This window comes from Saccopteryx leptura, chromosome 5 (genome assembly GCF_036850995.1).
Source record: "Saccopteryx leptura isolate mSacLep1 chromosome 5, mSacLep1_pri_phased_curated, whole genome shotgun sequence".
Classification (NCBI taxonomy): domain Eukaryota; kingdom Metazoa; phylum Chordata; class Mammalia; order Chiroptera; family Emballonuridae; genus Saccopteryx; species Saccopteryx leptura.
Genome location: NC_089507.1, coordinates 81,495,257 through 81,783,614, shown reverse-complemented (window position 1 = coordinate 81,783,614; position 288,358 = coordinate 81,495,257). Strand labels below are relative to the sequence as shown.

Here is a 288,358-nt window from a genome sequence, read left to right as displayed (position 1 = left end):
CCCAGTGTGTGGAAGTCCCAGGTTAGATTCCCAGTCAGGGCACACAGGAGAAGCACCCATATGCTTCTCCACCCCTCCCTCTCTCCTTCCTCTCTATCTCTCTCTTCCCCTCCCACAGCCAAGGCTCCAATGGAGCAAAGTTGGCCCCAGGTGCTGAGGACGCCTCTATGGCTTCTGCCTCAGGTACAAGAATGGCTCCAGTTGCAATGGAACAATGCCCCAGATGGGCAGAGCATCACCCCCTAGTGGGCATGCTGGGTGGACCCCAGTTGGGAGCATGAGGGAATCTGTTTCTCTGCCTCCCCATTTGCTCACTTCAGAAAAACACAAAAAAAAAATCTGAAAAATAAGAGTTATATGTGCCTATATCCCAATGCTAAAATAATTATACATTATTATGAATTGTTATCATACAGACACTCATCCAAAAATAAAAAAATTCTCTTTTCCTAACACTTAGAGTAGCAATTCCAGGTAATATTTATTACCTTAACAGTAATAAAAGTAAAACGAACAACAGTTTTATCTTCATTAATAATAAATAGTGCCCTTGCCTGTGGCTCACTGACCAGCTTGTGGACATCCCAGGTTCAATTCCCAGTCAGGGCACACAAGAGAAGTGACCATCTGCTTCTCTCCCCTTCCCTCTCCCCTTTCTCTCTGTCCCTACTGCAGCTCGAGGAGTGGCTCGACTGGTTCAAGCGTCAGTCCCGGGTACTGAGGATAGCTGTTAATCCAAGCACATCAGCCTCAAGCACTGAGGATAGCTAGGTTGTTTCGAGCATCCACCCCAGACGGGGTTGCCTGGTGGATCTTGGTGGGGGCACAGGTGAGAGTCTGTCTCACTATCTCTTCTCCTCTCACTTATAAAAATAATAATAGTAATAAATAGCAAACAAGAATTAAAACAAGAACAAACTCCTACAATAATTACCAATCCATTAGAATAAGCCTTCTCCTCTTCCTTGCCAACAGAGACTGTGAGACTAAAGGTCCTTTGGCTAGAAGTTTAATTGAGTCCTTACTTGCATGGACAAGTCAAAGTCTCTTTTCTAAAAATCCAAGAACTGACAGTGAGGAATCAAGTGACTTAAGGAAGTCCTCTCTGGCTGGCCCAAAGGAAATTTTCACTCAGCCTAAAGGCAGTAACCTATAGACTCATGGAGGCTGGCTGGTGGCCTCATGCTAATTATGAGGCTATAAATATGTCCTTCCTTTCTCTCTTCAATATAATTTTAGACCACAAATTCTCCAAGAATGAATGTTTATTTTTGAAATATCAGTGTATGTTATATATACATTATAAAATCAGTCCAAAAGTTAAAAAAAAAAAAAAAACAGTAAGAAGATGCAATTATTGTTCAAACTAGCAGAAATATCATCCAGGAGAACCTACACAGAGGATCCAAACCCACCTTCGATCTGAGACCCCAAAGCTGTAACCCCACGAATCGTTTTGCTCCCACCCCACAAATAAAGTATCCTTTGATATTCGACTCTGCTGCCCCTGTCCCGAAACCCTAGCGCTGTTTCAGTGGGAGCTTTGGGGCTTTCGCCAGAATTCCAAGCCATGTGACCCAGATTTAGAAGGATGGTTTTTCAGGGGAAAGTAGGCCCTGGAGAGAGACCTCTGGGGTGGTATACTCGGTGTGTGTATACTGTCACCGCAAATATTTGAGGAGATCACAAAGGAAGAGAGACGCAGACCTGTGACTTCAGGACAGTAAGTAGGACAGGAGCTGGAGGGGCTTTGCCAAGAAACCTTTAGGAAGAGCTTCTTCTATGGCTCTTTAGAGGGATTTCCCATTCCCATGTTTTTTAAACCCTATCCAAATATTTTGATAAAAAGTAAAATTGCATTGACTGAACAAACAAACAAACAAGAAGACTGCTAGCCAACACCAGAACCCATGGAGCACTGCATCCATTTGCATTGCTTAAAATTATGACAGGATTTAATTTAAAATATAAACAAAAGACTTTATGGTAGGGAAAAAAAAACCCTAATATTATCAGTGTTAAGCCAGACATTTTCCGTGCATGTGTATGTCCATTTTTCACTCACTAACCCCCTTCCTTCCAAAAGATGGCTGGCATCCTCATGATCACTACTGCAGTATTACTCCAAATTGAGTAGCTGAAGGTTTTGCAGTCACATGATCTGAATTATTGCTCCTGCCTGTTTGTTTGTTTGTTTGTTTGTTTTTAAATCATCCCACTGGTCAGCTGTCCTCCCGGAGCCACTATCATCTGTGCCACTTCACCATACGCAGTACTTTCCCTCCTCCCGTGGTTCCCAAAGCACCGCTGAACAAGGCCCTCGTGGGGGCAGACTTCGCTGTTGATTTCGGAAAAAGAGAGAGATTGCGATGCAGTGGGACATGAACGAACAACATTCAGTTTAGTGTTTTACTAATGCTCTTATGTTTGCTGGTCATTCCCCCTTGTGAAATTTCTCATGAGATGTCTCTCTTCTCCCTCATATCTCACTCCAGTCTATTCTTGCCCTTTTCTATGCTCTCCCCCAAGTCCCAATCCTTCTACTCCACCCACCCACAAACGAAAGACCCAAGATTCCTCTTGTATTACTTACTCACATGACTAGAATTCTCATTTGTCTACGCTTCTTCGATCTAAGCACTGACCAGGAGCCTTGTCCTAGATTACCACCCATGACCACAAAGGCACTTTTCCTCCACCAGTGTGAACCTTTCATTTTTCCTTGGCCAATTGTCACAAACTATAGCCAGATTCTAAACCTCTAACAATTTTTCGTTTTGTTACTTATGTATATAAATGCATCTAAGGAAGTTGCATCTGAAGCAAAGAGTTATGATTCTTTACCAAGGAGTGAAAAAGACTCTTTCCTTAACCAAACTTGAATCAGGCTCCTCTGAGCCATCTTGCTGACTAGGTCCTGACCTTGGCCTCTGTGCTGGGCCTGCTTAGACTAGTTTTAGCAAGAATACTGCTGAGTCAGTTTAGCAAAAAAATCCCCTTCCCTTGATATCTGATCAAATTCCTCACCCCCAGCTCTCAATATCTTATCACCCTAGCCTGCCTCAGCAAGCATCCTCTTAGTCCTATGGTTGATCTAGCAAGAATCCTCCTAGTTTTGATGTTTTCTCTTAGTAATTTTCCTTCCAAAGACCCCCTCCCTGCTCCTTGGCTATAAATCTCCACTTGTCCCCGTTGTACTCAGAGGTAAGCCCATACTCTCCTCCTAACTGCAAAGTCCACATTGCAGTAGTTCCTCCCCCTCCTCCCACTTAAGAAAAAAAAAAAAAGCAATAATTTTTATTTATTTAATTTAGTGGATACAGGTTTCAAGTGTACAATTCAACAAAACATCATCTGCACACTGCACGGTGCACCCATCATCCCACGTGAAGTTCCTTTACATCCACATTCCTCTTTCTTTGCCCTCCTCTAGACACCCCTATCCCCTTTCCCTCTGATGTCACCACACTGTTGTCTGTGTCTATGTATTTTTTTTTTTGCTTAATTCCTTCACCTTTATTCATCCAGTCCCCCAACCCCTCTCCCCTCTGACAGCTGGCAGTCTGTTTCATAGACATGCTTTTGTTTCTATTTTGTCAGTTTAATTTGTTCATTAGATTCCACATATAAATGAGATCATACAGTATTTGTCTTCCTCTGACTGGCTTATTTCACTTAGCATAATCATCTCCAGGTCTATCCACAGTCAAAAAAAGTAAGATTTGCTTTTATTTTATTTATTTATTTATTTGTTTGTTTATTTTACTGCCCAGCAGTATTCCATTATATAATATATGACACCTTTTTTTTATCCACTCATCTACTGATGGGCACTTGGACAGTTTCCAAGTCATGGCTATTGTAAATAATGCTGCAATGAACAAAGGAGTGCATAAAGTGGTAGGATTTAGCAGGTTAAACCTGTTCAGCAGAACCGATACCTAATTTTTTGTTGAGTTCAGTGAGCCAGTTGTTAAAAGGGACTTGTAATCAGGGTTCTCTCTAAGGTGGGCACCTTCACAGACACCCAATGAGAAAATCATAAATTTACATTCCTTGCTCTTTTTTATTTTTTTTCATTTTTTTATTTTTACAGAGACAAAGAGAGAGTCAGAGAGAGGAATAGACAGGGACAGACAGACAAGAATAGAAGGATAAGAAGCATCAATCCTTAGTTTTTCATTGCGACACCTTAGTTCTTCATTGATTGCTTTCTCATATGTGCCTTGACTGTGGGCCTTCAGCAGACCGAGCAACCCCTTACTTGAGCCAGCTACCTTGGGTCCAAGTTGGTGAGCTTTTGCTCCATCCAGATGAGCCCATGATGATGATCTCGGGGTCTCGAACCTGGGTCCTCGGCATCCCAGTCTAATGCTTTATCCACTGCGTCACCGCCTGGTCAGGCTCCTTACTGTTTTTTAATATTCACCTGCGCAATAGCATAGTGTAAGCACCCGTAGTAATGTTCATTCCATCCACAGGTGAAAAAAATTACAAGTGAGGACATTAATTAAGACGCAATATGAGCCTGACCAGATGGTGGCGCAGTGGATAGAGTGTCAGACTGGAATGTAGAAAGACCAAGGTTCGAGACCCTGAGGTTGCCAGTTTGAGCACGGGCTCATCTGGTTTGAGCAAAAGCTCACCAGTGTGGACCCAAGGTCACTGGCTTGAGCAAGGGGTTACTTGGTCTGCTAAAGACCCACGTTCAAGGCACATAGAACAAAGCAATCAATGAACAACTAAGGTGTCGCAACAAAAAACTGATGTTTGATGCTTCTCATCTCTCTCTGTTCCTGTCTGTCTGTCCCTATCTATGCCTCTCTCTGACTCTTTCTGTCTCTGAAAAAAAAAAAAGCAATATGGAAATATCTTAAATAACAGTTTTATTGTATTTTTAGAAATTATTTAATATTTTTTCATTAATTTTTAAAACTCATAACATAATCTAGTTTTGTGTGATTTTTTATTCTTATTTAAGTATTAAATGAATAAAATAATAAATTACTTCTTGACATGTCCTTTTATTATACACTTAGAACAGTCATTAGGGCAGAGAACTGGTTGTTAAATTATTTGAATCCCACCACGGGGTGCGTATATTCTTTCAAATTAGTGTTTCAGGCCAACCCAAGAAGACATAAAAATAACATAATTGAAATTTGGTGGCAGACAATACCAAGCCTAGATTCAACCAGCTCTACAAACAAAACACCCAATACATAGATATGAGAAGACAGAGAAGTGCAATCCAAATGAAACCACAAGAGAAACATCAAGGAAATAAACTGAGTGATATGGAAATAACCAAACTTCCAGATGCAAAGTTCAAAATAATTATTGTAAGGATGCTTAGGAATCTTAGAACAACAATGGATGATCATCACAGACACCTAAATAAAGAAATAGCAAGTATAAAAAAGAATATTGAAACATTAAAAATGAATCAGTCGGAGATGACAAATACAATATCAGAAATGAAGACTACAATGGAAGGAATTAAAAACAGGATGGATAGAGCTTAGGATCGAATTAGTGAGTTGGAGGACAACTGGAATGAAAGCATGAAAGCAGAGAAGAAAAAAGAAAAGAGACTCAAAGAGTGTGAGGAAACTTATAGAAAGTTCTATGACAACATAAAGAGAAATAACATCCGCATCATAGGGGTTCCTGAAGAAGAAGAGAAAGAACAAGGGATAAAGACTTTGTTCAAATATATCACAGTTGAAAACTTCCCTAAATTAATGCAGGAGAAACTCCCACAAGTTCAAGAAGCACAGAGAACTCCATTAAAGAGAAACCCAAAGAAACCTACACCAAGACACATTATAATCAAAATACCAAAGCTAAGTGATAAAGAGAAAATATTAAAAGCTGCTAGAGAAAAAAAAGCTATCAACTACAAAGGAGCCCCCATAAGGATGACATCCAAATTGTCAACAGAAACACTTGAGGCCAGAAGGGAATGGCAAGAAATATTCAAAGTAATGCAGAACAAGAACCTACAACCAAGACTACTTTATCCAGCAAGGCTATCATTTAAAATTGAAAAAGAAATAAAAAGCTTCACAGAAAAAAAAACCTCAAGGAATTTATTAAAACCAAACCAATGCTGCAGGAAATGTTTAGGGGCCTGTTGCAAACAGATCAAAGTGGGAAAAGAATATAGCAAAAAAGGAATACACCTTTAAAGAATAAAATGGCAATAAACAACTACATATCAATAATAACCTCTAATGTAAATGAATTAAATGATCCAATCAAAAGACATAAGGTAGCTGCATGGATAAGAAAACAGGACCTGTACATATGCTGTCTACAAGAGACACACCTTAAAACAAAAGATGCACATAGACTGAAGGTAAAAGGATGGAAAAAAAAATATTTCATGCAAATGGAAATGAAAAAAAATCTGGGTAGCAATACTTATATCAGACAAAATGGACTTTAAAACAACGAATATAGTAAGAGATAAAGAAGGCCACTACATAATGATAAAGGGAGCAATCCAACAGAAAGATATAACCGTTATAAATATCTACGCACCTAATATAGGAGCACCTAAATATATAAAGCAGACTTTGATGGATTTAAAGGGCAAGATCAACAATAATACTATAATAGTAGGGAATTTTAATGCCCCACTAACATCACTAGATAGATCCTCAAAAAAGAAAATTAACAAAGACAGACTTAAAGGACACACTAGATCAACTCAATTTAATAGACATATTTAGAACCTTTCACCCTAAAGCAGCAGAATATACATTATTTTCAAGTGCTCATGGTACATTCTCTAGGATAGACCGCATGTTAGGGCATAAAAGGGGTCTCAACAAATTTAGAAATATTGAAATCATATTAAGCACTTTCTCAGATCACAATAACATGAAACTAGAAATCAACCACAACAGAAAAAATCAAAAATTCTCAAACGCATGGAAACTAAATAGCAGGTTGTTAAATAACGAATGGATTAAGAATGAGATCAAAAAAGAAATAAAAAAATTCTTAGAAATGAATGATAATGAACATATAACAACTCAAAATTTATGGGACACAGCAAAAGCAATATTGAAAGGAAAGTTTATAGCATTACAGGCACACTTTAAGAAACTAGAAAAAGCTCAAATAAACAACTTGACCCTGCATCTAAAAGAACTAGAAAAATAGCAGCAAGTAAAGCCCAAAGATAGTAGAAGGAAGAAAATAATAAAGATCAGAGCAGAAATAAATGACATAGAAGATAAAGAAACAATACAGAGGATCAATGAAACTAGGAGCTGGTTCTTTGAAAAGGTAAACAAGATCGATGAACCTTAACTAGACTCACCAAGAAATAAAGAGAGAGGACTCAAATAAATAAAATTAGAAACGAGAATGGAGAAATAACAACTGACACAACAGAAATACAAAATATTGTAAGAAAATACTATGAAGAACTGTATGCCAAAAAACTAGACAACCTAGATGAAATGGACAAATTCCTTAAAACATACAATCTTCCAAAAATTAATCTGAAAGAATCAGAAACCCTAAACAGACCGATTTCACCAAATGAAATCAAAACAGATATCAAAAAACTCCCAACAAAGAAAAGTCCTGGGCCAGATGGCTTCACAAGTGAATTCTACCAAATATTCAAAGAAGAACTAACTCCTATCCTTCTCAAGCTATTTCAAAAAATTCAAGAGGAAGGAAAGCTTTCAAGCTCCTTTTATGAGGGAAGCATAACTCTGATTCCAAAACCAGGCAAAGACAACACAAAGAAAGAAAATTATAGGCCAATATCCCTGATGAATTTAGATGCTAAAATACTAAACAAAATATTAGCAAACCAAATCCAGCAATATATGGAAAAAATCATACACCATGATCAAGTGAGATTTATTCTGGGGAGGCAAGGCTGGTACAATATTCGCAAATCAATCAATGTGATTCATCACATAAACAAAAAGGAGAAAAACCACATGATATTTCCAATAGATGCTGAAAAAGCATTTGTTAAAATCCAGCACCAATTCATGATCAAAACTCTCAGCAAAGTGGGAATACAGAGAACATACCTCAATATGATAAAGGCCATCTATGACAAACCCTCAGCCAACATCATACTCAATGGGCAAAAACTAAAAGCAATCCCCTTAAGATCAGGAACGAGGCAGGGGTGCCCCCTTTTACCACTCTTATTCAACAGAGTTCTGAAAGTCCTAGCCACAGCAATCAGACAAGAAAAAATAAATAAAAGGCATCCAACTTGGAAAAGAAGAAGTAAAACTATCATTATTTAAAGATGATATAATATTGTATATAGAAAACCCTAAAGTCTCAGTCAAAAAACTACTAGACCTGATAAATGAATTTGGCAAGGTGGCAGGATATAAAATTAAAACTCGGAAATCAGAGGCATTTTTATACACCAACAATGAACAGTCAGAAAGAGACATTAAGGAACCAATCCCCTTTGCCATTGCAACCAAAAAAATAAAGTACCTAGGAATAAATTTAACCAGGGAGTTTAAAGATTTGTATTCGGAAAATTATAAAACATTGATAAAAGAAATCAGGGAAGATACAAACAAGTGGAAACATATACCATGCTTGTGGTTAGGAAGAATAAACATCATTAAAATGTCTATATTACCCAAAGCAATTTATAAATTCAATGCAATACCAATTAAAATACCAATGACTTACCTCAAAGATATAGAACACATATATGGAACCAAAAGAGAACACGAATAGCCTCAGCAATCCTGAAAAGGAAGAATAAAGTGGGAGGTATCACACTTCCGGATATCAAGTTATACTATAAGGCCATTGTACTCAAAACAGCCTCGTACTGGCATAAGAACAGGCATATAGATAAATGGAACAGAACAGAGAACACAGAAATAAATCCACACCTTTATGGACAACTGATATTTGACAAAGGAGGTAAGAGCATACATTGTAGTAAAGACAGCCTCTTCAACAAATGGTGTTGGGAAAATTAGAATCTACTTGCAAAAAAATTAAACTAGATCACCAACTTACACCATTCACAAAAATAAACTCAAAATGGATAAAAGACTTAAATGTAAGCCGTGAAACCATAAGCATCTTGGAAGAAAACATAGGCAGTAAGCTCTCTGACATTTCTCACGGCAGTATATTTGCCGCTTTGTCTCTACAGGCAAGTGAAACAAAAGACAGGATAAACAAATGGGACTATATCAAACTAAAATGCTTCTACACAGCTAAAGACAATAAGAACAGAATAAAAAGACAAACTACACAATGGGAAAACATATTTGACAATTCGTCTGATAACGGGTTAATAACCAAAATTTATAAAGAACTTGTAAAACTCAACACCAGGAAGACAAACAATCCAATCAAAAAATGGGCAAAAGAAATGAATAGACTTCTCCAAAGAGGACATACAAATGGCCAATAGGCAGATGAAGAAATGCTCAACATCACTAATCATTAGAGAAATGCAAATTAAAACCACAATGAGATATCACCTCACACCAGTCAGAATGGCGCTCATCAGTAAAACAACACAGAATAAGTGCTGGCGAGGATGTGGAGAAAAGGGAACCCTCCTGCACTGCTGCTGGGAATGCAGACTGGTGCAGCCTCTGTGGAAAACAGTATGGAGATTCCTCAAAAAATTGAAAATCGAACTGCCTTTTGACCCAGCTATCCCACTGTTAGGAATATACCCCAAGAACACCATAGCACTGTATGAAAAGAAGAAATGCACCCCCATGTTTATGGCAGCATTGTTCACAATAGCAAAGATCTGGAAAGAGCCCAAGTGTCTATCAGAGGACAAGTGAATTAAAAAGCTTTGGTACATATATACTATGGAATACTACTCAACCATAAGAAATGATGACATCGGATCATTTATAACAACATGGATGAACCTTGATAACATTATATTTAATGAAATAATTAAATCAGAAAAAACTAAGAACTATATGATTGCATACCTAGGTGGGAAATAAAAATGAGACTCAGAGACATGGACAAGAATGTGGGGGTTACGGGTGGGGGAGGAGAGAGAGAGGTTGGCGGAGGGGAAGGGCACAAAGAAAATCAGTTAGAAGGTGACGAAAGACAATTGGACTTTGGGTGATGGGAATGCAGCATAAGCAAATGGCAAAATAACCTAGAGCTGTTTTCTCTGAACATATGTACCCTGATTTATCAATGTCACCTCATTAAAATTAATCAAAAAAAACAACTACTAGGTCAGATAAATGAATTCAGCACAGTAGCAGGATATAAAATTAATACTCAGAATCAGAGGCATTTTTATACACCAACAATGAACAGTCAGAAAGAGAAATTAAGGAAACAATCCCCTTCACTATTACAACCAAAAAAATAAAGTACCTAGGATTACATTTAACCAAGGAGACTAAAGATTTGTACTCGGAAAATTATAAAACATAGATAAAAGAAATCAGGGAAGATACAAACACGTGGAAGCATATACTGTGCTCATGGTTACGGAGAATAAACATCATTAAAATGTCTATATTACCCAAAGCAATTTATAAATTCAATGCAATACTGAATAAAATACCAATGACATACTTTAAAGAGATAGATCACATATTCCAAAAATTTATATGGAACCAAAAGAGAACACGAATAGCCTCAGAAATCTTAAAAAAAGAAAAATAAAGGGGGAGATATCACATTTCCTGATATCAAATTATACTACAAGGTCATTGTACTCAAAACAGCCTGCTACCGGCATAAGAACAGGCACATAGATCAATGGAACAGAACAGAGTACCCAGAAATAAACCCACAGCTCTATGGACAACTGATATTTGACAAAGGAGGTAGCGGCATACAATGGAGTAAAGACAGCCTCTTCTACAAATGGTGTTGGAAAAATTGGACAGCTACCTGCAAAAAAATGAAACTAGACCACCAACTTACAGCATTCACAAACATAAACTCAAAATGGAGAAAAGACGTAAATATAAGCCATGAAACCATAAGCATCTTAAAAGAAAACATAGGCAGTAAGCTCTACAACATCTCTCGCAGCGATGTATTTGCTGATTTATCTCCATCGGCAAGAGAAATAAAAGACAAGATAAACACATGGGACTATATCAAACTAAAAAGCTTTCTCACAGCCAAAGACAATAAGAACAGAATAAAAAGACAAACTACATAATGGGAGAACATATTTGACAGTACATCTGATAAATAATAACCAAAATTTATAAAGAACTTGTAAAACTCAACACCAGGAAGACAAACAATCCAATCAAAAAATGGGCAAAAGAAATGAATAGACACTTCTCCAAAGAGGACATACAGATGGCCAATAGGCAGATGAAAAAATGCTCAACATCACTAATCATTAGAGAAATGCAAATTAAAACCACAATGAGATATGACCTCACACCGTTCAGAATGACGCTCATCAACAAAACAACACAGAATAAGTGCTGGCGAGGATGTGGAGAAAAGGGAACCCTTCTGCACTGCTGGTGGGAATGCAGACTGGTGCAGCCTCTGTGGAAAACAGTATGGAGATTCTTCAAAAAATTAAAAATCAAAATGCCTTTTGACCCAGCTATCCCACTGTTAGGAATATACCCCAAGAATATCATAGCACTGTATGAAAAAAGAAATGAACCTCCATGTTTATGGCAGCATTGTTCACAATAGCGAAGATCTGGAAAGAGCCCAAGTGTCTATCAGTGGACGAGTGGATTAAAAAGCTTTGGTACATATATACTATGGAATACTACTCAGCCATAAGAAATGATGACATTTTCAACAACATGGATGAAGCTTGATAACATTATACTGAGCGAAATAAGTAAATCAGAAAAAACTAAGAACTATATGAACCCATACATAGATGGGACATAAAAATGAGACTCAGAGACATGGACAAGAATGTGATGGTAACGGGGCTGGGGGCGGGTGGGGGTTGCAGAGGTGGTGAGGAAGGAGAGAGTGAGTGCGGAGGGGAGGGGCACAAAGAAAACCAGATAGAAGGTGACAGAAGACAATTTGACTTTGGGTGAGGGGTACACAGCATAATCAAATGTCAAAATAATCTGGAGATGGTTTCTCAGAACATATGTACCCTGATTTATCAATGTCACTGCATTAAAATTAATAAAAATAAGATTAAATAAATAAAATGTTCAAAAAATTTAAAAATAAATAACAGGCTAGGCTTTGAATGGTATGTGCAATATCCATATGGCAGTGTTTTCAAACATTCACACTTGTAACAAGGCATAATGGAATTATTTTCTAGATAGAGTCAAATTGTTCTTTGTAAAAATAGCTTTATTTAAAATTCTAAAATCACCTTCTAGTGAACTGCATTACATAATCAGATAACTAAGTTTGGGATATGGAATTGTGTAATATTTATATCAGCCTGTGTGTTATCAGCAAACCCAAACAGCTATAAAGCAAAAGTGTAAAGGATTCTGGATATGGCTGAATTGGTCTTGGGAGCAGGACTGGTTTGCAGGAAAAGTTTGCATCTGGCTCCTCCCTTTTAATTTCTACTCTGCCAATACCTTCCCCAAAGCTCTCTTTAGAGCTGCAGCCCCAAGGTTCACAGTTGGCCCTGAGTGTGGAGGGGGACCCATGCAGATATTTTTTTAGAGAGGGATGGGGAAGTAGAAAGACATAATCCTGCAGCAACCTGACATGGATACACCCGGCAAGCCCACTAGGGGGTGGTGCTCTGCCCATCTGGGGCTGTTGCTCCATTGCTCAGCAATGAAACCATTTTTTTTCTTTAGTGCCTGAGGCTGAGGAGCCATTCTCAGAGCCCAAGGTCATCTTGCTCAAATCAATCTAGCCATGGCTGCAGGAGGAAAAGACAGAGAAAAAAGAGAAAGAAAGAGAAGGAGGAGGGATGGAGAAGCAGATAGGCACTTCTTCTGTGTGCCCTGACCAGGAATTAAACCCAGAACATCCACATGTTGGGCCGACACTCTACCACTGAGCCAACTGGCCAGGGCCCAGATATTTCATAGTGACAGCTATCTAAAGAAACAATTTGAGTGTAAATAATACAGTCAGGATGAGCTTGGGGACATTTTGTAGTGTCAGCAAGTAAGGAAATACTAAAAAAAAAAAAAAAAAAAAAAAAAAAAGCAATGGGAGTAATATCAAAGGGGCACATATGACAGTGACAACTGAAAGAGTCTCCAGTGCCCAAAGGTGGAACAACTTGAGAAACAAACTAAAGTAATATTGGATTATAACCCAATATTCAATATATATACAAATTTAAAATAAGTATTTATGACACCATGAAGAAATAAGTAAAAAAAAAAATTAGTGTTTCAGATTTCTTCAGATACATTCCCAGAAGGGATCACTGGGTAAAAAGGCAGTTCCATTTTTTTTAATTATTAATTTTAATGCAGTGACATTGATAAATCAGGGTACATATGTTCAGAGAAAACATCTCCAGATTATTTTGACATTTGATTATGTTGCATACGCCTCACCCAAAGTCAAATTGTCTTCCATTACCTTCTATCTGGTTTTCTTTGTGCCCCTCCACTTCCCCCACCCCCTCTCTCTCCTTCTTCACCTCCCCACTCCCCTCACCCTTCCCCCCGTTACCATCACATTTTTTCCCATGTCTCTGAGTCTCATTTTTATGTCCCATCTATGTATGGATTAATATAGTTCTTAGTTTTTTCTGGTTTACTTATTTCACTCCGTATAATGTTATCAAGGTCCATCCATGTTGTTGTAAATGATTCAATGTCATCATTTCTTATGGCTGAGTAGTATTCCATAGAATATATGTGTACCAAAGCTTTTTAATCCACTTGTCCACTGAAAGACACTTGGGCTATTTCCAGATCTTCACTATTGTGAACAATGCTGCCATAAACATGAGGGTGCATTTCTCCTTTTCGAACAGTTCTATGGTGTTCTTAGGGTATATTCCTACAAGTGTGATAGCTGAGTCAAAAGGCATTTTGATTTTTAATTTTTTGAGGAATCTCCATACTGTTTTCCACAGAGGCTGCACCAGTCTGCATTCCCACCAGCAGTGCAGGAGGGTTCCTTTTTCTCCACATCCTCGCCAGCACTTATTCTGTGCTGTTTTGTTGAGGAGCGCCATGCTGACTGGTATGAGGTGTTATCTCATTGTGGTTTTAATTTGCATTGCTCTAATGATTACTGATGTTGAGCATTTTTTCATCTGCCTATTGGCCATCTGTATGTCCTCTTTGGAGAAGTGTCTATTCATTTCTTTTGCCCATTTTTTGATTGGGTTGTTTGTCTTCCTGGTGTTGAGATTTACAAGTTCTTTATAAATTTTGGTTATTAACCCCTTATCAGATGTATTGTCAAATATGTTCTCCCATTGTGTAGTTTGTATTTTTATTCTGTTCTTATTGTCTTTGGCTGTGCAAAAGCTTTTTAGTTTGCTATAGTCCTATTTGTTTATCCTGTTTTTTATTTCACTTGACCATGGAGATAAATATTGCTGTGATAGATGTCAGAGAGCTTACTGCCTATGTTTTCTTCTAAGATGCCTATGGTTTCACGGCTTACATTTACATCTTTTCTCCATTTTGAGTTTATGTTTGTGAATGCTGTAAGTTGGTGGTCTAGTTTCATTTTTTTGCAGGTAGCTGTCCAATTCTCCCAACACCATTTAATAAAGAGGTTATCTTTACTCCATTGTATGCCCTTACCTCCTTTGTCAAATATCAGTTGTCCATAAAAGTGTGGGTTTATTTCTGGGTTCTCTGTTCTGTTCCATTGACCTATATGCCTATTGCTATGCCAGTACCAGGCTGTTTTAAGTACAATGGCCTTGTAGTATAATTTGATATCAGAAAGTGTGATACCTCCCACTTTATTCTTTTTTTTTTTTTTAAGATTTCTGAGGCTATTCGTGTCCTTTTTTGGTTCCATATAAATTTTTGGAATATGTACTCTATATCTTTAAAGTATATCATTGGTATTTTAATTGGTATTGCATTGAATTTACAATATAAATTGCTTTGGGTAATATAGACATTTTAATGATGTTCATTCTACCTAACCATGAGCACGGTATATGCTTCCACTTATTTGTATCCTCCTTGATTTCTTTTATCAATGTTTTATAATTTTTCAAGTACAAGTCTTTAGTCTCCTTGGTTAAATTTACTTATACATACTTTCTTTTTTTTGGTTGTAATAGTGAAGGAGATTGTTTCCTTAATTTCTCTTTCTGACTGTTCATTGTTGGTGTATAAAAATGTCTCTGATTTCTGAGTATTAATTTTATATCCTGCCACCTTGCTGAATTCATTTATCAGGTCCAGTAGTTTTTTGACTGAGACTTTAGGGTTTTCTATATACAATATCATATCATCTGCAAATAATGATATTTTTACTTCTTCTTTTCCAACTTGAATGCCTTTTATTTCTTCTTCTTGTCTGATTACTGTGGCTAGGACTTCCAGGACTATGTTGAATAAGAGTGATGAAAGGACGCACCACTGCCTTGTTCCTGATCTTACGGGGATTGCTTTTAACTGTGGCCCATTGAGTATGATGTTGGCTGAGGGTTTGTCATAGATGGCCTTTATCATATTGAGGTATATTCCCTGTATTCCCATTTTGCTGAGAGTTTTGATCATGAATGGGTGCTGGATTTTTTCGAATGCTTTTTCTGCATCTATTGAAATTTTCTTTTTTTTTTATTTACTTATTTTTTAGAGAGGAGAGAGAGAGAGAGAGAGAGGAGAGAGAGACAGGGGGGAGGAGCTGAAAGCATCAACTCCCATATGTGCCTTGACCAGGCAAGCCCAGGGTTTCAAACCAGTGACCTCAGCATTTCCAGGTCGACGCTTTATCCACTGCACCACGACAGGTCAGGCTCTATTGAAATTTTCATGTGGTTTTTCTCCTTCTTTTTGTTTATGTGATGAATCACATTGATTGATTTGCAAATATTGTACCAGCTTTGCCTCCCCAGAATAAATCCCACTTGATCATGGTGTATGATTTTTTCCATATATTGTTGGATCCGGTTTGCTAATATTTTGTTTAGGATTTTAGCATCTAAATTCATCAAGGATATTGGCCTATAATTTTCTTTCTTTGTGTTGTCTTTGCCTGGTTTGGGAATCAGAGTTATGCTCGCCTCATAAAAAAAGCTTGGAAGTCTTCCTTCCTCTTTAATTTTTTGAAATAGCTTGAGAAGGATAGGAGTTAGTTCTTCTTTGAATATTTGGTAGAATTCATTTGTGAAGCCATCTGGCCCAGGACTTTTCTTTGTTGGGAGTTTTTTGATAACTATTTTGATCTCATTTGTTGTAATCAGTCTGTTTAGGTTTTCTGATTCTTCCAGATTCATATTTGGAAAACAGTATAAATATATTTCAAGAAATTTGTCCGTTTCATCTAGGTTGTCTAGTTTTTTGGCATACAGTTCTTCATAGTATTTTCTTACAATATTTTGTATTTCTGTTATGTCAGTTGTTATTTCTCCACTCTCATTTCTAATTTTATTTTATTGAGTCCTCTCTCTTTTTTTCTTGGTGAGTCTAGTTAAAGGTTCATCGATCTTTTTTACATTTTCAAAGAACCAGCTCTAGTTTCATTGATCCTCTGTATTGTTTCTTTAGCCTCTATGTCATTTATTTCTGCTCTGATCTTTATTATTTTCTTCCTTCTACTACCTTTGGGCTTTACCTGCTGTTCTCTTTCTAGTTCTTTTAGATTCAGGGTTATGTTGTTTATTTGAGCTTTTTCTAGCTTCTTAAAGTGTGCCTGTAGTGCTATGAACTTCCATCTCAGTACTGCTTTCACTGTGTCCCATACGTTTTGAGTTGTTATATGCTCATTATCATTTGTTTCTAGGAATTTTTTATTTCTTCTTTGATCTCATTCCTAATCCATTCATTATTTAACAACCTGCTATTTAGTTTCCATGTGTTTGAGAATTTTTTAGTTTTTCTGTTGTGGTTGATTTCTAGTTTCATGCTATTGTGATCTGAGAAAGTGCTTGATATGATTTCAATATTTTTAAATATGTTGAGACCACTTTTGTGCCCTAACATGTGGTCTATCCTAGAGAATGTACCATGAGCACTTGAAAATAATGTATATTCTGCTGCTTTAGGGTGAAAGGTTCTGAATATGTCTATTAAATTGAGTTGATCTAGTGTGTCCTTTAAGTCTGTCTTTGTTAATTTTCTTTTTTGAGGATCTATCTAGTGATGTTAGTGGGGCATTAAAATTCCCTACTATTATAGTATTATTGTTGATCTTGCCCTTTAAATCCATCAAAGTCTGTTTTATATATTTAGGTGCTCCTATATTAGGTGCATAGATATTTATAATGGTTATATCTTCCTGTTGGATTGCTCCCTTTATCATTATGTAGTGGCTTTCTTTATCTCTTACTATAGCCTTTGTTTTAAAGTCCATTTTGTCTGATATAAGTATTGCTACCCCAGTTTTTTTTTCATTTCCATTTGCATGAAATATTTTTTCCATCCTTTTACCTTCAGTCTATGTGCATCTTTTGTTTTAAGGTGTGTTTCTTGTAGACAGCATATGTACGGGTCCTGTTTTCTTATCCATGCAGCTACCTTATGTCTTTTGATTGGATCATTTAATTCATTTACATTAGAGGTTATTATTGATATGTAGTTGTTTATTGCCATTTTATTCTTTAAAGGTGTATTCCTCTTTTGCTATATTCTTTTCCCACTTTGATCTGTTTACAACAGGCCCCTTAATATTTCCTGCAGCATTGGTTTGGTTTTAATAAATTCCTTGAGGTTTTTTTTTCTGTGAAGCTTTTTATTTCTTCTTCAATTTTAAATGATAGCGTTGCTGGATAAAGTAGTCTTGGTTGTAGGTTCTTGTTCTGCATTACTTTGAATATTTCTTGCCATTCCCTTCTGGCCTCAAGTGTTTCTGTTGAACCGGCAACCTTAGCATTCCAGGTCGACGCTTTATCCACTGCACCACCACAGGTCAGGCTGACTGATTCTTTTTTAATATTTCAATATCCTTTTTTATACTCGCTATTTCTTTATATAGATGTTTGTAATGACCATCCATTGTTGTTCTAAGATTCCTTATGCATCCTTACAATCATTATTTTGAACTCCGCATCTGAAAGTTTGGTTATTTTCATATCACTCAGTTCATTTCCTGGGGGTTTCTCCTATGGTTTTATTTGGATTGCACTTCTCTGTGTTCTCATTATGTCTGTGTGTTTGGGTGTTTTGTTTGTAGACCTGGTTGAGTCTAGGCTTGGTGTTGTCTGCCACCAATTTTCAATTGTATTATTTCTAGGTCTTCTTGGGTTGGCATCAGCTATTATTTGTAATTCACTTTCGATTTGGGCCGCTTTGAAGTCTTGATTTGTTTGTTTTCTTAACAGGTGATAGTCTTGTTTACTGATCCCAGCAGTGGGCTCATTTGAAACTGTATCCAGGAAAGCGGTAAGTGAAACCTGAGACTCTGAAGTTCTCTTCTGCCAGTTATTTTTCTCTGGGGGCAGAGTATTTTCTCAGCTTCAGTAGGGGGAGGTGTATCTCAGGTCTCCATACAGACCTGAGTTACTGTCCCTCATCCCCACTTTTTGTTTTCAGCTGTATCTTGTTGTGCTGATTGGAACTGGAGAGATGTCTGGAGATCTGGACCCGGACGCACTTTGGTCTTTTGTTTTGTGGAAGGATCAGTCTCTCCACCAGCTATGGCTGCCTCCAGCACTGGATGAGTCAGCTTCTCAGGTCGTCCCCTGCATTCCTTTGCCCTTGAGTGTCTGTCTCTCTCTCTCCCCTTTCTTTTTGGAACACAAGCCGGCTCTTTCAACACACCTTGTTCCCTGGTCGCCAGGCAAGTGGCTGTGAGCAGTATTTTCTGCTCTTTTCCTTGGAGTAAGAGCCCTTCTGGGCTCTCAGCCTCACCTCCCCCCCCTCTGTTCCTGTAAGCAGGGGAGATTCAGGCACTCCTTACCAGGTTTGTTGTGGCTTCTTCTTTGCTCCCTGGTTTTTGAGAGCTGTTCTTGTAGTCCAGAGTTGGTCTTTCATGATGATTATTCCTAAATTAGTTTGTAATCCAGATTGGTGGTGTGAGCTGGGAGTCTGTGCATCTGCCTACTCCACTGCCATCTTCAGGTCCCCCATTTTTATTTTTTTTGATGAAATTCAAGAATATTGTTCAGAGTGGCTGCCCCAATCTACAATCCCACCAACAGTGCACAAGAGCTTTCTTTTCTCCACACTCCCACCAACATTCGTTGCTTATTAATTTATTGATAATAGCCTTTCTGACAGGTGTGAAGTGGTATCTCATTGCAATTTTATTTGGATTTCTCCCATGATTAGTGACATTGAGCATCTTTTCATATGCCTATTGGCCATTTGTATGCCCTCTTTGGAATAAAGTTTTCTTTACCAGTTATCACAAGTATCTGAATAATTTTTTCTTTAACAGGAGTCAACTGCATATGAAACTATTAGAAATAAAGGCATCCCAAGAAAAAGAAATGTATATTTTCATGGAGTCTTCAAAATATTCTTAGCTCTAAAAAAAATACAAAAAAATCAAAAAGTTTGTTGGACTTAAATTCATAATTTAAAGATAAATTATGAAAGAATTAATAGCATTTGATTCTTCAAAAATGCCAATGTCATTAAAGAAAAAGAACACCTAAGAGACTGTTCATAATGAAAAGAGATAAGTGAGCCTGACATGTGAGGGCATGGTGGATAGAGAGGCAACTTGGAATGCTGAGATAGCCAGTTCAAAACCCTGGACTTGCCTGGTCAAGGCACACACAACAAGCAACCAATAAACAGCTAGAGTAAACAGCTGTCTCATCCCCCTACCCTCCTCTCTCTGTAAAATCAATAATTATAAATAAATAAATAAATAAATAAATAAGCAAACAAATAAATAAAAGAGACAAATGATGTCAGACAACTAAATCCACTACAAGATCCTGGACTGGGATCTGAGAAATCCATTATGGAAACAGGCTATAAAGAATATTATAGAAATGTTCAACAATAAAATATAAACTGCAGTTTATTTTCTTCATACTTAAAATATTTAAAATATTTTTTAAATAATCCTCCCAACTTATATAGAATTAACAGATACAAAACAAAGAGTTTATCTTCCTAAACTACTTGAAAATAAGTTGAAAATGTAGTATCCCATAACCCTCAAATTTCTTCATGCATATTTTGTATAAGAACATTCTCAGAGCAAAAACATAAAAATCAGGAAATTAATACTGATACTTTGCTACCATCTAATCCTCTATTCAGGTTTTATTAACTGTCCCAATAATGTCCTTGGAGCAAAAGTATTCAGTTCTGAATCACAAGTTACATTTAGTTTTTATTTCTTTCTTTATCTGAAATAACTCCTCATTCTTTCATTGACTTTCCATGGCCTTGGTACCTTTACAACTTTTCTGTAACTTAAAATAGTTTTCCAAAATAAAATATTTTATAAAAGAATAATTCTAAGAGAAGACAAGATGGCAATGGAGTAGGCAGACATACCAACTTCCACCTCCCAGAACCAAAGTGGATTACAATCTACTTTTAAGAACCATCATCTAGAAAAACCAACTTTGAACTAAACTAAGAGGACTCTTCAACCAAGGAACACTGAAGAAGGCACAGTGAGACTGGTAGGAAAAGCAGAAAGATGGAGAGGGCTGCCCAGCTCTCCAGAGCGAATGGCAGCATGTGGCGGGAAGGGAGGCGAGGGTCCTGAGTCCCAGGAACAAAGCTCCAGCCTGCAGCCCCAGAGCCTAGAAGAGGCATATGGACAGTATTTAGCTGGAAACAAGACAGGATACTGTTTGTGAGAAAGAGACTGATTTCTCAGATCCAGGATTCTTCTTAAAGGGACCACGCAGAAAATCTCTCTCACAACCACTCACCTAGGGGTCCAGGGGATGGGAGAGAGGAGAGGACAGGAGTAGCAGGAAGAGAGTGTAATCTAGGAGGCACAAGGAGAAACACTTTGAGAGACAGCCACCCTAACCTCTGGGACAAGTCACTCCCCAAATCTGACGTGAATATTTCCCCTGGAAACAGCAATACCAGCAAAGGGAAGCAGAACACCAGCCAAACAAGCTCTCCTGCAGCACTCAGACCAGAGTAGCTTAGAAGGAGGGAGCTTTCGGGACTACAGTAGTGAGTGTTAGGGTCTGAGCTGCAGCGCCCCCACCCACATGGCTGAGGGTTCACGCGAGGGCAGGCGGTGGCAGGATGCGGAAGTGCAGTTCTGTCGGCAAGGGCAGAAGCCAGCTGGCCACCACTGAGGCCCAGGTGTGAACTTGGTCTTGCCCAGCTGGGGAGGAGGGGACGTGCAAAAGTGGTCAAGCCAAGCTGTGAGCCGCCTGCAATCTAGCCTGCGGGGGAAGGACAGGAGCCCTGGAAGGGGTGGAGACCCACCCTTGAGCAAGGGCAGAGGAGCACAGAACCGAGGCTTGTGGCTTGACTTGGGAGCAGGCTCCTCCCACAGGGGTGGAGCCAAAAGCCCAGAACAGGCAGAGTCCTTCTACTGAGCATGGGCATGAAGTTCCACCTGGCCTGTGGAGCCAAGGCTCGCAGCTGTCCCAAAAGCGGGCTCCCCCTGTAGGAGTGGGGCAAAAGCCCAGAATAAGGCGGAGACCCGCAGCTGAGCAAAGGTGTTCACCCCTGCCCTCAGGGCTAAGCATAACGCCACCCATGGGGTGGGGCAAAGGCCAAGGCTGCAAAGGCTTGTACACCTGAGCACATAATCACAGCCACTCCTGTGGAGAGGCTGAAACCACAGCAACAGCTCCAGTGGGCAGGCACCGGCAACATCCATACCCGAACACACTAGGCAGCAACAGTAGAGGGGGTGGTGGGCCTGCAGACAGACCACAACTAGGGAACACAGAGGCTACACCCAGTGAACTCCAGTGGCCAAAACCTTCTTTCCACAGACAAAATAAGAATGCAGAGAAATGTAACACAAATGAATCAAGAAAAATTCCCAGAAAAGGACTGAATGAGTCAGATATAACCAAATTACCAGATGCAGAGTTTAAAATAACAACCGTTAGGATGCTCAAAGATATTAGAATAACAATAGATGGTCATTATGAACACCTAAAGAGATAGTAAATATAAAATAGGACATTGAAATAATAAAAAAGAATAAGTCAGAAATGACAAATACAATATCAGAAATGAAGAACACAATGAAAGGAATTAAAAGCAGGATGGATGAAGCTGAGAATCAAATCAATGAGTTAGAGAGAACAAGATAAATGAAGGCATGGAAGCAGAGCAGAAAAAAAGAAAAGACTCTCAAAAACTCTGAACAAACTCTTAGAGAGCTCTGTGACAACATAAAGAGAAATAACATCCGCATATCATAGGGGTTCCTGAAAAAGAAGAGAAAGAACAAGGGATAGAGACTTTGTTCAAACATATCATAGCAGAAAACTTCCCTCAATTAAGGCAGGAAAACATCTAAAAAATTCAAGAAGCACAGAGAACTCCATTAAAGAGACCCAAAGAAATCTATACCAAGACGCGTCATAATTAAAATACCAAAGCTAAGTGATAAAGAGAAAATATTAAAAGCTTCTAGAAAAAAAAGACTATCACCTACAAAGGAGCCCCCATAAGGATGACATCCGAATTGTCAACAGAAACACTTGAGGCCAGAAGGGAATGGCAAGAAATATTCAAAGTAATGCAGAACAAGAACCTACAACCAAGACTACTTTATCCAGCAAGGCTATCATTTAAAATTGAAGGAGAAATAAAAAGCTTTCCAGAAAAAAAAAAAACTCAAGGAATTCACTACTACCAAACCAAGGCTGCAAGAAATGCTAAGGGGCCTGTTGTAAACAAATCAAAGGAGAAAAAGAATACAGAAAAAGAGAAATACAGCTTTAAAGAAAAAAATGGCAATAAACAACTACATATCAATAACTTTAAATGTAAATGGATTAAATGATCCAATCAAAAGACATAGGGTAGCTACATGGATAAGAAAACAGGATCTGTACATATGCTGTCTACAAGAGACACACTTTAAAACAAAAAATGCACATAGACTGAATATAAAAGCATGAAAAAAAATATTTCACACAAATGAAAATGAAAAAAAGCTGGGGTAGCAATTCTTATATCAGACAAAATGGACTTTAAAACAAAGGCTATAGTAAGAGATAAAGAAGGTCACTACATAATGATAAAGGGAGCAATCCAACAGAAAGATATAACCGTTATAAATATTTATGCACCTAATATAGGAGCACCTAAATATATAAAGCAGACTTTGATGGATTTAAAGGGCAAGATCAACAGCAATACTATAATAGTACTAACATCACTAGATAGATCCTCAAGAAAGAAAATTAACAAAGAAACAGCAGACTTAAAGGACACACTAGAGCAGGGGTCTCAAACCCGCGGCCCGCGGGCCGCATGTGGCCCGCCCACTAATTTTGTGCGGCCCGCAGACTGGCCCGCAGACTAATCCACGAAGTTTGATTAGTCTGCGGGCTGCACAAAATTGGTGGGCGGGCCGCGAGTTTGAGACCCCTGCACTAGAACAACTCGATTTAATAGATATCTTCAGAACCTTTCACCCTAAATCAGCAGAATATACATTCTTTTCAAGTGCTCATGATACATTCCCTAGGATAGACCACATTTAGGGCACAAAAGTAGTCTCAACAAATTTAAGAAGATTGAAATCATATCGAGCACTTTCTTTCATCCCAATGGCATGAAACTACAAATCAATCACAACAGAAAAACTGAAAAATACTCAAACACTTAGAAACTAAAGAGCATGTTATTAAATAATGAATGGGTTAACAATGAGATCAAAGAAGAAATTTAAAAATTCCTAGAAACAAATTTTAACGTGCATACACCAACTCAAAATTTATGGTACACAGCAAAAGCATTCCTGAGAGGGAAGTTCATAGCATTACAGGCATACCTTAAGAAGCTAGAAGGAAGCCTGACCAGGTGGTGGCACATTGGATAGAGCATCAGACTTGGACGCGGAGGGCCCAAGTTTGAGACCCCAAGGTTGCCAGCTTGAGCGCGGGCTCATCTGGTTTGAGCAAAGCTCACCAGCTTGGACTCAAGGTTACTGGCTTGAGCAAGGGGTTACTCGGTCTGCTATAGTCCCCCGGTCAAGGCACATATGAGAAAGCAATCAATGAACAACTAAGGTGTTGCAATGAAAAACTAATGATTGATGCTTCTCATCTCTCTCCGTTCCTTTCTGTCTGTCCCTATCTATCCCTCTCTCTGACTCTCTCTGTCTCTGTAAAAAAATTAAATAAAATAATAAAATAAATTTAAGAAGCTGGAAAAAGCTCAAATAAACAACTTGACCCTGCATCTAAAAGAACTAGAAAAAGAACAGCAAGTAAAGTCCAGAGGTAGTAGAAAGAAGGATATAATAAAGATCAGAGCGAAAATAAATGACATAGAGGCTATAAAACAATACAGAGGATCAATGAAACCAGGAGCTTGTTCTTTGAAAAGGTAAACAAGATTGATGAATCTTTAACCAGACTCACCAAGAAAAAAAGAGAGAGGACTCAAATAAATAAAATTAGAAACGAGAGTGAAGAAATAACAACTGACACAACAAAAATACAAAATATTGTAAGAAAATACTATGAAGAACTGTATGCCAAAAAACTAGACAACCTAGATAAAATGGACAAATTCCTTGAAACATATAATCTTCCAAAAATTAATCTGGAAGAATCAGAAAACCTAAACAGACCAATTACAAAAAATGAGATTAAAATAGTTATCAAAAAACTCCCCCCAAAAAAAGTCCTGGGCCTGATGGCTTTACAAGTGAATTCTACCAAACATTCAAAGAACTAACTCCTATCCTTCTCAAGCTATTTCAAAAAATTCAAGAGGAAAAAAAACTTCCAAGCTCCTTTTATGAGGCTAATATAATTCTGATTCCAAAACCAGGCAAAGACAACACAAAGAAAGAAAATTATAGGCCAATATTCCTGATGAATTTAGATGCTAAAATACTAAACAAAATATTAGCAAACCAAATCCAGCAATATATTTTAAAAAAAATCATATATCATGATCACATGGGATTTATTCTTGGAAGGCAAGGCTGGTACAATATTCGCAAATCAATCAATGTGATTAATCACATAAACAAAAGGAAGGAGAAAAACCACATGATAATTTCAATAGATGCAGAAAAAGCATTTGAAAAAATCCAGCACCCATTCATGATCAAAACTCTCAGCAAAGTGGGAATACAGGGAACATATCTCAACATGATAAAAGCCATCTATGACAAACCCACAACCAACATCATACTCAATGGGCAAAAATTAAAAGCAATCCTCTTAAGATCAGGAACAAGACAGGGGTGCCCCCTTTCACCACTCTTATTCAACATAGTTCTGGAAGTCCTAGCCACAGCAATCAGACAAGAAGAAGAAATAAAAGGCATCCAAATTGAAAAAGAAGAAGTAAAACTATCATTATTTGCAGATGATATGATATTGTATATAGAAAACCCTAAAGTCTCAGTCAAAAAACTACTGGACCTGATAAATGAATTCAGCAAGGTGGCAGGATATAAAATTAATACTCAGAAATTAGAGGCATTTTTATACACTAATGATGAACTGTCAGAAAGAGAAGTTAAGGAAGCAATCCCCCTCACTATTGCAACAAAAAAAATAAAGTATCTAGGAATAAATTTAACCAGGGAGCTTAAAGACTTATACTCAGAAAATTATAAAACATTGATAAAAGAAATCAGGGAAGATACAAACAAGTGGAAGCATATATCGTGCTCATGGTGAGGAAGAATAAACATCATTGAAATGCCTATATTACCCAAAGCAATTTATAAATTCAATGCAATACCAATTAAAATACCAATGACTTACTTCAAAGATATAGAACACATATTCCAAAAATTTATATGGAACCAAAAGAGAACACGAATAGCCTCAGCAATCTTGAAAAGGAAGAATAAAGTGGGAGGTATCACACTTCTGGATATCAAGTTATACTACAAGGTCATTGTACTCAAAACAGCCTGGTACTGGCATAAGAACAAGCATATGGGTCAATTGAACAGAACTGAGGACCCAAAAATAAACCCACACTTTTATGGACAACTGATATTTGACAAAGGAGGTAAGAGCATACATTGGAGTAAAGACAGCCTCTTCTACAAATGGTGTTGGAAAAATTGGACAGCTACCTGCAAAAAAATGAAACTAGACCACCAACTTACACCATTCACAAAAAAAAACTCAAAATGGATAAAAGACTTAAATGTAAGCTGTAAAACCATAAGCATCTTAGAAGAAAACATAGGCCGTAAGCCCTCTGACATCTCTCGCTGCAATATATTTGCGGATTTATCTCCATGGGCAAGTGAAACAAAAGACAGGATAAACAAATGGGACTATAGCAAACTAAAAAGCTTTTGCACAGCTAAAGATAATAAGAACAGAATAAAAAGACAAACTACACAATGGGAGAATATATTTGACAATACATCTGATAAGGGGTTAATAACCAAAATTTATAAAGAACTTGTAAAACTCAATACCAGGAAGACAAACAATCCAATCAAAAAATGGGCAAAAGAAATGAATAGACACTTCTCCAAAGAGGATATACAGATGGCCTATAGGCATTTGAAAAAAAGCTCAACATCACTAATCATTAGAGAAATCCAAATTAAAACCACAATGAGATATCATCTCACACCAGTCAGAATGGCACTTATCAACAAAACAACACAGAATAAGTGCTGGCGAGGATGTGGAGAAAAGGGAACCCTCCTGCACTGCTGGTGGGAATGCAGACTGGTGCAGCCACTGTGGAAAACAGTATGGAGATTCCTCAATAAAATTAAAAATCAAACTGCCTTTTGACTCAGCTATACCACTTTTAAGAATATACCCCAAGAACACCATAGCACTGTATGAATAAAGAAATGCACCCCCATGTTTATGGCAGCATTGTTCACAATAGCAAAGATCTGGAAACAGCCCAAGTGTCTGTCATTGGACGAGTGGATTAAAAAGCTTTGGTACATATATACTATGAAATACTACTCAGCCATAAGAAATGATGACATTGGATCATTTACAACAACATCGATGGACCTTGATAACATTATATTGAGCGAAATAAGTAAATCAGGAAAAACTAAGAACTATATGTTTCCATACATAGGTGGGACATAAAAATGAGACTCAGAGACATGGACAAGAGTGTGGGGACTGGATAAAGAAGATGTGGCACATATACACTGTCGGGAGCCGATCCACAACTGCTGGCTGACAAGGTCACAGCAGAAGAAGACCCACAACTGCTGGCTGACAAGGTCACAGCAGAAGAAGATCAAAAACTGCTGATTGACAAAGTCACAGCAGAGAAGACCAATGGCTGCGGGGTGACAAAGTCACTGCAGTGAAGACCAATGGCTGTGGGGTGACAAAGTCACCGCAAAGGAAAGTCACAACGATACTTCCTCCTTTGACTTTTTGAATTAATCTGACCTTATATCCCCCCTTTTCTGGGTGTGTGCTATTATTTGTGGCACAGGGATAATAATACCGTGCTTTCCCTGTAGATTCGTAGTGATTTCTTTGAATATGAGACAGAGGGTGTGAATTCCACAGAAAAGCCTGTAAGCCCCTTGAACTGGGATATCATAAGAGGCTGGCTATGATATCCCTCGTAAAGGGTTAAGTCTGTAGGAGAATTCCTTCTTAATCATGTTAAAAAGAATAAATTGTGACTTAGGAGGCAGTGGCTGTGCACAGAGCACCCTTTGGCCTTCACTTAACATTTTTTCCTCCCTAGCCTTTTCATGTGATAAGTAGAGAAACATTCCTTTCTTCCTGCTTATTTGATCTGCAAATAGTGGTATATTCTGAGAAGAATAGAGTCAGAACTTAACTAGTGTTTAAATATAATAAATAAGTAATATTTGACTAGACAATAGTATCTTAGGTAAGGTATCTTAGAATGGCCCATTGTGTGGCCTAGGATGAGAGCGTAGTCAGCAAGAAAAGAATGTTTTACTAAGAGAATTGTCTTTTGACTAAAGGCAATTGCTAGGCTTTCTCAATGAGATGTTCTCATGAAATTTACATACTTTCCAAAATTCTGTAATAATGAGAAAAATGTAGGAAGTATTAACAGTTAATGTCTTGTGTTGCTGCTGGGCTATCTTGCAAGAGCACTCTGCATATCTTTGGGTGAAAGCTATTCTTTTTTTTTTTTTTTTTTTTTTTATATAATTTTATTTTTTTAATGGGGTGACATTAATAAATCAGGATACATATATTCAAAAATAACAAGTCCAGGTTATCTTGTCGTTCAATTATGTTGCATACCCACCACCCAAAGTCAGATTGTCCTCTGTCACCTTCTATCTTGTTTTCTTTGTGTCCCTCCCCACCCCCTATCCCTCTCCCATTCCCCCCTCCCCCCCGTAACCACCACACTCTTATAAATGTCTCTTAGTTTCACTATTATGTCCCACCTACGTATGGAATAATACAGTTCCTGTTTTTTTCTGATTTACTTATTTCGCTTCGTATCATGTTATCAAGATCCCACCATTTTGCTGTAAATGTTCCGATGTCATCATTTCTTATGGCTGAGTAGTATTCCATAGTGTATATGTGCCACATCTTCTTTATCCAGTCATCTATTGATGGGCTTTTTGGTTGTTTCCATGTCCTGGCCACTGTGAACAATGCTGCAATAAACATGGGGCTGCATGTGTCTTTACGTATCAATGTTTCTGAGTTTTTGGGATATATACCCAGTAGAGGGATTGCTGGGTCATAAGGTAGTTCTATTTTCAGTTTTTTGAGGAACCACCATACTTTCTTCCATAATGGTTGTACTACTTTACATTCCCACCAACAGTGTATGAGGGTTCCTTTTTCTCCACAGCCTCTCCAACATTTGCTGTTACCTGACTTGCTAATAACAGCTAATCGAACAGGTGTGAGGTGGTATCTCATTGCCGTTTTGATTTGCATTTCTCTAATAGCTAAAGAAGATGAGCATCTTTTCATATATCTGTTGGCCATTTGTATTTCTTCCTGGGAGAAGTGTCTATTCATATCTTCTTCCCATTTTTTTATTGGATTGTTTGTTTGTTTGTTGTTGAGTTTTATGAGTTCTTTGTATATTTTGGATATTAGGCCCTTATCTGAGCTGTCGTTTGAAAAAATCATTTCCCATTTAGTTGGCTTTCTGTTTATTTTGTTATCAGTTTCTCTTGCTGAGCAAAAACTTCTTAGTCTGATGTAGTCCCATTCATTAATTTTTGCCTTCACTTCTCTTGCCATTGGAGTCAAATTCATAAAATGCTCTTTAAAACCCAGGTCCCTGAGTTGAGTACCTATATCTTCTTCTATGTACTTAATTGTTTCAGGTCTTATGTTTAGATCTTTGATCCATTTTGAGTTAATTTTTGTACAGGGGGAGAGACTGTAGTCCAGTTTCATTCTTTTGCATGTGGCTTTCCAGTTTTCCCAGCACCATTTATTGAAGAGGCTTTCTTTTCTCCATTGTGTGTTGTTGGCCCCTTTATCAAAAATTATTTGACTATATATATGTGGTTTTATTTCTGGACTTTCTATTCTGTTCCATTGGTCTGAGTGTCTATTTTTCTGCCAATACCATGCTGTTTTGATTGTCGTGGCCCTATAATAGAGTTTGAAGTCAGGTATTGAAATGCCCCCAGCTTCATTCTTTTTCTTTAGGATTGCTTTGGCTATTCGGGGTTTTTTATAGTTCCATATAAATCTGATGATTTTTTGCTCTATTTCTTTAAAAAATGTCATTGGAAGTTTGATGGGAATTGCATTAAATTTGTATATTGCTTTGGGTAATATAGCCATCTTGATTATATTTATTCTTCCTAGCCAAGAACAAGGTATATTCTTCCATCTCATTATATCTTTTTCGATTTCCCTTAACAATGGTTTATAGTTTTCATTATATAAGTCCTTTACATTCTTTGTTATGTTTATTCCTAAGTATTTTATTTTTTTTGTTGCAATCGTGAAGGGGATTATTCTTTTGAGTTCCTTCTCAGTTGTTTCATTGTTGGCATATAGAAAGGCTATTGACTTCTGTATGTTAATTTTGTATCCTGCGACCTTACTGTATTGGCTTATTGTTTCTAGTAGTCTTTTTGTGGATTCTTTGGGGTTTTCGATGTATAGTATCATATCATCTGCAAAAAGTGATACCTTTACTTCTTCTTTTCCGATATGGATGCCTTTTATTTCTTTGTCTTGTCTGATTGCTCTGGCTAGAACCTCTAGTACCACATTAAATAAGAGTGGAGAGAGTGAACAACCCTGTCTTGTTCCTGATTTAAGGGGGAAAGCCTTCAGTTTAGTGCCATTTAATATGATGTTAGCTGATGGTTTATCATATATGGCCTTTATCATGTTGAGATATTTTCCTTCTATACCCATTTTGTTGAGAGTCTTAAACATAAAATTGTGTTGTATTTTATCGAAAGCCTTTTCTGCGTCTATTGATAAGATCATGTGGTTTTTGTTCTTTGTTTTGTTGATATGGTGTATTACATTAACCGTTTTACGTATGTTGAACCATCCTTGAGATTCTGGGATGAATCCCACTTGATCATGATGTATTATTTTTTTAATATGTTGTTGTATTCGATTTGCTAGTATTTTGTTTAGTATTTTAGCATCTGTATTCATTAGAGATATTGGTCTGTAGTTTTCTTTTTTTGTGCCATCCTTGCCTGGTTTTGGTATGAGGGTTATGTTGGCTTCGTAAAATGTGTTTGGAAGTATTGCTTCTTCTTCAATTTTTTGGAAGACTTTGAGTAGAATAGGAACCAAGTCTTCTTTGAATGTTTGATAAAATTCGCTGGTATAGCCGTCAGGGCCTGGACTTTTATTTTTGGGGAGGTTTTTAATGGTTTTTTCTATTTCTTCTCTACTGATAGGTCTGTTTAGGCTTTCTGCTTCTTCTTGACTCAGTCTAGGAAGGTTGTATTTTTCTAGGAATTTATCCATTTCTTCTAGGTTGTTGAATTTAGTAGCATAAAGTTTTTCATAGTATTCTACAATAATTCTTTGTATATCTACGGTGTCCGTGGTGATTTCTCCTCTTTCATTTTGGATTTTGTTTATATGAGTTCTTTCTCTTTTTTCCTTGGTAAGTCTTGCCAAGGGTTTGTCAATTTTGTTGATCTTTTCAAAGAACCAGCTCCTTGTTCTATTAATTTTTTCTATAGTTTTTCTGTTCTCTAATTCATTTATTTCTGCTCTGATTATTATTATCTCCTTTCTTCGGCTGGTTTTGGGTTGTCTTTGTTCTTCTTTTTCTAGTTCCTTAAGGTGTGAAGTTAAGTGGTTCACTTGGGCTCTCTCTTGTTTGTTCATATATGCCTGAAGTGATATGAACTTCCCTCTTATCACTGCTTTTGCTGCATCCCATAGATTCTGATATGTCGTATTGTCATTTTCATTAGTCTGTATATATCTTTTGATCTCTGCACTTATTTCTTCTTTGACCCATTCATTTTTTAAAAGTATGTTGTTTAGTTTCCACATTTTTGTGGGATTTTTTTCCTCTTTTTTGCAGTTGAATTCTAGTTTCAAGGCTTTATGATCAGAAAATATGCTTGGTACAACTTCAATTTTTCTGAATATGCTGATGTTGTTTTTGTGGCCCAACATATGGTCAATTCTTGAGAATGATCCATGTACACTGGAGAAAAATGTATACTCAGTCACTTTGGGATGAAATGTCCTGTAGATGTCTATCATATCCAGGTGCTCTAGTGTTTTGTTTAAGGCCACTATGTCTTTGTTGATTCTCTGTTTGGATGACCGATCTAGAGCCGTCAGCGGTGTATTGAGGTCTCCAAGTATGATTGTATTTTTGTCAGTTTTTGTTTTAAGATCAATAAGTAGCTGTCTTATATATTTTGGTGCTCCTTGGTTTGGTGCATATATATTAAGAATTGTTATGTCTTCTTGATTCAGTGTCCCCTTAGCCATTATGAAATGGCCATTTTTGTCTCTGAGTACTTTTCCTGTCTTGTAGTCAGCATTATCCGATATGAGTATTGCTACGCCTGCTTTTTTTTGGATGTTATTTGCTTGGAGTATTGTTTTCCAGCCTTTCACTTTGAATTTGTTTTATCCTTGTTACTTAGATGAGTTTCCTGTAGGCAGCATACAGTTGGATTTTCTTTTTTAATCCATTCTGCTACTCTGTGCCTTTTTATTGGTGAGTTTAATCCGTTTACATTTAGTGTAATTATTGATACTTGTGAGTTCCCTATTGCCATTTTATATCTTGCTTTCTGTTAGTTTTGTGTCTTGTTTGATCCTTCTCTTTTGTTTTTCTATCTTTTGTTTTTATTTGGTTGTATTCCATACATCTTTCCACTGTTGCTATCTTTTTTATCTCATGTGCTTCTGTGGTGGTTTTTTCAATGGTGGTTACCTTTGAATAATGAAAAGGGTCCCTACCCTGTTCATTGTAGCGAACTATTTTGTGAGTACTTTTGCACTCCATCGTCCTTTGCTACTGTTAATCTCCATCTTCTCCCCCTCTTTCTTTTTGTTGTTGTCACAGTTTAAATTTGGTTTTATTGTGTTCTTCTTGGAGCTTTTACTTGTGGCTCTGTTTTTTTTTTTTGTTCTTTGTATCTGATTGGAGAACCCCCTTTAGTAATTCCTGGAGTGGGGGTTTTCTGATGATAAATTCCCTCATCTTTTCTGTATCTGTGAATGTTTTTATTTCTCCTTCATATTTGAAGGATAGCTTTGATGGGTATAGTATTCGTGGCTGAAAGTTCCTCTCTTTCAGGACTTTAAATATTGGGGTCCACTCTCTTCTAGCTTGTAGAGTTTCTGCTGAGAAATCTGATGATAATCTAATGGGCCTTCCTTTATATGTTGTATTCTTCTTTTTTCTGGCTGCCTTGAGAATTTTTTCTTTGCTGTTGGTTTGTGTCAATTTCATTATGATATGCCTTGGAGTAGGTTTGTTGGGGTTAAGAAAACTTGGAGTTCTGTTTGCTTCTTGAACTTGAGGCTTTAGTTCTTTCCACAGGCTTGGGAAGTTCTCATCTATTATTTGTTTGAGTATGTTCTCCATTCCATTTTCTCTCTCTTCTCCCTCTGATATACCTATTATTCTTATGTTATTCTTTTTGATGGAGTCAGATAATTCTTGTAGGGCTATCTCATTTTTTTTAATTTTTGAGTCTCTTTCTTCTTCTCTCTGTTGTGCCTCAAGTTGCTTGTCTTCTATTTCACTAATCCTCTCTTCTATCTGACCTGTTCTATTAGCTAAGCTTGTTACTTCGTTTTTCAGCTCGTGAATTGAGTTTTTCATCTCTGTTTGATTTGTTTTTATAGTTTCAATTTCCTTGGACATATATTCTTTGTGTTCATTGAGTTGTTTTCTGAGCTCCCTAAATTGCCTTTCTGTGTTTTCTTGTATATCTCGGAGGATTTTTAGGATTTCTATCTTGAATTCTCTGTCATTTAGCTCCAAGGTTTCCAATATATTAAATTTTTTCTCCATAGATTTTTCCTCATCTAGCTGTGTTACCTCTCTTTCTTTTGTATCCATGATATTCGATTTTCTCTTCCTTAATGGCATCTGAGGGTGGTTTTGTTGATAGTATTAATGAGATTTAATAAAGAATAAAAAGCTTAAAAAAATAATAAAAAAAAATCGAAAAGAGTTGTTTTTTTAAAAAAAAATTAATAATGAAATAAAGAAAAATAAAATAAAATAAAAATTAAAAAAAAAAAAAAAAAAAAGGAAATTATTCCCCCCCTCCTTTTTTCCTCTCCTCTCCTCTTCCGTCTTTCTTGATAAAATCTTGTGGTGGACTGTGAATTATAACAAACAATGCCTGTGATGGAGGGCCTGAATTGGGGAAAAGTAATAAAGGGGCAAAAAAAAAAAAAAAAAGAAAGAAAAAAGAAAAAAAAGAGCGTATGGACCCACAAAAAGCAAATAAGGAAAAAATTTGGGTCAAGAATAAAATGATTTGCTTTTAGGTGTTGGTTGTCTAAGAGTTATGATGAGAGGATTAAGAGGAAAACGGAAAAATGGGGGGACAAATTAAAAAATTACTATTGTATTTAGTGGAACAAGAACTAGATAATATGGAGAGCCAGGGATGGGAGCACTGCTAGTGAGTTAAAAAGGTGAAGTAAAAACCCCCCAAAATGCCACAAACATAAGTTTGAGTCCCAGATAAGATAATTTGTTTGTTATTGAGGTTTGAATGAGAGGAGATGTGAAGGAAAAAGGAAGAAACTAATATAGAGGGAGAAAAGAAAGAGAGAGAGAGAAAAAAAAAAGAGGGAACCACTAAAAGAAGAAAAAAGAAAGGAGAGAGAGAGAGAGAGAGAGTTAAGGGTTTTGGAGTGCAACCCTCATAGAGAGAAAGGAAGAGAAGAGAAAAGATAATGGGAGATGTAACACTTATGGGTAGTGTAGTTCAAGGAGAGGAGAGAGTAAGACCGGTAGAGAGTTAATCGGCCAAATTGGAGGAGGAAAAAAAAAGTATCAAGAATGAAGATAAGAGAAACAAACGAACAAATATAATAAAATGGGATAGGTTATAAAGTCTGCAGATTATTCTTGATTTTGAGAGGTTATCTTCTTGCTTTTTCTTTTCTCTCCCTCTTCCTGGTCGGTGACTCTGTACCCCGGGTTTTGCCCCTTTGCCACGCTCAGGTGGAGGTTTGCAGTTGATAAGTCTCTATGGCAATGTCATGTATTGTGCTTTAGTCTCGTTGGCAGTCGAGGCTATTAGCATTTATAGGCTCCGACAGTGAGAGAGTCCGTGTTCCTGGAGCCTTTCTCCTAGTCTTTCCTTCCTCAATTAGTAGCCTGATAATCCAGCTATGGGGTTGCTGCTGCCTCTGCCTGGATAGTAAGAGGCTCAAAGAGCTGGCAACTCCCCACTCTATTTCCACTCAGCACAGGGCTTTGGGTAAGGCTCAGTCAGTCAGAGCTGCTAGCATAATCAGGCGGGCTTTCCACCCACTCACAGACCTCTGGCTCTGCCACTCTGTCCGGTAACACAAGCGGGTGCCCACTTCCGGGGCGCTTGGAGAAAACTCTCACTCACTGGCTGCGCGCGCAGACCAGGATATCCGGCTAGCAGTCTCACGCTCTGAGTGAAACCCTCGACCGCAGGGAAAAGTTGCAGCGTTGGAATTGAGTCTCGCTCCGTCCCCGTACACGGCTTTTGCAAGGCGCTGGGGTGGCCCGAGATTCCGCTTTGGCCCACACAAAGGCCCCTGACTCTGCTCCTCTGTGCGATGACACGGGCGCGCACTGCCGAGGCACTCGGAGGAATCGCTCACTCCTTATCTGCGCGCGCAAACCAGGATATGCGGCCGGCCGTGTTTCCCTCTGAGTGAAACACCCTCGGCAAGGAAAATCTCCACCATTGGAATTAGTTCTCACTCCCTCCCGTGCGTGGCCTTCCCAGGGCGCTGGGGCTGCCCAGAGACTCTGCCCTCGGCCCACAGAAAGGCCTCTGACCCTGCCTCTCCGTGGGGCAACACGGGCACTGACTCCCGGGGCCTAGGAAGAAATCTCTCGCCCACTAACTGCGCACCAACCAGGAGACCGGGTAAAATGGCCGCGCCGCTTGTCTTTCTTTGTTTGGGTTTGGCACGAGTGTTAGCTTGTATTGCCTGGGTTGCCACAGGATCAGATTTTCCTCGGCTTGGATCTCCGTGCCACAGCCTGGTTCAGCCGTTTGTATTCACCCCCTTTGCCCGCCTCAGTTTCTATATTCACAGTTACCAGAGAAAGCCGCCCTGTTTAGGTTAGTGAGGAAGGCGGAGCATTTCTTACTCCCTATTTCCTTCGGGGTTTGGTTATATATTTAGCCAATTTTTCACTCAATCATACCTTTGGGTGTATTGCGAAGCATCTGGAAGCTCCAAGTATAGGTTTTTCTGTTTCTGGTTGAAGATCTTGTTGAGTTTTGGGGGAGATTTATCGGTATCGCTTCCTACCCCGCCATTACTCTGACGTCATCGAAAGCTATTCTTAATGTTATGTTAATTTCTTTAAAGGCAAGCCTTTCAGAATCTTGTAGGACACTGCATAAACTCAAGGCCATTTACCTGAGCAAGCGGTGGTCCATTGTTAGTCGTCTGCTAAATCTCTCTCTGCCCCTTAACTCACAACAGACTAATACTTTAAAAGCTTTTACTGATGTTGTTATTCAAGTTATTTTGAATGATTTGCTACCTGATTTGTGACTCATAGATGTAAATTAACTGTTATCCGGAAACATGCAAACATAGTGAAACAAAAGCAATAATTAACACCATGTGATTGTAACTCGGTGTGCGTGTATAAAAAGGAAGCTATACTAGCATTTGGAAGAAATGCCTGGCAGTAAATGCTAACCGGAGAATAAAGAGAAAGAAAAGAATTCGGCTCTCTCACTCCATTTTCGCCAATGCCGTCTCCTCCTGTGGGACCCCTGAATCCCCCCCGGGGCTGGACCCCGGCAATACACTATGGAATACTACTCAGCCATAAGAAATGATGACATTGGATCATTTACAGCAAAATGGTGGGATCTTGATAACATTATACGAAGTGAAATAAGTAAATCATAAAAAAGCAGGAACTGCATTATTCCATACGTAGGTGGGACATTAAAGTGAGACTAAGAGACATTGATAAGAGTGTGGTGGTTATGGGGGGAGAGGGGAGAGGGAGAAGGAAAGGGGGAGGGGGAGGGGCACAAAGAAAACTAGATAGAAGGTGACAGAGGACAATCTGACTTTGGGTGATGGGTATGCAACATAATTGAATGACAAGATAACCTGGACATGTTATCTTTGAATATATGTATCCTGATTTATTGATGTCGCCCCATTAAAAAGAAAAAAAAAGAGTGTGGGGTTACGGGGTGTGGGGAAGAAGAGGGAGGGGGTTGGTGGAGGAGAGGGGCACAAAGAAAACCAGTTAGAAGTTGACGGAAGACAATTGGACTTTGGGTGATGGGAATGCAGCATAATCAAATGACAAAATAACCTAGAGATGTTTTCTCTGAACATATGTACCCTGATTTATCAATGTCACCTCATTAAAATTAATTTTAAAAAATTTAAAATATATACTTAAAAAATAGAAGAATTCTAGCATTGATAGAAATTCTGTGACTTCAAGCAAAATTTCAGAAAGAGTTCCAACCTCAAGATTGAGAGGACTTAGCTAAAGCAGTTATTAGATTAAATAACAGTGTTTTATGGAACCATTGAGAGCTCTATAATAAGCTATAAAAGGTAGATTAGTTAATCTCAATGGTAGCAAATTCCTGCCTGCACTGATTTTTACTAATTAACGTAGACTTTGTATAAGTGGTCTCCCCTGGATACTATTCAAATGCTGGGACTTCTAGGCACTGGCCAGTTAGCTCAGTGGCAGAGCGTCGGCCTGGAGTGCGGGAGTCCAGTTTTCAATTCCCGGCCAGGGCACACAGGAGAAGCGCCCATCTGCTTCTCCACCCCTCCCCCTCTCCTTCCCCTCTGTCTCTCTCTTCCCTTCCCGCAGGCAAGGCTCCATTGGAGCAAAGTTTGCCCGGGTGCCGAGGATGGCTCTGTGGCCTCTGCCTCAGGCACTAGAATGGCCCAGATTACGGCAGAGCGATGCTCCAGATAATCAGAGCATCGCCCCCTGGTGGGCATGCTGGGTGGATCCCGGTCAGGCGCATGCGTGAGTCTGTCTGACTGCCTCCCCGTTTCCAACTTTAGAAAAATACAAATACTGGGACTTCTAAATTGATTTGTTAGGGCCAGTTTTTGAACCCCAAGTCTTACATGGGGTTAAAAATCCAGTCCTAAGAAATCAATTTATAAACTACATCTAAGGTACAAATGAAACTAACTCTTTAATGGAAAACAAAAGGACAAAACAAAGAAGATTAAAAGAAAGATTCCTATTTAAGGACACTAGTGTTATATATTTCAGTTTTTCAAAATGAAATTACAAAAGAAAGAAAAAGAATGCCTAAATTTAAAAATATGCTAAGAGTAAAAAAATGAAAGCGAAAAAAAGCCATAACTGGATATGTTTCCTATATTATAATATGCAAATTTTCTTTTCAGTTTCAAATCATTGAAAAAACAAAATTCAGACAGTAAGGATTTTCATGGTAACAACCCTAGAATTTGAGATTTCATTTTTTTGTTTCTATCAGATAAAACAATACTTCTTCTAATATAGTTTCTTAAATTATACTCCTTTAGAGCTGAAAGAAATTTTTAAAGCACTCTAGCTGAATCTTTTACTTTAAAGATAATAAAATCTAGGCCCAGCATAACCCTTCTTGCTCAAGATCATATAATAAATGACTGGGTCAGAACTTGATCCAAGTTCTCCTGACCCCTAGTTTGACTTTCCTCCTACATAAAACAATGTCATTGATTTTGTGATATAAAAAGAAATCCTGTCTACATATAAATATAGGAATGATCCATTCCTATATTAAGTCCATATGTCAATATAGGAATAATTTCTTGAGCCATTTGCCATCAGTCAACTCAACAGAATGAATATCTATGCGATTGTCTATCTAGCTCATCTCCTCAATTGGAACTGCCTATTTCTTAATATTATAAGCTTGTAGGAGTCATTTTTATATTTTATTGATTTTATTTTATTTATTCATTTTTATTAGAGAGAGAGGAGAGAGAGAGAGGAAAGAGATATAGAGAACAGAGGGAGGAGCAGGAAGCATCAACTCCCATATGTGCCTTGACCAGGCAAGCCCGGGGTTTCGAACCAGCAACTTCAGCATTCCAGGTCAATGCTTTACCCACTGCGCCACCACAGGTCAGGCCAGGAGTCATCTTTATTGATGGAGCCAGGTATAATCACACAATTCGTAGGGATTTGGAATCTAGACGAAAGAAAATATGTTGTTTCAGTCCCTTCCTAATAGTCCGGCCCAGTAAATAATCATCCTAAAGAATAACTTCAACCACGTGAATGAAGATTGCAAGGAAGCCAGTCTACAGAAAAGGAATGAAGAATATGTGCTGAAAGCAGCAGAGAAGAGAAACAGAGTTCTTGTGGATGTCTGGAGCCTTGGTAAATAATTATTAGGGTTGTGAAGGAGAAGGATATGTACAGGAAGGATTCTGGAGCAGTGGAAATGTCCTTTATAATTATGTATTAATTCATCTGTGTATGCTTAATAATCTTCTGTTGATTATCTTATATATTGCAATAAAACAAGTAAACAAAAGTCTCCAAATAATGGCTGGGAGCAAAGGGTATTTGCAGTCGACCTGCGATAGCACAGATGATGTTGTGAAATATGGACAGAGATGTGAATCACAGCAATAAAAAAGCAAAATGATTGGAGAATAAAAGAGCAGGGGTAGTATTTATTCAAAGACAGTTCAATCCAGGATACAGAGAGAGCATTCTGAATAGAAGTGAGAGAACTTCTTAAATCAGAGAGAAGCTTCCAAGGCGAGTTTCCCAACAAAAAATGGACACCAAGGGTAAAGTAAGCAAATGTACCATTTCTTTATTCTTTTTTTGTTTTGTTTTGCTGTGTACATTTGCTAACAGGAACTTTCTTCAGAAGCTCCAACCTAAGCTACTCTCAGAAGGCATCTATTTAGATAAAAAGCATTCCCCATGCTAGAAATTTACTCTAAAAAATTACTGTGGATTTACTATAATGCTTGCCACAGGGGTATTAAATTCAACATTATTGATAATGGCCGAAAAAAAGAGATTTGGGTAACTATGCTATAACCATAAACTAGAATTTGGATTTGTTAAAAGTAATGTTAGAGAAGAATACAGAAAATATTCAAGGTATATTAATAAATAAAAAAATAGATTACAAAATGTCACATACAATATGATTCCACTTGAAGATAATGAAAGGATTTAACTCATAAAATTACAGGTGATAAAAATCACAGCTGGTTTTGTTCTTATCTGTATTTTGAAACTTCCCATAATTAATATATATTGCATTTCTAAATAAGACTAGTGATATTTTAAAATATTATTCAAAGTTACATAACAAGGATCAAAAATATGTATTCATGTTGTCAAAGACTGGGAAAATTACATCAAAAGCAAAAATAGCAGCATTAGAATAGAGAATTATATATTTGTGTCTTTCTACTTTCTATCAATATCACTTATATTTAAAACTAAAAATATAACATTAAGAAGTGAAATAAAATTTTAATTATAGAATCCTGCTTAATTTACAAAATTAATCTATAGAATACCGCTTAATTTTTTTATACATTTTTACCCAAATTCTTGCAGAGACCAATTTTTATTTAATTTATATTCACTGATAATTTTATGAATTATGTGAGCCTGACTTCTCAAACTTTTATGTGCATATGAATCACCTGGATCTTGTTCAAATGCAGATTCTGATTAAGGGGATTTGGACAGGGCTTGTAGCTCTAACAAGTTCCCTGGTGAGGTCAATAACTTCTGGCCAAGGGAGGTTTGTGAGGAGCAAACATTTGAAAACACATGTATGTTCTAGCAATAAGGACTCAAGTAATTCAGAGCTGATAACAAATCCTTCAATCAACAAACACTTATTGGACACTTATGCTGTCCAAACTCTATAAATTTATCCTCTCTGTTACTGAGGGGGAAAAAATCAAGAAATTATATTAGGGTAAACTTTAATGCATTTGTACTTTTCAAAAATTAAAAGTGCAAACTGGCCCTGGCCAGTTGGCTCAGTGGTAGAGTGTTGGTCCAGTGTGTGGAAGTCCCAGGTTCAATTCCTAGTCAGGGCACACAGGAGAAGTGTCCATCTGCTTCTCCACCCTTCCCCCTTTCCTTTCTATCTCTCTTTTCCCCTCCCACAGCCAAGGCTCTATTGGAGCAAAGTTGACCTATGGGCTGAGGATGGCTCCATGGCCTCTGCCTCAAGCACTAAAATGGCTGGCTCCAGTTGCAACAGAGCTACGGCCCCAGATGGGCAGAGCATCGCCCCCTAGTGAGCTTGCCCGGTGGATCCCAGTCGGGCACATGTGAGAATCTGTCTCTCTGCCTCCTCACTTCTCACTTTAAAAAAAAAACTTTTAAAAATTAAAAAAAAGTGTAACCTGACCGATGGTGGCGCAGTGGATAGAGTATCAATCTGGACCACTGAGTCTCTGGTTCAAAACCCCAAGGTTGCCAGCTTGAGCGTGGGTTTAACAACATGATCCCAGGGTTACCAGCTTGATCCCAAAGGTCGCCAGCTTGACCCCAAAAGCCGCTGACTTGAGCCCAAGGTCACTGGCTTGTGTAAGGGGTGATTGGCTTGGCTGGAGCCCCCCTGCCCCCCATCAAAGCATGTATAAGAGGCAATCAGTGAACAACTAAAGTGACGTAACTATGAGTTGATACTTCTCACACTCTGTCTCTCTCTCTCTTCCTCTCTCTCTAAAATCCATTTAAAAAATTTAAAGTGCAATAACTATAACATAGATCATGACTTCTTATTTGAAGTGAACATTCCAAGCTCCATAACTCCTTTTCATGAAATTATGGTATCAACTGCATTTTAATTTTTTACCATAACATTCTCCCTTTCCTCTCCCTCCATCCCATTTTCCTTCCTTCCCCACCCTCCCCCATCTCATCCTCCCCTCTCCTCTTCTTCACTCCCTTTCATTCTCTCCCTTTTTCCCTCTCTCCCCACCAGGTTATTAAATGTAAAGCAGCCATCGCCTGGGAAGCAAACAAGCCTCTCAGCATAGAAGAAGTTGAGGTAGCTCCCCCCAAAGCACATGAAATTCGAATTCAGGTGAGTGGGGACTTTCCCTGGGCAGGGCCACTAGGCATTAAGTGCAGACTTAGCTTCTGGCAGGTTGAGCCTGTGTGATGTGACCGACATGCCCTGGAGTTTTCAGGATGGTGAAATTACTGTATTTTTAGGTTCAGATATAAAAACAGGCCTTATCTCGAGGAGGGGTAAGTAATTAATTATTTCTCAGTAGTGAGTGATAATGGGCTTAAAATTTAACTATAGTACCTTAACTTTAATCATTAACACATTAGAAATTCACATCAGATTAGAATTAGTTATGTTTTCTTTTTGTTTTCCAGTTGCCGATTATTGGAAAGTGTTATTAAAAGGAGGGTAGAGAATTTGGTTCAAAACAAGAGAGAGGAGAACTGAAGTGCTGCCCTGGACAGCACAGGGTCCTGGGCACCAATGCGAAGGGGAAGGAGGGAGTTAGCCGGGAGAAGAGGCCACACTGAGTGCACAGAGCACAGATGACAAGCTGGGATAATTTCTCCATTTTTCCCAGAGCTGGCTGGCCGGGCTTAGGCTTTTTTTCTCCAGCCACTACTGAAAAGGATTTATACATAAGAATGAATAAGATATCCTCATAAGCAGAATCTTGAAGATTAATAATACAAGGATACAGTAGGAATTAATTTACACAGATTCTTTCCTTGACACCTCACTTTTAACTATAAAATTTTTATTACCTCAGCCTTGGCCAGTTGGCTCAGTGGTAGAGCGGCCTGGCGTGCAGAAGTCCCAGGTTCGATTCCCAGCCAGGGCACACAGGAGAAGCGCCCATCTGCTTCTCCACCCCTCCCCCTCTCCTTCCTCTCTGTCTCTCTCTTCCCCTCCCGCAGCGAGGCTCCATTGGAGCAAAGATAGCCCGGGTGCTGGGGATGGCTCCTTGGCCTCTGTCCCAGGCGCTGGAGTGGCTCTGGTCGCAACAGAGCGACGCCCGGAGGGGCAGAGCATCGCCCCCTGGTGGGCAGAGCATCGCCCCTGATGGGCGTCCCGGGTGGATCCCGGTTGGGCGCATGCGGGAGTCTGTCTGACTGTCTCTCCCCGTTTCCAACTTCGGAAAAATACAAAAAAAAAAATTTTATTACCTCAATTTCATTTCATGTCGTCTCAACAAAATTTGAACAAGACCTAGAAACCTGTGTTCCCTCCATTCCCACCACCTACTCGACTTTAAGTTACCTTTGATTTCTCCTCTCCTGGAGACAGTAACTGCCAGTTATATATATTTCTTTTTACAATTTTTTAATAACAGTAAAAGGCAGAAAACAAAGGTAGAGAAAAAAAAATATATCCTGATATATATTTGGTTTTTTCATAGTATTATTTTTTTACTGAGCTCTAAGAGTGTTGCTAAGTTTTAAGATAATATTGAAATTATCCAAAATTATGTACCTAACAATCTTAATGATATAATTACAGAAACAACTCAAGTATACAATTGCTTTGTAGATCATCGCAACTGCGCTGTGCCATTCTGATGCCCATATTCTCCATCCTAAATTTGTGAATGCCTTTTTCCCTGTGATCCTTGGCCATGAGGCAGCAGGGATTGTGGAAAGTGTTGGGCCGGGTGTGACCAACTTCAAACCAGGTATCTTATTTTCTGATTCCTATTAAGTGGAAATGTCAGGATATTTTAGGGGTAATTTTTGATATATTCCTGGCTTTGCATGCTATAATTCATCTCTGTTTACCATCTTTTCCAAAGCAAAACTGAGAAACACAATCCATCACCGTCTAACGATGAGACAGAATACTTGAAATCAGAATTATCTAATAAAATCTGGGGAATATGATCACTTTATTTACATATAGCACTGAGAAACTGTCCAATGAAGCCAAGCTACAAAGTTAGATTAAACTGAAGCTTCCATGCAGGTACAAATGACAACTCATAACAACTTCCTCTAAAAAAACAGAAAATTAATTGAATATTATAAAGAATTTAAAGAATAAGGTAACTCATTCTATGGGTAAAATGAGAATATTATACATAGTGTATGTCAATGTTAGCTTAAGTGTCTTTTGAAAGTTTGAGGATAAAAATAATATGTAAAAGAAGCATGCCAATGACAAATTATTTACTTCAGATTCCACAACAAATCCACCAAAATACTGAAATATGGGCTATGTAATACCCACTTGTCAAACAGGATGACCATTTTATTCTTTCTTCTTTTAATGAGAATGAGCCAAACCTTGAGGTATATTAGTACCTTTCCATTCCAAACAAGATTATAAGAACCAATCACTCCTGAAAGTTTTGCATCAGCGAAGGAGTCTGGCCAATATAGTCCCAGCTCTGTCACTTACTGGCTGCCTGACCTTAGTTAAAGTACTTTTCTGTAATTCAGATTCCTGTTTTCTAAAGTGAGGACAATAATAGTATGCATCTCAAAGGGTTGTACTGAGAATTAAATGAGACAATACAAACAAGCAGTTAGAATGGTGTCTGGCACATACTAAATGTCGAACAAATGTTCATTATTATTGGCCATTGGTCATGAGAGGATAGAAGCCACTTTTAAATCAAACAAATATAAAGTAGAAAATGTGGAACTTGAAAGTAAAACAAATGATGAAATAGTGATGTTATAATGGTAACTCTCCACATCTAGCCTACCACTGTCTACCTCTCCTAGTATATAAGGATGTTTTCTTCCATACAGGTGTTTAGAAATGAAATAAATCATAGTCGTGATGCAGAGAGCTGCAATGACAGCACAGTTTCAGATAAGACTCTTCACCTTATAGTATCAATACAGATTTGTTGCTTGACTGCCCAGCAGAGAGGGGGGGAAAAGGAAAAGTAATACTTGGGGAAATCAGAATCTTATAGAATAACAAAATGCTACAGCCACCAATACTTTCTGCTGAACATAAAATGTATACTAAAGAATGGTGTTTTCCACTGATTCATCTGGTAGAAATTATTTATAAGTGACATTTATAGGAACCATCCAACATATAGCCTTTCTTTCTAGGTGACAAAGTAATTCCACTCTACGTACCCCATTGTAAAAAATGCAAGTTCTGTCTGAGTGCACGCACAAATTTCTGTGCAAAACTCAGGTAAGCTCTATGCACTGTTAGTAAGAGTATAAACTGGTACAAATATTGTGGGCAGTATATATATGCCTAAAAGAAGTTAAAGAGGTGCATACTTTCTACCCAACAATTCTACTCAGTTGTATACAAGAAACTGTTGCAAAATCACCCAAGGAGACATGTGCTAGAATGTTCATTGCAACACTGTTTATAATAGCAAACAATTATAAACTTCCAGAAATAAACAATTTATAGTTTTAAATTGCACTAGCATTCTGAGTAGTGGGATGCAATCTCACTTTACGCTTCCCCATCCCGCTCCAAAAGTGAATCACCTCTTTATTCAGTGTACATGCTCTCTGCCCGTTAATCCCTTAGTAGCCACCTTGTTATTAGATCCACTATCACTGTATCTCAGTTCAAGTAACCTTTACTTTACCCAGTAATGGCCCCAAAGAGTAACAGTAGTGATGCTGGCAATTCAGATACCCAAAGAGAAGCCATGAAGTGCTTCTTTGTATCTGTGTGTAGGAAAAAAACATAGTGCATGTAGGGTTCCGTGCTATTCAAGGTTTCAGGAACTCACTGCGGGTCTGAGAACATATCCTACAGGGATAAGGGGCAATCACTGTGATCTCACATAAATAATGTTAAGAGAAAGAAGCAAGTTGCTGACAGATATGTTTAGAAGGTGTCACATACAAAAACAATACGATATATTGTTTAAGGTTACATATATATTAATAAAGGTATAAATACATCACTGGAATGATAAATGTCAAATTCACAATAGCAGCTACTTCTACAGAAGACGAGAGAGGAATGCAGGGAGGCACAGTAATTTATTCCAAAGCCACATAGCTATGTCTTGGAGCTAAATTTTTCATCTAGGCAACTAGCTCCAGAGCCCAAAATCTTGATCATTTTATTCTTTACTGAGACTATAGAAGGATCTATTTGTCCTTAATGCTAATTGAAACTAGTTATGGTTCTACTCATATCTTTTACTGTACCACAATTTCCTCACATACGAAATGGGGATAATAATAATGCCTATTTCACAGGGTTGTTGCAGATATTCAAAGAATTAACACATCCTTTTGCAAATCTTTCATAAAATAACAGATTTGAAAAACAATGACCATCAATTCTTTTTGTCATCACAAAAAGTAGATAAGGTATTATGTACCTCCAAATGAAAATGTACACCATCACCTTTGAAGTACTCCTACAAATGTATAAAACCCAAATCAGATCAAGAATTTAAGTTAAATATATATATATACTAGTTTAGAGGAAATTCAGGGATGGAGAAACAACCCTAAGTCTATTATTCAGATTATAGCAATGCAATCAGGAAAATCCAGAATGAGGAAAATTTGACAGGACAAATGACTTGTTTCTTCAAAAAATAAACTGCAAGGAAAAAACAAGAAGGGAGGTAAGAAGTTGTAAGTTAAAAGAGATTTAAGAGACAGATGCAATGTGTGGACATATAAGAATCTTTGTCTTTTAGAGATACATACTGAAATATTTATGATGAACTAGTGAAGTCTAGGATTTCCTTCAAAATGGAGAGTGGGTAGGCGGTGGTATGGGGGGATGGGGGGTAATAGATGAAACAAGGTCAGCCATGAGTTGATAATTGCTAAGCTGAGACATGCTTACATGAAGATCCGTTATGCTATTCTTTCTACTTTTACATATGTTTGAATTTTCCATAATAAAAATTCTTTAAAGAATTTATACAGGTAAAGCCCTTAAAAGAGCTTCTGGCACATAAAATATATTCAATAAAAAGTTTAGTTATCATTATTATCTTTAGAATACTCTTGACCATTATAACTATAATATTATGTATTAGATCACATATTGACTGACCTGTGGTGGCACAGTGGATAAAATGTCAACCTGGAACATTGAGGTCGCTGGTTCGAAACCCTGGGTTTGCCTGGTCTAGGTACATATGGGAGTTGATGCTTCCTGCTCCTCCCCCTTCTCTCTCCCTCCCACTCTATCTAAAATGAAAAAACTCTAAAAAAAGAAAAGAAAGATAGATCACATATTATTTATATTATTTTTATATATTATTTATTTTATATATTATTTATATTATTATATTATATATAATAAATATATAAAATTATATTATTTAAATAATACAGAATTTATTATATTGTATTTTACATTATATATTTATATGTATTTAGGCAAAAGTCCCAGTCATTTTCTAAATTTCTCCATATCGTAAAATTATCATAACATATACATAATTCTTAATTTTTTTTCAGGAAAGTAATTAGGAGTCTATTTACTTTCTCTTTTTTGTACTTTTTTTTTAATTCTCTAGTCCATTCAAAAATCCTATTGTTGATCAAGAACTAATGGAAGACAAAACCAGTAGGTTCACCTGCAAAGGAAAACCAGTTTACCATTTCATGGGGACCAGTACCTTCACTCAGTACACTGTGATATCAGAAACTAATCTTGTCAAAATAGATGATGATGTGAATTTAGAGAAAGTCTGTCTGTTTGGATGTGCATTTTCAACTGGTTACGGAGCTGTAATCAACACTGCCAAGGTAAATGGTTAACCACCAGGTTATACAAAATAGAAGTTATTAAGAGGCGGCATGATATAACAGCTAGAAATACCTTCAAACCCTGGCTCTGTCGTTATCACCTCTGTTCTCCTACCTCTCTATAATAATATCTACTACAAATTACTATAGGAGTAATTTATTTTTTATTATATATGCAAGATATCTGACCCAGTGGCTGGCATATAGTTGGCACCCAGTTCATGGTAACTTCTTTTCCTATCCTAGTATGTTATATTATAGACCATCCATAATTTAAATACAGCCTGCTTAAGTATGTCCCCTAAATACGAATCCTCATCCTGGGACAGCAGACCTAGTCAAGAGACAATACAAACTACAGAGAGCCCCCCGCCATCTCCTTATGGCCACTCCTTTCTCCCTGATGCTGCAGATTCCTCTCCCTAAACTGTTCTAATTCAACTCTGCCTCTTTTCTCATCCTTTTGTGACTCCAACACAGGGCCTCAGATGGCAGCCCTGACAGTGGCAAGATGTGTCCACGGAATTCCATGTTAGAATTTATAAACTTTTCAAAGCTATTTAACTAAGAGAGTAGAGAGATGTTGGTGTCCCTCAAACAATCTCCTTCTCTTTAAATCTCCTTGATGTAAGTCTTCATCCCGACTCCAAATTGCAAACTGCGACTAAAATTGGTCTTTCTGAAAAACTGATCTGAAGATTTCATTCCCCTTTCATTATTCCCCTTTTTCTTCTGTCTGCTACCGTGATTCTCCCCACTTCTCCCTGTCCTGTTCCCACAGGCCTGGCCTCTAGTCACTGTGGCTTCTGGGACTTGCACACCTTGCTCCCATCAACACTGCCTGGAAAGCTCCCCTACTTCTCTACCTCACTATATTTTTGTTACTTTCTGTCAGAAAACTACTCCAGCCTTGTGGCCATGCGTTGGTGCCCTCCTCGTTTTCCCCAAAGTATTCATGTTTATTCCTACCTACTTTCTTATCACTCTATCAAGAAATTTTCCATTATTTCTCCTTGCTATGAGACTAATTGCTCCTTGAAGGCAAGAACTCTCTCTTGTTTATTGCAGTAATTCTGGAGCCTAGATCTGTGCCTAGCACATTGTAGGAATGTGATCATTTTTCAGTGAATGAACAAACAAAGCTGGGTTCATATGCAACCCTTGAAACATCTTGGTGAGGTTTCGTCCTCGGTTTTGCAACAAAAATTCCTTTTGATCAGGATGCCTGTTATTGTTCAGTGTCAAGGAAACAAAGTTAGTCTAATGGAAATAAGAGGCTGATGTAGAAGCCAGAAGAATATCAAGGTAGGACTTTTCATTGAGAATTATATTGGCCAAGCACACAGGAATGCTAGTCTTGGCCATCAGCATATTATCTTCCTCTAAAAAAAATCTCTTGTTCATTCATTGATTCACTCATTCACTCATTAATAAAAATTAAAAATTATATGGGAAGTCAAATGACAACCTAAAGGCTCCTGGAGGAAGGGTATTAGTTGAATGGATTTAACAGCAGATGTGAGCTTGGCAGTCAAGGCACATTCTCCTCTAGATAGCACCAGAGTCTCAGGAAAGAATTATTGCTCTTTGGGTTACACACATCCCCTTTTGTGGACTTCACGCAGACTCTCATCTTCTACTACTATAATCTTTCCTCAGGAATATCAGCACTAGAGATTCAGCAACAATTTTCTTTCCAATCTAGTCGAAGTTATTTAAATTCCCAGGATGTGTTAGGATGTGTTCTTCCTGCTATTGAGGAAGAGCTAAATCACCTCAGGGAATACTCAAAAAGGAAAAGTAAGTCTGATAGGTCCAAGTAGAGGGAAGAGAAGTATCAGTAATTCCAGCCAAGAGGCAAGACCTTTAATAAAGCGACTCAGTACATAAAGTGTCTTCCAGGTGCACCAAGTTCACGCGTTTGATCTCCAGTCAGGGCACCTATGAGAATCAATCATTGAGTATACACTAGATCAGGGGTCCCCAAACTATGGCCCGCGGGCCACATACGGCCCCCTGAGGCCATTTATCTGGCCCCCGCCACACTTCCAGAAGAGGCATCTCTTTCATTGGTGGTCAGTGAGAGGGGCATAGTTCCCATTGAAATACTGGTCAGTTTGTTGATTTAAACTTATTTGTTCTTTATTTTAAATATCGTATTTGTTCCCGTTTTGTTTTTTTACTTTAAAATAAGATATGTGCAGTGTGCATAGGGATTTGTTCATAGTTGTTTTTTTTTTATAGTCTAGCCCTCCAACGGTCTGAGGGACAGTGAACTGGCCCCCTGTGTAAAAAGTTTGGGGACCCCTGCACTAGATGGAACAACCTGGTGGAAGAGCAATTTGATGCTTCTCTCTCTCTCAAATCAATGGGAAAATTAAAAATAAATAAATAAATAAATAAAACCACTCTATAATTATTGGGGACCTCCCACAGAATCACCAGAACCCCTAATTCTTTTTAATTTGCTTATATCTTTTATAGCCAAATTAATCACATTTCAGAGATCTTTGGCAGTATGAAAATGTCCTGTAATCCTTTATAATGTGTGAGCTTTAGAGTTTTGTTCTGAAGACACTAAAGGGTAAAAATAAGAAAAACACAGAAATGGGCTCGTTCCTTATAAATTGATGATCCTACTGGCCCTCAAATGATTCTCCAAATTTAGTCAGTGACTCATTCATTTTCACAATGGTAAGTTTTCCCAAGAGGTTATGTCAGTTAGTCTTATGACAAGTAGTTCTTTATTTATATGTTCCTGCCCTCACCTCACACTGTACCTTTAAAAAAAAATGTGGAACCAGCTGCTTTAAATTATAATTTTCTTCCCTGCAGGTTACTCCAGGTTCTACCTGTGCCATCTTTGGCTTGGGAGGCGTTGGTATTTCTGTTGTAATTGGTTGTAAATTAGCAGGAGCTTCCAGAATCATAGCTATTGATATCAATAGTGAGAAGTTTGCAAAGGCCAAAGCCCTTGGAGCCACTGACTGTCTCAATCCTAGAGATCTACAAAAACCCATTCAGGAGGTCATCATTGAAATGACCAATGGGGGTGTGGATTTTTCATTTGACTGTGCAGGTGGCTCTGAAGTCATGGTATGTATATTTTTACAATAGTATATAACAAATAATATTTATTAACATTAATATATTTACAGTAAAATTATATATTTCTTCATTTTATATTTAATATTAATATATTTATATATATAAATTCTATGTTATATAATAAGCCATGTTTATTAATAATATACAAGATGTGGAGGTGACATCAGAGAAATGGCGGCATGAGAGATAATCCCGATTTCTCCCCTTGAAATTTCAACAAATTCTACAACTATACACAGAGAAAAATGCCAGATGAACCTGAAATATACACACACCAGATAGACAAAAGTAGAATTGCTCAAGAAGGTGGGCCAAACATAGAATTTGCTCACAGAAGAAAATATGCCAGAGGACTGAGTCTTTCTCTTTCCTCACGGACCTGAGGGAGGAAGGCTCTGTTGGTGCAGGCTTTGTCTCAGAGCTGGAGCTGAGCGAAGAGGAGAGTCTGGGGGAAAGGAGCTGAGATAGGGGCAACGACCAAGAACAGGGAGCAGAACTGTTTCCTGGCATCTGCCACACCCGTGATTGCAGATGCTGGGTGATTACAGGCTTACAGGCACTGAGTCACACAAAGTCCATGGCCTGTACCCCAGAACTACATGCGAATAACTTGTTGAGATAAGCCTATAGGACACTGGGGAGCACATGATCTTCCCGCAGAGTTTAGCCTTGTGAGGCCAGATGCACTTGATCTGGGATCTGTGCCCCACCCGCTCTGAAGCTTGGGCAACCAGCTTGCCAGTTTGAGTTTCGTGCACATGTGTGTGGGACGCCCCGATCTACGATCTCTGCCGCAACTGCTCCTGAAGCTTGGGCACTGGCTTGTGGTGCACAGCTCCTGCCCTGCTCAGGACTGCACTTTGAGTGCTTAGAGTGAAAACAGTGGTGGTGGCAGACCCCCCCCTCAGCTGGGTCTCCAGGCTGCTCTCTTCTATGAAAGGCAGGGGTCCCCGGGTACTTGATCGCCTGCTCTGTTGGGATATGGGAGAGGGCCCTGGAGGATCCCTGGTCCACCATTGCTAGAGCCATAAAATTGCAAAGTCCTAACAACAAGCCCCTCCTACCAATGCGACAGACTTGCCTGCATCATTAGACAGCAATAGCAAGGCCTCAGCAGAACTCCACCCAAGAATCTCACAGAAGCCACTCTTGTAGTATAGTGCCCCCTACCAGAAAAAGGAATAATTATCTCTTGTTGGGGTTATTAACACTACCACTCACAAATGCCACCAAGAAAAAAGAAATCAAATATAGATATACAAGTCAGAGACGTAGCTCAGATAGATGATGAAAAATCTCCAGAAATAAATCTCAATCACAGGGAAACCTTGGAATTTAATGATGGAGAATTCAAAATTGAAGCTCTAAAAATACTCAATAAGATAGAGAAAACACTGAAAGGCAATTTAGTGAGCTCAAAAAACAACTTAATGAACAAAAAGAGTATTTCACCAAGAAAACTAAAACTATAAAAGAACAAAACAAAGATGAAAAACTCAATACACAAACTGAAAATTGAGGTAACAGGCTTAGCCAAAAGAACAGGCCAGATAAAGGAGAGAATCAGTGACATTGAAGACAAGCAACAGGAGATACTACAGAGAGAAGAAGAGAGAGACTCATGAATTTAAAAAAAATGAGAAAGCCCTAAAAGACTTGTCTGACTCCATCAGGAAGAGCAATATAAGAATAATGGAGTATATTAGAAGAAGAGAGGGAAAAGGTAATGGAGAACATATTGAAACAAATAATCGATGAGAACTTCCCAAGCCTGTAGAAAGAGCTAGAGCCTCAAATCCAAGAAGCAAAGAGAATGCCGAATTACCTCAACCCAAACTCCAAGGTACATCATAATGAAATTATCACAAATCAATGACAAAGAAAGAATCCTAAAGGCAGCTAGGCAGAAGAAGAATATAACATATAAAGGAAGGCCAATTAGGCTATCATCAGATTTCTCAGCAGAAACTCTACAAGCCAGAAAAGAGTCGACCCCAACATTCAAAGTATTGAAAGAGAGGAACTACCAGCCAAGAATACTATATCCATCAAAGCTATCCTTCAAATATGAAGGGAAAACAAAAACATTTAGAGACACACAGAAGATGAGGGAATTTATCACCAGAAAACCCCCACTTCATGAAATACTAAAGGGTGTTATCTGACCAAATACAAAGAATAAAACAAAACTAAACTACAAGTTAAAATTTTAAGAAAACCACAATAAAAACAAAAATAATCTGTGACAACAAATACATAAAAGGGGAGAGGATAAAGATCAGCAGTAGCAAAGGAGGATAGAGTGCAGAAGCACTCATGAGATAATGGACTCTAAGAAATATGATAATTTTTCTTTTAATAACGAATGGTAACCACCACTGAAAATGCCACTACTGAAATGTATAGCTTAAAAAAAGAAGAAACAGAAGATAGAAGTATAGAATACCACCAAAGAAAAACAAATGACAGAAGAACAAAAAAGAAGAAACAAATAAGACACAAAGCCATCAGAAAGCAGTATATAAAATGGCAATAGGAAATCCTCAAGTGTCAATAATTACACTAAATGTAAATGGATGAACTCATCAATAAAAAGGCACAGAGTAACAGATTGGATCAAGAAGCAAAACCCAACAGTATGCTGCCTTCAAGAGATACATTTAAGCTACAAGGATAAAAATAGATTCAAAGTGAAAGGTTGTAAAATGATTCTCCAATCAAATAATATCCAAAGAAAAGCAGGTGTAGCCATATTCATATCTGACAATGCTGTCTACAAAACAACAAAGGTAACCAGAGATAAAGATGGTCATTTCATAATGATAAAGGGGACATTGTATCAAGAAAACATAACACTTCTTAATATATATGCACTAAACCAAGGAGCACCAAAGTATATAAGACATCTACTAACTGATTTAAAAATAAAAACCAACAAAAATACAATCATACTTGGAGACTTTAATACACCACTGATGGCTCTAGATTGTTCATCCAAACAGAAAGTTAATAAAGAATTATTGGCCTTAAATAGAACACTAGAACAAATGGACATAATAGACATCTACAGGAAATTTCATCACAAAACGTCAGAGTATAAATTTTTTCCCAGTGAACATGGAACATTCTCAAGAATAGACCACATGCTGGGCCACAAAACTAACATCAACAAATTCAGAAAATCTGAAATTATACCAAGCATATTCTCTGATCATAAGGCTTTGAAACTAGAATTCAAATGCAAAAAAGAAGTAAACACACCCACAAAAATGTGGAAATTAAGCAACATACTTCTAAAAAATGACTCGGACAAAGAAGAAATAAAAGCAGATATCAAAAGATATATACAGACAAAGGAAAATGACAACACAACATATCAGAATCTCTGTGATACAGTGAAAGCAGTAATAAGAGGGAAGTTTATATCATTACAGACTTATATAAAATAACAAGAGAGAGCCCAAGTAAACAACTTAACTACACATCTTAAGGAACTAGAAAAAGAAGAACAAAGGCAACCAAAAACCAGCAGAAGAAAGAAAATAATAAAAATTGGAGCAGAAATAAATGAAATAGAGAACAGAAAAACTATAGAAAAAATTAATACAACAAAGAGCTAGTTCTTTGGAAAGATCAATAAATCAACCAGCCTCTGGCAAGACTCACTAAGGAAAAAAGAGAAGGACTCATATAAACAAAATCCAAAATGAAAGAGGAGAAATTACCACAGATATTATAGATATACAAAGGATTATTGCAGAATACTACGAAAAATTATACACCACCAAATTCAACAATCTAGAAGAAATAGATAAACTCCTAGAACAATACAATCTTCTAGACTGAATCACAAAGAAATAGAAAGCCTAAATAGACTGATAAGCAGGGAGGAAATAGAAACAACTATCAAAGAAACCCCAAAAATAAAAGTCTGGGGTCAGATGACTATACTAGTGAATTCTACCAAACATTCAAAGAAGATTTGGTTTCTATCATTCTCAGAGTCTTCCAAAAAATTGAAGAAGAAACACTACTTTTGAACACATTTTATGAGGCCAACACAACCCTCACACTAAAACCTGATAAGGACAACACAAAAAAAGAAAACTACAAACCAATATCTCTAATGAATACAGATGCAAAAATCCTAAACAAAATATTAGCAAATCAAATACAATAACATATCAAGAGAAGAATTCATCATGATGAAGTGAGATTCATCCCAGAAACGCCAAGGATGGTTCAACATATATAAAACAATTAATGTAATAAACCATATCAACAAAACAAAAATTGTACGATTTTATCAATAGATACAGAAAAGGCATTCGATAAAATACAACATCCTTTTATGTTTAAAACATTCAATAAAATGGGTATAGGCAACGCCTGTGTTTTGGTCATTCGACCCCCGCCGGGGTCATGACCCACAGGTTGAGAACCACTGTCCTAAGGAAAAAAAACAAAGCTGGAGGCATTGCAATACCTGACTTCAAACTATAGTACAGAGCCACAATAATCAAAATAGCATGGTACTGGCAGAAAAATAGACACACAGAATAGAATACCAATGGAACAGAATAGAGAACCCAGAAATAAAACCACATATATATGGGCAAATCATCTTTGATAAAAGAACCAAAAACATACAATGGAAAAAAAGAAAGCCTCTTTAATAAATGGTGCTGGGAAAATTGGAAAGCCACATGCAAAACAATGAAACTTGACTACAGTTTGTCTCCTGGCACAAAAATTAATTCAAATTGGATCAAAGACCTAAATAAATAATAAATTACACAGAAGAAAACATAGGTACTAAACTCATGGATCTTGGCAGTAGAGAACACTTTATGAATTTGAGCCCAAAGGCAAGGGAAGTAAAGGCAAAGATAAATAAATGGGACTACAACAAACTAAGAAGCTTCCGCACAGCAAAAGAAACTGTCAACAAAACAAATAGCCAACTAAATGAACGATGTTATTTTCAAACAAAAGCTCAGATAAGGGTCTAATATCCAAAATATATAAAGAACTCACAAAACTCAGCAACAAACAAGCAAACAATCCAATAAAAAAAATGGCAAGAGGATATGAACAGACACTTCTCCCAAGAAGAAGTACAAATGGGCCCTGGCCGGTTGGCTCAGTGATAAAGCATTGGCCTGGTGCTTGGAAGTTCTGGGTTTGATTCCCAGTCAGGGCACACAGAGAAGCGCCCATCTGCTTCTCCACCCTTCCCCTTCTCCTTTCTCTCTATCTCTCTCTTCCTCTCCCACAGCCAAGGCTCCAATGGAGCAAAGTTGGCCCAGGCACTGAGGACAGCTCCATGGCCTCCACTGCAGGCACTAGAATGGCTCTGGCTGCAACGGACCAATGCCCCAGATGGGCAGAGCATCACACCCTGGTGGGCATGCCAGGTGGATCCCGGTTGGGTGCATGCGGGAGTCTGTCTGACTGCCTCCCCACTTCTAACTTCAGAAAAATACAAAAAAGAAAAAAAAATACAAATGACCAACAGATACATGAAAAAATGTTCATCTTCACTAACTGTTAGAGAAATGCTAATCAAAACTACAATGATATATCACCTTACATCAATTAAATTAGCTATTATCAACAAGACAGATAATTACAAGTGCTGGAGAGGCTGTGGAGAAAAAGGAACCATCATTTACTGTTGGTAGGAATGTAAATTAATACAACCATTATGGAAGAAAGTATGATGGTTCCTCAAAAAATTAAAAATAGAACACCATATGACCCAACAATCTCTCTATTAGGTATATACACACAAAACTTAAAAACATGGGTACATAAAGACACATGCACCCCCATGTTCATTGCAACATTGTTCATGGTGGCCAAGACATGGAAACAGTCAAAATGTTCTTCAATAGAAGATTGGATAAAGAAGATGTGGTATATATATCCAATGGAATATTACTCAGCCATAAGAAATGATGACAGTATCATTGACAACAAATGGGTGGACCTTGATAACATTATACTGACTGAAATAAGTAAATCAGAAAAAGCCAAAAACTGTATAATTCCATACATAGGTGGGACACAAAATTGAGACTCATGGACATAGATAAAAGTGCAGTGGTTACCAGAGGGAGGGAAAGAGAGGAGAAGGAGGGGATGGGGTTAAGGGGAGGGGCTTAAAGAGAAACAAAATATAGGGTGGCAGAAGATGATTTGACTTTGGGTGATGGGTATACAGCATAATAGACTGTCCAAATGATGTGGAGATGTTTTCTCTAAATCTATATACTCTGATTGACCAATGTCACCCTGTTAAATTTAATTGTCTATATTAATTTAAAAAATAAAAAATAATAATAATATATAAGATGTTATATAATAATTTAATTACTACTTAATCTATTAGTAAATACTACTGATTACTACTTAATATTAATGTTATTCTTCCACATGAAACTCAGAGGAAATTTAGAAACAAAAATTTTTCAAGAATTGTACCTGGAGAAGTGAGCAAAATAATAAGAAAAGGCAGATTTAAAGAAGAGATATGATCAGTGTCACCCTAACAGCCTGACGTCCCCACTCCCATCCAACAATAGAGCAGGGAGAGGTCAGCAACATACACACAATCCAGTTCTGTCCATCAGACCTCAATAAATGGGTCCAAAAATTAAGTCCAAATTATATATTTCAAATATCAATATATTAAATACACACACACTGCAAAATTAAAGAGTAAATCCTTTCCTCCTAAATACTAGTTTTGTCTCATTTGGATTTCTTCTCCTCCCTCCGCCCCACTAAGCCCCGAGTGTTATTGTTCTGCTGCAGCGGCGCAGGGACAGCAAACCGTGCAGGCAACAGACTGAGAGGTTAACCCAGGGGTCGGGAACCTGTGGCTCGCGAGCCAGATGTGGCTCTTTTGATGGCTGCATCTGGCTCACATACAAATCTTTAATAAAAATAATAATAATGTTAACAATATAAAACACTCTCAAAAAATAAAAAAATAAAACACTCTCATGTATTACAATCCATTCATTTCCTACTGCTCATGTTCATGGTTGCGGGTGGCTGGAGCCAATCACAGCTGTCCTCCAGGACAACACCAAATTTTTATTGGTTAATGAATAACGTACACGGGTTGTTGTGAGGTCAGGAAGTAAACTTCCCTCCTTTTAATCAAGTAGTCAGCTAGCTAATTGCAGAAACCATTTTGATGAAGAAGATGGCTAAAAGAAAAAAAGATGAGGAGTATCGTACTTTTCAGCAGGAATGGACAAAGGAATTAGCCTTTGTAGAGAGAGCAGGTTCTGCAGTGTGTCTAATATGCAATGATGAAATTGCATCGATAAAATGGTCAAATATAAAGCGGCACTTCGACACACGCCATACTACATTTCATCAAAATATCCAGTGGGGAATAGCAGGAAGAAAGCATGTCAAGAGCTACTGTGTAGAGTGCAAGCTAGTCAGCAGCAACTCTGTGTTTGGACCTAACAAGGTGACTGAAATTCAGCTAGCCTTGCTGGTGCTTTAGCAATTGTGAGAAACGGAAAGCCATTCACAGATGGGGAGCGTGCCAAAACATTCATGCTTGTTGTTGCCAAAGAAGTTTTTGACGACTTTTCAGATAAAGACAAGATAATCAAATGAATAAAAGACATGCCTCTGTCGGCAAGAACTGTTCACGACCGTACCATCATGATGGCAAATCAAATTGAGGCAACACAAGTGAAGGACATAAATGCAGCACCATTCTTTTCTCTCGCTTTGGATGAGTCCACAGACATAAGCCATTTATCCCAGTTCAGCGTGATTGCAAGGTATGCTGTCGGTGACACACTATATGAGAAAAGTCTTGCTGTTTTGCCTATGAAAGAGACAATAAGATGGGAGGATTTATTCAAGTCTTTCACTGAGTTTGCTAAAGAAAAAATCTACTGATGGATAAACTTATTTTGGTGTGTACTGATGGTACTCCATGCATGGTGGGGAAAACAGGATTTGTAGTGCTTCTTCGTGAACATGAAAAGAGACCCATCCTAAGTTTTCACTGCATCCTACATCAGGAGGCGCTTTGTGCTCAGATGTGTGGCGAGCAGCTTGATGAGGTGATGTTGCTGGTCATTCAGGTGGTCAACTTTATTGTTGCCTGAGCTTTAAATGATTGCCAGTTTAAAACACTGCTGAATGAAGTTGGGAATAATTCTCCTGGTCTGCTTCTGCACAGCAATGTGCATTGGTTGTCAAGAGGGAAGGTGCTCAGCCATTTTGCGGCTTGTCTGAGTGAAATCCAGACTTTTCTTGAAATGAAAGATGTCGAGCATCCTGAGTTAGCTAACACTGAGTGGCTCCTGAAGTTCTACTATCTTGTGGACATGACTGAACATCTGAACCAGCTCAATGTGAAAATGTAAGGCATTGGAAATACAGTCTTATCCCTTCAACAAGCAGTGTTTGCATTTGAAAACAAGCTGGAACTCTTCATCGCCAACATTGAAACAGGTCGTTTACTACACTTTGAAAAACTGGGAGAGTTTAAAGATGCATGCACAGCAAGTGACTCTGCTCAACATCTTGATCTCCAGCAGCTAGCGGGCTTCACATCTAATCTCCTGCAGTCATTCAAAGCGCGCCTTGGAGAATTTCATGTGTACACTCGACTTTTTAAGTTCATCACCCATCCACATAAATCTGCAGTGGACAGCGCCGACCTGAGTTACAAGCTATTTTGAGCTATAAGCTATTGACCTGAAGGCCTCAGACATGTGGGTGAATAAGTTCAAGTCACTGAATGAAATTTGGAAAGACTTGCACAACAGCAAGCAGAGTTGGCAAGCAAACACAAGTGGGGAGAAATGAAAAAACTTCAACCCACGGACCAGCTGATTGTCAAAACTTGGAACGGGCTTCCCGTTACATACCACACACTGCAGCATGTGAGTATTACTGTACTGACAATGTTTGGCTCTACATATGCATGTGAGCAGTCTTTCTCACATCTAAAGAATGTTAAGACCAACATACGATCATGTTTCACGGGTGGAAGTCTCAACGCCTGCATGAAGCTTAACCTCACCACGTATCAACCAGACTACAAAGCCATCAGCAAAACCATGCAGCACCAGAAGTTGCATTAATGGTAAGAAGTACTTTATTCATCATTGGTTAGCAATAGCATAACAACATTATTAAAAAGAATTCAGAGACTTATTGTACTTTAAAAGTGTTAGTCTTACATAAAATGCACACATTTACTTGTATTTAGTGTTAAACATATTGTATGGCTCTCATGGAATTACATTTTAAAATATGTAGCGTTCATGGCTCTCTCAGCCAAAAGGGTTCCCAACCCCTGAGCTAGAAGTAGTCACATAACTTCACTTAACTGCAAGAGAGCTTTAAAAAAAATGTAGGGAGGCAGAGGAAATTTTTCATTAGCAGCAGCCAGTGTCATTTTAACTATTTTTCCCTCTATTTTAAATAAAATTTCTTTTCATTAATTCTACAGAGACCTACTAAGTTTATAGTATATGCCTCATTCTAGACTTTAGTGAATAATCATCTTCTCTTCATGACTTTAAAGATTCTGATTTTATGTCCCTAAAATTGCAAACATCTTAGTATATACCCATGGTAAATACTCAAAAGCTTGTTGACTAGAGTTTATAATATCTTTTATAGATCTTTCTGAACTTCATGTATGTGTATTTTTCTTGGTATACAATGATATACATTCTAGGTTCAGCAAAACTATGGTATTAAATAGTATGTTCTGTTTCTTTTTAGATGAAGCTCAAAATTTTATTGAATGTTGAAACAAAGTTTCAAGACTCGATCTATAACACTATGGTCTCATTAGCTTGACTCCCATTATCTTATATGCAGAGTTGTAGAAATTTTCCCTAAAACACAATACATGTGGATGCTGAAGACATGTTCTACTTTCCTATTTACTCAGCAAGTCCTTTTTGTTGACCCTCCAGAAAGCAGCCCTGGACTGCACAACAGTAGGTTGGGGATCGTGTACTCTCATTGGAGTAGCCATTGGTGACCCAGGATTGACTATTGATCCACTGGAGATATTAATGGGCCGTACTATCAATGGAACAATATTTGGTGGTCAGTTTTTATTTCTTTTTATTTTTTCCATAGTACTACTCAAATTCTCAAATTGAAGATTATTGAAAGGAAAGAAAAATAACTGGTTTAAATACTGAGTGCCTAGAATACATCTAAAGACTACATAAAAGCTATTCTATTAATTACTTGAAAGTAAACAAAGTTTGGATAGAAGGGTAACTACAATTTGCCAACTGAAGTTCAATTTGCAGTAAAGTGAACCAGCATAGAAGAACAGAAGGCAAACTTGGACCAAATATAGATGATTTTTTATTTAAAAATAAAAGCTAATCTTGAATTTTTTCCATGAAGAAAAATTTTTAAGTAGATAAAAGTATAGAAAATTAAAGATGGGTGGAGGTTTAATCTATTTGGAGCAAGCCAAATCTGACCATATAATTTCATTTTTTCAACAAACACTTGATTACACTAGCTATTTGTGTCTAGCACCATGTCTTTATTTGGACTTTTGGCCAAATTACAGGTTGGAAAGGTAAAGATTCTATCCCAAAGCTGATTACTGATTTCAAGAATAAGAAATTCAACCTGGATGCATTGGTGACCCATACTCTACCTTTTAACAAAATCAATGAGGCATTTGACCTGATGTACCAAGGAAAAAGGTAAATTACCAAACAGATGGGTAAGTGGTTTGAAAAACCTTTATGATGATTCTATTATTATTTGATGTTAAAAATAATCAGCCTGACCAGGCAGTGGCACAGTACATACAGTGTTGAACAGGGATGCTGAGGACCCAGGTTTGAAAGCTCAGGGTCACTGGCTGAGCATAGGCTCATCTGGCTTGAGCAAAGGCTCACCACCTTGAGTGCGGGGTCGCTGGCATGAGCATGGGAATGTAGACATGACCCCATGGTCACTGGCTTGAGCCCAAAGGTCGCTGGCTTGAGCAAGGGGTTACTGGCTCGGCTGGAGCCCCCCTTTCAAGGCACGTATGTGAAAACAATGAGTTGATGCTTCTCATCTCTTTTCCTTCCTGTCTGTCTGTCCCAATCTCTCTCTCTCTCTCTCTCTCTCTCTCTCTCTCTCTCACACACACACACACACACACACACACACACACACACAAAGAACAACAAAGAAAACTAATCAGTTTCTTTTCTAACATTTTCCACATCATCAGACATACTAGAGGTGCTTAAAAATGTTGGGGGGAAATAAAAAACACTTTCTACTTCCTACTCTGCTTCCATAATGTACACTGCCATCACTGTTACAACATAGAGTGGTGGTATAAATTGACACATTTTCTTTTCACAAACAATCATTAATTCAGGGGGCCTGCTCGCTAGGTAGAAAGGTTTCTACAGAATAACCTCAGGTCCCTATGGCACAACATAGCCTGGGCTCTAGAATCATTCTGTTCTGCAATTTGACAAAGAATGCACACCGCAGGCCCTTCTTTATCAGAATTAGGAGAACTCTACAGAGATGTGAGCCGTAAGCGGCAGATACTTAAAAGATGGCCCAACTCTCTCGTTCTCTTGCTTTGTCATAGGTCTCCTGTAAGATACATCCAATTCACAATTTTAGCTCTGTTGTACTCCCTGGGCATGAACCCTGAGAACTAATTTATAGAAATATCCCAACTGCGGGATCCCTAGCAATTGGGGAATGAGTAAGACTAGGATCAGCGATTTTGTTTACAATGATCAAGCGCAGCCTTGATCAACAGAAGCAAAGAGCAAAACACTGAGAACAATGTTGCACAGAGGAGACACAGGACAGACAAGCAAGGTAAAGAGAAGACATTACAAAAGAGAGGAGAGCAGGGGGAAACCTAAAGTTGCATGACAGGAGTTTGAAGCGGAGAAGCAATGTCACAGAAGAAGCAAATAGGTCCATGCTGTGAGGACCCAGGCTACTTCCTGGGGAAGAAACCTGAGAAAATGTTCCTAATGACATGAACTCCCTAATTTGAAACATCTTAGTTACAACATATCAAAAATAAGTTCAATAAAGAGAAAAGAAATAGGTATTATTTTTAAAGCTATGCTGTGAAACTTAGTGTATAAGCCCCTCAATATCTTGCACAATCTCAAACTCCCTGTATTCCTCCAGTTAGGAGCCGGGTTGGGTTTGGGGCCTCGGACCCTGGCGCTCATGACTCCTCCACCAGTACTCATTTCCCCCTGGGTTCTCAGTCACACAACATACCCAACAAGGAATGCTAAGTGGCAGCCAAACGGAAAGTGTTGCATTGCTTTATTAATAACTGGCCAAGTCTCCCATAGTCATTTACAAGAGGCCTGGTGATCCCTGGTGGCACGGAGACCCAGGGAAAACACCTGGACGAGGCCTCCTCCTCCCTCTGGCCCACTGAGAAGACTCCTGGAGGGCCCACACAGATGGAAACACGGCACAGGGAGGACGGGCCTTCCCAGATGTGCTTACCGTGTGGGGACGGAAACACAGCCGAGACGGGCTGCTGCTGTGCAGAGTCCATAGAAGCAGGGCAGTCCGAGAGAGGAGGCGGGCTACCACAATCGACTGGCCCATTCTGGTCAGCGGCCCACTGGATGTGAAGAGGGCAGTAAACACACTATACGCTGTCCAGAAATGTGTAGTCGAACTGGGCACCTGAAACCTGTATAATCATATAACTAGTGTCACCCCAATAAAATCAATTTAAAAAAACTTTTTTAAGTACTAAAATAAAAAGTACAGGGACCCTGACTCATGGTGAGGAGAGGACACAGAGGTTCTCCTTCCCCAGAGAGGTGTAGATTCCAGGCCCTGCATGAAGAAGACATCTGTGCATGGCAACCTGCTAATGCCAGAGATCCCACAGCTCCAGCAGGAAGGTCTGAGAGAAGGCATCTGTACTTGAGGCTTATCTCCCATTTTGCTACTACATGTTAAAGAACTTTTTCAGGAGTAGGAAGATTTGGGTTCTATGAAAGTAGCATCCCAACACACCAACCACCTCCTCTTTTATGCCCAATTTGCCCTCGGCTACAGGAGAGCCAAGAGCAGTGACTTCTGCGAGGCGAAAACCTCACTACAACACTGGCATGCTCTCCTCTCCACAGCACCACTAAGCAGCAGAGTCCTCCACCGGGAGTAACAGGGTCCCTAGTCTCCCCCCACCCCCAGCTTATTGGCGTTATATATAAAGTATTAGTAATGCCATGAGTGGAAGAGGATAATGAGATCAAAGAAAGTAGGCTTACCAAAGTGTGTATCTAAAAGAAAAATTAAATCAAATCCTGAAATGAAAAAAACAACAATTATTTGTGAGTTTAGATGAAAATTATACTGATTTTTAAAAAATAATTATTAACAGCTTGCGCACCGTTCTGACCTTCTGAAGAAGCCAGGAGTGATTTAGAAGACTATGTGACTGATCCTGAACCTGTCTGGTTAATTGATAATCTGATACGATGAACCAAGGATCACCCTGAATTTAAGCAAATATTTACAGTTAACACCACATCAAATATCTATAAAGATGATAGCTTTTGTAATAAAATACATTAATATTTCCTGTGTTAAATAACTATGATAGCCTGACCTGCGGTGGCGTAGTGGGATAAAGCGTCGACCTGGAACGCTGAGGTCGCCTGTTCAATACCCTGGGCTTGCCTGGTCAAGGCACATATGGGAGTTGATGCTTCCTGCTCCTCCCCTTTCTCTCTCTCTCTCTCTCTTTCTCTCTCTCCTCTCTGAAAATTGAATAAATAAAATCTTTTTAAAAAAATAACTATGATAACCGATGTGCTTATGAAAAGAATTATATGATGTTGGGAATTGTTTTAAAACTAGTTCTGGAGAAGTAAGAGTGAGGAATGAAGGAATAATTTTTAAAACTACATACATTGACTATGTGTTCACAATTATTTAGGTTGGGTGATAAATCTACAGGACTTTAATATATTGTTCTACTTTTGTATAAGTTTAAAAAAGTACCATAATAAAAAATTTTACAAGGAAAAAAGCATATACATGAACAAAAGATACATGTATCTTTAAACTACACGTCATATATAATGCTGTTATGTAATTTCTGAGTTTCATTGAGCTATGAGCTGCTCTTCTATAATAAACTGCTAAAAAGCTTCTAAGTAATTTTTAAACATTTGTTCATTTCTTTTTCTTATCCCTACTTTACCTCTGTGAACTATAATCATAAGTAGTTAGATATCAGAAGCTATATGAATTATGTGAAATTAGAGATTTTTAAAAAGAAAAACCACATGTATACTCTCAAATTTTTATCTTTATTAGATAATTGCCCTTTTCATCTTTGATAGTTTTTACAACAAATAATTTTTAGAGCTTTACAGAGCTTAATGACCTGTAATTTGCACTAAGTAATCTATTTTCTATAGTCAGCTAAAAGTGAGAAAAAAAGCTATGTACTTGTGTTAAAGTAATGTAAGCAAAAGATTTAATTACAGGACTTAACAGATAAGATTTATATGAAAAACAAAATGAGAGTTTTTAAACTATTACACTCAGAGATGTTACATGAATAGTTTAAGAATATGACAGACAATAATTTGGATCAGAGTAACAAAGACTAGTTCTCAGCTTAGCATAATATCTGAAACCTGACAGTTTTTTAAAAAATGTTTACCACATATTGACCGCTGAGAGAGACTAAACTTCTTTAAAGCTTTGGCTGAGGAGGGTAGTGATAGAGTAGGTAGTTAGATAGACATGAGCAGAGTAGGAACAATAGGCCAGGTACAGAAGGTCACGAGAGCAGAAAGCCCCAGGAGCCTAGCAGCAGGCTAAAGTGGGCTAGGACACTGCCTCCAGGTGACCTCTCCTCCCCTAACATATCTTGGTCATTCAGTTTAGACACCCTGACTTTTCATATTGCCAGTCATGGGGTTTGGATTCTCCCCTGACCTTTCCATGACATGTCACTAGTCATGTGGTCGACCTCCTTAGAGGAGAACAAGGGGGCCAGAGAATAGCCTCATATGGCTCCCATACAAGCCCTTCCATGACCACTCCCTTAAGTATTAAGCCCACAGGGCAATGAGGTTCTGGCCCTCATTAAATAATCTTAGGAACAAAGCCTTTGGGTCTGTTGATCACAGAGACAGAGTTTGGGTCAAACTGGAGATAACATCCAGGCCTCACTTGTGTTTGAGCTCCAGGCCTAGAAAAGCGCAAGGCCAGGTGAGGCAACACCATGGCTGACATCAGGACCAGCTTCAATGAATAATGACCATAGGTCAATCAGTGGAGAACACAACTTAAGGGGACATACCTGGAAAGCTGATGAATATTCTGTTGAGATCTTCCCCTGAGACCTCCAGATAAAAGCCCTTATGATGAAGGACCCACTGTGGCACTCTCTCTCTCTCTCCCTTTCTCTCTCTCTCTCCCATGCCCACTTCTTTACTCCCTGTTTCCTTCCTCAAGAAACCTACCTTTGTTTTCTTTCTCCTAAGCTCCAAGGGCCCTTCTTTTGCCTCTGTAACTTGTTTGCTGAGCCCACGCTGCTCAGCTGGCTCACTACCTCCTGGTTCATGTCTTCTACCTCTGTGACTTTTTAAATAAACTTGTGCGTATATTGGAGTCTTGACTCTGATCTTTTTCTTAGCCAGAACTCAAAGATTGAGGTCTAACATCTGGTGCTGCTATTCACCATTAACAGGTAGTAAAATATCAAAGTAGAAATATATATCCCTACTCACTTAAGATCCTCTTTTGTTTAGAATTGAAGCCAGATAATCCATTTGTAAATGCTTCGTTTGTTGGCATTGTGGTGAATGGAACCCATCCCAAAGTTGGTTGTCCTTTCTCACGCTATTACCTACATCAGTCATGTTCTTCTTCCTCATTCCTCCCTCCTCGCCTTGGCTTCCTCAGTCCTCTACAGGTCCACCTAAAGACCCACCTCCCTTTCAGATCTTGGCATCTACAAGGCTGTTTTCCTTCCCTGATCTCCTCTGGCTCTGACTGTCTTTATGGAACTTTTAACACATGCTGTGTCCACAAAACTAGAATGAAACTTGACCTCTCCAAAGGAAAAGAAAAAATAAATGAAGGAAAAAAGTTATTTTAAAGGTTTGGCTCCTCTAACGTAATTAAGATATATGGGTGGTTTGTTTGTTTGTTTGTTTGTTTTTAATGATATTTTTGGTCTAAAATCACATCATTAAGAATGTCAATTAATAGGGTGAACAATACTTGGCCTTAGAAAACAATACAATCACAGTATATTCTAAGAAGAAAAAAATGCAGTTTTAAGATATACTGTCTAGAAACATTTTAGACTGTCATTGTTTTCTAAACGCTACTACAGCGCCCTCTGGTGATTTTTATTTAACATTTTTCCTTCTCCTAGATCCTATTATTGTCTTTGAGAAAAAAGAATTCAGGGAGAGATTAACAATTTTCATTTACATCATAGCTGACTTTTTTAAAAGTACTTTTCATGTGCATTATTTTGTCTGATTTGTCCATTTTTTCACTTGACCTTTGCTTCTTGAGGCCATTTTTTATATTCCTGAGTGCCTGTAGATCACAGGCCTTCCAGCAATGCAGCAAGTGAAGTAGGCAGAGCTGAATTCTTTAACCGGATAAAGCATCAACCTGGAAATGCTGAGGTTGCCGATTCAAAACCCTGGGCTTACCTGGTCAAGGCACATATGGGAGTTGATGCTGCCTGCTCCTCCCCCCTTCTCTCTCTCTCTCTTTCTCTCTCTCTATCTCTCCTCTCTATAATGAATAAATAAAATCTTTTTAAAAAAAATAAAAATAAAATGAATAAAGTAAATTCTTTAACCTCAATGAATGATTCCTGTGTTACAGGGAAAACAGACACTGTTCGTGGTATTTTTTCATAAGCAAGTCTGAATATTATTATCTGAAGAATGGATGGAAACAGTTAGGAAATGTCCTTGTTCTTAGGAGATACTTGCTGAAGAAGTTAAAGATGAATTTTATGATATTTAAAACTTCATAGAAGTTTCATAGAATCTAAACATTCTATGAATCTTCAAGCTGATCATTATTAACTTGAGGATGAATGATAATAGGAAATGTCCTTGTTCTTAGGAGATACTTGGTGAAGAAGTTAAGGACACATTGTATGAAATTTGAAACTTCCTTTCATATAGCTTATCAAAAATGTGTGTGTAAGAGAGAGAGAGAATATGTGACAAAAACATGAATTGGTACATTTGGTGAAGTACACACAGGTGTTCACTGTCCTAATTTTTTTACTTTTGAAATTGTAAAACTTTTTTAAATAAAAAAATGGGTCAAACAAGCAAACAATTCAATTAAAAAATGGGGAGAGGACCTGAACAGACACTTCTCCTAAGAGGACATACAAATGGACAACAGATGCATGAAAAGATGCACAACTTCACTAGCTATTAGAGAAATGCAAGTCAAAGCTACAATGAGATACCACCTCACACCTGTTAGATTGGCTATAATCAACAAGACAGGTAAGAACAAGTGTTGGAGAGGCTGTAGAGAAAAAGGGACCCTCATTCACTGCTGGTGGGTATGCAAATTAGTACAACCACTATGGAAAAAAGTATGATGGTTCCTCAAAACATTAAGAATAGACCTACCATATGACCCAGCAATCCCTCTCCTGGGTATCTATCCCCAAAACTCAAAAACATTGGTACATAAAGACACATGCGCCTCCATGCTCATTGCAGCATTATTCACAGTGGCCAAGACATGGAAACAATCAAAGTGTCCCTCAATAGAGAATTGGATAAAGAAGATGTGGTACAAATATACAATGGAATACTACTCAACCATAAGATATGATGACATAATGACATTTATGACAACATGGAGGGACCTTGAGAACATTATAATAAGTGAAATAAATAAATCGGAAAAAGCTAAGAACTGTATAATTTCACACATAGGTGGGATATAAAACTGAGACTCATGGACATAGATAAAAGTGAAGTTGTAACCTGGGGGAGGGGGATATAATGGAGGGGAATAGGGTGAAGGTGGAGGGAAGGATGTAAAGAGGGACAAATATAAGATGATGGAAAATGATTTGACTTTGGGTGATAGGTATACAACATAATCAATGTTTACCTAAAACCTATGTACTCTTATTGATCAAATGTCACCCTGTTAAATTTACTTCTCTAAATAAATTTTTTTTAATGGGCCAGAAGAAGATGAATGGGTTTCATTCCCAAACTTAATAAACAAATTACTTTTAAAAATATGACAGGTAATCAATCAACCTTAGGTTAAACACCTTCACGGGTCAATTTTTTCCATATAGATAAAGCTAAGGTCTGCCTCCCTTGTCTCCTCTCTGAAGCATCACAGAGAATGTTCGGTCCCTTTGATAGTTGAGGACTGCTGGAACTGCTCCCTCTTCCCTACCACTATATCTTTATTCCTAATTAAATATTTCTAAGTACACTAAAATTCAATGTTCCATATGTAGTCTGAATAATATACCAATTCAGAATAATATGCCAGTAAATGTTGGTTGTATTTCTATATACTTTAGTCAGCCATCCTCATTGTTGGTAAATACTGAGTTGTATAAAATACCTAAATATTTCCTCTCTAGAATGCTATCTAATCAGAATATTTCTATTCTATTACTTTAACCCAAGGATAGACCATTAGTCGTCTGTGAGGTTTCATGATCTTTTGAGAGGGAAATTATAAGAAATAAGGCATTTAATAATATAAAAGAAAAACTATATTCTCCTTATTTTATTGCTATTAAGTAACATTTTTTTATCCCTTTCTTCATTTCTGCCAAAAAAAATTGTGTTCTATAGGCCTGCTTATGATGTATAGCCAATGAATTTTAGAACCTGATCTTAAAAATGGAAGTCTTTATAATTAACTGAGAGAATCTGAGACAGAGGTGAAAGACACGTCTCTTCTTGCAGCTATAAAAAGAGAAATAAGGCCCTGGCCGGTTGGCTCAGTGGAAAAGCATCAGCCCAGTGTGGAAGTCCCGGGTTTGATTCCCAGTCAGGACACAGGCACCCATCTGCTTCTCCATCCCTCCTCCTCTTCTTTCTCTCTGTCTCTCTCTTCCCCTACCTCAGCCAAGGCTCCATTGGAGCAAAGTTGGCCTGGGTGCTGAGGACAGCTTCATGGCCTCCACCTCAGGTGCTAGAATGTCTCTGGCCACTTCAGAGCAATGCCCCAAATGGGCAGAGCATTGCCCGGTGGGCATGCCAGATGGATCCCAGTTGGGCACATGCAGGAGTCTGTTTGACTGCCTCCTCGCTTCTAACTTCAGAAAAATACAACAGAAAAAGAGAGAGAGAAATAAAATTCTGCATCATAAGCTAGTTCTAAAAACCTAAGTTGATAAGGTATGAAATTAAGCACATTCCCAAGAATATCATTTGTTCTCCTTAGCAATATGGAGACACGTGAAGGAAATGTCTAACTTATGTTCTTTTCTTCAACTAATTCCCAATCCCCTCCATTTGGAGTTTTCCAACCGGGCAATAGAATGGGAAGTAGCTAACTTGCTTAGCAATTCCCCAGCACCCTTTGTCCAGTCATTTGGTTGTTTCTGACCATTCCTCAACCCCCTTACCTAGTTAATGATATCCCCATCTCTCCCTTTCACCTTGGCGCAGCCAGTGAAACTAGCCAATTGCGAAAGAATAAGATTATAGGGTCAATACTCCAGCCAATGGAGAAAGACCCAGCATCCTAGGGCCTGCGTTAAAGATAAAAACAGAATTTGCCCTTTGCCCGTGAGCTGGCTGGCTGGCTGGCTTTCAATAGTGGCAGCATGCCCTTCTGCAGAAGTTATTCAAGTTGCCTTGCTGAGGTAATTTGTTTCCATAAGTGGTTGGGGACTGAAAACCAACAGGGTCTTTGCAGTTTAGATTTTTGGGGGACAGAGGTGTGAGGAACTGGCAGTAAGCTGACAGTCTGCCCAACCCCCCACCTCACTTGTTCTGTGAAGTTGCTAACGGCTATTATTTTTCACACCTTCATGTTAAGCTGTGGTGCTGGATTGTTTATACTCATCCTACCCCCCATGTCCCTCAGAAAGACTGGAGGCAAGTTTCTTTTATCCTTTGTCTTGTGAAGTTAAGATGTTATGTATGGTGGGAGTTTTCTGCACTTGGGAGAATTCTTAGGAAGCCTTGGAAATGTGACTTTGCTTTAATGATCTCTTTGATTTGGTAATGGCCTCTCTTTGCCCTATAAATAAAGCAGGTTGGGGAATGGAGTGGTGCTTTTGGCAAGCTATCTCTTGCTTTGCAAAGAGATCTCCGGAGTCCATCCTCTTTCTCTAAGCCTATTTTCTTAATTTCGCACCATTCCCACTCAGGACCTGGCATTACTAGCCACACTGGCACGTGGCAATGAGTCTTGCTTAATTCTATCTCTAACACATGCAAATAGTCACAACTCTTATAGAATTTATTCTTATTCTGTTTGTTGTTCAAAAAACTCCATTCTAGCCCTGGCTGGTTGGCTCAGCGGTAGAGCGTCGGCCTGGCGTGCAGAAGTCCCGGGTTCGATTCCAGGCCAGGGCACACAGGAGAGGCACCCATCTGCTTCTCCGCCCCTACCCCTCTCCTTCCTCTCTGTCTCTCTCTTCCCCTCCTGCAGCCAAGGCTCCATTGGAGCAAAGATGGCCCGGGCGCTGGGAATGGCTCCTTGGCCTCTGCCCCAGGTGCTAGAGTGGCTCTGGTCGCAACGGAGCAACGCCCCGGAGGGGCAGAGCATCGCCCCCTGGTGGGCAGAGCGTGCCGGGTGGAACCCGGTCGGGTGCATGCAGGAGTCTGTCTGACTGTCTCTCCCCGTTTCCAGCTTCAGAAAAAATACAAAAAAAAAAAATCCATTCTATGTTAATATGTTTTTTAAACCAAAAGGCTTTTTAAGACTCCAAGTTTTAGGAAGTGTTGCCTTGTCCTGTGAAAATAACCTCTAAGAGGAATCTGCAATTCTGGTTGCCTTATTAATAAGGTTTTGACCTGATAATAATATTGTAAATGACACCTCTATTTCTAAGCAGGATTAATTTTTCTGACAAATTAAGAGAATCATTAGCACTTCCCTTTTCTCCCATGTGCACAATGTGGAATCAACTGTTGTATAATAATGGAATAATTAAAAACCTATGCCTTTGCTGTATTTACTTTTTTTTTTAAGCTGAATCTAGGTTCATCATGGATTATAGTACAAGTGGGAGTATAACAGATAGGAAAAACAATTCTAGAACAAGATTAAGAATTTGAAAAGACATAAGGGGACATCAGAGAAATGGTGGCGTGAGAGATATTCCCGACCTCTCCCCTTGAAATTTCAACAAACTCAACAACTATATGCAGAGAAAAAACCCAGAAGCATCTGAAATACTCACAAGAGATAAAGGTATGATTTGATGAGGAGGCGGCCGAAGATAGAATCCTCTCATGGAGGAAAAAAGCCGGAAGATAAAGGTTTTCTCTTTCCTCACTGATCTGAGGGAGGGAAGCACTTTTAGTATGTGTTTTGCTTCAGAGGCGGAGGAAGTAGACAGATTGAGGGACAGAGGGGAAAGACCTGAATTAAGGCAGGTGCACAAACAAGCGCAGGAACATAGCCAGTTCCCAGCATCTGCCTGCATTACCAGTCTCCATTTGTGATCACAGGCCTGGGAGCGCACTCCTGAGATCAGCACGTGAATAGCCCATGAAGCTCAGCCCACGGGGCACTGAGGCATGCCCAATCTGCCTGCGCAGCCCACTGGGTTTGGCCTGTGTGACGCAGAGGCACGCTTGATCTGTGACCTGTGATCTGCGCCCAACCCACGCATTCTGAAGCTTGGGCGCTGGCTCCTGGAGCACAGCCCCTGCCCTGCCCAGGACTGCGCTTTGAGTGGTATGGGAGGAAGGTTGTGTCTCCCCCAGTATCCCAAGTCCTGCATTGTTCCCTTGCTGTGTGAACAGTGGCAGTAGTGAATCTCTCACAGCCAGAGGAGGACTTAATGGCGGGCACACCAGGCAGGCGCCCTGGGCCCTGACTTCTGAAGGGCCTCATAAAATCCCAACTTTACACTTTTTTCTAATGTAAGGGGCTCAATATTTTCTTCTGTGCCAGGGGCCCTAACTGACCTTAAGCCACCTGTGGCCACAGCTGAGTCTCCGGGCCGCTCTTTCTTGTGAGAGTCAGAAGTGGCCGGTGTTTGATCCCCTGCTCTGTTGAAACATGGGGCAGGGTGCTAGAAGACCTGAAATAGCCATGCTAGAGCCATATAATTGCAAAGCCCTAACAACAAGCCCCTCCTACCAATGCAACTACAGCCCTACCTACATAATTACAGCAGCTACGCACAGCAGAACACTGAAGAACCTCATAGAGGCAAAACTTGTATTACAGCACCACCTGCCGGAAAAAAAAAAGTTACCTCTCAGAACTGGAAAATACTCTTTTTTGTTTTTTATTTTACTCATTTTTTCTTTTCTCGTTTTTCTTTTTCTCTCTTCCCCATCTGAATTTCATTATCCTTAGTTGTTATATTTTTTATTCTTGTTTTTTTGAGGGTTTCATTTCTGACACTTTCTCTTTTACTTCTTTTTTTCTCTCTTCCCTTTTTTTCTCCTTCCTTTATTTTTCTTTCTTTTTTCTTTTTTTTCTCATCTGAACATCATTTTTTTTATCTAATTATTATATTTTAAACTCATACTTTTCTTGTGGCATATTACTTGTTTTTTACTTCATTTTTTCTCTTTATTTTTTCTCAGTTCCTGCTCCTTGTTCTCTGTAGTTTTTGTTCTACGTATCATTATTTATAGAATTTTTATTTTTTAGTGTATTTTTAAATTTTTATTTATTATTTTTAGTTATCTTTTGTTAGTGTTATTAACAATACCACTCTCAAATGCCATCAAGAGAAAAGAAATCAAATATCATGAATACACAAGACAGAGATGTAGCTCAGAGAGATGATGAAAAATTTCCAGAAAAAAAGTCCCAATTACATGGAAAGCTTGGAGCTGAATGACAGATAAGTCAAATTTAAAGTCTTAAAAATACTCAGTGAGATACAAGAAAACACCGAAAGACAATTTAGTGAGTTAAAAAAACAATTTAATGAACAAAAAGAGTACTTCACTCTGAGGGAAAAGAGAATGGAGAACATATTCAAACAAATAATCAATGAGAACTTCTCAAGCTTGTGGAAAGAGAGCCTTAATGCAAGAAGCAAACAGAACATCTAGTTACCTCAATCCAAACAGACCTACTCCAAGACATATCATAATGAAATTATTATAAATCAATGATAAAGAAAAAATCCTCAAGGCAGCTAGGGAAATGAAGAATATAGCATATAAAGGAAGGCCCATAGGCTATCATTAGATTTCTCAGCAGAAACTCTACAAGCCAGAAGAGAATGGACCCCAACATTTAAAGTACTAAAAGAGAGAAATTACCAGCCAAGAATACTATATCAATCAAGCTATCCTTCAAATATGAAGGGGAAATAAAAACATTTACAGACATAGAGAAGCTAAGGCAATTTATCACCAGAAAACCTCCACTTCATGAAATACTAAAGGGGGTTTTCCGACCAGATACAAAGAACAAAACAAAACAAAACTACAAGTAAAAGTTCCAACAAGATCACAATAAAAACAAGGATAATCTGTGACAACAAAAACATAAAAGGGGAGAGGACAAGATCAGCAGTAGCAAAGAAGGATGGAGTGCAGAAACACTTATGAGTTAATGAACTCTAATGAATATGATAATTTTTCTTTTAATAACTGAATGGTAACCACCCCTGAAAATGCCATTACTGAAACACATAGCTTAAAAAAAGATGAAACAGAAGGAAAAATCACCAAACAAGAACAAATGAGAGAAAAACAAGAAAGAAGAAACAGGCCCTGGCTGGTTGGTTCAGCGGTGGAGCGTCAGCCTGGCTTGGGGGGGACCCGGGTTCGATTCCTGGCCAGGGCACATAGGAGAAGCACCCATTTGCTTCTCCACCCCCCCTCCTTCCTCTCTGTCTCTCTCTTCCCCTCCCGCAGCCGAGGCTCCGTTGGAGCAAGGATGGCCCGGGCGCTGTGGATGGCTCCTTGGCCTCTGCCCCAGGCGCTGGAGTGGCTCTGGTCATGGCGGAGCGACGCCCCGGAGGGGCAGAGCGTCGCCCCCTGGTGGGCGTGCCAGGTGGATCCCGGTCGGGCGCATGCAGGGGTCTGTCTGACTGTCTCTCCCCGTTTCCAGCTTCAGAAAATTAAAAAAAAAAAAAAAGAAAAGAAAGAAGAAACAAACAAGACACAGAGCTACAGAAAGCAATATATAAAATGGAAATAAGAAACCCTCAAGTGTCAATAATTACATTAAATGTAAATGTATTGAACTCACCAATAAATAGGCACAGAGTAGCAGATTGGATCAAAAAGTAACACTCAACTGCATGTTGCCTTCAAGAGACATATCTAAGCTACAAGGATAAAAATAAACTCAAAGGGAAAGATTGGAAGACAATTCTCCAAGCAAATAATATTCAAAGAAAAGCAGGTGTGGCCATACTCATATCTGACAATGCTGACTACAAGACAACAAAGGTAACTAGAGACAAAGATGGTTATTTCATAATGATAAAGGGGACATTGTATCAAGAAAACATAACACTTCTTAATATATATGCACCTAGCCAGGGAGCACCAAAACATATAAAACATCTACTAACTGATCTAAAAATAGAAATCAACAAAAATACAACCATACTTGGAGATCTTAATACACTACTGATGGTTCTGATCTTTCATCCAAATAGAAAATCAATAAAGAAATATTGGACTTCTCAGCGGTAGAGCGTCGGCCTAGCGTGCGGAGGACCCGGGTTCGATTCCTGGCCAGGGCACACAGGAGAAGCGCCCATTTGCTTCTCCACCCCTCTGCCGCGCTTTCCTCTCTGTCTCTCTCTTCCCCTCCCGCAGCCAAGGCTCCATTGGAGCAAAGATGGCCCGGGCGCTGGGGATGGCTCTGTGGCCTCTGCCCCAGGCGCTAGAGTGGCTCTGGTTGCAACATGGCGACGCCCAGGATGGGCAGAGCATCGCCCCCTGGTGGGCAGAGCGTCGCCCCATGGTGGGCGTGCCGGGTGGATCCCGGTCGGGCGCATGCGGGAGTCTGTCTGACTGTCTCTCCCTGTTTCCAGCTTCAGAAAAATGAAAAAAAAAAAAAAGAAAGAAATATTGGACTTAAATGAAACACTAGAACAAATGGATATAATAGACATTTACAGGACATTTCATCTCAGAATGTCAGAGTATAGATATTTCTCCAAAGTACATGGAACATTCTCAAGACTAGACCATATGTTGGACTACAAAGCTAACATCAACAAATTCAAAAAATCTGAAATTCTACCAAGCATATTCTCTGATTCATGTGTAAGGCTTTGAAAGTAGAATTCAACTGCAAGAAAGAAGTAAACAAACTCACAATAATTTGGAAATTAAAACAGCATATGTCTAAAAAATGACTGGGTCAAAGAAGAAATAAAAGCAGAGATCCAAAGACATATACAGAAAAATGAAAATGACAACATGACATATTAGAATCTCTGGGGTGCAGCAAAGGCAGTAATAAGAGGGAAGTTTATATCATTACAGGTGTATATCAAAAAAACAAGAGCGGGGGGGGGGGGCAAGCCCCAAGGGGCTCTGATTTTTTTTCAAAAAAAGGAAAAAAAACCAAGAGAGAACCCAAGTAAACAACGTAACATTACTTCTTAAGAAACTAGAAAAAGAAAAACAAAGGCAACCCAAAACCAGCAGAAGAAAGAAAATAATAAGAATTAGAGCAGAAATAAATGAAACAGAGAATAGAAAAAAATATTTAAAAAAATTAATATAACAAAAAGTTGGTTATTTGAAAATATTGACAAATTGACAAACCCATGGCAAGACTCACTAAGAAATAAAGAGAAAGGACTCATATAAATAAAATTCAAAATGAAAGAGAAGAAATTACCCCAGATATCATAGCTGTACAAAGGATCATTGTAGAATACTATGAAAAACTATATGAAACAAAATTCAACAATCTAGAAAAAATGGATAAATTTCTAGAACTATACCATCTTCCTAGACTGAATCACAAAGAAGTGGAAAGCCTAAACAGACCCATAAGCAGGGAGGAAATAAAAACAACTATCAAAAACCTCCCAAAAAATAAAAGTCCTGGGCCAGACAGCTACACTAGTAAATTCTACCAAACATTCAAAGCAGATTTGGTTCCTATCCTTCTCAAAGTCTTCCAAAAAACTGAAAAAGAAGCAATACTTCCAAACACATTTTATAAAACCAACATAACCCTCATACCAAAACCTGGCAAGGACAATACAAAAAAAAGAAAACTATAGTACAATGTCTCTAATGAATACAGATACAAAAATCCTAAACAAAATACTAGCAAATCAAATATAACAACACATTAAAAAAATAATACATCATAATCAAGTGAGATTCATCTCAGAAGCACAAGGATGGTTCAACATATGTGAAACGATTAACATAATACACCATATCAACAAAACAAAGAACAAAAACCACATAATCCTATCAATAGATGCAGAAAAGGTATTCGATAAAATACAACATCCTTTTATGTTTAAAACACTCAATAAAATGGGCATAGAAGGAAAATACCTCAACAAATAAAGGCTATATATAATAAACCATCAGCTAACATCATACTAAATGGTAAAAAGCTGAAAACTTTTCCTCTAAAACAGGGGTTGGGAACCTATGGCTCGCGAGCCAGATGTGGCTCTTTTGATGGCTGCATTTGGCTCGCAGACAAATCTTTAAAAAAATAACATAAAACTTTCTCATGTATTACAATCCATTCATTTCCTACCACTCATGTTCATGGTTGTGGGTAGCTGGAGCCAATCACAGCTGTCCTCCGGGACAACACCAAATTGTCATTGGATAATGCGTAACATACACAGGTCATTGTATGGCTCTCACAGAATTACATTTTAAAATATGTGGCATTCGGAGATGACGTCAGAGTAATGGCGGGGTAGGAAGCGATACTGATAAATCTCCCCCAAAACTCAACAAGATCTACAACCAGAAACAGAAAAACCTATAATTGGAGCTTCCAGATGCTTCGCAATACACCCAAAGATGCCATTAAGGAAGAGAAAATCGAATATCATGGATACAAAAGAAAGAGAGGTAACACAGCTAGATGAGGAAAAATCTATGGAGAAAAAATTTAATATATTGGAAACCTTGGAGCTAAATGACAGAGATTCAAGATAGAAATCCTAAAAATCCTCCGAGATATACAAGAAAACACAGAAAGGCAATTTAGGGAGCTCAGAAAACAACTCAATGAACACAAAGAATATATGTCCAAGGAAATTGAAACTATAAAAACAAATCAAACAGAGATGAAAAACTCAATTCACGAGCTGAAAAACGAAGTAACAAGCTTAGCTAATAGAACAGGTCAGATAGAAGAGAGGATTAGTGAAATAGAAGACAAGCAACTTGAGGCACAACAGAGAGAAGAAAGAGACTCAAAAATTAAAAAAAATGAGATAGCCCTACAAGAATTATCTGACTCCATCAAAAAGAATAACATAAGAATAATAGGTATATCAGAGGGAGAAGAGAGAGAAAATGGAATGGAGAACATACTCAAACAAATAATAGATGAGAACTTCCCAAGCCTGTGGAAAGAACTAAAGCCTCAATTTCAAGAAGCAAACAGAACTCCAAGTTTTCTTAACCCCAACAAACCTACTCCAAGGCATATCATAATGAAATTGACACAAACCAACAGCAAAGAAAAAATTCTCAAGGCAGCCAGGGAAAAGAAGAATACAACATATAAAGGAAGGCCCATTAGATTATCATCAGATTTCTCAGCAGAAACTCTACAAGCTAGAAGAGAATGGACCCCAATATTTAAAGTCCTGAAAGAGAGGAACTTTCAGCCACGAATACTATACCCATCAAAGCTATCCTTCAAATATGAAGGAGAAATAAAAACATTCACAGATACAGAAAAGATGAGGGAATTTATCATCAGAAAACCCCCACTCCAGGAATTACTAAAGGGGGTTCTCCAATCAGATACAAAGAACAAAAAAAAACAGAGCCACAAGTAAAAGCTCCAAGAAGAACACAATAAAACCAAATTTAAACTGTGACAACAACAAAAAGAAAGAGGGGGAGAAGATGGAGATTAACAGTAGCAAAGGACGATGGAGTGCAAAAGTACTCACAAAATAGTTCGCTACAATGAACAGGGTAGGGACCCTTTTCATTATTCAAAGGTAACCACCATTGAAAAAACCACCACAGAAGCACATGAGATAAAAAAGATAGCAACAGTGGAAAGATGTATGGAATACAACCAAATAAAAACAAAAGATAGAAAAACAAAAGAGAAGGATCAAACAAGACACAAAACTAACAGAAAGCAAGATATAAAATGGCAATAGGGAACCCACAAGTATCAATAATTACACTAAATGTAAACGGATTAAACTCACCAATAAAAAGGCACAGAGTAGCAGAATGGATTAAAAAAGAAAATCCAACTGTATGCTGCCTACAGGAAACTCATCTAAGTAACAAGGATAAAAACAAATTCAAAGTGAAAGGCTGGAAAACAATACTCCAAGCAAATAACATCCAAAAAAAAGCAGGTGTAGCAATACTCATATCGGATAATGCTGACTACAAGACAGGAAAAGTACTCAGAGACAAAAATGGCCATTTCATAATGGCTAAGGGGACACTGAATCAAGAAGACATAACAATTCTTAATATATATGCACCAAACCAAGGAGCACCAAAATATATAAGACAGCTACTTATTGATCTTAAAACAAAAACTGACAAAAACACAATCATACTTGGAGACCTCAATACACCGCTGACGGCTCTAGATCGGTCATCCAAACAGAGAATCAACAAAGACATAGTGGCCTTAAACAAAACACTAGAGCACCTGGATATGATAGACATCTACAGGACATTTCATCCCAAAGTGACTGAGTATACATTTTTCTCCAGTGTACATGGATCATTCTCAAGAATTGACCATATGTTGGGCCACAAAAACAACATCAGCAAATTCAGAAAAATTGAAGTTGTACCAAGCATATTTTCTGATCATAAAGCCTTGAAACTAGAATTCAACTGCAAAAAAGAGGAAAAAAATCCCACAAAAATGTGGAAACTAAACAACATACTTTTAAAAAATGAATGGGTCAAAGAAGAAATAAGTGCAGAGATCAAAAGATATATACAGACTAATGAAAATGACAATACGACATATCAGAATCTATGGGATGCAGCAAAAGCAGTGATAAGAGGGAAGTTCATATCACTTCAGGCATATATGAACAAACAAGAGAGAGCCCAAGTGAACCACTTAACTTCCCACCTTAAAGAACTAGAAAAAGAAGAACAAAGACAACCCAAAACCAGCCGAAGAAAGGAGATAATAAAAATCAGAGCAGAAATAAATGAATTAGAGAACAGAAAAACTATAGAAAAAATTAATAGAACAAGGAGCTGGTTCTTTGAAAAGATCAACAAAATTGACAAACCCTTGGCAAGACTTACCAAGGAAAAAAGAGAAAGAACTCATATAAACAAAATCCAAAATGAAAGAGGAGAAATCACCACGGACACCGTAGATATACAAAGAATTATTGTAGAATACTATGAAAAACTTTATGCCACTAAATTCAACAACCTAGAAGAAATGGATAAATTCCTAGAAAAATACAACCTTCCTAGACTGAGTCAAGAAGAAGCAGAAAGCCTAAACAGACCTATCAGTAGAGAAGAAATAGAAAAAACCATTAAAAACCTCCCCAAAAATAAAAGTCCAGGCCCTGACGGCTATACCAGCGAATTTTATCAAACATTCAAAGAAGACTTGGTTCCTATTCTACTCAAAGTCTTCCAAAAAATTGAAGAAGAAGTAATACTTCCAAACACATTTTACGAAGCCAACATAACCCTCATACCAAAACCAGGCAAGGATGGCACAAAAAAAGAAAACTACAGACCAATATCTCTAATGAATACAGATGCTAAAATACTAAACAAAATACTAGCAAATCGAATACAACAACATATTAAAAAAATAATACATCATGATCAAGTGGGATTCATCCCAGAATCTCAAGGATGGTTCAACATACGTAAAACGGTTAACGTAATACACCATATCAACAAAACAAAGAACAAAAACCACATGATCTTATCAATGGACGCAGAAAAGGCTTTCGATAAAATACAACACAATTTTATGTTTAAGACTCTCAACAAAATGGGTATAGAAGGAAAATATCTCAACATGATAAAGGCCATATATGATAAACCATCAGCTAACATCATATTAAATGGCACTAAACTGAAGGCTTTCCCCCTTAAATCAGGAACAAGACAGGGTTGTCCACTCTCTCCACTCTTATTTAATGTGGTACTAGAGGTTCTAGCCAGAGCAATCAGACAAGACAAAGAAATAAAAGGCATCCATATCGGAAAAGAAGAAGTAAAGGTATCACTTTTTGCAGATGATATGATACTATACATCGAAAACCCCAAAGAATCCACAAAAAGACTACTAGAAACAATAAGCCAATACAGTAAGGTCGCAGGATACAAAATTAACATACAGAAGTCAATAGCCTTTCTATATGCCAACAATGAAACAACTGAGAAGGAACTCAAAAGAACAATCCCCTTCACGATTGCAACAAAAAAAATAAAATACTTAGGAATAAACATAACAAAGAATGTAAAGGACTTATATAATGAAAACTATAAACCATTGTTAAGGGAAATCGAAAAAGATATAATGAGATGGAAGAATATACCTTGTTCTTGGCTAGGAAGAATAAATATAATCAAGATGGCTATATTACCCAAAGCAATATACAAATTTAATGCAATTCCCATCAAACTTCCAATGACATTTTTTAAAGAAATAGAGCAAAAAATCATCAGATTTATATGGAACTATAAAAAACCCCGAATAGCCAAAGCAATCCTAAAGAAAAAGAATGAAGCTGGGGGCATTTCAATACCTGACTTCAAACTCTATTATAGGGCCACGACAATCAAAACAGCATGGTATTGGCAGAAAAATAGACACTCAGACCAATGGAACAGAATAGAAAGTCCAGAAATAAAACCACATATATATAGTCAAATAATTTTTGATAAAGGGGCCAACAACACACAATGGAGAAAAGAAAGCCTCTTCAATAAATGGTGCTGGGAAAACTGGAAAGCCACATGCAAAAGAATGAAACTGGACTACAGTCTCTCCCCCTGTACAAAAATTAACTCAAAATGGATCAAAGATCTAAACATAAGACCTGAAACAATTAAGTACATAGAAGAAGACATAGGTACTCAACTCAGGGACCTGGGTTTTAAAGAGCATTTTATGAATTTGACTCCACAGGCAAGAGAAGTGAAGGCAAAAATTAATGAATGGGACTACATCAGACTAAGAAGTTTTTGCTCAGCAAGAGAAACTGATAACAAAATAAACAGAAAGCCAACTAAATGGGAAATGATTTTTTCAAACGACAGCTCAGATAAGGGCCTAATATCCAAAATATACAAAGAACTCATAAAACTCAACAACAAACAAACAATCCAATAAAAAAATGGGAAGAGGATATGAATAGACACTTCTCCCAGGAAGAAATACAAATGGCCAACAGATATATGAAAAGATGCTCATCTTCTTTAGCTATTAGAGAAATGCAAATCAAAACTGCAATGAGATACCACCTCACACCTGTTCGATTAGCTGTTATTAGCAAGTCAGGTAACAGCAAATGTTGGAGAGGCTGTGGAGAAAAAGGAACCCTCATACACTGTTGGTGGGAATGTAAAGTAGTACAACCATTATGGAAGAAAGTATGGTGGTTCCTCAAAAAACTGAAAATAGAACTACCTTATGACCCAGCAATCCCTCTACTGGGTATATATCCCAAAAACTCAGAAACATTGATAGGTAAAGACACATGCAGCCCCATGTTTATTGCAGCATTGTTCACAGTGGCCAGGACATGGAAACAACCAAAAAGCCCATCAATAGATGACTGGATAAAGAAGATGTGGCACATATACACTATGGAATACTACTCAGCCATAAGAAATGATGACATCAGAACATTTACAGCAAAATGGTGGGATCTTGATAACATGATACGAAGCGAAATAAGTAAATCAGAAAAAAACAGGAACTGTATTATTCCATACATAGGTGGGACATAATAGTGAAACTAAGAGACATTTATAAGAGTGTGGTGGTTACGGGGGGGAGGGGGGAATGGGAGAGGGATAGAGGGTGGGGAGGGGCACAAAGAAAACAAGATAGAAGGTGACAGAGGACAATCTGACTTTGGGTGGTGGGTATGCAACATAATTGAACGACAAGATAACCTGGACTTGTTATCTTTGAATATATGTATCCTGATTTATTGATGTCACCCCATTAAAAAAATAAAATTATATAATTAAAAAAAAAAAAAATGTGGCATTCATGGCTTTCTTAGCCAAAAGTTCCCAACCCCTGCTCTAAAATAAAGAACAAGGAAAGGCTGCCCACTCTCTCCATTCCTATTCAACATAGTGCTGGAAGTTCTAGCCAGAGCAATCAGACAAGAGAAAGAAATAAAAGGCATTCATATCGGGAAAGAAGAAGTAAAAGTTTCACTTTTTGCAGATGACATGATCCTGTATATAGAAAACCCCAAAGACTCCACAGAAAGACTATTAGAAACAGTAAACCAATACAGTAAGGTTGCAGGATACAAAATTAATATACAGAAATCTATTGCTTTCATATATGCCAACAATAAAACTTAGGAAAATAAACTCAAAAAAATAATTCCTGTTACAGTTGCAACAAAAAATAAATAATTAGAAATAAACATAACAAGGAATGTAAAGGAACTATATACTGAAAACTATAAAGCATTATTAAAAGAAATCAAAAAGACACAATGAAATGGAAAAATATCTCATGTTCTTAGGAATAATAAATATAGTTAAAATGACCATATTACCCAAAGAATTATATACATATTTAATGCAATTCCCATCAAAATTCCAATGTCATTTTTTTAAATTTTTTTAATTTACTCTTTTTTTTTTTAGATTTTATTTATTCATTTTTATTAGAGAGAGAGGGGAGAGAGAGAGAGGGAGAGATAGAGAGAGAACAGGGGGAGGAGCAGGAAGCATCAACTCCCATATGTGCCTTGACCAGGCAAGCCCAGGGTTTTGAACCGGCGACCTCAGCATTCCAGGTCGACGCTTTTATCCACTGCACCACCACAGGTCAGGCCCCAATGTCATTTTTTAAAGAAATAGAATAAAAAATCATCAGGTTTCTACGGAACCATGAAAAGCCTTGAATAATCAAAGTAATCCTGAGAGAGAAAAAAAAGAAAGCTGGAGGCAATACAATATCTAACTTTAAATTATACCACAGAGTCATGATAATCAAATAAGCATGGTATTGGCAGAAAAATAGACACACAAACCATGGAACAGAATTGAGAGCCAGAAATAAAACCACATATATATGGTCAAATCATCTTTGATAAAAGAGCCAAAAACACACAATGGAAAAAAAGAAAGCCTCTTCAATAAATAGTGCTGGGAAAATTGGAAAGCCACGTGCAAAACAATGAAACTTGACTACAGTTTGTCCCCTTGCACAAATATTAATTCAAAATGGATCAATGACCAAAATAGAGGACCTGAAACAATAAATTACATAGTAGAAAACATAGGTACTAAACTCATGGACCTTGGCTGTAGAGAACATTTTCTGAATTTGACCCCAAAGGCAAGGGAAGTAAAGGCAAAGATAAATGAATGGGACTACATCAAACTAAGAAGTTTCTGCACAGCAAAAAAACTGACAACTAAACAAACAGACAGCCAACTAATTGGGAGATGATATTTCCAAACAACAGCTCAGATAAGGGGTTAATATCCAAAATATATAAAGAACTCACAAAACTCAGCAACAAACAAGCAAACAATCCAATAAAAAAAATAGTGAAAGGACATGAACAGACACTTCTCCCAAGAAGAAATATTAATGGCCAAAAGATACATGAAAAGATGCTCATCTTCATTAGCTATTTGAGAAGTGCAAATTAAAATTATAATAAGATATCACCTCACACCTGTTAGATTAGCTATTATCAACAAGACAGGCAATAACAAGCTTTGGAGAGGCTGTGGAGAAAAAGGAACCATCATTCACTGTTGGTGGAAATGTAAATTAGTACAACCAGTATGGAAGATAGTATGGTGGTTCCTAAAATAATTAAGAATAGAACTACCATATGACCCAGCAATTCCTCTACTGGATATATACCGCCAAAACTCGAAAAATTGGTACATAAAGACACATGCACCCCCATGTTCATTGCAACATTATTCACAGTGGCCAAACATGGAAACAACCCAAGTGTCCCTCAATAGAGGATTGGATAAAGAAGATGTGGTACATATACACAATGGAATACTACTCAGCCATAAGAAACAATTACATAGTTTCATTTATGACAGTGTGAATGGACCTTGGTAACAGTATACTGAGTGAAATAAGTAAATCAGAAAAAGCTAAGAGCTATATGATTCCATATATAGGTAAGACACAAAATTGGAGACTTATGGACATAAATAGGAATGCAGTGGTTACCAGGGGGAGGGGGAAGGGAGAGGGACATAAAAAGGGACAAATATAAGGTGACAGAGGATGATTTGACTTTGGGTGATGGGTATACAACATAATCAACTGTCCAAATGATGTGGAGATATTTGTCCAAAATCTATATACTCTAGTTGACCAATGTCACCCTGTTAAATTTAATCATCTAAATAAAAATTTTTTTTAATAATAAATAAATAGGCTGGTTGTATGCAAGCCATATTTAAGGGTCACTCCATAATTTACTCAGGCTGGGAAAAAATTGAGTCAATAGACTATGAACAAGTGTCTGAAATACATATTTACCTAGTTAGGAAAAATGGGTATTTAATAGAAAGATCTCATGGTAGCGGACATAACTGAAAGAAGGGTAGAGCAAGCAAATCACAGAAAGGGCAGAGAGAAATACATCGGCCCAAGGAATCCTTGGACAAGACACTCCAGCTTGCCAGGACTTCATTTCTCTTTTCTGGTTTCTAATTCTCTCAGTGTGGCATTATTTCTTCCCACTGCAGTTCAGCTTTCTCTACTTGGCGGTTCAAAGGGACTGTTGACACCTTGAGTAGGAGTTTTTATTTCACAACTTCTTTCACAAGGGAGACAGACTATTTCCCCCAGATCCATTTTTTAAAAATACTATGGAAGAACTGTGATTGACTGTTTCAGGTGGTTGTTCACTCTTGAACCAATCAGCTGTGACAAGGAAGACAGGATCATATAAGAACATGTCAGCTCCCATTGTAACTGCATAGTTGGAGTTGGAAGGAGAGCAGTAATTTCTAGAATAAGGGAGAGGTAAATGATTGGGCTAGGGCTCCTAATGTATTGGTCAATAATATAGTTTGCAGCAGCATCTTATCCTTGCTTTAATACTTCTTGTGGCCCTTACTGGTGAGATGTGCTATAGTTCCCATCCTATAAGCTGCAGGGACCTTGCATTTTCTACACATTAGAAAAAAAAAATTGCCAGAAGGTTTCCTGGGCCCCCATTCATCTAGGTCAGTGGTCGGCAAACTCATTAGTCAACAGAGCCAAATATCAACAGTACAACGATTGGAATTTCTTTTAAGAGCCAAATTTTTTAAACTTAAACTATATAGGTAGGTACATTGTTATTAACTTAATTAGGGTACTCCTAAACTGGCCAAAGAGCCGAACTCAAGGGGCCAAAGAGCCTCATGTGGCTCGCGAGCCGCGGTTTGCCGACCACTGATCTAGGTTATTTTGCTTCTGTAATTGATTAGCTAGAGTGACAGTAGGAAAGGGAAAAGATAAGCTGACAGATGGTATTTGCAATAGCATTTGCACAGGAAATCTTTGCAATAGGTGCAGAAGGGGGGAAAAAAAGAATAAGAATTCATCCTCCTGAGAACGATGAAAGGGACCCATGCAATCAGTCACAGAGTGGCTGCAAGATCCTTTTAGGTACTGTACCATGTTGGGGACCCAGGGGTGGATGTTATCAGTCTGGGCAATCAGCACTGGCAGAGTTGGGACAGCCTTGGTAAGGAACATCTATGCTCTTGGGTTCATGCTCACCTCAATCGCTATTACATTTATAAGCCCACTGCGCAAGTATTCGGAGGGGCTGTTGACCAATATCACCAGGAAGGGCCACCTTGTTCACCTGACTATTGACAATCTATTCCAGAAGCAGACTGCTTGGTGAGATTCACATGAAATATAAATTTTCCCCACGCTTAATGTTTGTTATGAAAGTTCCATCCACATATCTTTTCCAATCTTCCTTATTACCAATTTTACAATCTCATTCATTTGAAGACCCTGATCATCTGACCAAATCATTAATCACCACCTCTTAGTTAATGTAGATCCCTTCTTCAGACCATTTCATTCCTGTCAAAGAGGACTCAAAGAGATGTAATCAAAAAGATGTACAGAATGCTTGACGTTCTGTACTGGCACGATTTCCCAAGTCTACCCCTACCAACTGCCAGAATATTATGTAGAACATTGTAAACCAAGCTGAAATTCTCTTCCTCCTCTACAAACCAATTGCAGGAAATCTTTCTGAGAGGTGGAAGTGCAGTAGGAGCATGAGTCAATTACTCCGGCAATTCTCTGTGCCTTCAGATTCTTCTTGGGTCCAGTCCTACCTCTATCACTTCCACTTAATAATGCCACCTTCCTGGGCATGTCCAGCCTTATAATTCTGTGGATCCAATAATACCCAGTTCATGGTGAGAAATCCAGATAACATGATCCCCTTGTGTCTCATGCCTAGGCATTTTTTAATCAGCACCAAGACTAAAATGAACATGACTTTGCCAGAAGCTCCATACAACATCCTACCACAGATCCTTTAAAAACAATCCGGTCCATAAAAGGAAGGCATCAAAGTTGTTCTCCTAACAGCCCAGAATAGCTGAACTTTTCTTGCTCTAGGTTCTACTCAAAGCTGCAGTTTTCTAGGTCACACTATAAACAGGTGAGAGCTGCCCAAGGATGGTGTTGCCTAACCTGGTTTCCTACTCACTTATTATTCCTCACTTCTTTCTCACATACAGACCCAATTTTTTCAAGAAACAGTCAGTAACTTTAAGGTAGGAGGTACTCTCCCTCAGCTCCAGAAGTTAAACTAGGTTCGGTCTAATCCCATTCCCCTTAGCTAGTGATTTATTTGGGGTTGATATATGACTCCCTCCAGTGAGTGAGACAGTAGAGGAAATCTGCTGGAGGGAGAGTAGATGAGGGAGTAATTTCCCTCTTGAATTTTAAAAAAGACTAGGGGAGGGTAAAGAGAAGACCCTTTCCTTCCCACCCTTTTATGTTGTCATGGAACATTAGAGGCTGGAGCTCCAACCACCTTCTTGAAACCATGAAAAACACGAGAGTGGCAGAGAAGCTTAACCAAAGCCCTAGCTCACTGAACCGTAGAATTCACCCTTCTCTTTCACTTAACTGTTCAGGACTTTCAGAGGCAACCATCTACCCCCACAGGCTCTGAATGAAGTGCGCTTTAATACTCTTCTATGGCAAAACTTTGTGGTCCCCAAGGCTTTGCCTTTGATACTTTTCACTCCAGGAAATCAGAGTCGATTTTTTTATTAACTGTTCCACCACTGAGAAACACTCTACTCAGAGTTCACTGAATTTTCACTGCTTTCAGCCTCAACCAAGTCAGATAATCAATCCCAGATTGACACATTTCCTTGGTGGCCTGTTTTTATTCAAAACTCCTGTTACTGTTTTATTCTTTTGTTTGTTTGTTTTGGAGGAGGTTGTTTTGTTGTGTGTGTGTGTGTGTGTGTTTGGTTTTTTTTTCAGTAAGAAAGAGACAGGCAGACAGAAAGACAGGAAGGGAGAGATGAGAAGCATCAACTTGTAGTTGTAGCACCTTAGTTGTTCATTGATTGCTTCTCATATAAGCCGTCAGGGGGTCCCAACTGAGCCAGTGACCTCTTACTCAAGCCAGCAACCTTGAGTTGAAGCCAGTGGCCTTGGTCTTCAAGCCAGCAACCATGGGATCATGTCAATGATCCCGTGCCCAAGCCAGCAACCCCACACTTAAGGTGATGAGCCCACACTCAAGCTGGCAACCTCAAGGTTTCGAACCTGATACCTCAGCATCCCAGGTCGAATCTCTATCCACTGTGCCACCACCAGCAGGCTAAAATTATCTACGTATTTCTTTTGAATTCATTATAAGTTGTGGATTTCAATTCAATGATAAAGGTGGAGATTTTTTAACATGCATTTCTAAAAAATAGTGCCTAAGAGTTTGGACTCATAAGCCTAACAAACCCTGGAACCATCTTCTCTACTTTTCAGAGAAAACACATATTTCATTTACAATTCAATCTCTGAATTAATTGAGTCCAATTTCATGCTAATACAACTCAGAAATGCTCGGCCTCAGATAAATATCAACCAAGCACTACAAAGTTTAATTTGAAATATGTGTTCCATGTTACAGTCTGGTTTCAGATATCAGAGCCTGAGCCCTCCAGTTCCAGAGAAGACGTCAGAAGCTTTTTGAGTGGTTTCTTTCTCTTGGGTTCAAATGAGGGGGGAGTGCTTCTATCACCATCACCCAGAGGTGGAAAGGGTCCATACAGCACAGGTGCAACTCTCTCCAGAGACCCTGCCTCCGAACCATTTCCAACCTTTCTCATGAATTCTTTGTCTCCCTTACAAACAGATGAGCTAATGCTGGCAGATGACATTTTCTGTGTCTTAGCATGCCTTACATAAGGTAGTCTAATACCTTGCATTAGAATGTGGGGATAATTTTTGGCACACATACTGCTTGGCCTTGGAATTCTTAGCCAAAACTGAGACAATATGAAAAGTCCCCTTTGAATTTCTTGTTATATATGCAATTATACCTTGTACTTCTCCAGCCTGTCAGTTTGTCCAGAGACTCCGGAGATCCTGTCAGGAAAAGATATGCTCAGGTTACTTACAATAACGGATAACTCACAGTATCTTAGTGCCTACAAAAAAAACACAAGGAAAATTGACTATTTCAGGATTATAGAACCACCCTGAGAGAGTCTCTGACTCCCAATTGCGTGACATCTGTTTATCTTGAAAAGTAACAGGAGAAACTGCACAATGCACTTCAGATCCACAGCTCTGAACTAGACATCTATTTCTCTTTACATCATGTGTATGAAAGAGAAGGGATTTAAAGGGTACCTCAGTATCAAATAGAATTAGTGCCAACCAGTCTGACTCCCTCCTGTTCAGCCCATCTGGGGCTTTCATCAGTTCAGTCTGCTGTACCATTCACGGAGGCTATAGCAAGGGCTGTCTTTGCCTCTCTAATCATGTGCCCAAACAATGTCTACTAGAGCTGGGGGGCGAGGGGACAGAAATATGCTTCAATTTTGTTTTTATTCATTTTAGAAAGGAAAGAGAGTGAGAGAGAGGAAGGGGGAGGAGCAGGAAGCATCAACTCCCATATGTGCCTTGACCAGACAAGGGCAAGGTTTCAAACCGGCGACCTCAGTGTTCCAGGTCAACGCTTTATCCACTGCGCCACCACAGGTCAGGTAATATGCTTCAACTTTTTAAAAATCTGTTTGACTATACCAACTGTACATTTACTTGCCTGTTAGAAAGTCTAAAATGACAGGTCATTTTCACCTAATGAGTCCTTCAATTCAAAATGAACTGAACTCTTATTAAGAGTCAGAATTAAGTAAAAGTTAGCAGTGTCACTCACTGTTTCCTCTCTTCTGCTAGCTGAAATGGAGAACAAGGTAGTTCAGGAATTTAACAGAGTCTGCTTCCAAATGATAACAGAAAGTTGAGGTTCTCTAATACTTCTGTATTTCACTGCTATGCTCGTTTTGTGATCTCTATATCTATGTCCCCCACCTGGTCAGGTTATTTCCAATACAGTCCATGCTAGCAAATTCTCCAATGAGACTGAGGCTGTCTAATTTTACCTTGTATCATTTTTTCTTCTCATGGAACATAGGTGGGTTTACACATCTGCTTATAACACCAGTCTATGACTTTTTAAAAAAATACTTTATTTTTTAAGAACAGTTTTAGGTTCACAGCAAAACTGAGCATAAAGTACAATTCCCATGTAACACCACATGCACACTATCAACCTCCCCCGCTGCCAGCCTGTCCCATCAGACTGGTACCTTTGCTACAACTGAAGAACTACGTCATTATCACTCAGAGTCCACACTCTGTTAGGGTTCATTCTTGCTATTTTACATTTTATAAGTTTGACAAATGTATAATGACATGTATCTAGCATTATGGTATCATACAGAATAGTTTCATTGTCCTAAAAATCCTCTCTGTTCCACCTATTCATCCTTTCTTCCCCCCACCCTGGAAACCATTGATTTTTTTTTTTTTTTTTTTTACTGTCTCCATAATTTTATCTCTTCCAGAATGTTATATAGTTGGAATCATACAGTATGTAGCCTTTTCAGATTGGCTTCTTTCACTTAGTCATATGCATGTAAGATTCTCCCATGTCTTTTCCATGTCTTGATAGTTCGTTCCTCCTTAGCACAGAATAATATAACATTGTCTCAATCAATCAGTTTACTTATCCATTCTCCTATTTAAGCTTACCTTGTTTGCTTCCAAGTTGTGGCAATTATGAGTATGCTGCTGTAAATATCCATGTGCAAGTTTTGGTAACTACCAATAAAGCTGCTATAAACCTTGTGTGGGCATAAATTTTCAACTCATTTGGGTAAATACCAAGAAGCACAATTGCTGGACAGTATAATATGTTCGGTTTTGTAAGAAACCACTAAACTGTCTTCCAAAGTGGCTGTACCATTTTGCATTCCTACCAAAAATGAATGAGAGTTCCTGTCACCTATGGTGGTGTTAGTGTTTTGGACTCTGACCATTCTAATAGGTATGTACAATAGTGTTAGTTTATTGCTGTTTTCATTTGCAACTTCCTAATGACATATGATGTTGAGTACCTTTTCATATGCTTATTCTATACATACAGAAATATAGATATATGTCTTCTTTATAAAGAATTTGTTAGACCTTTTGCCCTTTTAAACTTATGTTGTTAGTTACCTTATTGTTGAGTTTTTAGAGTTCTGCATATATTTTAGAAAACAGTCCTCTATCAAATATTCCTTGCTAATATTTTCTTCCAGTCTGTGATTTGTCCTATTCTCTTGCCAGTGTCTTTCACAGAGCAGAAGTATATTTATTTATTTTAATTATGTCCAGATTATCAATTATTCCTTTTATGGATCATGCCTTTGATATTGTACAGAGTATTTGAAAAGTCTCCAGTGCACCCAGAGTCATCTAGATTTTCTCCTATGTTATTTTCTAGAAGTTTTATAGTTTTGCATTTTACATTCTGTCTGTGATCATTGCAAATTAATTTTATGAAGAGTGTAGGTCTGTGTCTAGATTTATTTTTTTCGCAAGTGGATGTCCAATTTTTCCAGCCATTTTTGAAAAGACTGTCTTTTGTCTGTTGTGGGGTTTTTTTGCTATGTTGTCAAAGATCATTGACTATATTTATGTGTGTCTATTTCTGGGCTCTTTATTCTGTTCCATTGACCTATTTGTCTATTCTTTGGCCAATACCACATTGTCTTGATTATTATAGCTTTATAGGAAGTCGTGAAGTTGGAAAGTATCAGTACTACAATTTTGCTCTTCTCCTTCTAAATTGATTTCTATGTTCTGGGTCTTTTGCCTCTCCATATAAACTTTAGACTCACAAAATAATTTGCTGAGATTGTGCTGAATCTATAGATCAAATTAGGAAAAAATGACATCTTAACAATGTTGAGTCTTCCTATCCATAAACATGAAATGTCTCTCCATTTATTTAGTTCTTATTTGCTTTCTTTCATTACAGTTTTGCAGTTTTCCTTATATCGATCTTGTGCAGATTTACCGAAGTATATCATTTTGTCACATGCTAATGTAAATGGTATTATGGGGGGTTCCTTTTGAGGGGGGGAGTTCTTTTTTTTCTAATGGTATTATGTTTTTCATTTCAGATTCCACTTGTTCATTGTGCTATTATATAAGAAAGCAGTTGAGTTTTGTATATTACCTTGAATCCTGCATCCTTGCTATGATCACTTATTAGTTCCAGGAGGATTTTTGTGGATTCTTTCAGATTTTCTATATAAATAATCATGTCATCTGAAAACAAAAGGCAGTTCTATATCTTCCTTGTTAATCAGAATAACTTTTATTATTATTATTATTATTATTATTATTTTCTCTTATTGCACTAGCTAGGACTTCTGTTATCATATTTATATTAAAAGCAATAGTAATAGGGACATCCTTGTCTTTGCCTGATTTTAGTGGAAAAGCTTCTGGTTCCTTATCACTAAATATGTTGTTAGTTGTAGATGTTCTTTATCAAGTTGAAAAAGTTCCCCTTTATTCCTAGTTTTTATTAATGGGAGTTGGACTTTTGTCAAATGCTTTTTCTATATCTATTGATATTATCATATGATTTTTCTTCTTTAGGTTGATGTGATGAATTACATTAAATAATTTTCAGATATTGAACTAGCCTTGCATACTTAGGACAAATACTGTACCACTTAACCAGACTATATAACACTTCTACAAATTGTTGGATTCAATTTGATAATGTTTTATTGAGGATTTTTACATCTAAGTTCATGAGAGATATTGGTCTGTATGTTTTCTTGTAATGGCTTTGTCTGGTTTTACTATTAGGTAATGCTAGGCTCATATAATGAATTAATTAGTATTTATCTTCCTCTGCTTCTATCTTCCATCTCAGATGAGTTCACTGGTGAATAGCCCAGAAGACGGTCTGTCTTGGTGGATATTCCATGTGAGCTTGAGAAGAAAATGTATTCTGCTGTTTTGAGATTTTCAGTATATCCAGGTAATCGATCATGCTGGAGTTCAACTATGTCTTTACTAATTTTCTGCCTGCTGGATCTGCTCATTTCTGATAGAAGAGTGTTTAAGTCTCTAACTAATATAATAGATTTATCTATTTCTCCTTGTAGTTCTGTTTTTGTCTCATGTATTTTGAAGATCTATTGCTAGCCATATACACATTAGGATTGTTACATCCTCTTGGACAACTGATCCCTTTATCATTATGTAACTCCTCTCTTTATTCCTCATATTTTTTGCTTTAAAGTCTGCTCCACCTGAAATATAGCACTCTAGCTCTCTTTTCATTAGCGTTAGCATGTTATATCTTTCTCTGTCCCTTTACTGTTTTTCCCAATGGTTGTTAAATGAATTTTAATTGAAATATTGTCCTTATAGTTATTAACCAGCTGGGCATCCCACTGCACCACTATTGATGTCATGAGGGTAACGGCCATCAACATTGCGGGTCATACACTGAGCAGTCCCAGGATCTCTTTAATGGTTCCAAAGAGTTCTTTAACTAAAGATTGCTGCCACATCTGTGAGGCGCAGTTGACAGTTTCATGAAAAGTGACATTTCCACTGTGCTTAATGATTTTGTTTGTTTTAATTCTTTGTGTCTCTTGGGGGTTCCTTGAGGGCTTTGATGACCGGCCAGAGGCAAAATGTAGTACCTCAATCTGGGCCTATTTGTTCTGAATGGTCAATTTCACTGTAATCCTCAGACCTTTCCAATCCCCAGTTGCTTTGGTAATATCATCACCAAACTTTTTTGAAGACAGACCCAGGGGTCTGATCTTGGGGGCCAGGGCAGACATGACACCAACTCCCCACCATTGTACCTCAGGTAGATGACTTTGATCTCATTGGGGTCAAACTTGGAGGCATGCTGAAGGCAGCTGGTGTCAGATGAACCTGAATTCAGAATAATGGAAGAAAATTTCATCTAGGACCCCTCTGAGCCAAAAGCCAAAAGCCCCATCCCTTTACTTTTAATGTCTTTATATAAATATTTAAAGTAGGGTGTTTTTTTGTTTCTTTCGTAGACAACATATATTTGGGTCTTGTTTTTGATCCACACTGACAATCACTGTCTTTTAATTGGTGCACTTAGACTATTGACATTTAATGTGATTATTGATACAGTTGGATTATTACTTATCATATTTATTACTGTTTTCTATTTGTGGCCCTTTTGGGGGGGTTGTGGGGTTTTTTTGTTTTGTTTTTTTAATGAGAGAGAGCAAGGGACAGACAGGGACAGACAGACAAGAAGGGAAGAGATGAGAAGCATCAATTCTTTGTTGCGGCACCTTTGTTATTCCTTGATTACTTTCTCATATGTGCTTTGACTGGGGGCTCCAGCAGATCAAGTGACCCCCTGCTCAAGCCAGTGACCTTGAATTCAAGCCAGTGACCATGGGGCCATGTCTATGATCCTACACAAGCCAGCAACCCTGTGCTCAAGCTGATGAGCCCATGCCAAGCCGGCGACCTTGGAACTTCGAACCTGGATCCTCAGCATCCCAGGCTGAAGCTCTATCCACTGCACCACTGCCTGGTCAGGTGGCCCTTGTTCTTTGTTACTATCTCTGACTCACCTTTTTTTTTTCTGCTTTCTCTTGGGATTTCATTTTCTCTTTCTTAGCATATCATCATATATTTTTTAAATTTTTTAGTTCTTTCCCTAGAGTTTGCAAAATATATTTACAACCAATACACTTTCAAATCAACTATACTACTACACTGCTGTGTCTAGTATCTAACAATAATAAAATAATCCTAACTCCTCCTTCTCATCCCCTGTAGCATTGCTGTCATTCATTTCACTTACATGTAACTATCAGTCATCAAATATATTGTTGGTATTATTTTAAACAAACTGTTATCTGTTAGATCAATTTAGAACGAAAAATAAAAGCTTTTATTTTACCTTCTTAGTTATTCTTCAAAGCTCTTCCTTTATAGATCTGAGTTTTTGACCTATATCATTTTCCGTCTCTCTGAAGAACTTCATTGAAAATTTCTTGCAAGGCATGTCTATTGGCAATGAATTTCCTCAATTTTTACCTTCCTGGGAAAGTCTTATTTCTCCTTCACTTTTAAAGAATAAAGTCACAGAATACAGAATTCTAGATTGGAGGGTTTTATCTCTTAATGCTTTAAATATTTTACTCCATTATCTCTTTGGATGGTTTCTGTGGAGAAATTAGATGTAATTCTTATATTTGCTCCTGTATAGGTAAGGTGTTTTCTTTCTCTGGCTTCTTTCAATTTTTTGTTCTTTATCAGTGATGTTCTGTAGTTTGAAGACATTATGCCTAGATATAGGGGTTTTGGTTTTCTTGTTAGCACTTAACCTACTTAATGTTCTTTGTGTTGGATCTATGGTTTGCTGTCTTACATTAATTTGTGGAAAGCCTCAGTCATTCCCTCTTTCCAAATACTGTACCCTATAGTTCTTTTCACTTATTTCAGTCTTCTTTTTCTGTGTTTTTCAGTTTGAAACGTTTCAAATGACATATCCTCAAGCTCATGGATTTTTAAAATTTTTTATTTACTGATTTTAGGGAGAGAAATGAAGGGAAAAGAAGGAGAGACAGAGAAACCAATTTGTTGTTACACTTAGTTATGCATTCATTGGTTGATTCTTGCATGTGACCCACCAGTGAGCTAACCTATAACCTTGGTGTGTTGGTACAACTCTCTAACAACTGAGCTACCTGGCCAGGGCTTCAGAGTTAGATTCTTTCCTCAGTTGTGTATAGTCTACTACTGAGCCCATAGCATTCTTCATTTACATTACAATGACTTTAAACTCTAGAATTTTTTGTTTCTTTCTTAGAATTTCCATGTTTCTGCTTATGTTATCCATCTCTTCTTCCATGTTGTCTATTTTTCCTTTAGATCCCCTATCATATTAATCATAGTTTTGTTTGTTTGTTTTTTAGTAGAGACAGAGCAGATAGACAAGAAAGACAGAGACAGACAGGAAGGGAGAGAGATGAGAAGCATCAACTCATAGTTGTGACACTTTAGTTGTTCATTGATTGCTTTCTCATATGTGCCTTGACTGTGGGGGGGCCTCAAGCTGAGCCAGTAACCCCATGTTTAAACCAGTGACCTTAGGCTCAAGTCAGCAATCTTTGAGCTCAAGCCAGTGCCCATGGGGTCATATTTATGATCCAACACTTAAGCTGACATCACCACACTCAAACTGGTAAGCCTGCACTCAAGCCAGATGACCCCACACTGAAGCAGTGATCTCAGGATTTCAAACCTGAGTCCTCAGCATCCCAGGTCAATGCTCTATCCACTGCACCACCACCTGGTCAGGTTAATCATAGTTGTTTTAAATTCCTAATAATGACAACATCCCTGCCATATCAGTCTGATTCTAATGGTTACTCTGTCTCTTCAAACTTGTGTTTTTGCCTTTTATTATGCCTTATAATTTTTTGTTGAAAGGCAGATATGATATACTTACTGGGTAAAAGGTGGTTAACAGGTCTTTAGTAATGTATGTTGAGTGTGGAAGAAGGGGAAGTTTTATATCATCCTGTGATTAGATCTCAGGCTTTTAATGATCCTGTGTCCCCTGGGTTATAAACTTCACAATTTCTTCTCAGTTCTTTTTTCCTCCTTCAGATGGTTCAGGATTTCCAGAGGATGCTGGAGTTGGGTATTTCCCTTCCTCAATGTCAGTTATACCCTAATAGCACCTTGGTAGTCAGGCTCTGATAAAATAGTCTCTCTTAAGGGCAGGCCTCGTTAAGGACAAAATGCTATGGCATGTTTCAAAATGGTTTCTTTTCTCCTTCCCTTGCCAGAAGCATAAGGGGATTCCTCTCCAATTTTCACTGTGAGAATGTGGTAGAGTTAGAGGTTAAAGTCACAAAAGTGTGAAGCTTCCCCACACATACACCCCCGCCCACCCTCTCCAGCTCTAGAGTGGGTCCTTCTAGAGTTTTTAACTGTCAGACTTATTCAAATAAGCCTCCAGCAATTTGTCAATTAATCTCACATCTTCCAACCCCAATAATGGTTCCCTTGGGGTAGGTTTCTTCTCTGCTAGGTTGTGATTCTCTGTCTCTAGCTGTCTCCATTTCTGGGGCCAGCAGTTTGCCCTATCTCACTTCTCTGACAGAAGAGAAGAGTTTCTGATTTCTCAGCTTGCTCAGCTTTTTACTCACTAGAATGGAGTGACAGCTTCCAAAGTCCTTATATGCCAGACCAGAACTAAAAGTTCTTTCTATTATTGTGGTAAGTTAGGTACCAGAAAAATGCCAATCTTTCTTTCCAGAAGATAGACATCATGTCTGCAATAAGAAAAGAAAACTAACTCTCTTACTAGAAAAATGCTTCCTGACTTGGCTGGATAACTTGCTTGATTAGGGCACCATCCTGAAACACAGAGGTTGCCAGTTCGATCCTTGGTTGGGGCACAAAGAGGAACAGATCAATGTTCCTGTCCCTCTCTCTCTCCCTCCTTCTCTCCCCTCCTTCCTTACTCTCTAAAGTTAATAAATTTTTTTTAAATTTTTAAAAAAATGCTTGCTGCATTCCTAGTAGACGTTCTATCATATACAAAGGCCTGGAATTAAGAAGGAGAACAATCCTTCTAGGAATTGCAAATGATCCATAAGTTTGAAGCAAGACTTGTGTAATAGTGTAGCAGAAAATAAGGATGAAGAGACGAGCAGGAAGCAGGTTATGCGGGCCTGCCTGGCCCAGCTACAGTTTGAATTTTATTCGTCTCTCAGCTCTTCAAGATTTTTAAGTAAAAGAACATTAAATATTTACTTATAACCCACGTCATTCAAAAATTATTGACGGTGAAAGGTAATGATGTGGATTGATGTATGTTTTGGCAAGATCACTAAGATAATATTAATTTAGAAGTGCATTAGTTTAGCAGGGGTCCCCAAACTTTTTACACAGGGGGCCAGTTCACTGTCCCTCAGACCTTTGGAGGGCCGGACTATAAAAAAAACTATGAACAAATCCCTATGTACACTGCACATATCTTATTTTAAAGTAAAAAAACAAAATGGGAACAAATACAATATTTAAAATGAAGAACAAGTAAATTTAAATCAACAAACTGACCAGTATTTCAATGGGAACTATGGGCCTGCTTTTGGCTAATGAAATGGTCAATGTGCTCCTCTCACTGACCACCAATGAAAGAGGTGCCCCTTCCGGAAGTGCGGCGGGGGCCGGATAAATGGCCTCAGGGGGCCGCATGTGGCCCGCGGGCCGTAGTTTGGGGACCCCTGAGTTTCAGGGAGCTAGCAACAATGAAATCAAATGCAAGGCTTTTCCAGAAACCCTGTGTAAGGCCAGTGACCACCGCCACGGCCATGCAGGTTCTCACTGAATTCAGGCAAACGGTAAAGGAACAATGGTGTCAGGAAATGATGGGCCTTTCCATTTATTAAAGTCTCGTAATGGCAGACGAGGAAACAGGCAGAGAAGACCGCTTCCCTCTCACTCAGGCTCCCAAAGTCCTGATCTCATCTGACTGTGCTAGACATACAGGCCCAGGTGGAAATCAGGGCTCCCAAGCCCCAACTTGGTGTCCAGTTCCACAACCCAGACTCATTCTCCAGACTCACCCTCTGGACTCACCCTCCAGCCTCCTTCTCTCTCTGCACTCTGTTTCTCTGCACCCTACCCAGCCAAAAACCAGCTGGGGAAAAACCACTTCTCCAGTAAACATTAGCAAGGATGGCCTCTCCCAAGCAGGAGAGCAATCCGCAATTTGCAATCTGTCGCCCTGAGGGCAAATACCTACAGCCTTCCATAGACAACACACAAGTGGTGCTGCCCCAATACAAGTGAGCAAATATAAAAAACATTTACTTACTCAACATTCCATCCCTTTTGCTCGTTTCACAATCTATACCACAGGTATCCCTGTGCAAGGAATGAGCACAAACTATAGCAACAGCACAAATTTCACAATTGCAACAATTACAAAGGTGTCTGTAGGGCCAGGAGCCACCATCGTGGCCATTCACATGCAGGTTCCCATTGGATTTGGGCAGATGGTAAAGAAATGGCGGAGTCGGAGGATGGTGGGCCATTTTTGTTTATTGGTGTCTCACCAAGACAGGGAAGCCACAAGAGAAGACAAGGGAAAAGCAGAAAACCTGCTTTTCCCATGAAGGGCAAGGGATCAGGGAGGCCCCTGCAATGGTGACAGCAGGAACCGAGTGAGAGCAGAAAGCTCCCAGTCTGCCCCATTTTATAGAATAGAAATCAAAACCTTTTAATCCAATATACAAACAAGGAAGTCTTTGAATCAAAGTCACTTATCTGAGGCATAATGGGATTCCTCATGAGAGTGCACCACCCCACATCATGCAACAGTCAAGGGTGTGGGGAAAAGCTTAGTCTTAAAACTAAGCCTCATGCTATAACGACCTTGCCAGCTTACAGCCTGTCCCCCACACCCAATGCAAACTATAAGTGAGCAAACATATACATCATATTTGCAAACTTATTTGATCAACATCCCACCCCTTTTGCTCGCTTCACAATCTAAAGCACAGGTATTCCTGCACAAGGAAATTAAGCACATTACACAAATTATAACAATAGCACAAATCATACAATTTCAACAATTACAAAGATACACTTTACCAGTCTCTGAGCACTTTGCCAAAAGTGCAAAATGTCCTTGGTCTTCTTTCTAGCCATGGGAAAAGCTTTCCGGGTCCAGGAAGTGCTTCCAGCAAAGCCGCCCCTACCCCCATCAGGATATTTCACATTGTCCAAAATCTGTAAGTCCATCCAACAAAGGAGCCAGTGTCTACTCCAGTCATAGTCCAGGAATCAGTCCACGCACATGGGGCCTCAGCCACCCCCCTCATCTCTGCCATCTTGGCAGGTCTTACACTGTCCCAAGGAGGAGCATGTGGCAAAGGCAGTCAGCATTTCCATCTCTGCTCTAGAGAGCATGATGGTATCCACCCCTATGTCCCATAATTGTAGTAACCAGGCTACCAGGGACTCAGTAGTTTTCTGCCTAAATTGTGCCCCAGCTCCATCAGCTCTGCCTGGGTATAGGGCCGGACTACAGAGTGTTCCATTACCTGGGCAGGAGGCTGTGGCTGCCCCTGAGGGACTCTTCACTGCTGGGTTTTTACCTTCTTGGCGACAACTGGTCGGGCTCTCAGTGTGCGTATGGCAGCTTCAGCCTGAGCCTTCTCATCCTCAGAAGAGGAGCTGCAAGTGCCAGCTCCCACTGACTCAAAGCCAATCCACCGGCACAGATGCTGCTGCTCCTCTGGTGACCATTTAGACTCCTGTGGCTGCTGGGTTTTGGCCAGAAGCTGAGACTTGAGCTCTTGAATCCGCAGTTGTTTCTCCAACAACTGCCAGTGCAAATGGTCAGCTTCCAGGGAAAACTGCAACTCATGAACCTGTGATTCCTTCTCCAGCGGCTGCTCCATTTCCAAGCGAATCTCAAAAACCTGGTCGGCCTCCTCCAGTGCTTGCTCCAGCTCCAGTGTCGGTATCTCTTTCTCCCACATTTGCTCCAGCTCCTTCCACTGCTCGGTTTGCAGGTCCCAGGCAGCCTCTTCCACAGAGCTCTCGGTTTCCTCATACATGGCTATAAAAGTCAGCCGGCCTACGGTCTCCAAAAAGAGCCATTGGGAACCATAACAGCAGCCAGTGCTCTACTCCACTGCTCAAAGGTGGTGGTGGCTCCATACTCATCTGTATCGAATCCTGTCACAGACTACACCAATTGTAGGGCCAGGAGCTGCCATTCACATGCAGGTTCCCATTGGATTAGGGCAGACGGTAAAGAAATGGCGGAGTCGGAGGATGGTGGGCCATTCTGTTTATTGGTGTGTCACTAAGACAGGCAAGCCACAAGAGAAGACAAGGGAAAAGCAGAAAACCTGCTTTTCCCATGAAGGGTAAGGGATCAGAGAGACCCCTGCAATGGTGATAGCAGGAACAGAGGGAGAGCAAGCTCCCGGTCTGCCCCACTTTATAGTATAGAAATCAAAACCTTTAATCCAATATACAAACAAGGAAGTCTCTGATACCAAGTTATTTATCTGAGGCATGATGGGGTTCCTCATAAGAGTGTACCACCCACATCATGCAACAGTCAAGGGTGTGGGAAAAAGCCTAGTCTTAAAACTAAGCCTCAGGCTATAATGACCCGGCCTGCTTACAGCCTGTCCCCCCCCCCACACACACACACAATGCAAACTATATATCAATTTACAAACTTATTTAACCAACAGTGCCCTTTACAATGTCTCCTTGAGCACTCTGCCCAAGGCGCTAACCAGTGGCCCATCTCTAGCCCTCCCCCCACTCCACGGTAGGTGGGAGGGCCACAGGCAGGGTCCATGAAAACCTTAACTTGTCCTTAGTGCATTTTGGTGCAGGAGGGCTGTCGGGAGCCGATCAACAACTGCTGGCTGACAAGGTCACAGCAGGAGAAGACCCACAACTGCTGGCTGACAAGGTCACAGCAGGAGAAGACCCACAACTGCTGGCTGACAAGGTCACAGCAGAAGAAGATCAAAAACTGCTGATTGACAAAGTCACAGCAGAGAAGACCGACATCTGCTGGTTGACAAATTCACTGCAGTGAAGACCAATGGCTGCAGATTGACAAAGTCACCGCAAAGGAAAGGCACAATGATACTTCCCCCTTTGACTTTTTGAATTAATCTGGCCTTATATCCTCCCTTTTCTGGGTGTGTGCTATTATTTATGGCACAGGGATAATAGTACCGTGCTTTCCCTGTAGATTTGTAGTAATTTCTTTGGAAATGAGACAGAGAGTGTGAGTTCCACAGAAAAGCCTGTAAGCCCCTTGAACTGGGCTCATAAACATAAGAGGCTGGCTATGATATCCCTCGTAAAGGGTTAAGTTTGTAGGAGAATTTCTTCTTATTAATCATGTTAGAAAGAATAGATTGTGACTTGTGAATGGGTAGGAGGCAGTGGCTGTGCACAGAGCACCTTTCGGCCTTCACTTAATTCATCATTTTTCCTCCCTAGCCTTTTCATGTGATAGAGTAGAGAAACTTTCCTTTCTTCTTGCTTACCTGACCTGCAGATGGTGGAACACTCTGAGAAGAATATAGTTAGAACTTAACTAGTGTGTGAATATAGTAAATAAATAAAATTTGACTAGACAATAGAATCTTAGGAAAGGAGTAATGGAATGGCCCGTTGCGTGGCCTGGGATGGGAACGCAGACGGCAAGAAAAGAATGTTTTGCTAAGAGAATTGTTTTATGACTGAAGGCAGTTGCTGGGCTTTCTCAGTGAGACACTCTCATGAGGTTTATGTACTTTCCAAGATTTTTTCTTCAGATAATGAGAAGAATGGGGGGGCATCCATAGAAGCAATAGCAATTAATGTCTTCTGAAATTATGTTGCTACTAAACTATCTTGCAAGTGCACTCTATATATCTTTAAGTAAAAGTTACTCTTAATGTTATGTCAATTTCTTAATGGGCAAGCCTTTTGTTATCTTGTGAGAAAAGTTAGGACACTGCATAAACTCAAGACCATTTGCCTGAGCAAGCGGTGGTCCTTTGCTAATCCCTAATGATTTTGTCTGTTAATCTCTCTCTGCCCCTTGACTCACAACAACAGTAAAGTTGAGTTATTAGTTAGTACTAATCCTTTAAAAGCTTTTACCGATGTTGTTATCGCTAATCAAGTTATTTTTTAGTTGTACTTTGAGTGAATTGCCACCTGATTTGTAGTTTATAGATATAAATTAACTGTTATCTGGAAACATGTAAACATAGTGAAACAGAAGCAATGATTAACACCATGTAATTGTAACTTGGTGTGTGTGTATAAAAAAGGAGCTGTACTAGCATTTGGCAGAGATGCCTGGCAGTAAATGCTAACTAGAGAATAAAGAGAAAGAAAAGAATTCGGCTCTCTCACTCCATTTTCGCCGACGCCGTCTCCTCCTGTGGGACCCCTGGATCCCCCCCGGGGCTGGACCCCGGCAGAGGGCCTCCACCAGAGCTGGGCCTTACCCCATCAGGGTCTCTCATACTGTCCAAAAGCAGTATGTCCATCCAACAAGGGAGCTGGTGTCCCCCTCTGGCCACAGTCCAAGAGTCAGTTCACGATAGACAGCCCAGCTGTCTGTACAAATCACCAAGGTAAAGATCCATCACAGGCAACTAGGTCCAGGCCTCCCCCCTCATTCCTGTAGTCATGGCAGCTCTGAAGACGCTGCCCCAAGGAGAAGTGCATGGCACTGGTGGCCAACCTCTCCACCTCTGCTCTAGAGAGCATGATGCCATCCACCCCTATGTCCCACAAATGCAGCAATCCTACCAGGGGCTCAGCAGGTACTCTTTGCTGCTGGGTTTTTACCTTCTGGATAACCACTGGCCGAGCTCTGAATGCGCAGATGGCAGCTTCAGCCCAAGCCTCCTCATCCTCAGAAGAGGAGCTGGAAACACCTGCTCCCAGCAACTCAGAGCCACTCCACCAGCACAGCTCCATTTTTGGATCCTGTGGCTGCTGGCTCTTGGCCTGAAGCTGAACCCACAGTTGTGCCTCCAACAACTGCCACTGCCAACGTTCAACTTCCAGGGCAAACTGCAACATAGGAATCTGTAAATCACTCCAGTTTTAGGCGCCGTCAGTGCTCTGCAGCTCTCGAACCCAGTCGGCCTCCTTTTTCCAGTGCTCACTCCAGTTCAAGCTGTTGCTGGTTGTCAGCCTTTAGCCAGACCTGCAGTTCTCGGATGTGCAGCTCTTCCCGGAGGTTTTGACCTCCGGCAGCTTCTCGCGCAGAATTCCTGGTTACCTCTCACGAGGTTGTGAAAATAGTCAGCCAACAGTCCCCAAAAGGAGAGCCATGGGGAATCATACGCTGGAGAGCAACGCCCAATCCTCTACCCCACCCCTCAAGGGTGTCTGCAGCTTCATATCAATCTGATCCAAATCCTGCCAGGTGCGCCAGATGTAGGGTCAGTAACCGCCACTGTGGTCATGCAGGTTCTCATTGGATTCCGGCAGACGGTAAAGAAACTGTGCAGCCAGAAAATGGTGGACCATTCTGTTTATGAAAGTCTCCCTCTTGACGGAACACTGTATCTTGAAGGGCCCTATGTTATTCATCTTGCATCCCCAGAGGTAATGCACATAAAGTCCTCCCAGTTTCTCAAATGCTTCCGGTGAAATTCCTGGTCCCTCATTTTCCACATCTCTCCATTGTAAGCTTTATCAACGCTTCCTCCGCTACAGTTACACGGGGAAACTCTTTTCCCACACAGGCGCTTTGCAGCGGGGTTTCAGGACAGCCACGCCCACACCCCTCCAGCCTCCGGCACCAGACCACCCGCTACCTCTAGAGCGCCAGGCCGCCACCCCTCAGGCCCCGCCCACCTCATCCAGTCCCTCCCAAGCCCCGCCTCCAGGCCCTGCCTGTGCCGGGCGCACGCTCCACCCACGCCGTACTGCGCCACGCCCCCTGCGTGGGGCTCACGCCCGCCCCCCACATCTCCGACTGCGCGGCCCGCCCCGGATGTCCGCCGCGCGCAGGCTGGAGGAGGACATGGCGAAGCAGGTACCGCAGGCGGAGCAGCGGGCCCAAGTTCGAGGATGGCAGGGAGAGAAAGCATAGGGTGAAATCGGGCCGTTGGGTCCGGGAGCTGAACCGGGGCCTCGGAGCTGTTCAGTGGGGGGGAGTCTTGTTTTGCTGCTTCTTTCTGGGCAGCCGGAGCCGGGTGCAGAGAACCCAAGAGTGGGGTTGGCGAGGGAGCAGGGAAATCGGTGGTATTTTGGTGGAAATCCCTCTTTGCCTGCCCAAAAATAAGTACAGCGGGTTCTTTTCCAAAGTCATTTCATTAATAAAGTTGATGAGAAGCGTAGGAACTTAACTCTTGCTTATATTAATTAGCCTATGGTAATCTCGGTTTTCTTATAGCACCTCATTTGGCGTAGAGCTGCAGAACCTGGCCTGGATTACGTAACTTGCCCCGGGTCATGATTGCAGGTGGCAAACCTGTGGACAGAGCCTGTGCTCCAGGAATGTATTTTAGGAAGACTCCTAGATCCCTTTTAGTAACATTTTTGAGTGTTTAGGCACGAGAACTTTTTATCCTCCTCTAATCCTCACAGAAAACTTCGGCGAGGTATTGTCCCTAGTTTACAAACCAAAAACTGTTGGTAATGCTTAGTGATAACACTGAGAATTGTGAGCCTGGATTCCGATCCAGGTCTGTCCCTTTGCAACAGATTGTTCCAGTTTCTGAAGCACATTAGACAATAACGAAAGTTGGAAATATACAAATAACATGAATAATCAGTCTAAAGTTGCTTTGCAGACTTTAAAATTTTTTCTAGAAACATGTATGACCTTAAATGTTGGAGTTGGAAAAAAAATGATAACCTAGGCCTTTCAGACTTAACAAATTGGCACTCGTGTTTCCTTTATTACCAAATGCCTTTATTCAGAGAAAGTGAAAAATTACAGTTCAAATGTTGAAGTGGGGCAGGTGCCTGCAATGTAGAGTGGGGCTTTGTTTTGGTTAGAATTGTCATTGAAAGAGTTTAAACTCCTTTCAAATGTTCTTCAAAAGTGGGAGGCAGGGATAAAGCATTATTATTATGAATGAACTAGTTTTGTTGCTTCAGATGTCTAGTGTACATGACTTCCTTGTTAATATTCTGAATTTGACCTTTGATATTTATGGTATATTGAGGTGAAAAAGGATTCCGATGCAATGTCTGAATTTTTTGTACCATCAGATTTAATATCTACATTTAATATTAAAAACAAAATTTCTGACTTCACCAGTTTACACAAGCCACTCATCTCTCTATGTGGTTCAACTCTCCTTTCCCCCCACTCCGTGTTTTACTGTTACTAATAACTACTAACCTATTTTTGCAAAGCTACACTGTGCCAACAACTGTATTGGGGGCTTCATATTCATTCTCATTCACTCTTCACAATCACCCTGTATATAGTGTTTTATCAACATTTGTATCTCTTCCCCCTCCTGTATCTCAGTTAAAAGTGATGCTATCTCATACTCACTAACCAACATTACACTCTTGCTCCTCTTTTTGCATTCTATATCATGTAGTGCTTCTCCCTTTAAATCACACATTTTGGGATTATTGACTTTCCTGTCTCCTAAAATCCCAGTGGTAGTGTGGTTTTCAATCTTTATTTTGTCAACTTGTTTCATAACCACGATGTAAACCTTCCTCATTACACTTGATTCTCCGATAATGGAGGGATGTACTGACTAGAATCTCTAAGGTAACACTGTACTATAGAAATATATATATATAATGCGATTCACATAGGTAATTTTAACTTTTTTATTAGCCATACTAAAATTGGATTAAAATTTAATCAAACATCAAAATACTATCTCAACATGTAATCAATATTTTAAAAATATTATTGAAATACTTTTACTTTTTTCTTTTGTGCAAAGTCTTCTAAATCTAAGTATATTTTACACTTAGAGCTTAATTCATTCTGGCCATTTTTCAAGTATTCAGTAGCCATAGGTGGCAAGTTGATACATTATTGGAAAGCAATCCTTAAAAAAAAGGATAGACATAGTTGTTCTTTTAATTGCCCCCATTCTGAAACTTCTTACACTCCTTCCCTTGTGGCTTTGCACTACACCAGTGTTGCTTACACCAGTCTGAGCAACAGAATTTTGCAGGGCACAAAAGCATTCAGAGTCCTTGGACCCTGTGCCAGATCTACTGAATCAGATTCTCTTGGACCTACTGTATATTCATTTTCTTTTTAAAAATTCTTTATTGATTGATTTTTTAGAGAAAGAGGAAGGGAGAAAGAAAAATATCGATTTTTTTTTTTATTGTTCCACCTATTCATGCACTCATTGGCTGATTCTTGTATGTGCCCTGACAGGGAATCCAACCCTCAACCTTGGCATATGGAGACACTCACCAACTGAGCTACCCAGCCAGGGCCTGAACCTGGATTGTTAATTTGCTCCTGTTTATGCATTGTAGAGGGTTACTAAATACCCGGTGAATGAAACTTTTCAACCAAAAGAGGCTTTTATATCTGATCATGCAGTCATCTAAATTAAATATTTTAATGAATATTACTTATATGAAATCTAAAAACATGCAAAACAATTCTCCATATCCCTTAAGGGTACATGTTTCTTTGTGCAGCTGTGATATACTTCCTAAGATTAGCATTCATCAGCATATAAATTAATAAGGAGTTCATTATTAATAAGTAGTTCAGGTGGGTAAACAACTTGCTCCTTTTTTCCCCATCTCAGGTGATCAGGTGCAAGGCTGCGGTTGCCTGGGAGGCTGGAAAGCCCCTCTCCATAGAGGAGGTAGAGGTGGCGCCGCCAAAGGCTCATGAAGTTCGAATCAAGGTAATGTTGCACCTAAGGCAGTGGAAAAGAAGACTTACAGTTACATCTCTGGATAGATTAATAGTCTGAGTTCTGCAGAGGATAAAGCCCAAAGGAGAGGGTTGAGAGCAAGGTATTGAAAGTCATCCAACCACAGAATCACAACAGCCTTCTCTTGTTTTACCCCTCTCACCTTTGCAGCGCCTCTCCACCTTTTAGCTTTGGTGTTGGGCGGAGCAGCCTTCCCAGGGAGCACTGGATTACTGCAGGTTATTTCTGTAGCCTAGGTTTAAGGGGACTTTGTAGGATATTTCCCTTCCTAATGATTCCAAAACTTAAAATGTATGGTGGCACATTAGAAACAAAGAACAAATGGTCTTTAGTTTTGTTAGATGAGACTTCAAATAAGGTTTGGGAAGAGGCTCCTGATTAACTGGAGCAACAACCATGTGAAGTCAGCTTAATTAGAGAACTTTAAATACTGACCCTTGCAAGCAGGGCCCGAGTTCAGGGGCTTCACGCATTCATTATTCCAGTGCTTCTTAACCTCTGCTGTGGCAGAGAAATGAAGCTATCCCAGGAAAGAGGCATATTGCACAAAGCAACCAGCTGGATGTTTTTAGCATTCTACTCTATTTGTTTTGGAATAAATTAATGGTTTAAAGTGGTGACCTTTGAATAAAACGAGTGTTCTAGAAATATCAGCTCTTTGTGCTATAAATTCAAGTAAACATCCCCTGTCCCACCTCCAAACGCACAGCATATAAACATTTACTGGCTCAGGAATTACATGTATCCGGTCAGGGAAGCACAGGGTCAAATAACTTTGTTGTTGTTGATGTGTTAGGGTAAGAGACAGGCAGACAGGAAGGGAGAGAGCTGAGAAGTGTCAGCTCATAGTTGCAGCACTTTAGTTGTTCATTGATTGCTTCTTATACATGCCTTGATAGGGGTAGGTGGTCTCCGGCCAGTGACCCCTTGTTCAAGCCAGTGACCATGGAGTCGTGTCCATGATTCTGCACTCAAGACGGTGACCTGGAGGTTGCAAACCTGGGATCTCAGTGTCCCAGGTCAACGTTCTAATCACTGCACCACCACTGGTCCAAATAACTATAAGATCCTTTATAATCCTGACCCAAGAATCTGAAATCTTATAATAATTAAGTTAAGAAATTAACCTGATTGTGATTTTTGCCACTGAAAAAGAACATGTTTGTCCTGAATTTCTGTATGGGCACATTGAGTTCAGCCGTCTTCCCTGGGAAACTGCTAACAAATAGCAAAGAAAGTTTCATTGTAAGTGAGCATGTAGGAGAGAAGCAGTGAAGCATAAATACACTAAGAATTTCCCTTTCTGTTCTTTCTTGATGGTTTGGAAAGATAACATAACTTGAAAACAAGAGAGGGATAAAAAGCTTATTCAAGTAGAATTTGTTTGTGGCTGCTAAAAGGAAGTTGGTTCCACTAAAATAGGCATCCCCCCCCCCCCAAAAAAAATAAAAAATTAAAACAGGCATCCCCAAACTATGCATGCGGCCCCCCGCCGCACTTCCGGAAGGGGCACCTCTTTCATTGGTGGTCAGTGAGAGGAGCACTGTATGTGGCGGCCCTCCAACGGTCTGAGGGACAGTGAACTGGCCCCCTGTGTAAAAAGTTTGGAGACCCCTGCACTAAAAGCTCTGGGTTTTGGCACAGAACAAGCACGCTGGCATATTTCAGAAGTAGTCCGTAGCTTTTTAGAAGTCACATTCCCAGCAGTCATGAAGAGGCTAGCAGTGAGATGGCTTTGCACACAGGTGCTGTTTCTCTTCATACCTAAAGACACAGTGCCAGTACAGTCACCTATTTACTTTGTCTGCTAATATGCACTGAAAATGAGAATAGGTGTATCATTTTTCATTGCATGTAAATATATTGATACTAGTACATTTTTGGGGTTTATTTGTTTGTTTTTTAATCGAGAGAGAGACAAAGATAGGGACACACAGGAAGGGAGAGAGATGAGAAGCATCAACTTGTAGTTGTGTCACGTTAGATATTCATTGATTGCTTTCTCATATGTGCCTTGACTGGGTGGCTCCAGCTAAGCCAGCGACCTTGGGCTTCAAGCCAGTGACCTTGAGGTCATGTCTATGATCCCACACTCAGCCAGTGACCTTGCGCTCAAGCTAGTGAGTCCATGTTCAAGCCAGCAAACTTGGGGTTTTAAAGCTGGGTTCAAAACCCTCTATCCACTGCACCATCACCTGGTCAGGCTAAATACACTAGTACTTTTATGTGCTACTAAAAAAAGGTTGCTAGTTCTAGTTGTTAAGATGCCATCTATTTGTAAGCAATTACTGATTTTACAGAGGTTAAAATATGAAAGAAATGTATACCAGAAACAATGAAGTATGGTATTAAAGTAAAAGTGCCTTTCCTGAGAGCTATGCCTCACTCTGAATTACATGCACACATACTTAAACGCTCTTTATTTGAATATCCTGATAGATTATTGCCACTGCAATTTGCCACACTGATGCCTATACCCTGAGTGGGGCTGATCCTGAAGGGAGTTTTCCAGTGATCTTGGGACATGAAGGTGCTGGAATTGTGGAGAGTGTTGGTGAAGGAGTTACTAAGCTAAAGGCAGGTAAGAGGGTATTTGAACCACTTATTTTACAATTTTGGCTTGTTGTCAAGGTTGATTTCATTCCTCACCCAGGAAGCACAAATACAAGGTGGGGCAAAAGTAGGTTTACAGTTGGTCGTATGGAAAATAATACAATAATTAATAAATAACACAAGAATAAACTGTTTCTCATACTCACAAATAATAACACAAGAATACTGCATTTTACAAACTCACAACATAAATCTACTTTTTCCCATTGATATTTGATGGGTTTTTCCTCTGGTTTTGCAAACTGCTGTTCATCTGCAACTGTTAAAAACATTACCAAAGCCAGTATTGTCCAATTAAACAAGAATTTTTAAAGATGCATCAGTGAGTCAGTATGTTGAGGCACATAACTCCTTGTTCTCCAGTTACTGGTTTAAAAGTTTCCTTTAATAAAAATTTTGAAATATAATTTCTGCAGAGTTAGGCAGTGTGGGAATAACATTATGTAGGTACAGTTCTAAGCTTTGAAGTGTTAACTTTCCAAAGCCGAATGAGTTGACAGGAATGGGAATTTGCAGAGCTGACAGATGCATTAGAAGTAGATGCTACGTAGTCAGGATAATGTCTTTGCCTTTGTTTTCCAGGTGATACTGTCATCCCACTTTATATTCCCCAGTGTGGAGAATGCAAATTTTGTCTAAATCCTAAAACAAACCTTTGCCAGAAGATTAGGTTTGTATCTTTTTATTTTATTCTTAAAATAAGAGGTCATCTTAATGATAAGTGTATGGCAATTTATACAGAGCATTCTACATAAATTATTTTATTTTATCTTTATAGCAACTCTCAATCATCATTAGTATCCCCATTTTCATAGATGAGGAAGACTCAGAAATTAAGTAGTTTGCCCACTATCATCAGCTATTAAGAGAGAAAACTGAATTTTTTGAATTCATTCTTTTTCCATAACAATAAGCTAAATTTGGCAACATGTTTAGTAAAAGGGACATGCTTATGAAATTAATGAAAACTTTTTTATGTTCGTTTTATTGTCTATGAAATTGAAGTGATAAAAACTTACTGCCCTGGCTGGATTGTTCGGTTTGGTTGGAGCACCGTCCCAAAGCACAGAGGTTGCCGGTTTGATCCCCAGTCATGGTACATACAGGAACAGATTGATGTTCCTGTCTCTTTCTTTCCCTTTCTCTATCTCTAAAATCAATAAAATAAACATTAAAAAAACCCATCTACAAGAGATAACATAACCTCTCAACCTGGGAAAGGTAGTTACTTTATTACAGTAAGATGAACAGCTCTTAAATACTTCTTGAATTTCCTTCCTTTTTTGTTTTTGTTTTTTATTGAAGTAGAACAGACATGTAATAAAGTACTTAAAGTATACAAATCTTAAGCGTACAGCTCCGCATGACCAGGTGGTATACAGTGGATAGAGCTTTGGCCTGGAATGCTGAGAACCCAGGTTTGAAACCCCAAGGTCACTGGCTTGAGGCAGGCTCACCAGCTTGAGCACAGGGTTGCCAACTTCAGTGTGGGATCATAGATATGACCCCATGGTTGCTGGCTTGAACCCAAGGCGCTGGCTTGAGCAAGGGGTTACTCAGTCTTCTATACCCCCCCCCTCCCGTCCAGGCACATGTGCAAATGCAGTCAATGAACAACTAAGAAGCTGCAACGAAGAGAATTGATGTCTGTCTCTCCCTTCCTGTCCGTCTGTCCCTATCTGCCCCTCTCTCTGACTATCTCTCTGTCTCTGTCAAAAAAAAGAAAAAGTAATCAGTGAACAACTAAGGTGCCACAACTATGAGTTGATGCTTCCCACCATTCTCCCTTTCTGTCTGTCTGTGCCAGTCTGTCTGCACGTCTCTTGCTCACTAAAAAAAAAAAAAAAAAAAAGTGTGCAGCTGAATTAATTTTTTGGTATATGCATACCTAATGGTTAGAATCATCACCCAGATCAAAATAGAGAACCCTTCCAGCACCCCACAAAGTCCATCATGTTCCTTCCAAGTCAATACCTGCCTCCCTTAAAGGTAACCAACCACTACTATGATTTCTTTGACTGTAGAACTTTATATCAGTAGAGTTATGCATTGTGTGCTCTTTTGTCTGGTTTCTTTCATTCACAGTGTCTAAAAGATGACTCTAAGTTGCTCTGTCATTTCCCATTCCACGTACCACTGCTTTCTCTCAGTATTTCTCTGGGGTTGGAATGCTGAGTCATAGGATACACTCTCATGAGCAGCATAGGGGAGATTCGTTTGTTCTTGCCTTTGTTTTCTAATACCATTAACAGAATCAGTTTACATTTTTGGAAAACAAAATTCCATTTGTTTTATAACATAAATCCAATTATGGCAAAGCTAGAGCAAAAATAAATTGTCGTCTTCAAAGGGAATTTCAGACAGCTGTGACAATTTTTGCAACACATCTAATGTAGAGATGGTAATGGGCTTCTTTGGCTGTCTGTAACCTTTTAGAGAGGGTCAAGACCTTTCGGAGCTTAAGAAGTTTCCTAATCACCTATTGTGTGTGAACTCCTCTGAGAAGAAGTGATTGCTCATTAAGGAGGGCTAATCAAACAAGTTGCTCTTATAAAGATACAACAGGTTTTTTTGTTGTTGTTTTTTGTGACAGAGACAGAGCGAGGGACAAATAGGGACAGACAGGAAGGGAGAGAGATGAGAAGCATCAATTCTTCGTTGTGGCTCCTTAGTTGTTCATTGATTGCTTTCTCATATGTGCCTTGATGGGGAGGGGGGCTACAGCAGAGTGAGTGACCCCTTGCTCAAGCCAGCGACCTTGGGTCCAAGCTGGTGAGCTTTGCTCAAACCAGATGAGCCCGCGCTCAAGCCGGCAACCTCGGGGTTTTGAATCTGGGTCCTCTGCGTCCCAGTCCGACGCTCTCTCCGCTGTGCCACCACCTGGTCAGGCAACAGTTCTATTTGGTAGAGTTTATCACCTGTTTGCTCTTTGTTTCTGGTCATATTTTTGTTTTTCTCTCAAAGGACATTATTTACTAATGCATCCAGAGGCAATCCATTTCTCTTCATCTGTGTATTTGTTTAATCAGATACTATTCCAAAGGATTTGTATCTAAGGATATATATCAAATTATAGTGTTTATTTTTATTAAAGATAACAAATATTTATCAATCACTCTGTACCAGGCAAAATGCTAATGCTTTACATAGCATCTCATTTGATTGCTTTAGAAGTCTGTGAGCAAGATACAATTGTCCTGTGCATTTTCTAGTGAGGAAACTAAGGCACTAAGGTTAGTTAACACCCAAGATCACACAGGCATTGAACTCTAGTGTGTCTGACTTTAGGGCTCCTCCTCCTAAGCAAGACATTGTATAAGCTAAAGATTTATCATCAAAAATAATTTTTGTTGCTGTGTTTCATATTGGTTGCTTTTGTGAGTTTGTTCTCCTGCCCCCCTGCTATAACCAACTACACAAGCAAGAAAACTAGGAGAAAAAATGACTTGAATCCTTGAGGACTGTTACACTTTTTGAAAATGGCCTCCTGAAAGACCTATATCAACCAGTTTGGCCATTAGCTGTCCTCTGCTAAGTGGCTCATTGCATAAAACCTCTGCTGGTATAGATGCTGGATTTGGCTATATGCTTTTTTTAATTTTATTTTATTTATTCATTTTTAGACAGGAGAGAGAGAGGGAGAGGGAGAAACAGAGAGAGAAAAGGGGGGAGGAGCTGGAAGCATCAACTCCCATATGTGCCTTGACCAGGCAAGCCCAGGGTTTTGAACCGGCAACCTCAGCATTCCAGGTCGACACTTTATCCACTGCGCCACCACAGGTCAGGCCTGCTATATGCTTTCTAAAGTTACCTTTGCTCACCAAGTTTTATGATGGAATTTTAAAATAATTTCATCTGATCCATAAGTTGTTAAAAATTATTTCAGGCCTGACTATGTAGTAGCACAGTGAATAGAGTGTTGGATTGGGATGCAGAGAACCCAGGTTCAAAAGCCCAAGGTTGTCGGCTTGAGCATGGGATCATCCGGCTTGAGCACAGGGTCACTGGCTTGAGCGAGGGATCATAGACATGACCCTGTGGTCACTGGCTTGAGCAAGGGGTCACTTGGTCTGTTGTAGCCCCTTAGTCAAGGAACATATGAGAAAAGCAATCAATGAACAACTTAGGAGCCGCAACAAAGAATTGATGCTTCTCATCTCTCTCCCTTCCTGTCTATCTGTCCCTTTCTCTGTATCTTTCTCTGTCTCACACACACACACACACAAAATTACTTTAGTACAATAAGATCCAGAAGGTTACTGAATGTTGGAAAAGATACATAAGATTATAAATCTCTTATAATTTTCCCTAATATAGCATTCCTGAAAGATGGTAAGTTATTAATGCATGCATTAGAAATTGGACTTTGGCCCTGGCCGGTTGGCTCAGCGGTAGAGCATCAGCCTGGTGTGCAGGAGTCCCGGGTTCGATTCCCGCCAGGGCACACAGGAGAGGCGCCCATCTGCTTCTCCACCCCTCTCCCTCTCCTTCCTCTCTGTCTCTCTCTTCCCCTCCCGCAGCCAAGGCTCCATTGGAGCAAAGATGGCCCGGGCGCTGGGGATGGCTCTGTGGCCTCTGCCTCAGGAGCTAGAATGGCTCTGGATGCAACAGAGCGACCCCCCAGAGGGGCAGAACATCGCCCCCTGGTGGGCGTGCCGGGTGGATCCCGGTGGGGCGCATGCGGGAGTCTGTCTGACTGCCTCCCCATTTCCAGCTTCGGAAAGATGAAGAAGAAGAAAAAAAAAAGAAATTGGACTTTCAATTTTAGCTCACTTTCCTATTTATTATACATTAGTTTTAAAACTAATTTATTTTTATTATGGATTTTAGGAGACCTAATTCTACCCTGTCTTTTTCCCTTTTTTATTTTCTTTAGAGTCACTCAAGGGAAAGGCTTAATGCCAGATGGCACTAGCAGATTTACTTGCAAAGGAAAGACAATTTTACATTACATGGGAACCAGCACGTTCTCTGAATATACGGTTGTGGCTGATATCTCTGTTGCTAAAATTGATCCTTTAGCACCTTTGGATAAAGTCTGCCTCCTGGGTTGTGGCATTTCAACTGGTTATGGTGCTGTTGTGAACACTGCCAAGGTAAGTGTTGGCCTGGCTTTTAGTTTCTGCCTTCTAACTTGATAAAACAGAGCTTTGCTGGAATAACGAGGTTGGCCCGATCTGTAGGAAACCTAGTCATTTTCTTGACTCTTGTGGAAGGAGTACCTCATAGACTGCCTCACTGTTAGGTGGAGCCTGGCTCTACTTGTGCTGTCTTCGGCCTCGGAGGAGTTGGATTGGCAGTGATCATGGGCTGTAAGGTGGCTGGTGCGTCCCGGATCATTGGTGTGGATATCAATAAAGATAAATTTCCAAGGGCCAAGGAGTTTGGAGCCTCTGAATGTATCAACCCCCAGGACTTCAGTAAGCCCATCCAGGAAGTGCTCATTGAGATGACTGACGGGGGAGTGGACTACTCCTTTGAGTGCATTGGTAACGTGAAGGTCATGGTGAGTGTGCTTGGCTTTCTTCCTTTCCCTCTTTCACTGTGTGTACATGTAACTGCTTTTTATTAATGGAGTGTTCTTAAGATTTAAAATTGTTTTGTTTCTGGAAAGGAAAAGTCCCTTGATAAGAATTATTCTAATAGAAGAAGGTAAAAGTAACGATTTGAACTACAAGTGGGAAATGATACTAGAATGGCTCAGGGAAGGAGGAAGAAAAATGTTTCTTTGCCTTCCAGTGTATCCTGAATCTTTGAGAAGTCCACTTAAATAAAAAGGCAGAATGATGGCAGTTGTAGAAAGCATGAAATTTAAAATTAAATATACCTCACATACTACAATATATCAGTGACCTCGAGCACTCAGTTTGCTCATGTAAAATACAGACAGTAGCAGCACTTACTTGACACGAAGCAGACATTCATTAGTTACTTCTCTGCCTGCTTCTTTTATTAAAGTCTTTAGAATTTTGAACTAGTATTTACTTTTAAAAATGGACAGCAAGTAAAAGCTTTAAATTCTTTCAAATTGTGTTAATTTTTAGCCAAGGAAGTAAATTTTTTAAAGAACTGTTAAAATCATTCAATAAAGTTAAATTTACTAAACATTCCATTTGAGCATTTTGTTGCCATTTATTTTTAGATGGCTTTGTGAAACCCTCTCCCCAAAGAAGTTGCTGGGGAAGCAGATATCCCCAGCAGACGCACTGACTTCTGCGATTTGTCCTGTCTGCCCGCAGAGAGCAGCGCTGGAGGCCTGCCACAAAGGCTGGGGCGTCAGCGTGGTGGTTGGAGTAGCTGCTTCCGGAGAAGAAATCGCCACTCGGCCGTTCCAGCTGGTCACAGGCCGCACGTGGAAAGGCACTGCCTTTGGAGGTAATTTGTTAGACGGGAGGAATACACTTTCTCTCTTATTTCCATTAGCTGAGTTTTCATTTCAGGCCAGTTTTCTTGTTTTAACAATACTTTTTACGGGCTACCTTCTCATCCTGAGTTGTTGCATATGATGGTTTTTTTTGTTTTTTTTTTGTATTTTTCTGAAGTTGGAAACAGGGAGGCAGTCAGACAGACTCCCACATGTGCCCGACCGAATCCACCCGGCATGCCCACCAGGGGGCGATGCTCTGCCCACCTGGGGCATTGCTCTGTTGCAACCAGAGCCATTCTAGTGTCTGAGGCAGAGGCTATGGAGCCATCTCAGCGCCTGGGCAGACTTTGCTCCAATGGAGCCTTGGCTGCGGGAGGGGAAGAGAGAGACAGAGAGGAAGGAGAGGGAGAGGGGTGGAGAAGCAGATGGGCGCTTCTCCTGTGTGCCCTGGCCGGGAATCGAACCCCGGTCTCCTGCACTCCAGGCTGACGCTATACCACTGAGCCAACCGGCCAGGGCCTGATGTTATTTTAATAGAAGGGTTTCACACTTGGTCAGTATTCTCCTCTGAGGGTGGGGACGTGCTCACCCTCTTCTGAAGCTCAAGCCACATTTTACACACTTTAAAAGAGAAACAAATCAATATTCTGTTAATGAGCCTGTGGGGGGGAGGGCAGGCATGAGAAGTTGGTTGCAGGGTAATCAAACATTTTCATTCATACTGAGTCATGTTGTGGAGTTAAATAGGTTATAGGCATTTTTTACTCATTTTTCCAGACAGTATAGTGACCTCTGGATGTAAACATACTTCTGGCTGAATAGTACTGATTTCAGCAGTAACCAATACTAAATCTTAAACTGAAAATGTTAAATTAGACAAAGCCTTATAGCAAAATTGGAAAGCTGCCAGACTGATTATCTTTCCCTGGTGTGATCCTAAAAAGTACATGATTTTGGGGGATTGTCTATGTTTTGATGGGTTCTTAAAACAAGTAAAAATGTGTTCTCACTAACCTCTTAGGAAAAAGTTCATGTACCATGAGTTTTGAATGATCTGTGTTGAACAAGTATCTGTTAACACCCCTACCTTATATTATGGCAGCTTTTTTGAAAATCAGAGGAAACATTGTGAAAGTATGCAAAAAGAAGAGTTTGGCCAAAGTTTTCCTTCTTTAAACTTTAGAATTTTCTTTAGAAATGTCAAGCTGACGAAACTCCCCTTTCCGAAGCCCTGGATGCATGGTGAACTTGAATGTCTTCAGAGAGATATCTTAGGATCCATAGCTGGATTTGAAAGGGCTCTGCGCCCGGATGACCGAGCCAGGGGTGTTGGGAGGAACCTCTGACTGAAGGCTCATCTCAGCACAGTGCTGTTCGGGAAATAAGCGGGAGCATTGGGGCCCCGTGGGTGTTGCTAAAATAGGACCCACAGCTGTGAATAGAAGTTTTGGTCTAGGGTTGTAGTTGTCTCAGTTAATAGGAATTTTAAAAAAGAAAGAAAAGACCCTGGCCGGTTGGCTCTGGTAGAGCTATGGCCAGGGGTGTGGATGTCCCGGGTTCGATTCCCAGCCAGGGCACACAGGACAAGTGCCCACCTGCTTCTCCACCCTTCCCCCATTCCTTTCTCTTTATCTCCTTCTTCCTCTCCCGCAGCCAAGGCTCCACTGGAGCAAGTTGGCCCGGGTGCTGAGGATGGCTTCATGGCCTTGGGTCAGGCACTAAAATGGCTCCGGTGGGCTTGCCAGGTGGATCCTGGTCAGGCGCATGTGGGAGTCCGTCTCTCTGCCCCCTCACTTCTCACTTAGGAAAATACCGAAAAAAGGAAAAAAAAGGAAAGAAAAAGCTCTCAATTTTTATGGAAAAAATAATTGGTAGAGGATATAAAGAGAGGGATTTGGAAAAAAGCCCAAAAGAGGTTTGAAATATGGTCCGAAACATCCCTGCTTTAAAAAGAAGGAAGACTGCTTTGTTGATTTATTTCTTCTTTCAATACAAGTGAAATATTGAAGCATCTGATTTCCTACTTTGCTTTTAGTTTCACAGTTTACTATTCTAAGATACTGTCCCTATTCATTGTTGAATTTAGAACCAAAGAAATAGCCACGTATCACATCAATATTTTTCTCCCATGGATTTCATTATTATAGAAATCTTTGCTGTGTGGACCTAATATATAAGCTTATTCTAAGAATAATAGAGTTCTATCCTGGGGTAATCTAAAAGTCTCAATTGAGACTTAATGATTTAGTAAATCAATACAGAAAAAGAAAAATACTAAAAAGGCATTTACTTTTTTCTTAACTAATATTGTGCATTAAGTTCTCATCTCGATGCTAATTTTGAAGTTTTTCATTCCCATATAATGAAAAAATTTATTCTCATAAATGTCTTTGTGTAACCCACAAAGTAATAAGCATACTGTAAAGATTTGTTGAAAAGTATTAATGAATAATTGTACGATTTCTTTTAGGATGGAAGAGTGTAGAAAGCGTCCCAAAGTTGGTGTCCGAATATATGTCCAAAAAGATAAAAGTTGATGAATTTGTGACTTACAATCTCTCTTTTGACCAAATTAACAAAGCCTTTGAACTGTTGCATGAAGGAAAGAGGTAAGCTTCCTTCCTCTTTGGTAATGATTGGAGGTTTATGAAGTGAAAAATAATTGCTATAATGGTCTTAAAAGAAAAGATACCATTCAAACCTATGTTTATTGTTTCCTTCTCTTACAGCATCCGAACCGTTGTAAAGTTTTAAAGCCAAAGCAAAAATATACATCCATCCTTATAGTGAAGTCATGTGATCTGGTTGGAGCAGTTAGACAAACAAAGAGAAATTCTTCCAAGTTCACAGCCTTAGACGTTCAGTAACTCCCTCTAGTGAATAATGTTTTATGTATTAGTATACCTCCAATCAGGGATAAGACTGCTCTGTCGTAAATCTTTTCTGGACTTGCACAGGAATAATTGCTAGCTCATTAAGGAATTTTTTAACATAATAAAAGTAATTTCTGCCTATGTGTAGAAGTCCTTGTTTTGTGCTGACGTTATTCTCACAGTTCTTTCCCTATTATCTTTATTCTTCAAAGGAAAGATGGAGGAAGCAGGGCAATGGTGATTTTATGAACCTTGTCTGCTGCTGTCAGTAACTTTGGCTTAATTTTTAAGAGTCTCAGGCCCATTTACTAAAGAACAGATTTCCTTAGCCATCAGTGGCAAAGTTAGTCAGAGCTCAGGTCATCAGGTCAGCTTCTGTGAGCTCATCTTCTTGAGGGCAGGTACTATGCCTTGTTCAAACTTAAGTACCCCCAGTTCCTACTGTGGTATCTGGCCCAAAGTGAGAATTAAAATTCATCATTGAAACTACCTTCTGTACTCAAGTGTATGTGTTGTTAGCTCTGAGAATTATTTCAAGATTATAAATATTATAGTTATTTTTGTACTGAATGTCCAAGTTCCCAGCACTTTTACCAAATCTTAACATTTTATCACATTGCCTTTCCAGAGGCAGTCTCTACCCAGAATTCAGTATTTATCACTCTCATGCCTGTTGTTATGCTTTTCCTACACAGGCATACAGTAAGTCCTCACTTAATGTTGCTAGGTTCTTAGAAACCAACTTTTAAGCGAAAGCAAACATAATGAAATCAATTTTCCTATAAGGCTAAATGATAAAAACAACAGTTAAGTTCCTTATGGCATATTTCTAGCCACAAAAACATCACCAAAATTCAAGACTCAAAACACTTATAAGCTTGGACATTAAATATGAGCTATACATACATTTAAGAAAGATTAATAAACACAAGTCAGATAATTTTCCAACCCAGCGACTACAGTTCAGGGTTGCGTGTGGCCAGAACTGCCTACAGCTCAGGCACACAGTGGGACCCACGCTGGACAGGACGCCCTCCACTTCACATGCACATCTCTGGGATGGGGGAGGAAACCAGAGTCCCCAGAGGAAACCCAAGCAGACATGGGGAGAATGTGCCAACTCGACACAGACTGTGGCCCCCGCTGGGAGTGAATTTTTTTCTCATCAATATTACAATGAGATGAAGTTGAAGAAAACCAGGTTATTCAAGGACCTGCTATATCTCGTTTTAATTGCACTCCACTTCATTGTGCTGCTCCATACGGGTTTGTTACAATTAAAGGTTTACGGCACCCGAGTCGAGCAAGTCTGTCAGCGCCGCTTTCCAGCAGCGTTTGCTCACTTTGTGCTACATTCTGGTAATTCTCATAATATTTCAATAGTCCTGTACTGGATATGAGCAAAGTACATTGAAAACCTAGCAAGGATTCACCATTCTAAATGCCATTAGGCTCATTTGTGACTCGTTTGAAGAGGTCCAAATATCAACGTAAGAGTTTGGAAAATGTTGGTTCCAGCCCTCAAGACATTAGTGGAGGAAGTAATGGCAAATGTGGTGGAAATAGCAAGCGAACTAGAATTGTAGGAGCAGCCTGAAGATGGGACAATTTTTGTAATCTCTATCAGGGGTCTCCAAACTTTTTACACAGGGGGCCAGTTCACTGTCCCTCAGACCATTGGAGGGCTGCCAAATACAGTCAGTGGTCCTCTTACCACCAATGAAAGAGGTGCCCCTTCCAGAAGTGCAGTAGGGGCATTGCGGCCTGTGGGCTGTAGTTTGGGGACGCCTGCAAAGGATGAGATCCTTAGGGATGAGCAAAGAAAGTGGTCTCAAGATGGAATCAGCTGGTGAAGAAGCGTGAAGATTGTTGAAATGTCCACAAAGGATTATAATATTACCTAAACCTAGTTAGTGCAGCAGCATTTGAGAGGACTGGCTCCAATTCTGAAAGCTCTGTGGGCAAAATGCTATCAAACAAAAAGTACTACACAGAAATTGTGAACTGCTGGATAGCTCGGTTGGTTAGAGCATTGTCCTGAAGCACAGAAGTTCCCGGTTCAGTCCCCAGTCAGGGCACATACAGGAACAGATCCGTGTTCCTCTCTTCTTTCTCTTTCTTTGCCCCTTCCTCTCTTAAAAAAAAAATAACACTTTAAAAAAAAGAAAGTTTATGAAAAAAAGTCTATTGATGTGGCCAACTTCATTGTCTTATTTATGGGATTGCCACAGCCACCCCAACTTTCAGCACTCACCACCCCATCAGTCCGTGACCATCAACATCTAGGCAAGACCAGTACAAGACCAGCAAAATGATTGCAACTTGCTGAAGGCTCAGATGATGGTTAGCATTGTTTAGCAATAAAGTATTTTTAATTAAGATATGTAGATTATTTTTTCAAACATAAACCTATTGCACTTAATAAATTACAGTATAGTGTAAACAAAACCTTTATATGCACTTGGAAACAATTTGTTTGACTTGCTTTACTGCATTGGTCTGAAACAGAAGCTGCAGTATCTGAGGTAGGCCTGGACATATCCATAAATCCTCTAGTGTTCAGTATTGCTCATTCTGCAGCTTTCATTTTTCACTCGTTGTATGCTTAATTTATGTTATTTTGCGCTTAATCTATGTTGTATGTGAAGCTCTCATTCACTTTAATACCATGCAGTAATATTCAGTTATATGAGCTGCCATAATTTATCTGTTCTCCAGTTGGTGGCATAAAGTTGTTTCCAAAGCTCTTTCTCTATTGCTAACAACACCGGTGGAACATTCTTTTGTATATTGTGCTCTATATATTAATTACTTAGGATAAGCACATTTTAAATTTACTAGAAATTGCAAAATTGCTCTTTAAAGTGGTTGGAAATATTTGCAAATGGTATTTCATTGTGACTGTAGTTTGCATTTCTCTCAGTTACTAAAGACTTGCGTTGTATTCGCCATTTGTACTTCCTTTTATGGGAAGTATCTGGTCACATCCTTTGCCCATTTTTCTATTGGATTCTTTTTGTAATTTATAGGAAGCTTTATTTATTTATTTATTTATTTTGACAGAGACAAAGGGGCTGACAGGAAGGGAGAGATGAGAAGCATCAATTCTTTGTCGTGGCACCTTAGTTCATTGATTGCTTCCTTATGTGTGCCTTAATTGGGGGTGGTGCAGGGGGGAGGCTACAGCAAACCAAATGACCCCTTGCTCAAGCCAGTGATCTTGGGCTCAAGTTGGTGAGCTTTGCTCAAACCAGATGAGCCCGAGCTCAAGCTGGTGACCTCAGGTTTCGAACCTGGGTCCTCTACATCCCAGTCTGACGCTCTATCCACTGTGCCACCACCTGGTCAGGCTGGAGGTTTTATTTTTTAATTTTATTTATTCATTTTGAGAGACAGAAGGGAGAAGGACCAGTAAGAACCTCCCCTAGGTGCCTTGACCAGGCAAGCCCAGGGTTTCGAACCAGCGACCTCAGCCGGTTCCAGGTCGTTGCTTTATCCACTGCGCCACCACAGGCTAGCCAGGAGGTATTATTTTAGATGCCAACCTTTTGTCTGTTTTATATTCTATTTTTATATTTTTTATATTATTTTTAATATAGTCAAATTATCAGTTTTTTCCTGGTGCTTTTAAGTAACACTTAGGGTTTTGTTTTTTTTTTAACCCTGAGCAATATAAAGAAGCAAACAAAAATACCCAGTAGTCTTACCATCCAGGTAATCCAATGTCATAAAAATAAACACGATAGTATATTCAAGAGTTAAAAAACAGAAAATCATATAAGGAAAGCTACATGCCCCCACCCCTCAAAACCAGGTGATCACTGTTAAGTCTATATTCCCAAAAATTTCTATGTATATAATAAGCATATATATGCATGTCCTTTGAAACTACACAAAGGAATACTAACACTATTCTGTGTCCTTTTGTTTTTCCACGAGAGTATTGCAGACTGTTTTTGTATCAGCACACCAGTTACGCCATGCACAGAAATATCCCTTGGTTAGACTGAAACCATGTGCTTTTCTTTATTGTTGTTTTAATACTTCTGATTGATGTGCTTTAACTGCTCCCAAAAGATTGTGTTTCTGAGAGAGCCATATCCAGTTGGTTGAAAAATGGAAGAATGATTAAGTTTCTCCTTTTTAGGTTTTTGGTGCATTTGAAGAGCCAGACGGTAACTTACCTTCTCTTTTTTTACCTAGAAGGTTGGAGACACAGTAGGAGCCCACGTGACCCTGAACTATTACCCTAGGTGAACTGGAAGAGGAAATTAAAACTAGCTTCTACCCCAGCATCAGGAAATGTGCTTTTAATCTAGTTTGATTAGTCAGTCCAGCCTTCTAGGAACAAAGTACATTACTGCTGTGGGTGATTACAGTAACAAAATGGGTATGTAGAGTAATAAAGGAGAAAAGCTAATTTTTTTATTTTTATTTATTTTTTTTGTGACAGAGAAAGGGACAGAAAGGAACAGACAAGAAGGGAGAGAGATGAGAAGTTTCAATTCTTTGTTGTGGCACCTTTATATGTTCATTAATTACTTTCTCATATGTGCCTTGACCGTGGGGCTACAGCAGATTGAGTGACCCCCTTGCTCAAGCTGGTGACCTTGGGTTCAAGCTGGTGAGCTGTACCCAAACCAGATGAGCCTGCGCTCAAGCCAGCAACCTCGGAGTTTCACACCTGGGTCCTCTGCATCCCAGTCCAACGCTCTATCCAAGGCGCCACCGCCTGGTCGTTCCTAATCATTCTTATCATTCTTTAAAGTGTTTTTTCCTACTACATATAAGGATTTTTAGATCCTGGGACTATAGGTAAAAACTATTCCTTAAGATCCTTTTAATACATCCTCTTGAGTGGCATCTAGAAGGTTTATAATTTTAACAAATATGGCTATTATTTCCAGTGTTTATTGAAAACTAGTAAAATTATTTTTTTAATCTAAGATTTTACAATATACTGCTCACAAAAATTAGGGGATATTTCAAAATGAATATAAAGCTATAAGATATCCCCTAATTTTTGTGAGCAGTGTATTTTTTATTATTTGGGAGAGAGAGAGAAACATTGATTTGTTGTTCCACTTATGCATTCATTGGTTGATTCTTGTGTGTGCCCTCACCTGGGATGGAACCCACAACCTTGGCATATCAGGACAACACTCTAACAAAGACCTACCCAGACAGGGCTTAAAATTTTACAATATTAAGAACCTTAAGCACCTTCATTTTTATTTTTTATTGAAAAATGTTCACATACCTAACATTTTTCAAATCTATGAATTTTAATTTTCAACCTGTTGAACTATTCTATTTAACCCACTTAATGATGTTCACTGGAGATAGTCCCTCCGTATATAGGCGTATCTGACTTGGAGCAAGTTCTTTAGTCCACGCACAGGGAACTAACAGCATATAAAGCAGAAGATGTACAGTGATGGAGTTTCTTTCGAATGGAGGTAAGGAAAAAGCTGCATTATGTCCAAAACTGTTAAGCGGAGCAAGTTAAATGTGTAAAACACTAAACAGCCTGACCGGGCGGTGGCGCAGTGGATAGAGCATCGGACTGGGATGCAAAAGACCCAGGTTCGAGACCCCGAGGTCGCTGGCTTGAGCAAGGGCTCATCTGGTTTGAGCAAAAAAAGCTCACCAGCTTGAGCCCAAGGTCTCTGGCTCAAACAAGGGGTTACTCAGTCTGCAGAAGGCCCACAGTCAAGGCACATATGAGAAAGCAATCAATGAGCAACTAAGGTGTTGCAATGCGCAAAGAAAAACTAATGATTGATGCTTCTCATCTCTCCGTTTAAAAAAAAATAAAAAAATAAAAATAAATAAAGAAACACTAAACAAACGGCTCCAAACACACACGTAATGCTTCTTCCATTTTGGATGCAAATTATACATAATTCTCAAAATGTTTTATTGATCTGGGGAAAGGAAACGTATTTTACATGCACAAAGTGCTTCAGAACATTTTTTGCATGGCTACTAATCTGCAAGTAAGCTGATGATCAAAGTCCAAAGGTAACTCTGGGCCTAGGGACATTTTGCTAGCTCAGGAAAAAAGACCAACTTTGGACTGAGGCAATTTTGTTTCAATTAATGTGCAAGATTCTCTGTCAGCAAAATATACAACAAACGCATTTGGAAAATATTTTATTACATATATTTAAAGTTATTTAGATAACAAATGCACAGAACTATAAACAAGGAAATACTGTCTTTAGAGAAACAACTACAAAGTGAACAGGGATATAAAGTTCTCCACTATACCAATTTCCTTTGGTGGAACTTGACAGAAAACAGATGAGATGGGCTTTGAAGCAGGTTGATTTTTACTAAGCAGGACACTGCAACAGCTCCTTGAGATACAGTAAATGTGCACACGCTCCCGTCAAAAAAGGAGTGCTAATGCCCCACAGAACTACCTCCAGCAAGGCACGGACTCCAACATCAAAAGTAACCAAGCCACGTTAAGTGAAACAGTGGAAATTTGGATTAAAAATACTTGTTAATCTCTTTCTCGGATCTATATTTTAATGCTATCCTTGACTACTTTGTTTCTCGGAATCACCTAGAGCTCATATTTATTGTTTTAAAGATTCTAGCAAGAATTCTCTGTGGATCTCTGATGCAACTACTAAAGTAATGCAAATTTGCTTTAAAGCCACACTATATATAGACTAAAAGTCACTAGGTTGTGATCTCATCCCACAAAAAGATCAAGTATGGTGATCTGTCCTAGTCACACAACCGTGAAAAAATGAGAAAACTCAGAGCGCTGCTCCTGCTTGTTGGTCTTGTGCTCTTGTGACACCACCACGCGAGTGGGCCCACACGTTGGACAGTGCTGGCATGTGTTTGTTGTTGGGAGTGCGGTGAGAAGGGCGGAGTAATAAAAGGGCTAATCACTCAGGAGATGGGAGCCATTACTCTACTAAAAGCTTTACAATACTACAAAGCCCGGACATCTGTAGAAAAATTATTCAAATACTTTGACCTATAACAAATATATTACTGATAAGTGAAAATCTTTCCAGGAAGTCCTCTTGAGTGCTCACATACCAACTTTTAGGCATATTTTAGTAAAATATACCAGTGTTGACATATTAAATATAACCACAATATTGCCATATACAGATAGTTGTTGCTCACCCAAAATGAAAAGCAGCAGATACAGGTAACCAATGCCATCTTATTCCTGCTCTTTTGCAAAATAATCAAATGCAAACCACTATTTTTCATCATCATACCTGGCACCAAAAAGAAGAGGTAAAGGAGAATTTCCACGCACAAAGCATGTGCTAAGCTGACCTTTCCTTTGATGCTCGTTATTAAATTGAAGCAAAACACGTTGGCTTATAGAATATTAGCATAATGCAGCCTACATTGTGAAACAATTTGTTCTTAAAACAATGTCCAGATGATTTTTTCCCTACTATATTGGAAAATGAACCACACACATCCACAAATGGTATAATTTGCTTCTCTTGTAGCTAGAGAGTAAAAGTCAGACACCATCGAATGCAGACAAAATCTTATCACAGTATTTCAAAGGGATCCAGTATTTCTCATTTCCAGAATGCTAAGATATCCTCCCCACTCACTACTGTGTCTTGCCAAGATTCACTGTATTCATTGTTTAAAAATAGCTAGTTTAGGAAATTTAGCATACAGTAGGATCAAAATAAATTACTTTAAATGATAGTTTACATTTTTAATTATTTTATTTTTTAAGTGAGAGGAGGGGAGAAAGAGTCCTTCATGCACCCTGACTGGGATCCACCCAATCTTTAGCACCTGAGGCAGAAGCTCCACAGAGCCATCCTCAGTGTCAGGGGCCCATGCTTGAATCAATTGAGCCATGGCTGTGGGAGAGGAAGAGAAAGAGATAGAGAAGAGGGAGGGGGCGGGGTGGAGAAGCAGGTGGTCACCTCTTGTGTATGCCCTGATTGAGAATTGAACCTGGGACTTCGGGACCTATTAAAAATTCTTTTTTAACTTATTAGGTTGACACGGTTCACCAGACCGTACAGATTTCAAGTGTACAACTCAATATAACACCTTCTACACACCACATCACCCCTAACACCACAACTTCAAATAATTTTTAAACCAATACTCTGTACACCCTTAGTGATATATGTTCCCAGAATAAAAACAACCACACACACATTTTGCACTTAATAACTTTATTTATTTACCAGTATTTATTAAATTATTGTTGGTAGTGGCTTTCATGTAGTAATCCTGAAATAATTCTACATTTTATAGAATCAACCAAATAATAAATATTGATGTTGTTAAAAACCAAAGTTCTCACCAGCAGAGAAGGAAGATACACATAGGGAACACAGTGGGGCAAGAAAAATTGATGTGTTAAATCTAAAATAAAAGTATCTGAAGAAACTCATGATGTATAAACAATGCATTTTCTGGCTGTTCCCTGAAAGAGCCTAGAAGCAATGACACCCCAGTACGCACCCAGACCTTGATTTCCAGATGCCATTTCCCAGGAAAAGAAAGTAGGCTCTTTCCTTGAAGAAATAGCCAAGTACCAGTCTATGGCAAGCAAAGGTAAACCTGGAACATCTTGCTATAAGCGAAAAGCATGAAAGTGCTCCAAGTCTGACCCATAAATAAGCTTAAAGGTCTTCTTACTGACCAAATTTGGAACAATTAATTTAAACAGAATGTTTAAAAAGAATCGATCAGCCTGACCAGTGGTGGCTCAGTGGACAGTGTCGACCTGGGACACTGAGGTCTAAGGTTTGAAACCCCAAGGTCACCGGCTGGAGTGTGGGATCATCAAAATGATCCCACAGTCGCTGGCTTGAGCCCAAGGTCACTGGCTTGAAGGAGGAGTCAATACCTCGGCTTGAGGACCCCCCTGCCCCAGGTCAGGGCACATCTGAGAAGCAATCAAAGAACAACTAAAGTGAGGCAACTATGATGCTATTCATCTCTCTCCCTCTCCCTAAAAAAAAAAAAAAAGAAGCCTACACTGACACTCAAAAAAAAAACAGAGGAAAGAAAAAAGTGATTCTTTGTAAATGAGTGCCAGCTGATAATGTAGATTAAATGCTAGATTTTGAAAGTCCCAATTTGCAGCCTCTAATGTAATAAAATAATGGATTCTCGCAAGGATTATCAATGAATGCTAAAACTACTGAGTCAATAGGATATCCAAATGGTCTCCAAGCATCTCCTCCCAGGTTATTTGCTTAAGAATAAAGATATTCTTAAAATAGAAAGATCTGACAGAAACCAACTGACAAACTTATATTAGCAATAATGTGATAACATTATGTGCCTTCTGATGAGACATTACACAATGAATGGTACAAGCCACATGCCATTTATGGGTGTCTTCTGTCAAATTGTTTAAACTAAACCTACTTGTGAGAAACAATCAGAGAAATACAGAATTCTATCAGCTAACTGACCTGCTTTTTCAAGTGTCAATTTCATTTTTAAAAAAAGTGGGAGAATTGCTCGATTACAGATACATGACAACTGAATGCCATAGGTTTGGATCCTGGATTTTAAAAAAAGCTTTAAAGAACATCTTGGGAGAAATTGAGACTCAAGCTTGAACATGTATGATACATTAGACCAGAAATTTTCAACTGGTATGCCACAAAAAATTTTAAATATATACAATACCTATTTAGTCAGGGGTACTGACTGTCAAATAAAAAAATGACAACACAATAGCCATCCAGTGTGAATGAATCAAAATTTTACCTATTTTTAGGCCCTGGCCGGTTGGCTCAGCAGTAGAGCGTTGGCCTAGCGTGCGGAGGACCTGGGTTCGATTCCCGGCCAGGGCACACAGGAGAAGCGCCCATTTGCTTCTCCACTCCTCCGCCGCGCCTTCCTCTCTGTCTCTCTCTTCCCCTCCCGCAGCCAAGGCTCCATTGGAGCAAAGATGGCCCGGGCGCTGGGGATGGCTCCTTGGCCTCTGCCCCAGGCGCTAGAGTGGCTCTGGTCGCATCATGGCGACGCCCAGGATGGGCAGAGCGTCGCCCCTGGTGGGTGTGCTGGGTGGATCCCGGTCGGGCACATGCGGGAGTCTGTCTGACTGTCTCTCCCTGTTTCCAGCTTCAGAAAAATGCAAAAAAAAAATAAAATTTTTTTTTACCTATTTTTTTGGGGGGGCAGATAGGCAAAAAATATATTTTTTGGTGTGCTGAAGAATTTTAGTAATATTTATGTGTGCCATGACATGGAAAAGGCTGAAAATCACTGAATTTCAATTCTGTATCAATGTTAAATTCCAAAGGGACATGTATTATGATCATGTAGGAAATGTCCTTAGGTTTTAAAAGACATGCTGTAATAGTACGGGGTCCTCGGGTTACGACTCAGTCCCATTCCTATGACAATGATGTAACCCAAATTTTGGTGAAAGTCAAAGCACACCCTAGCCTAGCACAAACGGGACACTTTGGCTTTTAGCAGTCCAAAGTGGCGTAGGTAAGTGTACTGGGGATGCCAACACCCTCGCTCAGATTCCGCGTTACTGCGTGTTGTTCCACCACATGCAACTTAACTAGTTCGCCCATGTAGTAAGTAGGACACTAACGGCACAGCTGAAACACATCTCAATTTTTTTGTTTTTATGGGAGTGAGCGTCGTAAACCCAAAAAGCATACATTGAGACTCTTGTAATCTGAATAGATGGAGTCCGATGCCACTTCTTCCAAGTGAAAAGTGTACTTTATATAGAGATTAAAAATAACAATTTTGAATATAAGAAAAGGATATATGATTATTTCATGGTACTCTACTTTCAACTTTTCTATAAACTTATAATTTTCAAAATAAAAAAATTGGAAGGAAAAAAATAAGACAAAAAAATAGCTTAGGCCCTGGCCGGTTGGCTCAGTGGTAGAGCGTCGGCCTGGCGTGCAGGAGTCCCGGGTTCAATTCCCGGCCAGGGCACACAGGAGAAGCACCCATCTGCTTCTCCACCCCTCCCCCTCTCCTTCCTCTCTGTCTCTCTTCCCCTCCCGCAGCCAAGGCTCCATTGGAGCAGAGTTGGCCCGGGCGCTGAGGATGGCTCTGTGGCCTCTGCCTCAGGTGCTAGGACGGCTCTGGATGCAGCAGAGCGATGCCCCAGAGGGGCAGAGCATCTCCCCTGGTGGGCATGCCAGGTGGATCCCGGTCGGGCACATGTGGGAGTCTGTCTGACTGCCTCCCTGTTTCCAGCTTCGGAAAAAAGCAAAAAAAAAAAAAAAAAAAAAGCTTACTGATACCGTGAGAGTGCATTTAGGGGATTTAACCTTAACAAGGAGCATCCTGCTCTCAATTTTAACCAAACCCAATAAAAAAACAGAAATGATTACAGAACAAATTGAGGAATCAAGCTAAGATGGCAAACAAATTCCTAACCCTCCTCTTCCAATTAAGACATGTGGATGGCAAGTGGTATAATGGTGTTGGTAAATGAGTTCTAACATAGCTTAATTCATTTTATCAGCAAAAGACATGAAATTAAAAGGCTAATATGTTTCCCTTCTTCTAAATTATAATCCCAAAGGGGCAAGAAGAACTAGCAGAAAAAAAATAAAAAATATTTTAAAAAATTAATACAAAAAATAAAAAGGACTTCCAGGTCCTTTGCTGCTCTCCCTACCGTGGTTACCTGCAGCAGCGGAGCCGTCTTCAGTTGCTTTGGCCATTTCACTAAAACATTGTTTGGGGAAGTATCATGGAAGTCCTGAGCCCAAGCTTATAAAGATTGGTGGATGGATTTATGGAAGAATCCCATCCAAGAACAGACTTAGCAACATGAAAAAGGATGAGGACTTCTATCGAGGCGCAATGGAGTGTGCAGAGGATGCACACTGATGGTGACGAGGTGGTGCAGACCCAACAAAGTTCCAGTGTACCGTGCAGGCCCCAGCCTGCTCTACAAGCATCCAGTTGGAAAGAGAGAGGACACCAGCAAGCAACCTGAAGTGCAGACCAAAATTTCTATTGATATTCCTAAACCTGGACAAGAAGGAGAAATTATAACCACTGGCCAGCGATGAAGTGGAGTAATTTTAACCTGAACTCGGACGGATGTTCTCTTAATCACTTTTAGAAGAAAGCAGCCCCTCACTCACTTCCTTGAATTTTTCCTCAATGAAGCTGCCGTTCAGGAATGATTCCTGAAGTTCCAGGAGGAAGTACTGGAGAGGTGCTCCATGGATCATGGAGTTGACAGCACCGTTTTCCAGAACCCCCAAAAACTTCACCTAATTATTGGGATGTTTGTGCTCTCGAGTGAGCAAGAGATCCAGCAGACATATGAGATGTTAAAGCAGTGTGAAGAGGAACTTACTGCTGACATTTCTGGGGCAAAGCCCTGGAAGTAGAGCTGGAAGGAACAGAACACATGAACGGTGATCCTGGCAGGGTGGATGTTTTTTATGCCGAAGTTCATATGAAAGATGGCTCCGAAAGGCTGCAGGAATTAGTTGATCGAGTGCTGACACATTTGCAGGCATCCAGACTCCTAGTGAAAGAGTGGAATAGTGTGGAACTCCATGCTACCATCATGAATACTCTGTCCAAGAAAGACCCCAATGCGGAAGGCAGGTACAATCCCTACAGAGTGAACGACAAATACAGCTACAAAGGAAGAGAATCATTTGATGACAGAAACATTTTAAAGCTGTTTGAGAACTTCTACTTTGGTGCCCTCAATTCAATCCACATCTCTCAGAGGTTCACAGTGGACAGTGTTGGAAACTACACCTCCTGTGTACAAGCTGATTTCTCCTAAGATGGATCTTGGGAAGTGCTAGAAACTAAACATCTTCACAAGGGTCTACTTTTCCTTCCAAAGCTCTTCTCTGGAAATGGACCTCTGAAGCCCATTTGAGTTCAGATTCTATTATTATTTTTTTAGATTTTATTTATTCATTTTTAGAAAGAGAAGGGGGGGGAGAGAAGTGAGGGAGGAGCAGGAAGCATCAACTCCCATATGTGCCTTGACCAGGCAAGCCTGGGGTTTGAACCAGCGACCTCAGCGTTCCAGGTCAACGCTTTATCCACTGCGCTACCACAGGTCAGGCCTCTATTATTTCTTATATACCTACTGATTTTGCCCCAACCATTAAAGTCATTTATATTAATACTTTAAAAAAGAAAATTAAAATCAGTTAACACATTAGCCCATTTTGAGAAGTTGGCAGAATAAAACTAGATCTAGTTTTCTTATCTAAATCTAATAAACATCTATAATTAGACATATAAAATTAGAAAAGAGCCCATATTATTTTTAAATCTCTCAAACTGAGAAAAGCATCATCACCAGTGTGGTGTTTTATCTTTTTTAACAACAACAACAAAAAAAACTGTACCCCCAGGACGTTTTCCTGGAGCTCATTTTGTGATGATAGACACTGAATCAGCCCACAGCTAATTCTATTATCAGTACATAACATGCTCCCCTGGTCTGACCAGGCAGTGGCGCAGTGGACAGAGCATCAGACTGGGGCATGGAGGACCCAGGTTCGAGACCCCAAGGTCGCCGGCTTGAGCACGGGGTCACTGGCTTGAGCATGGGATCCTAGACATGACCCTATGGTTGCTGCCTTGAGCCCGAAGTCATTGGCTTGAGCAAGGGGTCACTTGCTCTGCTGTAGCCCCTCAGGTCAAGGCACATATGAGAACACAATCAATGATCTAAGGTGCCGCAACAAAGAATTGATGCTTCTCATCTCTCTCCCTTCCTGTCTGTCTCTATCTCTAACTCTCCGTCCCCTTTAAAAAAAAAGCTCCCCTAAATATTCAGCATTCTCTGTCTTAATAGCTCTCAAAAACATGGTTGCATCTCAAATGTTGCTGGTAGAACACTTAACTAAACAAAGTTCTGGATTTTTTACATGGTCATTAAACCTGAAAAAGTACTTTGAGTCAAATGGTTGTGTTTGTTTATTTTGAATTCTGAAACCAGCCAACCCATTCCCACCATTTCCCTCTGAAATCCCAAACAAAGGCTGCAACGTTAATGACTACATGGCGGGTAATCACACAAACGTTTTAATCTCCCTTTACACATTATATTAACATTCATATTGCAAGGCATTCCATTCACAAATATTACAGCTTGATAAAAAAACTTCACACACATACCCCCCCCAAAAATCTATACCAGATTCGGTCACTTGACTAAATCATTAAAATAATAAAATGAAAACATTATCATCATTCTTTTAAAGCAACAAGGTCTGAGGCACTCCGGGAGAGATGTTCTTGTACAAGTATTATGTGTCAGTGGTATCAAATCATTTTACAAGGAAGTCACTTGAAACCCAGTAATCAAGTACGTGCTAATGACAATGACTTTGACCTGATATGCCTTCCCTGGGTACAATCGCTTCTGGACCAAACTACTGAAAGGAACACAGATATTGGGCAGCTGAGGTAATTTCTAATGAGGCTTCTGGCGATGTAAAGGTGAAGTGTGCTTTCAGCACTCCAAGGACAGCTGTATTCTTCCCGCAAGGGAACAGTCCAGTCCTCAAAGAGGCGCCTTTCTCATCACGACCAGGTTTACTAAATGTTAGGATCTAACATCTCTCCTGACTTACGCTGCTCACTGCTGGAGAGATTTCAGAACTGGCTTTCCCCATCAAATGCCACAGTGCCACCTCCACAAGGTGTGCCCTTAAAATAAAATCGAAAGTGGAAGAAAGGGAACTTTCCCCCTCCCAGTCTGACCAAACGGAGGTCTGAAATAGCCAAGTATTACAAAATCCTCATGCTCTGCAACAGCTACCAACCACTTGGAGCACGGCTATTTTTGCCATAAACTAGATTTTTTTAAAACCTAATAACCTTTGCCCAAAGTGAATTCTGTCACATCTATTCACTGAAAGAGTCTGACCAAGTGCTTCCTTACACACAGCTACAGGGGCAAATAATCAGCATGGTGGGGAAGGAGGTCAACTCCCAACTGGGAATTAAATCACTGCAAACTAGGGGTCCATTATGACAGCATATAACCCTGTCAGAGCAGAATCAACACAAACCCAGGTCACCTAGTGTTCAGTAATTACATATATGGAATTTAAAATGTATACATATATATTTCCATACATATCTAGTAAAAAAAAAATCGGAAGCAACATATGTTGCTAAAGTTTCAAGGATTCTCCTCTTCCACATTCATCTATCTGAAAAGCAGCTGCTCTTGACGGCCCAGGTGTGGCAGTGATAAAAGCAACTAGAACAAGTTTAGTAAAAGTGCTCAAAGGGCAAATGAGAAAACAGGGGTGCAGAGATTTGGGGAAGGGGAAGACGGAAAGAAGCTGGAACATGTTTCCTTGACTCTTCTCAGCTTTTCCAGACCCAAGACAAGTTCTTGAGGACCCACGCCAAATGCTCTAGTCCTTCCTTATCTATAGTCAAAACAAAACAATTAATAAAAAATTTCCTCTTCCACTCTGTACTCAGTAAAAAGCACAGTACAACCAGGTGTTGCTGAGATGTGCCATCTCGGAGAAGTTAAAACTGGGACATAAAGTGAGGCCGCTCGCTGTCCAGTCTCCGGGTTAGGATCTCACAGCCAGTGTCCGTGACGAGCAGGGTGTGCTCGAACTGAGCGGACCGCTTCCCGTCTCTCGTCACCGCGGTCCAGCCATCGGGCCAGGTCTCATCCTGCCAGCCACCTTAACAAACAGAAACAGTTCTTACCCTCACCATTCAGTGTTCTGAACAAGCTCTGGGTAGGTGTATCTGTGTGTCCAATAGCCTAGATAGCACAGAAAACCAATTAGAAGATTCGCTATTAAAATTCCTACTTACACTTCAACTAAGTTTCAGCTAAAGCCTTTCCAACTTCATTTTTGTCTTTATTAAATGAAGTAACGATGATATTTAAATTTAGCACAGGTGGTGTAACGACATGTCTTATACTTCCCAGGTATCAAATCAAGATGGTATTTTCAAAATAAAGGCACTGGGTTTCACTTTAGACAAGATGTTGATACAACTTTTCACAGAACTACAAGAAAAAAAATCGAAATGAGCCTGACTGATGGTGGCACAGTGGATAGAACATTGACCTGGGATGCTGAGGTCCCGAGTTCAAAACCCCAAGGTTGTAGGCTTGAGCGCTGGGTCACCAGCTTGAGTGTGGAATAATCCACATGATCCCATGGTCGCTGGCTTGAGTCCAAGGTCCCTGGCTCAGCTGGAGCCCTCCAAAGCACCCCACCTCACCCGCCCCAGTCAAGGCACATTGGAGAAGCAATCAATGAAAAACTCAAGTGCCACAACTTCAAGTTGATGCTTCTCATCTCTCCCTCCTCTCTCTCTATCTCACTAAAAAAAGGAAAAGAAAAAAAATTGAATGAATTTAGATCTTTCCTGGTATAATTCTGGCAACTGAATAAACTATACCCAGTGTTAGTGTAGATCATCTCAATTCTTACAGCAGTCCTGGGTAGTTGGCAGGATACAAACTGTTAATTTCCATTTTACAGAGAAGGCAACAAAGCGCAGGTTAAGAAGGCAGACCCTCAAACGACCTCCAATGCTCCCCTCCTCCACCTGAGTGCAGGCTGCATTTAAAGACTCACTTCTAAGGAAGAGAAGTTGGGAGAAGTGACACGATGTCTCTCCCAAGATCAGGTTATAAAAACAGACTGGAAGGATCCACAGAGGGGTAAAGCCTCTCACACAGAACCCAGGTTATACCACCTGCCACTACTGCCTCAGTCTGCATCCCCTACCCCCAACAAAGAACTGGCAGAAAAGAAGGGCGAGGGCTTCACGAGGCAGACCCTACTCATTGCTCTTACATCTCCGAGAGCAGCTCTAAGCCTGACACCAGTGCATCACCATTACCACAGGCGTATCACAAGGAGTGACAACAGTGTGACATACACCTGCCAGTGCTAAGAGCACATGTGCTCTGCTTTCTCCCTGACAGTCGCGTGACACCACCCAATGACAAGAGATGACCCTGAAGAGGCAGAACCGATCAGGACACTGGAGTCTTGACAAAATCTGCCATGTAACTAGCTAAATGACTTTACGCAAGTTACTTAACCTTCAAGGATCAGTGTGCCTTTCTGTAAAACGGGGACAGCACCTACCTCCTGAGTTGTGGAGAATTATGTCATTTTACTGGGCCTACTTCAGTGAATGGCTCTACTTCTTGTCTCTGCTCCACCTCCACAACCCACCCCCACGTCAAGAATTTCTTCACAGGCTCGATGGAGGCTTCTAATCATTACACTGTACCTGCTGACAGAACAGTTATGAAAAGGGTCCGGAATTCAAGTGCTTCAGCGTCTACTGACAAGCAGGAGAAAGTATGCTTTCTTGCCAACCCTTACAATTTTTAGTTTTCTACATGACACTAAGTCAAGTTCGAGATGGGACAGGGCATGGGAATGAAGCAAACAGGAAGCAGAAGAGACGACTGATCTATACAAATCAGTAATCGACAGTAAATGAAACCCAGCTGAAGAGCACACAGCATCCTCTCTTCTCACCTTCACAGATCATTGGCTCAATTGTAAATACATGGCCCGCCTTCATCACTCCAACTGCTTTATTTTCTGAAATTCAAGAGAAAAAAAAATCTCAAAGCAAAGCAAAAAACCAAGAGTGTATTATTGAAAAGCTCACTGCAAAGGGTACACTATATTCCCATCAGTCACTCGGAATTACTTTCTTTTCTCTCCTGAGTAGACCATTCAACAAATGAAAACCACCTACTTTAGAGCCGATACTGTCCCAGGTGTCGTTTGTTCTGCTTATGTTTCTCTATGAAAATACAGATTACCCACAGGCTGAATTTCAGATGTGCTTATCACTTTTATAAAAGGAAAAGTGCTACCATTCATGTCATAGCAGGATTAGAATTGCAATCACAGAACTAAGCAAAGTTCCATTACTCACCCAGGTGTAACAGTTTAGGGGCATGTGTGGATGTGGGGTGGGAGTTAGGGCACAGCCCACAGAAATAATTCCACAATTTTCAGTTTTTTTATCATCAAAGAGGAATAAAAGCCTCTGCACATTGACCTATTTTATTTTAATGCTAGCAAGACTATTCTTTTTTATTTGAAATAAATTCCATTTCTCCCTCCAAATACCGTTTCAGCTTTCTGTCCAACCTCACTAAATAAGAGTATTTTTCAGGACCATCATGAGAAACACAACTATGAGTTGAAGTGTCTAGACCTGCTCCTCCCCACACACAACAAAAGGCCAAATTTTAAAATAGGGATAGGCCTTTTCAGACCATCTTAGACAAAAATGGAGAACCCGTTTAAATTTAAAATTAAAAACAGGCCCTGGACGGTGGCGCAGTGGTAGAGCGCTGGCCCAGCATGCGGAAGTCCTGGGTTCGATTCCCGGCCAGGGCACACAAAGAAGCGACCATCTGCTTCTCCACCCCTCCCCTCTTCTCTCTCTCTCCTCCTTCTCCTACAGTTATGGCTTGATTGGTTTGAGCGCACTGGCTCTGGTGCTGAGGATGGTTCCATGGAGCCTATGCCTCAGGGGCTAAAAATAGCTCAGCTGCGAGCATGGCCCCAGATGGACAGAGCGTTGGCCCCAGATGGGTTACTCGGTAGGTTCCAGTCAGGGCGCATGTGAGAGTCTGCCTCTCTATCTCCCCTCCTCTCAACTTGGAAAAGAAGAAAAAAAGAAAGAAAAAAAATTAAAAACAACTGGTAAGAGCCCCAATCAATGAATGCCTGCACTTGCTTGGCCTGACCAGCAGATGGTGAAAGCACAGCTTTTGGGGTTTTCTGGGAAGGTTGTTGGTCTTCATGATGGCTACTTAGGTAATGAATGATGTGTCCACAGAGGCTGAACTGAACACTACACTTTCTAGGTACGGTCTCACCCACATCATTCCTTGTGAACAGCTGTCATGCTGCTTTCCACCACCTTAGGTATTATCAAAATCTGAAGACCAAATGTAATTTTGATTTTTTATCCTAATCTCATGAACTTTCTCTCCAAATAACACACAATTACTACATATACAGAATTGGTCCTATTCCCTTAAAGATATCAAAAAGAAAACATCAAGAGGGTCAGTGTGGTGTCATGAAAAGAAAAAAGATCAAGGAATCTAGAGCTGTGCTGCTGTCCGATACAGCAGCCGAGCCGGCTGCGTGTAGCTGCGGAGAACGTGCAAAGTGGCTGGTCAGAACGAGACAGGCCGTCAGTGTAAAACTCAGCCGATTTCAAAGACAAAAAGCACGTAACATATCTCAATAACTTTTACAGTCATTAAATGTCAAAATGCTAATATCCTGAATGTTACAGATTCACTAAAATACACTATTAAAATTAATTTCACCTATTTCCTTTCACTCTTTACATGTGACCACTAGAAAGTTTTCAATTACTTATGCACATCATCTCTTCTGGACGGCACTGACAGAGAATCAGTTCCACTCCTGCTTCTGCCACTGATTCATTATTCTAGAAAAGTTACAACTCCCACTCATCTTGACTCATGGTTTCAGTTTCTCAATACCTCACTCAACCAATACACGTTATCTGAGTAACTACACTACTGCAGACACTGTGCTAAGCACTTTTTAAAAAACATTTGTACTTGCTCTATCATCTACTTCACAATATTATTGTAATATACATCCTACGTGTAGGGTATTACTGTCATTACTTCCCAACCATTAATAAATTAAAGGAGCAAACAAATTCTTACCTAATAAGGACTTCTCTTACACAGAAGGGGGTGGAGGAAAGTTAACACTACAATCTTCCTGGTTCCACCCTCAGCTGGTTAGGAGTAGGGAGTTACAAACCAACGCAGAGATCATTTACATTTCAAAAGGCTCTGCTCCTCAAAGATTCTCAGCAGTTTCCTCTAACACTTCCCTAAAGTGCTCACAACACACTGATTTATAGAAACCATTTTTTACACAGCACTTTACAAGTACATGAAATGAAGCATACCTAATTCACCCTTGCTTCTTTTTTCAGAATTTTTTTAAAATTTCTAATTAAATGGTATTTTAAAACCTCAGCTGGAATCTCTTGCATATCAGTGGCGCCATATTTTGCAGACCCCAGCATCACTGATGCATGTCTCCTTCTCCCACAAATTCTGTCTTCTTCAGTCTCTCTTTATATGAATCCATACCTAAAGCTGAGTCTGTCACCTCTGCAAGAGCCCTTTTCTCATTTCCTCCTGCACACACTCCTTGCACTCAAGCCCCTGTAGCCAGAGGAGCTACTTCCATTCCAAGAGAACGCACATCAGCTGATTACAGGGATTAACAAGAAGGAATGAAGTTGGCTACTAATTTCCTGTTACTTAGCTTTTATTTCAAGCACAATTCACAGCTTAAAAAGAAAGAACTATGTGATCTGCTAATAAACGTTGATTGTTGGGTAAACAAATGTTTTTTAGGTTTGCTCAGTGTGTATTTTGCATTGTATGGGGGCAGCGCCATGTGTGTAGTCTGTGAAAGGCAGGGGGTCCTTGACCTGGGGTGGCAGACTGACAATTGTGGATTGCCTTCCTGCTTGGGAGGTGCCCCTGTTTGCTGGAGGTTTTTTTTTTATTACCCCAGCTTGTTTTGGCTAGACAGTGCAGAGAGAAAGGAGTGCTGAGGGGCTTAGGAGCCCCAATATTTCTACCTGGACTGTTTGGTTGGGGGTGCTGAGGCTGGTGGGGAGCTTATGAGTCCAGGAGAATTGGGAGTGAGAAAGGGAAGCGATCTTCCCTGCCTGTTTGCTCATCCGCCATTATGAGACTATAATAAATGAAATGGCCCATGTTGGGCAAATGAGTTTGTAAAATTTGTGTTTGAGTTTGCTCACTTTTACTGTTAAAAATGGTGCTGGGCAGTGCCAGGTATGATTTCTGTGAAATTGCTAATTACTTTCCTGCTTGGGAAGGGCCAATGCTAATGTTGCTGGAGAAGGAGTTTTCACACCAGAAAAGTTTTAAAAGGAGAGAAGGAGAAGGAAGCCATTTTTGGAGAGTGAGAGCAGAGAGGATGCAGAGTGCTGAGGGAGAAGCCAAGATGGCAGGGAAAGAGAGAAGTCAGTTTTGCAGAAAAAGAAGTGGTGTTGGCTGATGGGGACCCAGAGGTGAAAAGCTTTTTCAAGTTCTGCAGAGACTAGTGGAGCCTTTGATTCTAGGAAAAACCAGAGAAGATTCTCCAGGTTGTAGAACCAGAGAATGTGTCAGCAGCTTTGTGAGCTCTGAGTGAAAAGGAAGTGTTTTCCCTGTGTATTTGCTCGTTGGCCTGTACGAGACTTGAATAAAGGAATGCCCCACTATTTTTGGCTCCACTGTCTCTTTACCGTCTGTCCAAATTCAATGGGAACCTGCATGTGCATGGCCATGACTGTGGTGACTACTGGCCATACAGCCCACCATCCTCCAGGTCTACAGTTCCTCTACCGTCTGCCAGAACCCAATGGGAACCTTCACGGCCATGGCTGTGGCCACTGGCCTTACACTGATCTAAGTCAAATACTGAGTTCTAAATGCCTTCTTCTTCAGTTCCTCCTGTTAAGTGATTTCTCACTCATTTCCCTTCCTCTTCACAACTAACATCTAGGGTTGAACCACCTCACCCCTGGACCACCACACTGTGCACTAGGCTGACAAGCAAACCAGTTCGCACCTCCAACACGTTCCAGATACCGTGGCCAAATCTGTCTTCCCAAAACAGCAACTTGACCTTGCCATTCCTCTGCCCAAAAATGTTTCTGCAAATCCCTACAAATAAAGTCAAATATCCTCGGGCTGGCACTGCTTAGTACTATACTGCTCACAAAAATTAGGGGATATTTCCAAATGAATATGAAACGATAAACAAGAACATCAGAAAAGCAAACGCCAAGTCAGAGAAAGTTATTTGATTATGCAAATAAATGTAAAACCAACTTTTATTTCATTGGTTAAAGTGCGCTATACAAAAGGCTGAAATGAAAGTGCTAGAGTATCTGCACGGTCCCTGATCCCCTAATTTTTGTGAGCAGTGTAGTTCTGACCACATAATACTAAGCCAAGCTTACACTGTCTCTGCTCAGTCTCAGCGTGAGCACCTATTCAGGCTCCCCCTCCATCTGGAATGCTCTTCCTCCTGTCCTCTGCCAAGCCGAACCCCAGTCCATCTGTGTTTCTCCCACAGGACGCAGCACCAAACAGCTGCCATCTTCACTAGGCAGCACGAAGCACAGAAGACTGACTAGAAAGCCAGTCAGAACCCAGTAAAAATCCTAGCACTGGCATTTATTTACTAGTTTGTGTGGAGTTGATTAAATAAAATTACTTTTCTAAGTACAGAATCTGCTTTCTAAAATAGAGAGAAGAAATTATGCACAGAGTTGTGATAATCAAATGAGATAATGCAGCAATTTTCAAGTTTTTTCATCTCATGGCACACGTTGAATAAAATTCTATAGCACACCAATGTATTATTTTTGCCAATATGACAAAAAAGATAGGTATAGACTTTGACTGATTTACAAAAAATATATACTATATATAATAATAATAATAATAATAATAATAGTAATAATAATTACCCATCTCTTTTGCTCCAAAGTAACTTTTAAAAATATCAGGTGCCTATACTTGTATATAAAGATTTCTGGTACCAAGAATTAATCAGATGTACCTTATTATGTGACATGACCAGTATGTTGCAACTCTTACATGATGGACATACTTATGGTACAAGACAGGACATTCACAAGAGATGGCTATTGTTGTGTTGGCTGCTGTCATTTTTTTATATATGACAACAGCGGTTCTCATCCTGTGGGTCGTGACCCCTGTGTTTTGGTCGTTCGACCCCCGCCGGGGTCACGACCCACAGGTTGAGAACTGCTGATCTAAGGGAAAAGAGGTCACTGCCCCTGACCCAATAGTCAGGTCTTGCATGTTTTAAAAATTCTTGTGGCACACCAGCTAAAATTGCTGACATACAATGTATATTATCATTATCACCATTCTAAAAATTAACATGAAGTGCTTTCCCTGTAATAACATCTCACTTAATCCTAATGACAGTTCTAGGGTAAGTGCACCATTCCCTACTACTCTACAGATGAGAAAACTTAAGCACAAGGATACGCACAAAAGTGTCTACATAGCAGTGGCTCATATATACAATTGTTAAATTCCTTTTTAGGTTACTTAATACCAAGACTTATTTCTACGTGTCTTTATGCCCAAGAAAAACAGTTTCTGGGAAACATTACTTGCCCTACATTTCCTCTGTTACCCTATCAGACAGCATTCCACTTGGGGAAAGGTGCTTTGTCTAACCCCTCTAATTATACCAACAAATAGTACAGTATCTGACAGACACTAAGAACTCAAGTCTAGCCAACCTGAACCAATTTCATTTAAAAAATCAGAATGGTGATGGCTAGACATGTAGCAGAGACTATTGGCTATTCACCAAAATTAGTTTACTCTTATTCCGGAGCATTCCTACCCTTCCGTGCATTAGTGTAGCCATGTGACTAAGTTCCTGCCAATAAAAAGTCCATGTAAGTGACTATCCCATTCCAGACTGGCTCATTCAAACCTCCCAAGCCCACCGCTCCGTGCTTCCCCCCACCTCCCCAATATCTACAGATTAGGAGGGCAACCCAAAGTGATCTTAAAAGCTATAGGTTGAAAAGACAGAGCCTAGGTCACAAAATAACTGCCCCACCCCCAGAGGGACCAAGCACACATGCTTTGGACTGTTATATAAGCAAGATGAACATATAAGCATGTATTATGTTTGAGCAAATATACATTTTGGGGGTCTACTTATAACAGCTAATAGATTACTCTAATAAACACAAAATAGTAGGCCCTGTTAAAAGTTTGAATAAATACTTAGCAAATACCAAACCTCTGGACAGTACTTACTGGCATAGTGGGGCACATTGGGGGCTGTATGAAAGAGTTTATGGATTCCATGCCCACAGTAGCTTCGAACAACAGAAAAGCCATTTGCTTGAGCATGCTTCTGAATAATGTTTCCCAATTCTCTGTATCGAACGCCAGGTTTCACTAAAAGGGAAAGAGAGGGCTTATGAAACAGTAGTAATAACTAACGTTTCCTAGCTAATTATTATCTATGTGTCAGAAAACTTTCTGAATGTTTTCTAGGCCTACATGCTGAAACTTTCAGATGAGGAAACTGAGGCATGGAGAGACTATTCTGGCAGTAAATGGCAAAGGTTCAGTTAAAACCAGTAGCACCTGTACTTCCTCCTTTGATACGGAAAAAGACCACAGGCATACAGTGGGGTGAGGGGCCACCTTTTGTTTTCTGATTTCACAAGAGAATGGAAAACACACCTTTCTGCCTCTCCTTTCCTAAGGTCAAGTATGCTATTCTATTACAATGAGCAGAAAAGGTGAGAGAGGAAAGAGCCTTGGGAGAAAAAGGAATGTCCAAAAGGTAACCTGACTTGTCTTGGATTTCAGTCTCATCAATTTCTCAAAGAACTACACTTTTGGGCTTCTTTATCCCCATATAAGTGGTTCTCAAGTTATTCATAGTTGCCTCTGGAGGGTAGGTATAGAAAGGTACTTCTCACGAGTATATACTTCCTACTTTAATTTTTATGACTTTCACTTCTGTTTCAATAAAAACCAAATCAAAAGAAGTGGTTCTCATGCTGTTACTTGTCTCCTAGCAGCGGGTCTGCCAGACTCCTGGGGCATCTGCCATGGTCTGGATTCCCCAACTCCCTCGTCTCCTCCTACTCCCCTGAATTCCAGCCTGAGGTTCAGGTACAACATACCTGCTCCAGCCAATCAAATTTCTGGGCAAACACATCAATGAATCATTTTAATTAACATTTATTTGTTCTTAACCACGTGTTCCAGCTTGACAGTTTTGGGGGGTGAGAGGTTAATGATTTTGAGAAATCATGCTAACTTTCATAATAATTTTCTGTATTTCCATTCAAGCCTCCCTATCCACTCTAGTCAGTGTAAGAAAAAGCAAAATTTTAACTCATGTTGCACAGTATAAAATAAAGAAAATCCCTGCTTATCAATAATGAAGGAAAACAGAAGGGAAGATTCCTCCCTAATTCTCAAAGTGGAGGCAATTCTGGTTCCAAGGGTACTATCTGGAGATATTTTGGTTACCACAACTAGGAGTGGTGGTGCACTTAGCATCTAGTTAGGCAGAGCCCAGGGATGCTACTAAGCATCCTACAACGCATAGGTCAGGTCCCTAAAACAAAGAATTATTAGATTCAAAATGCCATTAATGTATAGGCTGAGAAATGCTATTCCAGAAGGCTAATTTCAGTAACTGGTCAAGTTCTCCAGTGCTCTGCACCATGCTGGGCAGTCAAATTAGCAGAAAAGATACAAAGGTGGTTAGCACCTTCCAGAGATTAAGCAACTTTTGTTCTTTGATTTCTGGTAGTTTCTTGGCAAGTTTTATTCCCGTGTCTTTGTAAAACATTTCAGCTGTCTGGCTATTTCAATCAACTCAGAGACAAGCAAAAAGGATATAAGTATTGAATACATTACCTAACAGTAATCCTAACAATTATTTAAAACTAAAGCTTTCACAAACAAGTAACTAAATGATAACGTATCTGTCTCACAATACGACCAAGAATATTAAAGATTTTTAATAATCAGCAGTGAATATGCAAAAAGAACTCTCACACATACTGATGTGATACGCATGCTTTCATTTTTCTTTCCTCCAATTTCATTAAATTAGAAAAAATTTCATTATCTCCATGCATGTTAAATGAACTAAAAACAATCAAGACAACAGCTCTCTGTTATTAGATATAACTATATCTTTGCCAAAGAATCCTGTCTTCACCAATACTTTATTGATGATAGGTCAGGGTTAATTTAAATCTTTTGTTGGTGGAGTGGGTGTGGAGGAATGCAGATAAAACACTGAACAATAAAGATGAAATGCTATGAATTTCAATGAAAAGTTATTTGCCCTCAAACTGTCCTGTTTGGTAATAGAATGTTAACATTTGCAATAAACCTTTCCTTCTCTCTCCCCACAGCTATAGCATAAACAAAACAAAACAAAACAAAACCTGGATGAATTCTTTGTATGGACAGAGGCAGCTAGAAAAAAATACTACAGAAATACACCTCTTCCTAAAGATACTATTCACTACAACAGCAAGACATCTAGAAAACACCAAAATCCAATAGGGGAAGCATTGTAGAAATTTTTATACTGTGGAACATATAGCCACTAAAAGAATGCAATAGAACTATGCATGCAGGTGCATATGCTAACATATTAAGTTAAAAAGTACCAAGACATTATTAAGTTAAAAAGTACCAAATTACAGAATACTACAAATAATGATTCCATTTATCCTAACTGAACACATACACATAGGTATGTGTGCATATGTATGTGTGTGTTAATGTACAGAAGAAAAAAAAAAAACTGGAGAAAAGAGAGATATAAAAAGGAAAGTGGAGCCTGACCAGGCAGTGGCACAGTGGACAGGGTGTCAATCTGGGATGCTGAGGACCCAGGTTCAAAACCCCAAGGTCACCGGCTGAGTGTGGGCTCATCTGGCTTGAGTACAGAGTTGTTGGCTTGAGCATGGAATCATAGACATGACCCCATGGTCTCTGGCTTGAGCCCAAGGTCACTGGCTCAGCTGGAGCCCCCCCCCCCCCAGGGTGAGTATGAGAAGCAATCAATGAATAATAACTAAAGTGCCACAACTATGCATTGATGCTTCTCATCTCTCTCCCTTCCTGAGTCTGTCTCTCTCACTAAAAAAAAAAAAAAAGGAAAGTGGAGAGGCAAGTGTAAAGGAGAATCATTTATGTATGAAAGAATAAAAACGGAAAAAAATCCACTCAAGAACTACCCACACATTCCTCCTCCTTTATCATCAGCCAAAGAAAGATAAATCACAGAAAAGACAAAATATGATAAGCAATCATTTGGTATACCCTCATCAAGGGATTCCAAATCATCCTTAAACTATTGCTGTAAAAATCCAAAGTTAACTCAGGGGAGAGGCAGAGCTGGCAGAGACAGGAACGCCTGGGCAGTGACAGGTCACTCAAGACCCATCAACACACAGCACAGCAGCCCAGCGGGTGCCCTGCACTGGGCTGACCTGCATCGATGGCTTGCATCAAGCACTCGTACGTGGTCTGAACCAGTTTCCGTGCTCCCTCATCCACATCTCCAACAAAAAATGTCTCGTTCAGGTCCCCATGATAACCATTGCGATAAAGCGTGATGTCCACTGCAAAAGAGGGTACAAATATAAAGACCACATTTGTTTTTACTTCAAAATTGAAATCAAGTTTCTCCAACACGACAGCATCAAGCAGTTTAACGAGAACGGTAACTGCTGCATTTTCAGATTAGACCCCCATGGATAAGTAGTTACTGCCTGAATGAAACTACTAAGGAGAACAGGGAGATTATAGTAGTAACTTATATACTCTTATAGTATTAAAGAGATCAGTCATGGCAGAAGAAAAATGCATCCAGTATACATTTACACAAGATCAATAACCCGAGTTAGTAACATTAAATGGAAAACTTTGCTACATTTGATATTAAACAGAAAATACTGCTTTAACTTATCTTGGTTTTTCAAAAGCTCGTTTTCCTTTCACTTACTTGTGAATATCCATCCTTCTCTTTGTCCCCAAGTTTAAAAATACAGATTTTTACTACACCATTACAATAGACTAAATGTATGCTAGAGAGCATGTTAAATCAGTATTTTTAAACCATGAATTTTCAGTCAATCTATAATATCAGAGTATTTACTCTAGCACAATACACACATTTCTAGAAAAACTCACATTATGGATGTAATAACAGGGTTTGTATGAAAAGCAAGGTTGAGCAGACCCTTTAAAACCTATGGAACTTTATGAACAAATACCCTAAGTAAAGCAGTAACAACCCAAATAAAAACTGTCCACTATCATTCACAGCCAGGATCGCAGTTGGTGCTGTCTCCACAGCCTGTAACACTTGGGTTCACGCTTCCTCATTTGATATGTAACTTCTGGAAGATGCTAGATCACTAAAGAGACCAAGTTCATCAACATGAAAAACAATGCACCAGTGGTGCAGTGGACCGGACGTCAGCCTGGGATGCTGAGGACCCAAGCTCAAAGCCCCGAGGTCACCAGCTTGAGTGCAGGCTCACCAGGCTTGAGTGTGGGCTCACCAACTTGAGCATGGGGTCGCTGGCTTGAGTGTGAGATCATACACACGATCCCATGGTAGCTGGCTTGGGACCAAGGTCGCTGGATTGAGCCCAAAGGTCACTGGCTTGTGCGTGGGGTCACTGGCTAAGCTAGAGCACCCTGGTCAAAGCACGTATGAGAAAGCAGCCAATGAACAACCAAGGAGCCGCTATGAAGAACTGATGCTTCTCATCTCTCTCCCTTCCTGTCTGTCTGTCCCTCTCTCTCTCAAATAAACAAACAATAAACACAATCTAGGGGAGCTTTCATCATTCTTTTAATCACAGAAGAAAATGTCTGGGCAGCTGCTTCCTCTGCACTTGGAGCTTCCCAAGACGGCTTAGTACAGTGGTCCTTAGAGTCACTTTATGAACTCCTTTCATCAAGGAAGGCATTTCTGCAGGATTTTAGCTTTTTTCTTAAGGCCTTCATATATCCTTCAAGGGTTTCTCTTTATCTATAAGAAAGCCTGACTTGAGCTCTTCAAAACCATTAGTGAACTAAAAAGAGGGGAAAAAAATCAACAGTACTCCCACATTACACTGACATTTTTCACCTGTTTACCAATCACATATGAGAATCTGCATTAAAGAAATACAGCTATACTAAACGCATCATATGAGAAGTATCTTAAAACCATAAACAAGTTTTCAACAGATTTAAGATTTTAAATATGAAAAAGGATGTTAAAGGCAGGAAGCAAGTGAACAAAACACAAGTCACTATCAGACTCCCTGAACCTTGTTTCTTTGCTCATGGCGACAAAAGTCACAAGTATTTCTTACCGTTAACAATATCACCTTCTTGCAATGGTCGTCTGTCTGGAATTCCATGGCAGATCACTTCATTCACTGAAGTACAACAAGACTTGGGGAAATTATAATAATTCAAGGGAGAAGGATAGCAATTTCTTGCAATGCATGCCTATAATAAATTAAAATACAGAGAAAATTATTTGGAATGTGTAAAAGAAAAAAATTAATCTATATGCAATTAACCAATTTTAAAATTTTTAAATTGAAAGTATTTGTTGTACAGATACTCTAATAAAAAATGTTTAATATTTCATTTTACAAATAGCAGCAGTTGTTACCTTAAACAGTATACAACAGAGTTTCTGCCAAACAATTAGGCAAACCAGTTACTGATAACATCAAAGAAAAATTTACATATCACAGATATATACAAATATAAAAATCTAGTTTAGAATTAACTACTTATTAAAAGTATATTCTTTCAATTAATAAGATATTTAAAGTAAATATTAACATGCATTTATATTGTAAATACAATTTCTTATATAAATAAGCCTATATCCCTAGGACCAAAAAATGAATACTAATATAATTAAGAAATGGTAAAATACTTCCAGAGACATTTTAATCACTACATTCATGTGCAACAACTAAGAAAATGGTCTGGTTTTCCATAACAAGTTCTGTTTTACTAAGATATTTTTATAAAGTGGTAGTTGCACAGCATGTATAATTTTTCTTTCCATACTACCACACCGTCTTCACACTAATAATTTTTAAATAGTTGCACATATAATACAATTTATGGAATATACACTTTTACTGACAATTCCACGGTTACTGAAAATTTAAATTTGTTTCCTCAATTATAAAAAATATTATTCTTTGCCAATAACTAGATGCCCTCACTTTTCCATTGCTTAACAATATACTTCTACATATCTTACAGCAGACTGTCTTGATTAAAAACGCCAACGCCATCACAAGTTGTGAAACCTTAGGCAAGTTAACCTGTTTCCTCATCTACAAAACGGAGATGCTAGCACTCTCTCTTTCATGGAGTTGTTGAGGGTATTAAGTGAGTTAGTACAAGAAGCACGCAAAAGGGCGCCTGGCCCACAGGGAGTGCTCAAAGTGCTCTTACTGCGCACTACGTATTTTATAACATCTGAACAATAACCAAAATTCAGGGTTTATAAAGGTTTGAATATAAAGTCTTTAAAAATATTTTTATGCTCAAGAACATCGTCAAATTCCCTTTCAAAAGGAATATTCCAATTTATACCATCACCACATTTCATCATAGGCAGTAGATATAAAACATTTTTAAAAATAATTAATAATTTTGTAGATCTTAATGATTTGCATTTGCTGACCAGAACAAGTTTAATTAATTTTCCATGTGATTACTTATTGTTCTTCTTTTGTGAACAATTTACTCATATAATGCATGCCCTTATCGACTATATGGTTTTAAGGTAACTCCTTCATGAAAAGGCAATCTTTATAAAAAAAATATATCTCTATGTCGTATTTACTACAAATCCAGGGTGGGGCAAAAGTAGGTTTTCAGTTGCTCATCTAGAAAATACAACAATAAATAGTAAGAATGAACTGTGTTTTGCATACTCATAACTGTAAACCTACTTTTGCCTCACCCTGTATTCTGCTCTATTTACTGCTTGTTACTGTGGACATGAAAGGGAAAAATTTTTTCACTAATCTAGTTTCAGAAGTTGTATTCTTTTTATTTCAGAATATTTGATGTATGTAGTAGCATGATTTATTTCAAGCACTAATAAAATTAATCATTTTATAAAAGCTAAACTTATAAAATGTGAGGTTTCAGAAATAAGCTTTAAGATGGGAATACTGACTACTGAATAATTTCTATATTTGAAACAAAGTAAAAATTTACTTTCAATTAGCTTAGCCAAGTTACTTTATACATTCAGAACTTAAGCTTGCTTTTTAGAAGTCTAAAACATTTAATAATGTAAAAAATTTTTCAAAGCAGAAAAGTCAAGTCCTTACTAAGTGTACAGTGTGATCTATTTCTTCAGTAGTCACACCTGGTTTAATCATCCCAGCGGCAACATCCAGTACTTCTCTGGCAAGCTGTAAAAGAGAAGCTCTTAATACATTCAGGAAAGAAGGAAATAAATATAGAAATCTGTACCCTCTGCACTATCAAGGAGTTTGTGAGAGAGTAATAAAGTCCACCTCACCTTGAATATTATAATCCTGAATCTCCATCATAAAACCATTTGTATTTGTAATGCTCATCAATAAATGTGTGAATATATAAATAAAATTGGGCTAACTAGAAAATGGCTAAGTCTGACTGATTTCTATGCAAAAATGTACATCTTAAATAGTCTAAACAATGATCAACTGATGGAGGCTGAGTCCTGTCATATTTTTATAATGGGGAAGGGAAGGCAGGGAAATGAAAAGAATAGATGAATGATTTTCCTCAAAGAATCACAGCACACAAGTGATAAAAATATAAATTTCTCCAGATTATCAAAAAAATGAGTATCAAATCACTTTAAACACTGAATAAAAACTTTAAGGATCTTTTCTAAATAAATACTACCAATTCTTCTTTTTCCTTAGAAAAATATAAATATATGACTTCACTTAATAAGTGAACCATAATGAGCCACTAATACCATATTGCATAGGTATTTCACAACAGAAGCTTTAGCTTAACTTTATATAAGCTTTAAACTCTGCCCTACATTTTAATGACTAGTAAAAATAAAATGACAAAATGTCATAAAAACCTGGTTCTTTAAAATAAAATGGAGAAAATAGAAATACTCTCAACTAAATATACATTTCTTGCCATATTAATATTCAAATAGGCTATTTAAGTGAAAACAAATGTTTCACAGAATTATATACACTATCAGAAGTTAAAAGTATGTATGCCTAATCACAGCCTTACAACATAACATGTCTGTAAATCAACAAGTCATTGATTTTATGTCTAATAACTGTTTAAATGTGTCCTTCCCGAGGGAAAAAAAATTCTTACCCTACACACAAGTCGCATCCCTTCTATATCTTCAGATGAGAGTAATTTAATTTGAGAAGTACCTTTAAGAGCCTGTTCAGATTCAGACATTCCTGGAAAGGAAAAATCAGTAAGTAAAACCGAATGAATGGAATATTAAGTATAATTACCTCCCTCATGACATAATAATCAAGTTTCACTATTTCACACAATGGTATTTCATAATTTAGGAAGGTCCAGGTGAGATTTTTTTGAATATATTATTGTCAACACAACAAGGAAATTTGCTAAGCAAACTGAAGGAAGAATTCTAAAGAACAAATTTACAGATTTGTTAGAATTCAGTCAGTATGAAGTTCTTATTATATGACAGGCAGTGTGCTAATAAGGTCAGCAAGTGATTCACATTTACATAATACCACACAATTTACACACTGCTTTCATGACCATCATGTCATAATGAAACTACCGTATATGCCAACAACTAATGAATCAATTCCACACATTTATTTTTTTAAATAGGAACCTAAGTCAATGTTTTTCAAACTGCTGTTTCTGACCTGTTAGTGAGCTATGACTAACATGTTTTAAAGGAAATCAATAAAATAGAAATTATTAGATTATATCACACAGAGGATAGGGGAAAGTGCTGTTGTGAAATGCCTAATTGTTAACTTACACATATACATATATACAGATCATATTATAAAATATATGTCTCATTTTGGGTTATAGTAAAAAATATTGAAAAATACTGACCTAAGAATCTTCATTAGTAAAATTACCTTAATTCAAATTATTTATATATTTAAAAACATTAAGAGCCAGTAAAATAATTATTTCAAAATCTGACAAAAAGATTATAACAAACCAGAAACTAATATTTTAAAGTAAATTCTGATATAAAAGTTCAACTAGAATATTATTAAATTAAACAGAATCCAAAATACAGTACATATAATACACCATGACTTAAGTTAGGTCCATTTTGGAAAGACAAGGATAGCTCAATATAAACAAATCTATTAATATAATTCATCACAGCCAAAAATTAAGGAAGAAAAAATAAATAAATGATCATCTAAAAGGTAAGTCTGATAATATGGCCAGCATGATAAATATATATCTCAATCCAAGAACCCACATCATGAAGTGCCCACTATCAGTACTACTATAAACATGGTTCTCACAGTTCTAGTTGGTATATTAACAAGAGAAAGAAATGAGACATATAAAATCAGAAAGAAAAGGACAAAATCCTTATCAATTTCAGATATGATTATACATCCCTAGAATAAGGGGATATCCAGCAAATGATAAGAAATAAGAATTTAGCAAGTTGGCAGATTATAAAATAAATGTCAAAATAAATAATTTTCCCATATACAGACAATGGGCTAGAAAATATAGATGATACTATTTGCAAGAATGTCTAAAAAAGGTAAGTATTCAGTAATACCATAAACTTAATAAAAGACCTAATGAAGGCCCTGGTTGGACAGAGCGACGACCTGGTGTGCAGATGTCCTGGCTTCCATCCCCGGTCAAGGCACACACGAGAAGTGACCATCTGCTTCCCTTTCCCTCCTCTCCCCCTTTTCCTCCTCTTCCCCTCTTGCAGCCAGTGGTTTGACTGGTCTGAACATCAGCCCCGGGCGCTGAGGATAGCTCGCTGATTCGAGCATCAGCCCCAGATGGGGGTTGATTCTGGTCGGGGCACATGTGGGAGTCTATCTCCTCTCCTCTCACTTAAAAAAAAAGACCTAATGAAGAAAAATTTAAAATACCACTCAATGAAAGACATAAGAGGAAACAAATTAAAATAGAAAAGCCCTGTTCTTGGATAGGAAGACTTGTCAATTCTTCTAAAATTAGTCTATAAATTTAAAACTATCCCCCCAAAATGGCAACAGGATATTTTGGGGAACCAGACAAGCTGATTCCAAATTTCACATGGAAAAACAAACATGCAAGAATAGCCAGGAAAATTCTGCTAAAGAGGAAATGTGGGGGCCACAAGGCCTACCAAACTGAAAACATCACATAGATCTAAGAAGTTTGGCCTGACCTGTGGTGGCGCAGTGGATTAAGTGTTGACCTGGAAATGCTGAGGTCGCCGGTTCGAAACCCTGGGCCTGCCTGGTCAAGGCACATATGGGAGTTGATGCTTCCAGCTCCTCCCCACCTTCTCTCTGTGTCTCTCTCTCCTCTCTCTCTCCCTGTCTGTCTCTCTCCCTTTCTCTCTCCTCTCTCTCTCTGTCTCTCTCTCTCCTCTCTAAAATAAATAAAATTTTTTAAAAAAAGCTTTAAAAAAAAAAGAAGTTTGGCACTGGCACATAATTAGACAAAAGGTTAATGAAACAGAAAAAGAATCCAAAAACAGACTCAAAGACAAGTGAGAATTTAATATAATGACATAGGTTACATTTTAAATCAGTAGGAAAATAATTGATAGCGATATGACAACCAGATAACCTTCAGAAAAAAGTTTTTTAGCATTGCATCCATATTTAATTTTTAATACTAAATAAAATGTTTACCACACATGAAAAGAGTAAAACCATAAAAATAGTGGAAGAAAAAAATGGGAAAATATTTTTGTATCACTGAATCAAAAAGGTCTTCCTAGGTCATTAAGCCACAGCCACCTTAAAAGAAAACACTGATAAATTTTATTACAGAAAAATGTTGAAAGTATACCATAAATGTAATGCTAAAGACAAAGATAAAATATATATGTTCAATTGGGAAAAATAATTTATACAGCACATACATCAAAGGATTATTTTCCTTAGTATATAGACTTAGCACTTATAAATCAGTATGAAAAAATATAGTAACTTAATTGTAAAAAATAAGGGCTAAGGATGACTAGACAGTTCAAAAGGAAAAAAAATACAAGTGACTCTTAACATGTAAAAAGATGTTTAATCTTATTCATAATTAAAAAATATAAATTAAAGTAACAACAGAATATCATCTTTCAGATTAGCACAGACCATATAGTTTGATAACACACTATATTGGGGAAGAAAGAGAAAAAAGAGACTCCTATATGGTTTTTAATAGAAGTAACAACTGGCAAAATCTCTAAAATTTGTTATATCTCTCAAAATAAAAAACACATGTATTCTTTGATCCAGCTTTTTTACTTAGGCAATAACCTAGAGAAATACTCTCATCTGCACACAAACACATAATTGCAGGAACAGTTACTGCAGCCAAAGAAGTAAAAACCTGGAAATAATCTAAACATACATTAGCAGGAGGAACCTGGCAAAATAAATTATAATACATCCACACAATGAAATACTTCAGTCATTAAAAGAAGTAAGTAGTTGTATGGGATTATATAAAATACTTATAAGATCTATTAAAAGAAAATATAACAAGGTGAAAAGGTATATATAGTTTGTTCCTATTCCATATAATTGGGGTGAGGGGCTGATGTATATACACACATAAAAATATCTCTGGAAAGTTCTACAAGAAATGGTTAATAGTGATTATGATTATACCTCTGGGAAGTAGGGCTTACTTTTCACTCTGAAACATTTTATCCTATCAGAAACTACATTCAAAATATTAAATACGGACTAATGAAATTATATATCCTCAAGGGCTATCATTCAGACTATCTTTACCTTCAATGTATCTGAAATAGTAAAGTTTAACTATATTTTTAAATTATATTCATAAAAATGTAATATGGTCTCCCACTTTTTAGAGAACAAAGCAATTAGCTTAGTAGACTAAACCACATGAAAATACTAACATTCAACCATTTCTGACATGTAAAATCAGTAATTTTACATAACCCAATTTAAATTACGTTTACAGACCCTGAAGTCAGAGACTGTTCCACTTGTGCTGCAAATCACCTATCTTCTCCCCGATGTCTCACTACCATTATCTACAAGATGGAGAAGACAACAGAACCCACTACAGTAGTAACACGTGAGACTGTGGCACAGGGCCTGACACAGTGACAAAAAGTCTCAGTTACAGAATCATCATATTTCTACTATAATCATCAGCATTACTACTAGCTCTATCACTGCTACAGTCCAGTCTTTAGTTAGGCACTCATCTGAGGCCTCCACCATCTGTTTTTATCTCAATACATATAACTTAATTAAAGTAGGAGGACATGTTAAAAATCAAAATTTTCTCTAAACTAGAATTTGATATACAGTAACAACACAAAATACAATATTGTGTTGAATATAGTCTTTAACATTTAAACAATGTTTTCAGAATTGGGACGATTTCTTATAAGAAAAGACTTTTAATTCTCTCAAATGTCCTAGTAGGTCTTAAAAAACCATGTTTACATTTTTAGAAATCCAGCACAGAAGAATTTCTCCAGAAAAAAACTCCTCTCTTCTGCGGTAGTCATCAGGCTCACAGATTGAACAGTGAAGAAGTCAGCATAACAGAATTTACCTAAGGGGTGATCAGCATAATCTGGTCTTTGAATGTAACTTGGCACTGGCCTCGTTGGCATCTAAAAACATCAAAGATGTAAGTTAGTTAAAGCCAACTCAAATATGAAAGCAATGCTCATTATTAAAATTTACTAATAACAGAAATAAGTGGGGGTAAAAAACACTAAAAAGTTCATTTAAATGAAAAAAGTTTTAAATGACATCTTAATTATCATAATGCATCTATTTCATGTAAGCTTCCTTTTCCTAGTGCTAATGACTGTTAACTCTCATAAGAGGGAAAGTGGCCAAAGCCTTGGATTTAACATTACACTCAGACAACAAGGTGCCCATGTTGTTCTAAACAAACTGGCAAATGAACAACAATAAAATAAATATGCACCATTATGGTCCTAATTATTACCTCTGGGAGACAGGATTTCAAAGACTTTCTTATATTGTTGATATCTGTACAATTTTTTTTTTTTTTTGTATTTTTCTGAAGTGAGATGTAGGGAGGCAGAGAAGACAGACTCCCACATGTGCCGGACCAGGATCCACCCGGCATGCCCACCAGGGGGCGATGTTCTGCCCCTCTGGGGTGTTGCTCCATTGCAACCGGAGACATTCTAGCACCTGAAGTGGAGGCCATGGAGCCATCCTCAGTGCCTGGGCCTACTTTGCTCCAATGGAACCTTGGCTGCGGGAGGGGAAGAGAGAGATAGAGAGAAAGGAAAGAGGGAGGGATGGAGAAGCAGATGGGCATTTCTCCTGTGTGCCCTAACCGGGAATCGAACCCAGGACTTCCACACACAGGGCTGATACTACACCACTGAGCTAGCTGGCCAGGGCTTGTACAAATTTTTAAAATTAAAAATGTACTCCTTTTATTTAAAAAGTCAGTAAAAAATTTTAAAATATTTACAGATGACAAATAAATTTCAACTTAAATGGATTCCTATGTTAGCATTCTGTAGCCCATCTGACAAGTATATGGTCTACCGGAAAGTTCTGTCCGTTTTTGGAATAAAACAAAATACAAATTTTTCTTACCGTCAATAAACTTTATTAATAATACAATTGCCATTATTATTAATGATTTCTTGCCAGCGTGAGAGCAATTTGTATATCCCATTTTTGAAAAATGTTTTATCTTTTGATGCGAAAAATTGAACCATTGCTTGTTTGATATATTCTTCGTTTTTGAATTTTTTGCCCTTCAAGAAATTTTGTAAGGACAAAAACAAGTGATAGTCGGAGGGTGCTAAGTCCGGGGAATATGGTGGATGCGACAGAATTTCCCAACCTAGTTCTGCAATTTTTTAATGAGTCCCCAAAGCAGCATGTGGCCTGGCATTATTATGATGCAGTATGATGTTCTTCCTATTGAACATCGCCAGCCTCTTTTCTTGGACTGCTGTCTTTAAATTATCCAGTTGCCAATAGTACTTCTCCAAATTGAGCTTTGCGTTTGGTTTTAAAAGCTCATAATGTATTGGTCCTCGAATGTCCCACCATATACACAACATTCTCTTATTCAGAGTCAAATTTGGTTTAGAGGTGGAAGGGCTAGGTTTTCCAGGTTCACAATATGCCCTTTTCCTTATGATGTTTTCATAGGTAATCCACTTTTCATCCCCAGATATCATCCAGTTCAAGAAGGGCTCGATTTTGTTCCGAGCAAGCAGAGATGTGCATATGATGACTCGATCATCCAAATTCTTCTGACTTAATTCATGTGGCACCCATCTTGAATATTTCCACACCAATCCTATCTTCTGAATATGGTCCAAAATGGTTTGCTGAGCTGAATTAAGCCTTTCTGCGATCTCCAATGTTGTCAGAAAAGGATCTTGCTCCAACATGGTCTTAACAACATCGTCATCGATCAGAGATGGTCGCCCAGAATGTGGCTTATCAGAAAGGTCGAAGTCACCTGTTTTGAATTTTTTGAACCATCTTCTGCATGTCCTATCAGAAACTGAACCTTCACCAAACACTTTCAATAAATTTCTACATGCTTCTGTAGCATTTCTTCCTTGTTGAAATTCGTAAAAATTACAGTGGCGTAAATGAACTTTATCAGTAGCCATGGGTACACTATCGCTTCACACATAAGACTAACGTGAATCAACTTTGTTTTAGTTAATTTGCTACGTCAGTATGTATACATTAAGTGATAAAAATAGAGAGGCAGGCCCTGGCCGGTTGGCTCAGCGGTAGAGCGTCGGCCTGGCGTGCGGGGGACCCGGGTTTGATTCCCGGCCAGGGCACATAGGAGAAGCACCCATTTGCTTCTCCACCCCCCACCCCCTCCTTCCTCTCTGTCTCTCTCTTCCCCTCCCGCGGCCAAGGCTCCATTGGAGCAAGGATGGCCCGGGCGCTGGGGATGGCTCCTTGGCCTCTGCCCCAGGCGCTGGAGTGGCTCTGGTCGCGGCAGAGCAACGCCCCGGAGGGGCAGAGCATCACCCCCTGGTGGGCAGAGCATCGCCCCTGGTGGGCGTGCCGGGTGGATCCCGGTCGGGCGCATGCGGGAGTCTGTCTGACTGTCTCTCCCTGTTTCCAGCTTCAGAAATTAAAAAAAAAAAAAAAAAAAGAGAGGCACACATGCGCCAAATAAACATGTGCTTCCGTGTCGAAACTTGTGATAGGAATGGGACAGAACTTTCCGGCAGACCTGATATATACAAAGGGGTGGGAGTGACAGGGAAGCTATATAAAAATTAAAGTCGAAATACATCACATTTAAAAATTTTAGGAAAGTTAATAATATACACTACTAACATGCCAGCTAGAAATATCCACTCTACCACATTCTAAGATTAAAGAAGTTTTAATCCTTTCATCTAAAATTATTTCTACTTCTTCCATGATTGCCAATTATCCCTATTAACTTTCAAATGATGCAGCATAAAAATTGAAGAGTTAGTATGCAAACTTGGCCCGGGCCAGTTGGCTCAGTGGGCAGAGCATCGGCCTGGCATATGGACTCCCAGGTCCAAGTCTTGGTCAGAGCACACAAGAAAAGCGAACATCTGCTTATCTCCCCCCTTCCTCTCCCCCTCCTGCAGCCAGTGGTTAACTGGTCCAAGTGACTGGTCTGAGCGTTAGCCCAGGTGCTGAGGATGGATCAGTTGATTCAAGCATCAGCAACAGGGAGGGTGGGGGGGAATGCCGGGTGGATCACGGTCAGGAGTCTGTTTCTCTATCTCCCTTCCTCTCACTTAAAAAAAGAAAAAAGAATGCAAACTTGATCCTGATTATATGACTCATAATTAAAATACAAATAACAGGTATCATTTTTAAAAAACTGAAAATTCTAAAAACTGGTTTAAAAGAAAGTTAAAGTTTTATTACCTTATTTACTCACCAGTGGATAATGTGGTCGGAGTTTACCAGTATATCGATAACCTGCCCACGGGTCAGTGTTAATATCATTTTCTAGAGTCCAGGAAGACACTTCTCGCTTTGCCTTTTCATCTTCTGCGTGACGGATGGATGAAAGAAAAGGAGAGAGAAAAAAATGTTTCTGTGGTGAAGCTACTGAGCAGCAAATTACTTAATCACTTGTTTGAACTCTACACCAAAGAGCCCAGGCACAAAAACCCAGCGAACTCCACCTTACCCTTCATCACCAAGCTTCCCTGCTTTGTTCCCAACCCTGTGATAACTCAAAGGTCCATGTGTCCCGGGAGAAAAAGCCCTAGCTAACCGCATGGTAAGTTTCATACCACAGCTCCTAGCAGAACTCCTTTCCGAAGTAAATGCTAACCGTATCCTCTCTACAATATTATTTTTTAGGAAGCCCATTTTGAAATATAAAATCTGAGCTGAGGCAAAACTTCTGAGAGCAGGTCTTAAAAATGAATTCTGTGCTCTTACTAAAAGAACAGATTCTAAATAACCCCAAAGCAAATTTAAAGTAAAAAATATAAATAAATAATTTCCCACTTAGCTGATGAATATTTCCAGTTAATATTTCAAATTGCTTTGACAAATATACAGTGAAAGAAATGATTTGACATGGGGTGATGGGCACACAACATACTCAACAGTTCATATGATAAGAGATGTTCACCCAAAACCTACGTACTCTTATTGATCAATGTTACCCTATTAAATTTAATTTCTAAAAAAGAATTTACGGCCTGGCCTGTGGTGGTGCAGTGGATAAAGCATCAACCTGGAACACTGAGGTCGCCGGTTCAAAACCCTGGTCTTGCCTGGTCAAGGCACATATGGGAGTTGATGCTTCCTGCTCCTCCTCCCTTCCTCCCTCTCTCTCTCTCTCCCTCTCTTTGTTACTCTCTCCCTCTCTAAAAATGAATAAATAAAATCTAAAAAATGTATTAAAAATGTTTAGCTTTAAAAGTTTCAGAAGCATTATTTCCCCTTTTCCAGGACAGTGATAATAGAAGGAGGTAGGAAAAGGTAAAGGGGAGAGAACACTCAATAGAAAGTTACTGAAAACTCAGTAGAAAAATTTAAGAACCACAGACCCACAACACTTTACCAGGTTAGTTATTAACACATAATGCTGAATTCATTGAAATGCACCTAAGAATCCTTTTCACACAGAACAGACCCTCCATGGTATGACACCAGCAAACTGTACCTCTATCAACAATGTAAAATAAAACAATTAAATAGATCTTAAATAAAGAAATTCAAATCCATCCTCTGCCAAAATTGCTCTATATATGTCCCAAGGCACAACCAACCTTTTCTTGATTACTGTCATGCTATCATAAGTTTTGAAAGTCAGGCCTCAGCCCTGGCCAGTGGCTCAGTGGACAGAGTGTCAGCCTGGCATATGGACATCCTGGGTTTGATTCCCGGTCACACACAGGAGCAAGCGATCATCTGTTTCTCCCCCCATTACTTTCCCTCTTCTCTCCCTCTTCCCCTCCTGCAGCTAGTGGCTTCATTGGTTCAAGTATGGCCTCAGGCACTGAGGATAGCTCCAGTGGAGCACATCTGCCTCAGAAGCTAAAAATAGCCTGGTACTTGCGTATCCGCCCCACACGGGGTTGCCAGGTAGATCCCGGTTGGGCGCATGTGGAAGTCTGCCTCACTATCTCCCCTCCTCTCACCCTAAAAAAAAATGCCAGGCTTCAAATAATTTTTTATTTGAAGTGTTTGAGAAACATAAACAAGTGTTTGAGAAAAATAAAACACCCCCCTTAAAAAAAAATCTATTTCAAATACAAAATGGGGCAGAAGAGATGAAATTGTACCATATTAAGAAATTGTACCATATTAAGCTAGTGAGGAACGGTGAAATAGGTGAAGGTAATCCAAAGGTACAAAATTCCAGTTATAAGAAATAAGTTCTGGAGATACAATATACAGCACAGTGACTCAAGTCAACAAAAAGACAATATAGTCAAATTCCTCATTTTTCAGATGAGGAAGCCAAGGTAGGGAGTTCATATGGGCAGAAAGATGCAGGAATGCAAAAATACAGCCAATCCATTCACATTACTTTAGAAGAGAAGACAATTATAATATTACTCATAAATGTAAGAATGAGACGGCACTGGAACCCCAGGTGTGCAGGCTTTATTAGAGGAGAAAGACCTGCCGGGGCACTCCTCCGGGAGAAGTGCACCGAAACAGACTCTGAGGCAAACATTTACTAAGGTGGGGAGAGCTTTGAGCAAGTGTGCGTTGAGTCAGCAATTCTGGTGTGCTCCCTTCTGCAGTCCTAGGATTTCGGCTTCCTGGAACGCTTCTCCTCGGGGCAGCTGACCAGCTTCCTAGAACTTTTCTGTTTCAGGGGCGATAGTCCAGTAAGTAAGGGTGGGGTCAGATAGACAAGTGGAACAGAAAAAGGGCAGTTTGGAAGTTTGGGTAAATTCATGTATCCATCAATAAAGTAGAGAAATAGAAAAGAATAAAAACAGGAAAAAAAGAAAAGTTCTACTGTGCTACTGAATTTTAAATTATCTCTCTCCTCTATGAAGATCAAGAAAGCCACTGTGAATGTTAATGTGGTTGGAAACTGTTTCTCACCCCTGGACAAAAATGGACTACATTCACTGCAACAGGGTCAAACATTACAGAACATAGTTCGACATGCAGGCCCACTGATGCCTGCTTCAGCTATGAATTGCATCAAGTGCTTTTGTCTGAAATATGAACCTCTGAAACCAGGACAGAACAATCCAGATGAAGGCTTTTTGCTTTAACATACTCCTAGGGAGGGAACAAGGTGAAGCAAAGATGTAAAATCTCTCAGAGCTTCCTGCTTATCTGCCTTCCAAGCTTTCCACACTGTATTTTCAAATAAGAATTAAAAGCAGACCTCAAACAAAAAAAACATAACCAAAAAGCAACCTAGATGAGACTGAAATATGGCAAGTTCTTTCTGAAGAACATACTTACGAAAATTTGCACTTCAAAAGTCAGTTCGTTTAGCCCTGGCCAGTTGGTTCAGTGGTAGAGCATAAGCCCAGCACATGGATGTACTGGGTTTGACTGCCAGTCAGGGCACACAGAAGCAACCATCTGCTTCTCCTCCACCCCTGCACCTTCCCTCCCTCCCCCCAACAGCTGTGGCTCAGTTCATTTCAATGTGTCGGCTTCAGGTGCTAAGAATGGCTTTGTGGAGCCTTGGCCTCAGGTGCTAAAAATAGCTCAATTGTGAGCATCGGCCCCAGATGGGCAGAGCATCAACCCCCAACCCCCTCCCCCCACTTAAAAAGAATAAAAGATGTAAAGTGCTACAGCTTTTTCAGATCACATGAAAAGCAAGCACTGCTATGTACACTCTGGCAGGAAGACAGTATAGGAAATATGTACCCCACGCATCAGCATTATGTGCCTTTGAAGGCTTTGTAATCTAAATGGTCTTTACTAAGACTCACAAAAAATAAATCCTGCCGTTGAGTCATTTACTTAACTCACACTTGAAATTTTCCTAAGGACTGATTAGTTTCTGCAATCAAGAAAACTCTAAGTCCATATAGTTTCACTGGTAAATTCTATCAAACATTTAAGGAAGAAATAACACCAATTCTATATAACCTATTCCAGAAAACAGAAGAGGAAGAAACATTTCCCAATTTACTGGAAATAAAATTACTCTAATGTCAAAACCAAAGATATTAAAAACAAATTACAGGCCAATATCCCACATGAACAAAACAAAACCAGGTATCCTTAATTAGAGATCAGTACACACTGCACATTAAAAAAAGTACAGAAAAAGCCTAAGCATATCATCCTCATGACACGAACTCACTAGTGTTTCTAGGAATAAAGTGTTGTCTCCTATGATGCCCTGTTCCTTCCTATCCCAACATTCTTTCCCAACAGTTGCCGTAGCTTTGGAGATCACCCTCCTGCAGACACTCTCTTCTCTAGGATTGTCGTCCTTAATGGTGTCGTTGGGATCAAGATTTTAGGGTGGAAAAAATATACGGCTAGCCAACTGATGGCTGTCTCTATCCAACGTAGCCCGAAGGGATGAAGAATGTTGGGTTGAGCACTGGCCTGCTGGCTCAGTGGATAAAGAGCCAACAAGGTGCACCAGGGGTCAGGGGTTCAACCCTTGGTTGGGGCATGTGAGGAAGGCGAACGATGAGTACACAGCTAGATGGAACTAAGTGAAACAATAAGTTGATGCTTTTCCTCTCGCTCTATCTCCCTCTCCTTCAAATCAATAAAACAATGTTTAAAAAGAGTATTAGGCTCACCCACTGAAGAAAACCATCCCCAAAGATCCAAGAGGGCACTACTACAGTGTAAGTAAATCCCAAATAGCCTCAGCTTAATACAGTAATACCGTATTTTTTGCTCCATAAGACACACCTTCCCCCCCCCAAAGTGGAGGGGAAAATGCCCGTGCATCTTATGGAGTGAAAAAAATGGTATTTTATTAAATATTTTAACACACCATTTGGTTCAGAATATTTTTTTTCTTACTTTCCTCCTGAAATCCCTAGGTGTGTCTTATGGTCAGGTGTGTCTTATGGAGCGAAAAATATAGTAAGTATGTTCTTTTTACTTAGGGCACATCAGCAGTTTAATTGTCTTATAGTACAGGTCTTAATGAACTAACTCTACCCTCAGAAATCCAGCATTGAAGAAACAGGCATAGTTCAGTGAGTTAGCAATGCCTGGGGTAGAAACCCATTCTAAGCTCTTTTACCAACATACCGTTTCACTCCAACCCTTTACTTACCTTTGTTTTAACTTCCTTGATTATAAAATGTTAATAATTGGTTCAAAGAGCATAAACAATCTCTATATTTGATATGAGGTAACAATTCTGTCATATACTTTGATAAACTCATTTACTCACAATCATCATTCCTCAGCTCTAACCACATTTCCTTCCATAATAGCCTAGTATTTCCATTAAATATAAACTTCACTTTACAAAACCACAGAGAATATCTTTTTAAACGGTGGATATAAAACAATCTACCAAACTTTACTAAATCAGCAAATTCCTAAAAAAAAATACAAGTAGATGAATAATAAAAAAAAATACCAAGATCAGTAAACTGAAATACAACCCTTATACCAAAGACCACGTGCTGCCTGCCCACCTTCACCCACCAGGACGGCAATGCACCAAGAACAGAAACCTCCATCAATTTTCAGGTAACTGTGATATGTCTGTCTTAAGCCAGCGACACTAATGACATGCATTTACAAGATGAATTAGCCAGAGCAAGAAAGGCCATTTCAGTGCTACGTCCCTGTGGGTGACAGCAAGGGCTAAGAATCAGCCAATAGTTTCACTCTGTGGTGTCTCATAAAGTAACTTCAAAAGAGCAAATTAAATATTAGACTGCAAGTAATAACATTAAATGACAAAAAAAAAAAACCAAAGCAATATATTTTTGAGTAGAAAAATCCATCAAACTTCACTCTAAACAAAAACAAGGCCTACACTATGCAAACACTTCTAGAACAGGAAAGAGTACTTAAAGATCAGACACTCGGGCATTGTTCAAGCGAGATCCACCTATCCCAGCAACCACTTCAGGTTTTCATGTCACGTGTCATACAAAATCAACAAAGAAATTTCTCAGCCACATTTTACATGATTACATACCACAAAGAATAAAACATATGTCCAAATTCTAGCTTTTGGATTACACTTTCACAATATTCAAGTATGTACTTTCTGAATATTCCAACACACACTTTCAGAACTATAAGAGTTCTTGTTTTTCACACAAAAGCTATTTCTTCTTTTTTTTTTTTTAATTCATTTTAGAGAGGAGAGGGAGAGAGAGAGAGAGAGAGAGAGAGAGAGAGAGAGAGAGAGAGAGACAGAGAGAGAGGAGAGACAGAGAGAGAGAAGGGGGGGAGGAGCTGGAAGCATCAACTCCCATATGTGCCTTGACCAGGCAAGCCCAGGGTTTCGAACCGGCGACCTCAGCATTTCCAAGTCGACGCTCCATCCACTGCGCCACCACAGGTCAGGCACAAAAGCTATTTCTAAAGCATAATGGTATAGAGATGTGTGATTTCACTTACTTGCTTTCTTATGTAGTAACTTGTGAGTAGCCCAACTTCCTTTAAAACATTCCTAAAAGAACAAAGATGAAAATTAGTGTTAAACCTTCCTTAATTAGAAACATCTTGAAAAATGTATATAGAAAAGTTATTGGAAATTTCATTTGCAAAAATCAAATCTTTGACTTTATTAAATATTAAGAAAAGCTCAGAAATGACATCTGCTTAAAAATTCATTTCAGAAAGCAACCTAAACTTTAGATGACTTCAAATAAGCAAGAAACATAAACCTATAATGTAAACAGTAGTTGTAGTTAAAATTTCAATTTTAGTCACCAAATATTTTGAAGTCTTATTTAAAACTCACGAGCCAGCCTGACCAGGTGGTGGCACACAGGATAGAGCGTTGACTGGGGACTCTGAGGACTCAGGTTCGAAACCCCAATGTCGCTCGCTGCCTTGAGCGCAGGCTCATCTGGCTTGAGTGCACAGTCACTGACTTGAGTGTGGGATCACAGATCTGACCCCTTGGGTTGCTGGCTTGAGCCCAAAGTCACTGGCTCAGCTAGAGCCCCCCCCCCATCAAGGCACATATGAGAAAGCAATCAATCAACAACTAAAGTGTCACAACAACAAAGCTGATGCTTCTCATCTCTCTCCCTTCCTGTCTGTCCCTCTCTCGCACGTGCGTGCTAAAAATAAAAATAAAAAAATCATGAGCCAACTAATCATAAAAAGGACAAGAAAAATATTGCAGATTCTTTCATTATTAATAGTAGTTTAGTTTTCAGTCATACCCACTTTGTTTACTATGTGTTGACAGCCCCACTAGACTAAAACTCCACGGAGGAAGGGACCATGTCAAGTTCACGAGCATGTTCCCAGAGCCAAGCAGAGAGCCTGGCACACAGTAATGCTTCGTGACTACTTGCTGACTGGTCAAATGGAGGAATGGTGAAAAGACTTAAGGTTTTCACCTAGGAAAATATGTTCACATAACATATTTCAGACACCAGCAAGAAGTATGGAACTGGAAAAATAAGTTCAAGTAATAAATTGAATTAAAATAATGAACTCAAGCAATAAATTAGAAAAATGACTCAACCATATAAATTATTTATGTGTTGATTTTTAGAATCTCTCCTTCAAAGAATTCAAAAATGCTCAAATACAGTAGTCCCCCTAATTAGTTTCACTTTTCAGTTTGTTACCAGTGGTCAGTTGCAGCCCAAATATATTAAATAAAAAATTCCAGATATAAACAATTTATGTTTTAAATTATGTTATGAGTAGCATGATGAAACCTTGTACAGTCTCACCCAGAACTGAATTATCCCTTTGTTCAGCATATCCACTGTCTGCCTGTTAATGACTTCGCAGCTGTCTCAGTTATCAGGATGACTACACCAGTATCACAGTACTTGTGTCAAGCAACCCGTATTTTACTTAATAATGGTCTCAAAGGGCAAGAGTGATGCTGGCAATTTGGATATGCCAAAGAGAATCCAGAAACTGTACCACAGGTATGTATGTATGTATGTATAGGAAAGAACAGAGTATACGTAGGGTTCGGTACTACTCATGGCTTCAGGCATCAACTAGAGATCTTGGAACATACCCCCTGTGGGTAAAGGGGGACTACTGTAAATCATTACAAATACTAAGAAATTCACAAAGCAGCAGAGCGACACCCCGGAGGGGCAGAGCATCGCCTCCTGGTGGGCAGAGCGTAGCCCCTGGTGGGCGTGCCGGGTGGATCCCGGTCGGGCGCATGCGGGAGTCTGTTTTCACTTTGCAAACATAGTAGATTAAGTCATGAATAAGAGAAAAGCTAAAAAGAAATAGAGCATAAAACCTCCCTAGAACTATGTAGTAATCACACCACATTACACCAGTGATGCTAAGGCCATTCTCTGTAAAGGTTTACCCAAGGGCCTCTGGGAGGCCAGTTTCTCCCTTCAGGGCCAGGATCTTCACTATTTCTCCTTTACTCTCCTTGTGTCCTCACAGCCTGCAGTTAAGTCAAGAAAACCCAGGTTGTATCTCCTCCTACTACAATCACAGCCTACAGTTAAGTCAAGAAAACCCAGGTCGTATCTCCTCCTACTACAACGCCAAGGGACTTCAAGTGTATAAAAAGGTACCTACAACATTAAGGTTTTTTTGTTTTTTGAAGCTAAAACTGAGTTCAGTCTTTTGGGAAGGATGGGAGATGTAGGCGGCAGAAAATGGTGTCCAAGTCCTAATCCACAAAGCCTGTGGACTGTTAGGTTACAACTACAATAAGGGGATATAAAGTTGCTTATCAGCTGACCTCGAAATGGGGAGATTATCTTGTTTTATCTGAATGAGCCCAATGTAATCACAAGTGTTCTTAAAAAGGTATAAGGTGGAGGTAGGAGTCAGAGAAAGATGTGATGCTGGAAGCTGGGCCAGAGAGATAATTACATTACTGGCTTTGAAGATGGAGGAAAGAGACTATGAGCCAAGGAATAGACAGACACTCTAGAACAGGGGTCTCAAACTCGCAGCCCCACCAATTTTGTGCGGCCGGCAGACTAATCAAACTTCGTGGATTAGGCCCTGGCCGGTTGGCTCAGCGGTAGAGCGTCGGCCTGGCGTGCGGGGGACCCGGGTTCGATTCCCGGCCAGGGCACATAGGAGAAGCGCCCATTTGCTTCTCCACCCCCCCTCCTTCCTCTCTGTCTCTCTCTTCCCCTCCCGCAGCCAAGGCTCCATTGGAGTAAAGATGGCCCGGGCGCTGGGGATGGCTCCTTGGCCTCTGCCCCAGGCGCTACAGTGGCTCTGGTAGCGGCAGAGCGACGCCCCAGAGGGGCAGAGCATCGCCCCCTGGTGGGCAGAGCGGCGCCCCTGGTGGGCGTGCCGGGTGGATCCCGGTCGGACGCATGCGGGAGTCTGTCTGACTGTCTCTCCCCATTTCCAGCTTCAGAAAAATACAAAAAAAAAAAAAAAACTTCGGGGATTAGTCTGCGGGCCAGTCTGCGGCCGCACAAAATTGATGGGTGGGCCGCATGCGGTCCGCGGGCCGCGAGTTTGAGACCCCTGCTCTAGAACCTGAAAAGACAAATAACAGTCTCCCGAGAAACTCCAGAAAGAAATGCCGACCAGCCAACACCTGATTTTAGCCCCGAGACCCGTGTCAGACTTCTGACCTATAGAACTGTATGATAAGAAGTCTATTGCTTTAATCCAGCAATTTTCAACCTTTCTCATCTCATGGCACTCATAAACTAATTACTAAAATTCTGCAGTATACCAAAAAATATCTCTCTTGCTGATCTGACCAAAAAAAAAGTGTAACTGTGATTCATTCACACCGGATGGCTATTGTTGCGTTGGCTGTTGTCATTTTTTTATTTGACAATCTAAGAAGTCAGTGCCCCTGGTTAAATAGTCAGGTATTGCATGTTTTAAAAATTCTTGCAGCACACCAGCTGACAATCACTGCTGTCAGCCATCAAGTTTGTGGTCACTTGTTATAACAGCTACAGGAGGAAAAAGTTATTCCCATCTGTTGTCAAACTGCAAAAACAACTAACAATTGGTAAAAGAGCAGTTCCTCCCTATCCCAGAGTTATAGGAAATTGGTATAAAAACAAATATTAATGCAACAAGAGGAATATTATGACTAATTGAAGAGTTCCAAAAACTAAAGTGATTTTTTTTTCAGTATTACCACACCTAATCTATATAAATAAAAATGTAAATGACCGTTTATTCAAAATCTTAAGTCTCCAAAAGTTCTTCACCGACTGCTTTGAAATTTTGACACGTTGCATTCGAATACACGCGTTTTTATACCTACTATTTATAATATAGATGTCACACCTGTGACAGGTAAAAACATTTTTTTTAATTATTTTTATTTATTCATTTTAAAGAGAGAGAGAGAGAGAGAGGAGGTGGGGGAGGAGCAGAAAGCATCAAGTCCCATATGTGCCTTGACCAGGCAAGCCCAGGGTTTTGAACCTGTGACTTCAGCGTTCCAGGTCAATGCTTGATCCACTGCGCCACCACAGGTCAGGCTAAAAACATGTTTTTAAAAACAGCACCATCTGTTGTACGTAAAAGCAACACATGCTATACTAAATATTTTGCAATTTCATTTCAATGTTATGGGAGAAATATAAATTGCACATGGCTGAAGATATTTTTCGTCGAATACGCAAGGAAAATTCAATTATGAACATGAATTTCACAGCAGAAATCTACAATGAAGCGTTGATAATGACTGAAGATTTGTTCTTAGAAATCACGAACAAAGTTCTCAATCAATTGGGAATGCCATCACCAAATCGATCTGCTGCTGCTTCATTCGATGTAGAATTGAGTCGTGAACACAATTACAACATGGGTGATCTTCTGTCATATGTGCAATCAAATATTCCTAAGCTAATGCTTGAGCAAAAGGCATTTACGATCAAATGCAAACCGTCAATAACGGGGTTGGAGAAATCTTCTTAGATGCATCAGGAGGAACTGGTAAAACGTTCCTAATTAGATTGATTCTGGCAGCAATTCAATCCCAAAATGACATAGCCTTAGCTCTTGCGTCGTCCGGAATAGCTGCGACATTGCTACCAGGTGGAAGAACTGCTCATTCCGCTTTGAAACTGCCATTGAACATGCAATTCATTGAAACTCCCACATGCAACATTTCCAAAGCATCTGACATGGGAAAAGTCTTGCAGAAATGCAAACATTGTTTGGGATGAATGCACATGGCGCACAAAAAATCGTTCGAGGCTCTTGATCGATCATTGCAAGATTTGCGTGGAATCATCAGACCATTTGGGAAGGCATTAATATTGCTTGCAGAAGATTTCAGGCAAACATTACCTGTAATTCCTCAATCGACACCAGTGGATGAAATAAATGCTTGCCTGAAATACTCTACTTTGTGGCGACACGTAAAGACATTAAAATTAACTACAAATATGCGTGTCCAGCTGCAATTCTCACATTAATTGCTGGAAACTGGGAACAGAAAGGTGCCGGTTGATCTGACCCGAGGACGAATTTCATTGCCTCATTACTTCTGCAATTTAGTGACGTCAAAAGAAGAATTGGTTGAAAAAGTATTTCCCAATATTCAAACCAATTATAAGAATCACGATTGGCTGAGTGAACGGGCTATTCTTGCAGCCAAGAACAAAGACGTCTACAAACTTAATATTATTCAGTCTAACACTCAAAGCGAGGCAGTCACATACTAGTCCGCCGACACTGTTATGGAAGCAGATGAAGCGGTTAATTATCCAACAGAATTTTTTAATTCACTCGATCTGCCAGGGATGCCACCGCAAGTATTGCAATTGAAAATCGGCGTGCCAGTTACCATGTTGCGAAATATCAACCAGCCAAAGCTTTGCAACGGCACGCGGCTTGCAGTAAAAAAATTAGTGAGCAACATCGTAGAAGCAACAATCTTGACAGGACCTTTCAAAGGTAAAAATGTCCTCATTCCTATGATTCCAACGGATATGCCATTTCAATTTAAGAGATTGCAATTCCCAATTTGGAGTTTGCAATCCCCATCAACAAAGCTCAGGGCCAATCTTTAGAATTGTGCGGTTTAGATCTAGACACAGATTGCTTCTCACACGGACAATTATATGTTGCGTGTTCTAGAGTCGGCAAACCAGACAATCTCTATATCTACACAATGGAACAACAAAAAATATTATATACCCACAAGCATTGTGAAATTAAACATATTAGAAACGTGCGCTTTCTCTTTTCTTTCTTTTCCATTTAACCAGACTGAGCCACAGCTATGCGTGGCCGGGTACAGCTAGTACATAAGAAAGGAAAAGTCAGTATCAATCTTATTATAAAAACAACCCATAATAAAAACTGTAAGTTACTGTATACTGAATCAGTGTACTGTATGCCTATATCTCATTTCATCCTTACAAAAACCCTGCAAGGCAGATGACATCCCTATTTTACAAATGACAACACTGAAGCACAAACAAGCTTGGTAATTTGTCACATAAGAGAGTCATACCTGGCAGAACTAAGACTCAAACCTCGCATTTCCTCACTAAATGTGGTGCTTTCTCGCTACTTTATAAAGTGTGGATGGGTGGGTATGGGGTATGGGGTATGGGGTGTGGGTGTACGCAATCCAAAGCATCAATTTAACACTGAACTTAGAATCAGAAAACATGGGTGTGATTAAGCTCTACTACGTATTAGCTACACCTTTGAAAGGTCTAAAATTTTACCTTTAAATCTAGAAAATAATATTAACCATTCTAATGGTTGTCTGTCACATATAAAGTGGGGGTGATATCTCCTAGAGAAGATAATATAGCAAATTACAAGAGATGGTGCAAATGACCAACATGAAAGTAAAGTGTCTAGCACCTGGCAAGTGTCAATGTATGGGTGCCCTTGACATCCCAGTGCCTATCACTATGCCTAGAAGAGAACAGCTCTTCTCAATATATGCTGGAAAATGAACGAAGATTAATGTGGTCATATACACAAAAGCCTTCTAGGTGTAGGTGGAAATGTAAACTGTTTTCAGGACAGATGGCAAGTTACCTACTCCATAGGCATTGTCCCTTTTCCTTAAAATCAATAGAACCCTGCTAGTGGAGTTGTAATGTGCCCTGCTAGAAACATACCCAGCTTCCTTGACAATATGGGTGGCCATGTGATGTCGTTAGGCCAACAAAATGTAAGCCTAGTTGCTGGGTAGGGCTTCTGGAAAGCTTCTTAGAAAACAGGCACATATTTCCCACTCTTTGCCCTTCCCTGGCTTCACACAGGGAGACGGATGCTGCCTGTGGCGAAGCAGCAGTTTTGAAACCACAAATCAGCAAGCACAACCCAAGAAGCCTGGGTTCCTAATGACTTTGGACAGAGACTGGAGTGACACGGCTGAGCCTCTGGAGGGAGCACAGCCCTGCTGCCACCTTGATTTACATCCAGTGAAACTGATTTTGGGCTTCCGGCCCCCAGAACCGAGAGGGTAAGACAAAATTTCTTGTGGTAAGCCACTCAGTTTGTGGTGATTCATTACAGCAGCCACAGGAAACTAATACAGTAACTGACCAGACATCAGGCATACCAGAAGAATTAATCTAGTCACCAACTACACTGAAACAGAGTGAAGGACTAATAACAGTTTTTCTGAAGCTTTTTCCACTTCCATGTACTTATTTATGGAGTCAAGTCCCAATTACTCATGGTAATTTATAAATGGGGCAAGCAAAGGCACATGACTTATTTTAAGAAACCTAATGCAGCAACTTCAACCTCTCTTTCTCCCCTTTCGAAGCCATTCCTCCTCATGACAGATACGATTGGCAGAAGGAACACTGCACATCAGTTTCACCTCTTTTTCCTTGTTCCAGGCTTGCCTAGGGCAAAGATGTTTGTGGTAGTAAGACTGTTAGCAAGGAAAAGACCAGCGATGGGGAAAAGAAGTGAAAGGAAAAAGTAAAAAGGAGGTCCCAGAAGCCCAGCTGGTCTGTCAGGACAGAAGCAACACCCCACCCACACCAGAACACCAGAATGTTCGGTGCTCCACTGCTTCCCTCCACTTCAGGGCCTTCACTCTATCGTTTCCTTAACTCCAGACAAACTCTGCACACCAACCACACTTGGTACAAGTTCCAATTCATCCTCATTATGCCAGCTTAGAACTAACCAACTGAATGTCTGCCCAATGAGAATGATATAGGGCTAAGGCAATTTACACACCTCCTGGGTCCGACTAGAGCCAATATTGCAGCAGCACCATTAATATTCTTCCCTGGAAAAATTAAGGACAGAGTCTGGGCCTGGCGCACAAAGCCCCTTATCTAAAACTCTTAAGCTATTCCAAATGTTAGGTCTGCACCGGCACAGTGGGCGCCACCCCCACCCCCACCCCGCCTTCCCTTTTCCGGCCATCACTGAAATCTTTATTATATGCGGCTTAAGTGTCTGTTTGTCGCCGATAGCTTATTGGTTGCTTGCGTAACTGTACTAGCCAATGGGGTGAAGTTGCCACGGCTGAACGCAAATTGAGCGGGTCAGGGGGAAGGTGAACATTTGTTTGCATTGGCAAATCATCTGTTTTACATAAAAACTACGTCTTAATGTAATTTCTTTTAAGAATGCCTCCTAGAAAATACAGCACTGACGAGGAGAGAAAAGGAGCTAAAGCTGCACAAAAACGGCTTTCTCGACAAAAAGAAACCACTGAGCAGAGAAAGACAAGGCTTGCTTCAGTCGCAGAGCAAATGCGTCTTTCTCGGCAAAATGAGACTGATGAGCATAGAGAAACAAGGCTTGCCTCAGATGCAAGACAAAAAAGCCTGTCTCGACAAAATGAGTCCCTTGAACAAAGGCAGGAGAGAAATGCAAAAAAAACGACAGAGTAATGCTGACCGAAACGCAAAAAGGATTAAAACAGTTTCAAACAGAGAAACTTTAATTTTGGAGCATTCCTCTGGTGACATGAATATTAGATGTGAACACTGTCAGTCCTTAAACTTCAAATTAGAAACTAATCCATTTGACCATGGCAAGAAAGGATTTTCTCAATGTTGCAAGTACGGAAACATTGTAGTGCCACTAATTGAGAATTATCCACCACTCTTGAATAAATTATTGACTAATCAGCATCCAAATAGCAAACAGTACATGGATAGCATTCAATCTATTAATAGTTCGTTTGCTTTTGCGTCCATGGGAAACAAACCAATTGACTTGCCTGGACCAGGACTTTATTGCTTTCGACTTCATGGTCAAGTTTACCATCAAACTGGAACTTTGCATCCTTCTGACGGGAAAAGAAAGTTTGCTCAATTATATATACTTGATCCCTCACAAGCCAGTTCGGCACGTTTAGAAAGGAATAAAAGAGTTCCTGAGAGCCTAGCGTGCGGAGGACCCGGGTTCGATTCCCAGCCAGGGCATACAGGAGAAGCGCCCATTTGCTTCTCCACCCCTCCGTCGCGCTTTCCTCTCTGTCTCTCTCTTCCCCTCCCGCAGCCAAGGCTCCATTGGAGCAAAGATGGCCCGGGCGCTGGGGATGGCTTTGTGGCCTCTGCCTCAGGCGCTAGAGTGGCTCTGGTCGCAACATGGTGACGCCCAGGATGGGCAGAGCATCGCCCCCTGGTGGGCAGAGCGTCGCCCCTGGTGGGCATGCCGGGTGGATCCCGGTCGGGCGCATGCAGGAGTCTGTCTGACTGTCTCTCCCTGTTTCCAGCTTCAGAAAAATGAAAGAGTTCCTGAGAGAACGAACGTAAAATTAAAAATAATTGATGGTCCTCTGCAAGGCGAGATTAAAAATGGAAAGATCTACACAAGAAATGTTGTGTACAAAGAGATCTTTGACATGTGAATTAACATTTTATTATTTAAATCACCTTTATTTATTGAGCTAGCAGTGGCTCTTAAGAAATGTACCGCCAGTGGTTTCCTTCATTGCACTCTAAGCAATTAAGCAAGTAGAAGGGGGAAACCCCGTGGGGCACTAAGCAAAGGGGCGTCCTCGCTGCCTGCCCTGGGTAATTCAGTTTGAATTAGCAGACACCTTTGTACAAATCATTTTAATTACAATTTATAATATCTAGAACAGCGGTCATTTTGTATGACCGCCGGGCTTTCTAGTTAGAATATAAAGGAGAAGACCATGAAAATGAGAAAAAATATGTCAAGAGCAATATAAACGTGACTTCTGGACAGAGCAGTTAACACTGATGACCTTTTAGATAATCTTCAGCTTCACAAGCCTATACTTCCATTTTCACAAATAGGAAAATATGAGTTCTTAGAAATTTTAAAATGACAGTAGAAATGAATATCTCAAAACAAACAGAACAGTAGGAAAATCTACCCCAGAAGGTGAGCAAAATTACAAGTTAAAAATAAAGAATGGTATTTCGGAAACAGAGGATTAAACCAATAACTCTTAACATCTGAATAACCAAGTTTCAGAAAGAAAATGGAGAGATCAAAGAAATAACAAAGATTTTCGTAACTGAAAGACAGGAATTTCCAGACAGAAAAAGGCACTTAAAGATAAAAATCAACTTACTCAAGGTGTACATGTGAAATTTCATAATACCAAGAACAAGAGAAGATCCAATAAACTTATAGAGAAAAGGGAGGGAGTGTTATGCAAAAGACTGTGAATCTCAGTTACATCAGACTTTCAACAGCACTGAAAGTTAAAAGAAAATGGAATCATAACATAAAAATTCTGAGTAAACCATTTCCAAACTGGAATTCTATATATATCCAGCCAAAATGAAAATTAAGTGTCAGGGCACTGCAATAAATTTTCAGATATGCAGAATCTCAAAAATGTTATCTCCCAAACAATCTTTCTCAGGAACCTACTGGAGGAGATATTGCATAAAACGTGAGAATAAACCCAAAAGAGGACAATGAGATACAGACAAGCCAGCAGAGAAGTAGAGTATCTCCAGGACAGAGCCTGAAGAGAGACGGAGGCTGGCTGGGAAGCAAGGGGCGGGGGGCAGCTCTGGCTGAGGGAGGCTGCACGGTCCAAAGAGACATTTTCAAATTAAATTGATTAAATGTCAAATGTTATTTAAAAGTATTGAGAGTTCTTTACAATTTGTAGGGCCAGCAGCAGCAGCCATCACAGCCAGGCACGTGCAGGTTCACATTAGATTCGAACAGACAGTAATGAAACAACAGAGCCGAAAAATGGCGGTCCATTCCTTTATGCTAGCCTTGCAGCCAGCAGGCGAGTAAAAGCACACAGGGCACCAAAACCCACTCACACATTCTCTGGTTCCACAACCAGGAGAATCCTTCCCGGGTTTTCCTAGAATCAAAGGCCCCCCACCAGTCTCAGTGGAGCTCACAAGAGCCCTCACCTCTGATCCCCATCTGCACACCTTCTCCCTTCTCATCTCGGCACAAACTGGCTTCTCCTTCAGCACCCTGCCATCTTGGCTGGCTTCTCTCCAGCACTCTTCCTCCCTGATCTCACTCTGCAAAAATATGACCTCCTTCTCCTTCCTTCTGCATCTTCACAAACTTTTCTTGGTGAGAAAACCCCTCCTCCAGCAACATTAGCATAACAATGGCCCTTCCCAAGCAGGCAGGTAATCAGAGATCACCTACCTGGCCAGCCATTTTTAACAATAAAAGTGAGCAAAAGCAAATAACACAAATCTTAAAAACTTATTTGCCCAACACAACTGTTGAAGAATTTGGGGATGAATCAGTAAATGACCAAAAAAACCTGAAGTGAATGGAAAATAAGAAACTGGGACCAGATTTCTAAGTTAGAAGCACTTAACTAGGTATGTGAAATAATTTGAATAACCAACTAAAAAGTTACAAAAATAATTTTAATTAATTATGGACACTTTGTCTCTATGATGTTGAAACACTAAATAGCCCTGGCCAGCTGGCGCAGTGGACAGAGTGTCAGTCTGGTGTGCGGACGTCCCAGGTTCAATATCCGTCAGAGCACACATGAGAAGCAACTATCTTCTCTTCCTCTTCCTCTCCCTCTCCCCCTACTTTCTCTTCCCCTTCCACAGCCAGTGGCTTGACTGGTTCAAGCATCAGCCCTGGGCACTGAGGATAGCTTCGTTGATGGAGCATCAGCCCTAGAAGGAGGTTGCAAGGTGGATCCCACTCGAGTGCATACGGGAATCCATCTATCTCCTCTTCTCTCACTTAAAAAAAAAAAACAGGTGGGAGATCTCACCTGCAGAGGTTCCCCCATGAGGAGTGAGGGGTCCCAGCCCAACACAATGCCTCCCAGCCCAGGGTTCCAGTGCCAGGAGAAGTCCCTATAACTTCTGGCTGTAAAAACCAGTGGAGCCTGACCTGTGGTGGCGCAGTGTATACAGCGTCAACCTGGAAACGGTGAAGTTGCCGGTTCAAAACCCTGGGCTTGCCTGGTCAAGGCACATATGAAAGTTGATGCTTCCTGCTCCTCCCTCCTTCTCTCTCTCTCTCCCCTCTCTATAATGAATAAATAAAATCTTTAAAAAAAAAAAACAGTGGAGATTGCCTGACTGGCGCAGTGTAGAGTGTCAACCTGGGACACGGAGGACTCAGGTTCAAAACCCCAAGGTCACCCATTTGAGCCCAAAGGTCACCGGCTTAAAGCCCAGGGTCGTTGACTTGAACAATGGGTCACTGGCTCAGCTGGAGCCACATGGTCAAGGCACATTCAAAAAGCAATCAATGAACAACTAAAGTGCCATAACTACGGGTTGATGCTTCTCATTTCTCTCCATCCCCAACAAAAACAACAAACAAAAAACAAAACAAAAAAAAGTGGGGATTGTGGCTGAGTGAGCCAGAAGGCTGCTGGAGTCCCAGGCAATCCCTATTAAAGGACTCACACACGATCTTACACTCACCCCAGTTGAGCTCCAGTGCTGGAACAGCAGCTTAAAATAAACAGGGACATAAAAGAAGGAACTGAATTGTCTAGTATCAAAGCAGAAGCTAGCAGGCAGCTTTCTGCCAGACAAAAATGCTAGCAGAGGCCATTATTCCTTTCTATGAGACTGACCCTGGCACACACACACACAGATGGCAGGTGAGCACCATTTCTGATTCTCCACCAAAATGATTCAAATAGTTTGCCCAGCCCTGGTGACTCCTTGAAACCCCATCCCACCCAACTTACAATCCACCCATGCCATTTACAGTGGCTCTTCCATACAAATGGCCTCTCTTGTCTCATGCTTTAGACCAGGGGTCCCCAAACTTTTTACACAGGGGGCCAGTTCACTGTCCCTCAGACCGTTGGAGGGCCGGACTATAAAAAAAAAACTATGAACAAATCCCTATGCACACTGCACATATCTTATTTTAAAGTAAAAAACAAAACGGGAACAAATACAATATTTAAAATAAAGAACAAGTAAATTTAAATCAACAATCTGACCAGTATTTCAATGGGAACTATGCTCCTCTCACTGACCACCAATGAAAGAGGTGCCCCTTCCGGAAGTGCTGCGAGGGCCGGATTAAAGGTCTCAGGGGGCCGCATGTGGCCGGCGGGCCATAGTTTGGGGACCCCTGCTTTAGACTTTCCTAAAATCTCTCAAACAAGCAGCACCTAGGCTCAGCATGCCCCGTTCTTCTTGCTAAGTGGCTTCAGGCCTGGCAATAGCAAAAACCGGCCTTGGTTCACAGTTTGGCCTCTTCTGGTTACCAGCACAAGTAGTAGCCATCTACAGAGCACTTTGTAGCTTGCCGAGGTAAGCCCCAGGCAGGGAACAGGTGGTGGCTGACCTCCTGGGAGCCCCAGAGCCAGTGCACACGGTCTACAGATTCAGAGCAAGCAGGATTACAACCCAACCACCTCTATGAGCAACACACTCCAGGGGCAAACTTGGCAGCCACCAAAGAAGTGAGTACTGCTCTGTAGGGGCTGGCTCCTGCACAGCAGCTCTTTCTCTGTAGTCTCCAAGGCAGGGGTCCCCAAACTACGGCCCCACGGGCCGCATGCGGCCCCCTGAGGCCTTTTATCCGGCCCCCGCCGCCCTTCCGGAAGGGGCACCTCTTTCATTGGTGGTCAGTGAGAGGAGCATAGTTCCCATTGAAATACTGGTCAGTTTGTTGATTTAAATTTACTTGTTCTTTATTTTAAATATTGTATTTGTTCCCGTTTTCTTTTTTTACTTTAAAATAAGGTATGTGCAGTGTGCATAGGGATTTGTTCATAGTTTTTTTTATAGTCTGGCCCTCCAACGGTCTGAGGGACAGTGAACTGGCCCCCTGTGTAAAAAGTTTGGGGACCCCTGCTCCAAGGGGTCCTTATAGCCAATCGGCCTGGGGCTCAATCTCTCCCAGTCATACAAACAGCAATGAAGGCTCAACTACAACAGAGCAGTGAACGTAGCCCACACAAGGTGCATCTGGAACACCCGCCTGGGTGACTGAGGAGCTTGCGCCACTGAGCCCTACACCAGTGTTTTTAAATCGCCAGTCTGCCAGAAATCTTGTGCTGGTCCATGAAAGAGTTAACAACCCAGATATTGTATGAAGATTATTCCACAGACCAGCGGTTGAAAAATACTGCCCTACAGGACACTTACTACATAAAGACACTCTATTAAAACTGGGAGACTGAGAGACTCTACCTAATACATAAAAACAAACACAGAAAGGCAGACAAAATGAGGAGACAAAGAAACAGGTCCCAAATGAAAGAAGAAATCTCCAGAAAGAACACTACCGTATTTTTCGCTCCATAAGACACACCGGACCATAAGATACACTTACGGATTTTTAAGGAGGAAAATAAGAAAGAAAATATTCTGAACCAAATGGTGTGTTAAAATATTAATAAAATACCATATTTTTCACTCCATAAGACGCACAGGCATTTTCCCCTCCACTTTTGGGGGGGAAAAAGTTCATCTTAAGGAGCAAAAAATATGGTACTAACTGAAATGAAGAATAAATTATAAAGAATTAACAGAATAGATGAAGCCAAGAATCAAATCATCAATTTGGAATATAAGGAAGCAAAAAACACTCAAATCAGAGTGACAAAAAGATAAAAGAATCAAAAAAAAAAGAGGATAGTAAAAAAGTCTCTGGAACAACTTTAATCATACCAACATTTGCATTATCATGGTGCCAGAAGGAGACGAGAGCAAGAAACTGAAAACCTATTTGAAAAAATAATGACAGAAAACTTCCCTAACCTGGTGAAGGAAATATATATATATATATATATATACAAGTCCAGGAAGTACAGAGTCACAAAAAGATGAACCACACCAAGACACCTCATAATTAAAATGCCAAAGGTTTCCTTACCAGGTGGTGGTACAGGAAATAGAGCATCAAATTGGATGCGGAGGACCCATGTTCGAAACCCCATGGTTGCTGGCTTGAGCCCAAGGTCGCTGGCTTGAGCAAGGGGTCACTTGCTCTGCTGTACCCCCCCCCCAAGTCAAGGCACATATGAGAAAGCAATCAATGAACAACTAAGGTGCTACAACAAAGAATTAATGTGTCTCATCTCTCTCTCTTCCTGTTTGTCCCCACCTATCCCTCTCTCTCTTTGTCCAAAAAAAAAAAAAAAATGCTAAAAGTTAAAGACAAAGAATCTTGGCCCTGGCCGGTTGGCTCAGTGGTAGAGCATCAGCCTGGCATGCAGGAGTCCCGGGTTCGATTCCCGGCCAGGGCACACAAGAGAAGCGCCCATCTGCTTCTCCACCCCTCCCCCTCTCCCTCCTCTCTCTCTCTTCCCCTCCCGCAGCTGAGGCTCCACTGGAGCAAGGATGGCCCGAGCGCTGAGGATGGCTCCGTGGCCTCTGCCTCAGGCGCTAGAATGGCTCTGGTTGCGGCGGAGTGATGCCCCGGATGGGCAGAGCATCGCCCCCTGGTGGGCGTGCCGGGTGAATCCCAGTCAGGCGCATGCGGGAGTCTGTCTGGCTGCCTACCCATTTCCAGCTTCAGAAAAATACAAAAAAAAAAAAAAGACAAAGAATCTTAAAAGCAATAAGAGAAAAGCAGTTAGTTACCTACAAAGAAGGTCCCATAATACTGTCAGCTGACTTCTCAACAGAAATTTGCGGGCCAGAAGAAATTGGCATGAAATATTTAGTGATGAGCCTGACCAGGCGGTGGCGCAGTGGATAGAGCGTCGGACTGGGATGCAGAGGACCCAGGTTCGAGACCTCGAGGTTGCCAGCTTGAGTGCGGGCTCATCTGGTTTGAGCAAAAAAAGCCCACCAGCTTGAACCCAGGGTCGCTGGCTCCAGCAAGGGGTTGCTTGGTCTGCTCAAGGCCCGCAGTCAGGGCACATATGAGAGGGCAATCAATGAACAACTAAAGTGTTGCAACGTGCAGTGAAAAACTAATGATTGATGCTTCTCATCTCTCTCCGTTCCTGTCTGTCTGTCCCTGTCTTTCCCTCTCTCTGACTCACTCTGTCTCTGTAAAAAAAAAAAAAAAAAATACTTAGTGATGAAAAGCAAGGATCTACAACCAAGATTACTATACCCAGCAAAGCTGTCATTTAGAATCAAAGGACAGGCCAGTGATGGTGCAGTGGATAAAGTATCAACCTGGAATGTTGAGGTCACTAGTTGAAAACACAAGGCTTGCCCATTCAAGGCATACACAAGAAGCAATCAATGAACAACTAAAGTGAAGCAACTATGAGCTGATCCTTCCCCCACCCCTGTAAAATCAATAAATAAAATCTTAAATTAAAAAATAAGAGAGAGAACCTGGCCTTTGGTAGCATGGTGGATAAAGCATCAACCTGGAACTCTAAGGTCACTGGTTCAAAACCCTGGGCTTGCCTGGTCAAGGCACATGTGGGAGTTGATGCTTCCTGCTCCTGTCCCCCTCCTCTCTCCCTTCTCTCCTCCTTAAAATGAATATAATCTTTTTTAAAAAAAGAAAAGAATCAAAGGACAGATGAAGAGATTCTCAGACAAAAAGCTAAAGGAGGAATTCATCACCACCAAACCAGTACCTGTATTATATAAAATGTTAAAGTGTCTTCCTTAAGAAAAAAAAGATAAAAACTGTGAACAATAAAATGGTAATAAATACATATGTATCAACAATTGAAAAAAACAAAATAAACAAACAAGCAGAACAGAAACACAGTCAGCTACCAAAAACATTTTGATGGTTGCCAGATGGTGGAGGGAGGGTGGGGGAATGGTGAAAAGGTGAAGCAAAGACAAAGTTCAAGTTGGTTGTTACAGAATAATCACAGGAATATAAAGCACAACATAGAAAATACAGTCAATAATATTCTAATAATTATGTATGGTGTCAGATGAGTATGAGATTTATCAGTAGAATCACTTAGAAGGTTATATAATGTCTAATCACCAGCATGGTACATCTGAAACTAATAAAATATTATATATCAACTATAATTGATAAATAAAAATAATTTGTAAAAAAGGGGAATCTGTAACCATACAAAAACTTCTTTAGTATAATATATTCTTTCTTTTTAATTTTTTCTTTTTGAGAGAGAGTAGAAAAACAGAAAGCATCAATTCAGAGTTGCTTTTCTGCCTGACCAGGCGGCGGCACAGTGGATAGAGCGTTGGACTGGGATGCGGAGGACCCAGGTTCGAGACTCTGAGGTTGCCAGCTTGAGCGCGGGCTCATCTGGTTTGAGCAAAGCTCACCAGCTTGGACTCAAGGTTGCTAGCTTGAGCAAGGGGTTACTCGGTCTGCTGAAGGCCTGCAGTCAAGGCACATATGAGAAAGCAATCAATGAACAACCAAGGAGACTAAGGAGCCGCAATGAAGAACTGATGCTTCTCATCTCTCCCTTCCTGTCTGTCTGTCCTCATCTATCCCTCTCTCTGACTCTCTCTCTGTCTCTGGAAAAAAAAAAAAAAAAGAGTTGCTACTTTAGTTGTTCACTGATTGCTGCTCATTCATGCCTTGACCAGGGGCTCAAGCTAAGCCAGTGACCCTTTGCTCAAGCCAGCAACCTTGGGACCATGTCAAGGATACCACACTCAAGCTGGCGACCCATACTCAAACTGGCAAGCACACACTCTAGCACTCTAGCCAGCAACCTCGGGGGATTTGAACCAGGGCCTCAGCGTCCCAGGTTGACACTCTATCCACTGCACCACCCCTGGACAGGAAAGGGGTGACACTGGTTAATAGAATCATATAGATTTCAAGTGTACATTTCTATGAAACACGGTCTGTATCACTGTATATTGTATTCTATGCCCATCAAAGTCAGACCATTTTCTGTTTGATTCAAACTGGCCTTATCCACCACCCTGACTTGCTGGCCTCCTTCTCTCTTGCAAACCCTCCCTTAATCAGTAAGCTCTCAAAACAATGAGGTTCCAGTCAGTGGTAGGATTCAGCCAGTTCACACCAGTTCAGCAGTACCTTATCTAATTTTTTGTTGAGTTCAGCGAACTGGTTGTTAAAATAACACTTGTAATCAGGGTTCTCTCTAAGATGGGCGCCAGGGCAGCTGCCCAATGTGGAAATCACAAATTTGCATTGCTCTTTTTTTTTTTTTTTTTTTTTATTTATTTTTCTGAAGCTGGAAACGGGGAGAATCAGTCAGACAGACTCCCGCATGCGCCCGACCGGGATCCACCTGGCACGCCCACCAGGGGCGACGCTCTGCCCACCAGGGGGCGATGCTCTGCCCCTCCGGGGCATCGCTCTGCGGCGACCAGAGCCACTCTAGCGCCTGGGGCAGAGGCCAAGGAGCCATCCCCAGCGCCCGGGCCATCTTTGCTCCAATGGAGCCTTGGCTGCAGGAGGGGAAGAAAGAGACAGAGAGGAAGGAGGGGGAGGGGGTGGAGAAGCAAATGGGCGCTTCTCCTATGTGCCCTGGCCGGGAATCGAACCCGGGTCCCCCGCACGCCAGGCCGACGCTCTACCACTGAGCCAACCGGCCAGGGCCTGCTTACTCTTTTTTAACATTCATCTGTGAAACAGCGTACTCTAAGCACCTGTAGTAACGTTCATTCTGTTCAGATGAAAACAATTTGACAAGAACTATGCTTGGAAAAGGTTCTGTACAAAAAACAGTTGATGAATTAATTACTTCAGAAACCTTCAAAACTAAAAAATTTGTAGAAAATCTTGATTTGTCAAGCTTCCTCAGGAAAGAATTTTAGAAAACATTACGACAAATTGGAAAAAAAGACCAGTGGATTGTAAACATTTAAAAGCAAGTTGTAGCCAATTTCAAGAAGGGGATAAATTACAATTTCTCAATTTTTTGAAGCCAGATTACTGGAATATTGCAGAAGTACTAGTTCCATGGAAAGCAGCCAAAGAACAATTGCTCGATTTAATGACATATTTAATTGCTAAATTGATATTAATAATATTATTGGGATTTCATGGAAAACGTTTAAAAAAATTCCCAAAACTATGCAATTCCTGAAAGTGTTCAGAGAGCTAAAAATATTGTCATAACAATTACTGTAAGTTCAGCAAAAGCGGAAAGGGGTTTTTCAGAGATGAACACAGTATGTTCAGAAAAGAAAAGTTGCCTGTTTCTAATATATCAAACACAATGACTATTCGTCTAATCGGCCTACCTCTCTCCCACAGTGAAAAGATGGTTAAGGATAAATCACACAGCCGATGATGCTCAGATAAAAGTGAAAAAAACCTGCAAATGAGGACACCAATCAAGAGGCAATATAGAAATATATAAAAGTTTTATTGTTTTTCGTCACGTGTTAATATTAATATTTTTAAACTTTTTCTTATAATTTAAGAAAATAATTTTGTGTACCTCTTTTAGTGTTCTTAAGTATTAAATGCATGAAATAATAAACTATCTTTTGGTATACCATTTTTTCATACATAAAACAGTCAGTAGGGCAGAGAATCAGTTGGTAAATTATTTGAATCCTACCACTGGTTCTGGTTGACATCAAATAATCTTAGGAACAAAGCCGCAGGTCTATTGACTCGAGACACAGGGAAAAAAATAACACGTTTTGGCCTGACCTGTGGTGGCGCAGTGGATAAAGTGTCGACCTGGAAATGCTGAGGTCGCCGGTTCAAAACCGTGGGCTTGCCTGGTCAAGGCACATATGGGAGTTGATGCTTCCAGCTCCTCCCACCCTTCTCTCTCTCTGTCTCTCCTCTCTGTCTCTCCCTCTCCTCTCTAAAAATGAATACAAAAACAACAACAACAACAAAATAACATGTTTATATGCCCACTGCTAAAGAAACTCCTTTAAGGTTTATAGTATAAATGAATTACCATCTAAAAAAAATCAGTACTTGTAGCCCTGGCCTGATAGCTCAGTTGGTTAGAGCATCATCTGGAAGCGTGGAGGTTGCTGGTTTGATCCCTGGTTGGGGGGCATACAGGAACAAAGCGATGTTCCTGTTTTCTTTCTTTCTCTCTCTCTCTCTCTCTCTCTCTCTCTCCCTCCCTCTCTCACTAAATAAATAAATAAACATTTTAAAGTAGATTAATCAGCAATTTTTTTAAATTATTTTTATTTATTTATTCATTTTAGAGAAGAGAGAGAGAGAGATTAGGGGGAGGAGCAGGAAGCTTCAACTCCCATATGTGCCTTGACTGGCAAGCCCAGGGTTTTGAACCGGCAACCTCAGCGTTCCAGGTCGACGCTTTATCCATTGTGCCACCACAGGTAAGGCAATCAGCAATTTTAAAACTAGACAAGCCCTTGCTGGTCGGCTCAGTGGTAGAACGTCGGCCCAGCATATGGAAGTCCTGGGTTCAATTCCCGGCCAGGGCACACAGGAGAAGCATCCATCTGATTCTCCACCCTTCTCCCTCTCTTTCTATCTCTCTCTTCCCCTCACGCAGCCAAGGGTTCACTGGAGCAAAGTTGGCCCAGGCACTGTGGATGGCCTTCATGGCCTCTGCCTCAGGCGCTAGAATGGCTCCAGTTGCAAAGGAGCAATGGTCCAGACACAGACCTTTGCCCCCTAGTGGACATGCCAGGTGGATTCTGGTCAGGCGCATGCGGGAGTCTGTCTCTCTGCTTCCTCACTTCTCACTTCAGATAAATAAATAAATAAACAAATAAGACACAATTTATATTTTATGTAAGATAAAACTGGTGTAGTAGCCAATTTCCCAGTCAATCAATAGCAACTCTATTCTGCTGTCATGTATCTTCTACAGTAAGAAATATCTTAAAATGCTATTATATTAACACAGACCACAGATGATGTTTTTTAAAATAAATTTTATGATATATTTACAGTGTAATAATTTTAAATCCTTGCTCAAGGCCATATATAGTACTGTATATGTCCAGATATTTAAATGCAATTTGAGACTGAAAAGTGAATATCTTTAATGTTTAATGATACCATCCATTTCACTGTATCAATTCCTATAATGTGACACTTAACTATAGATCACTTAATCCTTTAGGAATCTTGGGAAAGCAATCATGCCCTTCCAAAGAGAAAATAGACATATCTATACACAAATAAACATGTGCATATAATTTATTCATTTATTCACACAAACACACAAAGTGCACGTTATGACCAAAGCACTGTGCTAGGTACTTTGAGTTTTCAGCAGTGAACAATATAGGCCCATTCTAGACAAATATCACAGCTAATTACACAGTGAACTACACAGTTTAAGTCATAAAGGCTAAAAAGAAAAAAATACACAGTACTATGACAAGAGGTTGAAGACAAGAGCTAAAAATATAGGCAGGCGTCAGATCATGTTAAGGATACTAGTCTATTCTAATAACAAGAAGCCATTATAGGATTTTAAACCAAAGAACAACCTGATAAAGACTAGAATTCATGGCATCCCTTCATCTCCAACAACAAACTCAAAATTAAAACTCCTTTTTCTACATAATATACAGAATGGTCTTGAAGAGACCCTAAAACTGGTTTTTAATACAGACAGTCCTTGCTGTGCACAGTAGTATAGTACTATAAAAATGACCAAGCAAGCTGTATCCATAAAAAGCAATCTTCACAATCAATAAAAATAAATCACAAATATAAAATAATATTGACCCTAGCCAGATAGCTCACTTGGTTAGAGCAGCATCCTGATACACAGAGGTTGCGAGTTTAAGTCCCAGTCAGGGCACATACAGAAACAGATCAGTGTTTCTGTCTCTTTCTCCCTCTTTCTCTCTCTCTCTCTCTCCCTTCCTCTTAAAAAAAAAATCAATAAAAAAATAATAATGCCAACTATAATTGAAAAATAATTTTTTTTAAATTATAATTGATACATGCCTTTAAAATTTTTTGTCAAAACATTAAATACTTTCTTATTGTCAGTTATTAATATATGGGAAACTGACAAAAAAACTAACACTAACATTTGTCTCATACATTGTAATTTAAAACATTAGAAATATCTAGAATAAGAGTGTTTTATTTTTTATTTAAAAACTTCTTAAGACTAGATTGAATGCCTGACCAGGCGGTAGAGCAGTGGAAAGAGTGTTAGCCTGACACGCCGAGGACCCAGGTTCAAAACCCCAAGGTCGCTGGCTTGAGCAGGGGCTTACCAGCTTGAGCACGGGGTCACTGGCTTGCCCAGGATCGCTGGCTTGAAGCCCAAAGTCATTGGCTTGAGCAAGGGGTCAATGGCTTGGCTGGAATCCCCTGGTCAAGGTACATATGAGAAAGTAATCAATGAACAAATAAGGTGTCGCAACAAAGAATTGAAGCTTCTCATCTCTCCCTTCCTATCTGTCCCTCCTGTCTGTCCCCCCAACCTCTAGCTTAAAAAGAAAAAGAAAACGACTAGTTCAAACAATGTTTGCCTTCTTCCCACTGTACATACAACTTAGAAAACAGAGTGAGCATCTTTTTTATGCTTAGCAGACTGTCATACTTTTGTCTAGGTTTAGAAAAGCTTCCAAATTTTATCATTCACACTTTCAATACCTCTGAGAGCTCCTTCAATGTAAATTTTGTTAGTATCACTTCCCCTTAGTCACTGTCATTCTTGTCATCACAACTGTTTTCCTCAGTTTTGTCCGTTTGCTCCCCAGAGTTCCTCTGGCTGCACATCTCGAGTCTCTAGCATGGGGGCAATGTCAGGTTCCATGGTCAGCTAATTCTTCTACAACTCCATTTATGTTCCATTTAGACTTCACTTCCAGTATTATTCCTTACCCTTCCTCTGCTATACTGTCAACTTTTTTGGTCAATTCCTTCTCCCCATTATCCATTTTTGTAAAATGTCACATACATTTATCACTGGGCAACAAGAAAGCAATGCAAGTCCGGGCTTTCCTGTCTGCACAAGAACTGACTGACTGATCAGAGTGACCAATCACTGACAGGCTTTGGTTGGTCACAAATCAAGATGCACACCTGTGATTTTACACAGTGGTCCAAGGACTGAAGAGCTAGCAGTAAAGCTTGTGCTTTATGTAACTATAACTACTCCATGTTGTTGAGCAACCGGTTTTGTTTAATGGAATTGTAGTAACTAAATCTATGTATATCAAAACTGCAAAGTGAGACTTGCATTTATATAGCTGGCAACCTGACTACTCATTTACAAAACTTTTTAAAATAGGTTATGTAAACAAAATACTTTTGCTTGCATCATCCAGTATCCTTTTTTATCCTCACAAAAGCTGACACATATTTTCTTAACTAAAATAACATCTCTATCACACTGATTCACTTAGAGAAAACATAAGTTTACATACCAATTTTATTCAAGAAAGGGAGGGGAGAGAAACCATTAGAGAGAAGAGGTAAAAGCAGCATTAAAATGTCATAATGACTATTTTCACCTAATTTTGTAATTCTATAAAAACTGCACTCCTCACTTATTACTAAGGATAAGTCATAATTCATAAAGAGCTAATACAGAGAAATAACTAAAAACCCACATGGTTTTCTAAAATATTCCATTTCAAAACTAAATTTAGGGCAGTGGCTAAAATCATGGACTCTGAAGTCAGACTTGTATCCTAGGTTGGTCACTTACAATATGTAAGACATTGGGGAGGGGGGTAATCTATCTCTAAGTTCTGCTTGCCTCAACTGTCATGTAGAAAACACTACTACGCAAAGTATGTGGCCAATAATAAATGCTCAATTCTAATTATCATCAATTTTATTATTTTAAATTCTAAATACTTATCTTTCACATATATGTCAATCCTGGCCCAAATTCGTGGCTAAAGAAAACTTACATGACAAGTAGGCAGCTGTATCTTACTTACTAGCATCACTGCCGCAGAAGCTGCACACTGGGGAGGAAAATGCAAGAGCCCAGCAGAGCCTGAAGTTCAAATGAGCTCCCCAGCCAACACAGAGACCATCAAAAAGAACAAAGAAGCTCAAGATTATTTTAGCCAGGCTTTCCTAAAAAAAATTTTAAATAAAAGATAAAATGAGCACAGGCATCAGTAGTCACACCTCAAAGGAGACAAAGTCATAAATTCACAGACTTAGTCTATGAAGGCTATAAACTACAAAACCTGAACATAATGCAGGGAGCAACTATCTGAAGACTCTGAAAAGTGAATAGTAGCAGGCATGTTAGTTAGGGAAGACCAAAAATTTGAGGTTCCACTGAACTAGTAATGAGTTTACCATTCCCACCTTCCACAGCCCAATCTGAGGTTCAACATGAAATGACCACCAGTGCATAAACACAAGAGTAGTCCTGGAGAAACCCTCTAATCCTGGCTCGTGGAACAGGAAAAAGAACTCCCAGTGCTCAGTCGAGATATCAGTCCTGCCCAGTTGGCTCAGTTGGTAGAGCATCAGCCTGGCATGTAGATATCCTGGGTTCAATTCCCAGTCAGGGCACAGAGGAGAAGTGACCACCTGCTTCTCCACCCCTCCCCCTCCTTTCTATCTCTTTCTTCTCCTCCTGCAGCCATGGCTCCGTTGGAGCAAGTTGGCTCCAGGTATTAATGATGGCTCCACGGCCTCACCTCAGGAGCTAAAGAAGAGCTCAGTTGCTGAACAATGGAGCAACAGCCCCATAGGGGGCTTGCTGGGTGGATCCCGGTTGAGGCCTATGTGGGAATCTGTCTCTCTGCCCCCCTGCTTCTCACTTAAGAAAAAAAAAAAGAGTATAGATATCCACCTTTTCTTCTCTTTTCTGTCCCCTCATGCCCTAGACCCCAAGTAATTGATGAGGTTGTAGGAGCCAAATTTTTGGAAAGAGACATTTTCCTCTTTTATCATTGGAGCTGTGATCCAGAGAAGATGGGCCAACCCCGGAGCCATTCAGCCCCAGACACAGGCACAGTCATGGAAGTGTGCATCAGAGCAACTGAACCCCAGCTTTTGTGCCAGAGGACCAAAACAGAGGATTCCAAACGAATCATAAAGTACCACGGGAGAACCTCCAGAAAGTAACCCACTGAGTTGTTCACAATACAAAATACAGAGGCTTGTGAGAACAGAATAGATACAAACCATCATCCAGGTCCTCAAAGGAAGCTCTGGAACAGATCTGAATAGTACCACAAAAGGCTTTGAAACTTGAACTGACATTGGAACCCATAGCCCAAAGAAGGCAGGTTAGAACTTGCATCCTGAATCTCACCAGATTAATAGCCTGTTAAAATAAAAATATTAATATTCTGCACAGAACTTATACAAGACTCAAGATCTTATAATATTCAAAATCTCCAAGATACAGTCTAAAATTACTCAGCATATAAAGAACCAAGGAAATTTCAACTCACAAGGGAAGTGAGTCAATTAGACACCAATGCCGGCATTCACAACGTTGGCATCAACTGACAGAGTTTAAAGCAGTTATTATTAAAATGCTCCAAGAAGCAATCAGGAACATTCTTGAAACCAACGGAAAAAAACAAACATCTTTGCAAAGATATTAAAAAATAAAACATTTTTATTATTTGTTTATTATATAGAGAGAAAGCAAGAGAGAGATAACATCAATTTGTTATTCTACTTATTTATGCATTTACTGGTTGACTCTTGCATGTGCCCTGACCAGGGATCAAGCCCACAACCTTAGTGTATTAGGATGAAGCTTTAACCAAGTGGGCTATCTGGCCAGGGCCAAATGAATTTTTTTTTTTTTTACAGGGACAGAGAGAGAGTCAGAAAGAGGGATAGACAGACAGGAACAGAGAGAGATGAGAAGCATCAATCATCAGTTTTTCGTTGCGACACATTGTTCATTGATTGCTTTCTCATATGTGCCTTGACCGTGGGCCTTCAGCAGACCGAGTAACCCCTTGCTCGAGCCAGCGACCCTGGGTCCAAGCTGGTGAGCTTTTGCTCAAACCAGATGAGCCCGCGCTCAAGCTCCAGGGTCTTGAACCTGGGTCCTCTGCATCCTAGTCCGACGCTCTATCCACCGCACTACCACCTGGTCAGGCAAAAAATTTTTAATTAAAAAATATAATAGCTAAATTTAAAAACTAACTGTATAGACTCAACAGCACAATAGAGATGACAGAGGAAAGATTTGGTGAACTAAAAGTACAAAAAAAATTATCCCAAACACAGAAAAGATTTATTAAAGATCAAAGCACCTCAAGGACTTTCATGATAACAATAATAAGTGGCTAAGGGTAAAGAGAAAAATTACATAATAATATAAAAAAGGTCAATTAACTGATATAACAGTCTAAACTGTATATATTTAACAAGAGCTTCAAAATACATGAAGCAAAAAGTGACAGAAGTGAAAGGAGAATGAGAAAATTCTACAATATAGTTGGAAACAAAAACCAATATCCATTCACGATTAAACTCAGTGTGAACTAGAACAGAATTTCCTCAACTTGATAAAGAACTTCTACACAGTCTACACACTACATCATATTTAATGTGAAAAACATAATGCTTTCTGCCTAAGGAACCAGACAAAGATTTCCATTCTTAATATTCCTGTTTCAACATCACTGAAACATGATGCATTGTAAGTCTTACAATGCAACAAAGCAAGAAAAATTAAAAAGAAATAAACTAGAAAGAAATAGAACTGTCCCCATTCAAAGATGAACCAAGAGGAAAAAACTCCCAGATCTAAAATATCAGTTTAGCAAGTCACAAATACATAATCAACATACAAAAATCTAATTTATTTTTATATACTGGGAATGTGTAATTGGAAAATTACACAAAACAATGCCATTTACAATCACTCCTCCCAAAATTAAATAAATAGTTTAAATTTAACAAAACATGTACAGGAGCTGCATGCTGAAAAGTAAGAAACAATGATTTCTAAACATCAAACAAGAAATAAAGAGATATCCCGTCTTCATGCTTTGGGAGACTAAACATAGGAAAAATATCAATTCTCCCCAAATTCATTTATAAATTTTAAGAAATCCCAATCTAAATCATTAATAGGATATTTTTTAAATACTGAAAAGAACAATTCTAAAATTTATATGGAAGGCAAACAAACTAGAATAGCTAAAACATTTTGAAAAATAATGAAAATAGAGGAATCTTAGAATTTTTTCTTATATTAAGGAAACATTTTTTTTCTATTTCTACTCTTAAAATAATGCTAGTAGGGACCAGTGTTGAATTTTATCAAATATATTTTAATCATCCACAAAAGCAATTTTTTTTACACTTAATGTATTATATTAATAGCTTTTCCTATTATTAATGATTTCTACCTCCCTGAAATAAACTACCTGACTATGGCTGATTATTCTTTTATATCCTGCATAATGGGACACGGTCATTTTTTATTTTAATTTATTTATTCATTTTAGAGAGGAGAGGGAGAGAGAGAGAGAGGAGAGACAGAGAGAGAGAAGGGGGGAGGAGCTGGAAGCATCAACTCCCATATGTGCCTTGACCAGGCAAGCCCAGGGTTTTGAACCGGCGACCTCAGCATTTCCAGGTCGACGCTCTATCCACTGCGCCACCACAGGTCACACGACACGGTCATATTTGTTTTACAAAGTTGCGGTCCTTTTGTCTCTAAATATGTACTGCTGAATATTTTAAATCTGAGTTTTCTTGCTGATTATTCTTCCCTTTCCTTTCCACTTGCCATTTCACTATTACATATCAACCCTTATTATTACCAATCCTTTTTATCTAATCCTCCCAAGACATAACAGGGAAGGAGCCATTACCTCTGCTTCAGAGTTTTCTTACAAAAATAAAAGTAGCTCTTTCATCTTTTTTTTTTTTTTTTTTTTTTTTTGGTATTTTTCCAAAGTGAGAAGCAGGGAGGCAGTCTGACAGACTCCCACATGTGCCTGACCAGAATCCACCTGGCACACCCACCAGGGGGGGCAATGCTCTGCCCATCTGGGGCATTGCTTTGTTGCAGCAGGAGCCATTCTAGCACCTAAGGCGGAGGCCATGGAGCCATCCTCAGTGCCTGGGCCAACTTTGCTCCAATGGCACCTTGGCTGCAAAAGGGGAAGAGAGAGAGATAGAGAGGAAGGAGAGGGGGAAGGGTGGAGAAGCAGATGGGCACTTTTCCTGTGTGCCCTGGCTGGGAATCGAACCCAGAACTTCCACACGCCAGGCTGATGCTCTACTGTTGAGCCAACCGGCCAGGGCCTCTTTCATCTTCTTAATGAGTAACAAGGACCAGATGGTTAATTTCTAGAAAGAAAAGTTCCCATCAGGCTGGGTTAGCAGGATTGTCATTTTCCATCATAGATGTCATGTTTGCATTCAACATCTGTGAGTGGGAACTACCATTTGCTGAGATCCTTTTCCTGTGTCAGACACCTTACGTGTGTATTATTTCACTTAGACTTCACACAAATCCTAGGAACTGGATATTGATTGTTTTACAGATAAGGAAACTAAAGCAGGGGAGGGTTCAATAATTTGTCAGCACAAACACCTGAGAGGTGGCAGAGCTGGAATTTAATGTAGGGCTCTCCGGCTCAAGTCCACGCTCCTCCCACACAGCACAGGGCTCACAGGACTGTGCTCTGAAGAAGCTACGGCTCAGTGAAGGGAATAAGACACAGGTGTGCACTGCCCCCCGCACCCCCATACACTGCCCTATGCAGATCTTCCATTTGGTTGTCTCTGAGTTGTATCCTTTATAATAAACCAGTAAAAATAAAAACAAAAACAATCTAGCAGCAGATAGGGAAGACAGAAAGAAGCAGATAAGATTAAGGTAAAAGGAGATATTTAAGAGAAAAAAAATTAAATAATAATATTTAACTTATCCCTGGCCAGTTGGCTCCATGATAGAGCACTGGCCCAGCGTGTGGAAGTCTCAGGTTTGATTCTCATCAGGGCTCCCAGGAGAAGTGGCCATCTGCTTCTCCACCCTTCCTCTCTCAATTCTTTCTATCTCTCTCTCTCTCTCCCTCTCCTGAAGCCATGGTTCATTTGGAGGGGTCTGGCCCTGGGCACTGAGGATGGCTCCATGGCCTCTGCCTCAGGCACTATAAGAAGAGCTCAGTTGCAGAGCAGTGCCCCAGATGGGCAGAGTATTGCCCTCTAGTGGGCTTTCCAGGTGGATCGCAGTCAGAGCACATGTAAGAGTCTGTCTCTGCCTCCCCTCCACTCACTGAAAAGAGTAAACAAAAAAATATTTAACTTAGATTTTTAAGACTATAAATATGAAAAATATATAAACATTTCTCAGCATATAATTAAGAATTGAAAAAAGGAAAAAACAAAAGACTGGTCTCAAGCAGAAGCACATTTACCACTTAAACATTCCACAAAAGATTAAATGTTTTCATTCACAGAGCTTATATAATAGTATGTTAAATCTCTTACCAGTAGTAATTATTTCTTTATATTAGACACTACAGTAACCCATGTTATCAAGTAGACAGGAAAATAAAATGTTTCTTACTGAATTCCACTGAATAATATCCCAATTAAGAGACCTACCATGTATCTTGAAAACTCCTGGGGCTAGTGATCACACCTGAGGATTTAGAGATAAATCGCGAGGGAAGGGGAGAAGCAGGCGCCTCTCACTTTAAATTCTCAGTAACGAACATGTATTACCTTTTTATTTTAAATAAAAAAGGATAATATGTTACATATAAATAAGTAAATAACTGTATGCCTGGCTGATGGTGGCACAGTGAGTAAAGCATGATTCTGAAGCTCTCAGGGCACTGGCTTGAGCAGGGGATCTTCCACACAAACCCAGAGCTCGTCAGCTTGAGCCCGAAAGGTTGCTGGCATGAAAAGCTCAAGCTTGCTGGCTTGAGCAAGGAGACACTGGCACAGCCCTGGTCAAAGCACATCCCAGAAGCTCAATATACAACTAAAGTAAAAGCACCCACGAGTTGATACTTCTCACTCTCGCCCTCTCTCAGAAGCTATCAATGCACAACTAAGGTAAAAGCAAGTATGAGTTGATGCTCCTCACCCTGACTTCCTGTCCCTCCCTCTCTCCTCCTCTGTAATGCCGGCAGCCAAGGCCTGGAAAGTCCACATTGGATTCGGGCAAATGGTAGAAAAACTGTGGAGCCAAAAAGTGTTGGGCCATTTTCATTTAATAGATTCTCAGATGGCAGACAAGCGAACAGGCAGGGCAAAACTGCTTCTCAGGTCCCTCAACGTGGCAGGCAGGCAATCCTCCATCTGCAATCCACAATCCACTCGAAGTGCAAGCACCCACAGCCTTACATAGACTATACACACGTGGCACTGCCATGTACTCAGGAACTAATCAAGCAAAGTGCTTGCAGCTTGTAACCAGCGAGCATGCCTAACACAGCTGTTTTACCAACACCCTCCCTCTAAAAAATAAAAATGTAAGTAATAGCTGTGATAAAACAAATACTCATCATCCAAGTTATAACAAACAGAATTTCACCATCCTGATGCATCATTTAAGACAGAACATTTAAGTTCAAAAAAATGTCATTTTAAGAGGACACAGGCCCACTTTGTAAATTCTAGAGATACTGTAACTAACAATTATTGTAGTTTCATAACTATAAGACTTTGTTGTTTCTTGTTTAAAATTTTCGATAGAAGGTTTAACATTTGCCAAAAGCAATCGAATAATATTAAATGACTGTTCAATTGTTAAAAGCACTCCTGAATGTCATTATTACTGCCTTTAATAGTACAGTGGTCCCTCGTCTATCATGGAGGTTAGGTTCCAGAATCTCCCGTGATAGGCGAAAATCCACGAAGTAGCGACCTTATATTTATTTTATTATTTATATGTACTTTAAATTTATAAACCCTCCTAATACTCTTATAAACCTTTTCCACACTGTTATTAAACTTTCCCACACTTATCTGGCTTATTGTAATGCAAAAATTATTAAAATAATATATAAAAATATCCATAGAGAGATTCCAAGATGGCAGCAGAGTAAACAGACATACAAATTGCCACCTTATGGGACCAAACTGGATTACAAATTAACTTAAGAACAGTCATCATGAAAAACCAACTTTGGACTAAAAGAACAGGATTCGAAAACCAAGGATTCCAGAAGAAACCACACCAAGCCTGGTAAGAAGTGCGGGGACGTGGTGGGGGCTCGCAAGCTCCCAGGAGCTGGGGCAGATGAGAGGGTCTGGAGGTTTTCTCATTGCGGGGAGAGAGACCCTGAGAGATGGCGGTCCTCAGTCCCAGGACTGGAGCCCCAGCCTAGAAACCCAGTGTAAGGCCAGTAGCCATGGCCACCATCACAGCGGCCTTGTCCATGCAGATTTGCATTGGATTCAGACAGTCGGTAAAGAAACAACGGAGCCAAAAACTGGTGGGGCTATCATCTTTAATCCTAGCTTGCACCCGGAGGACAAGTAAAACCACATACACACTAGGCTCCAAAACCCACTCATTCAGTGCTCACAAAGCTACTGACTTATCCGAGTTTTGTAGAATCAAAGGTTTCTAACCTCACCAGTCTCATTCACCTGTTCCCCATCTCCTTCCTTCTCCCTGCACAAACTGGCCTCTCACTCAGCACTCCACCATCTTGGCTGCTTCTCCTGATCTCCTCCACGTGGCCTTTCTCTGCTCTCCTCTCTAATGCTAATCTCAGGAACCGAGAGCAAGCTCCCGGTCTGCCCCACTTTATAGTGCAGAAATCAAAACCTTTACCCAATATACAAAATAGGGAAGTCTCTAATACAAAGTCACTTATCTGAGGCATTATGGGATTGTATCACCCCACATCAAAAGGGTAGGAAAGGCTTAGTCCTAAAACCAAGCCCCAGGCTACAAGGATCCTGCCTGCCCACAGCCTACCCCCAACACACATTAATATCACCTGGGTGACGGGCTTCCACGTGGGCAGCGCCATCTTTAACAAAGTGAGCATAATATATTTTATCTGCCCAACACCCAGAGACTGGAGGAGACAGCCTGACAGCATTGAGTGGGGAGAAGAGCAGGATTTCTGTCTGTGGAAAACAGTTGGCTAAGAAGTTGCAGCCTTAAAAGCCCAGCACAGAAAAGATCGCTCCCAGCCATTTGCCTGGGGACCCGGGGGCAAGGAGAGCTAAGAGGACTGGTCTGTGTGAGGAGAGTGGGGAGATCAAGGAACGGGACACAAATGGTGACAGGGGAGAAGAATACCTGAGCTGAGTCACTGTCCAGTGACAAGGTAGCCATAGCTAGGGGGAGGGGCACTCCCTCCATCCAGCACAAGCCTAGCATAAGGCCAACTAACCCACCTCCAAAAAGCTCTCCAGCTCCAATCAGTATGAAAGCCCATTTGGAAAGGAGGAAGTGAAGGGGAGGGGCTTTGACTCAAGTTTCTGGGAAGACCTGAGCTACACCTCCCCCTTCTGATACAAAGAACGGGCCCCACCCCCCAAGAGTAACTGGGCAGACCACACCTTCTGGTTCTCAGAAGTCACACTCACCGCATTCCTTGATAGAGTTTCAACTGGGGCAAAAGAGTAAGATGTGCCCACTACTCCCCTCTAACATATAAGTTCCCCGGTGGGCTCAGCAAACAAACATCAGGGAAATTAAGACTTTTAAGGGGCTCAACTTGTTAAGGAGAATTAAAATCCGAGCAACCAGCAGAGGCTGAGGAACAAAGCCCTGGAAGAGGGGCCGCATTCCATATACCGAACTCAGATGCACAACTCCAACAAGCTTGCAAATCACACACAGAAAAAATGGGAAGACAGAGGAGTGTAAGCCATATGAATCAACAAGAGAAATCCCTAGAAAAAGAAATGAATGAGATGGAAGTAACCAAATTATCAGATGCAGAGTTTCAAATAATTATTGTGAGGATGCTTAAGGATCTCAGATGGACTTCATGAGCACCTAAATAAAGAAACTGCAAGCATCAAAAAGGACACTGAAATCATAAAAAAGAATCAATCAGAAATGACAATTACAATATCAGAAATGAAGACTACACTAGAAGGAATCAACAGCAGGCTGGATGAAGCAGAGGATCAAATAAGCGAATTAGGGCACAAGATAAATAAAAACACAGAAACAGCCTGACCAGGCGGTGGCGCAGTGTATAGAGCGTCGGACTGGGATGCAGAAGACCCAGGTTCGAGACCCTGAGGATGCCATCTTGAGCGTGGGCTCATCTGGTTTGAGCAAGGCTCACCAGCTAGAGCCCAAGGTCACTGGCTTGAGCAAGGGGGTCACTCAGTCTGCTGTAGCCCGGGTCTAGGCACATATGAGATAGCAATCAATGAACAACTAAGGTGCCGCAATAAAGAACTGATGCTTCGCATCTCTCTCCCTTCCTGTCTGTCTGTCCCTATCTGCGTCTCTCTCTGTCTGTCACACAGAAAAATGTTAAAATAAAGATAAGTTCTAGAGATGTAATGTATACTATGATGACTATAGTTAATATACTGTGTCTTATATTTTAAAAATTGCTAATAGACTGAGTCTTCAAAAAGCTCTCATCACAAGGGAAAAAATTATAACTATATGACGTGATAGATGCTAACTTATTGTGGTAATCATTCCACAATACATAAATATATCAAATCATTATGCTGTATACCTTAAATTTGTATAATATTATATGTCAAAAGACATTACCTGGTTTGGGGCAGTTGTGTTAGGCTTGCTTGCAGGTTTACCAGCTGCAAGCACTTTGATTAGTGTGTGAGCACGTGACATAGGCACGTGTGCATAGTCTATATAAGGCTATGGGTGCTGCCTCTGGGCAATGATTCTCCCAGAAAGCTCTCCCTCCACCGTGAAGTGAGGTTGGTTTTCCTTGCTCCCTTGCCCTTACTGCGAATAGCAGATTTTCCTTTGTTTATTAGCTCTTTCCCTTTTGTTGTTTATTGCTTGCCTGTCTTTGCGAGCCTCCAATAAACAGGTACAGCCCAACACTTCCTTGCTCCAGTTTCGCTACCATCGGCCTGAATCCAGCGGGAACCTGCCTGGCCTGGGCCACCGGCTTTATACCTGGTATGGAGTGTGAGGATTACAGATTATTTGACTCTGAGTCATGTGCATGTCGTTTCAAGAGTCAAAACTATATTTACAAAATTACAACGAGTAGAATTTCTAAAATGTACAGTGCATGTATATTAAGGTTCATTTCCTACAACCAATATTTTAAGTATAATACCATTTTCCAGCTGCATGAAGATCCCATCTAAAAAACAAATTGTTTTCTTATTCTGAATTAAGGCGTCTTGTCGCTTGAAGCAGATATTATACTAATTTATACAGCATTAAGGCAACATGTTTACACTCTCCTGCTCACAGTGTTATGGACAGTTACTGTCTGTCCCACAACTGACTATCGCCTAGTGGCCAAAACACACGGCCCACCTCTTTCAGCCTTTTTCCTGGGAAACACGAGCCTTCTAGTGAACTAGGCTTGACAGACTGGCAATGAGAGAAACGACCAAACTACTCCATTATTTCACATCCATCTCATTACCCTCCCAACACTACTGCTTCAGTGACCCATCCCTTACAGTGGGCACTATTTGTTGATTGTTCCTAGCTTCTCCACTCAGAAGGTAATGTCATTTAAAACATGACAACATCCAGAATCCAATCATCAAATGTTCCTCAATTTTAAGTGAACAAAGACTTTTCTTATTGCAAATGCTTGCCATCTGGAGTATATCAGAGTAGGTTCCAAATGTTTTTCTTTTTACCACTCTTACTCACAGAATTCTTCTGAAAAGAAATCTAAAGCAATCTTCAGTATTTAACACTGAAGAAAAGAGCCATGCTGAGACAGGAGCAAGGAACTGGTTGCCTTCTCCCTGTACCCATTTCCACCTGTGCAATTCAAACCAATCATACTTAGGTAAGCAGATGTCCACCTCTCCTCCATTCAAAACTTACCTTCCTTCAAGAACACAGAAGATGACAATAACGGATTTTAAATACCATCTTCTCTGTAAACTCCTGTCACCAGTGGATAATGACATTTCTAAACCCTTTAGCAATTGCTCCCTCTACAATTTAGTTAATACTCTATTTCATTGTAATCTCTACTGTTGATTTGATTTTTTCGGGTAAATGTTGAACAAACTAAAAAGCAGTAGAAGTTCTTTAAAAGCACTGTTTCAAGACTCCTCTCTATTCTCACTTCACAGTGGGCAGAGTAAAAACCCAGGTTATATGTTAAGATCAACATTTAGGATACACCTTAAGCATTCATGGAAAATTATTTTCTTTTCATATCTATTCTGAAAAGTCATAGGCTATGGATCAATTACCAAGATTTAAAAATACTCATCCTTACCCTGGCCGGTTGGCTCAGTGGTAGAGCGTCGGCCTGGCATGCAGGAGTCCAGGGTTCGATTCCCGGCCAGGGCACACAGGAGAAGCACCCATCTGCTTCTCCACCCCTCCCCCTCTCCTTCCTCTTTGTCTCTCTCTTCCCCTCCCGCAGCCAAGGCTCCACTGGAGCAAAGTTGGCCCGGGCGCTGAGGATGGCTCTGTGGCCTCTGCCTCAGGCACTAGAACGGCTCTGGTTGCAACAGAGCGACGCCCCAGATGGGCAGAGCATCGCCCCCTGGTGGGCGTGCCAGGTGGATCCCGGTCAGGCGCATGCAGGAGTCTGACTGCCTCCCCGTTTCCAACTTCAGAAAAATACAAAAAAACAAAAACAAACAAACAAAAATACTCATCCTTGATTCTACTTCAGCAAATACTTTCAACAAGATTAAGAACTTACTCCTGAAAAACCAGAATATGCTTTACATTTTTCAGACTACTTGGTATTCAACTCTGCACTACATCAATTTTTCTCCAAACCGTATTTTCAATGTTGTCATCATCAACTAACATTTTGAAATCTTTTTTCAAATGTATTGATTTTCTTTTAAACCAACAGACAAACAGGAAAGGAGAGAGACGATAAGAAGCATCAACTCGTAGCTGCATCACTTTGGTTATTCACTGATTGCTTCTCATACTGCCTTTACCAGGGGCACAAGCCAAGCCAGTGTCCCCTTGCTCAAGACAGTGACTTTGGGCTTCAAGCCAGCGACCTTCAGACTCAAGCCAGCAACTTGACACTCTCTCCACTGCACCACCACTGGTCAGGCTTTACTGATTGATATTTAGAGAGAAACAGAAACAGTGAATTGTTGTTTCACTTATTTATGCATTCATTGGTTGATTCTTGTATATACCCTGGCCGGGAATTGAACCCACAACCTTGGCATATCAGGAAGATACTCTAACCAACTAAGCTACCCAGCCAGGGCCATCAGCTAACATTTTTGAAAGCTAATAATTTTAAATTCTAAACATTCATTGGAGGGTAACTTTCTGGGCCCTGGCAGGTGGCTCAGGGATAGAGCATTGGCCTAGTGTATGGACGTCCTAGGTTCAAATTCCAGCCAGGGCACACAGGAGACGGGATCATCTGCTTCTCTCCCCCTCTCCCTTTTCTCCCTCTTTTTCTCTTGCAGTCAGTGGCTCGATTAGTTCAAGTGTGGCCCCAGGCGCTGAGGATAGCTCAGTTGGTCCAAATGCATCAGCCTCAGGCACTGAAGATAGCTCAGTACTCGAGCATCAGACCCAGATCGGTGTTGTTGGGTACATCCCAGTTGGGGCACATGCCGGAGTCTTATCTCACTATCTCCCCTCCTCTCGCAAAAGAAAGAAAGAGAGAGAGAAAGAGAAGAAAAAAGAAAAGAAACAGAACGAAACAAAACAAAAGGAAACTATCTGTAATGCCGTTGGCCAAGCCCAGGCAGGTTCACTTTGAATTCAGGCAGACAGTAGAGGAACTGCAGAGCCAAAAGCGTTGGGCCATTCCTTCTTACGTATTAAATTCTCCCAGTGGCAGATGAGCAAACGGGGGAAAACCTCTTCTCACAGCAGCAGGCAAGAAATCCACCAAATAGCCCCTTGGCCCCTCATAGTGGCAGCAAGCAATCTGCCACTCACAGTGGCAGGTCAGCAATCTGCCCTGAGGGCAAGCACCCCGTAGCCTTACATAGGCTATATACACGTGGCAGAGCTCTGCCACATGCTCACGCACTAATCATGCAAAGTGCTTGCAGCGAGGAAACCAGAAAGCAAACCTAACCCCACACTATCCGAATAGCCTTCTGTTTTGCTTAGAGATTTTTACCTTTGAATATTTGATTCAGTAAACTTACATCAAATTCCAGCTTCTTAATAAGAGGACTAATGGGATTATTCTCATTAAATCAACTGGGGAACTCTCACAAAACAGCTTAATTAGCTAACAGCTTGTATTTCAAGGTATATGAGGATTCCACTAAGTGAAGAAACCTAAATTCTCACCTGCATAATAAGGATACCCACCCCACCTTCCTCTTCCTTTCTGAGGCTGTGATACAACCAGTTCATGTCTTCGAAATGACTGATGACATCAAGAACATTCCCAAATATCCTAACAACTAACTCTCGAAGACTGAACAGTGTTTCTTCCCTGAACCATAATCACGTTTCTTCTCCCATTCAGTATCAGACTAGAACCACTCCAACCTTTGACTCCTTACCTAGGCAATCTTACCCTCCTTATCTCTGAAAAATGTACCAGTGAGCTAAATATATTAGATTTAGAGTTCCCCAGACAAACACTACACTTTCCTTTCCTTGGAACAACCTGGTCTATCTGCTCCTGACACTCACCTTTACATCTGTATTCTCAGAAGCTTTACCTACCCCTTCAGGTCTATTTCAAAAGCTGGCTTTCTCCATAAGGTGTCCACACCACACACCCTCCTACCCCAAGCCTGACAGGTCACATGTAACTATTTATCCCATACTCCTTGAGAGCACTTTGTCTCACTGCCTTTTTCTCTACCTATTAAATATCAATACTTCCAGAGCACTAGTGATTACCTTTTATAAATAGTAAATAAAGCTTTTACTTTCATCGCAAGAGAATACACTTTTTCTTTATTACCAACAGGCATCTACCAATTTTAGGAGCGGATATGAAGCAGTGTGGTTCTCAGTCCTGGCAACATATTAGAGTCACCCGGAGAGTTTTTCTTTAAAAATACACATGATGTCCTCTACCTCAAATTAAGTCAGAATCTCTGTGGATAAGCTACACAGGTGATTCCTAGTTATTTTCAGGATTATGAATCAATGGTAGTGTTAAGAGATCTGTATTTTCATTTCACTTCCCAAACAAGTCATTTTCTATTTTACTCTAAATTCTTATCTAATTAACCCCAGTATCTCCCACTCTAGTTTAGGCCTTACTGGTTGCCAAACGACCAAAACAGTTTCCCATCTGCTTTCCCTACCTTGACCTTCTTCTCTCTCTAGTCTTTTACTATTCCAAACCATCCTACAAGTAGTTGGTAGAATTAATATTAAATGGTTTTCATAATTTAACCACCAACTCTCTCCTACCCCATTAATAACCAGTATTCTCTTTTCCACTATCTCAAAACTAAAATCAATTCATGTTGATAAGGGTATAAGCAAATGGGCACAACACACAATGTCAGTGCAAGCACTGAGCAGTCAGCTGGTACAGCTAGTGCTCGACTTACCCCACGACTGGTTCCGACAGACTGGTTGGTCGAAACACGATTTGGTCGTAAGTTGAGTAGGCTATATGTACAGTACTGTGAAATGATGTTATAAAAATCTTTAAGTCATATTTTATCATAATTTTCTTTCATTATTGTTATATATCATAATTTTCTTTGTTCATTTTATGCCACTTGTATCATCTCTACATCATTTTGTTTCTTATTTTTACATTCGTCAGGTTTAAGTAAAACACTGCATTACCAGTACACCTGGTTTAATATTTGCAAAGACAATTTCCTCTTGGTAGACACCTTGGGAGGGGTTTCATAAAAAAATATAGAAGACATAAAACACAAATTGCTGTACCGAGTCTGGGATAACAGTTGAAATGGTGCGCGCGGAGATGGGAAGCTGGTCGCATTGTCGGACGCCCAGCTGCGCTGCCAGACGCAGAGCAGCTGTGGCTAGCGATTGTGGTCGTAAAGTTGAATGGTCATAAGTTGATCGATATTTGTACTGAAAAGGCTACATGTGTCAAAATATAGCATGTATATAAATACTTAACACATAAAAACATATACAGGGTGAGGCAAAAGGAGGTTTATAGTTGTTCACTTGGAAAATACAATAGTTAATAATAATACAAGAATAAACTATTTCACATACATACAACTGTAAACCTACTTTTGCCCCATCCTGTATACCCACACACAAAAACATACTTTGGCCTGATCAGGCAGTGGCGCAGTAGATAGAGCGTTGGACTGGGATGCAGAAGACCAAGGTTCAAAACCTCGAAGTTGCCAGTTTGAGGGCAGGCTTATCTGGTTTGAGCACAGCTCACCAGCTTGAACTCAAGGTCACTGGCTTAAGCAAGGGGTCACTTGGTCTGCTGTAGCCCCCAAGTCAAAGCACAAATGAGAAAACAATCAATGAACAACTAAGGTGCCACAACAAAGAATTGATGCTTCCCATCTCTCTCCATTCCTGTCTGTCTTTCCCTATCTCTCTCTCTCTCTCTCTCTCTCTCTCACACACACACACACACACACACACACACACGGATAAAAAACATACTTTGGACCCAGTAACACCACTTTCAGAAATTTAACCAAAGGAAATAACATGACAAATGAGCGAGCATATATGCAAATGTGAATTTAGGATATCAATACAAAATGAGTAAAACAAATTATGATTCAACCACATAGTTAAATTCTATAGCCATTAAAAGTTCTATTACTTTTAATTCTATTATTAACTTTACATGTAGGCATATAAAAAACAATCTACAACAGTTTAACTTTTAGAAAGGCAAATTAAAAGGAAAAATGGAAAATCCACAAATACATGCAAAATTAAACAATGCACTCTAAAAACAACAAATGGGGTCAAATTAGAAAACTCAGTGAGACAAATGGAAACAAAAGCAATGCTAGAGAAAAGCTTACAGCTATAAACACATACATTAAAAACAATCCCAAATTAACAACCTTACTTTACATCTTGAAGAAATATATAAAAAAAATCTAAAACTAGCACTCTTTCTTGATTAAAAAAAAAATTCAACAAACTAGAAACAGAAGAAACTACCTCAACATAATTAAAGCCAGGTATGAAAAGACAGCTAAAATCACAGTAAGCAGTGAAAGAAAGAAAGCTTTACATTTTAAGACCAGGGGGAGCATACAATGGAGTAAAGACAGCCTCTTCAACAAATGGTGTTGGGAAAATTGGACAGCTACTTGCAAAAAATGAAACTAGACCACCAACTTACACCATTCACAAAAATAAACTCAAAATGGATAAAAGACTTAAATGTAAGCCGTGAAACCATAAGCATCTTAGAAGAAAACATAGGCAGTAAGCTCTCTGACATCTCTCGCAGCAATTTATTTGCTGATTTATTTCCACGGGCAAGTGAAATAAAAGACAGGATAAACAAATGAGACTATATCAAACTAAAAAGCTTTAGCACAGCTAAAGACAATAACAACAGAATAAAAAGACAAACTACACAATGGGAGAAAATACTCGACAATACATCTGATAAGGGGTTAATACCCAAAATTTATAAAGAACTTGTAAAACTCAACACCAGGAAGATAAACAATCCAATCAAAAAATGGGCAAAAGAAAAGAATAGATACTTCTCCAAAGAGGACATACAGATGGCCAATAGGCATATGAAAAAATGCTCAACATCACTAATCACTAGAGAAATGCAAATTAAAACCACAATGAGATATCACCTCACACCAGTCAGAATGGCGCTCATTAACAAAGCAACACAGAATAAGTGCTGGCAAGGATGTGGAGAAAAGGGAACCCACCTGCACTGCTGGTAGAAATGCAGACTGTTGCAGCCACTGTGAAAAACACTATGGAGATGCCTCAAAAAATTAAAAATCGAACTGCCTTTTGACCCAGCCATCGCACTTTTAGGAATATACCCCAAGAACACCATAGCACTGTTTCAAATGGAGACATGCATCCCCATGTTTATGGCAGCATTGTTCACAATAGCGAAGATCTGGAAACAGCCCAAGTGTCCATCAGTGGACAAGTGGATTAAAAAGCAGTGGTACAGCCTGACCAGGCGGTGGCGCAGTGGATAGAGCGTCGGACTGCGATGCGGAAGGACCCAGGTTCGAGACCCCGAGGTCACCAGCTTGAGGGCGGGCTCATCTGGTTTGAGCAAAAGCTCACTAGCTTGGCCCCAAGGTCACAGGCTCGAGCAAGGGGTTCCTCCGTCTGCTGAGGCCCACAGTCAAGGCACATATGAGAAAGCAATTAATGAACAACTAAGGTGTTGCCACGAAAAACTGATGATTGATGCTTCTCATCTCTCTCCGTTCCTGTCTGTCTGTCCTTCTCTATTCCTCTGACTCTCTCTCTCTCTGTTACAGAAACAAAACAAAACAAAAAGCAGTGGTACATATATACAATGGAATACTATGGGGCCATAAAAAAGAAAGAAATCTTACCTTTTGTGACAACATGATGAACATGGAAACTATTATGTTAAGTGAAATAAGCCAGGCAGAAAAAGAAAAATATCATATGACCTCACTCATTTGAGGAATCTAATGAACAATGTGAACAGAAGAACGGAATTGAGTTAGAGGAGAGATCAAAGGGACCAGAGGGACCAACCCTCCCCCTCTCCTTCCTCTCTGTCTCTCTCTTCCCCTCCCGCAGCCAAGGCTCCATTCTGCAAAGTTGGCCCGGGCACTGAAAATGGCTCCATGGCCTCTGCCTCAAGCACTAGAATGGCCCTGGTTGCAACAGAGCAATGCCCCAGATGGGCAGAGCATCGCCCCCTGGCGGGCATACCGGGTGGATCCCGGTCGGGTGCATGCGGGAGTCTGTCTGACTGCCTCCCGTTTCCAACTTCAGAAAAATACAAAAAAAAAAAAGATTCTAAAGTTTAAACATCTGTTCAAATAGCCTGACCAGGCAGTGGCCAAGTGGATAGAGCATAGTGGTAGAGCGTCCAAAGACATTTTTGCAGAAATTGAAAAAACAATTCTAAAATTTATATGGAATCATAATGAACTCCAAAGAACCACAACAATTTCAAAAAATAAAGTTGGAATACACACTTTTTGGTTTCAAAACATATTACAAAGCTATAGTAATTTGGAACACTGTGGCACTGTCACAAAGATATATATAGACTAATGGGATAAAATAGAGTCGAGAAATAAAACTTCACATATATTTAAATGATCTTTGACTAGGGTGTGAAGACCACTCAATGTATCCCCAGTCAGGGCACATATAAGAATCAACCAATGGCCCTGGCCAGACAGATCAGTTGGTTAGAACACTGTCCCGAAGTGCAGAGGTTGCCAGTTAATTTCCGGGTCAAAGCACATGCAGGAACAGCTCAATGTTCCTGTCTCTTTCTCTTCCTCTCTCACTAAAATCAATAAATAAAACATTTTTTTAACTAAAGAATCAACCAATGAATGCATAAATGGGTGGCACAATAAATCGATTTCTCTCCATTCATCTCTAAAATCAATGAATAAAAAAATTAAAAGCAAGGGGAAGAGCTTTATAATATTGGATATGGGAATGATTTTTTGCATATGACACCAAAGGAACAAGAAACAAGAGCAGCCCTGGCCGGTTGGCTCAGTGGTAGAGCGTTGGCCTGGCGTGCAGGAGACCCGGGTTCGATTCTCAGCCAGGGCACACAGGAGAAGCGCCCATCTGCTTCTCCACCCCTCCCCCTCTCCTTCCTCTCTGTCTCTCTCTTCCCCTCCCACAGCCGAGGCTCCATTGGAGCAAAGTTGGCCCGGGCACTGAGGATGGCTCTGTGGCCTCTGCCTCAGGCGCTAGAATGGCTCTGATTGCAGCAGAGTGACGCCCCAAGATGGGCAGAGCATCGCCCCCTGGTAGGCATGCCGGGTGGATCTGGTCAGGTGCATGCGGAGTCTGTCTGACTGCCTCCCCATTTCCAACTTCAGAAAAATACAAAAAAAAAAAAAAAAGAAGAGCAAAAGTAGGTAACTGTGACTACATCTAACTTTTAGATATCAAAGAATACAATCAACAGGGAAGAGGCAACCTATGGAATGAAAAAATAAATGCAAATATCTGACAAAAAGTTAATATCCAGACTATACAAAGACTCCTACAACTCAACGAGAAAGAAATCATATAGAAGTGACCATCTGCTTCTCCACACCTGGTTAAAATATGGCAAAGGACTTGAATAGACTTTTATCCATAAAAAATAGACAAATGGCCAACAAGCATATGAAAGGTACTCAATATTGCTGATCATCAGAGAAACAGAAATCAAAACCAAAATAAGATCATCTCACACCCACTATTATTTTTAAAAAAAAACAAACTGAAAACAACTATAGGTCGGGATGTGGAGGAGTTGTAATCCTAATGCATTGTTGGTGGGATTTAAACCATTTTGGAATGGTGCAATGCTATTAAAACCAGTAAAATGGTTCCACAAAAAATTAAAAATGGAACTACTAATGATCCAGCAATTCCACTTCTAGATAAGTACCCCCAAAATTGAAAGCAGAGTCAGAGATATTTGCATTGTCACATTCACAGCAGCACTACTCACAACAGCCAAGAGGTGAAAGTAGCAGCAATGTCCATCAAAGAATGAACAGATAAATTGTGGTATATATACAGCACGGAATACTCTGCAGCCTTAAAAAAGGAAATCTTGTCCCATGCTACAGTATGGATGAACCTTGAAGGCATTATGTTAAGTGAAATAAGTCAGTCACAAACGGACAATTATGGTATGATTCCACTTGTATGGTGTATCTAAAATAGTGAAATTCATAGATATAGAAAGTAAAATGATGACTAGTAGGTCTGGAAAGAGGGATCAAAAGAGAATTATTATTTAGTGAATACAGTTTCAGTTCTGCAGATGAAAAAGTCCTGGAGAGCTATTCTACAACAATGTACATATATTTAACGTTAATGAAGTATACACTTAAAAATAGTTAAGATAGTAAAGTTTATTAGTGCTTTTTAACACAATAATAAAACAGGGTACATTTTTTCCCCTCTTTTTCCAAGTGAGAGGAGGGGAGACAGAGAGACAGACTCCCGCATGTGCCCCAACTGGGATCCACCCGGCAGCCCCCATCTGGGGCCAAGGGGGACATGCTCACAACCAAGCTATTCTTAGTGCCTAAGGGGGAGGCTCCCTAAAGCCACTGTCAGCTCCCGGGGCCAATGTGCTCAAACCAATCAAGCTAAGGTCGCAGGAGAGGAAAAAAGAGAGTGAGAGGCATGGAGAAGCAGATGGTCACTTCTACTATGTGCCTTGACCAGGAATCACACCTGGGACATTCACATGCCAGGCTGACCCTCTACCACTGAACCAACTGGCCAGGGCCATGACACATTAAAAAAATAAAACAGCAGTGGTAGAGCGTCAGCCTGGCGTGCGGGGGACCCGGGTTTGATTCCCGGCCAGGGCACATAGGAGAAGCGCCCATTTGCTTCTCCACACCCCCCCCCCTCCTTCCTCTCTGTCTCTCTCTTCACCTCCCGCAGCCAAGGCTCCATTGGAGCAAAGATGGCCCGGGCGCTGGGGATGGCTCCTTGGCCTCTGCCCCAGGCGCTAGAGTGGCTCTGGTCGCGGCAGAGCGACGCCCCAGAGGGGCAGAGCATCGCCCCCTGGTGGGCAGAGCATCGCCCCTGGTGGGCGTGCCGGGTGCATCCCGGTCGGGCGCATGCGGGAGTCTGTCTGACTGTCTCTCCCCGTTTCCAGCTTCAGAAAAATACAAAAAAAATAAAATAAATAAAATAAAACAGGTAAGTTACAATACTGTATAGCTGCACCTGAAACTAAAACAAAGTATTGAATGTAAACTGTAATTGAAAAACTATTGAGATATATCTTTAAAAAACTGAAGAGCTGTATAAAAGATAAAACAATCCCAGTTTTGTTATGAAACAATAAAAACGGCTAACATTTGAGCATTAACTACTACTACATGTGTATTACTAGCATGCAAGGACATGATTTAGGCACTTGCTATGTATTAACACTGTTATTCCTCACAACCACTTTAAGAGGTAGGTATTATTAATACCTCATTTGAAAAAGCTGAGACTCAAATTAATATGCCAAAAATACACATAGCTAATTAATGGCAATACCAGGTTTTAAATACAAGCCTTCTTGAGACAGTATCCATGCTCTTAAACTCTATATAATACATACGTAGAACTATGGAAAGCTAATACACCAAACTGCTAACATTCTCTTAGGAGTTTTCACTTTATACACTTCTGTTTTACATTTATACAAAGATCATGAACTGCTTTTTATAATGAAAAACAAAAGGAGATATTTACATTTAAAAAAATACTCAATGGAACAGAAAGGTCTCTATCCCTACAATCATTTTATTTCCTTGTATTTCTGCACTTAGATTCTTCACTACAGTATAGCTAATCTAGCTGTTATAACACACATGCCTCAGCTTCTGGTTGTCACAAACACATCCACTCCCTGGAGAGAATGTCCCCTCCACCCTAATACACACCTTTTGCTTTTAATTTTTATTCATTTTTTAATTTATTAAAATCCAGTTCTTGGCCCTGGCCGGTTGGCTCAGTGGTAGAGCATCAGCCTGGCGTGCAGGAGTCCCAAGTTCGATTCCCGGCCAAGGCACACAGGGGAAGCACCCATCTGCTTCTCCACCCCTTCCCCTCTCCTTCCTCTCTGTTTCTCTCTTCCCCTCCCGTAGCCGAGGCTCCATTGGAGCAAAGTTGGCCCAGGTGCTGAGGATGGCTCTATGGCCTCTGCCTCAGGCGCTAGAATGGCTCTGGTCCCAACAGAGTGACGCCCCAGATGGGCAGAGCATCGCCCGCTGGTGGGCACGCCGGTGGATCCCAGTCGGGCGCATGCGGGAGTCTGACTGCCTCCCCGTTTCCAGCTTCAGAAAAAAAAAAAAAAAACCCAGTTCTTAACTCACCTACTTTAGAAGGCCTCCGAGCACCAGTCTTTACCTATACCACTTTTCACCCATTTATATATTATAGTATGCTGCTTTGAAAAACTGCGCTTTAGTGGGTTTGTGTCCTCCACAGAGCCATCAGCAACATTCCTTGAAGATGTTACTTTTTCCCAGAGGCAGGGACACTCCACTAGCATAGAGCATATTTAACACCCATATCTAGATGTATAAAGACATTCCTACCAGAAACAGGTGCTTCTTGGAGACAGGATTAATTCCAAATTGGAAATAGGGAAATTACAGAGTAAATCTGATTTGTCTTGTGCCAGAAGCAATGAGACTAATGGAGGAGGGTCAAAAGGATACAGAGGCACTTTAAAGATGGTACCACTGACCAGTATCAAAAAGAACAGGACTGTAATTGATTTTAATACTTAATTAAGAAAAAATGTCCAAAAGCCCTCCATACCGATCTGATCCGAATCCTGCCACAGACTCCGTCAAATGTAAAGCCAGTAGCCACGGCCACCATCACAGCCGCCTGGCCCATGCAGGTTCGCATTTGATTTGGACAGACGGTAATGAAACAACAGAGCTAAGAACTGGTGGGCTATTAGTGTTAATCCTAGCTTGCACCTGGAGGGCAAGAAATACACACAATGGGAAAACACTTCCCTTTCCATTCAGGGCTCCCAAAGCCACTGACTTATCCAAGTTTCCTAGAATCAAAGGCTTCTAGCTCACCAGCCTTATTCACCTCTGTTCCCCATCTCCTTCTCTCTACACAAACTGGCTTCTCCTTCAGCACTCCACCATCTTGGCTGCCTCTCCTCAGCAATGCTGATGGCAGGATCTGAGAGAGAAAGCCCCCGGTCTGCCTTATTTTATAAAGTAGAAATTAAAGCCTTTAAGCCAGTGGTTCCTTTTTTTTTTTTTTTTTTTTTTTTTTTTTTTTTTGTATTTTTCTGAAGTTGGAAAATGGGGAGGCAGTCAGACAGACTCCCGCATGCGCCCGACCGGGATCCACCCAGCACGCCCACCAGGGGGCGATGTTCTGCCCATCCAGGGAGTTGCTCTGTTGCAACCAGAGCCATTCTAGTGCCTGAGGCAGAGGCCACAGAGCCATCCTCAGTGCTCAGGCCAACTTTGCTCCAATGGAGCCTTGGCTGTGGGAGGGGAAGAGAGAAACAGAGAGGAAGGAGAGGGGGAGGGGTGGAGAAGCAGATGGGTGCTTCTCCTGTGTGCCCTGGCCGGGAATTGAACCCAGGACTCCTGCACGCCAGGAAGCCAGTGGTTCTCAAAGGGTGCACCCTACAAGATTTCCAGATGTGCCCCATGGTAATCCAGAGAAATATGTGCCTGTTGGGGACCAAAAAATCAACAGGATTTTTGGAGTTTAGATTTTGGGGGGACAGAGGTGTGGGGAATTGGCTATAAACTGACAGTCTGCCCAACCCCCAACCTCACTTGCCTGTTTAGGTCACAAAAGGCTGTTAAGCTGTGGTGCTGTGGGTTGTACTCTCCATGTTCCCTGGAAAGACTGGAGGCAAGTTTCTTCTATCCTTTGTTTGGTGTAAAGTTAAGATATGTATGGTAGGGGTTTTATGCAGTCAACACAATTAAGAGTAAAAGAGAGGAATTATTCAAGGTATTGTTGGGCAGATAAAATATATTATGCTCACTTTGTTAAAGATGGCGCTGCCCACATGAAAGCCCATTGCCCAGGTGATATTAATATGTGTTGGGGGCGGGCTGTGGGCAGGCAGGATCCTTGTAGCCTGGGACTTGGTTTTAGGACTAAGCCTTTCCCATCCTTTTTGATGTGGGGTGGTGCAATCTCATCATGCCTCAGATAAGTGACTTTGTATTAGAGACTTCCCTATTTTGTATATTGGATTAAAGGTTTTTATTTCTACACTATAAAATGGGGGCAGACCAGGAGCTTGCTCTCTTGGTTCCTGAGATTAACATTAGAGAATACAGCAGAGAAAGCCCACGTGGAGGAGGCCAGGAGAAGCAGCCAAGATGGCAATGTTGAGTGAGAAGGCAGTTTGTGCAGAGTTTGTGCAGGGAGAAGGAAAGAGATGGGGAACAGAGGTGAATAAGTCTGGTGAGCTAGAAACCTTTGATTCTAGTAAAGTCAGATAAGTCAGTAGCTTTGTGAGCACTGAATGAGTGGGTTTTGGAGCCCAGTGTGTGTTTTTACTTGCCCACCAGGTATAAGCTAAGATTAAATGTAATGGCCCACAGTTCTTGGCTCCGTTGTTTCATTACCATCTGTCCGAATCCAATGTGAACCTGCATGGGCCAGGCGGCTCTGATAGTGGCCGTGGCTACTGGCTTTACATGTATTGATGAGGAAATGAGAGTTTGCCTTTCAAATATATGCCCAAACATTGAAGAAATCATTAGGACACATCAGGCCCATTTTCTCATACACACATTTGACGGGGACCTGCCGAATTGACTAAATCTTACTGAGAATGTACCTATATCTATAAAAAGATAAATTTTTTGTCATTTTTTATTTTTTAGCCCCTCTTTTTTACGAATTCTAAAAAGCGTAACTCAAAAAATGTAACATACAAATGTTTTTTAATGTCGGAATAAATTTACTTTTGTGGTATTTATTTCGTTTAATTACCATAAAAGCACACTTGGACTTTATTTTTTTTCTTTAATATTTGACTTATTATAACATTTCTCAGAAATTTGTATATAGTACGCCTACAATTATTTGTAGGATTTTTTTTTTTTGGTATTTTTCTGAAGTTGGAAACGGGGAGGCAGTCAGACAGACTCCCGCATGTGCCCGACAGGGATCCACCTGGCATGCCCACCAGCGGGCGATGCTCTGCCCATCTGGGCGTTGTTCTGCCGCAATCAGAGCCATTCTAGCACCTGAGGCAGAGGCCACAGAGCCATCTTCAGTGCCTGGGCCAACTTTGCTCCAATGGAGTCTTGGCTGCAGGAGGGGAAGAGAGAGACAGAGAGGAAGGAGAGGGGAAGGAGTGGAGAAGCAGATGGGTGCTTCTCCTGTGTGCCTTGGCCGGGAATCAAACCCAGGACTCCTGCACGCCAGGCCGACGCTCTACCACTGAGCCAACCGGCCAGGGCTATTTGTAGGAGTTTAAATTTTTATTTTATTTATTCATTTTTAGAGAGGAGAGAGAGAGGGAGAGAGAGAGACAGAAAGCCAGAGAGAGAGAGAGAGAGAGAGAGGAGAGAGAGACAGGGGGAGGAGCTGGAAGCATCAACTCCCATATGTGCTTTGACCAGGCAAGCCCAGGGTTTCGAACCGGCGACCTCAGCATTTCCAGGTCGACGCTTTCTCCACTGCGCCACCACAGGTTAGGCTATTTGTAGGATTTTAAATGCACTCTGACTTCAAAAAGTTTGGGAACCACTGCTTTAAGCCAATATACAAATAAAGTCTGATACAAAACCACTTATCTGAGGCATAAATGGGATTCCTCATAACAGTGTACCACCTCACATCAGGGGTGTGGGGAAAAGCTTAGTTTTGAAAAGATCTTAGTATTAAAAGGGTGAGAAAGGCTTAGCCTTAGGCTATAAGAACCTTGCCAGCTTACAGCCTGTCTCCCACACCCAATGCAAACTATAAGAGCAAACATATATATCATTTTTACAAACTTATTTGACTAACAGGTCCCTAAATTGAAAAATGAGAAAACAACAGCCTGACCAGTGGTGGCTTGGCTCAATGGATAGGGCCTCAACCCGGAAAGCTTGAGGTCCCCAGATTCAAACCCCAAGGTCCTCAGCTTTAGCCGGCTTGCCAGTTTGAGCATGGAATCACTGACATTATCCAAAGCTTTCTTGATTAAGCCCAAAGGTCACCAGCTTGAAGCCCAAGGTCGCTGGCTTGAGCAAGGGGCCATGGGCTCAGCACCCTGTCAAGGCACATATGAGAAGCAATCAACGAACAACTAAAGTGAAGCAACTACTACTTGATGTTTCCATTCTCGTCTCTCTCTCTAAAATCAATTTTTTTTTAAAAAATGAGACTACAACAATAAACATTTGTGACCACTGGAAGTGACCAATATATTACCATTACATGTCTTTTCAGTAGAAATACTATTATACTGCCATTTTTAGATGAAACATAGTTTATTCACCAGTTGATGAGGAAAAACTCTTCCTTGGCCTGACCTGTGGTGGCGCAGTGGATAAAGCGTCGACCTGGAAATGCTGAGGTCGCCGGTTTGAAACCCTGGGCTTGCCTGGTCAAGGCACATATGGGAGTTGATGCTTCCAGCTCCTCCCCCCTTCTCTCTGTCTCTCCCTCCTCTCGCTACCTCTCTGTCTCTCTCTCTCCCTCTGCCTCTCCTCTCTAAAAATGAATAAATAAATAAAATTTAAAAAAAAAAGCTGCATTAAAAAAAAGAAAAGAAAAGAAAAACTCTTCCTTACAGGTAAAAAATAATCAGCTATTAAATAACAATGGGCCTGACTAGGCGGTGGCACAGTGGATAGAGTGTTGGACTGGGATGTGGAAGACCCAGGTTCGAGACCCTGAAGTCGCCAGCTTGAGCGTGGGCGCATCTGGTTTGAGCAAAATTTCACCAGCTTGGACCCAAGGTCGCTGGCTCAAGCAAGGGGTTAATCGGTCTGTTGAAGGCCCACGGTCAAGGCACATATGAGAAAGCAATCAAGGAACAACTGAGATGTCACAAAAAACTGATGATTGATGCTTCTCATCTCTCTCCGTTCCTGTCTGTCTGTCCCTATCTATCCCTCTTTCTGACTCTGTCTCTGTAAATAAAATAATAATAATAATAATAACAATGGGAGTTGGGAAGGGCGGGAATCACCTCTTGTAACCCAAACTGAAATAATTATCAGGCAAGGATCATCATGAATGCTAAAACCACTAGGAGGAACATTGTTGGGGAAATATGAGTTCTCATAATGCCAAAGTATCATCCCACAGATTACATGTTAATTGCAAAGTGAAAAATATATATTTACAATGGTTCGAGACCCCCAGGTCGCCAGCTTGAGCATAGGCTCATCTGGTTTGAGCAAAGCTCTCCAGCTTGGACCCAAGGTAGCTGGCTTGAACAAGGGGTTACTTGGTCTGCTGAAGGCCCGAGGTCAAGGCACATATGAGAAAGCAATCAATAAACAACTAAGGTGTCACAACAAAAAAACTGATAATTGATGCTTCTCATCTCTCCGTTCCTGTCTGTCTGTCCCTGACTATCCCTATCTCTCTCTCTCTGTCTCTGTAAGAAAAAAAAAACAATAAATAAAATAATTTTTTTTAAAAAGAGACTAAGATATGATAATCACATGCTATTTGTGAGCTTTGATAAGATCTTGATTCAAAAAATAACAAAAACCAAAATACAACTATTAAAGATGCTTGGTGGATACGTGAGAAAGTTGAATAGGACTAATTTAAGATTAATTTTCTTATTTTTTTTAAGATTTGTTAAAAATTCATTTTAAAGAAGGAGGAGGGGAGAGAGAGAGAGAGAAGGTAAGAAGGAGCAAGAAGCATCAACTCCTATATGTGCCTTGACCAGGCAAGCCCAGGGTTTCACACCAGCAAACTCAGCATTCCAGGTCAACGCTTTATCCACTGTGCCACCACAGGCAAGGCAAGATTAATTTTCTTAAATTTAATCATGATATTGTAGTTAAGAAGAGTGACTTTTCATTAGAAAGTACACGCTGAATATTTCATAGGTGTGGTTATCATGTTGTCTATGACTTACTCTCCAATGTTTCAATAAAGATATAAATGCAATACACACAAGTACACATAAATAAAGCAAATAGAGCAAATGCTAATTAGGTAATGGGTATACACAATATAGAGAAGTCTCTTTTGTCTCCACTTTATGATGATAAAAAAATTGCTAAAGTCACAATTTCATTTATCATTTATATGATACTTTACCCAATCTTTAGAGACATAAATGCCATTAACAGACCCCAGCGCACAGGGTTTTGGGAATGCTTTCCAAAGACATGGCACAGGTCTGGTGTATCAGGAAGAAGTCCCTACTGAACTCGGCAATAAAACAGTAAGTTACTGGAGACAAAAAGGGAACTTTTTAAAAAAAAATAACAACACTTTAACACAGGTCTAACTTCTTAGCAAATGTGTCAATACAATTTTCATTGCTGTTGGTACAATGTTGAATAGTAGGCATCTGGGGTTTATTCACCTTGTGTGACTGAAACTTCATGCTGTTGATCAGTAACTCCCCAGTTCCCCTCACTCAGGCCCTGGCAACATCTATTCCCCTCCATGATTCTGTAAATTTGACTATTTTAGATACCTCGTGTAAGTGGAGTCATTTAGTACTTGTTTTTCGTGACTAGTTTATTTCACTTAGCCTAATTTCCTCATTTCATCAATGTTGTGGCAACTGCAGAGTTTCCTTCGTTTATAAGACTGAATAGTACTCCATTGTATGTTTGTAACACATTTTATTTATCCATTCATCCATCCATAGACAATCAGGTTGTTTCCACACTTAGCTACTGTAACAGTAAGGTGAGGAGAGAACTTACTTGCAATGTATAATTTGGGGAAAGTTTCCCAAGGTCTTTCTCCTGGGTTCAACTACAGCTACCAAACAATGTATTGTACAATAAGGGAGGCCTCCTTTGCAGGGTATGCTGAATTGTTTTTCACTCAAAGCCAGACACCAGACTGATACCAATCAAAGTAATTAAAATAAAGACTTATAATTGTTGAGCTGGGAGTACTACTTGCCCATACATGAATAAGTAAATGCTTCATGTTAAAACTGTGAGGTCTGGAAAAATGGTAATAATTATATCTCTATTTCATTACATCAAAACTTTAATATGGAAAGAATACCAATGGCGGTTGTGTATAGCATTCCTGTTAATATACAGCTATTAAATAGGTTTGCTATTAATACCAAAGACAATTCCTCATTATTACAGGAGTTACCAGGTTACTGATTCTCCCTCGTAACATCTACGTGTGTCTGTCACCGCCACCAAATTTACTAAGACCAAACTAAAAATTCTGCCAGTATGCCAAACCTGAAAGACACTCACCCCCCCCCCCAAGAAAAGACTAAAAACTTCTATCTACAAACTACACTGCTCACAAAAATTAGGGAATATTTCAAAATAAATATGAAGCAATAAAATATTCCCTAAATTTTGTTAGCAGTATATATCAACCACATAAGATCATACCTACTTCCAATAGCTTCCTGCTTTTTTTAAGTTCCAGGGGAATATAAGTATTGTTCATTCCAAAACTTCAATATAAGAATTTATAAGTATGTCAATAAAAGGAGATCTATATTGACTCCCAGAAGGTCCTCAAACCAACAAAGATCCATTGACTACACTGTGAGAACTACTAGCAGCTTGAGATGGTTCAACTGAGTTCATGTACAAATCCTACCATTATTTTCTCCCTGAGCAAATCACAATGATTTAAATTTTACATGAAAATCTATTGAAGAGCAGTTAAAAAGCAGCTAAAACACTGAAAAGAAAATAAATTCAACCATAGGTGATTATATAAGGACAGTACATGTATAACATAGTATACTATTCAGCAATTACAAAGGATAATGTAAATGTAGCTATGACAGACATTCTCAATATACTGGGTACGACAGGCCTGACCTGTGGCGGTGCAGTGGATAAAGAGTCGATCTGGAATGCTGAGGTCGTCGGTTCAAAACCCTGGGCTTGCCTGGTCTAGGCACATACCAGAAGCAACTACCATGTGATGCTTCCTGCTCCTCCCCCAAACCCTTTCTCTCTCTCTCACTTCTCTCTAAAAATGAATAAATAAAATCTTAAAAATAAAAAAAGACATGTGGCCAAATTCTCTAAGATTATATACATTATGTTCCCATTTTTGTAAAAATATACACGAGGATATGTGCCTTAAAGTATATAAAATATATAAATGTTGCCTGACCTGGCAGTGGCGCAGTGGATAGAGCATTGGACTGGGATGCAGAGGACCCAAGTTTGAGACCCCAAGGTCACCAGCTTGAGCACGGGCTCATCTGGTTTAAGCAAAGCTCACCAGCTTGGATCCAAGGTCGCTGGCTCAAGCAAGGGGTTACTTGGTCTGCTGAAGGCCCGCGGTCAAGGCACATATGACAAAGCAATCAATGAACAACTAAGGTGTCGCAACAAAAAACTGATGATTGATGCTTCTCATCTCTCTCCGTTCCTGTCTGTCTGTCCCTATCTATCCCTCTCTCTGACTCTCTGTCACAAAAAAAAAAATAAAAATAAATAAAATAAAATCAGTCATATTCTGGGCCTTTAAAAAAATTTATATATATATATATATATATATAAAGAAATGTTTGTAAAAATATGCATCAAAACGTCACAGAAATTATTATATATCACTGGGTAACTTTTCACCTTTACTTTCTAATTTTTCTATAATAAAATATTAGTAAAGTTATTTTTAATAATCATAACCTCTCAGCCTGACCAGAGGTGGTGCAATGGACAGAGCATCACCCAGGAGGCCAAAGGCACCGATTCAAAACCCCAAGGTCACCAGCTAGAGCAAGGGCTCGTGGGCTCGAGCGGGGGTCCCTGGCTTGAGCACCCCAGTCAAGGCACATATAAGTAATCAATAAACTAAAGTTGAAGCAACTACAAATTGATGCTTCTCATCTGTCTCCTCCCCTTTTCTCCCTTTCTCTCGCTCGCTCTCTCAAAAAAAAGTCACAACTTCTCTATACCTTCATTCTACATTGTGTTTACAAGAAACTACAACAGTTGTACCTAATCATTTACCTTATAAGCAATATCTAGGGGTGGTCAGCAACGTGAGAAATTTAAAGAAAACCCCATAATAAAAAAAGCATAATATGGTTAATATCTCCATCAATGATGAAGATGAGTTCCAAACCATTCCACATTGTCAGGAACTTTGATACTAAAAAACAAACTAACAAGAGTTTCAGAGAACGGGGTTACATTTCAAAGATGCTGAGTATAGAAGGCAATTCCTCCTACAGATGCCCACCCAGCCACTCACTTTCTTCCTGAACAACCAAATTAATCACCTTACCTTGCCACTGCTTCTTTGAAAGAGCCGACTGTAAGAATTTGTTCAAAATGTTTATAAACAAATAACTCCTTAAACACTTTTAAACCTTCCTTATAACTGATTCTAATAGTATTAGACATGAGGCTATATGTATTAAAAAACCATTTAGTGAACACTGTGCTAGGGACTTTGCAAGCTCTCTTACTCACCTTCCTCTCAACTCCATGAAAAGGGTGCACCACTAGCCCTCTCTCACAAAATTAGGACAGAAATTACCAATGGACATGGAAGGAAAAATTTAAGCCCAGGTCAGACTCCAAACCTAGTCTCCTACTTTTTTTATATACTATACTACTTTTTATGTTCTTAAGCCTTATAACTCAGGTCCTTCTCAGCTGATCCTTTAACTAAAGACGGAACAGCATCTGCCCTAAAGGCTTGAATGCTCTCTTGCTCTTCTTCACAGCCCCATCGACCTCTTTTCTTTCATTTAATGAACTAGTGCCTTGCCAACTGTGTGCAAGGCACCTAGAGAAATACAAAAATGACTAAAGCAAAGCCTCCACACTCAAAAAATTGTTATAAACTCCTACTAGGCCTGACCAGGTGGTGGTGTAATGGACAGAGAGCAGGACTGGGACACAGAAGACCTAGGTTAGAAACCCCAAGGTCACCCACCTGAGCGCAGGCTCACCAGCTTGAGTGCAGGTTTGCTGGCTTGAGTGTGGGATCTCAGACATGACCCCAAGGTTGCTGGCTTGAGGCCAAAAGATCACTGGCTTGAAGCCCAAGGTTGCTGGCTTGAACAAGGGATCACCTGCTCTGCTGTAGCCCTCCCCCACCATCAAAGCACATATGAGAAAGCAATCAATGAAAAACTAAGGTGCCACAATGAAGAACTGATGCTTCTCATCTCTCTCCCTGTCTGTCCCTCTCTGTCTCTGTCAAAAAAACAAACAAAAACCCCTATTAGGAATTTAACAGTAGTTTCCAAAACTACTATTAAAACTAGTAAACTACTATTAAATAATAAACATTTCCATAAAAAAATAAACATCAGGCCTGACCGGGCAGTGGCGCAGTGGATAGAACGTTGGACTGGGATGCAGAGGACCCAGGTTCGAGACCCCAAGGTCACCAGCTTGAGTGAGGGCTCATCTGGTTTGAGCAAAAGCTCACCAGCTTGAGCCCAAGGTCGCTGGCTCAAGCAAGGGGTTACTCGGTCTGCTGAAGGCCCACGGTCAAGGCACATATGAGAAAGCAATCAATGAACAACTAAGGTGTCGCAACGAAAAACTGATGATTGATGCTTCTCATCTCTCCGTTCCTGTCTGTCTGTCCCTGTCTATCTCTCTCTCTGACTCTCTCTGTCTCTGTAAAAAAAAAAAAATAAACATCAGGAACTCAACTCCTGAAAAGCTGAATTTTCAAGTTAAAATTGGTTTTACTCATTTAAAGGACCAAATGTTTCTTTTTTTTTTTTTTTTTCTAAAGCTGGAAACGGGGAGAGACAGTCAGACAGACTCCCGCATGCACCCGACCGGGATCCACACGGCACGCTCTGCCCACCAGGGGGCGATGCTCTGCCCCTCCGGGGCGTCGCTCTGCCGCGACCAGAGCCACTCCAGCGCCTGGGGCAGAGGCCAAGGAGCCATCCCCAGCGCCCGGGACATCCTTGCTCCAATGGAACCTTGGCTGCGGGAGGGGAAGAGAGAGACAGAGAGGAAGGAGGGGGTGGGGGTGGAGAAGCAAATGGGTGCTTCTCCTATGTGCCCTGGCCGGGAATCGAACCTGGGTCCCCCGCACGCCAGGCCGACGCTCTACCGCTGAGCCAACCGGCCAGGGCCAGGACCAAATGTTTCTTAAAATTAAGCATCTTGGATAAAAATATTTCTACCTTCTTAAGCATAAAACAGTATAACAATAAAAAGAGCTAACACTGATTAAATTTACTGATGTGCTAGGTGTTTTACGTATACTTAGTACAGTTTTCACCAAAACTGAGGTAAAATGGCCCCATTTTTAAAAAGTGTAACAAAAGCAGAGGTTACTTGTGACATTTTGGGTGAAGGAAATAGAGCAAGAGAATGAAGCTGGACTCAAAAGAGGTGCCCTGATTATGGGGTAAGCATCCTGCAAGCAATGGTAACTCTATTTGCTATGGGTGGAGGATAAGCAGAGTGTGCTGCTATGCTAGCGGAAAATAACTTCTGTAAAAAAGCTTTTGATGGCCCGGGCGCTGGGGATGGCTCCTTGGCCTCTGCCCCAGGCGCTAGAGTGGCTCTGGTCACGGCAGAGCGACGCCCCGGAGGGGCAGAGCATCACCCCCTGGTGGGCAGAGCTTGCCCCTGGTGGGCGTGCCGGGTGGATCCCGGGTGGATCCCGGTCGGGCGCATGCGGGAGTCTGACTGTCTCTCCCCGTTCCCAGTTTAAAAAAAAAAAAGCTTTTGTTTGCCCCGGCCGGTTGGCTCAGTGGTAGAGCGTCAGCCTGGCGTGCGGGAGTCCCGGGTTCGATTCCCGGCCAGGGCACACAGGAGAAGCACCTATCAGCTTCTCCACCCCTCCCCCTCTCCTTCCTCTCTGTCTCTCTCTTCCCCTCCTGCAGCCAGGGCTCCATTGGAGCAAAGTATGGCCCAGGCGCTGAGGATGGCTCCGTGGCCTCTGCCTCAGGCGCTAGAATGGCTCAGATTGTGGCAGAGCAACGCCCCGGATGGGCAGAGCATCGCCCCCTGGTGGGCATGCCGGGTGGATCCCGGTCGGGCGCATGCGGGAGTCTGTCTGACTGCCTCCCCGTTTCCAACTTCGGAAAAATAAAAAAAAATTAAAAAATAAAGCTTTTGTTTGTTTTCTTGTGGAGGGTGGGGGAAATACATTAAGACACCACTACAAATGATTTGGTCAATTATTTAAAAACTGACTCTAGGAGGCAGTAATAGGAATGAAGAGAGACAATGTGAGAGCAACTCTGAATGTATTCAACTAGTTATAGCAGAGTACCAGAAAAATTACCTGCAGAATCCAACATAACTCCAATCCTACAGTACTGAATAAACCCTGCACGTTTTCATAAATGCGTTGGAATTTGTCCACAAACCCCAATGAGCCAATGTTCTTTCTACTGAATAACACCACACCTAAGAGAATATACAACCTATGCCTAATGAATAAGGTTTCATAGTATCCTTTTAAATCTCAACAGATAAGTGTCTGTACATATTAATTCATTTAGCATTACAATTCCCACCTAATCTTAAACACAATGTAAACCACATTATTCTATTCAGAGGGTACACAATTTCCAAAAGAAAACTGTTTTTTTGTGTTAAGTCCAGATCCCACATAGGCCTCAATAAATTAGAATTTGAAAATTATTTTAAAGAAACAAAAGGACTCATACCAGGTTTAGTACGTTGAGCAGTTCCATTGCTATTTTTAGAATGAGCAACACTTCTCTATGTGCAACTTTTTCCAAATGATACTAACAAAGTCAAGAATAGTATCCTATCTAAAAAGGAGACCTATATAACATAGGAGGGCTCTCTTACAATGGCTTACCTACAAGTGGTTTGATTTAAGGATTTTATTTATGTTTACTTTGCACACATACTTACACGTTTATCTTTATATTTACATATTTAAAATATGTATATTATTTATATTTATTGTTCTATTTTGTTTTCATTCTAATCATTGATATTTTTATATGTGGTAGTGTTATACAATAATAGTGGCCTTTAAAAAAAGTGCCTTAGGTTTTACACAGCATTTTACATCCATTGGATAATATGTGGCTCAGAACAACTTTGTGAAACATGTAAGTAAAATTTCATCTTCTCCTCTGTCTAGTGCTGGAATGGGAGCTCAGAAAAGTTAACTTGACTAGCTCAAGGTGGCACAATAATCAGCAAGGGCAGGATCTTGACCTGGCCTTCAGACTCCATGTTCATGCACTTCTCCATCCACGACACTACCAATTTAATACCTGAATATTCATGTGTCTCAATAAACCTGGACTGTGAACTAAAAGCCACATCACTGCCGCTCTGCCAAAATTCTGAGCGTCGAAATGCAGCCAGGACACTATCACTTTTCAGTAAACATAAACACAAGCACACGTTACAGTCAGGACCCCATTCTATGCTGGGTTTGCTCCACTGCACAAAACTTATTAAAATACACAACAGCATTAAACATAACCCTTAATGGAACTGTCTTTTTCACTCAGTGGGAAATTCAGTAAATGCAAAAGGTGACCCATACCGTTAACTTATAGTTTTCAAAATTAGTGCCAAGGGAAAATAATGAATTGCTCAGACCCCTCTCCATATTCACCCTCAAAGTTGCTAAGTGTCAAAGCGCGGTAAACATAAGGACGGAGGTGGGGCTGGAGCCAGCATTTCTCCCTGCGACTCCCACCGTCCCCGGGCAACCCACTCCTCAAAGCCCAGCTGGTCTCTTCAGACCCCCAATCCCGCCGAGACCATAGTGACTACCGGCCCCGGATACCCCGCGACCCAAGACATGAGCTCTACTGGGAACTGCGGCAGCGATGACTCACGCGGCGAGGGCCGCCCCGTTCCCCGCGCTCCCCCAACCTGTCCAGGGGAGCCCGCACCCCTGGGACCCCCAGCCCCAAGAGAACAGGCGCGGCGGGAACCGACCCCTGCACGCGGCGCCGCACGGCGGCCGGCAACCCCGGGCAAGTCCGCTTCCGCTTACACCCCACATGGCCGCGACAGACCGCGCCCGCGCCCCCGCCCCCGCAGGCGCCCCCAGGCCCGCAGGGCCCAGGATCGCCGGCGCCGGGAAGGGTCGCGGGCGCAGCTATTGGGGGAAGGAGGAAGCGCAGCAGGCGCGCCCGCCCGCCCGCCCGGGGAAGAGGAGGAGCGCGTCCTAACCGGCCGCGAGGGCTGGCGGAGAAGGGGAGGGGAGGGGGCCCGCCGCTGGCGGCGCCACGGGGGAGCGGGCATCTACCTGCGAGCAAAAGTACGAGCCCTGGATGCCCAGCTTGATGCAGGTGGGACACTGGAGCTTGGCCTCGCTGCTGCAGCCGTCCGTCTCGCACACCCGCGTCTCCACGGCCGCCATGCTGCCTGACTGCTGGAGGAGCGCCTCACCGAGGAAGAGGAGGAGGGGGGCCGGAGGAACGGCTGGGCGGAGGGAGGGGCGGGCCGGGAGGAGAGAGGGGCGGGCCAGGGGCGGAGCGCGGCCCGCCGGGCCTTGGCGCGGAAGGAAGACGAGCGCCAGCCCGGCCCAGGCCACGCCCCGCGCGCGCATCTGGCGCCCCGCCTCCCGGCCGCGGCGTGCACTTGGGGGACGCCAGGGACCCGGCCGGGAAGTTCGTGGCGCGATGTCTCACCGCGCCGTCTGCCGTCTGCCGTCTGCCCTCTGGGAGCGCGACCTCCCAGCGCCGGGCGGTGAAGGCCAGGTGAGGCCGGTAAGGGGAGACCCCACCATGCTTCGCGATCTCTGCCTACATAGATCCCCGGTCACCCCTTAAATGACTGAAACCCAGTGTCCTGAATGTCCCCCATTCTCCCAGGCTGTTGGAAAGGGCGCTCCACTCTGTGTTAGTCCAGCCGGCAGCTCCTTGGAAAAGGAAAGTAATTTCCTTCTTTTAAGTTCTGTTTCTCACAGACTCTGCTCTGAGGCCAAAGGACCATAGCTCATTCACAAAAAAAAAAAAAAAAAAAGAAAAAAATGGAGCCAGAGAGTTATCTATTTGGAGGTGGACCAGGATTTCCAAGGACCCTCCTTGCCCAATACTTTTTCCATACCACCTCCCTCCATTCACAATATACAGTGCAGTAAGACAGCAGCTACTAAATATTAAGTACAAACTTTGGTTATATTATATATACAATATTTTTGTATTATCCCAGGTAAATAGGGGAGAATTGTATTAATCACAAAATATCAGAGTTGCAAGGAGTTTTAGAGGTCACCTAATGCAAACCTGTTGCCTAAATCTTTTTATTTTTATTTTTTATTTATTCATTTTAGAGAGGAGGGGGGGGGGGAGAGAGAGACAGAGAGAGAGAGAGACAGGGGAGGAGCTGGAAGCATCAACTCCCATATGTGCCTTGACCAGGCAAGCCCAGGGTTTTGAACCAGCGACCTCAGCATTTCCAGGTCGACGCTTTATCCACTGCGCCACCACAGGTCAGGCCTGTTGCCTAAATCTTCAACTGCATCCCAGATCTGCCATTCTGACTTGTGAATACTGTACTTCTGGTCACTAGGGAAGAGAAAGGAACTAAAATTTATTGGTCATCAACTAAGTACTGTGAAATTTGTGTTATCAAATCCATGTTTTTAAAAAGTGCTTATTTAATAGGCAAAAGCTCACATTAGTCATATTTTTAAAACTTTGTTTTGCAATGTAAGCAATACAAATAATGTAATAAAATTTTAAATTATATACATGTAAGCAAAAAGATGTAAACAACCAAATATGTGTGTATATATGTACATATAAAATATTTTTTTAACAAAAACAGGAAAACAGGACCATACCACACAGTATTTAGTTAACTGCTTTCTTCAATTATGTTGTGAACTTCTCTTCTTGTCATTAAATATACTTTCACCACATGATTGTTCTGTCTGCTTAACATTCTTCTTATATGGATAATTTACTTAACCAAACTCATTAATAGACATTTAGGTTATTTTTAATTGTTATATATTACAAACAAGTCTTCAGTGAATACTCCTAACCAGAACTTTGCATACATCCTTATTTACTTAGAATATATTCTTTTTTATAATTAAAAAAAAAATTTGAGACTTTATTTATTATAGAGAGGAGCGAGAGAAGGGATGAGGAGTAGAAAGCATCAACTCCCATATGTGCCTTGACCAGACAAGTCCAGGGTTTCAAACCAGCAACTTCAGCATTCTAGGTTGATGCTTTATCCACTGCGCTACCACAGGTCAGGCTAGAATTAGTCTTGAAAGTGGAATTGCTGCATCAAAGAGTTGTCACTGTTTATTGTTTTCTATATAGTTTGTCAACATTTTCTTCAGAAAGTGTACATATTAACACTCTGGTAAGAACTGCACTAGAAATCTTATTTCCTGAGACCTTACTAGTGCTGGTTACTATCTATTTTTAACACTTGTCATTTTGATAAATGAAAATCTTTTTTTTATTAAATTACAAGACAACATTGTTCTCTTACCATAAGTATTTGTATTTCTTCTTTTATGTTTGCTTTTATTTGTAAAACTTTCTTTTTTGTAGAAAAACACTAAAAAAAAGCCATAGCAATAGTGTTTCATTTGTCCTTGTTAACCTTTACTCCTTGTCCATGAACATATTCAATGGTTACATACTATTTGTAGTTACTGATAAAATTTTTTATTTTACATATTCATATGACACTCTGTCCATGGGGATTACTCTTAGCTTTAGAAAAAAAGATTCTATTCCTTTTCTATATGGTAGTTCTTTATGTATTTGAGACTAACTATCATATCTTATGGTTTTTCAGTTCTTACAACATCTCCTTGTATAGCAAATTTAGATCCCTTACAATTCATGTCCATCTAATCTGAAGAAATTCCAATTTGTTGACCTCTGATAGGTTGTGTTTAGGATTAAGCTAATAAAGTGGAGGAACGAGAATTTCTGAAAATTCTAGTCCAATACCCTAAGCCTTAGGGTTCATCTTGGACACGGACACACACCGGAGACTCCCCGGCCCCTACTGGCTGTCTGCTCTGGGGCTGCTGCCTCCCCTGTCTAGGAAAGAGGTGCTGTGGGAAAAGTAAGAGCACAGATGTTGCATTAGAATAGGCAGCACTCTGCCTTCAACCCCTTCCTTTAGTCATGTTTCCATGGGCAAATATTTTAACCTCATTTTACATACGGGGGTCCTTGGGTCACAACACTTCAGTTCCTACCACAGTGACGTAACCCAAATTTTGGTGTAAGTCGAAACACACCCTAGCCTAAGTCACTTACTTACCTATCCTAACTGGTATGTGCCGCTGCTGCTGGTCTTCCTGCCACAAAGCCAGCACTCTTTCCATCTCAGTCATCATGCCACCTCGCTGTTTAGTAATCACAGTCGATTTCATAAAGGCTGATCCCTCTACATGCTCTAGGATACGGTCTTTACCCTTGATCATTGTTGCTACCGTAGAGCAGCTAAGGCCTAGCACGTGGCCGATGTTCGTCGCTGATGCTCCTTTTTCTGATCTCTTTACAATGTCTAATTTCACTTCTATCATGATGGCTTCCCTCTTCTTCGAAGCACTACCATGTGAAGACTGACTTTCATTTAGGAGCCATGATAAGGGCTAAAAAGTCACCAAACAAAGCAACACAAACAGAGCACTTGCACTTTTAACAGTGCAGAATGGTGTAGGTACGAGTACTGGGGGACGCCAACTCCCTCACTCCTACGCCACGTTACTGCGTATTCTGCTGTACACAACCAAATGAGTTCACTCATGTAGTCTGTAACTATGGCGCTAATGGCATAAGCCGAAACACTTACATGGCGATTTTTTTTAGTTTTTATGGGAGTGTCGGAAACTCGAAACATCGTATGTCAATACTGTCTTAACCCAAAGACCCCTGTATCTGAAAAATACAAATTAGAGTACCTACTTCATAGCATTTTGTTGTAATTAAATTGGATAGAATCTATGTAGTGCTTAAGAGCCCAATTAGTGATACTTATAATTAGCCTTGCTATCAGCTTCTTCCTTGGTGTTCTTCACCCTCACAAGAAACTGGCGAGTGAGACCATCTTTCTGTTAAGGTAATCACCCAGATCTTTTTTGTTTAAGCATTAAAAAAATGACATAACAAGAGATTTTTATAAATAGTCCATGTTTTATTCTTCTTTCTGAGATTTTAACTCAAAGTCCCCATTGGACATCTAGTCACTGTTTTCATTCCTGTGGAAAAAGCAGCCAACCCACTTCCAGGAGGAAGAATGGACCTCTCAGGTAAGAATATGGCATTTCTAAAAAGTCCTTTGGCCCTAAAGGCAGTTGTTTCCCAGGACTTCTGCATAGGGAAAAGCACTTTTGAGATATTTTCTAAATGCATGCCCAAAGCCATTTATCCAACTAGCTACTATACTCCCAATGTCCATGGACTGTTCAAATTTAACATGACCAAAAAGAAACAATTATATTCACTCACTTTTGCCATCCCCTTTAAATCTGCTTCTCCTTCTCAATTTCCTATCTTAGTGACACCCTCTGTCTACTCTTATCTCCTGTTAAAAACTAGTCCCCTTCATCTTCCTTATTTCCCCCCCATCAAATTAATCACTCATTCCTATAGATCTTATTTTCTAAATATGTTTTGTATGTTCTCTCTTTTTTTATGGCTGTATCTATAGTTTAGGCCATCTTAAACCTTGCTTGGACTATTACAGTAGCCTCTTAACTGCTTTTAATCCATTGACTTTATCCTGACATCATGCTGATTTTCTGTCTAAGAGAGAAATTGTTGATGGCTGTCCCCTGCTTAAAACCCTTCACTAGTGTGGAGCCTACAGAGCTGGGGCCAGGGACAAAGAGGCCAGAGCCTACAGAGTTTTAGTCAAGTAAACACGGTTATTAGTCAGGTTTAAGAGGATCAGTAATACCACCACAGCCAAATCTAAGGAAGCAGTTTAAAAGATCAAGGCCTGGGTACATGAAGGGAAAATGAGAAAATAAGTGACTATATTAAAGATAATGAAAGCCAAGTTTTTCTGAGAAGGGAGTTATAAGTATGAAAAGAATGGAGGCTAGAATGATCGTGTGGGGTTGTACTAGAATCTGAAGCATTGATGTGATCTCAAGGTTTTGATAGATAGATAATACAGATGATTGTGTGTGTGTACACGAGTGCATGCACACGCACACTCTCTATGCTCTGACCACTAACAGGGTCTAATGGTTTTGAGCACCCCTAATCTCCAGATCTTAGTTTCTAAATACCATACTCCACTAAAAGGAATGAGGGCTTCTAGAGAATTGGCTTATTCCAGGGCCACAGAAGGGATAGTACAAGATACCTCACTGTACCAAAACATTAAGTAGAGCTCAAAAATGATGGAGACCATAAAAAAGGACACAGTCACCAATTTGAAGGGACTCCCACTAGCCCAAAAAGGAGACAATTTGCACATCAGAATAAAAAATATCAGATTAGCCTGACCTGTGGTGGCGCAGTGGATAATGCGTCGACCTGGAAATGCTGAGGTCGCCGGTTCGAAACCCTGGGCTTGCCTGGTCAAGGCACATATGGGAGTTGATGCTTCCAGCTCCTCCCCCCTTCTCTCTCTCTCCTCTCTAAAAAATGAATAAAGAAAAAAAGGAAAAAAAATCAGATTATAAGCCATTGAAATATATAGTAATTTATGAGCCCATTATAATAAAAATACATAAATAAATGAGGGACAAAAGTAAGCTCTTTTTTTTTTTTTTTTTTTTCATTTTTCTGAAGCTGGAAACAGGGAGAGACAGTCAGACAGACTCCCGCATGCGCCCGACCGGGATCCACCCGGCACGCCCATCATGGGGCGGTGCTCTGCCCACCAGGGGGCGATGCTCTGCCCATCCTGGGCGTCGCCATATTGCGACCAGAGCCACTCTAGCGCCTGGGGCAGAGGCCGAGGAGCCATCCCCAGCGCCCGGGCCATCTTTGCTCCAATGGAGCCTTGGCTGCGGGAGGGGAAGAGAGAGACAGAGAGGAAAGCGCGGCGGAGGGGTGGAGAAGCAAATGGGCGCTTCTCCTGTGTGCCCTGGCCGGGAATCGAACCCGGGTCCTCCGCACGCTAGGCCGACGCTCTACCGCTGAGCCAACCGGCCAGGGCCAAAAGTAAGCTCTTTACAATAGAATGTCAACTAATAAATGTGGAAGGACAGGTGGAGTTTGAAAATCATTATTTGAATGTTTGTTGTAACTTATTCAGGCAAGAATCATCAATGGACGCTAAAATAATTGGGTGAAAGTTTGTTAAGAAACAGGTTATATTGACCAGGCGGTGACTCAGTGGATAAAGCGTCGGCCTGGGATGCAGAGGACCCAGGTTCGAAACCCCAAGGTTGCCGGCTTGAGCGCGGGCTCATTTGGTTTGAGCAAAACTCACCAGCTTGAACCCAAGTTCGCTGGCTTGAACAATGGGTCACTTGGTCTGCTGTGGCCCCGATCAAGGCACATACGAGAAAGCAATCAATGAACAAGATGCCACAACGAAGAATTGATGCTTCTCATCTCTCTTCCTTCCTATCTGTCTTTCCCTATCTGTCCCTCTCTCTGTCACTCACACACACACACACACACACACACACACACACACACACAAACAGGATATTTACATAGTTTCAGTGTAACTCACTTTAGAGATGCACCATGGCTCCAGCAGCAAAGGTGTCTGGGATATGTTGAACCTTCTGTGACTGTTGAACTTTTGTGATTGCAACTTCACACTTGGCTGACTACCCAGAAAGCCGGAATGCCACCCAAAGACAAACATCATGCCCCAGAAGGGAGGTTAATGAATGTATAGAGTGTAATAACCATCTGATGTTATCTTTTCACTTAGGAATGCATTGTTCTTTCTGCATTCTATAAGTGACTACTCATCATAAAGTTTTGCTCTTAATCCCTTTAAAAAGGGACCCTGTTCTGGGAGGGGTGTGGATTCTTCCCATCTTGCTACCACTGGGAACAGCTGCTTTGCCCCAGTGTGTAAGTTTTTTCTATTAAAGCTCTTATGAATTTGAATAAGGCTGCTTGTCACTTCTTCAGAATCAATCCTGAATTTATAGACTGTTGGGACTTTCCCTCAATGTTCCCTATAAAATATTTATCATTTAAAAAGGCAATGCCCTGGCCGGTTGGCTCAGCGGTAGAGCGTCAGCCTAGCGTGCGGAGGACCCGGGTTCGATTCCCGGCCAGGGCACACAGGAGAAGCGCCCATTTGCTTCTCCACCCCTCCACCGCGCTTTCCTCTCTGTCTCTCTCATCCCCTCCCGCAGCCAAGGCTCCATTGGAGCAAAGATGGCCCAGGCGCTGGGGATGGCTCCTTGGCCTCTGCCCCAGGCGCTAGAGTGGCTCTGGTTGCAATATGTAGACGCCCAGGATGGGCAGAGCATCGCCCCCTGGTGGGCAGAGCGCCGCCCCATGGTGGGCGTGCCGGGTGGATCCCGGTCGGGCGCATGCGGGAGTCTGTCTGACTATCTCTCCCTGTTTCCAGCTTCAGAAAAATGAAAAAAAAAAAAAAAAAAAAGTGAAAAAAAAAAAGGCAAAATAGGCCCTGTCCAGGTTGTTCAGTGGATAGAGTGTCGTTCCAGCATGCTGAGGTCACAGGTTCAATCCCCAGTCATGGCATACATGAGAAGCAACCAATGAGTAAACAACTATATGGAACAATGAGTTGATGCTTTTCTTTCTCTCTCTCTCTCTCTCTCCATGCCCCCCACTCCCCCTTCCTGTGTTTCTCTCAAAACAATGGAAAAATTAAAAAACAAAATAAAGTTAAAAGGTAAAATAGTAACTTCACAACGGAAAAACATTGTGGGTACTCTCTTAACCATGTTATCAAAGTTAAAATCACCAGTAATGGTACAAATTAATTTTGTGCACCTGCTGATATAAAACACTGAGAACACAGTATATCTTCGGTGGTGCTTCTGCTAAAAATGCATTATGATTCTAATCATGAGGAATTATCAGGCAAACCCAAAGTAAAGATAATCTACAATATAATTGCCCTATCAAAATTCCAGTGTCCCAAAAGACAGGAAAAGATTGAGGAACTGTCCCAGATTGAAAGAGATTAAAGAGATGACAACTAAAGCAACACTTGATCTGTTTGGACTTTGGACCAAAATTTTTAAAAGGTGTTTTTGCTTTAAAGGAACTTAAGTTGTATTGTGTCCTTATGAATTATCTGATTTCAAGTTACACTGTACATCATTGATGCAAAATATTCAGTGTCTGACCTGTGGTGGTGCAGTGGATAAAGCGTCAACCTGGAAATGCTGAGGTCGCCGGTTCGAAACCCTGGGCTTGCCTGGTCAAGGCACATATGGGAGTTGATGCTTCCAGCTCCTCCCCACCTTCTCTCTCTGTCTCTCTCTCCTCTCTCTCTCTGTCTCTCTCTCTCCTCCCTAAAATGAATAAATAAAATAAAAAATAAAAAAAATATTCAAAATATTCAGATTGAGAAAATAATTGATAAGACAAGTGTAGTAGAGTGTTAACAATTAGGAGGCCTGGACATACAGAGCTCTTTTTATGATTCTTATAACATTTCTTCAAGTTAGAAATTTTTTTAAACAAAAAAAGCTTTTAAAAACCTTTTCTAGGCCCAACATGCCAAAGTTGCAGGTTCCATCCCAGGTGAGGGCACATACAGGAATCAGCCAATGACGGCATAAGTGGAACAACAAATCAATGTTTCCCGTGCTCTCTATATATAAAATATTAATTAAAGAAAAAATTTTCCCTAGATGCTCATCACCTGCGGGATCAAGTCCAAACCAAGCTGTTGGTCTAGGGATTCTTTGCTTAACTCATTAGACTTACCTCTCATTAATCTTCATACCTTGGCCTTGACCCTCCAGCAATAGCCAACTGCTCACGGTTCCCTAAACACAATGCTATTAATTTTTGCATTTCTTATACCTGCCATTCCCTCTGGTCTGCCTGTCTCTATTTGATGTCTTGGTGAAATCACTGTCTCTTCAAATCGCAGCTCAGACATCACTTCACCCATTAAACTTTTGCTAACCTCCTCAGCTCTAACTAATGGTGTCTCCTCTGTGCTGCCTCTAAACCAGGTACAAAGTGCAATTGTTGCAGTTAATAATTTTAGGTAATATTTATTAAGGACTTAACCATATGCTAATGTTGAACTACATGTAGATGCTAATGGGTTTACTTTTAATCTTTACAAAGACTCTATATAAGGGAGGTACTAGGAGAAACATTTATTGAGCATTTATTATATGTCAAGCATTGAGATAGGGTTAAAGGTTGGGAATATCAAGAAAAATGAGGTCATGGATTTTGTAGTCAGACAGACTTGAGCTCAAATCCAGGCTCACCCACCTACTAGTTGTATGACCTTGGTCTAGAGCATGGGTCTCAAACTCGCGGCCTGCGGGCCGCATGCGGCCTGCCGAACAATTTTGTGCGGCCCGCAGACTAATCCACGAAGTTCAAAATATTTTGGATAAAATTAAGTAAGCCTAGGGGCCTACTTGTATTTTTCATTTCTCTAGCATCCTAGCTAGATATTAGCTTAGTTAACAGCAGTTGTGATGCAAACTACAGTTTCTGGTCGTTTTGTGACACTGAGTAAACTGCATGTACGATTGTGCTTGTTGTACTGATTTTTTTTTTGTTTTCAACTGCAGTGAGAAAAGTGTTGCGTAACAGTTGCCTTTTGTAGACCTAGTGCGGCCCGCGAACGGCTGTGATCTTGCTCTGCGGCCCACATGCTGAGTTGAGTTTGAGACCCCTGGTCTAGAGAGATAAAAAATGGGACTACAAAACCCATGATCTTAAACAACTATACTCCTTGTATTCAATTTGTCACCCATCTCTCCTACTAGACTGTGACTTCCTTGTGGCAGGAGGGTTTATGTCTCATTTTTCTCTATATTCCCAACCTTTAACCCTATCACAATGCTTGACATATAATAAATGCTCAATGCTTTTCCTCCTTAAGTTTTTTTGTAAATATGAATTATCTCAAATATACAAAAAATAAAAAGTGTGTGTGTGTGTTGAGAGAGAGAAAGAACCTATTCTTATCAGTGAGAACCCAGCAAGAAGCAGATAACATGATCAAGCTGGGTAATTCGAGAAGAATGAAGAGTTTATTAAAGGAAAACCAGCAGGAATAGTGTAATCAATAACTGAGAGTTAACATTTCCATTTCTAGGACTGATGGAATAAAAGGACCAAAACCCTAAGTAAGCTGGGTGGAGACGGCTTCCTAACAGGGGTTGTGACTTTTGATTAAGAAACCTAGCCAGTCCAAGGCTACCCTAAAATCAGGAATCTGGGACCTCATAATCTTGCCTCCTTCCAATCTTCTACAAGTTGAAAGAAAAGGCCCACATTGATCTACAGTAGACCAAACAAGACAGTCTTCCAGAGCAGAAGACCAATGGAGAAAGGTGGAGAATGGGTCCAGGGGGGGCAATTTGAAGCTAATCCAGCATGTTGTACCTACCACTTACCTCAAGAAATGGAATACGGCCAATATAATTGAAATCCTCAGTGTACTCTTCCCTGATAACATCCCCCTTCTTCCTCTCCTGCAGAAGAGCCATTACCCTAAAGTTGGTATTTACTGTTTCCATAAATATCTTCAGACTTTATACTGACATTGTCCTGTGAGTATTCTTCATCTTACCTCCATCATTCTTGTTGATACTAACAACTCTAGTTTGTTTATGTTCTCTACCATATAGCATTTTATTCTCCGAATATACCACAATATATGTCTTCTCCTGCTGGTGGTGGACATTTACTTTGTTTTTCATATTTTACTCTTATAGTAGGTGCCACCATGGGATTCATATACTTCTGCATAATGTTATTTTAAAAATAAATTTGAATAATGGAATTTCCTGACAAGGACTAGCACTTTCCTTGCTCTGTAATAGCCTCATACTTAATAAACATCACAGTATAAACAATGGGTTGGGAGTCAGAAAACTGCTCTATGTGTCTGGCCCCTAACTCTGTCTTGCACTTAAAATCATTGAGCTGTTTGTTTCCTCACCTGTAAAACATTGTTATGACAATTAAATGAGTTGGTGCCTGTGAAAGCACTTTGTAAAGCACCAGAGGAATGTAAGTGATCACTGTTTATTGTCACCCCCCCACACACACACACACACTTTCTATATCATGTCTTGTGAGAGTGTGCACCTGTCTCTCTTGTTTGTTTGCTATCATGTCTGTAGCACCCAGAATGAGGGCTGGCACTGAATAAGCATTTCATTATCAGGGAAGACTAACAATCCAAAAACTCTCAGTGGCTTAATAAAATCAACGTTTATAGCTTCCTTAAGTCAGAGGCAGCTATATCGGTCACCCAGAGAAGCCCTGCTTTCCCAATCAATTGGAGACTCCAGATACATCTTTTATCAATACCACTTGATAGGTCCTTGGAATCCTCACTTGAGGATTGGCTGGCACAGAGCATTTGTATAGATGAGGTGTAACAGGCTGACCCTGGGAGTGCTGTACTGCATTCTAGCCCATTCTGTGGTAGACAGTTCTGCAGACATGAGCAGAGCAAGGACTATAGGCCGGAAACAGATGGTGACCAGGGTGGAAAGTCCCAGGTGCTTAGCAACAGGCAAAACTTGGAAAACAAGGACCTCACCCCCAGGTTGACCTTTCCTTTCTTAGCTGGTCATTCAGTGTAAACCCCCTGACCTTTTTCCCCCTGGTTTATTGCTAGTCATGTGGTTTTAGACCCACTTAGAGGAGGAACAAGGGATGGGATAGCCTCATATAACACCCCCCCCCATACAAGCTCTTGCAAAACTGCTCCCTTAAGCATGAAGCCCTAGAGATTATATCCAGGCCTCTATTATGTTTCAGCTCCAGGCCCAGAAAACAGCAAAAAAAGCAAAGGGAAGCCATGGCTGACATTAGGACCAGCTGCCTTGACCAATCAGTGGAGAACACAACCCTAAAAGGCTACACCTACAAAACTGATGAATATTCCTTTTTTCTTTCTTTCTTCTTTCTTTTTTTTTTTTTTTTTTTTTTGTATTTTTCTGAAGCTAGCAACTGGGAGGCAAACAGACTCCCGCATGCGCCTGACCGGGATCCACCCAGCATGGTTTTTTGGGGATTTTTTTTTTTTTTGTATTTTTTCTGAAGTGAGAAGCCGGGAGGCAGAGGGGCAGACTCCCGCATGCGCCGGACCAGGATCCACCTGGCATGCCCACCAGGGGGCGATGCTCTGCCCAGCTGGGGCGTTGCTTCATTGCAACCGGAGCCATTCCAGCGCCTGATGCAGAGGCCATGGAGCCATCCTCAGCGCCCGGGTCAACTTTGCTCCAATGGAGCCTTGGCTGCAGGAGGGGAAGAGAAAGATAGAGAGAAAGGAGAAGGGGAAGGGTAGAGAGCAGATGGGCGCTTCTCCTGTGCGCCCTGGCCAAGAATCGAACCTGGGACTTCCACATGCTGGGCCGACGCTCCACCACTGAGCCAACTGAAAACTGATGAATATTCTATTAAGCCCTCCCCTGGGATCTCCCCTAAGAGCTCCATCTTTAAAGGACCTTAGGAGGTTGACCCAGTGCATTCTCCCAGGAATAAGCCAGTGCCTTTCCCTTCCTTCTCTTCTCCCCAGATGTTTTTCTCACTATGTCTTTCTCCTAAGCTCTAAGGGTCCCCATGAGACTTGCAACCAGGGAGCAACGGGCAGCAATGGTGGCTCATCCTGGGCTAACACCTTGAACCTGTCTCCAAGGTCCCCTTTTCTCTGATTTTCTTCCTGCATGCTATAAATTCTTCCTTGCCGCACTTTGTTTCTTGATTGAATTCTTTCCCTCAAAAAGAAAAGAATCAAGGTTTCATTGCCTGACCAGTGGTGGTGCAGTGGATAGAGCATCAACCCAGAATGCTGAGGTTCCTGGTTCAAAACCCGAGTTTGCTGGCTTGATTGAGCACAGGCTTGCCAGCTTGAGCGCAGGGTTGCTGGCTTGAGCCCAAGGTTGCTGGCATGAGCAAGTGGTCACTGGTTCAGCTCAGCTGCCCTCACCCTCCCCACCCACATCAAGGCATATATGAAAAACAGTCAATGAACAACTAAAGTGAAGCAACTACTAGTTAATGCTTCTCATCTCTCCTTTCCTTTCTCTCTCTAAATAATAATAATAATAATAACAACAACATCTCATCAATTCTCCAGTAACAATTCCATTGGCCAGAAATCAATCACTGGCCACATCTTGCTCCAACGGATGCTAGAAATGTAGTTTAGCTGTGGCCTATGCTAGAAATAAGAGAAAATGAGTTTGATCAGCATCTAGCTATGACATTCAATAATCGTAGAATTAGTAAGTGAATAAATGAATGCAATATAATGACCACTATTTTTAGTATCTCAACAATGCTTTAATATTGAACTTGCATCAGTTAACATGTCTGAAGCACTTTTACTGTGTGTGCTGTTAAGGTCCATTGAGAATCTAGTTGTTTCTCAAGAATCCTGTTTACCAGAGGCGAGGTTTGGATGGACTGGTTTTCAAATGCTGATGCTCCCCATTACTAGACTTATTCTCTAATGACATCAAGGCAGTCTCTACCTTCCTTAGGAAACAGAGCCAGAAGCCCTTTTTCCTGAAATCTTGCTTTTACAATCTCACATGGATGGCTTGTAATGTGTACCTGCTGGCCAAGAAACTAACCTTTTCCTATTTCATTCTGAAGCAACAAAGGCTCCACTTACAGATTTGCATATTCCCCACCTCAATCTTCTTCACAGGTGAGCACCTGAATGTTAAAACATCTGAGGTCAGGCCTCCAGAGAGCTGCAGCTCCAACTTTTTTTTTTTTTTTTTTTTTTTTTAATTTTTTTTATTTATTCATTTTAGAGAGGAGAGAGAGAGAGAGAGAGAGAGAGAGAGAGAGAGAGAGAGAGAAAGAGAAGGGGGGAGGAGCTGGAAGCATCAACTCCCATATGTGCCTTGACCAGGCAAGCCCAGAGTTTTGAACCGGCGACCTCAGCATTTCCAGGTATATGCTTTATCCACTGCGCCACCACAGGTCAGGCTGCAGCTCCAACTTTTAACTCCTCCTGGGTTACTCCCTCTCAGTACCTAATCTACCCTGAGACTTTCATGGAGGGGTCACTAATTCTTCTCTGGGTGGCCACATGATAATTCAATGCTGGTGTACTGTAGGTATAAATATGGAAAGAAAAACAATACGTCTTCTAGATAATAACATTGGAAAGTATCTTCATGACATTATAAGAGGCAACAATTTCTTAAACAGGATAGAAACATTTCATTTATTTAAGTCTACCCTTTCCCCTCTGCTCTGCATGCCATCTTTATCATAAATCAAGTATCCATATGTAAGTGGATTTGTGTCACCAAAAATAAATTATATTAGTCTATTTGGCTATCCTGTGCCTCCATTACTATAGCTTTATAGTGATTACTGATACCCAAAAAAGCAAGTCCTTCCATTAGTTCTTTTTTTCAAGAAGTTCAGTTCTTAGCCCTAAGCAGAGAGAGGAAAGTGTCCATGGGAGGGTGTACCAGCTGAAACAGGGTGTCAGAGCTCGAGAATGGTGAGGAAGTGTCCCATGCATGGGGATCCAGGTAGCTCAGAGTAGGGTGTCAATACTTAAACAGGGTGCAGAGGGGGTCCATACAAGGAGGCGTGACACTGGGTATTGGAGCCTGACACCTCACTCACCTGGCTCAGGCTGACAGCCACACTAGGCTGCCTCTCTTTGGCGGCTCCCTTTCCATCCTATTTAAGCTTTGACACTCAGCGTGAAGATGGTATCCCCCAAGGAGGATGGCCTGGAGTAGGGTGTCAGAGCCCCAGCATGGTGATGGGAGCGTCTCTGCAGAGTGACGGTCCAGGCTCAGTTGTCATGACCTGAGCAAGGTGAAAAGGGCATCCTCACAGAGGGAAGGCCTGGAAAAGGTTATCAGCCCCTGAGTGTAGAGAAGAGGGTGTCAGCTTAGGGGGGGAGGGTGCAGCACTGTATGGAAAGGCAGAGCCTGATGGGGTAAGGTAGGAGAGCCCCAGTTGGATGGTCCAACATGGGAAGTGAGTCTGAAAGCTGTGAGGCGGAGTCTCTGGGGTAGGGGGCAGGCACAAGGTGTCGGAGCCTGAGCCGAGAGAGGAAGTGATCCGCTGGGAAGAAGAGGCTGATGTGTGGGCTGTTGATGTCTACATGTGGTAGGAAGAATATGTGCACAGGGGAGGGCAACAGTGGCAATGGGGATGATCTGTGTATGCTGGGTCCATTAAATAAATTAATATGATAAAGATAATTGAAACCAGTTTTTCTGTCAGAGAAGGGAGTTAAAATATGGAAAGGTAGAGCACTAAAACTGTTATCTTAAATTGGAATTGGAGGGATCAATGTGAGCTACCATCTTCACTACTTAAAGATTAGTATAGACATAAATATAGACATAAACATACACTGAGGCCAGCATTATCCCAATACCAAGGATCGTATCTAATGCCCAGATATTGGCTTCCAAATATCAGTTTCTGCTGAAAGGTACCACAATAATAATGAAGATAGTATGTATAGATTGTAGTCCATTGAATACAGTAGGAAACAATGAAGCATACTGCTATAAAATGGTAAATGAATAAATTGACAGTTTGATAAGGAATAGAATACTTACATGGTTCCAAAATACTTCCCAACAAAATGTTTATCTATTACAAAGGGCAAAATTAACTTCAGAGTTGACAAGCAGACACCACCTTAATCAAGTAAGCAAAGTAAACACCATCAGCAAAGGGACACATTGAAATTGTGCTCTACCTGATAAAATCCAACAACAGAATTTATGTCTCTTCCAAAGATGCAGGGACTGAATCTAATTATGAGGAAACATCAGACAAACCAAAATTGAGGAACATTATAAACAACTTCATAATGATAGAAAGAGTTAAGGTCATGAAAACAAAAGAAAGACTAAGTAACTATTTTGGACTGAGGAGGCTAAAGACACACAATAAAAACAATTTATGATGCTGAAGTGTATTTTTTTGCTCTCAAGGACATTATTTGAACAGCTGGCAAAACTTGAAGAGAGTCTGAGTATCAATGGTAGTAATGTATCAAAGGCAATTTCCCGATTTTCATAGCAGTACAGTGGTGCCTTGAGATACGAGTTTAATTCGTCTGTAACCAAGCTCATAAGTCAGTAAATTCATATATCAAACAAATTTCTCCCATTTAAAATAGCTGAAATAGCCTGAGCAGGCGGTGGTGCAGTGGATAGAGCATCTGACTGGGATGCGGAGGACCCAGGTTTGAGACCCCGAGGTCGCCAGCTTGAACGCGGACTCATCTGGATTGAGCAAAAAACTCACCAGATTGGACCCCGGGTCGCAGGCTTGAGCAAGGGGTTGCTTGGTCTGCTGAAAGCCCATGGTCAAGGCACATATGAGAAAGCAATCAATGAACAACTAAGGTGTCACAATGAGGGACTGATGATTGATGCTTCTCATCTCTCTCTGTTCCTGTCTGTCTGTCTGTCCCTGTCTATCCCTCTCTCTGACTCTCTCTCGGTCTCTGTAAAAAAATATATATAAAAAAATAAAAAATAAATAAATAAAATAGCTGAAATAGATTCAATCCGTTCCAGTCCTGTGAAATATCCCCAAACCATCCTAAATTATGAAAAAAGACGTTTTTAATTAAGAAACACACATGTATACCTTACCAATGCATAACAAAATATATGAAATAAAAGAAAAAAGTGTTATTTAGTACTGTATTCTTACCTTGGAGACAGGTGAGTGCGGCTAAAGGAGGTGAACGGTGGAGGAGGAGGGAGGGAGGAAGGGATGCGGGCACTGTAGACACGTAAACTAAAACTGCACTTTCTTAACACTAAATGTAAGCTAAAACTGCATTTTCTTTACTTTAAACAAAACTAAAACTGCACTTTTTTTTTACTTAAAATGAAACCACAAAAACTTATTTGTAAAAAAAATGCACAGTCTTAACTTTAAACTTAACCTAAGCTTAACATTACATATTTTTAATTTAATCATCATCTGTTTTTGCCTTTTTGGCTACACATTCAGCACTTTCACTTGCAGGACTTTTTTTTTTTTTTTTTTTTTTTTTTTTTTTAGAATAACAAAAAATATTTTACTAAAACATAAGATTTACAGAACTTTCCAGACAAGCCGTACAAAATGGTCACAAGCTTTTTCTTGAAGGGAGGATACTACATTTGACAGCAAAGTCACAATGTTATTAGTGAGGGCCGTGATGTTTAATGTTCCCATTTTGGTTCAAACAATCAAGCTTGTCATCTACAGTGTCTAAATAAAGTTAGACTTGGCTAGAGAGCATATTCTAAAGAATTGGTTAGCTGCTTTTAACCAATGCAATTAGATCACCATAAAAAGGGGGAAAGGAGCCCATACAATTAAAATAAAACTACCTCCCCCCTCAAAAAAAAAAAAAAAAAAAAGAGAAACACCCACACCCCTGCAGCTAACCCTGACAACTACCTTCATTCACAGTGCTTTATACTTAAACCATGATGGGAGCAATGAATAAAAGCAGAGAGGGGCCACACTGCTTTTGAACGTTTCACAACAATCCAGATGATACTTCTAGCCTCTGCTCATGCTTTATTACAGTGAATCAGGACAAGACACAGATTTGCTAATGTGTATTTAATCACCAAAGGACTGAAGATGTCTGGGCTTTTATTCTGTAATGTTTCTAAGACTGTGTCCATTAAATGCAAACAAAAAAAGAAGAAGTCTTGGCAGAACAGGAGAAGTGATGCACACTTGATCAGATCGATTTAAATATTATTCATGGCATATAGCCTAGTCCATGCTCTAGCTGTTTCTATGGCCTGGGCTTCGTTGGTCTTCCACTGCTCGGCTACGTCATTTGCTAACGGGTCGTCTGGATTGGGAGCACTTAACAAAGCCTGGATCGATAGCAGAACCGTGCGGATCTGCAGTGCTGGGGACCACTTATCTTTCAAAATATCTAAACATATTCTTCCCAACTTGTCTACATTAGGATGATAAATTTTGGTCATGAAACGTACTTTAGGTGCTGCCTTCGGGTATTCTTCTGGAAGGAATAGTTCAAGTTTAAAAGTCCCTCCCTCAAAGGGGGAATCCTGGGGGCCAGCAATGACCACATGAAAATAACGGGCGTTGCTCTCATCTGGTTCTGCTTTAATGCCAGGAACTGGTTCTGCCAGCAAACGCTGGGTTTCCTTGATAATCCTGCGGGGCAGCCCGGCCATCTTGTCAGATCCCAAGTTCGGCCTCTGGTCTAATCTCCACTTGCAGGACTTTTGAATAAAAATCTATCCAAAGAGGTTTGCTTTTGCCTGCCTTTTAAAATGTTACGGAAATGTGATAAGTGTCATTAAAAAGTGCTGAAGTGCCTGACCAGGTGGTGGTGCAGTGGATAGAGCGTCAGACTGGGATGCAGAGGACCCAGGTTCGAGACCCCGAGGTCGCCAGCTTGAGCACGAGCTCATCTGGTTTGAGCAAAGCTCACCAGCTTGAACCCAAGGTCACTGGCTCCAGCAAGGGGTTACTCGGTCTGCTGAAGGCCCACAGTCAAGGCACATATGAGAAAGCAATCAATGAACAACTAAGGTGTTGCAACACGCAATGAAAAACTAATGATTGATGTTTCTCATCTCTCTCCATTCCTGTCTGTCTGTCCCTGTCTATCCCTCTCTCTGACTTACTCTCTGTCTCTGTAAAAAAAGAAAGAAAAAAAAAAATATATATATATATATATATTTTAAGTGCTGAAGCACGACCAGTTGAAACTTTTTCTGGCTGTTTTTTTTCAATGAAACTTGAAAGCTTCTCTCACATTGCCAGCATGTCTTTAATTTCACTTGTAGAAATCACTTCTTCCGACTCTACCTTCTCCTCACTACTAATCTCTTGCAGAAGCTCCATATGTTGCATCAGCTGTAGCTCCTTCAATTCCTCAGTTGAGAGTTCCTCCTCATGTTCCTCGACGAGCTCGTTTATGTCACCCTCATCTACCTTCAGACCCATTGACTTTCCGAGGGACACCATTTCCTCCAACGCTTCTACCTCGGTCTTGGTCTCTGGTTCGAATCCTTCGAAGTCCCTGTCTGCAACAACATCAGGCCATAACTTTTTCCATGCCAAGTTCAAGGTTCTTCTTGTAACCTCTTGCCATGCCAAGTCAATAATGCATAAACATATCATGATGTTGTAGTGATCTTTCCAAAACTCTCAAAGGTTTAGATTTGTATTCTGTCACATCAAAGCAGAGGCGGAACAAGTGCTTTGTGTAAAGCTTTTAAAAGTTGTAAATGACCTGCTGATCCATAGGTTGCGAGATTTAAATCACATTGGTTGGGAGGTAGAGCACTTTCACAAATTTGAACTCATTGAGAATGTCATCTTCAAGACCAGGTGGGTGGGCTGGAGCATTTTCAAGGATTAATGATGTTTTCATCGGGAGTTTATTTCCTTGAAGATATTTCTTCACTGCAGGACCAAAGACGAGATTTACCCATTCAATAAAAAACTGCCGCATAACCCATGCCCTAGCATTGGCACGCCACATAACCTGCAGTTTTTCTTTAAGAATCTTGTGAGTCTTAAAGGCTTGAGGATTTTTGGAATGATACACTAGCAGTGGCTTTACTTTATAGTCACCGCTAGCATTTGCACACAATGCAAGAGTCAGAGGGTCCTTCATGGGTTTATGGCCTGACAGCTTCTTCTCCTCTGCAGTGATGAAAGTCCTCCAGGGTATATTTTTCCAAAACAATTCTGTTTCATCACAGTTGAACACTTGTTGGGGGATGTAGCCTTCCTTTGCGATAAGTGCAGCAAAACGTGCAATGTACTCCTCAGCTGCCTTAACGTCAGCACTCGCAGCTTCACCATGCCTCACCACCAAGTGGATGCCAGATCTCTTCTTGAAATTTTCAAACCAGCCGTGACTTGCCTTAAACGTATCTTCTGCTGCCTCTTTTGAGGTTGATGGTTCTTTCTTCTTCAAGTCACTGTAAATAATACGTGCCTTTTCGCATATTACAGTCTCTGTCACTGTATCTCCTGCCAGCTCTTTCTCTTTCACCCACACCAGCAGAAGCTTCTCCATTTCTTCATGGATATTTGTCCTTAATTGGGACAGAATTGTAGTTCCTTTCACTGGATTTGCACTTTTGACGGCATCCTTTTGTTTAAGGATGGTACAAATTGTAGATGTATTGCAGTCATACAGCCTTGCCAGTTCACTTATACACCACGCTCATGTTTTTCTATTATTTCTTGCTTTATTTCTATCGACATCATTCTCTTCTTTGCACCAGTGTCCTTTACACTCACTTTCTTCGGCCCCATGATAGCACACAAAAAAAGTTAGTAAAACAAGTACAGCGCACGAGATTCGACTTGATTCTGCGGGTAACACATGAGAAAGAACGAGAAGCTGGTGTTGTGCTGCTGATACTGGACCCATGCACCAACGTGCCAACTAGCGTCAGCTTCCCGAATCACAACTCGTATCTCGGAATTTCACTTGGATCTTGAACAAAAATATGGACCGAGTCGCAGCTCGTATCTTAAAAAATTCGGCCCTGGACGGTTAGTTGGCCCTGGCTGGTTAGTTCAGTGGTAGAGCATCGGGCCTGGCGTGCAGGAGTGCTGGGTTCGATTCCTGGCCAGGGTACACAGGAGAAGCGCCCATCTGCTTCTCCACCCCTCCCCCTCTCCTTCCTCTCTGTCTCTCTCTTCCCCTCCCGCAGCCAAGGCTCCATTGGAGCAAAATTGGCCCGGGCGCTGAGGATGGCTCCATGGCCTCTGCCTCAGGCGCTAGAATGGCTCTGGTTGCTACAGAGCAACGCCCCAGATGGGCAGAGCATTGCCCCCTGGTGGGCATGCCGGGTGGATCTGGTCGGGTGCATGTGGGAGTCTGTCTGACTGCCTCCCCATTTCCAGCTTTGGAAAAATACAAAAAAAAAATTCATATGTTGGTCTGCTCATATCTCAAGGTACCACTGTATCTGGTTATGTATGAGAATACCCTGGTTTTACGAAATACACTCTAAAATACTGTACTAGGGAGTGAGGGGCCATTAGGTAGGCAATTTACTCTCAAATGGTTTAAGAAAAAATAATTTTTTACATACCTACAACTTTTTTAGAAGTTTGAGATTGTTTCAAGAAATGTAGCCTCATTTCACGCAAGGTAGTTATAAAATAATATTTTATGTATACTTGTTTATTTTTCTAATGCAAAACAAAATAAACTTAAAATTTTTTTAAATTATAAGCTGAGCTAGTTCTTGACCTACAGGTATTGTGAAAATTGCCTGACCTACTTTCAGGCAGTAGGCTGAACTTGATTCAAATGCTTTTATTTTAGCATGTACATATCTAACCTTGACTAGAAAGTGGTTTTTATAGTTAATATTAACAATGTACATAGGTGTGTATGTTTTCATGTGTATATGCACCAAAGTAACAAAACGACAGAATGACGAGCTAACACAAATGCACATTTCAGCCATGAACAACATAAACATACCCCTGTACTTACATATAATAACCATATGTTCACGAGACAATGGATATGGTAAATTGTATTTCCAATAATATTTTTTATTCAAGAAATGCAATAGAATTAGCATGCTTTGCTAAAATCTATCGAGAAGGGCCTGACCTGTGGTGGCGCAGTGGGATAAAGCGTCGACCTGGAACACTGAGGTCGCCGGTTCGAAACCTTGGGCTTGCCTGGTCAAGGCACATATGGGAGTTGATGCTTCCTGCTCCTCCCCCTTCTCTCTCTCTCTGTCTCTCTCTCTCACTCCTCTCTCTCTAAAAAATCAATAAATAAAATATTAAAAAAAAAATCTATCGAGAAGTCATTTCTTTTACTGTGTTGCCACAGAGTGGCTTTTCTATAATATACTTCAACATTTTTTAAGTAACCAGATTGTATAACAAGCTGTTTACAATTCTAAGCAGTAACATTTTGTTCTTATGAAATTATAAAGCACAAAGTACATTTTAATATATGCTTTGATTAAATTATGAGGATGAATAACAAAATTTCTGTCAGTCTGATTTACCAATGTATACGTGGATCATCATGGTGGGGAAGGACTCACACACCGCCTTATACTTAAATACATAGACTTTTAAAGTAGTCAAAATATGCTCTTGCGTTTAAAGTCATATTAAAAATTTGCACAATAAATATTCTTAGTGCTTTTCAGAGGATGATTTTTCACATTTTAGCAATGATATCTACTAGATGTAAAAAACTAGAAAATATAACAAAAAATATTTTATAATGCCAATTTAAAAAATACCAACAAGAAGCTTGTTTATAAATGTGTTGTATAAAGAGGAAAAACAATTTTAAATCTTAATAAGAGATTTAAATGGAAAGACATACATATTTATATAAAGACAGACTTTTTTAAAAAGTCAGTTTAGGCCCTGGCTAGTTGGCTTAGTGGATAGAGTGTCAGCCTGGCGTGCAGACATTCCAGGTTTGATCCCCTGTCAGGGCACACAGAAGTGACCATCTGCTTCTTTTCCCCTCCCTTTCCCCTTCTCTCCTTCTTCCCTTCTTGTAGCCAGTCACTCAATTGGTTCGAGCCTCAGCCTCAGGCACTGAGGATAGCTTGGTTGATTCAAACATCAGCCCCAGAGTGGGGTTGCTGGGTGGATCCTCGTCAGGGCATATACAGGAGTCTGTCTCTCTATTTACCCTCCTCTCACTTAAAAAAAAAGAAAGTCAGTTTGTCCTAAGTTAATATATAGGTTAGTTATAATTACAATGAAAATACCAATGAGATATGTTATAATTTGTCTTGCTAATTGTAATTAAAATGATTTTGAATTTTATTTAATTTTTTTGAATTTTATTTTTTAAAAACAGGCAGCCACCAGAAAAAAATAAATTAAAAGAGAATCCTAGTTATACTATATATAAAACAATATATGGTATCAATATAATAATACGGTCCTGCCTGGCAGAGTTGCCCAATGAATAAAGCATTGTCCTAGAGCACAGGGGTTGCTGGTTCCATCCCCAGTCAGTACATATAGGAGAAGCAATCAGTGAGTACACAACTAAAAATGGAACAACTAAGAGGAACAACAAGCTGATGCTTCTCTCTCTCTCTCCCCCCTCCCTTCTTCTGTCTCACTGTCTCTCAAATCAATGGAAAAAAATTTAATAATAACAATATAGTCCCATGGGACAAAACAGTCTAGGAAACAGAGTCATGATGGATGTGGGGAAAATGGGGATGTCTGAGCTTGATTTTTACTTCATCCCTGACTCAGTTAGTTACTCTTTGTCCCCCTCCGCTATATGTGAATTTACTCACATATGATGTATGACAAAAGTATTACAAAGAAGAAAGAATGATTGGATAAATAACCTTAGGAAAATTAGGTAACAATTTGGGGGGAAATTTTTAAATGATAAATCAAAGAGCAAAAGTGAAATATTAAAGGTTATAAGTTAGCCAAAGAATAGCTGAGAGAAATAAAATGAGATATTTATAAAACCTCTGAAAGATTTTCTAGAATTCTACAGTTAGAAATGATTAAAAACAGGAGAATAAGTCCAAATGTAACCACACTATGTACCACTGAGCACCTACCATTTCCTAAGCACTACCCTAGACTCTCAGGACATATCAGTGAACAGCAAACAACATATAGTTTGTATTCTTGAACATTCCAACAAGAATCTAATAAATAAATGTCAGGGAGATATAAGTGCTTTCAAGAAAATAAAGAACTGTGTGATACTGGCTTGTATACAGACATAGATATCAAGGGAATAGAATTGAGAGTCCAGAAATAACCCCATACATTTATTTTCCAAAACAAAACAAAACAAAACTGGAAACAATATCCATCAGTTGATGAGTACATTTTTGTGTTATATTTACATAATAGAATGCTATTCATCCATAAAAAGGAATAAAGTACTAATACATTCTACAAGACGGGTAGCTAAGTGAAAAGAAGCCTAACACAAAAGGTCTCATGGTATATGATTCCATTTATATGAAATGTCCATAATAAGCAAATCCATAGAATAGGAATTAAATGAGTGGTTTCCAAAGGCCACAGGGAGGAAAGAATAGGAAATGTCAGAGGGTATCTTTTGGGGTGACACATGTGTTCTAGACCTAATAGCAATGGTTATGCAACCTTGTAAATATACTAAAAACCACTGAATTGTATACTTTGAAATGATGAGTTTTGTGGTATATTAATTATATCTCACTTTCTAAAAGTCACTGAAACAAAAAGAGAAAAGAAAAAATAGGTATAAAAATTGGTGCACGGAGATAATACTGAAAAGGACTTTAAAGTTGTCATTCCAGTGCCTCTTGGTTTTTAGGGTTTCCATTTAGAAGCCAGATGATAGTCCTCTTGCTGTCCCTTCGAAAGTGATTTTACCCTCTGAATGATTCAGGACATCTTTTTTTTTTTTTGTCTTTGGTTTTCAGTTGTTTTTCTGTGATGTGCCTAGACATGATTTTCTTTGTATTTATCTTGCTTATAGTCTAGGGCTTATTGGCTCTATGGCTTGATGCCTCTTGTGGGATTTTTTTTAATTTTTAGTCAATATCTCTCATTCTACATATGTTAAAAATAAACTCCAATTACACATATGTCCAATTTCTTTTCCATGTCTCATATGATTCTTATGCTGTTTTAAAAATATTTTTTCTATTCTTTCTCTTTTCCAAGTTGTTTGTTCTCCTGATCTTGTTATTCTGGAAAGTAAGCCAAGAAGTTGTATATATCTGACTGCCTCAATGTCCAGCAAAAAAGTCTGCATATTTTCACTCTATTCTCCTGGTTAGCTTCTGGAGTCACAGCTGCCTCTGGTCCAATCCTCATTTTTTTCATTCCCATTTTCTTTGATCTTGTGAGTTTGACTATATCTTGTATTCTCTACTGTCTCTTTAATGAAGCATGGAGTAGAAAAGAAAATAAATGTATATGATCATTCTGGCATATTTAACATTGTGATAACATTCAATGTTGGCCAGAGAGCCATAAAAACAAAGCACTCTTACAGATTTCTCAGGGTATCTGATGTTGGTGTCGTTTTCTGAAGAAAATATCTTTTCATATGATATCCTTTCTGAGAAGAAAGCTTGAATAATAATTTAAAATTGAAAATTAAGAATATTTTCTATGGATAAAGATATTCGCAGTATACTTTACGAAAGTTAAAATAAACCTAAGTATTTAATGATTTGAGACTAGATAAATAAACTATGGAGCAAACATTTAATTGTACAACTCTTTAAAATTGTAAAGTTATATATTAACATAGAGAAATGCTGCTATTCATTTACTGTTAATTCTAAAGGGCAGAATTTTAAAAATTTTATAAAAGCAAACTTAAAACAAAACATTTTAAAAAGTATAGAAGAAACATACTCAAATATGGATAATACTTATCTTTGGATGGTGGGACAATGACAAATGAATTTTTTTCCTAAATACTTTTCTATATTTTCTAGTACCTCTAGTGAAGGTGTGCTTTCTTAAAATGAAGGGGGAAAGCTATTTAAAAATGAAGAAGCATTATTTCTTTAACTCACATATGTTATGTATAATAATATGAAATCCACATTATTTGTTTCAAATTATCTATTTCTTTTGAATTCATTACAAGTTCTGGATTTTAGTTCAATGATAAAGGTGGGTATTTTTCAACATGTGTTTCTAAAAAACAGTATCTAAGAGTTCTGAACTCACAAGCCTAACAAACTCCTGGGACTGTCTTCTCTACTTTTCATAGAAAAGTCACATTTCATTTTCAGTTCAGCCTCTGAATTAATTGACTCCAATTTCTTGTTCATACAACTCAAAAATGCAATGCCTCAGATAAATCTCAACCAAGCACTACAAAGTTTAATTTGAAATATGTGTTCCACACTACAGTCTGGTTTCCCTCAATATCGTCTGACAAATTAAAATGGCAAGTGGCATCATCTGCTAACCCTTTGAAACAGTAAAAAACACTGAAGAGTTGCTTGAATTTATTTATGCTGCCATATTCTACAATGTATTACAAAACTGTTCTAAAATTGATTACACACACAAATGGAATTGAGAGTGATTTTTTTAAGTGGGTCTGGATATGGGGAATAAAAAAAGCACCATTCTGATTTTCTGTAATAAGTGCTTGTGATAAATTTAAAAGAAATGAAATCTTTGAGTAAATAGGGTTAGATAATACCCATACATTGTGGAATGTTTGACATCTACCTTAACACCAAAGTGGGTTCTTATTTGAACTTTGAAAGTAATGCATCATCTATGGGCTAACAGGATCTAAAAGATGGAGACTTGATTACTCCAGATTCCTTTCATAACTTTTATATGAAAGGAAATAGTCTCTTATATTCTGCTTATGTTCACCGCAACCCTTTTAGCAAAGAGAAAGGCCTATGAGAGAAGCAAGGGAAAGTACAATTCTTTCGTATCTTTCGGTTTGGGCTCATATTACACAGAATGGTTTGTTATGCCTTCCAAGTAGATGGCAGGAGAAACAACTCAACTGCACCAGACCAGTCTGGAAATGAAAGACAAGCACCTGTTTGTTTTATAAGGTATCAGCTTCTTTTCTTAGACACACTTCTCAGGAGGCCCTCTACAGCTAGCTGCCCTTTCACACTGCTTGCTGATACCTTCACTCACATGAAATGAGTTGACTGATTTCTGTTGCTTCCTTTCTTAGCAAAATGATCCTTTTCTTTTTGTCAGTCCTTTTAGTTACTCAATTTTCATAGCTTTCTGTCTCTCGAAAGAACCATGTGGCATATAGATTAGGAATTTTATACTATTCATTCATGAACCTTGTTTTATGGCAGGAGTGAACTTCAGCTCTGTTCTGAGCATGTCTGAAAGCAGTGCAGGAGGTGAGATCTGCAGGGAGTAGCAGACAAGGCTGAAGGGAGAGGTCAGACATGCTACCAAGGTCCAAATATCTTTGTGGGAACGCAACTTCATCCAGCTGTGAGTACAGCTGCTGTTGTGAGAATGACCAGCAAGCATAACTGTGTGATGCTTAATTTAGTATCTCTTGATAATTCAAAACGTGTCAATGTGTAACCTGGGATTGTATAACCTATTTCACTTTTCTAGTCTCATCAGCATCAAAACGAATAATGCAACTAATAATACAATTCAGTTCTCTTTCCTTATCTTACAGTTAAACCATATTTCTTTTCAAACACAGTGCATTTAGGGAAGTTTTTTTCTTGATAGTTTTTACAACAAGAATATTAGTAATGCACTTCTGAGGAGTCTTAGGTAACTTTATATTCATTACTGCTTTCTCCATGTATTCTGTTATTCTTTACAAAGATGAATAGGATAAGCTTCCAATTCTGCATGTCATTTCATCTTATTTAAATCATTAGTATTATCTATAAATACTTGATTCTGTAATTTATAAAAACTAATTAGGTCATGACCATAAAACTCTTTTGGAGGGCCCTCTGAAAACTCTGATATTAGTGAACCTGTTTTATAAGGCTTCAATCCTCTCTCAAAATAAACAAAAATAGAGGACTTCAACAAAGCCATGTTATACTCCCGATAGTCCCAATATCCTTGGTTGGCAGATGGCTACCTTCTTGCTGTGGCCACACATGGTCAACTCTTGGTCTGTGATGTTTGTGTTCTAACCTCTTATAAAAACATTAGTCATATTGGATTAGGGCTCATATACTACATGATCTCATGCTACCCTAATCACCTCTTTAAAGACCCTATCTCCAAATATAGTTACATTTGGAAATAATAGGAGTTAGGACTTCCCCATATGAATTTGGGAGGATACATTATAGCCCATAACACTGGAAAATATATTCTAGAACTGTCAGGATCTAGATCCAGGAAATGTGAAAGCAGTTCACAGTATTTCCCAATGGATGATCTTGACTATTTGTATGGTAATTCTAGCAGGTTCAGAAAAAGATGCCTCAGCATACAATAATATTTGCATATATGGCCACACATGCAGAATAGAAGAGTCAATTACTACTGTAATGTACTGATCTTGAGTAAAGATCAATAAAGACTTACATTTTCTTCCCAGAGCCGTTGTCAAAGTTGTTTAGGTCATCTCACTTAATATAAGTGTCCAAAACATTTATAGGGTTAGAACATCTCAACCACATATTTATCAACAAATTTACAAGTTGTTTTCAAGAAACAGGTGCTTACATGGTATATTTGACTGAACAGGCTAACTTCCATAACAAACAACCTCCAAATTTTGTATGCCAAAGAGTATTTCTCTCTCATGTAAAGTCTTATAAGTGCTTCTGATTGGCCAGCTCTCCTAGATAATTTTTCTATAGCTGGTCAGTGAAGAAACCAGGCACTCCCTTCACATGGCACTACCATCATAAATACATGAATTCCAAGGTTGCCTGTGGATAAGGAATAGAGCATGAGGAAGGTACACCAGATCCTTACCTCTTGACCTGAATATGAAATACATCACTTCAATTCACATTGGCTAGAACCAGTCATATGCTCTTACTTAGATAAAAGAAGTAGAAAATATAGTCCTTGGCTGGGCAGCTGCTTCCCAATAACAATTCTTCACTGTAACACTGAATTTGAATCTTTGGTAGTCTAGCACCTCTGCTATGCACAGCAACTCCAATGTAGGTTTCTTTAGATTCTGTTGAATTGGCAAGACAGTGGTTAAAAGCCAAACTGCCCAGCTACAATCCTGGTTCTGTTGCTTCCTGGATGTGTGACCTTGGAAATACTGTTCAATTCTAACCAACTTAGTTTCCTCATCTGTAAAAAGGGAATTTTATTCAGAGATTTGAACAAATTAACTGTGAAGCATTTGGAACAATGTCTAGCCCACAGTTAGCCCTCCATAAATGTTAGCTATTTTTATTATTCTCAGAGCCCATCCCTATCACAATTTCTTGTGAGGTAGACTCAGAAAGGTTCAAGAACCTATAGCCCTGGCTGTAGCAGACATGACTCAAGTGTGAGAACTCTTGCCCAGCACAGGTGGCCATAACTGAATGAATGGACCAATATTCTCATTTACAAAAGTTTACATTGCAAAGGCTGAATGTGTAACATATAGTCAGCAGTTTATTGTGGTGGTAGAATTCAAAAACAAAAAGAACAAAACCAACAAAATGCTTAGAGAAAAGGCAATGATCAGAGGCCCTGAAACAATAAAAACCAAGAGTAGTCATAAACCATGAATGACAAGAGCTAAGGAAGACAATAGAGAGAGGGGAATAGTAGGAATAGCAGATGCAAAGATTTGCTGAGTCCCCAGAATGGTATAGAATAGCAGTGGGGATCCATGACCACATGAAAACACAATGCCATGACCTTCTAGAGTCATTCCAGTGAGGAAGAGGATCTAACTGTAAGATAGATTCTTGTCTTCCATACCTTAAAATCCCATTACTTAGATTCCATATCATGTCATTTTGGCTTGTGACTTGAATGACTCTGTCATCACACCACTGTGATTAATTTAAAACTTAGAAGTGATGTTGGTACTTTTTTCTTTGCTGATAATGTGAGTATGGTGGCTGTGACTATTAGTTACAGACACAGATGTACAAAAAATGTTGTACATCAAGATACTCTCGGATTCTGAGCCCCATTACTATCATCCAACAGGTACAAAGAAATTTAACCTGGTTTATTCTTGGAGCTTGATTCCCATTTACCCAGGGTTGTTGATGGTACTAGAATCTTGCAGCACAAGGTATCAAGCAGGTGGGAGAAAAGCCCCCTGGGTCATTGATTATCTTTTCACAGCCCTGAACGTGGTCTGTTTGCCTCATCCCTTCAGGTCCAGCAGTTCTCAACTATTTCTGCACCAGATTTTCAGCATGGATATTTTCACCAAGGCTGAGAATCCCATGCCTTGGATCTTATGAAACCTTCAGCAATTCCTTCCCAGAGTCAATCTTGCTTCCTCCCTTACAATATTTCCTGAAAGTACAATCCAGGTTCCCAAGTCCTTTGGCCTCCCATAAGCCTGTAAATTTTTTTTCTAAACTGAGCAAAATCTTTTATTTCAACTTTCTCCAAGTCATTTTGTCTCTACCTGTAATTTCTCTCCTGTACTGGGTTTATTAGCATTTTGAAATGAAAGGCAGAGAGTTTTCCAAGCAACCTCAGGACCCAGCCTTACTACACGCTTCATCTTGAAGAAAGCACAGACCTGGCCACCTATGAGAGGAAAGGAAAGGAAAAAAATAAAGGGAGATAAATAATTCACATACATTTTGTTTACTTTTTGCCTTAGATACCTGAAAGCTCAGCTTCAAATTTTATGGTCAGTACTCATAGTAATTATAGATCCTTGGAGTTAGAATACAGGGTGGGGCAAGTAAGTCTACAGTTTGAGTATATAGAACACAGTTTATTCATATATTATTATTATTAATTATTGTATTATTTTCCATATGAACAACTGTAAAACTATTTTGCCACACCTTGTATTTACTAGCTTACTCTTTTGTGTGAGTGTGAGAAGAGAGAAAGAGAGATGAGAAACATCAACTTGTAGTTGTATCGCTTTAGTTGTGCACTGATTGCTTTCTCATATGTGCCTTGACCAGGGGGCTCAAGCCCATCTAGTGACCCATTGCTCAAGCCAGAGACTTTGGATTCAAGCCAGTGACCTTTAGGCTCAAGCCAGTGACCATGGGATCATGTGGATGATCCTACACTCAAGCTGGCGACAGGGCGCTCAGGCTGGTGAGTGTGGGCTCTAGCTGGATGAGCCCATGCTCAAGCCAGCAAGCTCAGGGTTTCAAACCTGGGACCTCATCATCCCAGGCCAACACTCTATCCACCATCAGCCAGATCTAGTTTATCTTTCTTAAACTCTGGTTTCTGATTGTCATTCTCATTTAATTAACTTCATTAGGTATGCCTTATAAACAAATATATTTTTCTACATATTTAAATTGGTATTAAATTTTTAAACTGATAAAATTTATTGCTACGGTGTGACAGAGGTAGCAGCTAGGATCTACTAACTTACAGGAATAAAGACATACTCAAGCTACTAGGACCCAAGGAGACAGAACATGGCTTAGAACTGGAAGGTCTTCCATGATGTCCAGCAGTGCGAGTGACTATGTAGCTTCCAATGAGCTCTGTTGTATGCTCTACAACATTATGTACTTCACAATGGAGACTCATCTATTCCCTTATCTGATTGTCCTGCTCTGTGTCAGATGCTACCAATAAACTGGCCCTCTTTTTTCTGCCACCATAAAGAGAAGCTTATCTTAGTTCGTGTTAGCTTCTCCTTGCTCTTCCTTCTGCTTATAGACTTCTACTAATTACCTTTGCTCCATCTTTGCCTTTTGGTTTTTGCCTTTGCTACCAGTTAACTCCCAAAGAAAGATGACATTCATCAGACTAATTACTTATAATTATTCCCATTTGACAGTTTCACGGTAGAGTAACTCATAGCTTATTGACTAAATAGGTTATTGGCTTTGCTTGGGTCAGATGACTGCCTTTTTTTATATCAAGTGTGGTTAAGATGACAGGGTTGTTTTATATAAGAGGACTCCTTGAAGAAGTAAAACTCTAGAGAGGCCTATAGAGAAGAACCTCTTAGCAGGGCTGTGGGCAGACAGGTATGCTGAGGCTTAACTTGTTCATTATTGCTGTTAAAGGAAGGGTAAATAAGGCAACTATTCCTCTCAGAATATAAATATATCTTTTCCCTTTGGGGATAAAATCCCACACTGACTCATGCAGACATGGTTTGGCTCCATGACCTTTATGAGGCAATGACAAGAGTCCAAATCGGCACAGTTCCCAAAGTCTGGGTTATTTAGTCTTAAATAAGACCTTGTACAACGTGGTGGCCCATGACTACAAAATGTTGCACTTTCTATTTGTCTCTAAATTATTATGATGCCAGTTCAAATATTCCCAATAATTCTAATGATGGCTTTTGATCTCTAAATTATTTTGTATATCTATTTGTGCAGCTTCCACTACCTTGTGGATAAAAAAATAAGGTCACATTAAGAGGAATAAACCAGTACTCATCCACTCATGGGATCACTTCAGTCTCCTTTTAAGATGTCACTTTCTTGAGGTGTTCAGGCATCCTCAGTGGGTGTCCCCCACATGCTCACAAACACATCCTGGTTCAGCAGCCACCCACCGGGTACCACATTCACTCACTGGAACCTAGTGCTCTTCTGCCAACACCGTGTTTGCTGGCAGGACCTGGCCCTGCTTGGCTGGCATGGTTACTTCTGCCGGCTCCTGCTGGTGTTCAGGGGCCTCTGGATCATTTGATGGGCACTACAGGCACCAAGTTGCCAAAAGGCATTGCAACTGTTCTACAGAGCTGCTTAGCTTCTGCTCTGCTCCAACAAGCAAGGCAATTCCTACAGGTCTTGGCCACACTACTGACAGTTCTCCTCACCAAGCACATCACAAAGGCAGTGAAGGAAGATGCTTTTTTTTCTCTTGGCTGCAATTGTGACAGGTGGAATTGAAACCAGTGGTGTTGATGTTTTATATCCTTCAATGAAACAGCACTTTCAATTTTTACTTACAGTCCTCTCTCTCCTTAGGTCTTAGACACCCACTCAGGCGACTTACAAGTGAGAAAGAGCTGAGTGAGCCTCACCAAGCTACCCATGAACACTAGTCTCCTACGAGGGCTTTCGTACAGACTCAAATGCATGGTTTCTGACTTGGTCTTTCTACAAGGCTCACCCTATCAGTCTGTTAGACGTCCCTGCTCAGGCCTGAAACTCACCTAATTTCAAATTGCGACTCCCTGCTACGCTTCAGTACTATTTGGTATGGACATTGTTCTTTCCCAGCGCTGTCTGCTAGAGGAAAAGCAGATTGTCAAGTAGTGTTGCATAAATACATATGCTGTTTCCATCACTAAAACAGAGCCGAGGCATCCCTATATACAGTGGCAAGTGATAACACAGTGGCAGAAAATATGGTAGAGATGAGAAACACAAAACCTACTTTATGTCAGAGCCAACTGCTTAGTCTGATATGTGTAATTAACTTTAGACTTATCAGGTTTCACAAAATTTGCAGAAATTATTGCACAAATAATAAATCATTGAAATCCAGAATCTTAGAATAATTTAGAAAGCTGATAGTAACTCACAGAACAAAGAAAATAAAGACTGAATCTATTATGATAACTCATAGAAAGTGACTACACCAGATTTGCTTAAAGCATTTTTTATCCAAATTAAACAGTTAAATAGAGAAAAACATAAAGTGTTGAGCTAGTTTTGTTGAATAATGCCAAAAGCATTTATTAGGAATTCAAGAACAATTTACCATGAACTAGATAAAAGTTAACTGTAAATCTGATTATTATAAATCACTAATTAGGAGCGGCACTGACAACCATAGTAGTCACCGCGTGGCGGCGCTAATGCGACCCGGTGTGTAGGGCGCGAGGGTCGTGTAAGCCCGAGGCTGCGCCTCTGAACAATTAGTGTCAGCTCCGGCGCCCACATGGTCAGAAAGGCTGGTGGGGCCTTCGGAAAAAGAGCAGTCTGAAGAGGAACGATACATCCAAGCACGGACTAAAGAACAGCTGGCAGCCTTGAAAAAACACCATGAAGATGAGATCACTCATCATACAAAGGAGATTGAGCGTCTGCAGAGAAAAATAAATTGAGTGACACAAGCAGACCATCAAGAGCATACTGATGATTAAGTGCACGGAGTTTCCCATAGAATGGCTGCATATTGCCCACTTCTGTGAAGTTCTGGCAATTAATTAATATCTTCCTGAGCTGCCAACAGGTTATAATAAATTGTGATCAGTGAAATAAATAAATCACTAATTAATTAAACTTTTATCTCATACTGAGTTTACCTATTTCTTCAGTTTCTGTAGTACCTATTGGTTATTTCTTTGTTTGCTTTTTGTCTGTACCATTCCCAGAAGAACATGTTGTTCACGGTAAGCATTTCAAAAAGTATAAGAAGGAGCAAATGAATGACTGGCACGTGTAAAAGAAGGAGTGTTTCCTCGAATATTATGTCCCATGTTCTTGCATGGCAGAATGGCTAGGAGAGCAGGCTGGGTTCAGTTCGACTCTGCATCTCTTAATAGTGTGAACCCGTACAATGCATTTACCATCTCTGTGTCTCAGTTTCCTCATCTGAAATAGGGATGAAAATAGTGCCTATCTCATAGAGCTGTCGTGACAATTAGATGAGATTTAACATGTAAAGTTCTTAGAACATTGCCTGAGACATGGTAAAGCAAAAGTGATTTCTATTGTTCTTTTAACTTACATATAAATACTCCATTTTAAGGAAAAAAAACAACAACAACTTTGCCCTTGGCCAGGTACTCAGTTAGTTAGAATGTTGTCCCAATAACGCCAAGGTAACAGATTCTAACTGTGGTCAGGACAAGAATTAACAAATGAATGCATAAGTAAGTGGAACAATAAGTCGATCTCTTTCTCTCTTCTTTCCCCTCTCTCTCTAAAATTGATCAATTAAAAAAAAAATCTTTGTAAAGAACTTGGAATTTTCAAAATTACCTGTAATTAATATGTTTTATATAAGCTGAAGACTAAACTATAAGAAATTTTCAGAATAGAAAATATCATGCTTGCTGAAGAGAAAATGATACCAAGAAGCTGTGACCATGAGATAAGAGAATTCTGAGGTTTGGGGGAAATCCTGCACTGATGGATAAGGCAGAAAAGCAGAGGTGAGATCTCAAAGCACAAAGTGACTGAAGAAAACCAAAACAAAGTATAACCAATGGAGCCTGACCTGTGGTGGCGCAGTGGATAAAGTGTTGACCTGGAACACTGAGGTTGCTGGTCCAAAACCCTGGGCTTGCCCAGTCAAGGCACATACAGGAAGCAACTACTACGAGTTGATGCTTCCTCTCACCACTCTAAAAAATAATTTTTAAAAATATTTATTTATTTATTTTTATTCAGTGAGAGGCGGGGAGGCAGAGACAGACTCCCACATGTGTCCTGACCAAGATCCACCCAGCAAGCCCACTAGGGGGCAATGTTCTGCCCATCTCAAGTAATTGCTCCATTGCTCAGCAACCAAGCTCTTCTTAGTGCCTGAGGCAGAGACCATGGAGCTATCCTCAGTGCCTGGGGCCAACTCACTCCAATTGAGCCATGGCTGCAGGAGGAGAGAGAGAGAGAGAGAAAGAGAGAGAGAGAGAGAGAGAAGCGAGAGGGGGAGGGGTGGAAAGCAGATGAGCACTTCTTCTGTGTGCCCTGACAGGGAATTGAACCCAAGACATCTACATGCTGGGCCAATGCACTACCACTGAGCCTACTAGGCAGGACAATAAAATACCTCAATGCAATCTTTTAGGGATCTTTTTCCCTACGGAAAAATTTCTTGCATTTCATAACTACAGTGTATACAGATACCATGGTTCCCCAAGTCACATCTCTGAGGCCACCTCTGATTGTACCCTAGATATAGTTCACAATGGCGGGTAAGTTAAGACTCAGACTAATAGAGTGACACCTCAAATTCACCTGGTGTGAGCTTTTCTGCTTTTGATTCGGTGTCATGCCTGAAGATGCTGTCAGTAAGCACACGCAGTTGCTACCATTACCACTGTGTAGTTTCCCCATGTGAATGCTATTGTCAATAGACATTTATCATAATACTTGTGTTGCTGTGGTTCTGTAATACAGGTCAGAGGAAAAGAAAACCTTTCTTGTGCCCATATGTTGTATGTTTCTTGAAAAATTAAGATAGCATTCTTTTTCTCTCTGTGTGTGGCAAAGGATATTTTATTATACCCTGGCTGCTTCACACATTTATGCGACCTGCCTTCCATGTAGGTGTTTGTTCTGGGCTATGTTCAGAAACTTTGCTTAAATTGAACCAATACAGAAAATTGTAACAACTATTATCTTGGTAATCATTTTTAAAAGAATGACTCACTTTAGATGAATGCCTATAGTTAAGAATGACACTGGCGATTTGTTTTAGATAAGGAATTATTATGACACTAGGGAAGTAGACTGCAATTCTAGTTTGACTCTGAGGTTGGCACTGAATTTTTATTAAACATTTTTACTACTAATTTAGATGAGTTTGTGAACTTTTTCCTTTAACTGTTGAATGTCATCAGTTTTATATATAACACATACAGATGATAGCCTCTTATTTTACTTATTTTTTTGTGACAGAGAAGGACAGTTAGGGTTAGACAGGAAGGGAGAGACATGAGAAGCATCAATTTTTCGTTGCAGCACTTTAGTTGTTCATTGATTGCACAGCAGACCAAGTGACCCCTTGCTCAAGCCAGTGACCTTGGGCTCAAGCTGGTGAGCCTTGCTCAAACCAGATGAGCCCGAGCTCAAGCTGGCCACCTTGGGGTTTCAAACCTGGGTCTCCATGTCCTAGCCTGATGCTCTATCCACTGCGCCACCGCCTGGTCAGGCAGATGATAGTCTTTTAATAAATGTATTTTTTATATTGCTGAAATAAATCTGTTTGCCACGCTTCCTTTTAAGACACAATTTATAGATTTTTCTAATATTTTATTTGGTATTATTTTTTCCTGCTCTTTTTTATTGAAGTACAGTTGACATATAACATTAATTTCAGGTGTTGAACATAATGATTAGATATTTGTATATATTGCAAAATGATCATCATAATAAGTCTAGTTTAGCTCTGTCATCATACAGTCCCAAATTTTTTTTCCTTGTGATGAGATCTCTCTTAGCAACTCTCAAATATGCAATACAGTGTTACAAGCTCTAGTCACCAGCTGTATATTACAGTATATCCTTATGACTTAGAAAGGTTGTACTTTTGATCCCCTTCACCCACTTCAACCACCTCCCACCCTCTTTTAGCTTCTATTTTTAAGTGACTGTTCTTGTATATTTAATTTTAATTTTGTTGTTTGTCTAGTTTTGATGTCAGAATCATGTTTACCCTTTAAAATGAAGTTTTTCACCTTTTTACATTTGCTCCAAAATATCTAAATATAATAGAGTATCTGTTTTCTGAAAGCTGATATAATTCATCAATTGAACCTTTTGGGCCCTGGCCGGTTGGCTCAGTGGTAGAGCATCGGCCTGGCGTGCGGGGGACCCGGGTTCGATTCCTGGCCAGGGCACATAGGGGAAGCGCCCATTTGCTTCTCCACCCCCACCCCCTCCTTCCTTTCTGTCTCTCTCTTCCCCTCCCGCAGCCAAGGCTCCATTGGAGCAAGGATGGCCCGGGCGCTGGGGATGGCTCGTTGGCCTCTGCCCCAGGCGGTAGAGTGGCTCTGGTCGCGACAGAGCGACCCCCCGGAGGGGCAGAGCATCGCCCCCTGGTGGGCAGAGCATCGCCCCTGGTGGGTGTGCCAGGTGGATCCCAGTCGGGCATATGCGGGAGTCTGTCTGACTGTCTCTCCCTGTTTCCAGCTTCAGAAAAATACAAAAAAAAAAAAAAGTATCATATTATGCATGCCTTTTTTATAACCTATATATTTACTCAGCAACATTCTATAGACATGTTTCTATGTCAATAACTATGAATGTATATCATCATTTTAACAGGTATATATTATTATATTGAATAAATGGTCCATCATTTGGGTTCATTTTTGAAGTTAAGTGTCAGAGCCTGACCTGTGGTGGCGCAGTGGATAAAGCCTCAACCTGGAATTCTGAGGTCACCGGATGGAAACCCCAGGCTTGCCTCATCAAGGCACATACAGGAAGCAACTACTATGAGTTGATGCTTCCTCCTCCTTCCCCCATCCTTTCTCTCTTTCTCTTCTCTCTAAAATCAATAAAATATTATTTTTAAAGTTAAGTATCAGAGGAAAATCTTATTTCCCTTATATTTAATTTCTTGAAATTATCTCACCATAATCCCCTTAAAGCAATCACCCATTTTTAAGTTTACCATGTACCAGTCCATGCTAAGAAACTTCATATACATTAGCTTATTTCATTATCATAAGGGTGGCAAGGCCTGAATAAAAACCAAAATCATAGATCATATTCCAGAGAACAGGGCACAGTAGGTTTTCCAGAATAATTTTTTTCCACTTGTTTTCAAAGTACTCTTAAAGACATTTTGGGCTAAATCTTCTATTTCAGTTTACCTAGCATTTGTTATCACCAATACTGATTTGAGACCTCTTTTCTTCACCTATAAAATGAGACAGTTGGATTAGATGGTTCTAGAACTTTCCCCTGCTCTAAAATATTTGATTCTGGGCAGAAGACACTGTGATGGGCGGGTCTGTGTGTGCTTGAAGGGAGGGCAGGAGACAAAACAATTGTGAAGTGTCCTTCGACAAATATGTAGACAGCCCTTTATTTTTTTTTTTTTAATTTTTTATCTTTTTAGATTTTATTTATTCATTATAGAGAGGGGAGAGAGAGAGAGAAGGGGGAGGAGCAAGAAGCATCAACTCCCCTATGTGCCTTGACCAGGGAAGCCCAGGGTTTTGAATCCGAAACCTCAGCGTTTCCAGGTTGACGCTTTATCCACTGCGCCACCACAGGTCAGGCCACAGCTCCTTTTTTTTTTTTTTTTTTTTTTTGTATTTTTCTGAAGCTGGAAACGGGGAGAGACAGTCAGACAGACTCCCGCATGCGCCCGACCGGGATCCACCCGGCACGCCCATCAGGGGATATGCTCTGCCCACCAGGGGGCGATGCTCTTCCCCTCCGGGGCGTCGCTCTGCCCCGACCAGAGCCACTCTAGCGCCTGGGGCAGAAGCCAAGGAGCCATCCCCAGCGCCCGGGCCATCTTTGCTCCAATGGAGCCTTGGCTGCAGGAGGGGAAGAGAGAGACAGAGAGGAAGGAGGGGCTGGGGGTGGAGAAGCAAATGGGCGCTTCTCCTATGTGCCCTGGCCGGGAATCGAACCCGGGTCTCCCGCACGCCAGGCTGACGCTCTACCGCTGAGCCAACCGGCCAGGGCCCACAGCTCCTTTTTTTAAAATAAGATTTTATTTGCTGACTTTAGAGGGAAAAGGGAATGAGAGAGACGAAGAGAGAGAGTGAAGGGAGGGGAGGAGCAGGAAGCATCAACTTGTAGTAGTTGCTGCTTATATGTGCTTTGACCGGGCAAACCCAGAGCTTTGAACCAGCAACTTCAGCATGCCAGGCCAAGGCTCTATCCACTGGCACCATCACAGGTCAGGCAGACTGCTCTTAACACAGTGTACAATTTAGATCTCTTAAATGGACGTTTATGGGAATACATTGGAGGATGCTGACTGAAAGGGTCAGAGAAAGCTTCACTGAAATTAAGCGAGGCTTGAAGGTCAGATAAACAGCCAAAGGGCAAATGCACAGCCCATGGCGATCGGTGATGGAAGAGGGAGAGCAGATGGGACGAAGTGTGTGCCAGCTGTGTTCCTCTCCTCCTCTGGGTCCCCTCTTCCCTGTGCTGCACTCTGCTTCTTCACGCGCTGTACTCTGGAGTTGATCCGCACTGGCAAACTTGCTTTTCCCCCTGATTCCATGTGGGCTCAGCTAACCTGAAGAAAGGGGGATGGGAGAAGAGCAAAACGGGGATATTAATCTCCTGGCCCCTCCCTGCCAGAGTTCCCCGACTTGCTCCCTCTGCTGAGGGCCACAGCTCCTCTTTGCAGTCCTGCTCCATACACTTCCTTCTCTAGGTGCTGGAAACGCTCCTTCCCTCACCCTTTCAGACCTAGAGGCTGTAAGAGTCCCCCAATCCTTTACACTGAACAGAACCTTGACTTTGCACCAGCTACCATTTTAAACATGTTACACGCATGAATTCATTTAATCCTCACAATAGCCTCTCTCTACAAGGAAAGTAACTGAATCAAAGAAAAGTTAAGAAGCCATGGGCACACAGCTGGTAAGCAACAGACACAACCTAACATTATGGCTCCAGAAGCTGGGTTCATCCATATTAGAGATAGTAAGCTATAGTGGTTGTTACAACAAGGAGAGCGTACCCATCCCTAATATTTATTAAAGGACAGGTAAAGGGAGAGTGAACAGTCAAGGAGAGTTCATCAGAAATTTGGAGAAAGGGGGCAAAAATAGACATGGTTAGAACTGCTCATAGGTGCAAGTGTAAGGGAAAAAAACTACAAAAATAAGTAAATACAAACTAAAAGAAAGAAACAACATATGGTACAATTGGACAATTATTCAGAGAAATGAACTATTTTACATAATATATTATACTAAACAATGTCTAAATAGTTCAAAGATTTTACCTTAAGATATAAGGGTGGGGGAGGTAGAAGAGGGTAGAGAGGGGTAAAGGGTGATGAAAGGAGAGCGGACTCTGGGTGGCGACACACAGTGTAACACAGGTGATGTGTTCTAGAACTGGACACCCGAAACCTATATAATCTTATTAACCAATGGCACCCCAAGAAATCCAATTAAAAAATAAAAAAAAACCAAGATATAAAAACACATAAAAGAAAAAATTTAAAAACACACTCTTTGAAATAAGTAAATAAAAAAAAGCTAAGAACTGTATGATTTCACACACTGGTGGGATATAAAACTGAGACTCATGGACATAGATAAAACTGAAATGATTACCTAGGGGAGGGTGGTGGGAGAGAGGGGGTAGAGGGGAAAAATATAAAGAGGGACAGGCCCTGGCCGGTTGGCTCAGCGGTAGAGCATCGGCCTGGCTTGTGGGGGACCCAGGTTCGATTCCTGGCCAGGGAGAAGCGCCCATTTGCTTCTCCACCACCCCCCTCCTTCCTCTCTGTCTCTCTCTTCACCTCCCGCAGCCAAGGCTCCATTGGAGCAAAGATGGCCCGGGCGCTGGGGATGGCTCCTTGGCCTCTGCCCCAGGCGCTAGAGTGGCTCTGGTCGTGACAGAGCGACGCCCCGGAGGGGCAGAGCATCACCCCCTGGTGGGCAGAGCATCGCCCCTGGTGGGCGTGCCGGGTGGATCCCGGTCGGGCGCATGCGGGAGTCTGTCTGACTGTCTCTCCCCGTTTCCAGCTTCAGAAAAATACAAAAAAAATAAAAAATAAAGAGGGACAAATATGAGGTGATGGGAAATGATTTGCCTTTGGATGATGAGTGTACAACATAATCAACAGTTCAAATGCTATAGAAATGTTCACCTGAAACCTATGTACTCTTATTAATCAATGTCACCCTGTTAAATTTAATTTTCTAAATAAAAATAAAACACTCTTAGAGCAGGTAGATCTTTCTAAGTATGAAATAAATTCAGAAGCCATAAAAAAGAAGACTGAGGCCTGACCTGTGGTGGCGCAGTAGATAAAGCGTTGACCTGGAAATGCTGAGGTCGCTGGTTCAAAACCCTGGGCTTGCCTGGTCTAGGCACATATAGGAGTTGATGCTTCCAGCTCCTCCCCCCTTCTCTCTCTCTGTCTCTTTCTCTCCTCTCTAAAAAAATAAATAAATTTTAAAAAAAGAAAAAAAAAGACTGATAAACTAAATCACGTAATTTTTTTTTTTAATTCTTGAATAAAAAAAGCCATTAAAAGTTAAGAAAAATGACAAACCAGAAACTGGGAAAAATATTTGTAATTCATGTCACAAAGGGACAATTCCTTTAATACATAAATGAACTCCTGAAGTCAATAATAAAAGGATCTAAAAATCCAAAGAAAAAAGGCAAAGATATGAACAGACATTTAAAAAAACTAGAAATTAAAAAAAACACACACAAAAAAAAACAAAAAAAAAAACCCCTAGAAATTACACATGGTTCTTAAATATAGGAAAAAGCAATTTCTGTATTTCCTTCTTAAATAAAATTTTCATTCATTAGAAGAGACATACAAACTAAAATGGTAATAAAATATTTCATGAAATTACTAAAGCACCAAAACTTTGCCAACTGACTTTGTTGAAGAGGGCATGGGGCAGCAAGCACTGTCGGCTGTTGCTAATGACTGTTATACAGTCTATCCTCTGCTCAGGACACTGTAAGTTATCTATCAAAACCACATGGGGGCCCTGGCCGGTTGGCCAGTGGTAGAGCGTTGGCCTGGCGTGCAGAAGTCCCGGGTTCGATTCCCGGCCAGGGCACACAGGAGAAGCACCCATCTGCTTCTCTACCCCTCCCCCTCTCCTTCCTCTCTGTCTCTCTCTTCCCCTCCCGCAGCCGAGGCTCCATTGGAGCAAAGATGAACTGGGTGCTGGGGATGGCTCTATGGCCTCTGCCTCAGGCGCTAGAGTGGCTCTGGTCGCAACAGAGCGACGCCCCGGATGGGTAGAGCATCGCCCCCTGGTGGGCAGAGCGTCGCCCCCTGGTGGGCATGCCGGGTGGATCCTGGTTAGGCGCATGCAGGAGTCTGTCTGACTGTCTCCCCATTTCCAGCTTCAGAAAAATACAAAAAAAAAAAAAAAAAAAACCCAAAAAACCCCACATGGGTGTATGCACTTTTACCTGACAATTCTTCTGAGATCTATTTTATACACATACTCACATGTAAAAGACTTATATGGAAGTTGATCGACTCATTCTTTGCGTTAGAGAAATGGCTTTTAAAAAAAGCATGTAAAAACCTTCAGAATACTCATTAAATACATGATGGTTTATTTATAAAATGGAATAATTTGCAGTAAATGAAGAGGATGAAGCAGTTCTATATATACTTAGGTGGAGATATCTACAAATAATATGTGAAAAAATTATTATATAAAAATATTAAAATTTACATACATCCAATTGAGAGAATATTAGTCTAGTATATGTATCACCATTTACAATACACATATATATTTAAACCTGATCTGTGGTGGTGCAGTGGTTATAAAAAGCACCAACCTGGGATGCTAAGGTCCCAGGTTCAAAAACCTGAAGTCACTGACTTGAGCGCTGGCTCATCCTGAGCATAGGATCATCTAAATGTCCCATAGTCGCTGGCTTGAGCCCAAAGATCGCTGGCTTGAAGTCCAAACTCGCTCGCTCCAGCAAGGGCTCACTGGCTCGGTTAGAGCCCCTCCCCCCCATCAAGGCACATATGAGAAGCAATCAATGAACAACTAAAGTGATGCAATTACACTTGATGCTTCTTATCTAACTCTCCCTTCTTGTCTGTCGGTCTCTCAAAATAACAATTCAAAAACAAGAGACAGTCCAGAGGTAAGATTGCTGTAAATATACACAGGGAAAGCATCAACTCAGTAATTAAGTACACAAGTTTTCTTTTCTTTTTTTTTTTACAGAGACAGTGAGTCAGAGAGAGGGATAGACAGGGACAGACAGATAGGAATGGAGAGAGATGAGAAGCATCAATCATTAGTTTTTCGTTGTGCGTTGCAACACCTTAGTTGTTCATTGATTGCCTTCTCATATGTGCCTTGACGGCGGGCCTTCAGCAGACCGAGTAACCCCCTGCTGGAGCCAGTGACCTTGGGTTCAAGCTGGTGGGCTTTTGCTCAAATCAGATGACCAGTGCTCAAGCTGGTGACCTCGGGGTCTCGAACCTGGGTCCTCTGCATCCCAGTCCAACGCTCTATTCACTGTGCCATCACCTGGTCAGGCCACAAGTTTTCTTTACATTTCTACATTTCTATGTTTCTCCTTCCACGTCAGCTTTAGCTGAAATGTTGTTCCCTTATTGTCACGAGATGGTTGCAGTAAAGTACTTGTACGCAGACACAACTTACAGCAAGAAAACGACTCTCTTTCAAGTTCACTTGTCCTGAAAATAAGGAAATCCTTCTTGAAGCCCTCTAGTGGACAAGGCCGCAGTAGACAGGTTTGAGAGTCTGGAAGGATTGGGAGAATTGCCCAGCTCTAAACCTAACCCTAGACAACAAATAGCTTAGACCAGTGGTTCTCAACCTACGGTCGTTTTGTCCTCCAAGGAGCATTCGGCAATATCGAAAACATTTTGGCAGGGATACTGCTAAAACCATCCCACAATCAAGAATTACCTAACTCCAAGCCTTGTGCCGGTTGATGGGAATATAAATTGATGCAGTCACTATGGAAAACAGTATGGCGCTTCCTCAAAACATTAAAAATGGAAATGCCACACAATCCAGCAATTTCATTTCTGGGTCTACGTGTGAAAGAAACTAAAGGAACCCTGGCTGGATAGCTTGGTTAGTCAGAGCAATATGCAAATTGATCCTCGGTCAGGGAACATACAGAAACAGATCAATGTTTCTGTCTCTCTCTCTCTAAAATCAACAAATAAATGTTTAAAAAATATTTAATGTTAATGTGTTCTTTCAAGTTCTTGTCCAAAGTGAATAATTTATACATCCATATTTTATATATAAAAAAAGAAACAAAAAGGAAAACAAAATCACTATGTCAAAGGGCTATCTATCTATACACCTTTGTTCACTGAGCATTATTTACAACAGCCAAAATAAGGGTCCATCAATGAATAAATGGCTAAAGAAAATGTAACATATAATTTAGCCAAAAAGAAAGAAAGTCTGCCATTTGTGGAAACATGGATGGACTTTGAAGGCATTATGCTAACTGAAAAGACAGAGAAAGATACTATATGATCTCACTTATATGAGGAATTTAAAAAAACAAAAACCTCAAGCCCAAACTCATATAAAATGAGGTCAGATTTGTGGTTAGCAGAGGCAGAGGGTAGGGCTGTGGGAGTACTGAAGAAGGTGGTTAAAAGGTACAAACTTCCAGTTATAAGATAGATAAGTCCCAGGGATGTAATGTGCTACATGATGACAACAGTGAACACTGTTGTGTGGTATACTTAAAAGTTGCTAAGAGAGTACATCCTAAAAGTTCTCATTACAAGGAAAAAATAATTTTTTGTAGCTATATGAGGTGATAGGTGTTAACTAAATTTACCTAGTAATCAGTCCATAATTTACGTATGTCATTATATGCTTTAACTTATTCAGAACTGTATGTCAGTTTTATCAATAAAACAAAAAAAAAAAAATATCTGACCCCAAATGCAATGGCATGGACACTTACTTAGACTAATCATTTTGGGCGGGACCTATGCTAGTCATCTACCATGACCACGACAACCACTTTGACTTGAAGAAGGTCACATTTCTGAGCACATCCTTTTGGTCATGCCTCCCCTTCTACTCTCCTCCCTGGGTTATGGGCCTCTGCTTGCAGCTGGAATAATGAGATTAGGAGAGGGACCCCAGCAGGACACCACATGGCTAGAATGGTTAAAAGTCATTGTAGGGATAATAGCAAGATGTGTCAAAAACAGTCATTGGAAGATGATTTTATCATTAACCAGGATAACGAATTCAGAAAAAGAATCACGTTTGATGAAGCAGAACAGAGATTAGCGCTGTTTTGGTCTCCACAGTTCAGCTACCATATTTGTGTGCCAGGGCTCTGAATTTGTAGGCAGCACACAGCCAAATTTCTCTGTCTGAACTTTCCTTTTAAATATGACGTAGAGACCACCCCATCTCCCTTGTTAAAGGACAATGGATCAGGCAGAATATACTGCAACCACTGTCAGTTTTAACATTTGTGGTTAAAGTCACAATTCAACGGGATTTCCCTAAATTTACAATAGCTCATCCTTATTGAATTTTGTAATTTCTACTCATTATTGGAGGAGTATGCTTTGTTTTGGCATTTCCCCTTGAATCAAAGCTTAGAAACACTCAGCCCCAAAGAGGCCTGTTCAAATTCCAAACTGCTTAGCTACTGAGAAGGGGGTTATGATTTTATCTGTTAATACAACAAGGATAGCCTTGCTGGCCCTAATGGGGCACAGGTCACTCTAGGCTTGGGTTCCCAAAGCTACACAGCATTTTAACTTGCGTTTTGGAGCACACTCTCCAAGACAAGGAAGATGTAAGGTGGGGAAGGGGGATGCTTCCTTGTGAGCCTCCTGTTGTGCCAGATACGGTTGGTCTCTATCTTCAAATGACCCCCTTTTTCATGGTGAATTCCTAGAGCCTTCGGTGTTCTTTACTGCTGGAAGGCATTAGTTGAGACCATCTCAATTCATTAAACAGATTCTAATAAATTGGAATATCAAAAGACAGGAGTCAGTCAAAGTCTTGGTTTCCTTTCTACCCAGGAGGCTCCTTGTGTTCTATGAAACTTTGCATATCAAGAGGTATTAGGCAGGGCAGCCTTTGTCAAGCCACAAAATAAAGGGTAAGAGGTGCCTGAGTTCTTAAATTTACATAACTCAAAGCAGCCACTCCAGTAAATGCTTAGAGAAGCAGCTGATAATGTTTCATTTTGTAAAGCAAATGTCAAATTCTGCCTCACCAGGAAACATTACACATCCTCAGCCCATTCTCACCGAGGAAGACTACTCATCTCTTTGTATCACAGTTTTTTTTTATCTTCTTGAATTACCTAAATTTACCCCCACTCTGTTTTTATATTTTAAATTATTGATTACAGACCTATCTCAACAATATAGGCCTGTCCCTAGCCAGCTTTCTCTTGCCTCAGATTCCTCTCTATGCAGATTCAATGTACTTTGTAACCTCATAGCAGTCCCCACTAATTTCATCAGCTCGGCTGTTCTCTCGCAGATACAGCAGGTCCTCAAATAACGATTGTTTCAGTCCACATAGTTTTGTTATAACTTGGTTGAGGAAAAAATCAATTTCTGCCAAGGTCACTGTCTGTGTGGAGTTGGCATGATCTCTGCATATCTGCATGGGTTTTCTCTGGCGCCTCCAGTCTCCTCCCCAATCCCAGAGGTGTGCACATGAGGTGAGGGCGTGTCTCAGTCGGACCAGTCTGATGTGAGTGGATGTAGGTGTGAGTGACACTGGATGGAAGGGTACATGAGGTGAGGGCGTATCTCAGTCGGACCAGTCTGATGTGAGTGGATGTAGGTGTGAGTGACACTGGATGGAAGGGTACATGAGGTGAGGGCGTGTCTCAGTAGGACCAGTCTGATGTGAGTGGATGTAGGTGTGAGTGACACTGGATGGAAGGGTCTCCTGTCCAGGGTGAATCCCACCTTGTGCCCTGAACTGCCTGGAGAGGCTCTGGCCACCCTTGACTCCTAAGTGGGTTGAAAAATCACTATTTTATTGTTTTTATTCATCTTTCTTAAATGGAGGTACAGCTTATACTTCCTTCAGTGCTTAATATAAGAAGTGTATTGGGTCTTTATTTAGAAGTTTAGTGATTTTTTTTTTTTTCTGAAGTGAGAAGCGGAGAGGAAGAGAGACAGACTCCCGCATGGTGCCCGAACGGGATCCACCCGGCATGCCCACCAGGGGGCGATACTCTACCCATCTGGGGTGTTGCTCCATTGCAACTGGAGCCATTCTAGTGCCTGAGGCAGAGGCCATGGAGCCATCCTCAGCGCCAAGGCCAACTTTGCTTCAGTGGAGACTTGGCTGTGGGAGGAGAAGAGAGAGATAGAGAAAGGAGAGGGGGAAGGATGGAGAAGCAGATGGGCGCTTCTCCTGTGTGCCCTGGCCAGAAATCAAAGCCAGGACTTCCACACACTGGGCTGACGTTTTACTGCTAAGCCATCCAGCCAGGGCCGGTGATATTTTTATGACCAGAAATATGTGAAAGGAACTTCACTCTTATTAATGTCAATCAGCATATGGTAAACTTGGTTTCATAATATGTCATTTCCTTAAAATGACAGTTTCCAAGAACCTATAAAAATGTTAAGTGAGGAGTTACTGTACTCTTCTCCCAGAGAGTAGAACAGCTGTTTTCTCTTCACTTCAAACCTACAGAACTGAAGACTATTACATTCTATAGATTCTGGTGTGTTTTTCATCACACATGACACCTCTGTTAGTTTCCCATTAGATATTATCATACTACTGTTGCTTAAAAGACTTTAAAAGAATCTTAGGTCTTCTACCTTTGTTTGCTATTTCTTCATAAGCTTTGATATACTATAAATTTATATCTATTCATGACAATTTCAAACACTATCCAATGTAAAGAGTGAAAATCTGTCCATGACCCCTTCTCCCTGCCCACTCCCCAGAGATTAGCATTGCTAATACATTGATATGTATCCTTCTGTACGGTTTCATATTACTGTTCTTTCAAAATATGCTTTGCAGTTTTTACTTTATTGTTGTTAGAGCTTATTGATCTTATGTCCAGGTTAGTTAATCTGACTACTAATCTGTATATGATCTCAAGCTTTTGTCCTGGGTTTTCTTCTACACTGAACACTCTTTTCTTGGCAGTAGTACATCCCTCCCACTCCCTTTCTGTAACTTGCTCTTCTTCCCTTTCCTCTAACTGACTCACACAGAAGCTACTACATTGTTACAAAAGCTACCCTCCCCCAGACAGAGCTGACTGGTCCAATGACCCACCCCACCCCAGCTAGACTTTCTTGATAGGCATGGACACCAGATTTAGAACTCATCCTTCCTAGGGATTACTTTAGCATAGGAACATGGTGAGATTTACAATTTTTGGCATCCACTGGTTTCCTACAATTTGGAGAAGCCAGTTTGCAGTGAAAGAATGAAGCAGACACAGAGAGCACAATGAGACAGAGGAAGTGTTTTAAAGTCATTCAAGTGCCCTGTTCCTGAGACGCAGGTTGTGTTCCTGTCTTTTCTAAGTTCCTCCAGTTAAAAGAGATTCCCAAGTAACTCCCCTCTTTTCATTTATGTTAGGTTCCTAAATAACATATCCTCTTTAGTTTTTTTTTTTTGTTGTTGTTGTTGTTGCTGTTTTGGCGATTTTGAGAATATGTTTATTAGAGTTGGGGACAGTGAAACAAGGAAGGGCTTAGGATAGAAGAAGCAACAGGAGAGAGTCTCATGGGGACCCTTAGAGTTTAGGAGATGCATGCTTGCAAGGGAAGAAAGCTGTGGGCATGCTCCCAAGAGGGAGAGCACACCTCCTTTTTTTTTTTTTTTTTTTTTTTAATGGGAGAAGACAGACAAGAAGGGAGAGAGGTGAGTAGCATCAACTCATAGTTGCGGCACTTTAGTTATTCATTGATTGATTCTCATATTTGCCTTGACTGAGGGGCTGTAGACAAGCCAGTGACCTTGGGCTCACCAGCAACCATGGGGTCATGTCTATGATCGCTCTCTCAAGTCAGAGACCCCTGTGCTCAAGCCGAATGAGCCCGTGCTCAAGCCAGCAACCTGGGGGTTTTGAACCTGGGTCCTCAGCATCTAAGGCCAATGCTCTATTCACTGTGCCACCACCTGGTCAGGCACCTCCTTTTTAGTTTAAGGAGATTCCCATTTCATTCCTCTCAAGTCTGAAACATTTCTTTAAGTAATAACATAATATTTTGGGATATTTCATTAAGATTACACAGGCTGTTCTGAACTTTTTTTTTCACTAATAAGATTTTCAAAACTTGTATTTCTGAGTGTGTCTCTGGGTATTTCTGGAAGAGATAAGCATTTGAATGGCGGACCAAATATCACCCTCACTAACATGGGTGGGCATCATTCATTTAGTTGAGGGTCTGAACAGAACAGAGACAGAGAAAGGGCAAATTTGCTCTTTATTTGACCTGGGATATCCATTTATTCCCTTGGACATCAGTGTTCCTGGTTCTCTGGCCTTTGGACTAGGTCCTCGACTTACATCATCAGCTCCTGATTCTAGGGCCCCTGCTTCTCAGGACTTTGAATTCAGACTGAATTATACCACTGGCATTCCTGGTTCTCCAGCTTGCCAATGACAGATTGTGGGTCTTCTTGGCCTTCATAATTGCATGAGCCAATTCTTGTAAGTCATATATATATATATACTGTTGGCTCTGTTTCTCTGGAGAACCATGACTAACTTAGTCACATAATGTCACTTAGTGGGGAAAGTCTTGCTCTGGCAGCCAAGGGCTAGAATTTGGTGGTGAGGATTGGAGACTGTAATGTCAATTTGTCTGAATGCTGAATTTTTACTTGTCTTTAACTCAAGCAAAAATAGCAGGAACGTTATAAATAAGATATAAAGTACAATTTTAGGATTTCAGCATTTCCAAATATAGAAATAAGTAAACTTTCCATGTAAATATATCATTCAGCCACATTCTCAAACTGTATTATCCCAAACAGCAATGATAATCCTTTAGGTCAGAACATACAAATTCCCAAATACCTGTATCAATTTAGAAAAAAATATGGAAATCACAGCTTAAGTTTCCAGATGTGTTACACTGCAACTTAAAAATTTTCACTTTTTCATTTACATATTCAGCTGCTCACAAAATTAGAGGATCAGGGAACGTGCAGATACTCCAGTACTTTCAGCCTTTTGTATAGTGCATTTTCACCAATGAAATAAAAGTTGGTTTTGCATCTCATTTGCATAATCAAAACTTTCTTTGACTTGTCATTTGCTTTTCTGATGTTCTTGTTTAACAAAAAACATCAAATGCTTCCTTTTTTATCGCTTTATATTCATTTAAAAATATCTCCTAATCTTTGTGAGCAGTATATATCTACCTGGGTTTTTTATTTTTAGATTTTATTTATTGATTTTTTTTTAGAGAGAGGAGAGAGAGAGAAAGAGAGAGAGAAAGACAGAAGAGGGGGGAGAAATGGGAAGCATCAATTCGTAGTAGTTGTTCCTTGTATGTGCCTTGACTAGGCAAGCCCAGGGATTCGAACTGGTGACCTCAATGTTCCAGGTTGACACTTTATCTACTGCACCACCCCAGGTCAGATGTACTCAGTCTTTTTGTTGTTGTTCTTTTTAATTTAATTTTTTATTTTAGAGAGAGAGGAAAGGAGAGAAAGAGAGAAAGAAACATCAATTTGTCATTCTACTGATTTATGCACTCATTGGTTGTTTCTTTTTCTTTTCTTTTTTTCCTTCTTTGCCAAGTTGAGGAGGGGAAATAGAAAGACTCCCACATGCACCCCAGCTGGGATCCATCCAGCAACCCCTGTCTGGGGCCGATGCTCCAGGTTCACAACCAAGCTATTTTTAGCACCTGAGGCAGTGGCTCCACACAAAGCTATCCTCAGTGCCCTGGGCCAATGCGCTTGAACCAATTAAGCCATGGCTGCAGGAGAGAGAGAGAGAGAGAGAGAGAGAGAGAGAGAGAGAGAGAGAGAGAAGGGAGAGGATGAAGGACAAAGAAGGAAATGGTTGCTTCTTCTGTGTGCCCTAGCCAGAAATTAAACCCAAGACATCACATGCCAGGCTGATGCTCTACCACTGAACCAACTGGCCAGGGCCTGGTTGTTTCTTGTATATGCCTGACCAGGTAATAGGGATGACACTGTAACCAACTAAGCTACCTAACCAGGGCTACATTAAGAGTTTCATAAAGAAGTATGCCATTATACACTTTCCAATTTATTCACAATTACAATTTAGTCATAAAATTCTTCACGTCAATTCAAATGCTGGTACAGCTTTTAAAAATATTTCTTTAAAATGTACTAAATGTATCACCCCAGCTGGGTAGCTCAGTTGGTTAGAGTGTTGTCCTGATACATCAAGGCTGTGGGTTTTATCCCCATCAGAGCACGTAAGAGAATCAACCAGTGAATGCATAAATAAGTGGAAAAACAAATTGATGGTTCTTTTTCTCTTCCCCCCTTCCTCTCTCTCTAAAATAATTTTCTAAAAAGTACTATAGTTGTTCTTCCATACCTATACCTCAAATTTACAACTATTCAAAATTTTAAACTGTTATCTATGTATACTGATTGCTGCTGGTTGGATTTCCTAGGAAGTAGACTTTGACTCAGAACTTGGAGCTATAAACTGTTCATTAAAGAGGAATCTCAGTGGCTCACCAGAGTGTTGACAGTTTACCTCTTGTGCTGCTCAGATCCACCTCAAATACATTCTGAAACACTCTTCCTGGATCCCAGAAGACCGGTTTTCTCAGGGAAATTTAGAAGTGGAAGGTGATTGGGAACAATTATAGTCACCACTACAGCAGCTGATGCCAGGCTGCAGCTGAGCCTTGTCGTCTCCCTCCTCCACTATCCACTCAAGATTCTCCTTCCCCAGAGAGAGCGCCTTTGCTGGTCTTGGTAGTTTGCCCATGGTTTGGCACAGGTCCTTATCCTAAAGATCTGATTCTCAGGATGCCATGCCCTTCTTTGGCCAAACTTTCTATATTTGTTCATTTGTCATCAAAATTGGGCAATGAAGTGCCAAGAGGCACCCACATAAATCTCCTGGGCACCAAGCTTATCCTCCCTGCCCCAGGAGCTCAACAGCAGTTCTATCTTCCTGATCATCAGGGTCAGTTATTGCCAACAGGTTGATGACTCCACTTTTTGTGTGCTAACTTGGAGTTTGCCAGTGGCAGTAGCTGGATTAGCCTCGGTAAGTCAAGTTGATCTTTTTTGTCCATGCACAGCCTCCCATTTGCTTATACCATGGGTATTCTGTTCATGTGCCCATTGTACAAACACTGAGGTAGCTGATGACAGAAGCTGGCTTATATCAAGTGGCCATTTTGTTTTCTTGGCCATTTAGTGTTTTTTCTGTGGTGGATGCTCTCTAGTGGACTGTAACATGTGACATAAAGATCTTTATACTTTGGCCCTGGTCAGGTTGCTCAGTTGAGTAAAGCATGTCCCCATATGCCAAGGTTGAGGGTTCGATCCCTGGTCATACAAGAATCAATCAAGAAATGCATAAATAAGTGAAACAAATAATCAATATTTCTCTCTCTAAAATCAATAAATAAAAATGTAAATGTAAAGATCTACATACTTTGGGTGCACTATCATGTTAATGGCATGGTCTACACCAGATATACTGGACTCTAATCTTCTAATATTTCTTCTTTCAGAGCTCTGTCCAGCTGGCCAAGTCACTCACCACTGCCATTAGTTTATGTATGTTCTAACCCTGGGGCACTTAACTTTCCACATAAAGTGGGAAACTCTACAATGTACCAATTGGGAGAAATTTCACTCACCAGTGATTTGAAAACTTTTTTTAAAATTTATTGATTTAGAGAGACAGAGGAAGGATTGGATGAAAGAGAGAGAGAGAAACATCCATTTGTAGTTCCACTCATTTATGCATGTATTAGTTGATTGATGTATGTGCCCTGACTGGGGATTGAATCCACAACCTTGGCACATCAGGATGATGTTCTAACCAACTGAGCTACCCAGCCAGGGCTCACCAGTGTTTTATAAGGCCATAGTTCTATGGGACTGTAGTGACACTTCTACTTTCAGCTTGCAATGACATATTGAGTTGACCCAGCTATGAGTCAAGCTTGAGCTTTTCTTCCTCCATCAGCTGATGAGGAATTTCCCATACAACCATAGTGCAAGCTGAAGGAGAGGTGCTGATGAACCTGCTGTGCCCTCTGGTCCTGCTTGTGATGGGTCCCAGATGTACTACTTTCATCTCATCATGAATTATTGCTAGGCTGTTAACATTGTGACTTGGTGTAATAGTTTTAATAGAACCCAACTCATCATTAATAGTTGCAACAATATGGTCACCTGATATCCTCTGGTCAAGCACTTTTCTCCTATAAGGGTCTAACAGCATGCGAAAAATTGTTTTTCAAAATAAGTAAAATTCCCTGCTGCAAATGGCATGACCTTGCTCTAGAATCACAGAGGCCTGTACTGTGACCTGTACCACTGGAGCCTGCCAAAATTTCACTTGGCATCTTTTCCACCACTGATACCTCTAACATCATAGGTCTTCTGGGTCATATGGTCCAAGGGTCAGAACTGTTTGTACGGCAATCTAGTTCTGCTTCAAAGCCCTTCATCTTCTGGGCTTTCAAAGCTAGCAGCCTTTCTTACTCCTTGATCCCAAATGTAGAACATGCTGCCTCCAGATCCTGAAGAATATTTGAGATTGTAGTTTGTTTTTCAATGTGAGAGGTGTAAGATATAATAACTGGTTCTTAAGTTTGGGTGGCATATCTTGGCATGCCCCTGACCATTGGACCCCTAAATATTCTATTGACATGGCAGGCTCCTAAATCTGAGTAGGACTTATCTTTTACCCTCTGGTGCACATATGTCCTACCAAGGTCTCCAATGTGCTAGCCCATTTTTGTTCATCCAGTTTGATTAGAACGATGTCATTGATATAGTGGGCCAATGTGATATTCTGCAGGATGTTCACACATTCAAACCTCATTGGAACCCTGGCCAGATAGCTCATTAGAGCATCGTCTGGAAGCACAGAGGTTGCTGGTTCGATCCGTGGTCAGGGCACATACAAGAACAGATTGATGTTCCTGTCTCTCTCTGTCTCCTTTCCTTTCTCTCTCTCTTAAAAAAAAATCAATAAAATAAACATTTTTTAAAAACCTCACCTGACTGGTGGTAGCACAGTAAATAGAGCATCAACCTGGGATGCTGAGGTCCCAGGTTCAAAACCCCGAGGTCACTGGCTTGTGTGGGGGTCGCTGGTTTGAGCATGGGATCATCAACATGATCCCATGGTCACTGACTTCATTTTGGATAGGGATAGAAAAAAAATTTCACCAAATTAATGGACTGAAGCCATGTTAATCTGCTCTAGCAAAGATAATATGTCTGGTATAGCAGCAGCAACTGGGGTTTCCATTGGTTAAATTTCAACAGTCTAATATCATTTTGAGGGATCTATTCACTTTTTACATGGGCCAGCCTTATAAATTAAATCAAAATACAATGGGGACCACCATCCTTGCATCCTTTTGAGTTTGGTGAATGGTAAAATAACCATCGGGTGGGTTTGTAAGTACAGTGGATTCACTGTGAGCTAGACCCTGACTAGGGTTCCATTTATTACCTGAACACCATATATCCTCAATCTAAGAGGGGAGCCACAATGACACTTCAGGGCTTCAGGTATCAATGTAACATCATATCTGAGCCCAACAATATTAGAAATATCTGGGTATTCCCTCTTCAAAATGTACAATTATCCAAACAAATGGCCATTTATTCATTTGGGGAAGAACTAAGGAAATAATTTCCCCATTACTGTCCATGGTTCCCTTCTCTGTTTAAGTTAGTGGGTTTAGGTCAGAAAACTGGCTCAGGTCCAGAAACTGGGCAAAAGATTTTCATGTTTTATTGATAGAACTGCCTTCAATCTCCCTATTATAGACAATTGATGGTACAAATCAAATAGTAGTACCCCTGCTGGCTGCCTGTATATTTTGCATCCGGAAACTCCGTGTCCTATTAACTATTTCCATAATTCTGTGAGGCAGGCCCCATTGGCTGGAATATTCTGAAGCCACTGGGGTTTATCAATGTTGATGTAATGTACTAGGAAGGGCACAATATGACTTACAGCAGTGGTTTTCAACCACTGGTCTGCAGACTATAGAGCATTTCTGCCCAAAATGCACAAATCCAAAGAGTTGTATCACTATAACAAGGTCACAATAACCTTATCAGCATTGAGTTTTTAACTGACACAATAAAGATATCAGACAAACCAAAATAAAAGACATTCTTCAAACAAACTCTTTTACTCTTCAGAATGTCAATGTCTCAAAAGACAAAGAAAACTTAAAGAATTGTTCCAAATTAAAGGAAATCGAAGAGACATGACAACTAACAAAATGCATAATCCTGAATTGGAAAATTATTGGAACAATTTTTTTTTTTTTACAGAGACAGAGAGAGAGTGAGAGAGGGACAGACAGGGACAGACAGACAGGAACGGAGAGATGAGAAGCATCAATTATTAGTTTTTCATTGCATGTGGCGACACCTTAGTTGTTCATTAATTGCTCTCCCATATGTGCCTTGACCGTGGGCCTTCAGCAGACAGAGTGACCCCTTGCTCAAGCCAGCGACCTTGGGTCTAAGCTGATGAGCTTTGCTCAAACCAGATGAGCCCGTGCACAAGCTGGCGACCTCAGGGTCTAAACCTGGGTCCTCCGCATCCCAGTCCGACACTCTAACCACTGCGCCACCGCTTGGTCAGGCAGCATTTTTGAATATAGATTATATTTTGAATTGGTATTACATTTCCTAATTTCATAACTGTATTATGAATCTAAGAAAATGTCTTTATACTTAAGAGGAACATGCTGAATATTTAGAGGCCATTATGTCTGCAACTTGCTCTCAAATGGCTCAGACATTATGAGAGATTGAGAGACAAAGCAACGTGTTTGTTGTGTTGTATGAAGGTTTGTGGGAGTCACTACTATAGAACTATTCTGTAAGTTTGATAATTTTTTCTAAATGAAATATTTAAAAAGTGTTATCTAATCTATAATTAACATCCAAAATATCTGCAATGAGATATGTAAAAATATGCAGAGTTCAAAATTTAATGCGCCCTATAATTGCAAAAGCAAACTGTTGGCATGTGGATATATTAGAGTAGTAGAAGAGATTTATCTTTAAAAACATACATACATTTTCTCTTATTTTATTTTTTAGGTGAGTGGAGGGGAGATAGACACATTTCTGCATGCACCCCTTACCAGGATTAACCCGGCAGCCACCATCTGGGACCAATGTTCAAACCAACTGAGCTATCCTCAGTGCCCAGGGCAGACGCTTGAACCAACTGAGCCACTGGCTGCAAGAGGAAAAGAGGAGGGTGGGAGGGAGAGGGAGGGGAAGAGAAGTAGAAGATTGCTTTTCATGTGTGTCCTGACCAGGGATCAAACCTGGGATGTCTGCATGCTGGGCCAATGCTCTAGGGCCACACATTTTCCTTAATGTTACTTATTATATTGTGTTTATAATGAAACCATTATATAAGATTAAATATATTTAAAAATCACCAAAGGAAATAAATTAACAATAAGAATAATAAAATAATGTTTTAAATTCCAATTGTGATTCAAGTTTCCTTAACCATTTTGAAAAAGAAAAGTTTAGATTCAAACCAATTTAAGTTGTTGTCCCATCCCCAAAGTGAAATCTTATACTAATATCCAGTTCCAAGTTAAAAAGCAAAATAATTATAGCTCTGGCCAGTTGGCTCAGTGGATAGGATGTCAGTCCAGCATATGGTCAGGGCACACATGAGAAACAACCATCTGTTTCTCTTCTCCTTCCTCTCCCCCTTCTCTCTCTCTTCCTCTCTCACAGCCAGCGGCTCAAATGGTTCGACTGTAGGCCCGGGTGTTGAAGATAGCTCAGTTGATTCAACCATTGGTCCCAGATGGGATGGCTGGGTAGATCCCGGTTGGGGCACGTGCAGGAGTCTATCTCTCTATCTCTCCTCTTCTCACTTAAAAAAAAAAAAGCAAAATAATTAAAAATCAAAATCATCTCTGGATATGGGTGTATCCCATTAACTGCCAAATTTTTATTTTTGATATTTTTGATATATTAGGGTTGAAAATGGAATTAGATAATGGAATTCAGGTTACTTTACTGGTATATTAAAAAAAATAGTTATTTTTATTTTTATTTTTTGGTAGCCATGGTTATTTTTTTATTTTTTAATAAATTTTTATTAATGTTAATGGGGTGACATTAATAAATCAGGGTACATATATTCAAAGAAAACATGTCCAGGTTATCTTTTCATTCAATTATGTTGCATACCCATCAAAAAAATAATTATTTTTTAACATTATTGATACTCATTTGGGGCTCATGGAATTTCCAGTTACAAAAATTTTGAGAAACAAAAAGTATTACAAATGCAAGAAAACTCATGTTCTATGCCAAACAGGAAAGCATTCGACATGTAGTCCTACATAACATTTCCTACACTGCTTGCGCACTTTGTGCCACACATGGCCCATTTCCTTCGTTTTCCCTCACAGGTCCTTCCAATACATGTCCAATTGGATCAAATCTAACACCTTCAGGTACACGGCTTTTCCTTGTTATGCTTGAACTGTGTCTTCCGGTGACTTTAGGACTGGATAATGATTCTTTTTCATGTATGTTCTTGCAATATTGCGTCTGAAGTCTAATGACAAGACGTTTTCATTTGAAGCAGTATAAAGAGCATGGGTGTTAACAACAACAACGTCAATGGCATTTGTAAAAAGAGGAAAATACCATTTCTTACCTCTAAATTTAATGCAATACTTTTAGACATTCCATTCTAGCTTGTCAACCCCACCCATATATTTGTTATATTGCCCTACAATGTTTGGTCTATCCACTCGACATTTTTTCTTTTCTTTCTTAGAAATCTTTTCACTTTTTCTAAAGGTTGTAGTCCTAAGTAATTTGAAAGAACTTTGACACAGTTATTGGCATTCCAAATCAATGCAAAATTTTTATTACTTTTATCATAACAATAATTGTATGTTCTACGTTCTTTTTTATGTTATCAGATTTCAAGGGACACTTATTCATTCTATTATACTGTGCTGTTCCAGTCACTTTTATATTATGTTTTTTCAATTTCAGTAATAATTCAAAGCTGGTAAAGAAGTTGTTGAAAAATATTTCATATTCAGATAGATACTGCAGAAGTCATCTTCGTTATTACAGAGGCTCCTACACCACTCACAACTTGTTCTTCTTTACATTTTCCTTCATAAATATCCATATGAAAACAATACCCAGATTCAGAGCAGCACATGGCCCATTGTTTGAAACCAAATCTGATTGGCTTTCCTCTTATAAATTTTTTCAAATAGTGGTGTCCATAATATCTTACCATTTGCTCATCAACTGAAAGCTTTTGAGCAAATATTCCCAATTTTTTAAAATTTGAATTTAATTTGTCAATCACAGGTCAAATTTTAAATTTCTTTTCCATAGCAATATGGAACTATTGTTAAAATGCAAAGTTTTTTTTATTTCTAAAAACCTGTGCTTTGACATATAGTTTCTAATGCAAGTAAGATTCAGATCTTCATCTTCACACCAGTATAATTGTTCCTGTGGTAAGGAATGGTATCCAGATAACAAAAATATTCCAACAAACTTTCTAAGGCAATTTGTGGAAAGTCCAAAATTATGTTGTTGTTTTGTCTTGCATACCTTATACCAGGGGTCCCCAAACTACGGCCCGCGGGCCGCATGCGGCCCCCACCGCACTTCCGGAAGGGGCACCTCTTTCATTGGTGGTCAGTGAGAGGAGCATAGTTCCCATTGAAATACTGGTCAGTTTGTTGATTTAAATTTACTTGTTCTTTATTTTAAATATTGTATTTGTTCCCGTTTTGTTTTTTTACTTTAAAATAAAATATGTGCAGTGTGCATAGGGATTTGTTCATAGTTTTTGTATAGTCCGGCCCTCCAGTGGTCTGAGGGACAGTGAACTGGCCCCCTGGGTAAAAAGTTTGGGGACCCCTGCCTTATACTTTGGGTTACTATGGAGTTTAACAAATCTTCCACTGAAAAATTCTTCAAATATGTCAACAGGTGATTTATTTTTCAAATGTTGAGTCATTTTTTATTTCATTTCAGATACATTGTTGTATTGTAATGTACTGTTGAAAAAGTTTCTGTCCTGTTTTTTCCAGTCACTCTTTGGCAGTTCTTTACATTTTGATTTTTGCGTAGATGATGGATTGTCTTCTAAGGAACTAGATTGGACTTCTTAATGACCAGGAATGTCCTGAGGGAGAGTGTCTTCTAAAATATTATTGTCAAGGTCTTCACAATCTGATACTTCATCCACGTTATCAGGAGGCAGTTCAACTATATTGATGGTTTCTCGTTCTAATTTGTCAAAAAGTTCATCATTTTCAAGTACTTCTTCTATATCTCTAATACTAAGAAATTTTCTAGCAGCCATACTCCCCCCAAAATGGCAAAAGTAAAAACAAAACAACTATGAATTACTAAACTATTATCAATTTTGTATCATATCACATTCTATGAGCCCTAAATGAGGTCAATATATTTTACAGTATATTTTTTATAATAAGTATTCTATATACTTATATTATGTGCTGTCAGCTAAAAGGATGTTAGTAGTCTCAAACACGAATCTGCCAAAAAAAAAGCAAAAAATTATGAACAAAAACTTCACTAGAAAACAATGTAAACATTAAAACATCATTTTACCACACAGGTTATAAATTTATATGTCAAATACTTTTACAGGTTAGGCAACATTGAAACAAAAAATAATGCCTGACCAGGCGGTGGCGCAGTGGATAGAGCCTCGAACTGGGATGCGGAAGACCCAGGTTCGAGACCCCGAGGTCACCAGCTTGAGCGCGGGCTCATCTGGTTTGAGCAAAAGCTCACCAGCTTGAGCCCATGGTCACTGGCTCGAGCAAGGGGTTACTCGGTTTGCTGAAGGCCCACGGTCAAGGCACTTATGAGAAAGCAATCAATGAACAACTAAGGTGCTGCAATGCGCCAACGAAAACCTAATGATTGATGCTTCTCATCTCTCCATTCCTGTCTATCTCTCTCTCTCTCCGTCTCTAAAAAAAAAATTTGTTTTGAAAACTAGAAGGTATGTGTGTTTAAACAAATACACATTTTATTTAATATAATCCTACTGTAAGTGAAAAAAAAAATTTAAATCCCCATTTGGGGATCGCAGTAGTGAATTAATAGAGCTGCATCAGGACCTGGCTGGTTAGCTCAGTTGGTTAGAGCATCCTCCGGAAACACTATGGTTTAGGAGGGCTTAATCCCTGGTCAGGATATATACAAGGAGCAACCAATGAATGAATAACTAAGTGGAACAACAAATAAATGCTTCTCTTTCCTTTTCTCTCCCTCCTTCTTCACTCTGTCTCTCTAAACTCAAACAAAAACAAAAAAAAAGAGCAGCACCAGTCTTTTAAGTAATCTTGTCTTCTATCAGATACCTAATGTAATCTCCCCCAAACAACATACATATTTCCAAGTTTTTTAATGAGTACTCTAATTACCTTTATATTCTAGGCCAGTTCACAAAATAGCATAAATTTCCTGTACTTAACATTCCCTTTTTCAGCTTTTTAAAATAAAACTTTATTATAGTATAGTTGACATACAATGTAACATTTCTTATTAAGATAAAGAACAGATAAAAGTGACAAAAAAATATTTAAATGTTTTCACTCAGATATTTTTAGTCATTTGTTGATTATTTGGCTTTTCAAGTGTTATGTTTAGCTAATACTTTTGTAATTTACACAACAATAATTTCCACTTGATTTTTCAATTTTAACAATGACTGCTTAGCCTGACTGGGCGGTGGCGCAGTGGATAGAGAGTTGGACTGGGATGCAGAAGACCCAGGTTCGAGACCCCGAGGTCGCCAGCTTGATCGAGGGCTCCTCTGGTTTGAGCAAAAGCTCACCAGCTTGGACCCAAGGTCGCTGGCTCGAGCAAGGGGTCACTCGGTCTGTTGAAGGCCCCCGGTCAAGGCACGTATGAGAAAGCAATCAATGAACAATTAAGGTGTTGCAATGTGCAACAAAAAACTAATGATTGATGCTTCTCATCTCTCTGTTCCTGTCTGTTTCTGTCTATCCCTCTCTCTGACTTTCTCTCTGTCCCTGTAAAAACAAACAAACAAAAAACTTAAAAAAAAAAACCCAAAAAACAATGACTGCTTATATTTTCCTATATATTTTCTTTTCTTTTTTTTTAAGTGAGAGGAGAGAGATAGTGAGACTGTGTATGCGCCCTGAACCGGATCCACCCGAAACCCCTGTCTGGAGCCTACAATCGGACCAACCTAGTTATTCTCAGCACCCTGGGCCAACACTGGAATCAATCAAGCCACCGGCTGTGGGAAGGGAAGAGGGTGAGAAGCAGATGGTTGCTTCTCTTGTGTTCCCAGACCGGAAATCCAACCCAGGACATCCACATGCCTGGCCAATGCTCTCTTCACTGAGCCAACTGGCCAGGGCTTCCTATATATTAAAAAAAAAGCTTTCAGAATGTATGTAAAAATTAAACTCAGCCTGACCAGGTGGTGGCGCAGTGGATAGAGCATCGGGTTGGGATGCCGAAGACCCAGGTTCGAGACCCCGAGGTCGCCAGCTTGAGCGAGGGCTAATCTGGTTTGAGCAAAAGCTCACCAGCTTGAGCCCAACATCGTTGGCTCAAGCAAGGGGTTACTTGGTCTGCTGAAGGCCCGCGGTCAAGTCACATAAAAAATAAAAAAAAAGATGGCCCTGGCCGGTTGGCTCAGTGGTAGAGCATTGGCCTGGCGTGCAGGAGTCCCAGGTTCGATTCCCGGCCAGGGCACACAGGAGAGGCGCCCATCTGCTTCTCCACCCCTCCCCCTCTCCTTCCTCTCTGTCTTTCTCTTCCCCTCCCGCAGCCAAGGCTCCACTGGAGCAAAGTTGGCCTGGGTGCTGAGGATGGTTCTATGGCCTCTGCCTCAGGCGCTAGAATGGCTCTGTTGCAGCAGAGCAACCCCCCAGATGGGCAGAGCATTGCCCCCTGGTGGGCATGCTGGGTGGATCCTGGTCGGGCGCATGCGGGAGTCTGTCTGACTGCCTCCCTGTTTCCAACTTCAGAAAAAGAAAAAAAAATTAAGCTCTAGTAAAGAGATAAGATCATGTATACTCATCTTGTTATCTTATTTATTATAAAATGACATTATATTAAACTTTTATCTGAATAAATTCTTTCAACCTTGTCAGGATGGAAGCATGTAAGTATATAAGGAAAAACTTTTTAGCAAGTTCAGATTACTTTTTTTAAGGTGCCATATCCATAAATTGTCTGACAATTAATCTGTTGGTTTCATTTGATTTGGGGTAGTGAACACACAATACAATATACATATGATGTATTATAGAATATCACACCTGAAGCCTATATAATTTTATTAACCAATGTCACCCCAATCGGTAATATAATAAATAAATAAATAAATAAATAAATAAATAAATAAATAACTGTTGGTTTCATAAGTCTGCCCAACATGGTATTTTGTCATTTTTCAGAAAACAGTTTTTGTCAGCTAAATACTCCAGTTGCTAATACACATATGTGGTTCAAAACCTTTCT

The 288,358-nt window shown here is 40.2% G+C and overlaps 4 protein-coding genes and 1 pseudogene across 4 annotated transcripts; 3 read left to right on the top strand and 2 right to left on the bottom strand.

Moving 5' to 3' along the window:
- Nucleotides 1-39,492: 39,492 nt before the first annotated feature.
- ADH4 (alcohol dehydrogenase 4 (class II), pi polypeptide) lies at nucleotides 39,493-64,977 on the top strand. The gene is made up of 9 exons (XM_066384706.1): nucleotides 39,493-39,627; nucleotides 41,803-41,904; nucleotides 43,363-43,504; nucleotides 44,898-44,985; nucleotides 47,312-47,543; nucleotides 50,379-50,639; nucleotides 60,629-60,764; nucleotides 61,249-61,387; nucleotides 64,072-64,977. The coding sequence occupies exons 1-9, from the start codon at nucleotides 39,610-39,612 to the stop codon at nucleotides 64,094-64,096; spliced, it is 1,143 nt and encodes a 380-aa protein (XP_066240803.1). The 5' UTR covers nucleotides 39,493-39,609; the 3' UTR covers nucleotides 64,097-64,977.
- A 40,344-nt stretch (nucleotides 64,978-105,321) lies between these two features.
- ADH5 (alcohol dehydrogenase 5 (class III), chi polypeptide) lies at nucleotides 105,322-120,287 on the top strand. Its single transcript, XM_066385152.1, has 9 exons — nucleotides 105,322-105,417; nucleotides 108,137-108,238; nucleotides 110,708-110,849; nucleotides 111,464-111,551; nucleotides 115,758-115,977; nucleotides 116,127-116,387; nucleotides 117,121-117,256; nucleotides 119,719-119,857; nucleotides 119,978-120,287. Exons 1-9 carry the CDS (start codon nucleotides 105,376-105,378, stop codon nucleotides 120,000-120,002), a joined length of 1,155 nt encoding a protein of 384 aa, XP_066241249.1. The 5' UTR covers nucleotides 105,322-105,375; the 3' UTR covers nucleotides 120,003-120,287.
- Nucleotides 120,288-131,367: 11,080 nt separating this feature from the next.
- On the top strand, nucleotides 131,368-133,165 carry LOC136406252 (activating signal cointegrator 1 complex subunit 1 pseudogene; annotated as a pseudogene).
- Nucleotides 133,166-133,575: 410 nt separating this feature from the next.
- METAP1 (methionyl aminopeptidase 1) lies at nucleotides 133,576-225,991 on the bottom strand. Its single transcript, XM_066385334.1, has 11 exons — nucleotides 225,834-225,991; nucleotides 166,031-166,082; nucleotides 159,903-160,015; nucleotides 156,552-156,612; nucleotides 152,127-152,218; nucleotides 151,118-151,201; nucleotides 149,114-149,252; nucleotides 147,233-147,364; nucleotides 144,009-144,152; nucleotides 137,626-137,691; nucleotides 133,576-135,792 (listed from the first exon to the last, which is right to left on the bottom strand). The coding sequence occupies exons 1-11, from the start codon at nucleotides 225,945-225,947 to the stop codon at nucleotides 135,629-135,631; spliced, it is 1,161 nt and encodes a 386-aa protein (XP_066241431.1). The 5' UTR covers nucleotides 225,948-225,991; the 3' UTR covers nucleotides 133,576-135,628.
- Nucleotides 225,992-243,249: 17,258 nt separating this feature from the next.
- Nucleotides 243,250-243,889, bottom strand: LOC136405344 (ubiquitin-conjugating enzyme E2 N-like). The gene has a single exon (XM_066384655.1). It carries the CDS (start codon nucleotides 243,855-243,857, stop codon nucleotides 243,399-243,401), a length of 459 nt encoding a protein of 152 aa, XP_066240752.1. The 5' UTR covers nucleotides 243,858-243,889; the 3' UTR covers nucleotides 243,250-243,398.
- Nucleotides 243,890-288,358: the final 44,469 nt, after the last annotated feature.

Coding starts and splice junctions, on each gene's coding strand:
- ADH4 (XM_066384706.1), top strand. Junction 41,905..43,362: donor CACATGAAATTCGAATTCAG/GTGAGTGGGGAC, acceptor ATTGCTTTGTAG/ATCATCGCAACTGCGCTGTG. Junction 47,544..50,378: donor CTGTAATCAACACTGCCAAG/GTAAATGGTTAA, acceptor TCTTCCCTGCAG/GTTACTCCAGGTTCTACCTG.
- ADH5 (XM_066385152.1), top strand. CDS start 105,376: ATGTCCGCCGCGCGCAGGCTGGAGGAGGACATGGCGAAGCAG. Junction 108,239..110,707: donor CTCATGAAGTTCGAATCAAG/GTAATGTTGCAC, acceptor ATATCCTGATAG/ATTATTGCCACTGCAATTTG. Junction 111,552..115,757: donor AACCTTTGCCAGAAGATTAG/GTTTGTATCTTT, acceptor TATTTTCTTTAG/AGTCACTCAAGGGAAAGGCT.
- METAP1 (XM_066385334.1), bottom strand. CDS start 225,947: ATGGCGGCCGTGGAGACGCGGGTGTGCGAGACGGACGGCTGCAGCAGC. Junction 151,202..152,126: donor GGATGCGACTTGTGTGTAGG/GTAAGAATTTTT, acceptor TCTCTTTTACAG/CTTGCCAGAGAAGTACTGGA. Junction 149,253..151,117: donor TAGATCACACTGTACACTTA/GTAAGGACTTGA, acceptor AATTTATTATAG/GCATGCATTGCAAGAAATTG.
- LOC136405344 (XM_066384655.1), bottom strand. CDS start 243,857: ATGGCCGGGCTGCCCCGCAGGATTATCAAGGAAACCCAGCGTTTGCTG.